General features: G+C 38.4%; 11 protein-coding genes and 1 long non-coding RNA gene across 26 annotated transcripts; 6 read left to right on the top strand and 6 right to left on the bottom strand.

Annotated features, from left to right (window-relative positions):
* Window positions 1–12909: 12909 nt before the first annotated feature.
* Window positions 12910–54251, bottom strand: ppm1e (protein phosphatase, Mg2+/Mn2+ dependent, 1E). 2 transcript variants are annotated; one of them, XM_044370221.1, is made up of 8 exons: window positions 52109–54251; window positions 51789–51982; window positions 18908–19029; window positions 15759–15958; window positions 15140–15328; window positions 14620–14763; window positions 14103–14196; window positions 12910–13844 (listed from the first exon to the last, which is right to left on the bottom strand). In XM_044370221.1, exons 2-8 carry the CDS (start codon window positions 51971–51973, stop codon window positions 12910–12912), a joined length of 1869 nt encoding a protein of 622 aa, XP_044226156.1. In that variant the 5' UTR covers window positions 51974–51982; window positions 52109–54251. The 2 variants fall into 2 exon arrangements, with proteins under 2 accessions (XP_044226156.1, XP_044226155.1); XM_044370220.1 differs by having other exon boundaries at window positions 52090–54250.
* A 728-nt stretch (window positions 54252–54979) lies between these two features.
* smg8 (SMG8 nonsense mediated mRNA decay factor) lies at window positions 54980–64031 on the top strand. Its single transcript, XM_044371325.1, has 5 exons — window positions 54980–55660; window positions 56819–57722; window positions 58624–58769; window positions 59692–60576; window positions 62136–64031. The coding sequence occupies exons 1-5, from the start codon at window positions 55028–55030 to the stop codon at window positions 62346–62348; spliced, it is 2781 nt and encodes a 926-aa protein (XP_044227260.1). The 5' UTR covers window positions 54980–55027; the 3' UTR covers window positions 62349–64031.
* A 3327-nt stretch (window positions 64032–67358) lies between these two features.
* Window positions 67359–73158, top strand: kcnj15 (potassium inwardly rectifying channel subfamily J member 15). Of its 2 annotated transcripts, XR_006406681.1 has the most exons (3): window positions 67359–67613; window positions 69766–71737; window positions 71850–73158. XR_006406681.1 is itself a non-coding variant. In XM_044369631.1 (2 exons), exon 2 carries the CDS (start codon window positions 69834–69836, stop codon window positions 70851–70853), a length of 1020 nt encoding a protein of 339 aa, XP_044225566.1. In that variant the 5' UTR covers window positions 67359–67613; window positions 69766–69833; the 3' UTR covers window positions 70854–73158. The 2 variants fall into 2 exon arrangements, 1 of the variants encoding a protein (XP_044225566.1); XM_044369631.1 differs by having other exon boundaries at window positions 69766–73158.
* Window positions 73159–75103: 1945 nt separating this feature from the next.
* Window positions 75104–83631, top strand: vps26c (VPS26 endosomal protein sorting factor C). The gene is made up of 8 exons (XM_044370104.1): window positions 75104–75341; window positions 77322–77465; window positions 78479–78628; window positions 79045–79125; window positions 80188–80262; window positions 80356–80506; window positions 80593–80745; window positions 82185–83631. Exons 1-8 carry the CDS (start codon window positions 75285–75287, stop codon window positions 82265–82267), a joined length of 894 nt encoding a protein of 297 aa, XP_044226039.1. The 5' UTR covers window positions 75104–75284; the 3' UTR covers window positions 82268–83631.
* LOC122995091 (E3 ubiquitin-protein ligase TTC3-like) lies at window positions 82526–133075 on the bottom strand. Of its 12 annotated transcripts, none has more exons than XM_044370093.1 (47): window positions 132947–133075; window positions 131350–131443; window positions 131105–131178; window positions 130967–131015; window positions 129953–130112; window positions 129763–129844; window positions 129486–129539; window positions 111104–111236; window positions 110677–110762; window positions 109908–110002; window positions 109483–109545; window positions 108615–108669; window positions 107594–107756; window positions 106670–106706; window positions 106476–106575; window positions 105230–105266; window positions 104309–104417; window positions 103935–104022; window positions 103373–103519; window positions 102855–102935; window positions 102192–102301; window positions 101970–102096; window positions 99726–99848; window positions 99538–99639; window positions 99075–99167; window positions 98916–98980; window positions 97679–97815; window positions 97165–97494; window positions 94876–95151; window positions 94745–94788; window positions 94573–94629; window positions 93982–94061; window positions 93751–93897; window positions 91403–92030; window positions 91227–91295; window positions 90381–90530; window positions 89555–89694; window positions 89282–89350; window positions 89095–89191; window positions 88479–88582; window positions 88307–88391; window positions 87867–87959; window positions 86639–86865; window positions 86292–86406; window positions 85715–85846; window positions 84849–84941; window positions 82526–84023 (listed from the first exon to the last, which is right to left on the bottom strand). In XM_044370093.1, the coding sequence occupies exons 3-47, from the start codon at window positions 131165–131167 to the stop codon at window positions 83913–83915; spliced, it is 5406 nt and encodes a 1801-aa protein (XP_044226028.1). In that variant the 5' UTR covers window positions 131168–131178; window positions 131350–131443; window positions 132947–133075; the 3' UTR covers window positions 82526–83912. The 12 variants fall into 12 exon arrangements, with proteins under 12 accessions (XP_044226028.1, XP_044226032.1, XP_044226027.1 ...); XM_044370097.1 differs by having other exon boundaries at window positions 131114–131178; XM_044370092.1 differs by lacking the exons at window positions 129486–129539; window positions 129763–129844; window positions 129953–130112; ... (2 more) ...; window positions 131350–131443; window positions 132947–133075 and adding exons at window positions 111968–112021; window positions 112245–112326; window positions 112435–112594; ... (2 more) ...; window positions 113832–113925; window positions 115430–115558.
* On the top strand, window positions 114350–117450 carry LOC122995095. Its single transcript, XR_006406720.1, has 2 exons — window positions 114350–115269; window positions 116547–117450. It is a non-coding gene; the product is annotated as an uncharacterized LOC122995095 (long non-coding RNA).
* Window positions 133076–134382: 1307 nt separating the features above from the next.
* LOC122995093 (E3 ubiquitin-protein ligase TTC3-like) lies at window positions 134383–175578 on the bottom strand. Its single transcript, XM_044370103.1, has 45 exons — window positions 175475–175578; window positions 174105–174157; window positions 173220–173298; window positions 173079–173130; window positions 171964–172123; window positions 171790–171871; window positions 170845–170898; window positions 170248–170380; window positions 169811–169905; window positions 169059–169153; window positions 168587–168649; window positions 167055–167109; window positions 166127–166333; window positions 165025–165061; window positions 163976–164036; window positions 163144–163231; window positions 162579–162725; window positions 161537–161617; window positions 159233–159342; window positions 159011–159137; window positions 158016–158138; window positions 157829–157930; window positions 157365–157457; window positions 157206–157270; window positions 156358–156494; window positions 152425–152754; window positions 151677–151952; window positions 151551–151588; window positions 151378–151434; window positions 150969–151048; window positions 150729–150884; window positions 149500–150133; window positions 149314–149382; window positions 143331–143480; window positions 142692–142831; window positions 142513–142581; window positions 142326–142422; window positions 141511–141614; window positions 141333–141417; window positions 140896–140997; window positions 139366–139592; window positions 138979–139093; window positions 138339–138470; window positions 137471–137563; window positions 134383–136393 (listed from the first exon to the last, which is right to left on the bottom strand). The coding sequence occupies exons 3-45, from the start codon at window positions 173283–173285 to the stop codon at window positions 136283–136285; spliced, it is 5298 nt and encodes a 1765-aa protein (XP_044226038.1). The 5' UTR covers window positions 173286–173298; window positions 174105–174157; window positions 175475–175578; the 3' UTR covers window positions 134383–136282.
* Window positions 175579–176347: 769 nt separating this feature from the next.
* On the bottom strand, window positions 176348–191734 carry LOC122995308. Its single transcript, XM_044370424.1, has 4 exons — window positions 191654–191734; window positions 180112–180383; window positions 178907–179203; window positions 176348–177724 (listed from the first exon to the last, which is right to left on the bottom strand). Exons 2-4 carry the CDS (start codon window positions 180241–180243, stop codon window positions 177062–177064), a joined length of 1092 nt encoding a protein of 363 aa, XP_044226359.1. The 5' UTR covers window positions 180244–180383; window positions 191654–191734; the 3' UTR covers window positions 176348–177061.
* On the top strand, window positions 185180–196397 carry rabgef1 (RAB guanine nucleotide exchange factor (GEF) 1). Its single transcript, XM_044370425.1, has 10 exons — window positions 185180–185276; window positions 187361–187552; window positions 189087–189298; window positions 189726–189892; window positions 190012–190093; window positions 190243–190375; window positions 191674–191765; window positions 192667–192923; window positions 194215–194677; window positions 196093–196397. Exons 2-9 carry the CDS (start codon window positions 187374–187376, stop codon window positions 194632–194634), a joined length of 1542 nt encoding a protein of 513 aa, XP_044226360.1. The 5' UTR covers window positions 185180–185276; window positions 187361–187373; the 3' UTR covers window positions 194635–194677; window positions 196093–196397.
* A 3523-nt stretch (window positions 196398–199920) lies between these two features.
* On the bottom strand, window positions 199921–216474 carry kcnj6 (potassium inwardly rectifying channel subfamily J member 6). Its single transcript, XM_044370423.1, has 3 exons — window positions 216223–216474; window positions 204110–205030; window positions 199921–201109 (listed from the first exon to the last, which is right to left on the bottom strand). Exons 2-3 carry the CDS (start codon window positions 205005–205007, stop codon window positions 200757–200759), a joined length of 1251 nt encoding a protein of 416 aa, XP_044226358.1. The 5' UTR covers window positions 205008–205030; window positions 216223–216474; the 3' UTR covers window positions 199921–200756.
* A 2968-nt stretch (window positions 216475–219442) lies between these two features.
* On the bottom strand, window positions 219443–230431 carry kctd7 (potassium channel tetramerization domain containing 7). Its single transcript, XM_044371324.1, has 4 exons — window positions 229722–230431; window positions 227455–227624; window positions 222729–222907; window positions 219443–221760 (listed from the first exon to the last, which is right to left on the bottom strand). Exons 1-4 carry the CDS (start codon window positions 230100–230102, stop codon window positions 221384–221386), a joined length of 1107 nt encoding a protein of 368 aa, XP_044227259.1. The 5' UTR covers window positions 230103–230431; the 3' UTR covers window positions 219443–221383.
* A 2319-nt stretch (window positions 230432–232750) lies between these two features.
* On the top strand, window positions 232751–240777 carry myl10 (myosin, light chain 10, regulatory). 2 transcript variants are annotated; one of them, XM_044371309.1, is made up of 7 exons: window positions 232751–232856; window positions 233433–233522; window positions 235406–235481; window positions 236436–236540; window positions 237752–237830; window positions 238581–238629; window positions 240544–240777. In XM_044371309.1, exons 1-7 carry the CDS (start codon window positions 232854–232856, stop codon window positions 240649–240651), a joined length of 510 nt encoding a protein of 169 aa, XP_044227244.1. In that variant the 5' UTR covers window positions 232751–232853; the 3' UTR covers window positions 240652–240777. The 2 variants fall into 2 exon arrangements, with proteins under 2 accessions (XP_044227244.1, XP_044227245.1); XM_044371310.1 differs by lacking the exon at window positions 238581–238629 and having other exon boundaries at window positions 240544–240620.
* The last annotated feature ends 2348 nt before the right edge of the window (window positions 240778–243125 follow it).

Genomic DNA, 243125 nt, shown 5'->3' with positions numbered 1-243125 from the left:
GCTGCGAAAACTTGCGAAAAACACAAAAGGCCCTCCCTAGAGCCAGTGTTTGGTTTGTCTGTTCTGGGCTACTTTGGTGGGCTCCATGGAAGAGGACCCGCTCCCTATGTAGATATAAAGGGCTCATTCTAAGGTAACGAAAAACATGACAATTCTTATTTTCAGGTGATTATACACTAATTATGAATATTCAAGTCTGCTCTGCTAGATGGCACTAAATTCTACACACTGCACTTTTAAGTGTTGGGAAATGTTTTTATCTTTTAGATTTAGTTTTTTAAATCACCATGATCGTTTCATTTTCCTACAGACAAATGTATGCCATCAGAATATAATGAAAGATAATACAATTACAAGATTCTACATACAGAGTCTATAGTGACATTAGTCTGGATGTGTTCATTGAAGCAGCTCTCTGGTGATTTAATATCATATTAAAGTTGGGAGACTCTCTGAACTACTCTCCGGAGACTTCAAATGTGATCACTGTTATTAGTCTTTGGAGCTGTTTCTAAACAAACTACCATACCAAACTTTATGAAAACCATTCAGGGACACATTGTCATTCCCTCAAACTGAACTGACCTTGTATTGGCTGCCATTTGGTCTCATCCTCAGTTGATTTCTTGCCCATTTTACTCTGCTGAGGACCAGAAGGACTCACCTCTTGTACATCTGGTTTCATCACTAGTGGACAGTGGTGGATGAAATACTCAGATCCAGAGTCCTGTAAAAATACTCCATTACAAATAAAAGTCCTGCATGAAAAATCATACTTAAGCAAGAGTACATAAGTATTAGCAAGACAAATGTAGTTAAAGTATTGCAGTAAAAGTAGTGGTTTGGTCCCTCTGACTGATATATTATTATATATGACATCATTAGATTATTAATACTGAAGCATCAGTGTTAGAGCTGCACGTTACTGTTGTAGCTGCCGGAGGTGGAGCTAGTTTCAACTACTTTATGTACAGTTAGCTAGTCTAGTCCAGTGGTTCCCAACCTAGGGGTCAGGCCCCTCCATAGGGTCATCAGAAGACAAAACAAAGTTCTGATACACAAATCTGTTTTCGATTTTTGGACTTTTTCTCTAATCTTTGATTTTTGGTGAAATATTGGATCATTTGAACATTTATTGAAATGAAACCATGTGAGAAGTTTAGAGGGAAAAATCACTATTTGGTGGAGCTGTTAACAACTCATAGACATGTGAAATGTGACCCCGACTACACACTGCTTTTTGTAAGACGTCAAAAGCCAAAAAGTTTGGAAACCACTGGTTTCATCTTTAACAATGTGTTGTATTTTAAAAGCTTGTTATATTATCCATCGTGTCAAATCTTCATCTGAAAAGTAACTAAAGCTGTCAAATAAATGTAGTGGAGTAGAAGTATAAAGTAGCATAAAATGGAAATACTCAAGTAAAGTTCCTGAAAACTGTACTTAATTCCAGTGCTCAAGTAAACGTACTTAGTTACTTTCCACCACTGCTAGCGGGCTCACTGAAGGGAACACATCGAGGGAAGACGGTGTGATAATGTGGAACCAAATGCAGCCCACGAGTCTCACGAGGAGGAGCTGGATGTCACCCAGCATGTACCAGTCAGGAAGAAGCCAGTCGTCAATCTGTCAAAGTGATTTCACTGTGTGAATAAGTCCGCCCAAGTCTTTGACAAAACATTGATAACTAAAGAACAAACTGTATATATATATATACTACACAGTCTGTTCTTTCTTCCTCTCTGAATTTCATCCCCCTGTTCTCCTAAAAGCCCAAACTGCTGAAATGGATAGAATAAAGCCAGATTAGGAGTGGGGTGAAATGATGGGTCTTTTTATAGAGAGAATGTGGAGGACTGCTCACTTTTGTAAAGCTGTTTATGTAACAGCAGACAGCACTGTTCTACATGAAAGCCCTGTTACAGCATCACATCACTCCTCTGTGCCGCTTCTGGCATCTCTGCTACATGAAAACAGTTTGTACAGTTCCCTCGTATTCACTGCTGGGACTACACAAAAATCACTTCCTGTTGATCCGTCTACAGTGTGATTTTCATAACCTTTGACCAAGGTGGATTAATGGGTTGGTGATCTAACCTTTGCTTTATATATCATTCTCGCACAGATTGCTCACTTTTGACTTTAGACTGTAAGAAAAACAGATATGGAGCATCTGTGATGTCACCTTTTATAGGTGTCTGGAGGGATGTTTTCAACCCCTGGGTTTGAATTTACCGCTCTTCGCCTTCTTAATGCGTTTTCAAACTTATAGTTTGTTTGCTCTGGTCTGAATCAGTGGATAACTTGGTGAACCTGTAGTGTTTTCACCTTGGTTTGGTTTCTTTTCACACAGGAAAATAGAGCTGGACTAAACAATGCAGGTTTGAAAACACCTTAGGTGAAAATCTCAATTTGGGAGAGTTGGAGCTGAGTTGGAGAGTGCAAACAGCACTCAGCTCAGCTCACTGTGACAGGCTGAGCCATCTGTCAATCAAGCAAACATGCTACTTGTTGCACCTTTAAAGGGTAATTTGGATTTATTTAAGTTTTGGCTTTTATTTTTGTAGTTTAATAAGTAATGATGACATCACTGAAACAGGTCAAGAAACTGTCATATGATCCGACAGGTAACACACACTTGATTCACGATTGAGCCCCAGTGTAAGTCATATTTATTTGGAAGAGAAAATGAAGGCGAAAAGTAAAATTATTGCCCAAACTGTCTTTTGCTAACATCTATCACAGTTTAGAGACGGATGTCCTGCTTGCTGTTGTTGTGTGCACAGTTTTCCTGTGGAGTGAGAGATTATTACCAAATTTTCGGGTGCTCTCACTTTTGGTTTTACTTCCAAATAAAGTGGTTCAGATAATCTGGCCTAACTTTTTCACAAAATGTCTGACCGTCCGATTACTCATTCCTTGTCTCATCTGACTCTGTTATTTTGGTGAGCACTGACAGAAATGATGGACAAAATTGACCTTGTTGTAATAAAGGTGGCTGTAAAAAGTTTGTATTGCTCCTTAATGGAGAATAAGAGCTGTTATACCTTTTCACAGCTCTGACATAATGTTGTTTCAGTATCCCTCCCTCCTGTCTACACTGGACATGTTCAGACATTTTTTTAGTCATCTGTTTCAGTTTCAATCGATACAGAATATTAAATCATTCAAAAAAGGTGTGCTTGAAAACAGGGTTTTGTACCCATAATCTTATTTTTAGAAGCCTGTAAAATTCCATGCTGCAAGCTTGCATATACATACTGGCGGGTTGAACATTTAGGTTTCTGCCTGTAAAACTCCGTTTTGCAAGATTACATGTACAAACATTAATGTACAAGTTTACAAATCTAAGATTACAGGTACAAAATCATGTTTTCAAGCACATCTTCTTGAATGATTTAATATTCGATAATACAGCTGTCTACAGCAGCGGCATAATGAGTCCAGTTTTATTCATGTGGATCTACAACCCAGCAACACACTCTTGATCTCTCTGTTTCTCTTTTCACAGTACAACTCCAACTGGAGTTACATATGAAACTTTAGTTCTATGAATTCTGTATGACCACCAGAGATGTACCTGTTTTTGTTTGTGGTGGCCAGAAAGAATGAAATATAACTCTCCTCACTGCTGAGAGTTGATTTGTTTTTTGTTTTATATGTCTCAATGGGGGGGCATGGCCCAGATTGGAGTAAACATGATGTTGTCTTGTACTTTTGGGGATGTGGAGTCCAAACAAAGATCAGATTTTTTGTCTCCGGGAAAACTTTACAGTGAAATCAGCATCAGTTGACTGTATTATTAAGGGATTGTACATATAAATTGCACAAAATTGTATTTTAATGTGTGTAAGTGTCCAGGCACTTTTTACCAAAAGACAGGTGTACAGAGTTGACTAAAAGGATCCCAGAAAATTAAATGGAGCTGTAGTGATGTGAGGAGCAGATGAAACGCTGCAGTCGAGCTAATGAGGAGCACAGACTTCACCTGAGGGGAGAAACTAAACTGACAAAGATCAGACAAACACAACTCTCCAGGAAAGAAAAGGCACCAGCCAAACACTTGGTCTAATCTTTATATACATGATAGTTAGTCACCAGTTACAGTACACATATTTATATACTACAGGAACACAGATAATACAGGTACTCAACATGTGTTTTACTGTTTTTTTTTTTAACCTAACCTGCATGTTGAAGAAGAGTCAATCATAGGGTTTGTCTTCAAGCCTGGAGGACAAGAGTGATCTTATCCCCTCCTCATCCACATTAGCCACTGGCCTACATTTGAACAGAGTGGAGAGGTCCAAGTCCCAACTCCAGGCAATCTTTTCAAATGTACACAGATGTCCAAACTGCTGAGGAATGCCAGTACAACTGTAATGTCCTGCCTCCTTTATCATAGCCCCTATTTGAAGAAGAAAGCTTCTCATTCATTTTTCCGTGGACATGCAGATCATTTTAGTTTAGCATTTGAACTCAAAAACGCACTTAGCGACATCTGATCCAGAGACTGAAATCAGACTGCTCCTGCAAACACTTCCAGGAGGTGTAACATTGTACTACCTTACCACAGGCAGCAGATTATGATTCATAATCCTCCTCTCTAAGGGAAAAATGAATGAGAAATTGACTTCAGGAACTCAGCATTTATGCTCTGTGACCTTTCAAGTATGGCTGACAGGACTACATTTTTTTGCATCCTTCAGCGGAAGACAAACCCTCAGAGAGCCTTTTAATGCAACGTCATTATTGCTTACAGAGAAAAATAAAAAGCTTTTTGTGTACATAGACACACAGTGCAGATCATGGAGTGCCCTATACTTAGACAGTGATTATGGGAGAGCAGAGCTGAACTTCTGCTTGCTTTCATCATCAGGGGAAGGGAAACATCCGAATCAGAGGAACCTGTAGTGCAAGCAGTGCGTGAGCGAGAGAGGAAATGTGGGTTTCTTGAGCTTAGGGAGAGGATTTACCACAAGGAATGATGGTAAACTTCTTTTATTGCTCATACAGTGACAACATCTGGCGATTTTCAATATGATGAGTAACATTCTACAGCTAGTCCACAGGGTTTTGGTGAATGCAACCTATGAATTCTTGTCACTGTTGTGGTACATCTCTCCCTCCAGAGCATCAGCACAGCGCTGAGCTTCATATGGACACTAACGACCTGCTGTGAAACTACATCAGTGAATTAAAAAAGGCTAAATCAACAGTGAATCACAGGGGACAGAAAACTACTGCTGAACCACACAGCTGCTCTGAGGTGTGGCCAACAAGCTTCAGAGTTGCAGTCCATACAAAGCAGTTTTTCCACGGCAGCACAGAATCGCCACCATTTAAAATCACAGAATAAGAAATGTATCTACTAAGCATCTTGTTATAATGACAAAGCATCTAATTGTAAGAAGAACTTAAATCTTGTCATAATAAGAAAAGTTTTGTTCTGAGTTCCATGAAGTTTACAAAGATATATATAACACTAGCCAAGGGAACATTATTACTGTCAGTCCACCACTTTGGTCCAGACTGAAATATCTCAACATCTATTGGATGGATTAGCATTAGATCTGGTACAGATATTCATGGTGTGCAGAGGATGACTCCTCATATCTTTGGTGATCCTCTGACTTTTCATCTAGCGCCAGTAGCAGGTCAGATTTTTCACTCATCCAGTGAAATATCTCAACATCTACTGGATCAGCAAAAATATGTTTGTACAGAATTTTAAGGCTCCCAAATGATTAATCCTTCTGCATCGGTGATTCACAGACTTTCCAGTAGAGCCACCATGTAGTTCACATTTGTGGTTTTGAGTTGAATTTCTCTCCAAGCATTGGTTGCCATGAGGCATTCATGTTTCCAACAGGATTCACAGGGATAACTGGTGATCCCCTGATTTTCCATTTGGCACCATGATCAGGTCAAATTTTTGTCCAATACTGTAAAACTACTGACATTCCCATCAGCCTCAACTGTATCTTAATTTTAGTACTAATAAGAAAATGTTGGCATGTTAACTCGCTTAACTAAGATGTTGAACATGGTAAACATTTGCTAAACAGCATGTTCACATTGTCATGTTAGCACGACGACATTAGCATTTAGCTCAAAGCACTGCTATGCTGAGGTACAGCCTCACAGAGCTGCTACAGTAACATGACTGTAGACATTTAATCTAGTTATTAACCTAGCAGTGCCCACAGTTAAGGCTCGAGAAATAATTTTAACATGGAAACACTGAATCTGGATCTGTCCAGCGCTACTATTGGGTTACTGCTGAGCTTATGTACAGAAGCTACTGTTTTATCTGAATATACTATGACTGAGGTTATTGAACTTTACTAACTTGTTCATCAAAACAAGTGAACCTCACCAATTCAAAGAATGTTCCCCTATAAAGTATGCACCACTTGGAAAAGAAGTGTAGTTCTGCAAGTCCTCCAACCTAAACGACAAAATATTGTGTTATTAAGAAATGTTTTAATACAGTTTTCAATGGTTGAGGTTTGGTTAGGGTTAGGAAACCAAAACTGCATAGTTGAGGTTTTAAGGAAAGAGGGAAAGATTGTCGTTTGGTTTAAAACAATGGTAACTGTTAGAAGATGGGATGCGAACGGCGATCTTCAGTTTCAAATTTAGACTCTTTGTCTGCTCAACGATGCACCTCGACCTCTATGAGGTTTCAAGGCACTATAACAACTTCATGCTACCTCCACTCTTGCTTCTCTTCTCAGAGACAAAAGTCATAATTTACACAACCTCAACAAGTTGCTTGTCAGAAAAATAGGTTGATAAACGTGTTTGAACAAATTTGACTTCATCGGAACATCTTTGACTTAACCCAATTCGATGAGCATGTGCAAAAAGCAAATATAAAGTAATCGTAAAGAGTGTTTACATGAGAAATTTTCATCCTTTGGTTGGATTAAGACAGCTTTAACCCAAACAGAATGAAGTTTTCTATTTATTTATTTTTAGGATATATTAAGACTCTAATTTCTAATTTTGAAAATACAACTTTGTCATTATAACAAGATCTTGAAGGAAATGTTTTTGTATCACTGTGGCAGCTCTGCTTCTCTGGAGTTCCCTGCTCTGTGTAATCAGTCTAAAAGATCTAACCTGTGATTTAATAGAGTTGCAACACAGTGGCTCTAAGTTGAGGCCAAAACTCCTCATGTTCCTCATCTCTAATGAATGCCATGCTAATTGTCTAACACCTGCAGAGTTGGAGTGGAATGAAAACCTACAAACTACTGATACAATTTAATTGGCAAGATGTTTTTTAAGGCTGATACTGATAAAGATTTTGAGTTGAAGCTGCAGATTGGAGAGACAGTATTTAATGCCGATTATTAACATCTTTTATGTATGTTTTCCCCTGATTTTTATTCATTTCAGGGTGAGAAAGCAGGATGAAACAGCAGCTAGGACACTACACCTCTCCAGTCAAAGCCAGACTGGTTTAACACCTTGATGAACTTTAGCAGCTGGCAGGGTTTACAGGCTGATGCTCCTCACGCTGTTCAATAACATCAGATCCTCACCTCCATTAGTCTGGTGGTGGGAGATTTGGACAGCCCAACATCTGACTGTTTCAAGTCAATATTTGACCCAACTGTCGGGCCTCATGGAGCATGGATTAAAACCACTGATTTACACGACAGATTTATTTTATGTACACTCCTCCAGCACTCGCTCAACTCACAATTAGTACTCATAATATACATACACATCCATGCCTAAGTGAATATTGGAAATGACAGTGATTTTTTTGTTGATGGTGCCCAATGAGGGACAGATTTGGGGAGTGAGGAGGATATGTGGCTCGGTTGGCTGTCAGAGCCCGAGCAGATGGCTCTAAAAGCTGGAGAAGATGTGACAGAAGGCCAGTTCTGATACTTCACACATCTTATCTGTCTTCATCTCAAGATGATTGCCGTGATACTTGCTTCCACAAAGGGATCCAGTGGCTTTAGTTTGTTGAGTTGAGTGTCTCGACAGTACATTCCTCATAGCCAGATGCCCCCAGAAAGAAGAATTCCCCCCACCCCCCCCCCCCCCCCCAAAAAAAACAACAAAAAAACACCTCATGTCGTCCGACTTCCCAGAGTCTCTAAGGACATTCTGATACATGAGGTACATTCTGCTCCACCGACAGTCTGATATAGCAATAGTCAGACTATAACTCTTTATTATAGTCAGTCCACAGGAGCAGCTGGTGGGACTCGCTCACTCCGGAAAGGAGAGGTGATATGGTCCTTAGTATCAGGGATGACTAACTAGTACCTGTCGTCTGATATATCACCTCTTTTTGATTTCACACCTTGGAGGGTGTTTCATCAACCAGTGACTGGGCCAGGAAAGTGGAGGCACAATTAACAGATCCTGGCCTTTACTGACATCCTGACATTTGGAAATTCACTGCATCAATCAAAGAATGGGCAATGGTACTAAAAAAGTTAGGGGAAAACTAATGTGTTCAATTGACTGTTCGCTAAACCCCGGCCTTTCCTGAACAGCGATTGTCCAGTCATAGCTTAGCAACAGTAATTAGGCACAGCCGGCCTATATTTAAACTGTAGAAAGAGCAATACTCTGTATTTTGAGAGATTGGAGGGTCATGACTTTTTTTGACTTTCCAAAACCAAATATTCAAGAGAAAAGTGTGAGGAAAGGATTAAACTGTGCGTCTGTCTGCTCTAACTTAAGCTGAAAACTTTAGCATGTCTGGATAACTAGCTTACTATCTACCGTGGTAACGTAAATGTAACATTACTTCCAAAGCGAAGCTAGCTAAGTACTTTAATTTGTGAGGTTACAGGTTAAGGAACAGCCCAGTTTAGGACTGAAACATCCACTGTGTGGTATTTACTGATGGTGTGGGAGCAGGTCTGGGTGCTATTATATCTCAGTGTAACCTTAGCAGCGCTGTTCTGTTTTACATTGGCGTTATGTTAGCTTAACACATCGGTTAGTCCTTATCCTCAGAGCTTTCTCTGTTGTAACATCAAAAGTGAAACCAACAGTAAGTAAATCACTATCGTAACCTTTGTATTGTTTGTTCAAGTATGTTTTTCTGTAAGCTAAACATTCAAACAGGATTCATATCGGAACAAAATAACTGTCTAAACTTATGTTTTTCATTATCATACTGTACTGTCAACCAATCCATGGAGTTAATGGTAATTAGCCAGCTAGCTATAGCTAATAAAATCTCCCTTGAAATTATGACTGTCATTGGACAATTTTATTAGTTCTAGCTAGTATCTCAATTATCAGAATTGAGAAGCCTGCTTTGTGTGAAATTGTGGACACCTTGTCTTAAAAAATGACTGAGAATTTTATCAGTGTAAACTGCATTAGTGTTGTGTGAGACCAGAAAGCTTAACAGGCACAGCAACAGTTACTAAGGGGGATTTAGCGAACAGTCAGTTGCTCCCACAGCAAATTAAAAATATAGTAGCAAAAACAGGAGTTAAAGCGTGTTAATGGGAACAGGGGCATTTTTAGTACTTTGAAAGTGAATGTGACGATCAGAGTTAAGGGGTTTAATGTGGTTAATGTGATTTCCATATAAGTTTTCATAGTAATTGTGTGGTATAGTTAGTTTATAGTCATCAAGTATGGTTAGATACAGTAATGCTATAGTGTGTATTAGAAAGAAAGTGACAGTGAGCGATCAGTCTCGCCAAGTTAACTGGGTGCTAGATGTAGCCTTATCAGAAAGGGATTAATATGAATCTAATATGAATTGATCATATAGACAACTAAATTAGTAGGAAGATTATTATTTGATGGTTATGCAGTTGTTTGTTAATTATGATGAAGGAACTCTAAAGATTGGACTACCTATCATATTTGGTGTTAGATATATAAAACCAATGAATATTGATGGAAAACTGGCTATTATTTATTTTCTGCATGTTATAGACATGTGCAATCTTTCGCAAGGTAGCATAAAAGACTGAGTTTGAACAATCCTATGAGTTGCTAACATAACTGAAGTGCAGCAATGTCAGCAATGTGTTAGACAGTAGAGAGAGGGCTCTCCATTGCAGAATCTAGATCAGATCACAGAAAGATCCAATTATAAAGGTGCTGTGGGGCCGTGGGAGCCAGCCTGGGGGGATTACTCTGACAGTAAAGGCTATCTTGCAGTTGGTGATAGCTGGGGTTTTTGCTCTGTAGTATTGTTGTGGATATTTACAGATAGAAATCTCTGCTCTCTTTCCTCAAGCTACTGAGGCACAAAAATGTGCAGATTGGTGCTCTCTTTGTGCTGTTTGAAGGATTATGAATCTTAAAGGAATACTTTGACATTTTGGGACATATGCTTTCTTGGCAGGAGTTAGATGAGAAGATCAATACCACTCACGTATCTGCATGCTATATATAAAAATACAGCAAGCAGATCATTAGCTTAGCATTAAGACTGGAAACAGAGAAACAGCCAAAGGTAAAAAAATAAATAATAATAGTTGGAGATTTATTTTCTGTTAATCAACTAATTGTTGCAGCTCTAATGTTAAATCTATTTTTTTTAAATCCATACAAAACCACATTTTTTTCCCCTTGGAATGGAGCCAAGCTTGCTGCTTCTTCTGCTTTCAGTCTTTATGCTAAGCTAAGCTAACTGTCTGCTGGCTGTAGCTTTATATTTAGCGCACATACGAGTGGTATCAATCTTCTCATCTAACTCTCAGCAAGATAAGTGTAACAAGTGTATCCCACAAACCTCAAACTATTCCTTTAAAGTGGCACAAAGTCATAATATGATCCAATTGAAAGCACACGCCAGACTTGTACTTAATGGTGATATAATGGTAATTAATGAGTAGGCCTATGAGTGTAAAGGAAGTAGGCTTTAGTAACACATATGGAAGGCACATGTTCTGCAACTTTCAACTATCCTGGCCCAACATTAAATGGTTGTGCACTTTATCAAGCCTGCTGGAAATTTTTTTCTGTTCAATGAGTTTTGTGTAAAAGTAAATAGACTTGGAATACTTGCAAGAACTATGTGGCCCAACAACAACTATAACAAAAATATATTTTTAAATGCCCCCCTTGCCCCCCCCCAAAAAAAAACCCCATTACCACAGGAGTATATCCCCATCTGGAATACTGGACTACATGAAGCATTTATTCAGGTAAGTGACTGCTAATCTTTTATAATCTGGTGTTTAGTGCTTTTATCCATAGACAAACTGTGGAAGGATAATGGCTGGGTCATTGACTGTATGAGAGGGGGCAGAACAACATGTGCCTTCAGTCCCAGAGAGCAGGAGCAACAATTGTTCTGGCTGAACTTTATTCATCTGCCACCAAAGGATTCCTGAAGGGACAAAGAGGCAAGCTAGGCCATTGGAGCTTAATTTAATGCTCAGTTGCTCGACATTCTCGACAGCTGTCTCAAGACATAAGATGTGTCACCTCTCCCTGCGTTCACACCTGGGTGACATTAAATAGAAAGAAAAGAGAAGTGGACTGATCACACAGTCCGCCTCTTTCACTGTGCTGGTATGACTAGAAAGCTGTCCTTGTTCTCTTGGATGTACAAAAAAAATATGTATAAATGGCTCATTTAAATGATGATTGGGGTTGTTTTTCATAATTTGGTCCCTTAGTTCTTATGAGGGGAAATGTTATTGCTACAGTAACATTGATATTTTAGACAAGACAACTTTGTGGCAACAGTTTGGGGAAGGTACGGTTTCAACTGGAGCCCGGCTGATTCATCAACATGTCCAATATTTTCCACTAATATTAGCTTAGAAAAAAATATCTAGGTGGTGGCATATGTATTGCACAATATGTAACAAGAAATTGCAGTAAAGAATGCCAAAAACATGTTTGAGGTTTTGGAAACAGTGTCCCTGTTACATGTTCCACCTAGTAAATATCCTTATTGCAATTCAAGGGATCCTTATCAAACATTTGAGTCATCTTAAAAAACAATATGTCATTATTGGATTATCTGACTCTCAAATATTGATATTGGCTGCCCTAATAAGTCCTGTATCGATCAGCTTGTTAGTTTGAACATGATGCCCTCCGTGCACATATCGAGGTTCAATTTTTTTTCTTTCTGCATGTACCCATGAGCGACAAATATGTCCTACAACACTTTTTCTTCTCCAAAATTCATAATTTCTTTCTAGAGACACTGCCAAGGGTGTGGAGCGACCGAGCATAAATTAAACTGTGTAAATAAATTGTGTTCAGACTGAATGTAAAGTGAACTCATTTTATATACACAAAGTTTAGCGCTGGAGTGAAAGAGAGGAGTCTGTCCAACACAGACTTCAGCTCCAGCTTTCTAATGACACACACGCGGAAAGCGTGTGTAGTTGTACTTGTGTGTTTGTGGCAGCTCAGAGTCCAGGCACTGATTTTAAAATTATTTTTCTTCTAAATTATTATTCTTTTATTTGCTTCTAAACTGTCTCCCTTTTCCCCATTCATGAAGTGGAATCACTCAACATAAGAGACAACTTTTTTTAAATGTTTTTTGCACTGCCTACAGCAAACTGTGTCTGTTCTTGTCTAAATTAATTTCTTGTTCAGTCTGAACACATTTGATCAACCTACATCTCCAGCTATGGCTTCATATTGACTGATCAATGGTCACAAGGGAGAGGATGCAGTTTTGCGCTTTACCTACAGCATTAAGGAGTGGGGCTTGTGTTTAGTGGGCCAGCTTACATTTGGAAACATTTCAGCTTAGGACAGAGAGCACCACTCTTCCAACAGAGATTCAATAATCACGTAACGACTGCGGGAGCCACAACTACCTACTATCAAAGAAAGACGTGTTGTTGAAGGCAGAGGTGGGTGGGTGGGCTGAGGGGCAGGGAGCAGGACTGAATAAATGGAGATGGTTTGGTTTGGGTCACCTCTTCAGATGGTGGCATCGTGGGGCAGTTGAGGCACTGCCACTCCAGGCCTCCAGTTGGAGTAGCGCTGCGTGTGGGGCAGCAAGTGGCCAGACGGTAACAGGCCTAGCATCTCCCTAGATCTGCCTGGCCACCTCCGGCTCCACCGGCGACTACCATATCCAAGCCTGCGGCTTCGCCTCACTGCCTGGCCGAACAGCACGGCTGTCTGGGGCCACAGTGGGTCCGTGAAGCCAGCAATGCTGGACTCCTGAAAAGGGATACAGGACCTGCGCCTCAGTGGGTGTTTCTCTTGGTAGATGTGGGAGGCTGTGAAGAGGTCGGGGCTAAAGTTGGAGCAGGGCTGCCGTGAGCCCTGGGTCAGGGAGATGCGGCCCTCCAGCGACGGCCCCAGAAGGCTGAGGCTAGTTCTGTCCGTGAACGAGTCCGTTCGGTCTTCATAGCCAAGGTCAGCGGGGGCCGAGCACTGCTGCAGGGGCCAGCCACCGCGACTTTTCCCCCCGATGTCCGCATTGCTGCCTCCCTCTCCACCATCACGCTCTACCCTGACTGCCTCTTCTTCCTCCTCTTCCTCTTCCTGTTCCTCCTCTTCCACCTCTGCTACCTGCTCTTCCTCCACTTCTCCCTCCACCACGCCCTCCTCATCGTCCTCAGTGCTGGTGGGTGGTGGGGAGCGTGGGTCCCGCAGGAAGACCACTATGACAGTGATGTTATCACTTGAGCCCGCATCTCGGGCTGAGGCCACCAACTTGTGGGCCACCATGGTGGTATCTCCAGTGTTCTCCTGGAGGTGGTCACTGACCACCCGCACCGCCTCATCTGGACTCACTGTGTCCCAGAAGCCATCACAGGCCAGAATCAGGTAGTCTTCTGAGCCGTCCAGTGGGAAGATACCATGGTCTGCATCACCACAGATGTAGGGCTTGTGCTCCGAGTCGCCTGTCGACACACGTAACAGATTAGTCTATTTGGGCCAGCTCATACCAGCTTTCGATTGAATTTATCTGAGGGTGGATTCTTTTGCTTCAGCAGTAAATATGTCAGTTTATGTTGAGTTTGACTTAATGTTTTTGAAATTTTAAAAATTTAGTCAGCTTCTCAGATATGAATTTGTGCAACCTTTGGGAGGGAACTCGTCAAAATAAGCACAAAAAGTCCAAATATGACAGTGCAGTGTATGAATATGTAGTGGTTTACCTATTGCTCTGGATACAGACAGACTGCCATTAACCCTCCATGTGCCGAACCAGATCACACAGCCTCCCAGAGCTTCGATCCTCTGCTTCTCATCCTGTAGACAGATGTGAAGCACAGTTTTTTTTAACGTTGGTTCGTGGTGATGACTATCACATGGTACATAACAATCTCATGCTGACATCCCCTGCAGCATATCACTCAGTGCAGTGCATTACCTGCTTCTGTTGTGCACTTAAAGTGATTTCTTTTATTCTCTCTTTTGCAAGATGCAAGGTTGAAGGTGGATCTTATGTAAATGCCGTACTTAGAGCCCACTCTTACAACAATAGGTATATTAATACAGCTGTTTTTGGGAAGACATCTCTACAGATTTTTGATTGAAAATGTGCAGTGAACACAATCCACCCAAATCCATCAGTTTCAGCTTTGGTTTGTCATCTCAATCCAAGTATGCATGTAGTGGAAGTGATAGATTTGTTCCTGGTTGGGTTTCAGGATGTGTGTGTCTGTGTGTTACCTCTCTGTCTGGTTTATGTGGTTTCATCAGCTCCACAACCTGTCCTTTCCTGACCAGAATGACCTGGGAGTCTCCCAGCCAGGCCACGTACAACGTCCGACCCCGCAGGAACGTCACCACGCCTGTTGTGCCACAACGCAGGTGCTGCCAAAGACACATGTTACAGCATGTATTCACCTCACGCTAAGCAGCAGCTGCACCACTACTACATTATACAGGAACTGCCTCCCTGTTTTACTGGGTCAGGGTCAACAAATGACCAAAAAACAAGCAGAAACATTGTCAGTCAAGCAGAAACATAGATAATCTAGCCATCTAATCTGCAACTCCAGCCTTTATAATGTGTAACCGCAAATACAGTTTTTTACATGAGTAAAAAGATGCTGTTGTGATATTATGTTAGTAGTAGTGAAGGCAGTGACAGTCCTTGATGTTGTAGGTGTTGTAGTAATAGTAGTAGTAGCAGTGTCTGTAGTAGGAGTGGTAGTAATGGTTGTACTAGTAATGTAGATGTGATTACCTCTCGTGAGGCCTTCTTCACAAAGCGTTCATCAGTGAGTTTGAAGGCTCTGCAGAGGGCCTCTGAGGGGTCCTGGCTGAAGGATTCCTGATGCACCAAGTTGACGTGGAGATGGTTGGCAGCGTAAATGGCAGCATCCACACCGCCATGCCCATCAAACACAGCAAAGAAAGCCTGTTCTTCCAGATCCTGAGAAACAAATACCATTAGTCAGTGATGAGGGAAGACTTCAGGCTATTTTAATTATTATTATATCAATAAACTACCCTAAAACTATCTGGATTTGAGGGTTCCAGCTACCAAACTTGGAAGATAGATTCAAAGTCTGTATGAATGGACACCTCTGGGGAACTTGTAGCCACCTGAAGGCAAGGCAGTTTTATTTATATAGCACCATTCAGACACAAGGCAATTCAAAGTGCTTTACAATGGCATAGAAACACATTGAACATAAGACATGAAGAAGACATTAAGATTCCATTTAAAAGACATTAAAAATGCATTTGAAAGACAGGTTTTGATCCTGGGAACACTGAGTAAACCTGTCCCAGATGACCTGAGGGGTCTGGGTGTTTCGTTTTCGACCATTTAGTGCTTTATAGACTAGTAGTAGGACAACCTGAAGGTTGAAGAGTGTGTTGAAGTCAGGGATGATGACGTGCTTGTCCTCCATCTTGCGCCTCATGTTCTTGATGGCGTGGATGGAGGTTTCGTAGTATGGCTGTGGACGGCGGCGGAATGGCATCTCCTTCATCCAGAGGCAGCACATCTCAAACAGTCTGTTAAACACCAGCCGGGCGAACTTCACAGACTCCATCTCTAACACACACACACATACACACAAAGAACAGTCTGAGTGCTTCCTTATTGTATAAATTGTATTTAAGTCACTTAAAAAGTGTTTTAGGTTTGTCTTTGGTTACTGACCAAGAGAGCACATGTGCTTTGTCCTTCTTGCTGGTAAACTCCAGTCAGAGTTTAAAGAAATACTCCACTGAACACTCACCCCTGTAGGCTCTGAAAAGTTTGTAACTCACTCCTTTGAGGAAGATAGCAGCTGTAGCCTGTCTGGATTCACATGAGTGACAATTACACCTTCAACTATTCTCGGAGTAAAGGTAAAAAAGTATCAATCGTGTCACCTAATTAAGTTTATCACACTTTGCCTTTATTTATTTATAAATTTACTTAATATTTCTGTTTCTATCTGCCTTTAACAAACAACATTTCCTACAAACTCAATACCTTTGCAGGTTACACAGAGTGAGGCCAGTTGAGTTGAGCCATGGTTACACTAGACGTGGCTGTCGGAGGAGAGCTTGGGTGGATATCAGCGCTAATGGAAAAAAGTTATGATGACGTATAATATACGCACAGCCACACTGGAACATGTTTTATGAATGCTAACAATAAATTGCTGAAATTCTGCAGATGTTCCTCTCAAGCTGAGTAAAGCCCCAACAATCTTCGCCAACAAGTAGGGCTGCCTGAGAGGTAAAACCCGTGGCAAAATAACGTGAGTAAAACTCTCACTGCTGCTGGTAAAACTCAACAGCTATGAGCACATAGTACTAATGTAAGGCGACTCATATCAGCATTTTTATCAACTCCTCTCTTCTCTCATCTGGATTTTGGTAGCTGGACAGTAAGAACAATGTTTAGAGATGCTTAAAGGAGTCAAATCAAAATAAAACTGTAAAAATTTTAGTTAAATTTTTCTGCTGTGTCAAAAGTCAACTTTGTCCCCATCCTCAGTGAAAATGAAGCCCTTGTGGATAGCAAACCCTCAGGGATCTGTTTTACTTTTTCAGAAAGGCAAATGAAAGAAATGTTCAGTGAGTAACAGAAGTTAGTGGAACAGGGGCTTCAGCTCTCTGTAATAATCAAGACGCAGGCTGTGTTTCTACATGGGCTCGACCTACTATTGTTAGCTGCAGGTGTAACAGTCTATCCTGTCTTCGCTTGTCTTCTCTCTCTCTCAGCTCAAATAGGTGAGACAGAGAGAGCGGCCCATGCTGTGTCCCATTTCCTCCCTTCACTCTCACCCCTCCACCTTCTTGCAAATCCATCAGTGTCCCAATACTGTTTAGCACCCTCCTCTATCCTGCTCCAAATGAAGATTTTTCAGCACTGCAGCTGGCATCACGACCTACCCATAACACCTTGCAAATACCCGAAGAAAAGACATGAACAGCAGAGTGCAAACAGGACGTAATCCGCTGTTATGCAACACAAGAACTTCTGACTTTGAGGAGGCAAACGCAGCAAGGTGCAGACCAGTCCATCAAAATTAAAACACGTTGCACAAATTTCTCCAGTGCGCCATACTTGACTCTCTAGATGTTTTCAGGATAGCAAAAAGTTTGATGCTGTGTCAACTTTTGGTGAGATTTAAGACAATTTTTGTCATCATGTCACCAGAAATTCTACATCTAGGTCATTTAACTCCAGGAAAATCTAGTAAAAAAACCTAGAGTTTATAATATTTTATCACAGATATGTGTCCCCAAGGGTAAGAGTTAATCTGTCAAACGTAATCATTCATTTGGAGTCATATTTGTGTCCACCTGACAAATAAATATCCAATGCATCTCGTTAGCAGCTAAATAATGCTTTACGATGTTCACCAGCTGGTTTATAACTTTGTCTGCTGCTAGCTGTGCTGCTGGATACGAGATTGATGAAAGTGGAGTTTGTGAGCCAGAAACTTAAAATAATGAGTGTGTTTACATGTGCACCAGTATCCTGATCAATATTCTATCTCAGATATGTGTTGATCATGTAAACTCCTTATCCAGGTTTCTGAACCTTCTCTGTTGGTAGAAAAATGAGCTGAGATGTTGAGGAATCAAGATACAACTGCATACAGATGATCGGAAACCTGGATACTGTTATAATCCAGTATACACTGATATGAGTAACCAGGTGTCTGATGTTCCATGTAAACACCATATCTAGGATATGATCAAAACCAGGATACTAATGTGCATGTAAACACAATCAATGAGCTAAAAGGAGTTTAAAAAGCTTTATAGAGCTGGTGAGGTAAAAATACTGATTAGTGCAGCTTTAACAGAAGTTAACAGCTGGATGTTCTTTGTATTTTGAATTGGGACAAAATTCACAAGCCTCCTTCTGTAAATATCTTTTAAAGTTATCATCTTTTTGGTACCACATTCCCTCTTTTTGTTACTATACTTCTGCTGCAGTTGAACAGGAAAACACTGCTCATAAAGAGGGACACAAAGAGGGATTTTTTTTTTGTTTTTTTTTTACAAAAAACCCCTGTATGAGCAGGAGGAATGATTACAGCAAGAAAAACCTGAGTCAGTGTTCATTTAGGCACCTGACTGCTGACTATAAAAATTGTGAACCTATCTTTTAATATGTAGGGTTGATGTATTTATAATTCAAAGATTAACATAATATTCCTGAGACATATATTAGACTATCACTGTAATTGGATTATGATCAGACAAAGCATATATAATGAAAATCGTAGTATGGTGGATTTAATGTGTTCTGGCTCACAGATGTATGTTTTACAGTCTACTTTCTGCCCTCTAGTGGTCAAATACCACTTAATGCAGCCTTGCGTAGGAGAACTGGGACAAAGCCCTGGTGGTTATATGCCTGTGTATGTGTGTGGGATGAAGTGAGAGAGAGACCTAATTTGTCTGTGCCTCTGTATATATATGTGTGTGTGTGTGTGTGTGTGTGTGTTAGAGAGAGAGAGAGAGCAGTCTCGTGGGCTCCCCAGGGACTCACGTGGTAATGGGTCAGCTCCATCTTCTACAGTCTTATTGAGGTGATGGATGGAGAGGTCAGTCTGCAGCATGCTGTCTGCTGTGGCTCTGGCCAGGGCTGCAGCCAGGGAGCACGGACAGTTACTGTGGTGAGGAGAGACGACACAGTTATGAATTAAATCGGAAAGAAAAATATTCCAACATTCCTCTGCAAAGGTCAATAATGTCCTCTATCATTTAGCCAATTTATTTGACCGACAGTAAAATATAGGCCCAATTTTAATGTACTGGAAACTGGGCTGATGTATCTGTTGTTAGAGTCTTACCAGCAGTGTAGACCAATATACTGTATATTGAGACAGTTTAGAACCATAGGACATTGAACTTAGGACGTTGTTTGTCCACCAGTTATTGGATGTATTGGCGAGAGGACGAATCCTACTGACTTTTCCTCTAGTGCCACCATGAGGTTGACATTTGTGGGTTTGAGTGAAATGTCTCGACAGCTATTGGATGGATTGCCCTAAAATTTGGTATGGATGGGATATTCATGGTTGCCCTGGAGATCAAGTGTAAAAAGTTGTCAACTATTCTGAAAATCAATTAATCATCTCAGTAATTTTCCGGCAAAAATGCCAAACGTTTGACAGTTCCAGCTTTTCAAATGTGACAGTTAGCAGTTTCCTCATGTCATATATGACAGTAAATTGAATATCTTAACATTTTAGTCTCTTAGTCAGACAAAACACCATATTGTATTTATTTAACATGTCATAGACTAGTTGATCAATTTATCAAGAAAATAATCTGCAGATCAGTTGATGATGAAAATTATGTTTTTCTCATGTCTATATTTTTTACTCGTTTTGTACAATTCTCTTGCTAGAGATTATTTTCACTAAAAATATAAATCATAAAAAGAAAACGATTGCTAGTTGCAGATCTAGTTTAATTACAGGAAACATTCAAGATGCACAGAAAGCATGACATCATCCCTCGGTAAAAAAACAGCAGATTTTCACTGAATGACGAATAAATCACAATAAGCCCTCTAATCACCGCAAATTGCATTTTAAACTTTTTAACTGAATTCCTTTTGAACTGCGTCAGGCTTCCTGTGGAGCTACAGATTTGAGCTGGAGTGAACTGGTGCCAGTATTTAACTGGAAGAATGTAAAAATGATAAAACACACGACGCTGTATGAGCGCAGCGGTACATCATTACATCTGGTCAGACTGTGTGCTGCTTCTGTGGTGGAGGAGGTGTGTCTCTTCTTAAGGTTAACGAGAGTTGGGGAGGAAAAGAAGGAGGAGGAGGAGGAGGAGATGGGGTCATTTGAAGGACTGAAGACTTGCTGCACATGAGTCACCAAGATAACTAGGCCACCTCCAGATGCAGGTAACCATGGTAACTCAACTTCTGGATGCTCTCCAGCTCACTCAAATTAAGATGAATATAAACCTCAACTGAACTCAAACAAAAAGCACAATTTAAAGACATTACTTTTTAAATTGTGTCTTGGACAGATATGATAATCTGATCTGATAATTTGCAGCCAGTTATACTTCCAATAATTTATTATTGATACATATGCAAAACAACACGTCAGGTACTCATGCATAGAGCAGCAGGAGCAATGTGAGTGAATGAGTTCACGAAAAAGATGTCTTTACTGGTTACATGGCTTGTTACATGATGCAAAAAAAAAAACAACCAGTTTCAACTGGGGCTTCATTATTGATTATTCTGTTGATTAATCAATTAATTGATCAACTACAATATCCTAGAGCTCAAGGTGGCGTCATTAAATATGTTGTTTTGTCCAATAAACAGTCCAAATCCAGTATGTATTCAATTTACTATCACATAAGATCAAAAAGACCAGCAAATTGTCACGTTTAAGAACCTGGAACCATCAAATTTTTGGCATTTTTGCTTAAAAAATTACCTAAAAGATACATTGATTATCAAAAGAGTTGCAAATTAATTTTCTTTCAATCAGGCTCAGGATAAAATACCTGAGCCTGACTGAAATAAAGTTTAATGTCAGCATGCTAACATGTGCTAATTAGCTGTAAACACAAAGTATAACTGAGGTTGATGGGAGTGTTTTAAAACTTTGACCAGATGGTGGTGATAAATGAAAAGTCAGAGGAACACCAAAGTTATTACAGTTCATCCAGAGGAGAACATGAACGTCTGTACCAAATTTCATAGCAATATGTATAATAACTGTCAAGAAATTTAACTTAAAACCACAAACGCCAACTGATGGCACTAGAGAAAAAGTCATTAGGATTCATTGTTTAGGTGCCGTGAATGTCTGTACAGAGTTTTGTGCCAATAAAGGCAAAAAAAGACAATGTATGCCAATCCATCTCTAACGTGTTGAGATATTTCACTGGATAAGCCTGCAGGTGACACTAGATGAAAAGTCAGGGCATCAAATTCATGAAGAATCATCAAACCATCCGAGACACTGACATTTGTGTTAAAATCACAAAAAGGGTCAGAAATAAATGTCCTCATTCAGGCCTTGATGTACGCTTACATCAAGTTTAAAAGTCTGAAAGTCTAGTTCAATCCATCCCAAAGTATCATTGCTGTTTTGTGCTTCCTTAAATGTTTTGCCATTGGATGAGTCACATTCTGCTTTATTGTTGCCTTTTAATAAAACTCCACATTACTCCTGCTCCTCTACATGTGAGTGCCTTAAGTGCAATAATTTACATACTTCAAGATTTCACCCCCAACTTTTTCTTAAAGAGCACCAGCGTTTAGGAGCATTCAAAGATTCAACCATTGAGCACACCACTTTATTGTTAATATATTAGTTTATACAGCCTTACATGTAGCAGCTGAATCCTCACAGAGATCTGATATGTACAGTATATACTGCAATAATAACATAGACAGTATGATGATACATGCCTCCAAAAGTCCTTGCATTTATTTTATTTTAATAACTGAACTGTGGTTGGCTGAGGGGGGAAATATTCTACAATTAAACACTGTCTATTAAGTGTGAAAGGCCCCTCTGTAGCTCTTATGTAAAATGACAAGTTTAATCAATGAACACCCAAGACAACAGTAGCCGGCTTCAGCATCTTTAATGAATTCAGCCGCTCTCTTTCTAACAGAGACAGCTGAGCTCATTTACATGGATCCTCCAAAGGCTCGTTCATTTCTAAAATGTGAACAGACGTGTAGCCTTCATACAAATATGAGAGAAGATGTTGGTGTTTGCACATATACTGTATATAGCATCAGAATATTTTCACAAAATGTGGTCACATCACAACAGTCCTTAGATCTCTGTATTGACTTCTTGTTAATTTTAGAGTTTGACAGAGATGGAAACTACATTTAGTCAAGTACTGCACTTAAGTACAGTTTCAATACTCATTTAAGCACTCATGACACTTCATACTACTTCTGCAACTCCACTACATTTATTTTACAGCCACAGTATAGTTTTGTTTTTTGTTACTGTGAAGATAAAGGTTTTATATACAAAATATATGATCAACTATTAACATATGATGCATTGTTATATATTAAACCCAACAGCTAATAAAGTAGTAAAAAATTCACTTTACTGCAGGAACAACATAAAATGCTGCATACACAGTAATAATAATTGGACTCTTAAAAGAGTCATTCTGCTGTCTAATGAGTACTTTTACTTTTGATGGGCTACTTTAAGTACATTATACTGCTAACAACTCTGTAGTCAAACATGCATTAACTGATTTTTTTGGCCATTTGGGGGCAGCGGAAACAATTTGTGAACATAACACTGATATATCGTCACTTTTTAAGCTGATATGCTGATGTATTTCAAACTATTGCTTATACTTCCAGCAGTTACAGAGCAATATTATTTGGAGTTGTGTTTCTGACTAAGTCCAATATTCACTCATTTTTAGCTCTGTTTTTGGACTCGTATCAACTCCTGAGGGAAATATCTGGCTCTCTTCTAGCTGCTAAATGCTCCACTATGTTCACCAGCTAGCCGCGAACTGCGTTTGTTTGCTGTTTGGTGCTGAGCAGGTTGTGCACAGCGGGTTTGTTTTCTCTGAAAACAGCTGCCTGCTGCGGCTGAAAATATGGGAGTGGTGAGAGTGAACCAAAACAGTGAAGTTGCAGCCTGACAGCTAAACAATGAGCTGAAACTTGCTACAAAGCTCTGTGAAGCTGATAGTAGCTGCAGAGTCTCTGATAATTCACTACGAGCCACACCCAACACATTACACATTGGCATTTGATACATTGATATTATAAAAAATATATCAATTATAGCTGCTTTAAACAAGATTTTGAATGCTGGACTTTTGCTTGTGGTGTAGTGTTTTTACCTTGAGATATTACCACTTTTGACTACTTCTTCAACCAATGGACTTTGATAACACAGTTCTTCTCTATAAAGCATTTTTATCTACACCGCCCTGTGTCATATATTGTCATATATTGACCGGCTCCAAAGTAGTACAGTTTAAAAGCAGACTAAAAACAACACTTTCTATGTGTTATTGTGCTTTTTATTGCATTCGATGTGTTATTTTTACGTCACTACACCAGAGTAAACATGTGAATCCTGTTAATTCAATATCTTTGCTCTTCTGTGAAGCACACTGCACACTCGCTCTTGCTTTACTTTTACTATTATCTACAACAAACTCATCCACTTTCCATATCTTCTATGTTAAAATTTGCCTCTCTTCTTCCTTTTCCTCTGCTCTCTCAATACATTGTAGTGTCTGAAAAAGTTCAAATAAAACAGAAAGTTACATTTACAACACCACAGGGACCACACACATGGGACCGCCACATTCCTCTAGCTCTCCATGGCAACCACAGGAACTACAAATAACTTCACTGACGATCATCTTACAGAAATAGTTGTAATGTATAACAAAGCCAATTACTCACGTCCATCCTGACACTGGATAGAATATATCCAGACAATTTGTGACGCATCTTTCTCTACGTCATGGCAAACGTTGTCTCGTTTCATCAGTTAAGAGTCACTGATGGACATTACGTAAGTTACACCTGGTATTAATGTGGCCTGGACAGCCCAGTATCCCTACAAATTATGTTTAAATTGGACAATGCCACACTCAGTGATTTACATCTACTGCCAATGTTCAGTGCCAATGCAGGGAGTAGTGCGTCCTTTATGTGGCGAGGTAGAAATACGTGGAGATCAGGGGGGTGGATAATCCTAACCTAACACTAACCATACGTTAGTCATATATAATTTCCCTGACTTTAGCTATACAGTAGTTGCAGACAAATTTTTAATACGCTGGCAAAAACGTCCTTCAATGTGATCAAGGGTTTCTCAGAATCGTCTAATATCAACGTTCTTTTCTGTCGTTAGGGTTGATCAACAATGACATTTTATCATTTCAAATGTTTAAATCTTTTTAATGTGCAAACACGTTGAGAGCACTTTGTTGTGTGATATAGTTGGTTGGATGTCTGCTGTTCAGTGATTTTAGGGGCGGAAAATCCCTAGTTGAAAAAGAGGGATGGTCCAAATTGCCTGTAGCAGTATGTTGGAGTTATTCTTGTTAAAAGTGTCTCCCTTAAATGTAACGTTTAAACTACGTCCACTGTTAGATTTTAGTTTTCATTCAGCATCAGAGATGAGGGTTATCTGGACCAGTATACAGTCTTATGATTCCTTTCCTCCTTTAAACTTCTTTTTCGTCAGGTCCTTGATTTTGTTCTCAAACTGGGTCAAGGGCTAGAGCCATCAGGAACAGAGTACTTAAAGCATGCCCCCATAAAGCAGTAACCATAGAAACCTCCTGGGTAATCCTCTCCTTGAAAATGTGTCTGTGATGGTGAGATATCTTGTTCTCTTTCTTGAAGGGCAGATCACAGAAGACTTTATCAATACAAATTATGTAACAAATCTGATTGCAAAGCCACAGACATCTTAGTCTGGTTCCGCCATTACAGTAGGTCAGGTGACTTACTACACAATACAATGACCTTTATGTAAGCTGTCATTACATTCTCTTATATTTTGTTAAGGTTAAAGGACAGGTTCACATTTTTTAAAGTCTTAACACAAAACTCAAATGTGTATATTTATATTGAAAGAGTTATTGGTCGCTGTCAGGTCTGCAACTAACAATTATGTTCATTACTGATTAATCTGATGATTATTTTCTCAATTTATCAAATCTAAAATGACCGAAAACGGTTAAAAAATGTCCATCACTGTTTCTCAACGCTCAATGTGACGACCTCAACTGTCTTATCTTATCTTATCTTATCTATCTTATCTAGATATTCCGTTTACTATCAGTGAAGACAAAGGACACCAGACAATATTCATTCATATTATATTAATTTGAGAGGATGGAACCAGAAAATTTGCCTAAAAATGCAAACTCGACAAGCCGATGTCAGCTTGTCAGCAAGATAGGAAAAACCACCACAATCGAAGCGTTCAGAGCAGGTTGAAGCATCGCCTTTTGACTTGCAGGGAGCATTTTTCCTTATGTACAGTATAAAAATAACAGAAAACCAGGAACAGCTGATGTCGGTCTGAATGTGGACTTAACTCTTAACGTTTGCTGAAGCCTCATATTTAGTCATCTTTTTCTATGGAAGGAGTCGTGTGGATTTTGTCCCTCAGCAGCAACCAAAAATAGTCTCTATGTACATATGAGCATGTGAGTGTTGTTTTAAAGGGGAAATTCACCACTTTTATGTGGATGTCCAATCAGTGTTGATGGTAAATGTAGTCAATTGAAGCAATAAATCCCTTAGTGTGTGCTACATTGACCGAGAAAGCTGAGTTTTCCTGCTCACAGAGCTGTGCCGACAGTGCCTTCATGTATCAGGATGCATTGCGCATGTCCTGCCCAATCAGATACTAATGTCAGTGAGTACAGTAATATATGATAAGTTTACTGAGGCTTTTCATTCACAAAACAGCAGTGTTTCCTCATTCGTGACGGCAAATATCATAAAACAAACGGTGCGCTGGAGCCCTGTATTCAGCCTCATAAATTGTAACAGTACCGCCACATCTCTGCTCCGACATTATACTGTGAAACTAGCTGTTTTTTGTGTCATATTCAGCTCTTCTGGGTGAATCATGGGTAAACTTAGCAGCTTAGCTTAGCTTAGCTTTGCTGTATCTGTGTTGCTCTAGTCCTCCTGCACAGTCTGCGCTCTGTAGTGTCTGATTCCACAGCGCAATATTCGGCTTCATATCATGACACTAGTTTTATTCCAAATATGCTGATATTTTAAAGTATTTAGTAGTATGCATTATAGTGTCTGCTTTTTCCCTATCGCTGGCATAACATGGTAGACAGGAGACTTTGGGAAAACCCGCATTTCACCGTCCTTGAAGACACCACTACACAAAACAGCTTGAGAGCTGAAATAGCCCGTAGTCCTTCCAAGAACCAGTGACATCACTGGTTCCTGGAAGAGCAACAGATTTTGAAGTTGTGCTTCAGAGACACAGAGAACATATAAGAAAAACCCAGCAGTTTTTCACATTATATCCCTAATTCAGATAGAGATCAGGTTGAAAATCTGCAAAGTGGTCCTTTAAGACAGAACTGAAATATGTGAAACTGTCCTTTACGTAAGATATTGTCTTAAGGACTTTCTGTTTGCTGGACAGTCCAGTCAGTGCAAACATGTTGAGATCTCTAAAGGGAGATGTGTACATAAGAGCATCAAGTTGATATATTTTCCCTCAATCCCACCTGTACACCTTTTTAAAAAACAATTTAATCATTGTTTTTTAATTGTTTGACCTCTGCAGAATTCTCTGTCAGCAGAAACGTACACCTTGTTAACCATTGTTAACCACCTTGTTAAATGCATATAAAAGGCTATTTACTATATATTTATAATATATCCTATGTGGGAAAAACTACCAAAAAAAAAAAGAAGAAGTAAGGAGAGTAGTGAGAGAAAGAGAAATCAGAAGACAGTGTTTGGGGGTCTTGCTGTCAGTATTTGGGTTTATTCATCACCACTGTTCTCTCCTCCATGTTTCCATTCATAGAAACCCAATACATTTTCCTCTCTCTCTCTCTCTCTCCTTCTCCTCACTCGCTCCACCACTGGCGGCCCACTGGGGGGTGGATGCTGGGCTAAGGAGCTCTGATTGGCTGCAGGTCACACAGGAGAACATGCGGCGCACCAATGACAGCTCCCTATGGCTTGTGCATCACAGTGAGGTCATGTGGAGCGGAGGAGGATTAAAGGAGAGCTTAATCTCAGTTCACACCATCACACTGCAACAACACGAATGCTTACAGTAGATAAACCCTGCCAGCACAGCACAGCACAACACTGGTGCAGCTGGTTAAATTGGTCATCAAAATCAAGAATGTTCAGCCTCTTTGTAAATGTTGCTGAGCTTTATTTTATCATTCAGCTTACAGTGTGTGCTGTGGCTTTTCTTTGTCATACAGACTGTCTATCATTTGAAAACAAATGTGGTGAAAACACATACACAGCTGAAATAATCCAGAAACACAAAAAGATTCTCAAAATTTAGAGAATCTGACCATCTCTGCTTCGTAATTACATTGTCTTAGTAGTACAGGTGTTGCTGTTGGTCGTGACTGGTGACCGTCAGTAACAACTTGCTGTCACTTCCTAAACATGATAAACATAGCAAACACAAATGTGTAGCCTATCAGCATTTCCACAACGGTTATTTCAACTTGCATGAATTAGTAGTCATGGTAACCAACTGCAATAAAACATATCAACAAAAAAACAGGTACAAAACGTCTGGGGGGACACATTTGACTCATATGACTGCTGCGAGGTAAATTGTTAGCTGATTTTAAATGACAGATAAAAAACAATTTCACTGTTTTCAGAGTTAATATGAAAACTTTTCTTTCAATTAAAGACTGAAATGCACTTGATTTCCATAGCAACTAGCACACCAGAGTCTGCCACGAATTGAGACTGTTTTCTGTTATTTGTTTGTTAGATTGATTGGTTGATATAACTATGTATTTTTTGAGACTGAACAAGTTGTGATAAACTGTGAATTTAGCATTTGACCAGTGACTGTAGTTGCTTGTTATTAATTCAAACAATAATACAACTAAGATAAACTAATCTGAAGTCTCAAACACTGCAGTGAGAAACATCCCCAGCTCTCTGGTTCTTGATAAAGTCATAATTTTAATATGTGAAATTAAATAAAAATCAACTTTAAACGAGTCTTGACACAAAAACACCATTATTGTCACATCACACATTAAATAATCTAATAATACTGCTATTCTGTTAGTATTATGAAATTAAGTGAAATTGAAATTATTATTGAATCATTTTTAATCCAATTTATGTTTATTTAATGTGTAATTTTAACCTTGATACAGCATTAGCTGGCATTTGACTTTATTGTTTGACCTAGCCCTGACTGTTGGAAACATTTGGAGTTGAATATAGCATTATGTTTGACTCAGAGGTGATTACTGCTTTCTCCATGCATGGTCCTTACCACAGTCTGGTGCTGCTTTTATTCTCTCGTGTGGTCTCTGCTGCGGCTGTGTTTAGCTACAATCATGCACGGAGCTTTGACAGGCTGCTCGCTGTGATAAAACTGGAGAGCTCTGCGTGTATGTGTTAGCAGATGACTCATGCATGCGGCCATGTTTTCCTTTCTACATTTGCTTTCTACAAGCTCGTTCTTTTCTTACCGATTTAGCCCCGGAGTGGAGCAACAAGGTTGTTTCCATAGCAACACAGAAGCAAGTGACTGACAGTCAATGGTGTCAGTCGTCCTGCTGCCAAACCCACAGAAGAAGCTCCCACTTCATTATTCCAAATATTTAGCCTTTTCTGAGCCAAGTGGAGGTGAGAGTGTTGATCCACTGGAACTCACTCGGCTCTATTGATCTGCTCTGTTTTGGGCATCGGTCCCCTGTAACGGGCATTCCTCATATTAAGCCTGGAAGACAGCAAAGCCTTTTCTAGGAATAGAGAGAAAGTCCTCTGGCTATTTCAAACCTTTCATTTGTTTTTGTTTTTTTCTTTTGTTTTCAAATTTCAAAAATGTAGTCAGAAGAAAAAAAAATAATTATTGTGTTTCTAAAGGCTACTGTTATGTGAACACACTATTTTCAAGAGGGCATAACAGGATTACTTATTCAAAGAGTGCTAGTAGCCCTTAAATCGTGGCATTTTACTGCTGCTTCTCCCTTAAGAAGGCTTTTTAAATGACTTTGATGAATTAATTTGTCTCCTCAGTCCACACACACACACACACCATGTGGCGCTTTAGTCTGTTGCTGGGCTTTTTGGCATCTAATGGTGAGTGGCAGAAATACAGGGATGCTGCATCTGAACTCCTTATGACATCTTTTTCAGCTCGACCAAGGGTAAAAGCCTTTGTTCTTTTTTCCCCTATTCAGTATGTTTCATGCTGCAAAATGTACTGAAATCATCTTACTATATCTTTGGTATCATGTCATGGTCATGATGATCATTAAAGGGGAAAGAAAAAGGGAAGAAAAAGCATAATATGTAATATGTTTAATATATCAAAATCGCTATACGTATGCCAGTATTAGCCAAATGGCACATTTTCAACTTTTATCCCCCAGCCAGAAGTAAAAGACAAAAAAACAAAAATTCAATTATATTTCTTGGGCTGCAACTAACGATCATTTTTCATTATGGATTAATCTGTGGATTATTTCCGCGATTAGTCATTTGGTCTTTAAAATGTCTTTTTCCCCGTTCAACAGTCTATAATCCATTATTTAAGATATTTATTTAAAGATATTTAGTTTACTATAATAGAATATTAAATAAATGAGAAAATATTCCCATTGGAGAAGCTGGGATCAGAGAATTTGGACATTTTTTCTTAGAAAAATGATTCAAAACTATTAATCAATTATCACAATAGTTGGTGATTAATTTTCTGTCCATTGATTAATTGGTGAATCAACTTAATCATAGCAGCTCTGTATATTTCATCCAGTTTATTCTTCTGATATACGTACTGTACATTTTAATTACAACTGACATGCCGCTTGGTTTTCCATACATATATCTACAGTACATCTGTGTCTAAATGTGTGGCGCTATGTCATTTTAATCAAGGTTTAACACCAATTATTACCATTTTAAGGATTCTATATCTTACCTCACATGATCTGCTATAGACTCAGTGGAGCTAGAAGCAGTTGTTGACGCTAACAAAATGACTGTTTCTATATAAACACTACAACTCTGAACACGAACATGAAATGAGCCATAACCATCATGGCTTGTGCTTTAGTGCATGACTGAGAAATAATAAAAGGAGGTTGTGTTGTTTCTATGACCAACGCATCCACAGTATAAATCTTGAACAACATGATTAGCCGACAGCTCTGCTCCCCGCCTGAAGACTAGCAGATGTCAACAAAAAGTGTGTGTTGTTTTGCCCCCTCAGCAGTTTCACCTTTATAACCTTAAGTACACCTCTGGATGTCTTTTTTCGGAGCTCTGCTGATGTAACACTATGCACTTCAAACAGCGTGGAAATGATGGAGCAACACTGACTGCTGACGTCACCGAGCGCTGCTGTATGCATGTTCCACTTACTTAAGTGCACAATGTTGGCTGCAGAGAGGCGTATCTAATCTGTCATAAAATTAGAAAAACCTCCACGGCCAGAAAACTCCTTTAACAACGTACATGTGGGACTTTTGTGTAGGCAATTGGGCCTACTATTTAAGCAAGAAATAACCACAGACGTAAAGCTTTGCATGTCTCCTGCATTTGAAACTATTTTGTATCTGTTGTCAGTTCCCAGATAAGCCTCCACAGATAAACTGGGGGAACTTGCATATTATTCCCTCTGAGGTTTTGAGCAGGCCCAGCGCTGCTCTGCACAAAGCCTTAAGGCAGTATTACGTAATCTACCAGCTGGATCATCAGCCTATAGCGGAGCCACATCATGTCCTGACCTGAACTATCTTCGGAAATTCCTTTTAATCGAACCGATTTCACATAATTACCAGAGGTGTCTGAGTGAGTAATGTGAGCAATGAAATGTTAGTGTTGCAGTTGTCGCCACATCTTGAGAAGTCTTAATGAGATGACTGATTTCTCACTGTTGGCTCCATTATATCCCCTTTAAGACAAGATGTTATCAAATTAACAGTAACAGCTGTTTGTCTGCGAACTCTCAACTCTAAAACTCCTGTTCTTTACAAAATGTTTCTTCTAGCCGAATGCACATTTCATTTTTCCAGATTTAGTTCCTGCAGGAATTATTTTAACATTTTGGGAACTACAGTACACCTGCTTTCCAAGAGTTAGATGAGAAAGTTGATACCCGTAGGAGCTATTTATTGGTTGTTTGTTGATGTATTAATAGTAATTAGTATTAGCTTTGAGTTTTTGATTACTCTAGATATTTTCTTTATCTACACTAGATTTTGATAGTATTTTCTTTTGCTAGTTTTGCTATATAATTATTTGCTTGTTTAGCATATTTAGTTTCAGTTTACTAGTTTTTTGTTTTATTTTTGTTTTGTTTTGTGACACTCAGGTTAACTCAGGCACCTCAGGTTATACAGGTAGGTGGGCAGGTATAAAACCAGCCATGCACCTGGGAGAGTCTATGTTTTGTTTTGTTTTTTTACCATTCTCTGATATTTATTGAGAAAATAACTGACAGATTAATCGACACACCTCTGCTCACATCTCTGCTTTAAGTAGCTTAGCTAGAGTTCGGGGTCGATTAGCTTAGCTTAGCGTATCATAAAGACTAGAAGCACCAAACAGCTAGCTTGATTTGGTGCTGTTCAAGTAGCATACAGTGGGTTGTTAGAGGGTTTTTTTCTTGGGAACAGCTGTTGCTGGAAACGAGGTTGATAAGAACCGTAAGAGTGAAACAAAAAACAAGCTGTAAAACCAAAACAATGAGTTGAAAGATGCTACAATGTAGAGATGAAGGGATAATAGAGAGCCAAATTAAAACCTGAACTTTCAAGTTCTCTTCCAGGAGTAAGAAATCTTTCAAAATCCTATTGACATTTGTAGTAACGTAAATAACTAAAAAGCCATCCTTAGACCATAACCTTTCTCAACACTATGCTTTGTTGTTCAGTCCATGTTTAGACAAAAACAAGCTGCAGTTTTTTTCCGAAGGGGAAGTAGAGCTAACTTTGTAAACAGAGTGTTCAGAGCAGGTTGAAGCCTGAGATTTTGACTTGCAGAGAGCTTTTTTTTTTTTTTACATTCATTCACCTCATGTTTTGGAACTTTGACCTTGTTTAACACAGATATCCGACATTAGAACAGTATATAAATGACAGAAAATCAAAAAAAGGCATGATATGTCCCTTTTAGAAAAGGCACAGCAATTTTCTAAACAGGAGTAAATAGTGTTTTTGTTTGGAGACTGTTTTCAGAATGGATTCAGTACGCTTTTAAGTATTTACAACACCAGAATGGTGTATGGAGCTCTGTGGCACAGAGTAATGTGCTCTATCAGGCTATCAGACAACACACGTTAGTAGGATCAAATCATTGTTGGTTTTGATGTTTTTATGGGATTTGTTGAGAATAAAAAAAAAATACAGAATATCACCAGACTTATCCTTTTAGAGATCTGTTTGTATACTGTCCTCCCCTCCGCCTGTTCATCCATTCTGCTGCAGCTATGTTGGGAAAAAGGATCCCATACTTTTCTCTGAAATTGACTCATTTATCATTTATCATACCTTGATATTCTGTGACATAAACCAGGACACCAACACAGTCAAACATTTCCATCCTTCTCAACAACACAGTGAGCCATTTCAAGACAAAAGGGAAATGTTTAGTGCAAGCCTCAGCATGCTCCTATCCCGACCATCTGTTTTAACAGAGTATTAAATTGCTTAGAAGATGAAATGCCTGTGATTGTGAACTGCTCCGTGCACACTGGCGTGGCAGCCGAGGCTCTGAAAACAGCTGTTGTGAAACGTCTCCTGAATAAATACAACCTCGACCCAATAAAACTTATCAAACTTAAATTGAATTTAAAATCCTTATTTTGTAATTAAAATCATAAAAAATTTAAGCAGCACACTTCTTGCGTAATCTTTTGAGTATTTTAAAGTAGCATTTCAGAGACGTTTCAGTCGGGCTTTCATGCACTAAACCAGCTTTATTCACTGTTATAAATGACTTCAGGATACAAATGCCAAGAAAGCCTTTGATCAGTGTTAATTTTGGCATCTGAATTTAATTTAGTTTAAATTTAGTTTTGATAAAAATGTATATTAGTCATTTGGTTGTTATTAGAGTAGACATTTTAGTCTGTCATTTTAAATTTTTATGTCTTCTAAACTTGTGTCGTTTGCATGAAGAGCAATATTACACTATTGGTAATGATGATGTGACCTTTTGTCTAACAGGTTTGTCACATTGAGCCTTATTTCCATAAAATTAGCAATGGATCTTCATAGTCCACAGGGAATCAATCTAACCCCTGACATTTTCCTTGATGCCATCAGGCCAAAATTTCCACATGAGCACAAATAATAAACCCATAATTAATGTTACAGAGCACATTAATGCTCATCAGAGGATGAACTCTTTCCACTTTGGGCTCACACTTTCCTCTTGAGACACCTTCAGGTCAAAATGTCAGCTTTGCATAAAAATAAATTCCATATGTAATGAGTAGACTGCCTGGAAATTTGGGGAACACCTTCAAAATTAAAAGTAGTGCTGAAACAAATACTTAATCTTCAACAATTTTGAGAATATATTAGATGGTTTAAGTCATTTTATCAAACCAAAATGTCAAATGTTTGTTGTCCCCAGCTTCTCAAATGTGATGATTTCCATTTTTCTGTTTTATATGATTACAAATTTAACATTTTTCAGCTTTTGGCTGACAAATCCAGCAATATGAAGACGTCAGCTTCAGCTCCGAGAACTTGTGATATGACATTTTTCACTGTTTTCTGACATTTTAACAGAGTAAAAGATTAATTAGTTGCTTCTGTGCTTACAAGAGTAAAACATTCCTATACCACATACTAGCTAAATCATCAGTATGTTGTCAACTTTGTCACCTAAAATGCTGTAAAAAGAAAAAAAAAGTGTGAAGTTGGTATTTGCACAATTTGCCCAAGAGACAGTGGCACTTTTAACCACACAGACTTTATTTTGATAAAACTAGGTCACACAGTAATTTAGGTCCACTATAAATTATGACCCCATTAATGTTCCGTATACAGCCTTGTATTAATATACAATAAAGCCTCAAATGTGCTTAATTCCAGTTTGATAATCATTAAGTCTTTACCATAATTAAATCAGATATTAAAATCACACTTTCTGACATCTATCTCTTTCTCCAGGTGTTCATTTAGATAATTACTCTGTATATGGGCTCTGCTGTACTTGCCCCTCTCTTCCCTATTCAGCAGCTTTAAAATGCAGTTTTCAAGGTCAAACAGGAAGGGATTCTGGACTATAACGTGAGCTAGACTGTTTTGCATTCAGTTCATCTGCCACAAACATATGACTCATCATTTGAATTATGGGCACCTTGTGTGAACAAAGAAGCACGGCAGTCTGGGGCATCGGCAGCAGCAGCAGCAGCAGGCAGGAAAAGCTTCTGCAAAAGTGTCTATCCATAATGCTGTGAGAGGGAAAGGAGGACACTGCACACTTTTGAAGGTCATTGCACTTCCAAAAATGGGGCCTCTCCAGAGCTGAAATTAATTAAGGCGCCTGTTTTAGAGGCATCGATGTGAGCCACTGCTGGAAAGACGAGTGATTCTCTCTTCTTTACAGTCCAGTGTTGCAGAGTTACAACCCATGAACTAAAACTGACTGCAACGCTGTAAAACTGGACTGTAAGTAAAAGTCTGCTGCTGCTGCTGCTGCTGCTATTTTACTGTCAACCTGGAACGTCTCATCTTCACTGTTTCACTCATCTACTTTTAAATATTCTTTGCAATAATTAATATTAACATGCAACAATATTGCTACTGAGCCATAGTATAAACAATGCATACTATTGTGAAATACACACTAAACCTTCTACTTGTCCTCTTTTAAATGCTACTAAAATGTATCCACAGATTCTTTCCATGCTGTAAATAAAATGGTTTTAAGGTTTTTTTAAATGTCAAAAGCTGAGACTATAGTGATTAAACATGTCTCAATGTTTTATGTACAGTACACATAACTTGTAACAACTTACTAAATTTTATATACAGTCCAGACAGTAAGTACTTGGACAGTTATACATATTTTGTTGCTCGGGCTCTGTGCTTCAGCACATTCAATTTAAAATAAAATAATGGGTACTACATTAAAGTGCCAACGGTTTACATCCCTTTTAATACATAGTGCCCAAAATTTAGGGGATCAAAGGAAACTTTGGGCGCTATGTGTTAAAAGGGCTATATCTCCCACACAGTTGTTTCAATATTGATGTAAACCTATCCAAGTTAAAGCTGAGACTTGGCACTTTAATGTAGTATCCATTATTTATTTCAAATTGAATGTACTGAAGCAAAGAGCCTGAAGATCAAAAACTGTGTAACTGTCCAAATACTTACTTTCTGGACTGTATGACTATTTGTTATCACATCGAAGTTTATTTGTATAGCAACTTTCAAACACAGGGGCATTTCAAAGGTGAAAAGGTGCAAGACCTGCATCAGAACAACATTCAAAAAAACACAATAAAAGAAAAATGAAAGTCAATCAAAATGGAATAAAATCAGATTAGGGCAGCGAGTAACAGTTATCTTTATTATCGATTAATCTGCAGATTGGTTTCTCGATTAACAGATTAGTCTTTTATTCTGTAAAACATCAGAAAAAGCCTTTAGCTGTAAGATTTGTTCAATCAAACTTTGTGTGTTTTGTTGAAGCAGCACAATAGCTTGTATCACTTGACAAGAAGGCTCTAGTAATTCCCTGTTCTGTCTGTGTGGAGTTTGCATGTTCTCTCTGTATTTGCATGGTTTGCCTCAGGGCAGCTCTACTTTCCTTCCACATCTCTGGTGAACAGGAGACTAAAACGCCTGTGATTGTGAATATGTCTCACCAGAGTCTGTCCCGTGTGTTTCCCTTCCTTCTCCCCAGTGCATGCTGGGACGATCTGAACTCACCAGTCAAATCACTGAACATCTTACTGAACATCTGTACAGTATATCCATTAAATTCTTTCAGAGCTGATTAAATGGTCTGACTGATGTGAGCAACCTTTACAGCCAAGAAAGGTTTACTATTATATTTACTATATTATATGTAAATCAACAAGACTTTTTAAGAGTTTTTAAGAGTCTTCTTTTTAGAGTACTTAAGCACTGTGTTTCTTTGAGCTAAATGCAATTCACAATGACAATGCTAACAAGCTTATGTTCTTAGTTTAGCGTGTTGGCATGATTAGATTAGATCAGATTCAACTTTATTGTCATTGCATGCAGTAGGTACCAGTACAACACAATGCAGTTAGTATCCAACCAGAGAGTGCAAACAGTAGTAAGTGCCTTGATATAAGTAGGTGAGAGGATACACTAAACAGTACGTACAGTAGAAGGAGTCAGATGTAAAACATATGTACAGGTGAATATTGTCTATGTTGGTGTTAGATATAGATAGAGTGCAATATAAATATGACGCACCATGTGGCAATGAGTCTATAAAGTAGCAGCAGTGGTGTGCAAAACAACCTTTATCCAAGCGGCAACGTCCAGGGCTGAAACATGAAGCCAACAGGAAGTGCCAAAAACTACAGTGTCCTTGAATGGCCACTTGAGGCTGGCGAGTGAATCCCCATAGACCCCCAGAAATTCTGATCTGATGATTATGGTGCTAGTGGAAAGGTTGAGGGATCACCAAAGTTTTACAATTCATCCTGAAGGGAACATGAATGTCTAAACCAAATTTAATAAAAATAAATCCAATAGCTGTCAATTTCACTCACAACCATAAATGCCAACCTCATGGTGGCACTAGAAGAAAAATCAGGGGATCACCAAAATCAATAGGCTTTATCCTCTGGGAACCATGAACCATGTATAACATGTCATGCCAATCGAATAGTCCAATAGTTGTTAAGATATTTCAGTCTGGACCAAAGTGGTGGACTGACATCTCTAGAGCCATGCAGCTAGTGTGGCTGAACAACATAACTTTATTTTTAGCCAGTGATTAACTCTAAAAGCATTGAAGTGAAGACGTCAGACACTAATGGCTGATTATGGAAAATCATCAAAAAAGAGACAGAAAATGGCTAACGAGAGGCTAACGTCTGCCTGAATCATTGAGAATTATGCTCATATCAGGCAATATCAGGCTACCAATTAGTCATAAGGAATCAGGGGAATATTAACTATTAGCTATAATTGCAATTCATTTATCAAATAATTAAAAGCAGCTTTTTAGCCACAGTGAACCAATGTTAAAACCAATTTGGTACAATCACAGGTGTCTTTGATTGAAGATAAAGCTTAAAACGACCACTATTATTAATTTATTAAATAAAATAACACACAAAATAAATAACACAATCGTCCAACATAAGAGGCTTCCTTTAACAAATAATTTATTATACTGACATCAAAGCTGGGCAAGGTCAAATCAATACATATTGTTTATTATTAGTGTTTCATGGGTGTACTTATTGGAGAATGCTGTGTAAATCAAATACTGAAGGCTCAACAATTGCCAGTGGTGGTGGAGGGCAGTGACTGAGGATGCCCTCTGTGGTAATCCCAGTGAGACACTCTGATTAAGGGATTACTCCTGCGACTAATTTCAAAGGCTGGGATAGCCTGGACCAGAGCTATAGAAGAGGAAGTTGCATGGATAAAAAAAACTACCATGCCAAGGACGAGGATGTATAGATGTAGAACACCCAAAGCATGATGGAAAAGCACTGGACACTCTCACATTGCTTCCAGCATGGACTTCTTTGTGTCTTGAATATGGTCTTTTAAAATATTACAGGATCTGTCATTAGCAGACCCGAGTTTTTCCAAGACAGGATGCCTCAAAGTCACAGAAAAACCCTTTAAAGAGGAACGGAGGGTGCCGGGGGCCTCAAACAATTTTCAGAGGTGCTCTAGAAAGCCATACAGTAACTTCCCAGAAGCCTCAGAGGAAGTATATCTCCAGGGGGATCAAATCTCCTGGCTTCATATTGCTCTGATTAAACAGTGAAAAGCCAGTAGACAGACAGATGGTAGCGTGAAAAACTAGGACTTTCAAAAATTCCATTCAAACGCTGAAGAAGCGTATGTTGACTTTCATTTAAAGCTCGGTCTGCTCACAGTAATGCTTTATCATGGGAGGGAGAGGTATCATAAGAGCAATGGATGTGTCTGATGTTGTTTTTATATACGTTAAATGTGATGAGAGCTGCAGCCATTGTTTCAGGTTCTGAAACTAGTTCAGCTCAAAAAGAGGTCACTTCGTTCTGAGACAGTCCATGTGGGACTTCAGAGGATGGTCTGATTTGTCTGCAGTAAAGTGACAAAATCGTCTAACGTTTGCTCACTGCAGATAGGATCCATTTTGAGCACTGGACTGCAGCTTTATTCTGGATCATTGCTGTGGTAATACACACATAACACATTCCTCTATGACATTGCAGTACCTTGCTATTGAAGCGCCTGCTGGGTCTTGCTGTGACCTTTGATGTTCTAATTAAAGCAGAAAGAGGAACATATTGTCACACATGCTCAAGAGCCTGCTCCATGAATACAGCTTCACCCAGCTGGTTTGAAGGCTAATGGACCTCTTTTATTAAATGAAAAGCTCGGGGCTTAAGGTGCTTACTATGAACCACAATGTCCCATAACGACGGGGACCTTTGTTGCGTGTCATTCCCTATCTGTCTCTCCCCTCATTTTCTGTCTTCTCTCACTCTAATAAAAGCCCAATACAAAAATTTCAAGGAAATACCCTCCCTCCCTCAGATCCCACTCCTCTCTGTGCAGACACCCAGACCAACAGTAGTAGTCTCTGATGCAGTGGAAAGGACGGAAACCCTTCTGAACAACGAATATGGCCAATTGTTTACATTTGACTGAGTAAGAATGATTAATAAACATCAATACAGTGATCAACCATGATCATCATCTATGCACATTGCACTTTTCTAACTTTTAGGTCCCTAATAAGATCCAAAAACGGATGCAGACAGCAGACACTCACACAGATCGTTACATACTCTTTGGATGTCTGCATATGTGGACGTATTCTACACGTGTGCAGTCAGCGTTCTTGTTGACATGAACCCACCACTCAGTCATAAATTTTGGGCTGTGTACAGATGTCTGTGCCCTTGCAGTAGAGAGTCTTCCAAATGATACTATCACATATTAATATATACACTATTACACAGTCTAATCGAGTCAACTAGGGTCTTGTTTTAATGCCACAGGTCTTGGGTGTGTGTGTAAATTTGTCTAATATTGGACTAGACCCAAATGGATCTGAGCGGACTAGTATCAGCTCTGATCAGGTCGTCTTCCAAAAAAATCCCTGGCTTCAATTGACACACATTCAAATGTGTCAACTTCTCTCTAGAAATACTATGTCAATTATTTTTTTCAACGGTCTCAATTGCTAAATTCACAATAACAAGAACCTCACAGGATGCTGTCATGCAATATTTCAGTAACATTACAATACCTGCCCTGATAGTGCCATTTAGCCAGAGTAGCTAACGTTAGCCCAAGCATGCACCGCTTAGTGTTCCCAGTAGTAATTAACATTAGGTTCAAGGTAGCGGGGTGTGTTTCCAGAGTGTCAAAGGCAAGACCCCTAACTCTTTATTTGAAAGGTCTTGGCTCAGAGTAGATGAGATGATGGCGCCAACCATAGGCTGCAACTCTGGGCTTCAAACTAGCTCCAATGCAAACCAATGGGTGACGTCACACCTAGCTATGTCCATCTTTGTATACAGTCTATGGTAGGTGCAGAAGGTGAAAATAGGACTTTCAAGTATTTCTATAAATTAGTCAGAATTAGTTGAAGAGTATAAACAAATTTAATTTTGGAATTAGTTTCTATGACTTAACATTAGTTTGTCGGACATTATTATTATATTGCTGCTATTTTCCAATGCAGCTGCTTGTTAACTGGATCGTGTTGCTGCCAGTGTTTGTGTTTTCTCTCTCTTATTAGGGTCTGTTCATTTTGGATCTAATTATAATCGGGTTTATTTAGATTGGGTCTGACTGTGCTCGGGTCCCCTTTTTAAAAAAATTAGTATTATTCAATATTTTGGATGCGTGAAGACCTCTATCTTACGAAATGAACAGATGTGGAAATGTACATTGCATTGACCCTCACAATTATTGATGTGGAAAGAAAAATTTGGGCTTTATTCAGAATTTGAGTAACTTTTCTCCAATGCAGCCATTTTCTCATCTGAGAAACATCCTAAAAGTGACCCTCCCTACACCATTGAACAGTCTTAACATTCCTCTCTGAATAAACAATCTGAACAGTCTTCAGGGACAAGATGATTTTTGAATAATTTTAGCCTTTAATACAGTTCTTGTGGCCACAACCAAATCATAAATAATGACATTTTCTAGTGGTGCACAAGGGGGACATCAGACATGATTAATATTCCAGGGGGATGTGAATGATAAAACACACTCCTCTATAAGTAAGGCATATTAACCAGCTCCAAATTACAAGAGATGGTTCTTATGAAACAACAGAGTCCCCAAACTGCTACTCATAAAACCAATTACAGGACTGTGTGTGAATTCTTTCATTACACTCACTTTATAAAAGTCCAGTTATGCGCAGAGTGGAACATCCACAAACAGAAATGCACCTTAAAATAAAAGCTGCCTGCTTAGATGTGATTACTGGAGCACCAAAAAGTTTATTAAAAAAATAATATTTGGGGCTGATTTTGATTAAAATTGGGGTGTGAGGACAAAACTGATATGCATGTGTGCTCCGGAAAGGATTAAAATCACTTCATAAATTAATATTTCATGAGTTATTATGTATTCCACCATTAATCCGCGTCTTTATTTCATGCAGAATGTTTTCAATTGTCATCACATTTAATGCTGTGCTACTGCTTAAAATATATTCATTGCTCATAAATTAAATGGTCTTTATTCTGCACAGAATGCTCCATGTTTGTACAGATGAAAAAATCACTCATTTTGAATATGTGTGAAAACAGTCCCTGGAGTGTAGGAGTGATAAGAGTGTGTAGGCAGGTGGACATTAATGCTGCTACATGCTCCTGTATTGGCAGTGTTTCCTCTCTCCTGTGCAGCATCCTACTTCTGCAGGACGGCCTGAGGGAAGTCCTCATTAATAAAGCCCTTGAGGAATTTGCTTGTTTGAAACAAAGCAAGCTTGTCCTTGAACCAGAGGACAAGGTTTGCCCAGTCAGAAGCAGAGGTATGCCAATCACTGATTGTTGATGTGGTTGATATTGAGTTTAATAAAACAGTGTAACAGGGCGAACGCTGTCAGTGAAGGCAAGTCAAAGTAATTCTGAATGTATTTTTGTCAAATTATAATAATTAAATTAATCATTATTATATTAGTTTATTACTAAAATGAAGTAAAAATGTGATATAGAAGAAAGGAGCAGGCTGGTTAATGTTTATTTGATTGACTAAGCTAAGCGACCAGAGTCTGAGACACAGCGTTAACTAACTTGCACTAATAACTGTAGCCGATGACTGACAGTGTTTTGGTAGCAGTAATGTTGAAGACCACTTAGCATCTAAACCAACCGACTGCTGTTAATACCTGCAGGTACATTTTTAAGATGTTCGATGTATTACAGCTAATTAGCTAATGATTAGCTAATTAGCTAGCTGATGTTAGCAGCGCAATTTACCCCACTGTATATTTGTTTGGAAGCTAATTCAGCAAGCCAAGTTGCAACACAAGATGTGTGTCCAGACTTGTACATACATGTAAGAAGGAGACATTAGTTAGAAAGCTCATGTGGGTCACGTTCAAAGAAAGTGGAGAGCGTGTGATCAGATTTTAGATGTAGCATGACTGCATTAAAAGTCCATGAAAAGACACCAGCGGACACAAACAGAACACAGAGACTTTCTTTACAGTATGTACTGTATGTAAATGTATTTTCTTTTTTTTTTTTTGCAATACTTATAGATCATGAACATATACAGTACACAAAATAGCACACTTAAATTAAATTAATCATGAGTAAACATGTATTTAAGTATACTGAGTATAATTAAATTAAATTCAGTTTAATATACTTTTTTTTACTTGGGTTAGATTTTTTTGTGAAACACATTGTATTGCATCCATCTGTATGAAATGTGCTACATGAATATTATTATTTTATTTATTTAAATGAACCAAATACAGAAATAGAAGAGCTAACTTCTCTGCTATGCGTCAAACCAAAGAGGTTCAGTAGGTGTAATGGCAGAAACAATGGTATGCAACACAAGGTTTTGTCAGATAAATATGAAAAGGTGTGTAATAGTGTTCGGGATTAACCCATAACTATTAAATTAATTTCAAATTCAGTGCAGCAGATATTGCTTACTACCAATAAAATGTGATAAATGTTTATTTGAATACCTTAAATGAATTCATCATTTACTGAATTCATTGCCACGTTTGCTTGTTTTCACAATCAGTGATAAAATAAATTGTCACACTTGTATTTTCCACAAGGATGGTAACATGACTCAGTTTCTTCCAGTTGGAAGCTCATATTTCCCGCAGACTCAACATGAGGTGAACATGGGCGTGACTGAACAGCTGTGAGCTGCTGTCCATGGTGCTGAACTGACAGCCACACTTGTCACTACTGTCACCTGGGTACCACTTGTCCACAGTAATAGTAGCAATGACAGTAGAATAAGTTCACCTGCTGTTTCCAAACAGGCCAGCACGACTAATTAATGTTTTACCACTTTACCCCTGTGAGAACCTCGAATGCAACATGTAGGGAAGTGAAGAACAGGCTCACCAGTCTCTCTGACAAGGAGGGGGTGAAAAGGTGGTTATGCATTTAATAACCTACACAGACCAGCAGGGAAGCTAACCAACCACATCCTAAACAGTAACCATCATGGCTGAAGCTGGATCAATACTATTAGAAATCACATGCTCGATCCAAAAAAGTTCCATTGTGATCCGTTCAAAAGGCGCCAAATTCACATAGGTCTTGGTCTTAATAGATTATATAAAGTCTAACATAAAAACCAATACACAGATAGTGGCCTTGACTCATTCAGGGCAGAGATGATGTATAATCTTAAAAAAAATCAATATATCAGGACAATCTTGTTTATAATCAGTATTTTCTTAAAGTCAAAACAGTGTGTACATCGTACATCTTCAAGTTTCTACAACCAAGAAGTCGAGTTGCCCTCGATTCAACCCTCCTTGGATAACCATGACCTCAATGACTGAGAATCTTCACACACAGTTCGTACATTAACTTTATAAATTCAAACAACTTACATCATACATTACACCACTAAAGCATTATCCATGAGCATTGCTTAATAATTTGCAAAAACATCCACCAGTAACTGAGTCGCATCGACAGTGTTAAAGTTAAAGATGACTGTTCCTGAATTATCCTGTTGGCAGCTGTAAGTGTCCCTGTGGCTGCTGAGGTAATGTTATAATTTTACAGGCTGACAGAACATTTTGTAGCTCATACGCCCCAAAGACTCCACAAGTCCCAATTCAAAGATATAAAGGTGTTAAATATTTAAAGCTTAAAATATTTAAAGCTTAAAATATTGATATGATGGGTTTAATTGTGAACTTTTGACTTCTACTACCTCCCTTTTCAATCCCATGAAGTGGGTAAGGCAGCCTCACACAAAGCTACATAAATAATCTATCTAATGTCACCAGACAACAGTTTCATTTTGTAGTTTGGCGTTCTCACAAAATAACAGCCAACTGATAAAAAACAAGAAGTCTAATAATTATAATAACCTAATAATAATATCTTCAGTTATACTGAATGTAACAAACATGATCACCATGTTGAAGCCATTTTAGAAAAATAACAGTAAGTGATCTACCACTGCAACTATTATTTTCATCAATTAATCTGCAGTTTATTTTCTTTAATAAAAGAAAATTAATAGTTTTGTCTATCAAAAATGCCCATTACAACTGACCACACCCTTTAAATTTCTTGTTTTGTACAATCAATCAATCAGTTATTAAAATAGTTGCAGAATAATTGTCTGTCAATCAACTAATTAATTAATCAACTTATTGTTTCAGCTCTGAACTCTTAAAATTCATGAGCTTAACATTACATTTAGATTCAATTTTGACTTTGATGTCATCAAATTAGCAAGTTGAATGTGTATTTAAGCATGAAAAACAATCAAGAATAAATAAATAAAAATAATAATAAGAATACATTCAAGTGCTTTCCAAGATACTCAAAGACGCTTTACACAATTATTGATATCAAGAACAATATTGTTTTTGATAACTATCATTAAATCAATAATTGGTGCCAGCGTTAGTCTCACATAATGCAGTCACTCTGAACAAATGAAGGCCGGCCACAAATAAATGGAAGTTAAAAAAAAAAGGGGGAACGAGAACAAAACCACCTGTTCTGTAAAACTGTGGTAAGATGGTTGTCATGACGTCATAACGTCCACAGTCATTAGTGATGTTGCAGTTTTACAGTCTGCGTATCTTCTAATACATCCGTCACCAGCAGCTTCTCCAACACCGCCTACTCCTCTAATTGTGTGAGTGTGTGTGTGTGTGTATGTGCGTGTGTGTGCACATTTGAGCGTGTCATGTGTGCAGGAGGAAGCCGGATCTACCCCCTGGTTCTTTACAGCTGTGGGAGACATTTCTGTTTAATGAGGTCTAAAAAGGCTCTCCCCTCAATTACTATCTATCAGCTCTCAGTGTGTGTGTGTATGTGTGTGTGTGTGTGTGTGTGTGTGTGTGTGTGTGTGTTGAGGGTCATTTATCTCCCCCCGCTCACTCCTCTTCAAGTCATCATCAATTCATCAGCAGTCAGTAAAAACAGTCAGAGATGTCAAACGACTGCCAAGAGTCTTAATTCTAGAGGAACAAATAGTGCATTTGATTTATTGTATATTTAATCTCCAGAATGACCATTTAGCAGATAGGGAACAGATTAAAGGTGACAAGAAGTGAAGGGAGGAAAATGGGGGATGAAATGTAACAAAGGTCCCTCGCCAGACTCAAACCAGGGACGTTGCAACTTCATGGTCAATGTCTTAACCGCCTCGGCCACAAGGATGTTAACTCGTTGTTAAATACACTTTAAGGTGCTCTGTGGGGTTTTCTTATAAACAGACAAAAGTTTCAAGTCAAAAAACTCCTTATTTAACTCATACTGACCTCAGTTCAGCCTCTGTCTGAAACAGGACATTTTAGCACCTGTCTCTTTAAGGCCCCCCCCACCCAATGAGCCCACTCTGTTCTGATTGGTCGGCTCTCGGAAGCTGACTTACGGCGGCTCCAGAGGCCATATCAACAATCTACGCAACAAGCTTCCCTACTTTTTTTTGTTCTTTACTCGAAATGTCAACTTCTTAAATACATCCGTACATGTTCAAACTGGAATCCAATCCGAAATATGTGAGTGGACAACACAAACAAAACATGGAAACCTTAGCAACAAAGCCCACAGAACAGACAGCCGTTTGAGGGCATGTGCAACGAGCCGACGTCACTTTGTCGTCAAGGTAGAAAAAAACTGCAAATGAAGCGTTAAGAGCAGGTTGAAGCCCTTGTTCTGACTTGCAGGGAGCCTCAAGTTTAGGAACTTTGATTGTGTTTAACATAGATATCTGACATCATAACAGTATATAAATAACGGAAAATCACAAAAAGCATAATATGACACCTTTAACTTGCGTATGTCTGCTTGTTTTATTCACACAGCAGCGCAACTTAGGTCGTACTTGAGAGTAAACTCTTCACACGTCACGTTCCAAATCACAGTGTATTTAAGGGGAGTAGACTGCATCCTCTTTTTTTCAGATGTGATTCCCAGCTGCCTGGTAGAAAATGGATTAAAACCTAACTGGCGTCATTTTAAACACACACACACACACACACACACACATAAGCTCTGTCTACACCCCCAAACTCGTTCTAACATACCAAGTGCTTCACCCGCCCCTTATTAACACACTCACACACACAGAGGGGATCTCTCTTCTTGCAGAAGTCTATTATTAGCTGTTCAACCCAGAGACAAACTAATGACACTTCAGGATGAATCACCAGAGCTGCTGCCTCCAACTATCATTACACTCACCGCACAGCTACAGTAGACAGCCATGTAGGATGCTGGCGACCACACAAGCCGACACACACATACCATCAGTCTGCTTCGAGACCTGCAGCAGGTTTTGCCAGAAAACACGTATCCACGTACCACTGAGGCCCACGTGTCTGCAGGATTTCATTCCAACACGAACAAAACCTGATTCAACTAACGCCTCTTAAACTGACACTTAACCTCAGACAACCAGCATCACTGCCCCGCCTGACTACTGCTGGGTATCGAACCTCATTAGTTTTTTTTGGTACCAACCAAAATGTACTGAAAGCTGACATCGATTAAGTGGTCACATTCATAATCTTGTTCATTTATTCTTTGATGAGATATGTGCTGATCAGAACATAAAAATTAACAACAGAAAATTAATCATTTTAGTCATCCCTTAAGCAAAAATGCCAGATATTTGCTGCTTCCACCTTCTCAAATGCGAAGATTTGCTACTTTTCTCTGGTTTATATAAGTGTACATTGAATATCTTTGGGTCTTTGACTGTTAGACGATACCTTGGGCTGTGGAGAATTACAGTTATTATATCTATATGAAATCACTAATTATCTGACATTTTATAAACAGTTATTTCAGACAACAATCAGTAGATTAAATGATAACAAATATTCATTAGTTACATCCACAAATGGTTGACAAATTTAAATAATCTCACAGTATTAATCATCATGTTGCCCAACTCTATTGAGCAATAAGCAACACAAGCGAACAGCAAAACAACACAGTGACTGCAAATTTAAAAAAAAACAGGAACCTGCTGTTATCAAACTGCCACATATAAAGAGACCTGATTGAAACATGGCTAGCCTTCTGCTTTATTCAGACTGACTACAAAACACCATCATTATTCTCTGCAAGGACGCCTGAGTTGTTACTATGACAACTGATGTATACAATGTAAAGAGGTGTAAAACAAACACACGGACTAGACCTTGGCACATGTATGTTTTCACTGCAGACTGTGAGCTCAAATTCACAGAGAACTCAGCTTCACCCGGCAGCAGACGACGTTAATAGTGATACATGAGATCGTGTATCAGCTCTCAATGAGAATTGATACATGATCTGTGTTTCTTGTAACTCCTCTCATCAGGAAAAGGAGTCTGCACGTTTGACTGCGACCACAAAATTGTAGCAGCTCATTTTAGTCATTAAAATACTCAGACAGCATTGAAATCTATGAGTTCGGCTGCTGAAGTAATGGGACCAAAACCTGTCTTCCATGTTGAGCTGTGAGTGGGAAGTTGGAATGAAATGTGCTGTAAATATTAATGATCCTCACAAGATGATTCCTCACGATTTTGGAGACACTCTGACATTTCCTCTAGCACCCATATTGGGTAAAAGTTTCCCACACTCATTCACAGTCGGCAGAACACTCAGATTTGTTAAGCCGCCACACTAACAAATCACTTATTAATTTTATCTTTCCGTCTGCTCTGCCTATGATAGAACGTTATCGCTTTATTCAAGATTTGCTGTATCGAAATAAGGACTCCAGCTTACGTAAGCGGATGACGGAACAGTTTTAATTGAAATAATGCAAAACTAAGGGTCACCATCATGAAATCAAAGAATTTAAAATAGAAATTTCTCCCTTTTGGTGTGAGATTTTTTCTCAAAGGAGAACACAGGACAAATGATTTACAGAGTGGATGAATGCTGTAGCAGACAAAAAAGGCTGTTTAATCTCTGAGTGAAAGGGCCTTCAGTTTTTGGAGTAAGTAGCTCTTGAAGTACAGTAGGATACAGCTGTTAACTGAATGTGTCAGATACATTTTTATTAATATTTCATATGTTATGCTGCTCATCTAATTTTCAAGTTGTGTTTCTGCTTTCTAAGCCAAAATAAGATGATTATATATCTTTGAGCTGTAGTTTTATTCTTTATAGTTAAAGAATAAAATTGATTCAATAGGTAGCTCGAAAACTCTGTCGGCTCTGCACATAAAACAGCAAAAATGAGCACCTTGACCTTGAAATCATCTGGAGGTACTAGCTCCTGGTAGTGTCTCCTAAGATAAACTTCCACTTGGAGAGGAGCCAACCAGTGATTCATAGACTCCAACAGGCTCCAACAGGCCAAATGTACTGTATAAGACACCGCCTCGGGGCAGAAGAGAGAGAAAGAGGGATATTTCACAGAACAAGCTAAGGCAGTGAGCTAGAGTTATTTTGGTAAGTTTGGCTAGTAGCCGTTTCACAAAGCCAGATTGGACGGACTCTCAGCCAAACCTGGTCAGGAGCAGGAGCAACATTTACTGTACATGAGGAATCACACACCAACTTAACTGCTCTAATGAGCTTTGGAGAGCTGTCCACTAAAAAACAAACAAAAAAACCAAATAAACCCAGTCATCATGTAATCACACGTTTTTAACTTGTTTCTATCAGCTTTGCTCAACATCAGAAGGTTTGTAGTTGAGAGAGAGAGAGTCCACATTGTAATTAAAAGACATATTATTGGATGTTTGTAGAAAAAGCAGTGGTAGAAAATATGTAAGTACATACATATTGTCATAAAATGTATTTAAAATATCAAAGTAAAAGTATTTATTGGGATAGATGGCCCCTTTCATGATGTTATATAGTAGCGGATTAGGGCTGCAATTTACAATTATTTTCATTATCGATTAATCTGTCAAATATTTTCTTGATTAATCTACAGAAAATGGTGAAAATTGTTAATTAAGTGCTTCCCAAAGAGGTCTTCTTTGGAAAAGATAAAGTTTTCCCAAGATTATGTCCTCAAATCTCTTGTTTTCTCTTGTAAAAATGACTTAAAATGATTAGTCAATTATCAAAATAGTTGGCAATTAATTTAATAGTTGATACCTGATCGATTAATCGTTGCAACTCTAATCAACAGTACAATGGGAGGGGAAGGTAAGCCGTGCAAAATGTCACCAACCAAACAAATGGGACATTGTGACAAAGGCAATATGAACTTGTAGTGAACTATTGCTAATTTGGATGTGGTAAAACATGTGACCACTTCCTATTCTCCAGTTTCTTGTGCCATCAGTGGAAACACCTGACGGCACTACTGTCTGCTTGTGAGCCATCCTGCCACCAACATATGCTCTCCAATCCTGCTAAAGTACATTGTTAAAGGATCGTTCATAATTTTTCTTAAAACAACAGTCAGGTGCCCAAATGAACATTGAAACATGTTTTTCTTGCTGTAATCATTCCTCCTGTTCATACTGACCGTTAGAGGATCCCTTCATAATGTACTTACAATGTAAGTGATGGGGGACAAAATCCACAAGCCTTCTTCTGTGCAAAAATGGATTTAAAAGTTTATCTGAAGCTAATATGAAGCTTCAGATCATTAAAATTAGTCAAATCAAGTAGATACCTTTCAACGTTACAGTCTTTTTAGTGCCAAAGTTCCTCTTTTTGTTACTATACTTCCACCGTAGCTCAACAGGGAAACATAAAGTGGGAAATTGATGCTAAAAAGTCTATAAATATGGCAGATATCCACTTAATATGACTAACTCAGACTGCTGAAGCCTCATATAAGCTTCAGATAAACTTTTAAATGCATTTTTGCACAAATTGACTGTGGATTCACTGTGGATTTTGGCCTCCATCACTTACAGTGAACGCACAATTGAAGGGGATCTTTTAATAGCCAGTATGAACAGGAGGAATGATTAGAGCGAGGAAAACCAAGACAAGCATAATATGCGTAAAGGGTCTGAGACATGTGCAAACTGGCCACAAGTCATTTTCAGACATACATGCAGGCAGTCCCCTTGCCATTAGGTGCCCTAGATGAGTCCTTCCACCCTGCTCTTCCCAGCACAGTTTCTGCACCTATTTTGGATTCTAAACCAGGCCAGGCGCAGAGCTCTCTCAGCCCGACTCGTCTCAGTTTTACTGTTTCTGACCAAGTGGAAACAACCATGGCTTGAAATTGAATTCAGTGCGGAAGTCCCTTAAAGTGCATTACCACTGACTGTCGCTAGATGCTGGCTCCAATAGACTCCAGAAACTTCAAGAGGCGTCAACTTCTCTTATGAAATACTAAGTCAATCATTTTTGTCAACAAGTCATTATGGTCTTGATCTCTAAATTCAGGCCCTCTAATAAGTGTGCTGGTGTTTTTTTTTGGAAATTAATAAGATATAAAGACAAATAGCTTTGACATCTGCAGTGTGGGTGTTGATTGACAGCTGTGATTGACAGTTCACTCCCCAGCTCTGGGACTATTGTCGCAATATTTCGATAAGTTTAATGTTACTTGATAATGATACCTGCCATGTCAGTTAGTGAATGTTGGTATAAGTCTGCACCGCACAGTGTTCTCGGTAAGTTAGCGTTGCGTTGGAATGTCCTGGCGCCAAGCGGAAAAGATGGCGCTGACCATAAGCAGCAACTCTGGAGCCCAATCCCAATTTTCCCTTTCTAAAGCCTAAACCCTGAACCCTCACGGACTTAATTGACGTCACCTGGTGAGTGCTTGAGTGCAAGAGGCTGCGAGTGCTAGAAATGGTATAAGATCATTTTGGGGGGTTTTTACACTTCCAGGTCTCCCCTGGTAACCCTGTATTTAACAGCCACAGCGCTATGAACTGTGGGTAGTTCCTGCAGGCAAAGTCTGCAGAAATGCGGATTTACAGAAAGTGTGCATAAAGGGCTCAAAAAGTCTGTGAGATAGACCTCATGCATTTGACAATTATATATATATTACAATCTATATTTATTTATATACAGTCTTTATATACAGATTAAATTTTACAGTCTCAAACACTCAATTCTGAAGGATTTCATTCAGGGGCTGTCAAATAAAATTATACATAAATATGGTATCATTTCTCATTTTTCAGTATGGATTCAGTTGTCAAAACACATCTGGTGTTTCCTCTCGGTGAAAATGTCTTCTTTCCTTTGGAGCCCCCTTTTGAATAAGATTTGGGTGAAAACAACACTGACTGATCTGCAAAATGAAAACTGCAAACAGCAGCTACAATTATCACCCCCCCCCCCCCCTAAAAAAAAAAAAAGCAGCATTTTCAGTTTGTGACAACTGCACCTGCCTTTTTTATTTAAGAGCGCAACGATCAGTCTGACGACTGAGGCTAATAACGTAACCAGTGGGGTTATTTTTAGCCTACATGAAGATGCGCTCAGCAGTGATGGCGATGGCTTCCTCCCCCTCCTACACCATAATGACGTCGTGCTGTTACGCAAAACCAGGGGTTCACCTTTTTTGTAGACCTCCAGCGCTGTCACTGCCGGCGCAAGATTTGTGCACAGATATAATACAGTGTAAGACAAGTGGAGGCAGCTTTTTCAGTTTAAGCTTTAATTAAGCAAATGTTTCTCTAATATAAACTTGATGTTGGACACACCCAGCATGGTATGAGGTAGTGGGCATCCCGGCTCATCTGATCCGGACCCAGCCGAGGTCACAGCCCGCTCACCTCAACACAGCTCCGCACACACAAAAAAAACCCCACACGGACATTTATCCGCTATAGTGAGTTCATTGGATGCACTAACGCACGGAAATAACAACATGCCATGACAGAAAAGAGGACACTTAACTATTTGTAGAGGAACTGGAGACACAGGTCGAGGCATTCCCCCTCCACCTCGTCCTCGGTCACCAGGTCCGACAAGGGGCGCGTCGGCACCGGGTCGCTCTCCTGCAGAGGCATTCTCATCTCCCGGAGGAAGAGCTCCAGGAACCGTCGGAAGGTTTTCTCCTCTGCTGCAGAGCCGGCCATCATTTCTCATTCCTGGACAGACAGAGACAGCTCCGCCCGTCAGTACACTAACTTGCCGGGCAAAGAGAGAAGAGAGTCAGAAGTGGAGTAGCTGGGCTGTCAGTGCGCAACCGGACTACCTGAATGAGTGTGGACTACCGGAGGAGCGGGGCTGTCGGCGACCGGTTTGTCTGAGAGCAGCAGACCGGGCTGGAGGAGCGGATATACTACTGAGGCTGGACTGAGCCCCCATTCAGAGCAGAGCAGAGCGGGAGCGCGCACCGCGTTATCAGGGATTTCGGATGATCAGAGGGCGGTGACGTCAGAGAGGACGGTTCACATTTAGGTCATGAACGCGCACGCAGCACAGCCTCCGCTCCTCTGACGTCAGAGAGCTTTTTGGAGACACGATGAAGATGAAGATGAAGATGGTTTTCAGCACTACTTCACTAGAATTATACATATAAAAACTATATAAATACAAACTAATAATGAATCATAAGGGAAATAATCCAGATGGGCACAGTTAGCATTTGTTTGGAATAATCTGTATATTGGCATAGACTGGAAAAAACAAGGTAATTACTCAGGATTTTTTGTCTGTTTGTTTTTTGTTTCAAATAAGGTGCAAGAGGTGTCTGAAAATAATGCACAGGTGTTATCCAGTTATTGTAAAATGCAGGCTAAATGTTGACCCTCTTGGTTCCTTCTGTCACCACACAGATGAAATGATAACTCAGCTTTTTTTGGGACTGTACTGTACTTTTTGGTAGGCTGTGACCTTTTTTTTTTTCTTTTTTTTTTACCAAAAATTAGATACTCAACTCAACTCAGCTCAGGGTTTGTTTGTTTTTTTTGCTGATGAAATGCCTGTCAAGAAAATGTGTCTGTAAATCTGCAAAAAGAAAAACATTTATATCCATTGATGAATTTCAGGGCATCATAAAGAATGTGGTGATGGAGGCATGAAGTTGTGTTTGAATAGCTGTTCCTCTGTTTTATGGTGAATTTTTGTATATCACGATGTCAATGTTGCATTTTGATTTTGTACAGCTGCTACCTTGACCAGGTCTCTCTTGTAAAAGAGATTTTTGATCTTAATGGGACTTCCTGGTAAAAAAAATAAAGGTAAAATAATAATCTTATTTCTTTATTAGCAAAATTCCACATACACGCCAGTAAACCCAACCTTACTGTCGCTTCATGTCCTAATTAAAGTCCTACCTGGACACACTTGAAATACTGCACAAACTCTACAGCTCTGAAAACTGGACCCTTATGTAACAAATTTGATTATTTTATTGTGTTTATTTTTTCTTTTGCGTTTTCTTTCTTTATTGATGTAATATTAGTACTATCTTGAGCATACATTGCCTTGTTACTGTTGCTGAAACAGTAAAACTGTTGTAAGTTCAATTTTGTCAATAAAGTTATAAATAAAATTAAAAGATGGTTTTCTTCAGCTTTGCAGGTTCTGAGAAATTCTCATGATGACACAAGTCAGTCATCAGATTAGAGAAGGAATACCTTCGTTGGTGATTTAGATATCTTAAAATTTAGTAATAAACATATCTGGAGTATCCTTGTAGATAATAATATTGCCACATTGCAAATGTTCTGGTTTTCTATTTATGGTGATTTGAATTGGAAAAAGGCTGATGGAGAATATCAGATAAATATCATATTAAATTAGATTTTTACATGGAATATATCCTATAAAGCACATTCTGGGCAGGTTTAAACTGAATATTAATTATTCCTGTGATTTCTGTGGTCTAAACAAGGAACGCATTTTCATTGATTTTTCCATTTTATGTATTTGAAAATATTTTGGATTGATATGCAAAACTTTCTATCTAGAAAAACTGGTCAAATGGTCACGCTTTATGGAAGTGATATTTTAATTTATTTTAAAAATAACTAAGTGGACAAGAAAGTTAGCTTTTTAGTCCAACTGTTTATAATCTTTGGCAAATTCCACTTACATAAAATGAAATGGACCAATCGAAAACTGAACTTTACCTACCTACCTAAATAAAAAAAGCAACAAAGACCCAAACAACTTTTAAAACATACAAAATTATTTTAAAAACTAATGATACTTAATTATTAATCTGAACTGTACCTCTTTATTAATTTATTTTTCCTCCTCATATGTATTATTTTGTTTTCATTGAATGTAAAAGGCACAATCCCCCTTACCAAATTTCTGATATTTTGTTTGCTCTGTTTGTTTTTCATACTTGTTTATATGTTACTGTTTTTTGAACATGACTGTTATCAATAAAGTTGTCTGGAATAACTGAGTACACGCTTTGAATGTAGTCATTATAGCTCCCACTTATTGTATTGATTTAATAAATGCATATGCTTTATTGCAGTGGGAAGATATTTATGGCAACTGGTCACGTGACCAGTCTTGTCTAAAGGCTTTTAGGTGCAGCATTGAAAGTCTTGAATAACTGATGAGGAGCATGATGGCTTGAAATGTCTCATCAATTCAAAGTGCATATGGACGTATCCGAAGCTTATGTGAGGCTTCACCAGTCTGAGTTAGTCATGTCAAGTGGATATCTGACACATTTACAGTTTTTTTTAGCATCAAGTTCCCTCTTTGTGTTTCCCTGTTGAGCTGTGGTGGAAGTATAGTAACAAAAAGAGGAACTTTGGCACTAAAAATATTGTAACATTGAAAGATATCTACTTGATTTGACTAATGTGGACGGCTGAAGCTTCACAGCAGCTTCAGAAAAAAAACTTTTAAATCCATTTTTGCACAGAAGGAGGTTTGTGGATTTTATCCCCCATCACTTACATTGTAAGTGCATTATGAAGGGATCCTCTAATGGTCAGTATGAACAGGAGGATTACAGCAAGAAAAACATGTTTCAATGTTCATTTGGGCACCTGACTGATGTTTTAAGATAGACTTGAAAAATTGTGAACCTCTCATAAAGTGAAGGATGAGAATACTTCTTCCATCACTGAGTGAAAGTAAATGTTGTATCTACACGGACATTTTAGTTTGCGGACCAGGAAACTGGTGCGTCGTTGTTTTTATTCCCCTGATTTTTCACCATGAAGGAAGCAAACATGGCTCTCCCTGTGAGTGTGGGGACTCTGCTGCAGGCGGACCTCCAGGAGGACGCTGCGTACCGGGACGACGGCCTGTGTGTCGTCGGTATTTTCGGTAAGAGCAACATGCAGGCCGGCCCGCTGAAGGAGTCTCTCATCAACAGTCTGGCGGACAAACACATCTTCTCTCTGTTCGGAGCACCGGAAGAGGACGGCGGCACCGCGGACTGCAGCAGCCACATCCAGGCTCTGTACAGCCAGGAGGACCGGGTGCTGTACCTGCTGCTCTCCTCCGTGTGCGACAGCCGTCAGCTGCTGCGGGCCTGCCGGTCTCTGAGCGCTGGCACCGGCCACTCCGACGCCCACGACTTCTGGAAAGGCCTTGACAGACAGCACTGCCTCCACCTGCTCTACATGTTCTCGGTGTGCCACGTCCTCCTGCTCGTCCATCCTAACCAGACCTTTGACGTGAGCTACGACCGGCTGTTTAGAGCCCTGGACGCCCTGCGGCAGAAGGTCCTGCCTCTGATCCGAGCTGCCATTAAAGACTGCCCGGTGTCCAAAGAGTGGAAGCTGAACTGTCGGCCCTGCCCTCCACGCCTGCTCTTCGTCTTCCAGATGAACGGCACTCTGAAGGTTGTGTTTCCAATAATGTCCTGAAATATTTACATAAAAATATATGAGCAAGTGTTCATATTTTCTACCCTTTTGACTGTGACCCCAGACATTTAGGTACCCCAAAGCCCACAGATTCACTGTGTTCAATGACTAAACTATGAGGACCTTTAAGGCAGCAGTTCCAATATTTTAATTTCACTATTATTTCATTGACTAGAAGTTTGCCCAATGAGAGAATGTGTAAGAATGACTCTTCTGTTCATAGTTTTCACTCTCTTCACTATTGAACCACCAGTCTACAGTATAGACAGTTATGGATTAACTAAATCTTATCAGATGGGGATCCTTTAGACTTCATCTTATCAAATACAGGTCCGCGGTCTGATGTGTATCAATTTGGAGGTCCGTGACACCAAAAAAAAGTTGAGAACCACTGCACAATTTTTTAAGTCTGTCTTAAAACAACAGTCAGGTGGCCATACAGACATTGAAAGAGGTTTTTCTCACTGTAATCCCACTGGTACTGTATGTGTATATGTAGGTAACACTACTGCATATTAAATATAGTTTAATGAAATACTTTATTGCCATGTCAACACAGTTGATAGAAATTTGCCTCAATGCATCTTAAAAACAGAGAAAAAACACACATTAATTAGATAAAACAAGAACAGCAAAAAAGTTATCACATTTATACATTCAAACATACATAATATAATAATTTCCTACATAGTATCATCTTGTGGGGGGGTCCTGTAAGAGCTTTGTGCTGCTACTTACATACTTTTGAAGTGCTTGTTGGCTAATGCTTGCTCTGCTGCTTGTGGGGTCAGAGTTCAGGTATTATAACAGTCTCATGATATGTGCTGTTCCTGAGGTGAGATGATGTCCTACACTCTTTTCCTCAGTGCCTCATACTGTCTGAATGTTGTCCTGCTTGTGTTGTGACATGGTAATGAAAAAAATATATATGATATGTGTATAAGAATTAAACAGAGCCAACAGGCAAGAATATGTGATTATATTTTGTAACTGATTTAATTTTGTCACTTACTGTGAGTCACAGCCCTGAATGTGCTTTAAGATTTATTACATCAACAGCACTGTTTGCATTAAGCAGTCACACAATAGTCAGCAAGTTTCATATTAACCTCTTTTCTGTTTGTTACTCTGAAGGTCTCTGCAAACAGTTCAGAGTCTGGAGGAAACCCTGACAAGCCCAAAAAGCACTCTCCCAGGAGGAGGCTGCAGCACGCCCTGGAGGACCAAATTTATCGCATCTTCCGTAAAAGCCGAGTCCTGACCAACCAAAGCAGCAACTGCTTGTTCACCGTGCCGGCCAACCAAGCATTTGTTTACGTGATCCCAGCGGTAGACGAGGATCCTGTGGGGGCCTTGCTTGGCCAGCTGCGATCCAACTGCATCTTGTGTGACCAAGACTCCAGCACGTCGGTGGCAGGACCGAGGCGTTATCAGCAGATGCGACGTTCAGTTCGGCAGCCCAGCTACATTGGAGACACAGGCAGCATGTCGATGGGCAGTCAGCTGGTGGACTGCAGCTTGAAGGAATTCCTCTGGCAGCACGTGGAGCTGGTGCTGACCAAGAAAGGCTTTGATGACAGCGTCGGCCGCAACCCACAACCTTCACACTTTGAGCTGCCGACCTACTCCAAATGGGTTCAGGTCGCATCCAGACTCCACCAAGTCCTAATTAGCAACACAGAGGAAGAAATATCTGAGCTAGCCACCAAAGTGCAAAGCCAGCTGAAGGTTTTGGAGGGCTTTCTCGATGCCGACACAAAGTTCTCTGAGAACAGGTGCCAGAAAGCTCTGCCACTGGCTCACAGCGCTTACCAGTCCAACCTTCCCCATAATTACACCACAACGGTGCACAAAAACCAGCTGGCGCAGGCACTGCGAGTGTACAGCCAGCATGCCCGTGGTGTGGCTTTCCAGCGCTACGCCCTGCAGGTTCATGAGGACTGCTACAAGTTCTGGAGCAACGGCCACCAGCTCTGTGAGGAGCGAAGCCTCACTGACCAACACTGTGTTCACAAGTTCCACCTACTGCCTCAGCCAGGTGAACACTCTACTACTGTCTTTTCCTCTGCTGAACTGCATCTGGTCAATATAATATGTAATGTAATGTAAAAAGAAATACAAAAGAACATACTACGAGTATCTGCACACTAAAATCGTCCATGTAGTTTCTTTTAACAGTAAAGCTGCAACAATTAGTCAATTAATTAGTCAATTAACTGAAAACTAATCGTCAACTATTTTGATAATCAAATAATCACTTTGAGTCATTTTTTATTTATATGCAGGCTGTCCAGTCTAAAGCTGCTACAATTAATTGATTAATGGATTCAACTTTTAAATTAATCAGCAACTATCTTGATAAACGATTAATCATTTGGAGTCAGTTCTTAAGACAAAATTTCCAAATTATCTGATTCCAGCTTCTCAAATGTGAATATTTTCTGGTTTCTTTAGTCCTTTGACAGTAAACTAAATATCTTTGGACTGTTGGTTGGGATAAAACAAGACATTTGAGGACATCATCTTGCTTTGGGAAGCAGTGAACAACATTTTTTTTACCATTTTCTGATATTTTATAGACCAAACAACCAAAACTGACAGATTAATCAATAATGAAAATAATCGTTAGTTGCAGCCCTAATTAACAGCGACATTTCAGTCAGCCTCAGACAAACATCCACTGAGTGAAACACAGTAGTGGGAAACAAATAACCTTGATGGATGTAACATTCTGCTGGAAAGTTGATCATCGTACCACTTTCTCATTCAAATAAACACAAAACACAACATAATGTAACAGCAACATCTCTTACAAACATACACAGGTTCTCTATGTGTACTTGCATGTTTCCGTTTGGATATATATTTACATATATTCAAATGGAATGAGGATAAAACCAGTGACACAGACACACAAAATCTGACATTCATTTCTGTAGGAGAGAAGCCAGACATGGATCGCAACCCTCCCATCCTGAACCACAACAGCAGGGGGCGCTCCACCAGCTCCTGTAACTGTGGGAGGAAACAGGCTCCTCGAGAGGATCCGTTTGACATCCAGGCCGCCAACTATGACTTCTACCAGGTGAACTGTCACACACCACTCTCCTCTCTCAACAGGTTGTCAGACATCACATGTGCAGCTCTGACGGTGCTGAACTGTCACTTCTAGTTTGTCATTTCTGGTGCTTTCTGCACTGCACTTCCTGGAGATCACCTGCCAGTCAAAGCAGCCAGGACCGTAACATCTTTTACATTTCCTCATGACGAAGTGTATTTCTGGCACTCTTTTCTTTGTCTATAGAGAGCTTCAGTATATTAATTTGATACATGATACAAATCCAGGTACCTCATCAATGCAAATATCATGTAAATCCAGTATTTCCATAAAAGGACTCCGACAATGGTCTGATACATCCACAGACATTAAAGGGCTGGTTACCATGTTATAAACAGAATAGAAACATCTCTGGCAATTTCGGTGTATACTGTCACATGTATACTGTCAATTCCATATTGACAGTATACATATTGACATTTTATTCTTAAAGTGGCATTTTAATAAGTTTGGGTTGTCTTACGTTGTTTATAGTGAGTCTTTTAGAGTCAGTTAAACCTAAAAGTGTTTTGTTAGCCCAATTAAACCTGCAGGAGTTTCTGAAGGCTTGTGTTTTTCTGCCACGGAGGAAATAAATTCATGACAAGTGAAAACCAGTTGACAGGAGTGAGTGTGATTATGTGACTGATGGACAAGCCAACATTACATGAATGTGGGATTTATGTTCTGCTTTAATCGTATTATTTCATTTTTACAATATAAAAGAAAAGGCTTCACAAATGAGGACTCTTTTCCTCCTCTCCAACAGTATCTCAGGGAAACTTTCCCAACAGAACGAGTGTGTCTTCAAAAAGTCAAATCTTATAGTCGAGCCCATACAGGTAATCGTTTTTCCACGGGTAAACTATTTCTGTTACACATGTTCTGTAACAGCGCTCTTCCTGAACAGATGCTGGAGGAGAAATGCTGCGGGAAGCTGGAGAGGATTGAATTCCCTGTGTTCCAGCCCAGCACTCCTGACCCAGCCCCGGCCTGCAACCAAGCCCAGCGACTCCCATCTGAGGCGTCAGGCTCTGGTGAGGCAGAGAGGCTGAAGGAGCCAAGCACTGCCCAGAGCCACACACCTGGAGACACCAGCCTCAGCCTGGCTCTCAGTCTCGGCCAGTCCACTGACAGCCTGGGGCCTTATGGGGACGGGGACGGAACAGAAACTCAAGTCCAGCAAAAGAGGCCAAGTCTCGTCGACCGCCAGCCCTCCACTGTGGAGTACCTCCCTGGTATGGTGCACTCTGGCTGCCCCAAGGGCCTGCTACCTAAGTTCTCCAGCTGGTCGCTGGTCAAACTGGGCCCAGCCAAGTCATACAACTGCCACACTGGTCTGGAGCAGCCAGGCTTCCTACCCGGTTCTTCCTTCCTCTTGCCATGGGACTTGGTGATCCGCTCTCGGTCGGAGGAGGATACGGGACTGGTGGAGCCTCTGGATGGAGGCACCTCCTCATGGCCAGCCCCCAACAAGAGCCTCGTGGGAAAGCGAGGGAGCACCGGAGGACTTGGCAGGAGTCGCAGGAGGGACGACATGGCTCGGGTCTTTGTGGGGTTTGAGTATGAAGACAGCAGAGGACGACGCTTCATTAGCTCCGGACCTGATAAAATAGTGAAGGTGCTGGGGCCGGGGGGTGCCAAGGATCCTGCTACCAGGGTGCTAAACACAGACATGCCGCTGTACATCCCCTCCCCTTCCCAGGGCCGCGGCCTGAAGGCTCACTTCGCCCAGCTGACTCGCCTTTTTATTGTGGTGCCTGACGCCCAGCTGGAGGTTACACTCAACCCTCAGGTAAGCAGCTGAAACTGACTCCACTTCCATGACTGCTTTATCCAAGACTAAAAACAATAGTTGCAAGTATTTCTTCTTTATTGTGTTGTTATTTGGAAAATACAAGGTCAAAGAATATACAAACATTTGGGATATTTCTACAAAAAGCCCATGTCCAGTTTTTTTATATATAAACATGCACAAGAATTAAAAACAGAGCAGTAGTTGCATATACAAGTGTTTATATCTATCAATCTATTCACATACTACTCACCCACGCACCCATGTGTGTGTGTGCAACATATACAGTTGTGCACTTCTACTTCATTCCGTCACCAATTTTCACTTTTAACTTTCTTACACTTGCTCATTCTACACTCACTGTTAGAAATGCAACTATAAACATTAGAGCCAGGGTAGCTTATATTACTGCTATTCATGAAGAGGAACGAAGCATGAAACATTAGTTTAGTCTGTATAAAGTTTGCTCACTCTGGGTTATAAATTTGATCACTTTATTCCACAATTCATCAAGTTTGCCTTGTTTCTTTTTGAGTTGCAAGTATTGCAAAGTCAAACAGAGAAACTAAAATAGTCAGCAATTTAGTTAATTATGTATGACTGCCTCATAATTTCAGCAGTAATGAGTCTCTATAGATTGCAGTGGAAACCTCAAGGGAGTTTTTACATTTATTTTACATCTATCTTTAGTGCTATTTGTTGGAGACGGTAATGTTGTTGGCCTTATTTCATCATTTAAAACAAGATGTTAAACTGGGCCTGAGCCCAGCGGAGCTCAGCTACGTCTCCTTCAGTATCACAGTGTTGCCAATGTTCATTTGGCATGAAACATCCACTTTCAGACTCTTGTCTCACGCTGACCGAACAAATGTATGTTTCATCGATTTCCATGAGTAGCTCACAGCAACAGGATCAATAGGCGTGATACTGATAGAGGGGCTGTGTGCAATTTATGCATATGGCACAGCAGCGATAACTTCATTAATTATTTAAATTTTCTGATATGGCACTGGGATCTTATTGTAGACAACTCAACAAACAGGTCAGCAAGTTTATACAGTGAAATCATGGGAAGGAAAAATGATCTGGATGCGATGAGTTTAGCACCATCACTTTTATAGTTCAAGGTTGATTTTCTTACACAGTGTCACAGGGTCATCTGACTGTCTAAAAACAAAAAAACAGATGAAAGACGATCTGAGTTAATAAAAATGTAATGCTTATCTGTGTCACCTTTTGATATTTATCCTGCACTCACAGCAGCAAGTGGTGCCACTGTGTTTTTTGCCCTGGGTTTGGCGTCTCAGGTTACAAATAAGCTGCCCCTCCTTATTGTTGGAGGTTGAAAAACTTCACAAAGTACTTCACAAAGTTTAAGTTTAACCCCTAAACTTATTTAAAGGGTCTCTTTACCCAAATTAAAAATAAATTAATAAATATGAATGAAAAGGAAAACAGTAGCTAATGGCCTAAATTCAGTGTGAACTGTGGGCTCATAACAGTATCTGAACTGGTTGGTATCATCAGTGATGTCTGTGACGTTTGTTTTTTATTTTCAGGTCCAGCCTGGTCCTCCTCCCTGCCCAGTTTTCCATCCAGAGCAGACAGATTTAGTGTTGCCTCCTGATGGTCTCTGGGTGCTGCGGTTCCCTTATTCCTACTTGACAGATCGCGGCCCCTGTTACCCCCCCAAGGAGAATCAGCCCCTCAATAACTACAAGGTGCTGCGAGGAATCCTGAAGGCCACGACCGCAAACCCTCCACCACAATGAACCTTAATCCTTTTTATAAAGGACTTCACTTTACCGGACTCAGTCGTTTTTATTTACATCTCTTGACACAGGCTGAGAAAATGTTGTTTTCTGTTGCCTTGCTGCTGGCAGGGTCAGTCCATGACCCCCCCCAGACATCTCGTCTCTCTCCAATGTCAGGTCAGAATTTCCCCAAGTGTGTTAGAAACGAATGGCTGTACATGGACAAACATGGTCCCCACAGACTGAATCCTATTGATTTTGATGAGCTCCTGACCTTTCTGTCTGTTTACTGAACACGTTCATGTTTCCCAGAACAGCAAACCATCCTGAGGTTAAACTTTACAGTTGTAACTCTGAGAATAGCAAAATCATCAGTATGGCTTTTGTTCTAATTCTCCAAATCTGATGAACATCATAGCCTCAAACAGACTGTTAAGATCCTGGTTCAGGCTCTGCTGGGACGTCGTTAAGCATCTGTGTCTGACTGTTGGTTCTTGTGATCCCTTGTCAGCAACTGATAGATTGATCAGGTTAAATCTGTGTCAGAGGAAGTTGGTGAGAGAAAGAGCTGTCTGGCTCTAGCCAGGCAGTGATTTCATCCATTTGTCTATTTTTCCATCTACTACACAAGCAGAAGACAACATGCTGACAATCTCAGTGCAAAGCAAAGAAAAACTTCAGTGTGCCAGCTGCAACTTGTTAGTGACGTGAATCTAGGAATGCCGATGTTGGTCAGTCCACCACTGTCATCCAGACTGAAATATCTCAACGATTGCCAAGAAATTGTATTTGCATTTACACCACCGTCAGCTGTACTTTGTGTTTAGTGCTCATAAGCAAATGTTTGCTTATACACTAAACTAAGATGGTGACCATGATAAACATTGTACCTGCTAATCATCAGCATATTCAAATTATGAGCATGTTAGCAGACTGACATTAGCATTTTGCCACATGACTGTAGACTTGTGAGGTTGTGTCTCAAGACAATGATGAGATTAATTAGTTTCATCGGGTATGTAAATGATTGTCAGGTTATGTTTGGAGTGTGTTTATGTGTTCATTAAGAGTTTTCATCTAAGGCCATGTCCATTTGCTGAATGTAAGTTAAACAGTTACACAGAACAGTAGACTCACTGGAAGACGGGTTAAAGATGGTGGGTGGCACAAGAAGCAGTTTGTTCAATGACCATGTATGTTTCCTTTCTTTTTTCTCCTTCCTGGTCCTCGTGTTGGTGGAAATGTTCAACATCTGGGTGCGACTCCCTCAAGTCATGGTTTTGGCGCATTTGAGGAATTATGACCTTCTCATAATTTTGATAATTCAACTCATGTCCCACCTATTAACTTGAGTCAGGCCTGTGTGTAAACGCCTCTGGCCTTTCAGTCTTGTATCTTGTGTCACAACTTTGCATATGTTGTTTTCACATTTTATAAGGTGAAGTCCGAGCAGCCAGAGTGAGAAAGAAATGTCAGCAACAGTGAACTTTGCTGCCATTAAAGCAGAAGGCGAGAGTCAATAATTAGTTTGAACTTATGTATTTTGTATCATGTGCATGAAGGCACAATATTATCATGACACTCACATCATTGATCCACATCCTACTGCAACACTGATCACTACTTAAACATACTGAATACACTGGGAGCTGGAGTAGAACATGTTCTCGTTTTTCTATAAATAAAAATAACTGTTGGTGATTTTGTGTCAAATATTATTTATAACTTTACAAGTAAAATCTATATAAATGAACTAACAATCAGAGCAATCATTTGTGTTCCTCTATCATCTTCACTTCATATAACTTAGATTACATTACGATACTGTTAAGGAAATTATTCAGAAACTCTTCTTAAAGATGCCAAACTTTGTACATAAGGTTGCTCCAAAATGGTGTTAAATCTCTCCCTGACATTGTTTCCTACAGTAGTTCATACCTTGTTACAAACAAGTCATCTCAGTAGGCTGGTGTTGAAATGTAAATAAGAATCAAAAGGCATCAGTACAAAGAAGACTAACACTATAGAGTACAAAAGAGTTTTATTCATCTAAATTAAAATAAAGAGAGAAAATTCAAAACAAAGGAAATCTTAGAAGTAAATCCTCTGAAATAGAGAAAAGCCTGTTTCAGGTAGATTTTTACATGCATTGCATTTTACTTTTCTTCCACTAGATGGTGTCGGACTCATTTTGTTTAAACCTGCCCATCAATCCCAAGTGGAGGGTTAGGGTTAGACCCATTTAAAGATGTACTATGCAGGATTTGTTGGTTGGTGTTTTGTAAACACACAGCATTCAAAGTTGGCCCCTCCTCCCGGAGCAAGACAGAGAGAGAGAGCAGCGGTGGTCGAGCGAGAAGCGAGAACAAAGCAGTGAATTAGATAAATAAAACATTATTTTCTGATTGTCTCACAGTGGTTATGTTCTAAAGCATAAATAAACACACCCACACCTCCACACAAACATGCAGAGCTTGTCTGCTGTGGCCTCTCTGCTCTGTGTGTGTGTGTAGCTCAGCCCCCCCCCCCCCCCCTCGGTCAAGCAGACACACAGAGAGACAGAGAGCAGAGCAGAGCAGAGCAGAGCAGAGGAGATGGAGACAGTTGCTACACTATGAGTCCCGACCTCACACCCTGCACGCTGTTATTGGCTGGGGGCAACACACCCACCACCCAAAAGTTGATGCCCAGAAACAAAGAAACAGAAAAAATACACAGCAAGATGTTTTATGCTGGGTAAAACAAATTAACCTTTACTCTGAAAAAAATCAGTAGAGGGCTTATCTGAGTCTTTTAATATTGAGTATTTGCGATGATGATTTACAACCAAATCCAGTCAAGAATTTGATTTTTTTCTCCCCTTCACATTACAGCTGTGCAGCATACTGAGACTATGGTAACATTTCATTAATTCATTCTTTTCTATACAGTCAAATGAGAAAACCATTTAAATCAGATGCATCTCAGGCTTTCTGTGATTGTTTCCTTTAATATTTTATAGCATGGTGTTGTATTGCATATAATTCCTGTGCAGAATAGTGTCAGTGGAGCTTTGGACAAGAGTCAAACAGCCTCTTATCATATCCAGTGTGAACTAAATACTGAAGTTCAGGTGCAGTTTTGTGTTCTGCTTCACCTGCAGAATGTCAAGTTGTTTTGTGTCTTTTTCATTCTGGGTGTCTCGCTCCTGTGGGAGGCGTTTTACATGTTTGTGCACGGGGGGCAATTGTCTCATAATCTGTCCATGATTCCACCTACCAGGCAGAAAGATTACCACAAATACTGATATTGATTTTTCTTTAGTCTGCTTTTATTCTCTGGTGTTTTGCCTTACATCCCCAGAGAAAATGAGAAGTTGTTGCATCCAGCTTGTTAAGACTCTTTTTCTCATGTTGCTTCTGAATTTTTCATTTGTGATGTGAATGTTACAGACGGTTAAGATCAACAGGCTGAGTTAACTTTACTGCTGGACGATAGAAACAGAGATCAATGTGTAACATACGTTCTGTTGCTCAATGCCACCTGCATTTTTACATTACCGATCGCACTCTTGATCCTGTAAAGAACAAGGAAATCAGCTGTTTATCTAAAACCTTAGTGACACACACACACACACACACACACACACACACACACACACACACACACACACTTAGCCTTCGGGAATGTGGGTTATAACAACAAGGTTAATAACAAAGCCAAGGAGTATGATTCAAGGTCATAAAGTTGAACAACCACTGGTCGAGACTTAAAGAAACACTTCCATTCATTTCTTAATCTTCAGCTGACAGTTTGAACTCTTTTTATCGACTACACGTCAACTAATTAAACTGATTATTACATTTTTTATGACCGTGCTGATTTCAGCTCTTCATCTGACCTTTCCAAACTCCTCTTAGCTCTTAGACTTAAGTTGACAATTCCTTTCACTGACTACACTTAATATGACACTTATTGATATTAATTACTTTGTCCCATGTCCTCTGCCTGTTGCCACATGGTCAGCTTTGCATGACTGTTGGCGATTCTACTACTTTACTAACAATGTGTTATAATCTGCAGTTGTCTTACAACTCTGTGTGGCTACTCTTAGTTACTGTTTTAGCCCTTGAAGTTTAAGTGTTAATACACTAATGTCATGTGCAAAACTTTCTCCACCATTTTCATTGGTAGGACCACCAACCCCCAACCCCCGAAACAGCAGAACTCTTTGGCAAATGTCAAATATTTATGGTACCATGAGTGCACTTCAGACAGTCAGGATCAGCACTGGGTCTCCAGCCATTTGAACGGTGACGAAACTGCTCAGCTTAGGGAAAAAAGTGAATGAACAGCATGGTCAGTGACTACAAATCTTTTAACTAAATTGATTGAAGTCATTCGAATCAGCAGAGTGACTAGTAATTTCTACTGTTTATCTGTTGATTGCTGGGAGCAAAGATACAATCATTTCTACCATGATAACGTTCCACAGTTATAAATATTTTTAATTGTAATTATAAATCCTTCCTCTTAATATTATAAACCACTGTGCAGTGTTTTGGTGTCTGATAAGCCTTCAAACTCATGGATGGACCAGTACCCGAAGCAACATACTCCCTTCAACACAACCCACTGCATTTTTGAGTCTGAACACCCACTTAAACAGAAAATTCAACTTAATTTTCTACTTCCACTTCAACTTCTTTCAGTGCTTCAAATTTGTTTCCTTTGATACCTTTAACTTCAGCTATTACTGCCACACAAAGACATTTCAAGAGATCCAAATACTTAAACATGCATTTTCCTTAAAATAATTAAAAAAAAATCATTTCTAGTTTCAGTTACAGCATAAGACCTAAATTCAGACCAGCATATATTTATACTGACACCAAGAGTGTTGCAATAGTCCATAATGCCCTTCAGAGAACCCTTATTAGGCACTGGAAGCAGTAAATCTTGGTGTGTGTGTAAAGCAGCAACAACCATAAAAGGAGCATAACAAACTTAAAGGTTCAGTGTTGTTGTTCCCACCTGTGGACAGGTAGGGGAGGCGGGAGGGGGGGATAAAAGCCAACCCACATGTAGAGCAGAGTTTACAGCTCGGCTTTGTCTCTCATCTCTGTTCTACGCTGGATACCACTGTGCCAAAGTTCAGTGCTCACAACACGGGGACAATAGCAGAAAGAAGACACTGAACTAGATGTTCTCTGGCAGCTTCATCTTACCGATTGTGTGCGTGTGACCCCAAGACAAGTGAAGGCAAACACCTGAGACTGTTCAACAAGGCAAGCACAACGGGATGTGAGTACACTACACTTGTCAGATTTATCAGGGAATCAATGATTATTTAAAGTTACAGCAAGTGTTCTTGTGCTCCTGCAATGGTTTACTATGAGGTTAGTGTTCAACTTAACATATTAGTCATATTAACAGTGAGAAGAAACAGAAATCTGTAATATCAGTGTGGCTTGTAGACACTGAATTGAGTTTTGTAAAAGTATTTTATTCATAAGTCTGTTGATTTTTATTTGTTATGATGTGATTTTATAGTTTTTTTATATTATTTTGTTGCCCTGCCCTACTTTTTGTCCCCTTCAGAGGACAAATCTTGATGATCAGCTTTAAAGGAATATACCAACATTTTTGCACATTCTAACCTCAAGGGTGCAACTATATACATATACTCATATCCAGCTGTACTTAAGTAACAGAATTTGTACTTTCACTGCAGTACATTTGAGATTAAAACATTTTACTTATATTGAACTTACTTACTTAACTTAAAAATATATAGATAAATACTATATAGATTGTGGAGAATCTCCTGTGTCAACATTTTGTCAACGGAGAAGATGTATTCAAATGTGAAAGAGGTTAGAGTCTTTTCTCAGCCTGTATAAAAGCATGAGAACTTCAGATGTTAATTCAGGATTTTAACGTGTAACTATATGAGGCATTACTGTATGTAAAACTCATATACTACAGTATAATGAAATAGTTGGATCAGGCTCTAGACCAGCTCCAGCTTTAAAAATGCTCCTTACAGTTTAACACATCACTAATTTAACTTATTAAAGGAACCTTCTGTACTTTTGAATGTTAATATTTGTTTACTTTTACTTTAGGAAAAATTGGTGACTTTTACTTGTAATTAAGTTTTTTTATTATTATTATTATTGTGGTAATGTTGCATTTAGTATTTGAGTACTTCTACCCGTGTTTTTTTGCTTTTTCCTATTCTACAGGCAGAGTAGAAAAAAGCAACACACACAACACTTGTTTTGTCTCTTTTGTGGTGCAGGGAATCAATTCCCCCGAAGATCCAATTCCAAAGGAAAAAGTCTATTCCCGCACACACTTATCACCTCTGCATTGATTTATAAGAAAGAGTCAACATTTCGTCAACTCTTTTTAATAAATCAGTGCAGAAGTGATAAGTGTGTGCAGGAATGGACTTTTTTCTTTGGAGCTATTCTACAGGCAGCCATTGATGTCCAATTTATTTCTAGTGTAAAAAGCAAATTTAAAGAGGTTTCTTATAAAAATCCATTTCTGTTTTTAGGCCTACTGTTATACTGTGATTTTTTAAACTTTTGGATGGTAATGTGTAGATTTTTCATATCAAATTGCAGTGATGCAACTTTAACAATAACAAAAAAAGCAGCGATAATGTTCACTGTGTTCAGTTTGGTCTATATCTATCTCAAGGAAGTTTCTAGTCTCTGCAAGTTGGTTTTCATACATTATTCCAAAATCTAAAACACTATTTTTCAGCAATGTTACAGGAATATTTTGACACTGGAACAGCACTAATTCACTCTCAAGCAGCTCTTGCTTTCTCTCCCTCAAGTCATTACTACCACTGAGGTGCCTTTGAACAATAAGCCCCTTAACCAACAGATCTGACTGTAATTTTTCTTATTTATTGTCGTATCAAGCCACACAGATGGTTGTTGGTTCTGTGTCCAGGTTTTAAGATACATCTGCGGAACTTATAACACCGCCCAAATATATCTGAAGTGAAAGAAATATTATTTGTGTTGATCACAGCATTGAAAAATTACATTTGGAAAAACTCATTAGAAGTTTGCCTTTTGACTCTGAGGCTATTTTATTGGTAGTTGGTTAGTAGTAGTAGTAGTAGTAGTAGTAGTAGTAGTAGTAGTAGTAGTAGTTAGATCAGGACTTTGAGCACCAGATATTAAATTACATTGATCTCTATTGTCGAGACGGGGTGGAGACAGAAATCTCAGAAACTGGACAAATAAAATCTAAACTATCTGTGTAGCTAGATACTACAAGAGGCAGGTGATAAAATGTTTTTTGTTTTGTAATTTGGATGAGCTGACACCTTAAATGATATTTTTGTGTTAATATTGTTTTATATGTTTAATGTGAAATTCATATAACTCCAGGTGAAATATTAATTACATCTTTTTTGGTCTTTTGTCAGTCCTTCCATTGGGAATGCCAAACTAAAAGCTCAGACGTCACTGTCAGTTTTAATTGACCCAGAGCAACATGGCCATCAGGAAGGCAGGCGTCCAGCGAAGGATTGTGTCCAAAGACGGCCACAACAATGTGCGGATTGTCAACGTGGAAGGCATGGTCAAGCTGTACCTGCATGACATCTGGACCACTGTGGTGGACATGAAATGGCGCTACAAACTCACTCTGTTTGCCTCCACCTTTGTCATGACTTGGTTCATCTTTGGTGTCATCTTTTACTTCATTGGCATGGGCAATGGAGACTTTGAGGGTGGTCTGAATTCCAACCACACACCCTGTGTGGTGAACGTGGATACACTCACTGGAGCCTTCCTGTTCTCCCTGGAGTCACAGACCACCATTGGCTATGGTTTTCGTTATATCTCCGAGGAGTGTCCACTGGCTATCTTCACTCTGGTGGCTCAGCTCGTCATCACCGGCCTGGCTGAGATCTTTGTCACTGGTGCCTTTCTGGCCAAACTGGCTCGTCCCAAGAAGCGAGCAGAGACCATCAAGTTCAGCCAGTCTGCGGTGATCTGCTGGCGCCAAGGCAAGCTGTGTCTGATGCTGAGGGTGGCAAACATGAGGAAGAGTCTTCTGATCCAGTGTCAGCTCACAGGAAAGCTCCTTCACTCCAATGTGACTGCGGAGGGCGAGAAGACCCAGATCCACCAGAGCTCTGTTAATTTCTGCATTGACTCCAGTGGAGAATGTCCCTTCCTCATCCTCCCGCTCACCTTCTACCATGTCCTGGATGAACATAGCCCGCTGGCAGGACTGAACGCGGAAAACCTTCACACTCGTGAGTTTGAGCTACTGGTGACCCTCAATGCCACCATGGAGTCGACTGCGGCCACATGTCAGAGCCGCACCTCTTACATTCCTAAGGAGATCCTCTGGGGTTACGAGTTCAAGCCGGTGCTGTTCAGCACCGCAAGTGGCCGTTATGTGGCAGATTTCAACTTCTTTGACAAGGTGCAAGTGAGCAACGACGCAGCCTTCCTCAGCAACAACACAGAGAAGCTAAAACTGGAAAATGATTATAAAAAATAGAGGATAAATGTGTCATTAATGTCAATGTTTGATGTGACTTTGATATATGTTAGATAGGCCCTAATTCAAACATTATTATTAAAATGTTTGACATTTTTATATCATATGGCCCTATTTTTAATAATCACTTTATTTGTATAGCACATTTCATACAAAGATTGCAGCTCAAAGTGCTTTAAATGGAAATGTCAAGGATAAAGTCAAATAAAAGATCAATAAAAACAGATAAGAGGAAAACAAAAAAAAAATAAACCAATAAAACTAGAATATATGGATAAGACAATAAAAGGTAATTAAAAGCAGCGGCTGGGTTACAGCAAGAAAGCGGACTGATAAAATATCAGGTTGTACAAATGTAGTTTGTGCTGTTGCTATGAAGATTTTTCTTATTTTTCATAATATTACAATGACTTTCTGTTTTTGTGAATCAAATTTTCCAACAGACTTAAAAACCTCAAATGAAATTGAATTTTGGCTTTTCATTTTATTTATTCATATAATCATTTCATCATGAATTTGAATATGTTTTTATTTAATTAAGTACACCAGAATACACCAGAAGTGGATGATGGAAGCCCCATATTTAGTTCAGTTCAGATCAGATCTTTATTGTCCTTCGAGGGGAAAAAACACAAACACAACATACAAGAGGACATGGGGCATTAATCACAACAGTTACAGCAAAAAAAATGATCTGTTCTCTGTGCCTCAATAAAGTTCTGTTGAGCAGTGCAGTCAAGGTTTAGTGCCAATGAAGCGCATTTATTTATATTGGAACAAAGGGGGGACAAAACAAATACAGCTGGCGAAAAATATTGGAACAATTTTTTCACGTGGGATTAATGTACTAACACTTAAAGGTGGGATCACCCAGGCTGATAACCGTAAATAAAATTCAATTGTTTGGGTTTTAATGGAAGGTTTTGGTGTCCCCTAAAGGTCTAAATGCTTTTTAGTCTGAGAATAATTTAGATTTTGTGCCAAATAATGACAAAGGTGGAAATGAGAGTTTAAATGAGAAGATTCATACCACTCTGAGCTAGTAGCCGGTTAGCTTAATTTAGAGACAAAAAAAGCGGGAAACACAACAAAATCCACCTACCAATACTTCTGAGGCGTTCTAAATGACGTTATTTTTTGTTTGTTTAATCCACAAAAACCAACATTTAAACAAAAAGTCATGGTTTTACGGTGATTATGTACCTGATTATTTCCTGACCTGCAGTTAAAACTAGAGAATGAAAAAAACATATTTCCCAAACTTTTCCCTAGAAAGAAGGAAGATGAGTCGTATACAATGTATTTAGCTTAGCGTAGCAGGATGGAGCAGGACTTTTGAGATGTTGTGTTCAGTGGTTGTTGGTCAGGAAACAATTAAATAATAAAAGATATAATGTGTAATTAATAAGACAGCTTTTTTTGATGGAAGGTGTATTTTTTTTCAGCTTTGGACAGATTTATAGGCTCAACATTCAAGAGATTTATTTGTTACATAATTGTACATGTACAACAGCAATGAAATAAAATTGCAACGACTGCGACAACTGTGTGAATATCAAATGTAAAGCAATATAGCAGTGTAAAAATTACAATTAAAATATATATAAAGCTACATACAGGGAACAATAACAGAATATCACAGAATCTATATATACATAATAAAAATAAGGTAAAAATAAAATAAGTAAGAAATAGGTGGCAAGTTATAAACAATTTGCAGAGTGTAAGGGACAGTTGGCAAAAAGCAAATGAAAGTGGTAAGGTATCATTAGGCTAGCAGTTTCCCTCCGTTTCCAGTCTTTGTGCTAAGCTAGACTAACACATTGTATGTCTGAGATGAAACTGTTATAAAGACTCCTCATCTGAAAGTGAACAAGATATCAGACTTTCCTTTAAAGACACTGATAATCAGAATTAATTATATATTTCTGGCAGCTTCAAACCAGAAATATCAGTACCAGTAGTTTGTAAACCACATTTTGATGAATGAAGGTTGGATAATTTTGGTTGGATGAACAATTTTCAAACTCAGATCAAAGATCAAAGAAGATTTCTTTACCTGGAGTGGAGAAGTATGAATCTACAATAAGTCTATGTTAGTTATTGTGTTACACATCTACAGGTGCGAGTGCTTCACTGTTACAGAACTTGTAGATGTAATTTTTACTTGTTTAGTTTTAAACAATTAACATTGACAAATAGGTAATTATGTTTGCACGAAGGGGTATATAATGAAGACTTTAAAGGCTAATAGAAATTAATCTGTTTTGTTTTGTAAATAAATGTTTCTTTAGTAAAAATTAAAGTGCTGTGTTCACTTTTTGTCTCCCACTGCATGCTACAGGCCTCAGTCACCAGTGACCCTGCATAGGAATAAGTGGTAATAGACAATAAATAGAGAGATGAATGGATAGAGCTGTTTGAAGGGTAAAACAGGTTCAGCCGCCAGCTCTTCCATCTCAGTTGTCTCTAGCTGTCGGCTTTTGTTGTGGCAACAAATGAACTCCAGCTCACTGTATCTGGTCAAAACAATATTTTAATCCAAAACAAAACTGATCTTTTGCTAACAAAGAGGTAAAATTTTGATCAACAGGTACTTTATTAAAAACGATTGGCTTAAAAAAATAAATCTGACATTTGCAGTGCTGATGTCAGAGCATCTACAGTCTGTAAATGATATAACAGGCCTCAGCTGTTGTCAGACAAGACCATATTATACAACTCTGTATAACTAAATGGAGATTGCCACCAGTAAGTGATATCATTATTAACTCTATGAACCACGTACTCTATTTACTTTACATGATCCTTTCCTCAAAGCAAACCGTCCTCATAATTAGTCATGGAAATTATTAGTGAAGAAGGTAAATACACAGAGTCAAAGAGATTGTACTTTCTTTATTTTGTGGGAACAAACTATTATATTGAATGAACAAATTATTATCTTGGCTGGAGCTATGTTTTACTTCACCTCAAAAATGTTACACAATGACATTTTTAATGCTCTAGTACAAAAACACTGGACTGTATGTTACAGGACACATGACTGAGCCAAAGGAAAGACTATGCAGGTTATTAAATGTGTCACTGTTTTCATCCACAATCAATTACAAAGTCTCAGACAGATACATAAGTATAGCTAGAAGTGATGAGAAAATCACCTTAAAGAAAAAGAAGCTTTTTGCACAATACATTGTGGAATTTTGTTTCAAGATAATAACTTGTTGCTCCACACAGAACATCACTTAACAAATAAACTTTTTTATCCATTTATGTACTCAAAAATATCTACAGGCGTCAGTGGGACTATTTCTTCTATAGAAAGTAGTTCCGATAAAAACGGTTCACAGTGAGATCGGTTAATTGTTCAGAGCTTTTTTCTGGGAAGAGATGTTGCAGGTGAATTTTTAAATGTCTTTTTTATACTTGGACAACACAAATTCAACTGTATTTACCCCTATTTTATTGGATTGGGGCCAGAAGACTCAGGGACAGATATCTCAAAATGTTGGCACACAAAACCTAAAATTTGCATAAACTGATACCACAAGGGATGAATGAAAAAATGTGTCTTTTCTATTTTGGGTAAACCAATCCTTTAAGGCTTTTATAATGTTGTAAAACTGTTTAATGTTGTATTCTTTTATTTATTTTTTTTTTCATTTTGTAAAGGACTTACCTTGCCTTAAATGGAAACTTCGGGATTCTTCAATCTGGACCCTATTTTCCCAACTTTTTGTGTCTAAGTGACAAATGGGGACAACATTTTTTATTATGGGAAGGACCGTACAGAGATATAAAACGTTTTCCTTTACGTTTCAGGTCTCAGCTCTTGTAAGATTTCAGAGCCTTGAGCGAGACTTGGTTAGACTACATAACAAACAGACTAGATCAAGCAGAAGGTAAAGAAAAATGTTCTTTTTCTCTGTATGGTCCTTTCCATAATGTTGTCAGACATGTATAATAACAATCTGAGCCTGTCAGAAAGAAAAACAAGCATTTTTAGTGGGTGTACATTGATGTCGGATTACATTACAGCCTGTTTTGCAGCTGCAGCACTCTCGCTCAATACTGGACCGATTTCAAAAAATTATTGTCCCCATTAGTCACTTAGATACAAAATGATGGGAAAATAGGGTCCATGTTGAAAAATACAGATGTTTCCCTTTAACTGTTTAGATTTGTGGAAATTACGCTTTTACTTTGAAGGATCCAAGCCGGAAGTCTTTTCGAAGAACACAGGCTGAGATTCCGCTTTTATTCTGAAGGATAGTAACCGGAAGTTATACAGCTGCTGCTGCTGCTATTGCTGCTACCGACTGAACAACAAACCAGCTAGTAGATGTTAAAAAACAGTTTGTTTAGTTCATCAATACGAAGGAGCCTTGCAGCAGTTGATTAAACCGTCTGTCTGATGTGTTGTGGTCAGAGATGAGCGTCACTTTGGATATAAGACTGAAAAGGGCGAACAAAGTTTATCATGAAGGGGTGAGTAACGTACGTTAATAACGGCCAGCTGAGCTAACAAGCTGCTTCTGTATAGCTCATCTTCCTGTCTTGGCATTTAAATGAACTGACAGTAATATAGAGCATTATAAGCACGAAAGTTAGCTACGAGGCATCATCCTCTCAGCACATGACCAGCAGCTGATTAGCGGAGTGTTACACTGAAAACTGTGACCCGTCAGATTGTGTGCCGCCACAACAGGAAGAACACAACTGAGTTTACCAAATACTGACAGACTGTTAGCCACCAGTCTCTGCTGTCACAACTAAAATGTGTGCTTCTATCTAAATCTAAATCCCAGGAGGCAACATTTATGTTAACTGCTAATAAAATACAGCATGTGATCATGATAAAAAACATTTTAAGTGGCATCTACAGTTCATGTAACGTAATGATACTACTTCTGCTACTACTTGTACCAGTGCTAGTAGTCCAACTAGACCTGCTACTGTTGCCACTGTTGCTACTAGAGCTGATTAGTCAATTAATTGATTAGTTGCTGTGAGTCTTTTTTTTTTTTTTTTTTAAAGAGACTTAAAGCGAATTCTCTGGCTCCAGCTTCTTAAATATGAATATTTCCTTGGGCCTTTTGTCCTCTATTATATAAAACAAAATATGTTTGGTTTAGGGCTGCAATTAACGATTATTTCCTCGATTAATCATTTGGTCTATGAAATTTCAGAAAATGGTAAAAAAAAAAAATGTCAGTTACGACTTCCTAAAGCCCAAGATGCAACCTCAAATGTCCCAACAAACAGTCAACTACTCAAAGATACTGAGTTTACTATCATAGAAGATTGAAGAAACCAGAAATATTCACATTGAAGAAGCTGGAATGAATTTTAGTATTTCTTCTTAAGATATGACTCAAGACGAATAATGGATTATTAAAATATTTTGCAATTATTTTTCTGTCCAACAACTAATTGATTAATTGACTATTCGTTGGAGCCCAATATTGGTCATGGTCTGTTGGTCGGGACAAAACAAGCCATTTTAGGTTGCATCTTGGGCTTTGGGAAACAGTAATCAGCATTTTCTGACATTTTGTAGAACAAACAACAAAACCAAAGACAAAAAAAAAGAAAATAGTCAACAGATTAATCGAGAATGAAAATAATCATTAGTTGCAACCCAACTTGCTACTGTAATCACTCTTAATAGGCTACTAGCACATCTCTTACTGATACCAAAGTGATTATAGTGGTATCATTATAACTTCCACTATCAATGTTGCTATTGTAGCGAATGCTATAACTACAACTTTTGATACTGTTACTAAAACTGTATTACTTGCAGTAGTGCTACCACCTCTTCTACAATGGCTAGTACTACAAGTATTACCAGTGATGGAAGAAGTCCTGAGATATTTTACTTAAGTAAAAGTACCAACACTACAATGAAAAATTACTCGCAAAATGTACTTCAAGTAAAAGTTCTTACAATGCAAACTGGCCCAGTTAAGTGTTATATGTATCATATATATATATTACTGGAATATTAATTCATATTGATTAATTGCTGTGTACGCAGCATTTTAATTTTGTGAAGGTAAAGCTAATGTTTAAAACTTATACTTTTTGGTAGTCTAATCTATAACAATGCATATTTTATAAACTGATCATATGTTTCATGTGAGGAGGGACTACTGAATGGCTCCAGGGGTTAGCGGGTCCCTAGACCAGAGCGTCTGTTTGAAGTGAAGTTAATATGTCTTGTTGAAAAGTCGCAGTGCTCTGTTTAGGTAAAAGTAGAGATGTCTCGATTACAGATTTTGCTCCTGATCCTGATTAGAGTATTTTAATATCAAGTATCTGCCACCCAAATCCGATCAAATACCTGTTTTTGCTTATTGTTTCCTTCATATTACAGCTGCACAGCATACTGATGCTACAGTAACATTTCATTAAAACAGTAAAATTAGTAAAGCAGATTAAAGCAGTGTTGTTGTGTGTGTGCAGGAAACGGTGGCCGGCGTCATTGTGCTGGTGTGTAAGGAGGCGATGCAGCATCACGGCATCTCTCTGAGCATGGAGGGACTGGTGAACTTGCAGCTGAGCTCCAAGAGCGTTGGCGTCTTCGAGGCTTTCTACAACTCTGTCAAGGTGAACCGCGAAACACTCCATGAGTAATGGGTCATCTGCTGTTGAATGATTGCAATTCTGTTTGGATGCCGCCCAAATGATTTGATCAAACCTCATTGGTCCTCACAGAGAAATTAGTTTGCATCAACAGACGTTGTAGGATTTGTCATTGAGGGCAGAAAAGAAGCATAAACAGCAGAATACAGTTTGGTAAAAGAGAAGTAAATCTTTACATGTGCTGAAACAATGAATCATTAATTAGTTGACTGATGAAAAAATAATCAGCTACATTTTCATGCGTTGATAAGGATTGATTGAGGGAGAATATTAATTGTTTTTCATATTTTTCCACAATGAGTAAGGACACAAAACAATAGATAAACACAGAAAACACAAAAAAATCATATTTTTTTCATTAGTCTCTGTCATACAAATGTTGCAGTTCCTCATCAGTAAGTACAGAATTGGTCCAGTAACTTGATTCCCAGTTATTGGATGAAGCATCCCCAGATTTTCCAGCGTGTCTGAAGGTTCCTTTAATATCTTACGTCAGCTTTTCTATGGGCAGGGAACTGGAGACGGTCTTCAGCCATTGATTAACAGTTGGTGCTTCAGTTTTGCCTGTAGGATAAAAAAGGCAAACCATTTGACCGTAGACTTTGATTATTTCATATCATCAGGCAAGAGACACATAATACAAAGATGTGGGCAGAGAGGTAATGCTAAAGAAACAATATCCGATAGCCTGAATGAGCTGTTAGTATGAGTGTTTGTATCCATGATGGGAGCTCATGATGTTGCTATGATGAACCCTCTGTAGACCTTGTCACATGGGGAGAAGGAGCAGGATCAGCTTCCTCACCTTCAGTCCTCTGACAGTCTTATTCTGCAAATACTGGCCACAAATCTTTGACCTACACATATCTGACAACATGATATTGATATTTAAAACATCTACACACAGTGAAGTTAACAAACTGTTGCTCATATCAGTCAGACCAATCACGCTCTGACCTTCCTGTCACATGTTGCAGCCCATCCAGCTGATCAGCTGTAACATTGAGGTGGCCAAGGCAGGAAAGATCCCAGGAGGCAAGACTGAGATCCCCTTTGAGTTCCCTCTGCAGACAAAAGGCAACAAAGTGCTTTATGAGACCTACCACGGCGTCTTTGTCAACATTCAGGTGAGTTAGAGCCACAGAGTTTGAATCTTATGTTAGTTAGACACATGCTGTGATTAAAATACTGTGGGACAATAAAGTAATCTTAACTGATACCTGGATCAAACAGCTGACTGTGTGGAAGGAAAATCACATACAGACTTCACACTGAAAGACTCATTGTTCATTTAAACCCAGCACCTTGTTGCTGCGCTTGTACTTCATTAGTTTAAACTGTATATCAGATTATGAAACTTAATTTGATTAATTTGAATTTGACATATTCTGCATTTGTACAAAATGGGTTGAAATTAAATAGTGTTTAAGTGATTAACAAAAATCTATGATTATGAATCTATGACTACGCTCAGATAAAGCTTGTAAGTAAAATGTTGTGGCTTAATGTCATTAAACCATCGTGTATGTATTTGTCTCTTCAGTACACGCTCCGCTGTGACATGAAACGTTCCCTGCTGGCCAAAGACCTGAGCAGGAACTGTGAGTTCATCGTGCACTGTCAGGTAGGAGAAACAGGGTGGATTTAGATAAACTCCTCTGATAATGTAAATAATCATGGAGCGGTGTATGAGGCTACAGGATTATAGGACTCGTAGGTGCCATTTTCAGTTGTATGTAAATATTGTGTTTATTTCTGTGTATTTATGTTTGCACCTCTGACCACCAGGCGGTACCTCCTTGTTTGGGTTAATTGTCAGTTGTACCTAAAGGTGCGTTATGTAAGAATCAGCCACCTTGATGTTGAATTCATACTCCAAACTCCAAACCAACTGGGGGCAGCATATCACCAGAAAGTTGGGGTGTCTTAAAACAACAGGCAGGTGCCCAAATAAACACTGAAAGAGGTTTTCCTCGCTGTAATCATTCCTCCTGTTCATACTGGATATTATAGATCTCCTTCAAATGGGCCTTTAAGGTTAAGTGATGTGGGGAAATGTCTGACGCTGAAATTTCTGTAGATTACGGGTAGATTAGAGCTGCAATGATTAATCAGTTAGTTGCCAACTATTAAATTACTTGCCAACTATTTCGATAATCAAGTAATGTGAATATTTTCTGGTTTCTTTAGACCTCTGTGATAATAATTTAATATCTTTGGGTTGTGGACTGTTGGTCGAGACAAAAGAAGACATTTGAGGACGTCACCCTGGGCTGTGGGAAACAGTTATAGACATCTTCATAATTTTCTGACATTTTGTAGACTAAACAACTAATCGATTAATTGAGAAAATAATGGACAGATTCATCGATAATGAAAACAATCATTAGTTTTAGCCCTAAGGTGGATTTAAGTTTCCCTTCCCTTCCTTGTGGTTCGTTTAAATTCCATCTTTGCTATTTTTATATCTGCTCTTTGGGACAGGAGGAATCACACCTGCACATGGTTAAAATGACCGATCTTGGAATATGTAATAAGAACACCATGTCTGGGATCAGTTGTGTAGTTTAGTTTGTGCACCCTCATGTCAACCAAACAACAATCTTGAACATAAATATCCTGTGGTGTGAGCAGCAGTCATCAGCTGTTGAACTGTTTGGAATCTGTCGCTCTGTCTGATTTTCAGCCGCAGAAAGCTAAAGTTGTTCCCACTCCGGTCAACTTCTCCATCACTCCAGACACCCTGCAGAACATCCGCGAGGTGAGAAAACCAATTCCACGTCTTCATTTTACTGTTTCATTTTGTTTAAATTGAAGCTGTACTGAGAGGATGAACTTGCTTTTCTCTCCTCAGCGGAGTTTACTGCCAAAGTTTCTGATCAAAGGCCATTTAGACGCCACCAACTGTGTGATCAGCCAGCCGCTGACTGGAGAGCTGGTGGTGGAGGCTTCTGACGTTCCAATCAAGAGTATTGAACTGCAGCTTGTACGAGTGGAGACATGTGGTAAGTTTGTGTTATCAGATGATTAGAAGAACCTTTCTTTTGTAGTGGCAGAGTTGCTGGTTTTACAGATGTCTTCTGCGTTTCAGGTTGTGCTGAAGGTTACGCCAGAGATGCCACTGAGATCCAGAACATCCAGATAGCTGAAGGTGATGTCTGCCACGGCCTCCCGATTCCCATCTACATGGTTTTCCCCAGGCTGTTCACCTGCCCCACTCTAGAGACCACCAACTTCAAAGTCGGTCAGTAAAACCTTCCAGCCTGCTTCAAGTACTCTGCAGTAGTGTTTTTATTGAATTTAGCAATAAATTAGCATTTTCTCACAGTATTTCTTCCCAAAGTTACAGTAGTGTGTACATGTTTAGCCTCCTGCTTATCAGTGATGTATAGTATCGTATCTGTGTATGTCAGCCTTTAAAATGACTATAATCGATATTTTTTATATTCATAATATATCAAATGACAATGTGTAATGTCAGAGATGCCGCTCATAAAAAGACCAAAATAAACAATACGTTAGTCCATCTCTAAACACTTTGACTTCTCTACTGTGTCTGTAGCTCCAAGACCATCAGTTCCTACTAAAGATGTAAACCTTTAAAAATTTGTCAGTGATTTTCTTCAACTGCCCGGCACTGCAGTTTTTAGCAAACGTTACTCAGACAGCAGTAAAAAGTGCATTTGTTGGGGACTGTTTTCAGCAGCAGATTAATACACATTTGTATTAATGTAGTGTTGGTGGGGTTGACTACAGTTCCCATGTTGTTAGTACATAGTAATAAAGGACCATATTACACAGTGCAACACATTTCATGTGTTTTTGGACAGCAATGGAGATGAGTGGCACAGAAAAATAAGATAACAGGCTTTGGCTACACAGACAATACTTGGGTGTAATGAGGTCAATTAATTCTTGGTTTTAGTGTTTTCATGGGATTTGTTGACAGTAAGAAAAATACAGAAAATCACCAGACTTAACCGCTAAGTAATAAGGAATCGCAGAACAGAAATGCCAAAGATGCTGTAGGTATTTGGAAAATATTATGCTATATTCCCATATCTGTTTGTTGAATCAATAGTGTGACGTGTTGGCGGAGAGTTAGGCTAGATGAGAGGATGATACCTCTCGTCAGTTAAATAAGAAGCTACAGCCAGCAGCTGGGAAACAGCTAACCTGTCCGGCTCTGTGCAAAGGTAACAAAATCAGTCTACCAGCACCTCTAAAACGTACTAATACACTTGTTATATATCGCTTATATAGTCTGTACAAAAGCAAATCGCCGTTTATCAAGTGGTTATGTGCCAAACTACTTCTTGCCTCTGAGCTGTTGCCAGACAACCAGTGGTGACTCCAGAGAATTAGTTATTGTTCCCGGCCAAGAAGTAGTCCCAACTCTTGCACATAATCCCCTGTAAATGTTGATTTGTTACGTTTTAAACTTCAGATTTTATACGGATTAATCAAATTAGATATAAATTGTTAATTTGTGAGCTTCAGAGGTGCCTGGTAGGCAGATTCTGTCTTTCTGCCAGAAAAAGATAAAATGTGTTCCCCTAAATGTTGAATGAACTGTTTAATTTTCTTCATCCCTCCCTGCCTCTGCCTGTCTGATTATATCTGCCCAGTGTGGAGCTCTACTTCTTTGACGATGCGACAATATGTTTGTTTCTGTCCTTTTAGAGTTTGAAGTCAACGTCGTCATCGTGCTTCATGATGATCATCTGATCACAGAGAACTTCCCTCTGAAGCTGTGCAGAGTCTGAACCCGGAGGTCACGTCAGCACTGAGATAAGTTCACTGGAGGCCTGTTAGCTTTCACCTTCTCTGCAACACACAGGACTGAACATTTACAAACCACAAACACATCTGTGCCTGTTGACATCTGAACTGATTTTCCTCTGAAGCCAGAAAAAGAATAATGCTAATCTACAGTGTCTCTGATAGGAAATGGATTATGTGAATTAAAAAAGCCCTGCAGGGTTTTCCTTCATAAATAGATGGATATAATGAATGTGACCAAAACTGTTTAATATAGTTTATTATTTTGTTTTATTGTCATAATCACATTTTAATGTACATTTTGGCATTTTACCTGTGAAGTTATACAGTAACAAACATTAGAGTTTACAATGTCCCAGGTTTCAGGTTGTCTGTCAATCAGTGAACGCAGAACCATAAACCATGTCACTGAACGTTATTATTCAAAGTATGTCCAAAAAAAATGAAGACAGTAATTTCCCTGTACCTCTATACTATGTTCATATTCTCATTACACCCAATAGTACTTTTAGCAACTCATTTCAATTTTTCAAAACAGTCCCACCTCAAGATCCACTTACTATACTAGCTTTTTCCAGAGCTTTCAATCACATCACAAAGTCTTTATCAGCAGATGGAGTTTGCTCAGTTCAGTTGTTATGGAGATTCATCCTAACAGCTACTGACAACTGTGTAAACTCAATCAGCTGATAAAGAATGTATGATATGATTGAAAGTGCCTGGGGAAAAAAGTTTGTAAGTGGACCTTGAGTTAGGATTGTTTTGTTGAAGTACTAGGAATGACATTTTCAAGATTAAAGGAATAATTCAAAATTTGAGGAAAATGTTTATTTGTTTTCTTGCCAAGAGTTTGATGAGAAGATCTATATCACTCCGTTTATCTGTTAAATATGAAGCTACAGCCAGGACATGCGTAGCTTAGCATAAGAGTAAAACAAGGGGAAAAGTTAGCCTGGCCGCTGCCAGCTTCTCTGAAGCTTTGTAATTAAAACTTTATTTCCATGAAGTGTAAAAACAACATATCGTGGTTTTGCAGGAGGTTGTGTGCTTGACTATTTCTTGGCAGTGAGCAAATAAGCGTATTTCCCAAAATGTTAAACTATTCCTTTAACTTGCAACATTTTGACATTTACAGAAGTAAACTGTAATTGTTGGTTTGTTTACTAGTGCAATGAATGAAACACAGTTGAGACACATCTCTGATCAGTTACTAATTTATGTACACAAATGATCAAAATGTTAACCCCTGATACACACTGTTCTCCAAACTGCAGAAGAATAATTGCTAAAGCACTTTGATGTAAAGTTTGAGGAGCAGTAAAGCAAATTAAATTCTATTCAATAATGAGTGTTGTTGTGTAGACTATATGTAGTAGTGTAAACAAGAAATCAGTGCACTTCATGGCAGTAAAGAAGTGCAGCTTTGGCCTTCAGAAATTTCTTTAATCTGACATTTTCATTTCCTTATAGTGTAAAATGGAATGGTGCCTCCCTAAACTAATGATACAAAAACTCAAATCAGCACATTTTTTGATTTTAATGAAATAACTGGTAAAATAAAAAAAGAGTGATAAAAGATAAAATGAGACATGGGTAGTGAGGGATGAGGAGGAGAACATGGTTAAGACATTATGGTGCTTGGCGTCTCCTGCCGGGCAGCACGGGGAAATCATCAGGCAGCAAGGCGTGATCTCTGCAGGTGGGACAGGTGCTCTGCTCCTTCAGCCACGACTTTATACACTGAACACAAACAGATCAAACGTTGTACTTTAAACCCTGCAGCAGCTCAACAGAAACTATCAACTGCTGTCACAGTCCACACATGAAATCTAAGACTTGATACGTTTACTGTAACTTGTTTTGATAGAAACTGGAATAATTTGATTAAAAAAAACAATGATAATCTATTTTTTCATTCATTCACTCAGCATTTACTCTGAGGATGATTAACAAAATCAAGTTTAGGCAGTAAGTTTCCTGCTTGCTTCTGTTTTCACAAGCTTGTATGAATGCCTCTAGTATAGAAACGTAGCATTCGCTGCTGCTGCTGGCGCTATGCTTTCTGTGTAGATGTGGACCTCAAGGATACGCAATGTGTTTTGGTAAAAACAGTAAATGTAAACAGAACTTTGTTTACAATAAAACTCCACAGGGTACCTTTAAGTTTAAGCTTGATTTGCTCTGCAGCTCATGATCATGGATGAACTCTGGCTGATAAAATCAATATATATATTTTTTAACATTTTTAAAATCACTGGAGTGTGCTCAAGCCCGACTTCATTAATTCTAACCAGAGTCGAATGACAGTGAAAATTGATTGAGCTAATATCCATAATCTGCAATTAACCACCTTTAATAATACCATTATGGTTGGGCATTCAACAGCTGGCTGTAGCACCATGTACATGTAATCTAACAGGTGATCTTAAACTGCATGATGCAGTTTTGAAATGGTCTGTTAAACCCATTTCACATTATTCCAACTTTGAGAACAACAGGAAGGAGGATTAATAAAATCCTCCACAGGTGGTTCACTACAAACACTAGTACAGTATTCACCCTCACCTCCTTGTGGAAGCTGTGTCTGCACTCCAGCACGCAGATGTCATCTGGACTCATGTCTTCGTGACAAATGATGCAAGGATCCTCCATGTTCAGCTGCAATGAACACACACACACACACACACACACACACAGTCAGGTCCAAGTACCTCTGTTGCAGAGATCATCACAATACATACTGAGTATATACTGTATGTATTATACAAATATATTCAACAGTTAGTTGGTGGATTGCAGGTTAAGGTACAAAGATTTTCTAGTTTTGAGACGCAGCAGCAGACCTGGAAACAGGCCTGTTTTTAAAAAAAAAAAGAAAAAAAAAGTGCCTGTAAGTGCAAAAAATGTTGCTTAAAAGGAAAAGTCTTAATGTCAACAGATCCAATTAAAATAACAAAAACACTTTCTATCTTGTTTTTAATCTGTATTCCATCTTCTTTTTATGTATCTTACTATTGTTTCCTGTGTTATTATTTTTTAATAAAATTTAATATGTTTGAATTAGTATGTAATGGGAATTTATTTATATTATTTTTGATGTATCATAGGTGAATGAATGAATTCATCAATGTTATAAATTAATTAATTGAAGAACAAAACAAAACAGAAATTGGTTACAACTCCAAGCCAGGCAACTTTTTGCCCTTTAAAATCAACAATATCTTATGAGTGCTCTGTGACACAATCAATAGCCTACAGAGACACAAACAGGTTACAAACACTGATTGCTAAGTGTTAAAATGTTTGTTTAGTTTCTTTGTCTATTACCTACAACTCTGCTCTTTGTTGCTACTTGTCAAAGAACATTTTCATCTTCAAAGTCAAACCCTCAGACTGAAGCCAGTTTATACTACTGGATGTTTTGGACTTACTGCATTGGAATGTGTGGGTCTTTGGGGTCCAAGTTGCTGCCAGACAGGGGCGGAGGTTACCAAAGGGGGCGTAGCACGATTAGCTGGACTCCTACGCCCCATGGCGCTGGCTTTGGCGGTACTGAGCTTCTCCTGAGAGGGAAAAAACAACCAGATTGTTCCAGATGACAAATGACTGGACTGTCAAAATCAAACACTAGAGGCCCTCTGATCTGAGACCTGAGCAGGCCAGGTCCAAATTACCTTAGTGGTCTGAAAAATACGTTTGAAAAAGTATTCTTTATAAAGAATATTGACCCTACAGAATGTTGCATTATGGGTTGTTTGGCAAGTAAAAATTTGTTGAAAGTGTCTCCCAACATCTGTAACAACTGCAGAAACGGACCGGAGACCAAATCATCTATAAAGCAGCCAAGAATTACTGGAGTCACAGAATTTTACAACGAGGAGCTCAAAAAAAGTCTCAAAAAGCCCGACAGGAGAGTTTGAGTATGTGATTATGTTTGGGTCAGTGTCCAATCAAATCTTGACAACGCCCCCCCCCACCCCCCCCAAAACAAACAAAAAAAACACCTACCTGATGGTCCAGGATCAGCTGGGTCACTCCACCGACCACATCCTGCAACGTCATGCTGCTAAGACTTCCACCGCTGGATGAACGCAGTTCCTGAACAAACCTCATCAAGTTCGACCTGAACAAACATTGATAAATTAATTTTATTGCCCACACATCTGTCCTGCATGAGGATTTTTTATAAAGTCTAAATACTCGATACTGAGGTGTGTTTCAGCATTTTAATAAAGCAAGAATCCCAGGAGAAAATGTAAATAATAAGACCCTAGAAAAAAGCCATAATGTTGCTTTATTTAATAGCTGATGCAGTCACAAGCGTGTATAAGCTGGTATCAGTGGCCCAGTGTTACCTTGTATAGTCGGGGAACATGATGGCCAGGCGCTCCATGGCCTTCTCAAACACAGTGCTGTGTGGATGCTGCAGTGTCTTGGTCGGAGGTTTGTGCTGCATCTTAGCCGGAGCGGCCGGTGCCTCAGCTGCAGCTGCAGCTGGAGCTGACTGCTGAATGAGCGGGGAAGTTCTGTGAGAGGCTGCAGCTGAAGACTGAGGAGAAAAGTCTTTGGCTGCCACCGACAGCTGCAACATTCACACAAGACAGAAAAGAGTTTAATTTCTAGATTTCTACCTGCAATTAGTAATTTATAGTAAATTTAATATTTTAGGTCCAACAGAAATCACATTTAATCATCCCTCTTTGTAGTCAAAAATACTGTTGTTTTTTTAAATATGGCCTCGAGCAGTGGCGCTCTGCTAATTTGATGACAAACACATTGCATTTCCTCTAGTCTCGTAACCTCTTCATGGTAAAAGCATCCCAGTTGTATGCCAGTGGAAAACGTTTAATGTGAAGCAGGAACAGAAGGAAATGATGGATTTACATCAGCAGTAACTTAACACCTCTTCTTAAATGGCTGATATCTGAAAGTACAAACAGGAACGCAGGACAGAAACTAAACTCCAGACTCAGTTAGAGGCTACAAATGTACTGAGAGCTGAACAGAGAGACTTTTAAAAATAAAGTTCTCTCTCTGGCACGGTTATCGCCTGCTGTGAGGCTGTAGTGTAACGCATGCCATCATGGCACACCTAAAGTGTACCGACCCAGATTAATGGAACCCCGCCCAAAACCCGACAGCAGCATCTACGCAGACTGAAGTGACATTTTCAGGTATTTTTACATGTTTATTGTGCTGCAGCTGAGCAGCTCATTGGCTATCTAGCTAACTTACATTAGCGGTGCACTTTTCTCCAGTGAATACTTGTTTGGTGACTCGTTCAACAAGCTAAGCTGCAGGACAAAAAGTGTGTTCATGTTTGTAAGTTGGATAAGGAGGACGTTTTAGCAGGGAAGTACGCCTGTTTTTTCATCAAATTGATAAACTGTTTTGTAAACAAAATGTCAAAAATATTGAAGTTGAATCTTAAGTTACTAAAGTCCAAATTAATGTCTTCCTATTAACCAGTAAGTGATATAAAACTGAGACAACCAGCACATCGTCAAATTAGAGCAGCTGGAAGTATTATTGTTAAACAGTAAGGTGTTTTACTGGTTAGACTAATCTGGTGAGACGTCTTACCGGTTTAACTGACGGTTCAGGCTGTTTAGTGTTGTTGACTGGAAACAGCTCAACGCCATTCTTCACTTGATCCATCTGCTCCTGATAATGCATCTGTGGACCAAAGACAAGTCTTATTTAAACAGACATCATAGGTGTCCAACTCAACATGGTTCATTCATACTATAAGTCCTAAATAATTAAACTATTAGGTTGTTTTTAGCTGTCAAGTCGGTCATCAATATTGAGGCCTGAAGTCCTGAAAGATTATATATTTTTTTTATCTTTTCATTTTCACAAAAATGAATAACTTGTGTGAAGATACAGTATATAACAAAAAACAGAAAATGCTCTTCTTTGCCACAGTGCAGTGTTACTATACTGTAGTTTAAAGGTATATAAATGAATGAAATAATATAATATTCTTGATATAATAATATAGTGGCAACAGATTCATGTACCTCAGCAGTGGAGATTTTCTTTTCAACTTCTTGGACGTTGGCTCTACAGCTTTTTCTAGTAATTTCCAGGTCTTGGGATGGATATCTGGAAAAGATCACCACACATGAATCTGATACCAACCAGTTCATCTGTACTCCATCTGATGAGAAGCTGTGATGTCACTTCACTTACTTGTGTGCCGCTTCGTCCAGTTGGGTCAGCAAAGCCTTGGCGTCTTCCAGCTCTCTGTACAGGCTGTACAGTCCCTGGTCCCGGCTGCTCTTTGCAACTGACAACTGGAGGAGCAAAGTAAGCAAGTTTCATGTGATTTACTGAGCTTTAAAAGTGAAAAAATACATTATACATTTCTTTAACAACCTGATTACAGAAAAGCTGGAGCAAAGTTACTGATAAATTTGTCAGCAGTGAAGTGTTTTGTTCCTTTTTATTTCATTGTATAACCTGGTGGACACAATTAAGACACCATTGTCATCACTTAGTGTCTAATAACGCAGAACAATGTTGTCTTATTCAGTCCGTGTTTTTACAACATTAATATTCCTCATTTCATTGCTCTGCATGTCTTGTATTATGTGTTTCTGTATCACATGTTTTAAATAGCAGCTGAATGCTGAATGAGGATGATGGATTTTGTTTTTAATTACTTACACAGGAGGAGATCTCTTTAGGGCCAGTATGAATATGAGGAACATTTGCAGTAACTTTTCCAATTTACATGTGAGTATCATTTTAAGACAGACAGGAACTAACTTAAATTGACCGATTAGGGTCGAGATCTTGAACCTACCTTAGCTGTGTGAGACCTCCTGGAGGCCGTTGTGAACAAGGCTTTACATCGCTTGATCTCGTCCTCCAGACTCATCTTCTCGGCTGCTGACTGATTTCTGAAAGATCAATAAGACAGACATTTAGGAAAACTCTGGGAGATATTTAGTTAATGTTTTGTTAACGATCATCACTCTCTCACCACTTACCTCAGCTCTGAGAAATCACTCAGCTTTCCGTCACAGCTTTTTTTCTTCTCTCTGATGTTTTGGGTGAGACTACACGCGGAAAAAAACACAAATATAGAAGAATTATTAGAGATCAGTCTCATGTTTTCTTCGGTCACAATAAGTGTGAGCTGTTGAGACTATTGTCGATTAAGACTAGCACGATGTAACATCTCTACAAACATTGATGAATGATTCAAGACCAACCATTATATTAGAAATAATTTCATTAGTTTAATTCATGTTTGCTCATACCTCCCATGTTCCTCCACCAACTTTTCTATCTCCAGTTTCAGGGACTTCAGTACCTCCTGGTTGGCTTTCTTCTCCATCTGGTCCTTCTTCACCTCCTCTTCCAACTTCTGCTGGAGCAGTACCAGGTCCTTATTGGTCACCTTGACAAGAGAAATAATAAAAAAATAAAGTTTATTTATATATCATAGCACTCAAAATCAGGAATTACAAAACACCTTACAAAGACAGGCATAAAAAGAACAGAATAAAATACCAAATACACATACCTTTCCACATATACAACATTTAGGGCCGCAACTAACAACCAAAGATTAGTATCTATTATTCAGTATCCAACCAAATGTGAAATATGGTCACAATCTCCCCTTCTGTTCCTGAGTTATGATGTTGAATAATGGCCAGACAAGTGTTTTTGCAGAACATTATGATATTACAGTGAAGTGTGAAACTTTGTCACAATTAGCGTACAAATTGTTGAGTTTGGCCAAAAACGTGTTTTGTGAGGTCACAGTGACCTTTGACCGCCAAATTCTAATCAGTTCATCCTTAAATCCAGTTGGATGTTTGTGCCAGATGTGATGAAATTCCTTCAGGTATTCCTGAGATCTGCTCATGAGAATGTGATGGATGGACTGTTGCCAGCACGGAGGCATAAAAATGACTCAAAACCATTAAACAAATATCAAAATACTTGTCGATCAATTTTCTGTTGATCAACTAATTGATAATTGATGAACTGTTGCAGCTCTAATAACAATATAACAAAACAAGACATTTGATCATTCTGGTTGAGCTCATCTTTCATGATAAGTGGTTTTGGACTTACTTGAATTTCGACAGTGATCTCCTTTATCTCTTCCTCAAAAAAGGCGATTTCTTCTTTGCGCTTTAGATTGACTTCGTCACAGCCATTTTCCATTTTACTGATATTTTTCTCTAACTCCTTGATGCTCTTCTCTTTTTTATGGATGTCACCCTGAAAGAATGAACAAGCCCAAAAGATAACATCATCAAAACAGTTGGAGATGAATAGATATTTCTGCCTCCATGTTGTGCTGCTGACATGGTGTACTGAGTATTTTTTTTGACACTGTTCAGAGAAAAAAAAAACAAAAAAAAACCAAATTTCACTGGTTGTGTGGCCATTTTTTTTTTACACTGTACACATAAGAGGTCTATGTTGGCATATGATGTTAATACAGCTGATTTTTCCAATACATATTTTTTGTGTAAAAACTGCCTTTTCTGCTCAAAATTAGCATTTTTTGCACCACGCTGTAAACATGTCTATTTCTAATTTTAACATGGGGGTCTATGGGGATTGATTCGCTTTTGGAGCCAGCCCCAAGTGGCCATTCGAGGAACTGCAGCTTTTGGCACTTCCGTGTTAGCTTCGGAGGTTGCCACTTGGTGACCTCCTCCTACAACTCCTCAAGTCCCAAGCCACGTTCCTGTGTCTTGCTGGCCACCCAGCTGAAGTGAAGGGGTTGGCCCCAAAAGATAGCAAAAACTTTGGCCCAGACTCACTTGAGGTGGACCAGCTATTCTCATTTTAGTGACAATCTCAGCCGCTTTTCTGAGTTTTGCTCGGCACTCCCCCCTTAGCATAATATGAGTGTGTAGTTACCCTTTAAAAGTAAAATTATAATGTATGAAGCTATAAAGGACTCACATGGCAGCTCTCAAAATGCTCATGAGGCTCTGTATTCACAGCTACACTCCTCATGGTCTCTAGACACGTCTGAAAGAATGTAAAACAAACATTTTGCACACAATTTCAGCATTCATTCACGTATTTACATGCTCAATCTGATTTTTTTAACAATATGATAAAACGTTGGTATCAACCTGTACTGCTTCATGTTTCTTCAAAACGCTTTCCTCAGATGTCACTGAAGCGATTCCACCTGAAGATGAATTAGTTTGCCTGACACCTACATCTACCTCACTGTCATGAGAATCCAGGTCCTCATAGCCATTAGGCAAAAAGTAAGCAGCATGCTGTTGACTGTCAAGGTCATCACCGTTACTCCAATGGGAGAAGGGATCAAACCCTGTCAGACTTCCTCCAATAGCTGACTGGACAAGTGGAAGAGGTTGAGTGCCAAATGCATAAGGATTTGGGAGGACGGGATAGACGTCAGTCTCTGCAGATGAATAAATATGGAATAAATATTCCTGATTATAACATGCATGCAAATCAGGAGGTGAAGAGTTTGTGTCAGGGTCCTCTAAGTCATCCAGGTCATCCAGGCTGCTTCCATGTTCAGCCTGCTGCAGGGAAACGGCGTGCTTAGCCAGGCCGATACTCCTCCCCATCTTTATGAAGCGAAGAGACTCCAGGAGGAAGCACTCAAAGCCGCCCGCTTCTTGGATCTTCAGCTGAGCCACACGCGGGAAATTTTCAACTTCACCCACCAGCAGGGGGTCCTCAGCAACCAGGGGTCCATGCTCTTCCAAGATCTGGGCAAAGTAGCTGCAGTAGAAGAGAGAGAGAAGTCAAAATGAGGACATGGAACACATGAGACAGGGTTTCTGCAGCATTCACAAAGAGTGCAGAGTGAAGGTCTCTGGCACAACTTCACCTACTTCCAAGATGCACGGAGAAGGGAAATAAGTCTAGAAAGATGAGAACTCCTGCAACGCTTGTAGTATGAGGAACAACTTTATTAGTTGACCGACGCGTTTAACTTTTTTTTTTTTGCCTTTTTTCATATTGAACTTACTTTAAATGGTGTTTGTAATGTGTTTTATGATGACCCTGATGAAGGCCACAAGCCAAAACACGTCGGTCAACTAATAAAGTTGTTCCTCATACTACAAGTGTTGCGGGAGTTCTCATCTTTCAAGATCTTTTCAATACCATATAGATTTCAATACTGGCCAAAGTATGAAAGTATACTAAGAAACCAGTAGGGACAACAAGGACTAGATTGATTTATTATAACTTTTTTCAGTGCTTTCCAGCAGTATGTTATTATTTCTAATGATGTAATTAATCAAATGAATGCGACCTGGACTCGGACAAGAGGCAGAAATTGAAAAGATGGACTGACCAATTGAAAATGATTAATTTGTTAACGTTTATCTGAAATTTGCCCATTACAAGTAGATGAGCTTCCACTGTCACAACAATCCCATTAATGAGTGTGTGAGACGTCTCCTGACAGCCCGCAATCGGATACAAAAGCATTTTATAAATCAACATTACTGCCTACTGCAGGCAAGAGAGAATATTTAAGAGTCTTGTATTTTAAATTTAAGACTTTTAAATACCCTCTACTGCCTTTTTTGAGGAAAATCCTTAAAAAATTCAGTGCTTTTAAAGACTTTTCAATACCTGCAGAACCAGGGAGAATACAGTGTATGCAGGACAGAGTGGACATCAAGAGTAAACACCAATGCTTCAGTCACAGCCTTAAATCAGCAAGGCTGATATATTGGCTGATAGTAGCTTATTGTAGATATATTGGTTTCAACATGTGTAAGCTAATAAGTAATAAAACATTACAGTAGAGACCTATGATATGACCTAAGACCTAAGGTATGTTTAAGGTAATTTAGAAACAAGAGTTTTCTTTACATACTTGGTCCACCAACGAGCATTGACAAGTTTTTATTTTCAACTGTAAAATCTCCCATGAAATTATTCTACTGATGTTATCAAACAAAAATGGGAGAAAGAATTGGGCCTAGAGATATCAGAGAAGGACTGGAAAGACATTGCTCAAGATATAATGAAATGTTTTGGAATAGATATTATTGCTCTTCTGTTATATCAATATATCATGGCACAGGATGAATATCAGATACTTTTGGCTGCCAGCAAGAAAGCTACCACACGGAAATGGCTGCAAGCAACCCCCCTCAACAAAGGACGACTGGACGGCAGTTATCAATGAAATAAACTGATGGGAGAAACTGACATTTACTTTAAGACTATGATATTAACAATATGTAAAATAATGGAAAAGATGACCTACATATACAGTACTGTGCCTATTAGCTGTAACTCCATTATATACCATATGTCACTGAGATAAAAATAAAGGTTACCATGAGGTTCATAGCTTTTTCATAATTCTCTTTGAGGCTGTAACATCAATAATTACTCCCCTCTCCTCACATGACAACAGCCTGAATACAGCACAGGTTTAAATAACTCTTGTAAACATGGAAATGTAGCTTGAACTTACTCATACAAACTCTCTTTTGTTGGGTCTGGGTTGTTGTCCAAAAAGTGATTTCCGTGTCTCATGCTGTTGTACTGCTCCTCAAAATCAGTCACTTGCTCTCGAAGGTGACTGGGTACACTGAATGGATCAACAGGATGAAGGAATGATCTGTTGACAGAAAGCTCAACGTTATACAACAGTTACAAATCTGCAGGAGATGAGCTGTGTGTCCACGTGGATGACGCAACTTACAAAGAGTCATCTTCAAAAAAGTCTTGGTCCCACTCATCTCTTGGCGTTACACCTCTCATCCCAGACAAAACAATAACACCCTGAGAGGAAGACAAGAGGACACACTTCAGCGTGATGATATAAAACCATTCTCTTTTCTAGAGCTGACATGATTAGTTGTTTAAAACATATGTTGATTCGTACAAAATGAATTGGCAACTTTTAATAATAATGAATTAATAGTCCAAATACCAAACATCCCCCAGTTTCAGCTTCTTAGTGTTGAGGATTTGCTGTTATTCTTTGTCTTTTTTTTTTTTTTTTTTTAACTTAACCAAACTTAACTCATAACAGTTTGCAAAATGAGTCTGACAAGTGGAAACCAAGTCAAAAAAAAAAAGAAAACATAGATTATGTTTGTTAAATGGTCTTTTTAGGATTGTTGTCAATTTGGTATATGATCATTTTGAAGAGGCGACTGATTCTGATGTTTTATATACAGCATTTTTCACTATTCACAATTCATAGACTAAACAATTAATCAAGAAAATAAATGGCAGATTAATAAGTGATGAAAACACAATTGTTAGTTGCAGCAGCACAACTCCTGACCTTTGGCTCTTTCTGTTTCTTTTTCCTGCCTCGACTCTTAGTCTTCATAGGAGAATTCTGCAATGAAAACAAGTTGAAGTCAAATCGCATTTAGTTTAGTTAATGCAGAAACAAACATCTATCCTGTTTATCAGTAATTATAGTCATTACACTTTGGTTTCTAATGACTTACATTTTGATTTTCATCAGACTTTTTTAGGACTGAACAATGTCCATCTGAAAAACAAAGAACTTGAAGTCAAATCATGAAGTCAGGACAAAAAGAGCAACAAATCAAAGGTTAGTCAAGTTCAAAATACGTACCAATCATATCAAAATACTCATCCAATATAGTGTGGCAAGAGTCATAGTCACCCCTATGCTCCTCTAGAGTCCAGATAAAGAGTCTCATGTCATGTGGTGGGGCCTGTTTTAGGTATTCAGTCACAGTCAAACCAATGCTTGAAAAAAGTTCAGGCCTAGTTCCAAGTTTCTCTATAATCATCTCCTGCAACGGGCCAAAGTTGAGGAGAAGAGCCAAGTCCAGCTGCTCCAAGTGTTCTGCGTTCCGCTCAATGAAGAATTTGGCAGCATTCAGACCTAAAAGAGAGCAGCAGTTGGTCAGGATTCATACCCTGGCACTGATGTTAAAGTCTACAACTTTTACATGAATTCTGTATGTAAAAGTTCTTCATTCCGAGAATAAAGATGATGTAGCAACATTTCCAGGTCTGTATTTATATTCTGGTGCTCTACTGGAATATCTTTGCATGATTTAGAGTTAAAAAAAACTCCTTATTAATCTTATACAGGCTCTTTATGCAGCGGCTCAGTTCAGCCTTCGTCTGAAACAGGCCGTTTTAGCTCCTGTCTCTTTTAAGGCCCCCCTCCCGATGAGCCCACTCTGTTCTGATTGGCCGGCTGCCCCTCTGCAAACTTCTGCCAGCTCCGGAGGCTACGTAAACAAACAGTAGTAGGACTTCACTTCTTTTTCTCATTCTTTACTCGAAATATTAACTCCTCAAATACATCTGTACATGTTCGAGCCTGAATCCAATCCAGTAACATTAAGTGCACAATGGGTGTTCCACAAGGGTCAGTGTTAGGTCCTCTATTATTTAGCTTATATATTAATGATCTCCCTCAACAGTGTCATGATGTAGAACTGCAAATGTATGCAGATGACACTGTTGTGTACACACATGCTAAAACAGCTGAGTTAGCTACTGCTAAGCTAACAATTGCATTGGAAAGGATCACACATTGGCTTGATCATGTCTGAGTTTAAATGTAAACAAGACAAACGGTATATTTTTCTCTGAATGGTACAACCTCCTAACGCTGATATTCTCATCAAATGTGAAAGGATTGACATAGTCACTGATTTTAAATGTCTTGGTGTGACATTGTATCCAAATTTGAACTTTAAGTAACATGTTAAAAAAACGGTTAAAACCATAAAGTAAAACTTAGCAAATTTTAGACATATTAGAAACGGTCTCTCTTTGGACACGGCCAAGATATTTACGCATGCTATGGTTCTTTCCCATGTCTTATTGCATCACATGTTGGGGGCAGGCTGGAGAAACAGCCATTCAATTCAATTCAATTTTATTTATATAGTGCCAAATCACACCAAAAGTCATCTCAGGGCACTTTTCACATAGAGCAGGTCTAGACTGTAATCTTTAATTTACAGAGACCCAACAATTCCCCCGTGAGCAAGCACTTGGCGACAGCGGTAAGGAAAAACTCCCCTTTAATGGGAAGAAACCTCAAACAGAACCCGGCTCTAGGTGGGTAGCCATCTGCCTGCCTCTTGAGTCCTAACTCTTGACGAGACGCCAATGCATTTCCATCACTGTAGGGTACTGGAGACATACGATTTAGTAAGTTTTGAGAATTTTAGATTATTCTCAAATTTGTGTCTAGTTTATAAAATTTTAATGGTTTGGCCCCTCCTCCACTATGTGACTTTGTGTACTCTTACTCAGTAAGTTCTATTAGACCCTCCTGAATATCCTCTATACAGGATTGCACCATACCATTTCATCGCACTGCATTTGGGCAGTCAGCTTTCTCTGTGAAAGCCACAACTCAGTGGGATGCCCTATCTGATGATATGAAGAGCTGCAGTTCCATCAGTACGTTCAAAACCAAAGTAAAAAATCTGCTAAAAACTACTCAGCTCTGTTACCACCGACTCTAAATTTCATCTCATGGTCTTCTCATGAACGCAAATAAGCTTACTTTTAATTTGACATGCTTACATCATTATTATTGTCTCAGTCTCTTATTATTGTAAGAGACTGCAGATGAAAATTAGCTTTGAGCTAAATCTGGTGCAGTACATCAAATGTAAACATTTATGTTTAACATAGTACATGGTCCCAATAAATACAATACAACAACATCACAAAAATGAACTTCAAACTCACCCATTTTGTAAAATTCTGATATATTCTGACTTAACTGTACTAAACTTTACACCTCACTGCTGAGTTTTATGTCACATCTTTCTGCTTATTGTACAAATAACCATTTTAACTGTAGTATGCTAAAGCTGTTCAGATAATCGCACACATATTTAACTGTAACATGATAAATTCTGACCTGCATCGTTGAGCCGGCAGGCCCAGTTGTTGAGTTTGGGATTTGTATCCAGACAGCCAGACAGTAGGTGGATGAGGACACGAGCCCAAACCCGGTTCTTCCTCTCTAGTAGCAGTTCAACAGCCTGACCAAGAGTCTCTAGGTTCTCCTGCTGCCAGTTCAGTATCCTCCCAGCTATCTCGTTGCCCCTCGACAAGTCCAGCTCCAGCCAGGGCTTCAGACTGCTGGTCAGGGTGGACATGTGGAGGCCCTTTTCCTCTCTCAGCAGCTCCATGTTCTGGCTGATCTGCAGAAGAACTCGATCCCTGTACAGCGACCAGGCTGATGACACTGTGGAAACATTTCAGGCATATTACACAACTGTTTTTAAATGAAAAATTACTATTATCATCATATGTTTTACGCCTTTATTAGATAGCCAACAGTGGAGAGATGACAGGAAATGAGCGGAAAGGTCTGCAGCTAGACGCAAACCAGGCACCACCAGCAATTGTGATAAAGATAGGAGCAGTACCTTTCTGTTGACTGTGGGTTGCTGAATCGTCTTTCTGCATCAGAAGCTCATCATTGCAAGTCAGGTTATCTTGAAATGACTTCTTATACTGTTTCCTCTTGAGTCTGCGCTCTTCCTTTGATTTTAACTTCTTCACACTGAAAATTTAAAGGAAAATATAGAAAGGTGGTTATTTAGAAACCAAGTACTTGTCAGTTGTATGTTTTCTTTTTAGACTGAATTCCAGCATCTTTTCAGAAGTATATTATAATTACAACTGGTCATCTGTAAATCAAAATATGAATTTCATTTTTAAAAAACAAAATCATGTAAACAACACGTTGGGGTATTTCTTCCATCATGAACAGTGTCTGAAGAGTTTTTTAAGTTCCACCCATAAAATGGTAGGAAAACCTGTATTTGTCCTGCGAGGCAAAAGCCAGGGCACGAAAACACCTCACAGTACTCCGTGCTGCTCATGACGCTTTTTGCTTTAAGCACATAACAGCTGAAGGCAACATTTGTAAGCATGTGTGCTTTTTTTTAAAAGACATTTCATTTTTGTCTGTATTCAACAGTTAAACGTAGATATGAAGAGAAAAAGAGGATGTCATGCAACAAAGGTCACCAGCCTTCGATCATACAGACATTTAGCCATTTTTATCTGTTTAGAAAGACTGGAGCCATTCCTCCTTTGATCTGTGTCAATATGTCAGTATGTTTGAATGGGTTATTAGTCTAACTCGTTCTTAATCTGTCTTCACATAAATGATTTAATGACTAAACTGCAAAATCAACTTTGGCTTTCAAATCCCAATTGATACACAAATTGTAATTACAAAAACAGAATTATTTGGCAAATTTAACAATTGTTTTATTATTGTTTACTCATGTTCTAGTTCAAATGCAAATTTAATTAATTTTAAAACAATTTCATCATAATTAAAAACACTGCACACAGTCTATAATCATTCTGATGGCACAGTCCAGGCTCCATTGTATTAACAATGTGAATGAAGGCAAAAGAAGCCGAATCAACTCATATCCAACTTGTGCACATGTGTAGTTCAAGAATTGCTATTGATTCTATCTGGGTTTTTTTTTTTATAATTAGCCAAAAAAGGCTGAAATCAAAACACATTTAAGAGTGTAAGAAGCTGCACTGAGAGAGAAAACTACCCTCTCTTCTGGCAGCTGCTTCATATTTTCATATCGTCATAATGACTCAGCATCAACTGTTATTTGACTGCAGCCTCACCTTGTACATTTCTGATTCACTCTTGGCTTCTTTGGAGTCTGAGGTTTAGTGATGGCAACTTCAAACTGAAAAGAGAAACGACTCAGGTCAACATTGTTCATGTGATAAACCAGCATAGGAAGTCTAAGAGCCAAATTCACCTCCACTGAACATCCTTACCTTACATTTTACCAGGCCTGTTGGACAAAAGATTCTGATACTACAGATTTGACCGACACAGTCTGGAGTCAAACACGCTTCTTGCAGGAACTCCTGCAACACAAATATAACACGTAAATAAACAATTTCAACAGCTACCCTCTCTGTCCAAAATGAAAAAATGCAGCTATTCGAAATACAGCTAAATTTTAGCTTTACCAAAGGTTGAGCAAAAAGAAATGCACTTATGAAATCTAAATTTCGCTTATGTTTATGTTATTTCTTATGCACTTCCTGTTGTTTCTTACTTTATATATTTAAAAAACAGCAACAACAACAAAAAGCTCTCACTGCACTTGTACCAGGTCAGCTACTTGTGAGTTTGTGGTCCTTCAGAGTCACTGTCCTCTAACCCTTGATTGTCTTGCCTTGTTTATAAGTCACTTTGGATAAGTGTCTGCCAAAGGACAAAATGTTAATTTACCTTTTCATTCTTTTCAAAGAAGGATGATGTCTTGAGCATCTTCCAACAGGTGATGTGATATTCAATGACGCAACTCTGACAGCAGCGTATTTGAATGAAGCCCTGCACAAAGAAGCACATTAGTCTGAATTATACGAGTTCTTTTAATCTTTAAAATTTGTGATCTTTGTTTAACTGCCGCCATTTACCTTAAAATCTGGGTCAGTGAAATAGATTTCCGTTTTCAAATGGCCATGGCATTTCTCATGTCGACAAATGGCATCAGGAATAGGCGGAAATTTGCACAACTCTATAGCACTCTCCAGAATTTCCTAAAAACAGAAAACACGAGTCAAACGTAGGATAAATGAGATTACTAGAACTGTTTGTGAACTTTGTTAAATGTCTGCAATGTGAAAATTGAGTTATTACAAAGACAAACAACAACAAAAATTGTAATTCATCAAATTAATTTAATATATCAAATTAGGTCACACATTAACACAGTGATGAAAGTACAACCATTTATAAATGAAAAAGATGCTGAAAAACTGATTTGTGCCTTCATTTCAAGCTGACTTGATTACTGTAATGCACTTTTTGCTGGCCTCTCGGAAAAACAAACAAACAAAAAAAAACACTGAGACTTCAGCTCATTCAAAACTCCGCAGCTCAGCTATTAACCAGAACCAAAGAGGAGAGAACACATTAGTCCAGTCTTAGCTGCTCTGCACTGGCTTCCTGTAACATTTACAATTAACTTTAAGGTCCTCCTCCTTACATACAAGCCCTTAATGGGCTAGGACCAAGCTACACTGCTAACTCCCTTGTTAACTATTTGCCTTCAAGAACACTGCGATCAACTACTGCTGGTTTATTGGAGATTCCCAGCAACAGCCCAAAGAAAATCAGAGATGCAGCCTTTGTCAATTACACCCCAAAACTATGGAACACAATACCGAGAGATATCAGAGAAACCAGCTCACTAAATATTTTTAAAAGAAAGCCAAAAACGTATCTCTTCACTTTAGCCTTTAACCAGCTTTTCTCTCAGTCTACTTCGCACTTAGGCATGACTGAACTTCTTTTAAAATGTTGCATTTTATTTATTATTTTATTATTATTATTATTCAGTATGTATTCTATTTTATGTGTCGGTGGGTCAGTGGGTTTTATTTTCCATTTTATGTTATGTTGCTGCGGTCGGTGGTTGGTAGGTCTGAGAAAAAAAAGACTGTGGTGTGTGTTTTTTAACCCCCAAATTGCCACCAACAGTGTTTTTTTCCAGGGCAGCTTCAGGTTGCGCCCGACACAAATAAATACCCACAGTGAGGTTAAACCTGTGGGAAGATGTTCTAGGGTGAGCTGAAAGAGACTTTATTTAGGTTAATCAAGACCGGTGGTGAGTCTGTGTCTGTAGGGAAAAAGGAGGTGCTGTTATGCTTATGGCTTCAGAGACCTAGGTGCCATTTTAGAGATTGTCGCTCATTAAGTCTCAAATTACAACTACTGAAGTACGCATTCTATTTTCACTTTATCTTATCTTATTTTTATATCAAGTGAATTTATTTCCCATCTTATGTTACATGGGTGCTGAGGCCAGTTGTTTGTAGGTTTGAGAAAAAAAAGACGGTGGTGTGTGATTTTAACCCCCCCTCCGGCAGTTTCAGGTTGCGCCCAACACAGACATGACCCACAATGAGGTTAAACCCGTGGGAAGCCGTTCTGCTGACCTCTTTCTGGTAAGCTGAAAGAGGTTAATCAAGACCAGTGGTGAGTCTGTGTCCGTTGGGAAAAAGGAGGTTCTGTTATGCTTATGGCTTCAGAGACCTAAGCGCCAATTTAGAGATTGTGTACACGTGGCAAAATACCTTCTGAGTTCTGGCTTAGTAAGTCTCAAATTACCACTACTGAAGTAGGATTTTATTTTCCATTTTATGTACATTTTATCTCGTTCATTTTATTTCTTTTTTTGTTTTTTTGATGTGAAGCACTTGGTGCATGTAATTTATTTTGTTGTAAAGTACTTTGAGCTGCATTTTTTGTATGAAAGGTGCTATACTAATAAAGTAATAATAATCATAATAATTATAATGATTATTATTATTATTATTATTATTATATCATCCAACCGTCCATTGATTAAACACAGGTGATCTCCATTCATATTATGACATATGATGATTTCACTGTCATAGCAAATGGGGTGAATACTATATTTGTAATAAAGATACACTCTAAGAACTATGCATTTAAGTCTGTTCTGTTGATCAGTGTCAAAAAAATCTAATTACATTCACTGTAATTCAGAAGGGGATGTAAATACTTATTTACATACTAAAGACACTGGATGTTGTCCTACGTACAAAAACTTACATGCTACCTGAATAATCTTTAAAAATGTACTTAAAATGGTTTGTCAGATATAAAACATATGATTAATGACAACATACCTTGAAATAGTCTTGCTGTGTTTCTTTAACAATCTCTTTTGTTAAAGGCCAGGTGAGTTTACCCGGCGTTATTTGATTCTTGACCATCTGCAGGGAATCTGAAAACTGTTCCAGAGCAACTGCAAACCTGTTCAAAGAAGAGACACGTTGGTTGTACAGTTTGAAACAGCACGAGATCTAAATGGACGAGACAAAACACCACAAGACTGGAAGCTACAGTACCTGTTCTCTTTGACATACACCTTCCCAACAGCGTAGTAAACCAGACACTGAAACTTCCTCTCCTCAAATGATTTGATCTTCTCCAGAAGTTTTTGAGCTTCTGCAAGTTCCTGTTTCAAAAAGCAACCACACATGTAAAGACTGAGACAGTTCATTTCATTTACAATTCTTCATTCTCATTGTATAATCCTATAGCCCATATGAAACCACCATGACTTGTAAATGGTTGTGGTAAGCATTCACCCTGCTGAAGCAATGAACTAACTCTATCAGGAATACAGAGTAACGCTGGAGGGGAGATGAATACAACTGGAATAAAGTGCACCTCCACTAATGTCAGGGGAAATAATGACATTTTAATGAAATATTAGGCTTAATAAGCTTCAGGGAAAACGAGCTGTGGCGCTTCATCACACAGTAAAGCTCACGTATTTAATCGAGTGAGGTGATAAAAGTCGTCTAGTAAAAAGAGAGGTATCATTTTTCAGGAATCAGCGCAACAGGTGATTTGTTTGGGTAAACGACAACGTACAATATTTAACACAAATGTTACCAGGGCTACAACTAATGATTGAGCTTTTCATTATTAAATTTTTGCAACAAAGTTCTCAACAATCTATCCATATTATTTACTCCACAGACACAAAACTATCTGTGAGTTACCTCAGACTGGCCGATTTCCGTCAAGGCGGATGCACGGCCAAACAGCAACAATGGCACATCCGATGGGGAAAGTCCAAGTTCCTGAGAAAAGCAAAAGGAAAATTTATTATTCTCGTGACTATCAAATGAAGGCATTTTTTGCCCTCATTTGATAGTTGATAGTGGTGACTGACAGGAAACATCAGTAGAGAAAGAGAGGGAAAACGTCTCCAGCAGGAAATAAATTACAAAAGTGACAATGTTGTCCGGGCGGTGCCTCGTGGACAACAGTCAAACAAACAGCACCACAATCTGCAGCCAAAGGGAATCTGTGAAGCTGAATTCAAATTTTTAAAAGTCCTGTCATGTATTTTGTGCATTAAGTTGCCTGGTTTTATCATTGGAACACACATCTACATAATGACTACAACAATCCAATACATAAAACAAAAAATCTACACACATTAGATTATTCCCTCAATCTGCTCACAGTTGTGGAACAGTAGAAAGTACTGAAGTTTTGGCACTGGTATGATTACCTTGGGTGTACTGGTATCCACTAAGGCCAGTGCCCGGCTGAAGGCCTGCTCAGCGTTCCGGCTGCGGAGGTCGGTCAAGGCGGTATGGGCATCCTGCACCATAGATCTTAACTCTCTACACACATCTGATTTAGTATCAGCCACTTTCTGATTTTTAAAGGAGAACACACATCACAGCACGTCAGCCATTTCATTCAGTGATACTGTTATGACTTAAAAGCTACAAAATATGCTAATAACATAATAAATATATTGCCAAGTTGTGGCTACGTTAATCCATCTTACTGGAAAAGCTTTAAAAAGGTCAATTAAGTCATAAGCTATTTTGTTAAACATCTTATTTTGTCCAACCAACAGTCCAAAACTCAGTCTGTCATCAGGTTTGACAAAGACCAGCATTAAATATTCACACTAGAGAGGCTGTAACCGGCAAATCTTTGGTTTCCTTAAAAAAAAATAATTCAGCTCTAGATGAATCATGTTCATCAAATGACAGAAGCAGAGCTCCCCACAAAAATAATTTAAGTATATTCTTGACAACATATGCAAAATGCAGCCTTACCTCATCTTCAGACGGACCATTTCTGCTCTTTGATTTCTTCTTTGTTGCAGGGTTTGAGTCTCCTTTTCCATTCTTTGAAAAAGACTCACTGGAAGTACAGAACTTTTAATCAGCTATATAATCCCAGTTGTATCTACATCTGTTGTTGATGTTTGCATCTGTTTATAATTTTATTCGAGTTATAGTTAATAAATAGTTAGTCAATAGCTCCAGCTTTCCTTTTATCAACATCTGCGCGGGTTTCATGCATTTTTTAAATCAATAACAGTAAGTTGGGGAAGAAAATTGCAGTCCTAGTGGAATCAACTTAAATAATTTAAAAACGTGTGACATGATTCATGAACACTGATACTGGAAACAGAACTTCCACTGACCTCTTTGATGGTTTAGAGTCTTTAATGCTGCCTAAAGTGCTGCCTAAAGTGCTGCTTTTAGCGCTGCCTTTAGCGCTGCCCACTGCCTGTGGGGTCCTTTCTTTTTTCACTGCAGAGAGAATATTTGCTATTAAGTTTTTATGATGATAATAATGTCATGAGAATAAAATCCACTGAGATCTGCTATCAGCTTGTGTTGGCTAAATCAATTACTACAATTCTGAGTACTCCTTAATACTCAGAGTTAAGGATGTTCCAAGTTGATTCAAAACACCGGGATGGACGCCCGAACCTGCATTTTATCTCTAAACGGATATAAAATAATAAAAAACCCACCTAAAGACACTATACACAATAATAAAAAGGAATTCGATGAAGCAGGTTTTATTGTCTTAATATTGTCTAAAAAATAATTCAGTTGTCAAACATTTAAACTGATCAAAATAAATAATTAATGTAATTTAAAAAACAGTGTAAAAGTGTAACACAAATTGTGCAAAAACTCAGTGGTTGCTCTAAGCTTTTCATGTGACTATTATTTCAACTTTATAAGCATAATATTTGAGATTTAATCATTTTACCTGAACAATGTGTGGTTTACTATATAAAAACTGATGATTAACTACGTTAAACAGATGTGGTGAAAAAAAACAGGAGATAAAATGTCAATACTTTTGACAAAATGGTGAAAAATGGCTCAATATGTGCATTAAATCAATATATGTGAACAACATAACGTAACACCTCTTCGTACAAACATGACAGTTATGGGGAGACGGCAGCCAGCAGCTTCTTTTGATACAGTGAGCTTAAGCCTCAAAAGGCACAAAATTGTGTTTGTTTGTTTACTGCTGCCAGAATCTTTAAAAAAATAAAATAAAAAAAAACACTGCATCAGAAAGGCTGTTAAAACAAACTCACCTTGTTGGGTCGGGATGTTCGTTACAAGCCCGCAGCGCTGTCAACACACAAAAAGTTCATTATCAACTTCATCAAACTTCGGCTAATGTCCACACTAACTGACAAATGTGCCGATTAAATAGTAAAAGTTGTCTCTTCACTCTGACAAAACAATTTTATAGCCTACAGCCACGCTAGCAGCTCTGTGGTGTTGTGCTTTGAACTCAATGCTAATATCAACATGCTAACGTGCTGATGTCACTAGTTTTGCAGGCATTTGGTCTTCAACCAAATTGTTGTACAAAATGAAATTTTGTCCTGATGAAAAGTTAGGGGATCAACAAAGTAATTACAATTCATCCTGAGGGGGGCGGGAATGTGTGTATGAAACTGGCATTATAGGAAAAGTGAGGTGATCACCAAAGTCATTTCGAAACGCAGATGTTGCGGTTGTATGGCATGTGTCTTAACCAGTAGGATACTGGGTGGAGCTACAGAAAAAGTCAAGAGATCACCAAGTTCAGTAGGATTATTCTGAATTCGTCTGTGGTGGGCAGACCAACCGATACTGCCATCGACAGCTAACAAAACAAAGGCTTAAAACTCTTCTTTCACCTATTTTAGTTACAAAGAGCTTTTTCAGACTGTTCCATTCTGGAGACTGATATTTATCCTCCATGTTAATATGACCTAAAACTCTTCAATTCAGAGATTGTACCATGTTTGTCCCAATGAGGGCTGCAACAACTAATTGATTCATTTCATTATCTATTATATTCTCAATTAACTGTTAGGTCAAAAACACAATGAAAAATCCTGATCACGATATCCTGGAGCAGAGTGTGACGTTTTCAAATGTCTTGTGTTGTCCGCTCAATCGTCCAAAATCCCCCAAATATTAAATTTACAATAATGTAAGACCAAAAAAAAGCAGCAAAATCTTACATTTGAAAACCTGCGATCAGCAAATGTCTGGCATTTTTGCTTGAACAGTATTTTAAATGGTAACTTATCAGCAACTATTTTAATTGATTATCAAAATAGTTACCAATTAGTTTCCTTTAAATCAACTAATCGATTAATCATTGCGGCTCTAGACCCAAATATTTCAGTTCTTTTGTATTGGACTAATCATGCAATCATTAAGTGACCTACTGTCTAAATGGGGCCCTGGCTATTTTCTGTCAAACATTGACAACATCGATTAACATTGATATCTATTAAATTATTGTTGGGGAAATGTAAAATGACCCTGAGAGTTACTAACGATTCTCTGTGGTGCTCCTCCTCCCACTGAATTAATCTTAACAGTTTTTCCAGGCTGTAGTCGTAACTCTGTTGCATCTGCTCTGTTAGTGCTCACTGGCCTACAGAAAACCACAAAAATACAAAAAAGATCGTTATTAAGTTTATCAGCATATTTATCAATCATGTTAGTACAAAGTGTGTGGTAGCACATACCTTTTAGTCTTTTCTTTATCTGTCTTTATCTGTTCAGCTGAAAGGAAAACACAGAAACCAACCAGATTAGAAATATTTTTTTTCTTGCATTGCAAACAATAATCAGGCCTCTCCTTTCACTTTTTTCCCCTCTTGCCATCTTGACGTTTGATTTTTGTATGTAAATGAGAAGGTGTAGCAGTTCCTTACTGACACTGGTGGAAGTCTGTCATAGTAAAATCCAGAGTGTAATGTAGCGTTGGGTAAGCACCACTGACTGTAAATAAATATGGACGACGCATCTCCACTTCCTGCCGATATGCAAAAGTGAAGCCATAATATCTAATTTTTGGGAGCTGCTTGTGTGACGTCATTTGGAGCCAGAGTCTGTGCAGTAGAGTCAGGCGGCGGGATAACGGCCCGCGGGACACGCCCGCTCAGCTGTCCTGCCGCCTGACGGAGGTTTGAGAGCTGCTGTTACAGCTGTCAATCATGATGTCACACCCCCTTTCTATATCGTCAAATAACTCATTAAAAACAAACTTATAAGAAAAATGAGCACTTGGACAAACATCAGCATGATAAGAACTACCTGAAATGCCGGAAACCATCTTTGGGAAGAATTTATTTGACGTGTTATTTGATTTTTTCAGTTTGGCTCATGTCCCATCCACTAACATGGAGGAAGAGGAATTTATGACCTATATTGCAGCCAGCCACCAGGGGGCGATCGAGATGTTTTGGCTTCACTGTTAGGGAGCTGACATGACGTCCATATTTATATACAAGTCAATGTTAAGCACTAACAGTTGTATTTTTTAAATTTTGCTGGAAAATCCTGACTTTCTGGCACTTTTGCTGTTTCAGATGTATTAAAAAAAAAAAAAAAACATAAATATGAATTAAGGTGGTGCTGTGAACAGGACGTGAGTGCAGTGACTGTACCGTAGGACTCTGGCCTTTCAGTGATAAATTTCTGGTGTTGCTGTTCCAGGTCTTTGATTCCCTCTTGATCATCTTTACACAGATCCTGGGCTGATCTGTTGGCTTCGATCGCCATTTTGTAATGTCCCAAGGAGAACAAAGCCTCACAGTATCGGTAGTGACCCTGCAAACAAAACATTCGCATGCCTTCACTTCCTAACCATAACTATTGTTTGTCTCATCAGTTACTGGCAGGAAGTACATTTTTGAGTCAACGTTTTGGAAAAGTTCCAACTCTGACCCGATAATGGCGCTAGAGGAAAAGTTCAGGGATCACCAAAGTCATTATGATTCTTCATCTATGGACCATGAATGATTTCACTTGTATCTGTGTAGTAGTACAATGTTTTGAGAAAATATATCACAGAATTAAGTACAAAAATAAAAAGATGTATACAAAATAACTGGGATCAAAGGATTAGTCATTAACATAATAGTATCATTTAAATCAATTCTAGCTCATATTAGAATTAATAAGAAATCATAAAAATATTAAAACAGTATTAAAAAATAAATTGGATCATTAAATTAAAATGACACACATCTGAGTATGTTTGACTTGTGCGCTTCACTATTGTTTTCTACTGTAATAAAACTGATATTTTAGGGAGTTTTCAGCTTTAAATTGAGGGCATCAACATCCACATGAGATCAGTGTGATCTTATTTAAATATGATGACATGAATTACGTCACATTGAACACATTGTCTGTTGGCCAGGGAAACAAGAGTATGCTTTTGATAAAGATTTAAAAAATATTGTAAATTAAATTATTATACACATCTCAACAGTGTCATGGACTGTAACTCGCCTCTATGGGGCCACAAAAATGCCTCGATCAGCGTCAATACCGACGCTGCTGATCGGCTCATGACATCCTTAATTTCTGTGTAACAAATGTTGGATCAGGTTCACTTTTTCAGTACATTTCACTTTCTTTGTTCCTAGATTACTGTGTTGGGATCAGAAAAGAGATGAGTACCTTTGCCCAGGCTGGCTTTATCAGAGTAGCACGTTTTCCATCACCAACCGCTTTCCTGTAAAATCAAAAATTCATGTTTGGATTAAAACATTTCTTAAGATGAGCCATTAAAATTAAAAAAAAAAAAAAAAAAAAACATTTCCTGCAATAACTAAAAGTTCATTCTTGCTCCACTGTGTGACTCATACTGACACTGGGCTCCTATTTATCACTAACACTAAACTACAGCAGACTGAGCAGGGACAACGATTTCTGAGTGAAACATCCATAATTAAGTTGGTCTTTATTTACTTAAATTTTGGTTGTGAAGAAATCAGTCAGAATGTTAGATTAATCTGTTGTTTAACTCTTATCACATCTCAGCACCTGTCTGTGTCACTGCCTGTGGTGTTGTAGACTGTCTGTCTATCTATCTATCCATCCATCTGTATATGTATATGTATATATGTATATATGTATATATAGGCCTTCTAGTGTTGTACACAGCCATGTCTATTTTGTTTGTTATTCCCGTGTCGCCTCTAAATACTGGAATTGTCATTTCCAAACTAAAGGACGCTGATAAAATGCTTTCATTCTTTGTCCTAAAATTAGGACCAAAACAAAGTATCACTGAAAATTTTTGGCAAGTGACGGATTTCCTACTCTGAGATGCTTGATAAATATGGGCTTCAAAAAGGTGTAATAATGTAGGTTTATTTATCTCTTTATTAACACTCTTCTATCTATCTATCACTTTGAATTATGGTTTCAAAATATAAAAAACTGAGACCTTTTGCTCTGAATAGCTCAAAAAAGCTTTGTACTTATACTGGCTGTTTCAATTATTTACAAATAAAGAGAATGAGAAGTCTGACGTTGTACTTACAGATATTTCTTACTTCTGATATAGCATAGGGCTCTGTTTCCATACAATTTGTGGTTGTCAGGGCTGGATGGAGAAGAAATACATTCAGTTAGTACACATTTAACAATTAAGTATTAAATAAACCAGTAGGAAACAACAACCCTGCAAGAACCCCACTGTGTCGACGATGTTAATTTAGCCAGTTCAGTTGCTTCAGTCACTTTTACGGCTGTAGTCAGTGGTGGATTTGTATTATAACGAGAGGTGTTTCTAAATTAAATAAACAACTGTCAACAAAAACTAAAATATATAAACTTCACAAAAGATTAATGTTCATGTACAGGTGTACCTTATAATCTGATGACTCAAACTTGTAAAACAACTCCATACAACATTTTAAACTCCAATACAGATTCAAGTTTCAGGCCTGACAAAACACAACTTACTAATGTTCGATGGCTTTGGAATAAAACTTCACAGCTTCTTCATACTGATTTTTCTGAAAGCTCTCATTTCCTTTCTTCTTCATGTCTTCACTTTTCTAGATGAGGTAGAAGACAAACCAAAGTTTGTTTTTATCCACAGGAACAAGACAAACATTTCAGAATAAAGGCGGACACTTTTGTTCAAATTTGAGCTAACATTTGGACACGGGATAAATTAAATATTTAATATTTAATGATCTGTTTGAATTCAACATTCACAAGTGTCACAGGCTGCAACTAACGAGCCTGAAGAGATAATCATGACCCAAAACCATATAAGTAGTAACATGAGGGAGCATTTTGGATTTGACACTGTTGAAGGAAAAATCATGGATAAAGGTGACGCTACTACTTTACTATATTTTAGATTTACTATATTATAAATCTGTGATACAAATATGATGAGCTTCTTTTTTGTACTATTATTATATATTTTATATTACATGTTTTACCAGAGAATTATTAAAAATTAAGGAGTAGCTTCTGTTGTTAGAATAACTAATGAAGATCTATAGTGAACAAAATATCACATAACTATAACTACAGTCTTCATTTTCAAACCACATGATTACTGTCTCATTAAGCTCAGATCTCTGTCAATAATTCAACTCAGTGAAGCAAAGAAGTAAAAGCAAAAAAAGCCCAAGTTACGGAAAAGTTTAAGCAAATTTGTAGTGATGTCCGTCTCTAGTTGCCCAGCTGTTCCATAAAGCATGCCAGTGAGTCTTACCGCTATGTAACCGTCATTTGTTTGAGCTCTCAGTGTCATCATGGTCCTCTCCATATTGGTACCCATTTCCTGAATATAATGAGCAACTGGTTGAAAGTAAAAGAGGAGTTTGTGTTAATTCACATTGAAAATAAACACTCATTGAATGAAAGCATATTCCTACAATCTACATACAAGTTCTACAGGCGTGTTTGCACAATTCATGACACAATGCACATTCCTCTGCTTTAAAATAGATGAAATGTAGTTGAAATGAAGTAAACAGAATTTATAAACATTGACCCTGAATCCTCTAACTGCTCAAGCCTTTTAAGTTATCGTCCCTTCACTTGAATTACTAGATATGTTTTGTGACTATAAAATAGCTTCTGTAAATGTCAGAGAGGCCTGAGATGCATTACTGAGTAGCAGTGTGACTGTATCTTACACTCTGTGAAGATGAGGCGTAGGGCTGAGAAGCAGGTGGTTTGATGGCCAAGCTCCCAGATGCGGCTGCGGATAGAAATGTCTCCTGTTCGCTCCAACCAACATAAAGCATCGTTCAGAGCCTCTGTGCGATGCTAATGATACAAAGTCACAATCAGATTAAGTTGTCAAAGAGGGAAACCAACCAACTATCTCAACCGATCATTACACAGGCAATGATGTCGACTTTGTAAGTCCTTTCTCAATTTTTTTTTTTTTTTGTCGGCAATAGCATTTATGGTTTATCTACCAATATTCACAAAAAAGCCAGCTAAGACACACTTGACATCACACTGTGCATATGAATAGTATACACTTTATTTAAAAGAAAAACGCAATCTAAAGGAATTCAATGTAATAACCCTTCAATAAACACAACAACCACGAAGCTTGTTAATATTACTTTTCTGTGTTTTGTGTGCGTCAAAGAGGTATTCAATCAAATTTATGCTACTTTTCAGGCTTTTTTTCTTGCTTTGGACTGTATTATATGTAAAAGGACTTCTTTTATTTTAGCAAGCACCATTTTTATGAAATTTATTTCAATATCAAGCAATCAGCACAAGAGCAGCACAACCGCCTCAAAAATACCAAAGAGCGGAATGAACACCTCCTATTGGAGGTGTTAGTACTGCAGACCTTTTATTATTTGATTGTTTGAGGTTTCTATTTCTTGGTCGTTGTGTTCTGTTAGCTGTTGTTCTCCGGATTAAACCAAAAACTAGAAAAAGGCAGCCATGTCTCTGTCATTGATTGGAGAACCGTCACTCTTATTAACTGATAACATCTACATATTCAATGCACAAGATCTCTTTTTTAGACTTACCAAGTTCAACCTGTTGCTTATCAAGATAAAATGTTTAGTTTGATCCTTTCTCAACTGGAACAGAGAACAAATCACAAAACAAGAACTATTAGATCAAAGCTGATGCACTGTAGACCCATTACAGCCTGTGTAACAAATAAACATAAAAGCTGATGTATCCGTCAGGCTTGACTACAGATTGCAGCCATTAGGGGGGAAGCATTAGTCATTCATGCTGCCGTCTTCTAGGTTGTGCTTAAAAAGGCCTTTGGACTAAACCACAACAGAGTCAACTTACACTTCCTTTCTCCAAAGCTCTGAGGATCGCTTCCAATGTTTCTATCCTGTGTATGTGCTTCATAGTTAGATTTTCCCTGTTTCTAAAAGGAGACAATTACAAACTTGTTAAAAGTCTAAATTTTGAAGAATCAAAATGTTATTAATTGGTGGTTTCAAAATATCTGGATCGCAATTATATTTGTACTTACTTTAAGTCAATTAGACCTATTTCTGCAGCCCAGCAAGTTGTAGCGCTGATGTCATTGTGCCGCAGCAGAATGGGAAGCCAGAAAGCACAAAGTTTCAACAGCTGTGCAGCTTCGTTTTTCACATCAACAGGGATACTGGTCCATCGATCATAATCTTCCCCTTAAATACAAAATATACAGAATATGCATGTAGTTTCACCCAACTGAAAGCAGAATAGAGGATTTACAATTTCAGTTTTGAAAATGATTTCAGATGTTGAGAAAAAGGCAGCAAGAGATGCTCCATAGCACATTAGCTTTATTTTTAATTTTTATTTTATTTTATTTTTAACAATATTTATTCTTGGAGCATTAAAATACAAGAAAACAGAGCAATCATACAAAATCTGGACGAAGCAAGGACTTTAAATGTATTATATACAGCAAAAATATTCTGTAGTTTCAGAGTTGATTTTTAAATGGCCTTTTCTTTTCATTTATAATTTATTTTTATTTTTTTTACTGCTGCAATATAACATAACACAACTAAAGACATTAGAACATACAGTAGGGTCCAAAAGTCTGAGACCACTTTCCCTTTGGACCCCACTGTATAAGACAGTTGTCAGTGGTGGACGTGTCAGGACACCTTACGACAGAACAGAAAAACATTCTGACATCAGACAATGTAGTTACAATAAAAGTTACAATGATTGAATCATTTTACCCCATTCAAGTTAATGTCAAAACTTGAAGCAAAGGGATTACTGTCTGCACACTGCATACAGAACAGAACCTGTTTTCTCATGGTTCATGAAAATATTTGACGGCATATCTCCACAAAAATCTCCACGGGTGAATGCAAAAACTCTAGTTTGTGTCTACTGATTACTATTCACCCCTTTTCACATCGAGAGTTTCGCTTCAAAAGATGAAATGTTGGTTAATCAGTCAAAATATTTGTTCTTCACCCTTGCATACACATACTTTAGCAGATACCATAATAACTATTATAATGTGTATAATGTCCTGTACCTGATGGTTTTATAGTGATCACTGTGTCCTTGTGAGCACCCTTAAGAATCTGAGGAGAAGAAACAGTTTATTAGCGACATAAAGAGAGACAATAAGTTGGCTAAATGCTCTTATTTTGAAGACTGGTTAATAACTCACAAGACCCACATGTTTCATTTGTTCGCAGTAACTGTAGTCAGAATCAGAGTCTGAATCTGCCATTTTGTCCGAGTCTGTAAGAACATTTACGTAAATCACTCCATTCCAAAACATGCTGTAGTGAACAACATTTGACTGTTTTTTCTACCTTGGAGGCAGCTGTGATTTGCATTCATTTCACTGTATGAAAATCAACTAGCAGGAACTTGAAACACGTGCGATTTCTCAGCAAACATGATACTCACTATGATGGATTACCAAACAATCTGGTTTCTAGTCTCTGCAAGATGATTTACATTCTGCTTGGAAATAAAATGAAACCAGCGAACTGCCTGAAAGCTTGAAAAAACACATTCAAAAATCCGTCAAACATACAGTCAGAAGAAATGCACAGTTACACAATTTGTCACAGCACAGGAGAATTGCGGTGAGGTGCTACATTATGGTACAGCTTGGCCTTCACTTCTGTTTATATAGGCTGTATCTATTATTTATTTTGCCCTTTTTTGCCTGTTTTTTAAAAACTGACTCAGTGAGTTACAGACACGAATTCCAGCAGCTCTCTCTCATATGTTTTTTTAGAGCAGCTGAGCGTAGAGCTGCAACAATTAGTCGACTAATGATCGACAGAAATTTTATTGGCAACTATTTTGATAATAGATTACTCGTTTGAGTCATTTTTTTAAGCGAAAATGCCAAATATTCTGTTTCCAGCTTCTAAAATGCCAGGATTTTTTTTTGCATTTTCTGTTTTTATTGCTATAAACTTAATAACTTTTGATTTTGGACTGTTGGTCGGATAAAACAAGATATTTGAGGATGACATCTTGGACTGTGGGAAATTATTATGGCCATTTTTCACTAGGAAAAATGATGAATCAACTAACTGGGAAAACAATCATTAGGTGCAGCCTTAACAGTGTGGTATGGTAAAGGGAAAACAGGTAAATAATGTGAAAATTTAATTTTTATATGTAACATTGTTCTTTTAGATTCAATTTTACTGTGAATGTAAGATTTCGCCTCATCGTTTCCTTTTGGTTATGGTTAACATGGTGAAAAGTGCCCGTTATAATTGCATGATGCAACCTAAAATGTTTTAGGTTGCGAAACTGTTATATCCCTGATACCTGTCAGGTTTCGTGTATTTGTCATTACATATGTGGCCAATCTGGCTAGTCACACGTGGGTGTGGTCTTTAAGAAATATATTGGACTAGTTTGACTTCATTACAGAGCGCTTACTCATGCTTTGTTCTAAGGAAACAGGACCAAAGGTACAGCTAACGATCACTCCCTGAACCTTTTCTCTATGTCCTCCTGTTGTTGTTTTACTGCATTTTCATCCAGTGCCGTGTTGATTGTAAAACACCTAAACAACAAACTGTGTTAATATTAAATTACTGTGGGGGGATAAAATACGATTTATAAACTTCCAATAAAAACATCACCAAAATCTGAGTATTTATGAGTAGTTTCTCAAAACAAACTCTTTCAATGCAATAACGTGACGTTGCTGACGCTGTCGCTCCTTGATTGGTCGGCACGATGTTAGCATGTTAGCCTGTTAGCTAACCTTCGCAGTATTGTTTTGATGTTGTAAACAGCTTGTAGTTAGTTAGCAGTCCACCTCAGGACTACATGAAGCTGTTGTGTAATTTATGCTGTATTTTCTCACAACGTGGTGAGCTTTAGCTAATAGCTGTTTATCGACGCGACACTTTTATCCTACTTTGTTTAACGCGAGGGGGAAAACGACCTCACGATTACAACTTAGCCAGTTAGACGGTGTTGCTGTGTTAAAAACAAACTATTTAATTACGTTATATCCAGAAAACACTCACCTCTTTATTCCAACGATGTGAACGCTTATCCGTGCTTTCTTATCTTGTTCATATTAATGTGCGGAAGTTGAAACCGAAGCACCGTGCACGTACCACGCACGCACCGGTGCATGTCAAGACGCGCGCGAAGGGGGCGGGTCCATTCAAGTTTTATTCTGAAAATCCTTTTCTTCAGTTTCGAATGACAGAAAATGAATCGCCAACTATTTTGAAAATCTATTAATCATTTGAGTCATTTTTAAGAAGAAAAAATACCCAAATTCTGGTTCCAATTTCTCACATGTGAATAATTTCTGTTTTCTTTAGTCCTCTATGACAGTAAACTGAATGTCTTTGGGTTGTGGACTGTTGGTCGGGACAAAATACGACATTTTAGGTTTCATCATGGGCTTTGGAAAGCAGTGATAAACATTTTGTACCATATTCTGACATTTTATAGACCAAAAAACTAATTGATTAATCGAGAAAATAATCAACAGAAATAAACCTGTTTCAAGAACTAAAACAAATCTTTGACATCTGTGTAGATAGTAGATTTTTAAGTGTCACCCAGTTATTAATACCTGTACACTCTCATGCATTTAATGTTGATGAATTTAAGTCGCACCACTGCTTCCTTTTTATTAAGGAAGGCTTTTTCATCATAACTCTTGTTATTTTCTTTGTGTTTGTTTTTTTAACATTGTAAGGCAAGGTACGTGTATTTGTATAGTACATTTCAACAGCAAGGCAATTCAAAGTGCTTTATATATAACATAAAAGGTATCAAGACAAAATGTGAAATAAAGACATTATAAAAAGATATTTAAATACAACTAACACTTTGAGTTTCACTGCAATTCAAAAGTGCAGTACAAATTCATTATTATTGTTATTGTTATACCTCTTTAACTTTTTCTTCACACGTCATAAACCCATTCTAATTTTGCCATCCTGTTTCCTGTTGTATTTCTGTAATTTGTCTTCCTTGTTCTATTCTGTACACATATGTATTTTCTAGTAAAACCAACCACCAGATTTAACCATTAAGTAACAAGGAACAGAAATGCCAAAGATGCTGTAGGTATGAGATCATTTATTTGTCCAGCTGAAACCACTGTTGTTTCTGTCCTTTTAGAGTTTGAAGTCAACTTCGTCATCGTGCTTCATGATGATCATCTGATCACAGAGAACTGAACCCGGAGGTTTCAGCACTGAGATAAGTTCACTGGGGGCCTGTTAGCTTTCACCTTCTCTGCAACACACAGGACTGAACATTTACAAACCACAAACACCTCTGTGCTGTTTACCTGTGAAACCAGAAGAATAATGCTAATCTACAGTGTCTCTGATAGGAAATGGATTATGTGAATTAAAAAAGCCCTGCAGGGTTTTCCCTCATAAATAGATGGATATAATGAATATGACCTAAACTGTTTGATATAGTTTATTATTTTGTTTTATTGTCATAAACATCATATTTTAATGGACATTTTGGCATTTTACCTGTGAAGGTATACAATAACAATTATTAAAGAGTTCACAATGTACCAGGAGTTTCAAGTTGTCTGTCAATCAGTGAACCAAGAACCATAAACTGTGTCACTGAATGTTATTATTCAAAGTATGAAGACGGTTCAAGGTTCACTTATTGTACTGGCTTTTTCCATCATTGCACAGTCTATCAGCAGATGGAGTTTGCTCAGTTCAGTCGTTATGGAGATTCATCCTAACAACTACTGACAACTGTGTAAACTCAATCAGCTGATGAATGTATGATATGGTTGAAAGTGCCAGGAAAAAGTCTGTAAGTGGACCTTGAGTTAGGATTGTATTGTTGAATAACTAGGAATGACATTTTCAAAATTAAAGGAATAATTAAACATTTGAGGAAAATGCTTATTTGTTTTCTTGCCAAGAGTTTGATGAGAAGATCTATATCACTCCGTTTATCTGTTAAATATGAAGCTACAGCCAGGAGATGTGTAGCATAGCATAAGAGTAAAACAAGGGGAACAGCTAGCCTGGCTCTGTTTGAAAAATATATTTTTTTTTTTACTTATCAGCCTCTCTAAAGCTTCGTAATGAAGACATTTTAAGAAGAAATAGCACTTTGATGTAAAGTTATTGTTATTCAATGAGCGTTGTGTTGTGTAGCCTGTATGTAGCCGTGTAAACAAGAAATCACCGCACTTCATGGCAGTAAAGAAGTGCAGCGTTGGCAGGGTTTCCCCCAGAAAAGTTGTTAGGCCCGGTGGCAAGCATCATTTGACGGCAACATTAAGGTAGGGCCCTCTAGTTTCTGATATAACAGAATCACAGACTGAATTGTGGATAACAGTGCAGATTCAACAGGGCCCTACCTACATCCATACCTACAAGTCAATGCTAAAAGCTGACTGGAGACCTGAAAATATGACTACGTAATGTGTTGTTATGAATAAGTAATTTATTCAACACACATTTTAAAAAAATAAATAACTATTGCAGTCTAACGAAGAATGTGACAATGTACAGTCTTGGAATGCTGTAACAAAGGCCTGAATTGCTGGAACAAAAGAGCTTTCCAACCATTACATGTATGTTTCCAACCAAGCTGCATGAATGAAACGCTAGAGGACTTATAATTTGAAACTGATACACGAAGTGGCGGCATTTGGCCGACTAATGGTATAACTTCATCACTCAGTCACGCAGTATTTGACAGACCAATAATGTAACCGCCCCGCTGTTGCAGTCCAGCTAAAAAACATTTTGAAAATACATTTATAAACAAAAAGAAAAGAAATCCCTGATGTTTAGGTCCGGGGGGCCGCCAAGTTTACAATACACTGGCAGAAACCCTGGTTGGCCTTCAGAAATTTCTAATCTTTAATCTGAGATGTGACAGATGAGCATCCAACACAAGACATTTCTATTTCCTTGCAGTGTGAAATGGAATGGAGCCTCCCTAAACTGATGATACAAAACCTCAAGTCAACACATTTTTACAGTTTAATGAAATAAATGGAAAAATAAATGATAAAAGATAAAATCAGACATGGGTAGTGAGGGATGAGGAGGAGAACATGGTTAAGACATTATGGTGCTTGGTGTCTCCCGCCGGGCAGCACCGGGAAATCATCAGGCAGCAAGGCGTGATCTCAGCAGGTGGGACAGGTGCTCTGCTCCTTCAGCCACGACTTTATACACTGAACACAAACAGATCAAACGCTGTCGAACCGCTGTCACAGTCCACACATGAAATCTAAGACTTGATACGTTTACTGTAACTTGTTTTGATAGAAACTGGAATTAATTGTTGTAAAAAAAAAAAACATTGATAATGTATTCATTCATTCACTGTTTACTCTCAGGATGATTCACAAAGTCAAGTTTAGGCAGTAATCTTCCTGCTTGCTTCTGTTTACACAAGCTTGTATGGACTCCAGCTGAATGACTCTGTACCCTGTAGAGTTTTTGACCAATAGTAGCTCTACAGACCCATGTTTTTACAAGTGGATCCTCATTTTGTTTGTACTGTGTACACACATCAGAAAGCAGGTTCCTGCTGCAGATTTTAGGCTATTTTGCTGATTAACAGCTGGTGATGTTAACTGGAGAAAAAGACTGCTAGGCTAGCAAACAAAGCATTATGTAAAATATTAAAATCATGACTGAAGCAATATTTTACAAGGAAAGAAATTCTTTTGTATGTTACACTGTTTCTACACTGAGCATTTCAGACGCGTGTTTCAGTCTGACGGAACAGACACGCTGTTACTTTAATCAATCCAGCTGTCTACACATCCCGCGCAACAAAAGCTTATTTTTAGGCTTCAAGTCTATTTTCCATGCTTAAAGGACCAGTGTGTAGGATTTAGTGGCATCTAGCAGTGAGGTTGCAGATGGCAACCAACTGAATATCCGTCCCCTAACCCTCCCCTTCCAAGCATGTAGGAGAACCTATGATGGCCGCAAAACTCACAAAAAACATGAAAGGCCCTCTCTAGAGCCAGTGTTGGTTTGTCTGTTCTGGGCTACTGTAGAAACATGGTTGTGCTATATGGCGGGCTCCGTAGAAGAGGACCCACTCCCTCTGTAGATATAAAGGGCTCATTCTAAGGTAATGAACCATGTACACGAAATCTAACAGGTGATCTTAAACTGCATCATGCAGTTTTGAAATGGTCTGTTAAACCCATTTCACATTATTCCAACTTTGAGAACAACAGGAAGGAGGACTAATAAAATCCTCCCCCGGTGGTTCACTACAAACACTAGTAGCCTTCACCCTCACCTCCTTGTGGAAGCTGTGTCCGCACTCCAGCATGCAGATGTCATCTGGACTCATGTCTTTGTGACAAATGATGCAAGGATCCTCCATGTTCAGCTGCAATGAACACACACATACACACACACACACAGTCAGGTCCAAGTACATCTGCTGCAGAGATCACCACAATACACACTGAGTATATACTGTATGTATTATAAATACATATTCAACAATAAATATATAGTCAACAATACATATTCAAATATATATTCAACAATTGGTGGATTGCAGGTTAGGGTTCAAAGATTCTCCAGTTTTGAGATGCAGCAAAGGCCGCAGCAGCAGACCTGTTCAAAAAAAAAAAAACGGGATGACGGCCCGCGGGACACGTTCCTTCAGCTGTCCTGCCGCCTGACGGAGGTTTGAGAGCGGCTGTCACAGCTGTCAATCATGATGTCACACTCCCTTTCTATATCGTCAAATAACTCATTAAAAACAAACTTATAAGAAAAATGAGCACTTGGACAAACATCAGCATGATAAGAACTACCTGAAATGCCGGAAACCATCTTTGAGAAAAATTTATTTGACGTGTTATTTGATTTTTTTAGTTTGGCTCATGTCCCATCCACTAACATGGAGGAAGAGGAATTTATGACCTATATTGCAGCCAGCCACCAGGGGGCGATCGAGATGTTTTGGCTTCACTTTTAGGGAGCTGACATGACGTCCATATTTATATACAAGTCAATGTTAAGCACTAACAGTTGTATTTTTTAAATTTTGCTGGAAAATCCTGACTTTCTGGCACTTTTGCCGTTTCAGATGTATTAACTATCTTGTGACTATCAAATGAAGGCATTTTTTGCCCTCATTTGATAGTTGATAGTGGTGACTGACAGGAAACATCAGTAGAGAAAGAGAGGGAAAACGTCTCCAGCAGGAAATAAATTACTAAAGTGACAATGTTGTCCGGGTGGTACCTCGTGGACAACAGTCAAACAAACAGCACCACAATCTGCAGCCAAAGGGAATCTGTGAAGCTGAATTCAAATTTTTAAAAGTCCTGTCATGTATTTTGTGCATTAAGTTGCCTGGTTTTATCATTGGAAAACACATCTACATAATGACTACAACAATCCAATACATAAACAAAACATCTACACACATTAGATAATTCCCTCAATCTGCTCACAGTTGTGGAACAGTAGAAAGTACTGAAGTTTTGGCACTGGTATGATTACCTTGGATATACTGGTATCCACTAAGGCCAGTGCCCGGCTGAAGGCCTGCTCAGCGTTCCGGCTGTTGAGGTCGGTCAGGTCGGTATGGGCGTCCTGCACCATAGGTTTCAACTCTCTACACACATCTGATTTAGTATCAGCCACTTTCTGATTTTAAAAGGAGAACACACATCACAGCACATCAGCCATTTCATTCAGTGATACTGTTATGACTTAAAAGCTACAAAATATGCTAATAACATAATAAATATATTGCCAAGTTGTGGCAACGTTAATCCATCTTACTGGAAAAGCTTTAAAGGTCAATTAAGTCTTAAGCTATTTTGTTAAACATCTTATTTTGTCCAACCAACAGTCCAAAACTCAGTCTGTTATCAGGTTTGACAAAGACCAGCATTAAATATTCACACTAGAGAGGCTGTAACCGGCAAATCTTTGGTTTCCTTAAAAAAAAATAATTCAGCTCTAGATGAATCATGTTCATCAAATGACAGAAGCAGAGCTCCCCACAAAAATAATTTAAGTATATTCTTGACAACATATGTAAAATGCAGCCTTACCTCATCTTCAGACGGACCATTTCTGCTCTTTGATTTCTTCTTTGCAGGGTTTGAGTCTCCTTTTCCATTCTTTGAAAAAGACTCACTGGAAGTACAGAACTTTCAATCAGCTATACAATCCAAGTTGTATCTACATCTGTTGTTGATGTTTGCATCCGTTTATAATTTTATTCAAGTTATAGTTAATAAATAGTTAGTCAATAGCTCCAGCGTTCCTTTTATCAACATCTGCGCAGGTTTCATGCATTTTTTTAAAACGATAACAGTAAGTAGGGGAAGAAAATTGCAGTCCTAGTGGAATCAACTTTAATAATTTAAAAATGTGTGACATGATTCATGAACACCGATACTGGAAACAGAACTTCCACTGACCTCTTTGATGGTTTAGAGTCTTTAATGCTGCCTAAAGTGCTGCCTTTAGCGCTGCCCACTGCCTGTGGGGTCCTTTCTTTTTTCACTGCAGAGAGAATATTTGCTATTAAGTTTTTATGATGATAATAATGTCATGAGAATAAAATCCACTGAGATCTGCTATCAGCTTGTGTTGGCTAAATCAATTACTACAATTCTGAGTATTTCTTAATACTCAGAGTTAAGGATGTTCCAAGTTGATTCAAAACACCGGGATGGACGCCTGAACCTGCATTTTATCTCTAAACGGATAAAAATAATAAAAAAACCACCTAAAGACACTATACACAATAATAAAAAGGAATTCGATGAAGCAGGTTTTATTGTCTTATTATTGTCTAAAAAATAATTCAGTTGTCAAACATTTAAACTGATCGATAAATAATTAATGTAATTTAAAAAACAGTGTAAAAGTGTAACACAAATTGTGCAAAAACTCAGTGGTTGCTCTAAGCTTTTCATGTGACTTATTATTTCAACTTTATAAGCATAATATTTGAGATTTAATCATTTTACCTGAACAATGTGTGGTTTACTATATAAAAACTGATGATTAACTACGTAACAAAACTTAAACAGATGTGGTGAAAAAAAACAGGAGATAAAATGTCAATACTTTTAACAAAATGGTGAAAAATGGCTCAATATGTGCATTAAATCAATATATGTGAACAACATAATGTAACACCTCTTCGTACAAACATGACAGTTATGGGGAGACGGCAGCCAGCAGCTTCTTTTGATAGCTTAAGCCTCAAAAGGCACAAAATTGTGTTTGTTTGTTTACTGCTGCCAGAATCTTTAAAAAAATAAAATAAAAAAAACACTGCATCAGAAAGGCCGTTAAAACAAACTCACCTTGTTGGGTCGGCATGTTCGTTACAAGCCCGCAGCGCTGTCAACACACAAAAAGTTCATTATCAACTCTGAACTTCATCAAACTTCGGCTAATGTCCACACAAACTGACAAATGTGCCGATTAAATAGTAAAAGTTGTCTCTTCACTCTGACAAAACAATTTTATAGCCTACAGCCACGCTAGCAGCACTGTGGTGTTGTGCTTTGAACTCAATGCTAATATCAACATGCTAACGTACTGATGTCACTAGTTTTGCAGGCATTTGGTCTTCAACCAAATTGTTGTACAAAATGAAATTTTGTCCTGATGAAAAGTTAGGGGATCAACAAAGTTATTACAATTCATCCTGAGGGGGGCGGGAATGTGTGTATGAAACTGGCGTTATAGGAAAAGTGAGGTGATCACCAAAGTCATTTCGAAACGCAGACGTTGCGGTTGTATGGCCTGTGTCTTAACCAGTAGGATACTGGGTGGAGCTACAGAAAAAGTCAAGAGATCACCAAGTTCAGTAGGATTATTCTGAATTCGTCTGTGGTGGGCAGACCAACCAACACTGCCATCGACAGCTAACAAGACAAAGGCTTAAATCTCTTCTTTCACCTATTTTAGTTACAAAGAGCTTTTTCAGACTGATCCATTCTGGAGACTGATATTTATCCTCCATGTTAATATGACCTAAAACTCTTCAATTCAGAGATTGTACCATGTTTGTCCCAATGAGGGCTGCAACAACTAATTGATTCATTTCATTATCTATTATATTCTCAATTAACTGTTAGGTCAAAAACACAATGAAAAATCCTGATCACGATATCCTGGAGCAGAGGGTGACGTTTTCAAATGTCTTGTGTTGTCCGCTCAACCGTCCAAAATCCCCCAAATATTAAATTTACAATAATGTAAGACCAAAAAAAAGCAGCAAAATCTTACATTTGAAAACCTGCGATCAGCAAATGTCTGGCATTTTTGCTTGAACAGTATTTTAAATGGTAACTTATCAGCAACTATTTTAATTGATTATCAAAATAGTTACCAATTAGTTTCCTTTAAATCAACTAATCGATTAATCATTGTGGCTCTAGACCCAAATATTTCAGTTCTTTTGTATTGGACTAATCATGCAATCATTAAGTGACCTACTGTCTAAATGGGGCCCTGGCTATTTTCTGTCAAACATTGACAACATCGATTAACATTGATATCTATTAAATTATTGTTGGGGAAATGTAAAATGACCCTGAGAGTTACTAACGATTCTCTGTGGTGCTCCTCCTCCCACTGAATTAATCTTAACAGTTTTTCCAGGCTGTAGTCGTAACTCTGTTGCATCTGCTCTGTTAGTGCTCACTGGCCTACAGAAAACCACAAAAATACAAAAAAGATCGTTATTAAGTTTATCAGCATATTTATCAATCATGTTAGTACAAAGTGTGTGGTAGCACATACCTTTTAGTCTTTTCTTTATCTGTCTTTATCTGTTCAGCTGAAAGGAAAACACAGAAACCAACCAGATTAGAATTTTTTTTCTTGCATTACAAGCAATAATCTATAACCTTTCGTTTCACTTTTTTTCCCTCTTGCCATCTTGACGTTTGATTTTTGTATGTAAATGAGAAGGTGTAGCAGTTCCTTACTGACACTGGTGGAAGTCTGTCATAGTAAAATCCAGAGTGTAATGTAGCGTTGGGTAAGCACCACTGACTGTAAATAAATATGGACGACGCATCTCCACTTCCTGCCGATATGCAAAAGCGAAGCCATAATATCTAATTTTTGGGAGCTGCTTGTGTGACGTCATTTGGAGCCAGAGTCTGTGCAGTAGAGTCAGGCGGCGGGATAACGGCCCGCGGGACACGCCCGCTCAGCTGTCCTGCCGCCTGACGGAGGTTTGAGAGTTGCTGTTACAACTGTCAATCATGATGTCACACTCCCTTTCTATATCGTCAAATAACTCATTAAAAACAAACTTATAAGAAAAATGAGCACTTGGACAAACATCAGCATGATAAGAACTACCTGAAATGCCGGAAACTATTTTTGGGAAAAATTTATTTGATGTGTTATTTGATTTTTTTAGTTTGGCTCATGTCCCATCCACTAACATGGAGGAAGAGGAATTTATGACCTATATTGCAGCCAGCCACCAGGGGGCGATGAAGATGTTTTGGCTTCATTTTTAGGGAGCTGACATGATGTCCATATTTATATACAAGTCAATGTTTAGCACTAACAGTTGTATTTTTTAAATTTTGCTGGAAAATCCTGACTTTCTGGCACTTTTGCCGTTTCAGATGTATTAAAAAAAAAAAAAAACATAAATATGAATTAAGGTGGTGCTGTGAACAGGACGTGAGTGCAGTGACTGTACCGTAGGACTCTGGCCTTTCAGTGATAAATTTCTGGTGTTGCTGTTCCAGGTCTTTGATTCCCTCTTGATCATCTTTACACAGATCCTGGGCTGATCTGTTGGCTTCGATCGCCATTTTGTAATGTCCCAAGGAGAACAAAGCTTCACAGTATCGGTAGTGACCCTGCAAACAAAACATGCACATGCCTTCACTTCCTAACCATAACTATTGTTTGTCTCATCAGTTACTGGCAGGAAGTACATTTTTGAGTCAACGTTTTGGAAAAGTTCCAACTCTGACCCGATAATGGCGCTAGAGGAAAAGTTCAGGGATCACCAAAGTCATTATGATTCTTCATCTATGGACCATGAATGATTTCACTTGTATCTGTGTAGTAGTACAATGTTTTGAGAAAATATATCACAGAATTAAGTACAAAAATAAAAAGATGTATACAAAATAACTGGGATCAAAGGATTAGTCATTAACATAATAGTATCATTTAAATCAATTCTAGCTTATATTAGAATTAATAAGAAATCATAAAAATATTAAAACAGTATTAAAAAATAAATTGGATCATTAAATTAAAATGACACACACCTGAGTATGTTTGACTTGTGAGCTTCACTATTGTTTTCTACTGTAATAAAACTGATATTTTAGGGAGTTTTCAGCTTTAAATTGAGGGCATCAACATCCACATGAGATCAGTGTGACTTATTTAAATATGATGACATGAATTACGTCACATTGAACACGTTGTCTGTTGGCCAGGGAAACAAGAGTGTGCTTTTGATAAAGATTTAAAAAATATTGTAAATTAAATAATTTACAAATACACATCTCAACAGTGTCATGGACTGTAACTCTATGCCTCTATGGGGCCACAAAAATGCCTCGATCAGCGTCAATACCGACGCTGCTGATCGGCTCATGACATCCTTAATTTCTGTGTAACAAATGTTGGATCAGGTTCACTTTTTCAGTACATTTCACTTTCTTTGTTCCTAGATTACTGTGTTGAGATCAGAAAAGAGATGAGTACCTTTGCCCAGGCTGGCTTTATCAGAGTAGCACGTTTTCCATCACCAACCGCTTTCCTGTAAAATCAAAAACTCATGTTTGGATTAAAACATTTCTTAAGATGAACCATTAAAATTTAAAAAAAAAAAAAATTACATTTCCTGCAATAAGTAAAAGTTCACTCTTGCTCTACTGTGTGACTCATACTGACACTGGGCTCCTATTTATCACTAACACTAAACTACAGCAGACTGAGCAGGGACAACGATTTCTGAGTGAAACATCCATAATTAAGTTGGTCTTTATTTACTTAAATTTTGGTTGTGAAGAAATCAGTCAGAATGTTAGATTAATCTGTTGTTTAACTCTTATCACATCTCAGCACCTGTCTGTGTCACTGCCTGTGGTGTTGTAGACTGTCTATCTATCTATCCATCTGTATATGTATATATGTATATATGTATATATAGGCCTTCTAGTGTTGTACACAGCCATGTCTATTTTGTTTGTTATTCCCGTGTCGCCTCTAAATACTGGAATTGTCATTTCCAAACTAAAGGACGCTGATAAAATGCTTTCATTCTTTGTCCTAAAATTAGGACCAAAACAAAGTATCACTGAAAATTTTTGGCAAGTGACGGATTTCCTACTCTGAGATGCTTGATAAATATGGGCTTCAAAAAGGTGTAATAATGTAGGTTTATTTATCTCTTTATTAACACTCTTCTATCTATCTATCACTTTGAATTATGGTTTCAAAATATAAAAAACTGAGACCTTTTGCTCTGAATAGCTCAAAAAAGCTTTGTACTTATACTGGCTGTTTCAATTATTTACAAATAAAGAGAATGAGAAGTCTGACGTTGTACTTACAGATATTTCTTACTTCTGATATAGCATAGGGCTCTGTTTCCATACAATTTGTGGTTGTCAGGGCTGGATGGAGAAGAAATACATTCAGTTAGTACACATTTAACAATTAAGTATTAAATAAACCAGTAGGAAACAACAACCCTGCAAGAACCCCACTGTGTCGACGATGTTAATTTAGCCAGTTCAGTTGCTTCAGTCACTTTTACGGCTGTAGTCAGTGGTGGATTTGTATTATAACGAGAGGTGTTTCTAAATTAAATAAACAACTGTCAACAAAAACTAAAATATATAAACTTCACAAAAGATTAATGTTCATGTACAGGTGTACCTTATAATCTGATGACTCAAACTTGTAAAACAACTCCATACAACATTTTAAACTCCAATACAGATTCAAGTTTCAGGCCTGACAAAATACAACTTACTAATCTTCGATGGCTTTGGAATAAAACTTCACAGCTTCTTCATACTGATTTTTCTGAAAGCTCTCATTTCCTTTCTTCTTCATGTCTTCACTTTTCTAGATGAGGTAGAAGACAAACCAAAGTTTGTTTTTATCCACAGGAACAAGACAAACATTTCAGAATAAAGGCGGACACTTTTGTTCAAATTTGAGCTAACATTTGGACACGGGATAAATTAAATATTTAATATTTAATGATCTGTTTGAATTCAACATTCACAAGTGTCACAGGCTGCAACTAACGAGCCTGAAGAGATAATCATGACCCAAAACCATATAAGTAGTAACATGAGGGAGCATTTTGGATTTGACACTGTTGAAGGAAAAATCATGGATAAAGGTGACGCTACTACTTTACTATATTTTAGATTTACTATATTATAAATCTGTGATACAAATATGATGAGCTTCTTTTTTGTACTATTATTATATATTTTATATTACATGTTTTACCAGAGAATTATTAAAAATTAAGGAGTAGCTTCTGTTGTTAGAATAACTAATGAAGATCTATAGTGAACAAAATATCACATAACTATAACTACAGTCTTCATTTTCAAACCACATGATTACTGTCTCATTAAGCTCAGATCTCTGTCAATAATTCAACTCAGTGAAGCAAAGAAGTAAAAGCAAAAAAAGCCCAAGTTACGGAAAAGTTTAAGCAAATTTGTAGTGATGTCCGTCTCTAGTTGCCCAGCTGTTCCATAAAGCATGCCAGTGAGTCTTACCGCTATGTAACCGTCATTTGTTTGAGCTCTCAGTGTCATCATGGTCCTCTCCATATTGGTACCCATTTCCTGAATATAATGAGCAACTGGTTGAAAGTAAAAGAGGAGTTTGTGTTAATTCACATTGAAAATAAACACTCATTGAATGAAAGCATATTCCTACAATCTACATACAAGTTCTACAGGCGTGTTTGCACAATTCATGACACAATGCACATTTCTCTGCTTTAAAATAGATGAAATGTAGTTGAAATGAAGTAAACAGAATTTATAAACATTGACCCTGAATCCTCTAACTGCTCAAGCCTTTTAAGTTATCGTCCCTTCACTTGAATTACTAGATATGTTTTGTGACTATAAAATAGCTTCTGTAAATGTCAGAGAGGCCTGAGATGCATTACTGAGTAGCAGTGTGACTGTATCTTACACTCTGTGAAGATGAGGCGTAGGGCTGTGAAGCAGGTGGTTTGATGGCCGAGCTCCCAGATGCGGCTGCGGATAGAAGCGTCTCCTGTTCGCTCCAACCAACATAAAGCATCGTTCAGAGCCTCTGTGCGATGCTAATGATACAAAGTCACAATCAGATTAAGTTGTCAAAGAGGGAAACCAACCAACTATCTCAACCGATCATTACACAGGCAATGATGTCAACTTTGTAAGCCCTTTCTCAATTTTTTTTTTTTTTGTCGGCAATAGCATTTATGGTTTATCTACCAATATTCACAAAAAAGCCAGCTAAGACACACTTGACATCACACTGTGCATATGAATAGTATACACGCATTATTTAAAAGGAAAACGCAATCTAAAGGAATCCAATGTAATAACCCTTCAATAAACACAACAACCACGAAGCTTGTTAATATTACTTTTCTGTGTTTTGTGTGCGTCAAAGAGGTATTCAATCAAATTTATGCTACTTTTCAGGCTTTTTTTTTCTTGCTTTGGACTGTATTATATGTAAAAGGACTTCTTTTATTTTAGTAAGCACCATTTTTATGAAATTTATTTCAATATCAAGCAATCAGCACAAGAGCAGCACAACCGCCTCAAAAATATCAAAGAGCGGAATGAACACCTCCTATTGGAGGTGTTAGTACTGCAGAACTTTTATAATATATTATATTTGATTGTTTGAGGTTTCTATTTCTTGGTCGTTGTGTTCTGTTAGCTGTTGTTCTCCGGATTAAACCAAAAACTAGAAAAAGGCGGCCATGTCTCTGTCATTGATTGGAGAACCGTCACTCTTATTAACTGATAACATCTACATATTCAATGCACAAGATCTCTTTTTTCAGACTTACCAAGTTAAACTTGTTGCTTATCAAGATAAAATGCTTAGTTTGATCCTTTCTCAACTGGAACAGAGAACAAATCACAAAACAAGAACTATTAGATCAAAGCTGATGCACTGTAGACCCATTACAGCCTGTGTAACAAATAAACATAAAAGCTGATGTATCCGTCAGGCTCGACTACAGATTGCAGCCATTAGGGGGGAAGCATTAGTCATTCATGCTGCAGTCTTCTAGGTTGTGCTTAAAAAGGCCTTTGGACTAAACCACAACAGAGTCAACTTACACTTCCTTCCTCCAAAGCTCTGAGGATCGCTTCCAATGTTTCTATCCTGTGTATGTGCTTCATAGTTAGATTTTCCCTGTTTCTAGAAGGAGACAATTACAAACTTGTTAAAAGTCTAAATTTTGAAGAATCAAAATGTTATTAATTGGTGGTTTCAAAATATCTGGATCACAATTATATTTGTACTTACTTTAAGTCAATTAGACCTATTTCTGCAGCCCAGCAAGTTGTAGTGCTGATGTCATTGTGCCGCAGCAGAATGGGAAGCCAGAAAGCACAAAGTTTCAACAGCTGTGCACCTTCGTTTTTCACATCAACAGGGATACTGGTCCATCGATCATAATCTTCCCCTAAAAAACAAAATATACAGAATATGCATGTAGTTTCACCCAACTGAAAGCAGAATAGAGGATTTACAATCTCAGTTTTGAAAATGATTTCAGATGTTGAGAAAAAGGCAGGAAGAGATGCTCCATAGCACATTAGCTTTATTTTTTATTTTTATTTTATTTTATTTTTAACAATATTTATTCTTGGAGCATTAAAATACAAGAAAACAGAGCAATCATACAAAATCTGGACGAAGCAAGGACTTTAAATGTATTATATACAGCAAAAATATTCTGTAGTTTCAGAGTTGCTTTTTAAATGGCCTTTTCTTTTCATTTATAATTTATTTTTATTTTTTTTACTGCTGCAATATAACATAACACAACTAAAGACATTAGAACATACAGTAGGGTCCAAAAGTCTGAGACCACTTTCCCTTTGGACCCCACTGTATAAGACAGTTGTCAGTGGTGGACGTGTCAGGACACATTACGACAGAACAGAAAAACATTCTGACATCAGACAATGTAGTTACAATAAAAGTTACAATGATTGAATCATTTTACCCCATTCAAGTTAATGTCAAAACTTGAAGCAAAGGGATTACTGTCTGCACACTGCATACAGAACAGAACCTGTTTTCTCATGGTTCATGAAAATATTTGACGGCATATCTCCACAAAAATCTCCACGGGTGAATGCAAAAACTCTAGTTTGTGTCTACTGATTACTATTCACCCCTTTTCACATCGAGAGTTTCGCTTCAAAAGATGAAATGTTGGTTAATCAGTCAAAATATTTGTTCTTCACCCTTGCATACACATACTTTAGCAGATACCATAATAACTATTATAATGTGTATAATGTCCCATACCTGATGGTTTTATAGTGATCACTGTGTCCTTGTGAGCACCCTTAAGAATCTGAGGAGAAGAAACAGTTTATTAGCGACATAAAGAGAGACAATAAGTTGGCTAAATGCTCTTATTTTGAAGACTGGTTAATAACTCACAAGACCCACATGTTTCATTTGTTCGCAGTAACTGTAGTCAGAATCAGAGTCTGAATCTGCCATTTTGTCCGAGTCTGTAAGAACATTTGCGTAAATCACTCCATTCCAAAACATACTGTAGTGAACAACATTTGACTGTTTTTTCTACCTTGGAGGCAGCTGTGATTTGCATTCATTTCACTGTATGAAAATCAACTAGCAGGAACTTGAAACACGTGCGATTTCTCAGCAAACATGATACTCACTATGATGGATTACCAAACAATCTGGTTTCTAGTCTCTGCAAGATGATTTACATTCTGCTTGGAAATAAAATGAAACCAGCGAACTGCCTGAAAGCTTGAAAAAACACATTCAAAAATCCGTCAAACATACAGTCAGAAGAAATGCACAGTTACACAATTTGTCACAGCACAGGAGAATTGCGGTGAGGTGCTACATTATGGTACAGCTTGGCCTTCACTTCTGTTTATATAGGCTGTATCTATTATTTATTTTGCCCTTTTTTGCCTGTTTTTTAAAAACTGACTCAGTGAGTTACAGACACGAATTCCAGCAGCTCTCTCTCATATGTTTTTTAGAGCAGCTGAGCGTAGAGCTGCAACAATTAGTCGACTAATGATCGACAGAAATTTTATTGGCAACTATTTTGATAATAGATTACTCGTTTGAGTCATTTTTTTAAGCGAAAATGCCAAATATTCTGTTTCCAGCTTCTAAAATGCCAGGATTTTTTTTTGCATTTTCTGTTTTTATTGCTATAAACTTAATAACTTTTGATTTTGGACTGTTGGTCGGATAAAACAAGATATTTGAGGATGACATCTTGGACTGTGGGAAATTATTATGGCCATTTTTCACTAGGAAAAATGATGAATCAACTAACTGGGAAAACAATCATTAGGTGCAGCCTTAACAGTGTGGTATGGTAAAGGGAAAACAGGTAAATAATGTGAAAATTTAATTTTTATATGTAACATTGTTCTTTTAGATTCAATTTTACTGTGAATGTAAGATTTCGCCTCATCGTTTCCTTTTGGTTATGGTTAACATGGTGAAAAGTGCCCGTTATAATTGCATGATGCAACCTAAAATGTTTTAGGTTGCGAAACTGTTATATCCCTGATACCTGTTAGGTTTCGTGTATTTGTCATTACATATGTGGCCAATCTGGCTAGTCACACGTGGGTGTGGTCTTTAAGAAATATATTGGACTAGTTTGACTTCATTACAGAGCGCTTACTCATGCTTTGTTCTAAGGAAACAGGACCAAAGGTACAGCTAACGATCACTCCCTGAACCTTTTCTCTATGTCCTCCTGTTGTTGTTTTACTGCATTTTCATCCAGTGCCGTGTTGATTGTAAAACACCTAAACAACAAACTGTGTTAATATTAAATTACTGTGGGGGGATAAAATACGATTTATAAACTTCCAATAAAAACATCACCAAAATCTGAGTATTTATGAGTAGTTTCTCAAAACAAACTCTTTCAATGCAATAACGTGACGTTGCTGACGCTGTCGCTCCTTGATTGGTCGGCACGATGTTAGCATGTTAGCCTGTTAGCTAACCTTCGCAGTATTGTTTTGATGTTGTAAACAGCTTGTAGTTAGTTAGCAGTCCACCTCAGGACTACATGAAGCTGTTGTGTAATTTATGCTGTATTTTCTCACAACGTGGTGAGCTTTAGCTAATAGCTGTTTATCGACGCGACACTTTTATCCTACTTTGTTTAACGCGAGGGGGAAAACGACCTCACGATTACAACTTAGCCAGTTAGACGGTGTTGCTGTGTTAAAAACAAACTATTTAATTACGTTATATCCAGAAAACACTCACCTCTTTATTCCAACGATGTGAACGCTTATCCGTGCTTTCTTATCTTGTTCATATTAATGTGCGGAAGTTGAAACCGAAGCACCGTGCACGTACCACGCACGCACCGGTGCATGTCAAGACGCGCGCGAAGGGGGCGGGTCCATTCAAGTTTTATTCTGAAAATCCTTTTCTTCAGTTTCGAATGACAGAAAATGAATCGCCAACTATTTTGAAAATCTATTAATCATTTGAGTCATTTTTAAGAAGAAAAAATACCCAAATTCTGGTTCCAATTTCTCACATGTGAATAATTTCTGTTTTCTTTAGTCCTCTATGACAGTAAACTGAATGTCTTTGGGTTGTGGACTGTTGTTCGGGACAAAATACGACATTTTAGGTTTCATCATGGGCTTTGGAAAGCAGTGATAAACATTTTGTACCATATTCTGACATTTTATAGACCAAAAAACTAATTGATTAATCGAGAAAATAATCAACAGAAATAAACATGCTTCAAGAACTAAAACAAATCTTTGACATCTGTGTAGATAGTAGATTTTTAAGTGTCACCCAGTTATTAATATGCATTTAATGTTGATGAATTTAAGTCGCACCACTGCTTCCTTTTTATTAAGGAAGGCTTTTTCATCATAACTCTTGTTATTTTCTTTGTGTTTGTTTTTTAACATTGTAAGGCAAGGTACGTGTATTTGTATAGTACATTTCAACAGCAAGGCAATTCAAAGTGCTTTATATATAACATAAAAGGTATCAAGACAAAATGTGAAATAAAGACATTATAAAAAGATATTTAAATACAACTAACACTTTGAGTTTCACTGCAATTCAAAAGTGCAGTACAAATTCATTATTATTGTTATTGTTATACCTCTAACTTTTTCTTCACACGTCATAAACCCATTCTAATTTTGCCATCCTGTTTCCTGTTGTATTTCTGTAATTTGTCTTCCTTGTTCCATTCTGTACGCATATGTATTTTCTAGTAAAACCAGCCACCAGATTTAACCATTAAGTAACAAGGAACAGAAATGCCAAAGATGCTGTAGGTATGAGATCATTTATTTGTCCAGCTGAAACCACTGTTGTTTCTGTCCTTTTAGAGTTTGAAGTCAACTTCGTCATCATGCTTCATGATGATCATCTGATCACAGAGAACTGAACCCGGAGGTTTCAGCACTGAGATAAGTTCACTGGGGGCCTGTTAGCTTTCACCTTCTCTGCAACACACAGGACTGAACATTTACAAACCACAAACACCTCTGTGCTGTTTACCTGTGAAACCAGAAGAATAATGCTAATCTACAGTGTCTCTGATAGGAAATGGATTATGTGAATTCAAAAAGTCCTGCAGGGTTTTCCCTCATAAATAGATGGATATAATGAATATGACCTGAACTGTTTGATATAGTTTATTATTTTGTTTTATTGTCATAAACATCATATTTTAATGTACATTTTGGCATTTTACCTGTGAAGTTCTACAATAACAATTATTAAAGAGTTCACAATGTACCAGGAGTTTCAGGTTGTCTGTCAATCAGTGAACCAAGAACCATAAACTGTGTCACTGAATGTTATTATTCAAAGTATGAAGACGGTTCAAGGTTCACTTATTGTACTGGCTTTTTCCATCATTGCACAGTCTATCAGCAGATGGAGTTTGCTCAGTTCAGTCGTTATGGGGATTCATCCTAACAACTACTGACAACTGTGTAAACTCAATCAGCTGATGAATGTATGATATGGTTGAAAGTGCCAGGAAAAAGTTTGTAAGTGGACCTTGAGTTAGGATTGTATTGTTGAATAACTAGGAACGACATTTTCAAAATTAAAGGAATAATTAAACATTTGAGGAAAATGCTTATTTGTTTTCTTGCCAAGAGTTTGATGAGAAGATCTATATCTAGATCACTCCGTTTATCTGTTAAATATGGAGCTACAGGAGATGTGTAGCATAGCATAAGAGTAAAACAAGGGGAACAGCTAGCCTGGCTCTGTCTGAAAAATATATATATATTTTTTTTTACTTATCAGCCTCTCTAAAGCTTCGTAATGAAGACATTTTATAATCCATGAAGTGTAAAAACAACATATCGTGGTTTTGCAGGAGGTTGTGTGCTTGACTATTTCTTGGCAGGGAGCGAATAAGTGTATTTCCCAAAATGTTAAACTATTCCTTTAGCTTGCAACATTTGATCATTTACAGAAGTAAACTGTAACTGTTGATTTGTCTACTAGTGCAATGAATGAAATGCAGTTAAGACACATCTCTGATCAGTTACTAATTTATGTACACAAATTATTGAAATATTAACCCTTGATAAACACTGTTCTCCATTGTTCTGATTTTGAGCAGAAGAAATAGCACTTTGATGTAAAGTTATTGTTATTCAATGAGCGTTGTGTTGTGTAGCCTGTATGTAGCCGTGTAAACAAGAAATCACCGCACTTCATGGCAGTAAAGAAGTGCAGCGTTGGCAGGGTTTCCCCCAGAAAAGTTGTTAGGCCCGGTGGCAAGCATCATTTGACGGCAACATTAAGGTAGGGCCCTCTAGTTTCTGATATAACAGAATCACAGACTGAATTGTGGATAACAGTGCAGATTCAACAGGGCCCTACCTACATCCATACCTACAAGTCAATGCTAAAAGCTGACTGGAGATCTGAAAATATGACTACGTAATGTGTTGTTATGAATAAGTAATTTATTCAACACACATTTTAAAAAAATAAATAACTATGGCAGTCTAACGAAGAATGTGACAATGTACAGTCTTGGAATGCTGTAACAAAGGCCTGAATTGCTGGAACAAAAGAGCTTTCCAACCATTACATGTATGTTTCCAACCGAGCTGCATGAATGAAATGCTAGAGGACTTATAATTTGAAACTGATACACGAAGTGGCTGCATTTGGCCGACTAATGGTATAACTTCATCACTCAGTCACGCAGCATTTGACAGACCAATAATGTAACCGCCCCGCTGTTGCGGTCCAGCTAAAAAACATTTTAAAAACACATTTAAAAACAAAAAGAAAAGAAATCCCTGATGTTTAGGTCTGGGGGGCCGCCAAGTTTACAATACACTGGCAGAAACCCTGGTTGGCCTTCAGAAATTTCTAATCTTTAATCTGAGATGTGACAGATGAGCATCCAACACAAGACATATTTATTTCCTTAAAGTGTGAAATGGAATGGAGCCTCCCTAAACTGATGATACAAAACCTCAAGTCAACACATTTTTACAGTTTAATGAAATAAATGGAAAAATAAATAATACAAGATAAAATCAGACATGGGTAGTGAGGGATGAGGAGGAGAACATGGTTAAGACATTATGGTGCTTGGTGTCTCCTGCCGGGCAGCACCGGGAAATCATCAGGCAGCAAGGCGTGATCTCGGCAGGTGGGACAGGTGCTCTGCTCCTTCAGCCACGACTTTATACACTGAACACAAACAAATCAAACGCTGTCGAACCGCTGTCACAGTTCACACATGAAATCTAAGACTTGATACGTTTACTGTAACTTGTTTTGATAGAAACTGGAATTAATTGTTGTAAAAAAAAAAAAACATTGATAATGTATTCATTCATTCACTGTTTACTCTGAGGATGATTCACAAAGTCAAGTTTAGGCAGTAATCTTCCTGCTTGCTTCTGTTTACACAAGCTTGTATGGACTCCAGCTGAATGACTCTGTACCCTGTGTAGTTTTTGACCAATAGTAGCTCTACAGACCCATGTTTTTACAAGTGGATCCTCATTTTGTTTTTACTGTGTACACACATCAGAAAGCAGGTTCCTGCTGCAGATTTTAGGCTATTTCGCTGATTAACAGCTGGTGATGTTAACTGGAGAAAAAGACTGCTAGGCTAGCAAACAAAGCATTATGTAAAATATTGAAATCATGACTGAAGCAATATTTTACAAGGAAAGAAATTCTTTTGTATGTTACACTGTTTCTACACTGAGCGTTTCAGACGCGTGTTTCAGTCTGACGGAACAGACACGCTGTTACTTTAATCAATCCAGCTGTCTACACATCCCGCGCAACAAAAGCTTATTTTTAGGCTTCAAGTCTATTTTCCATGCTTAAAAGACCAGTGTGTAGGATTTAGTGGCATCTAGCAGTGAGGTCGCAGATGGCAACCAACTGAATATCCGTCCCCTCACCCTCCCCTTCCAAGCATGTAGGAGAACCTATGATGGCCGCAAAACTCACAAAAAACATGAAAGGCCCTCTCTAGAGCCAGTGTTGGTTTGTCTGTTCTGGGCTACTGTAGAAACATGGTTGTGCAATATGTGCAAAAAATTGTGCAAAATAGATATAAAGGGCTCATTCTAAGGTAATGAACCATGTACATGTAATCTAACAGGTGATCTTAAACTGCATCATGCAGTTTTGAAATGGTCTGTTAAACCCATTTCACATTATTCCAACTTTAAGAACAACAGGAAGGAGGACTAATAAAATCCTCCCCCGGTGGTTCACTACAAACACTAGTACAGTATTCACCCTCACCTCCTTGTGGAAGCTGTGTCTGCACTCCAGCACGCAGATGTCATCTGGACTCATGTCTTCGTGACAAATGATGCAAGGATCCTCCATGTTCAGCTGCAATGAACACACACACAGTCAGGTCCAAGTACCTCTGCTGCAGAGATCACCACAATACACACTGAGTATATACTGTATGTATTATAAATACATATTCAAATATATATTCAACAATTGGTGGATTGCAGGTTAGGGTTCAAAGATTCTCCAGTTATGAGATGCAGCAAAGGCCGCAGCAGCAGACCTGTTCAAAGAAACACTACATGTGCCTTTATGTGCAAAAAAGTCCCTTAAAGGAAAAGTCTTGCCGTTTTTCTACTACATGGTACCGGCTCGACTCAACTCGTACCCCCTCAGTGTGGAGCGGGGCATGCAGGGCCGTTGCTGACTGGTGAGAGAGAGAAAGCCAGCACGGCGGTGGTCAAGCGAGGAGAGGGAGCAGTGGTAGAGAGAAATCAGTGAATGAGAAAAATTACTGACCTATCAGTGGTCTGCAGTGTTTTCACATCATCTTTTAGTATAAAGCTCAGTTTGCTAAGAACCTCAACAGAGGAGCTACCAAAAAAAGTACCAGGTACTATCCACAACTCTTGCTCGATGGAAAACCATGGATTTTCCCTTTAAAATCAACAATATCTTATGAGTGCTCTATGACACAATCAAACAAACAGGTTACAAACACTGATTGCTAAGTGTTAAAATGTTTGTTTAGTTTCTTTGTCTATTACCTACAACTCTGCTCTTTGTTGCTACTTGTCAAAGAACATTTTCATCTTCAAAGCCAAACCCTCAGACTGAAGCCAGTTTATACTACTGGATGTTTTGGACTTACTGCATTGGAATGTGTGGCTCTTTGGGGTCCAAGATGCTGCCAGACAGGAGCCGAGGTTACCAAAGGGGGCGTAGCATGATGAGCTGGACTCCTACGCCCCATGGCGCTGGCTTTGGCAGAATTCAGCTTCTCCTGAGAGGGAAAAAACAACCAGATTGTTCCAGATGACAAATGACTGGACTGTCAAAATCAAACACTAGAGGCCCTCTGATCTGAGACCTGAGCAGGCCAGGTCCAAATTACCTTAGTGGTCTGACAAATACGTTTGAAAAAGTATTCTTTATAAAGAATATTGACCCTACAGAATGTTGCATTATGGGTTGTTTGGCAAGTAAAAATTTGTTGAAAGTGTCTCCCAACATCTGTAACAGACCAAATCATCTATAAAGCAGCCAAGAATTACTGGAGTCACAGAATTTTACAACGAGGAGCTCAAAAAAAGTCTCAAAAAGCCCGACAGGAGAGTTTGAGTATGTGACTGTTTTTAAATTTACGTTCTGCTTAAATGAAAATCATTTATGTTTAAAAGAGAAAAGGCTTCAATGATGATTACTATTCTCTCCTAAGACTAATAGCATCTTTTCATTTATGCATGTCAGGTTTGGGTCAGATTCCAATCAAACCTCTACAAAACACCTACCTGATGGTCCAGGATCAGCTGGGTCACTCCACCAACCACATCCTGCAGTGTCATGCTGGTAAGACTTCCACCGCTGGATGAACGCAGCTCCTGAACAAACCTCATCAAGTCTAACCTGAACAAACATTAGTAAATTAATTTTGTTTTGCATGAGGAATGAGGAAAAGTCTAAATACTCGTTGCTGTGGTGTTTCCTTCTTTTGTTTAATTCCATTTATTCTCCTGCACCAGTGAAAAATGTTGCCATGTTTCAGCATTTTAATAAAGCAAGAATCCCAGGGAAAAATGTAAATAATAAGACCCTAGAAAAAAGCCATGACGTTGCTTTATTTAATAGCTGATGCAGTCACAAGCGTGTATAAGCTGGTATCAGTGGCCCAGTGTTACCTTGTATAGTCGGGGAACATGATGGCCAGGCGCTCCATGGCCTTCTCAAACACAGTGCTGTGTGGATGCTGCAGTGTCCTGGTCGGAGGTTTGTGCTGCATCTTAGCCACAGCAGCCAGCGCCTCTGCTGCAGCTGCAGCTGGAGCTGACTGCTGGATGTGCGGGGAAGTTCTGTGAGAGGCTGTGGCTGAAGACTGAGGAGTAATGTCTTTGGCTGCCAACGACAGCTGCAACATTCACACAAGACAGGAAAAGAGATTAATTTCTATATTTCTACCTGTAATTAGTCATTTATAGTAAATTGAATATTTTAAGTCCAATGGAAATCACATCTAATCATCCCTCTTTGTAGTCAAAAATACTGTTATGTTTTTAAAATATTCTGTTAGAATTAAAATGTAGAAATAAGGTCATTCAGAAATATTGCACTGAGCCATGCCATGAATGGCCTCGAGCAGTGTGTTTGAGGCCATTTATGGCAGATGTGAGTGTTTTTCCACTGCACAGTTAGGCAAAGTGGTGTACTTTGATATGTTTGAGGTGTGCTGGTCATAAACTACAGTCTAACATCTAACAGCTCACTGTGGCTGTTTCTGCCTGTACTATTCCTCTCTGCAATATGCAAAACTGATCTGCCAACCAAACAGTGCAGAGTATGTCCATATCTGGTTGACTAGATCTGTTTTATTGACGAATAGCACTGCTAATGAAGGTCTGCTAACTCTGTGTTGCCGGTGGAAAACTTTTAATGTGAAGCAGGAACAATAGGGAACATTGGATATACATCAGCAGTAACTTAACACTGCTTCTGATACCGCTGATAAAAGAAAGTACAAACAGGAACGCAGGACAGAATCTAAACTCCAGACCACAGAGACTCAGTTAGAAGCTACAAAAGTACTGAGAGCTGAACAGAGAGACTTTTAAAAGTATATTTTTCTCTCTGGCATAGCTATCACCTGCCATGAGGTCGAAACGCTCGTCATCACTCCTTGGCAAGGTGCAACTAAAATGGGTTGATGGGAAAACCCTAAACGTAAACCAACTACCGTAGCTACGCATCATGTACACACAGTGTAATGCTAGTGGGGATTTTGAAAAGGATCACACCAACATCTAATCGGACCAAGGTGACAATTTCAGGAATATTTACATACGGTTTAGCGATGTAGCCTGATAACTGACATTTTCACTAGTGAATGTTTGTTTGGTGACTTGTTCAACAAGCTACAGGAAAAGACATGTTTATATTTGTAAGTTAGATAAGGACAAAACATTAGCAGGGAAGCTACCCTGTATTTTTATCAAAACTATCAACTGTTTTGCCAAGAAAATGTCAAAAATATTGACAAAGTCAAATATTAAGTTACTAAAGTCCAAACTATTTTGTTCATATTGCTTATTTTGTATAACCAAGTGATATAAAACCAAGACAACCAGCACATCCTCACATTAGAGCAGCTGGAAGTATTGTTGTTAATAAACAGTAAGGTGTTTCACTGGTTGGACTGATCTGGTGAGACGTCTTACCGGTTTAACTGATGGTTCAGGCTGTTTGGTGTTGTTGACTGGAAACAGCTCACTGACTCTTCTGCCATTCTTCACTTGATCCATCTGCTCCTGGTAATGCATCTGTGGACCACATAAAGACAATTCTCATTTAAACACACATCATAAGATAGGTGTCCAACTCAACATGGATCATTCATACTATAAGTCCTAAAAACTTAAACTGTTAGGTTGTTTTCAGCTGTCAAGTCTGTCATCAATATGGAGGCCTGAAGTCCTGAAAGATTATATTTTTTATCTTGTGTGCACAAATGAATAACTTGTGTAAAGATATATAACAAAAAACTCTCCTCTCTGCCCCAGTGCAGTGTTACTATACTGTAGTTTAAAGGTATATAAATGAATGAAATAATATAATATTCTTGATATAATAATATAGTGGCAACAGATTCTTGTACCTCAGCAGTGGAAATTTTCTTTTCAAGTTCTTGGACGTTGGCTCTACAGCTTTTTCTAGTCATTTCCAGGTCTTGGGATGGAAATCTGGAAAAGATGAACATCACCACACATGAATCTGATACCAACCAGTTCATCTGTACTCCATCTGATGAGACGCTGTGATGTCACTTCACTTACTTGTGTGCCACTTCGTCCAGTTGGGTCAGCAAAGCCTTGGAGTCTGCCAGCTCTCTGTAGGGGCCGTACAGTCCCTGGTCCCGGCTGCTCTCCGCAACTGACAACTGGAGGAGCAAAGACAGCAAGCTTCATGTGATTTACTGAGCATTAAAAGTGAAAAAATAATACATTTCTTTAACAACCTGATTACAGAAAAGCTTTAGCAAAGTTTTTTTAGTCATTTAGTGTGTGTGAATGAACACTGACAACAATGAACATTAAGTTTTCAGTGTAGTCTGGTTGTTAACTGATAAATTTGTCAGCAATAAAGTGTTTTGTTTCTTTTTATTTCATTGGAACCTTGTGGACATTATCATTTATATTTTTGGTAGAATAATAATAAATGTCAAGACAACACTGTCATCAATTAGTGTCTAATAACGCAGCACAATGTTGTCTCATTCAGTCCATGTTTTTACTAACATTAATATTCCTCATTTCATTGCTCTGCATCACTTTGTGAAGTTGATCATGTCACTTTAATGAACTGGAAAAGAATTCACTTGATTTGTCAAACGCAGACTGTTGAAGCCTCAAATTAGCTTCAGCTGAACTTGATGCATTTTCACACAGAATGAGGACGATGGATTTTGTTTTTAATTACTTACACAGGAGGAGATCTCTTTAGGGCCAGTATGAATATGAGGAACATTTGCAGTAACTTTTCCAACTTACATGTGGGCATGTGAGTATTGTTTTAAGAAAAAATATGAACCTACTCTTTAAGACAAGAACTAACTTAAATTGACCGATTAGGGTCAAGATCTTGGACCTACCTTAGCTGTGTGAGACCTCCTGGAAGCTCTCATGAACAAGGCTTTACATCGCTTGATCTCGTCCTCCAGACTCATCTTCTCAGCTGCTGACTGATTGCTGAAAGAACAATAAAACAGACTTAAAGGAAAACTCTGGAAGAAATGTATTTAATGTTTTGTTAACGATCATCACTCTCTCATCACTTACCTCCGCCCCAAAAAATCAGTCAGCTTTCCGTCATAGCTTTTTTTCTTCTCTCTGATGTTTTGGGTGAGACTACACACGGAAAAAACACAAATATAGAAGAATTATTAGAGATCAGTCTCATGTTTCTTCAGTCATGATAAGTAATAATTGTAAGTAATTTAATTCATGTTTGCTCATACCTCCCGTGTTCCTCCACCAACTTTTCTATCTCCACCTTCAGGGACTTCAGTACCTCCTGGTTGGCTTTCTTCTCCATCTGGTCCTTCTTCACCTCCTCTTCCAGCTTCTGCTGGAACAGTGCCAGCTCCTTATTGGTCACCTTGACAAGAGAAATAATAAAAAATAAAGTTTATTTATATGTCATAGCACTCAAAATCAGTAATTACAAAACACCTTACAAAGACAGGCATAAAACGAACAGAATAAAATACCAAATACACATACCTTTCCACATATACAACATTTAGGACCGCAACTAACAATTATTTTCATTATATTTGATCTACAAAATGCACAAAAAGATGAAAAATGTTGATCACTGTTTCTCTAAGCTCAAGGTGACCAACAATCCACAACCCAGAGGTATTCAGCTTACTATCATAGAAGAATAAAGAAACAATTTAGGAGCTGGAATCAGATCATTTGCACATTTTTTAAATTGAAAAATGACTCAAAATGATATTTAAATAGTTGGAGATCAATTTTCTGTCAATTGACTAACAATTGTAGCTCTAATAACAATAAAACAAACAAACAAAACAAGACATTTGATCATTCTGGTTGAGCTCATCTTTCATGATAAGTGGTTTTGGACCTACTTGAATGTTGACAGTGATCTCCTTTATCTCTTCCTCAAAAAAGGCGATTTCTTCTTTACGCTTTAGATTGACTTCGTCACAGCCATTTTCCATTTTACTGATGTCCTTCTTTAACTCCTTGATGCTCTTTTCTTTTTTATGGATGTCACCCTGAAAGAATGAACAAGCCCAAAAGATAACATCATTAAAACAGTTGGAGATGAATATATATTTCTTCTTTCATGTTGTGCTGTTGACATGGTGTACTGAGCATTTTTTTCTACGCTGTACAAACAAAACTAAATTCCACTGGCTCTGGTTGTGTGCCCATGAAAGGGTAATTAACCTTAAATATTTTTTTACACTGTACACATAATCACAGAGGTCTATGTTGGCACACGATGTTAATACAGGTGATTTTTCCAACAAAACATATATTTTGTGCAAAAACTACTTTTTCTGCTCAAAATTAGTTTATTTCTGTCTGCCTGAATATGAAAATTGGGCAAGTAGGCAAGACTCCGAGGTATATTTCAAAAATCAACTGCGCAGCAAGTATAAATATTAGAACAACGGCTAACTGTAGCCTCAGTTTGTGCTTCTCACACAGAGCTGCTGGTAGTGTTAACAAACCTGAGAACAGACAGCAAAAAGGTGATGTTGTGCTACTCAGAGAACTGTAATTATGCAAATAACTCAAAGATTTATTCCTTTTCTGTGGCAGTAAACAACACATGGGCCCGCCAATAACTAACTGTGCTATATTCAGAGCTTAACAAGATATTCAGAGCTGACGATGGTAACATTTACATGATAAACAGCAGGGCTGCGGCTATGTACTGTCACTCCTCCACAGACACTCACAACAGAGAGCTGCTAGCTCAGCTACAACAAAGTTACAACACAGAAACTGTTAGTATGATTTTTATCTGGCCCTATATACTTTACTGATTTTGGGTGTTGGACATGTGACATAAACATTGTAGAGTCTGCATGTCACCTTAGGTAATATGGTATAGCCCTTCGGGGGGGCCTTAGAGATACAAACAATGGGTCCATGGTCAAGTTTGGAACTGTTCCAGATGTGGTATGTTGTGACACATAATATGTTGTGAGGTAGCTGTCAATCACTTGATGGATGGCTCCCAGCTGAAGTAGTGCCCATGGAAAACATGTTATTCATGTGATAAGATACAGATGTGTAACCCCATATAAGCTATGCATCGCCAGTGGTACGTTGCCCAGACCATCTTTGTACATGGAATGGACCCGATGGCCATCGTCTAATAAACGTCTTCAAAATAAGAACTTGGCCAGCTCCTCCTTTGAACGATATCATCACACATCCTTCCTTTCAGAAACTTTTACAAAGAGTCATGAATGTGCTTCTAGTGACTGTCAAGGCTCCAGCGGATTCTGTGTTTCCAGCATGGACACGGAGAGTCTGACAGCAGCGGCTCATGGCTGGTTAGCTCTGACTACCAGCTCTACATCGCTATTCATGCTATGTTGAGCGGTGGTCAGTCGGTGTCCCCTGACACCCCAGTGTCACACTCTACGTAGCCACAAGGCCACACACGCTACGGTCATCCTGTGCTGGAAGCAATCACACAACAGTTGAATAAAAACCATTGGGACGAACCGTCCAACTGAGTTGGAACCTTGGTCACTTTGACACTCAACTGCTCGGAAGTCCCTTATCGTACAGACACCATTCAAACTGTAAAATGTTCACATAACTTTGAACTTTCAAAGTTATCAGATTATTTAGTGATATCTTTTGTAGTTTTTCAGCAATTTAAGCCAAAAGTCAGGGGTTTTGAAGACTTTTTCAGGTCTCACCAGTGTGTCATGTGATCAGGCACAGTGGAGAGCACAGATAATTTTAGACCGGAAATGTTTTTCTAAAGTGCTGTCATTCCCACAATTTTAACTCCTCAAGCACATATCTTGCCTCAGTATGTTACCACAAGCCTCTTCTCTCTCAAAATGTAAATACATTTCACATAGGACTTATAGTTTTTGAGATGTGAACCTTAATTGATAAAGAGTCCCTGTCATGTTCTCATTGACTGCAATACAGTCTGCAGGATGTGTGTCTTCTCTCACTGCAGTTTCTTAAACTTACAGATTCTCTCTCCCTTCAAACTCTTTTTACACATATCATTCATTCTCATGTTAAACCAGTCTTGCTTTCACTAATGATGTACAAATCTCTGGGCTTCAAGCTCTAGTTTGAGACAAATACATTTTCATCGTCAAAATGGAGAGTTTTTCCTCTCATTATTGGGAATGTCTGTTGGCTCAGTGGTTTAGAACACTGTTCTCTGATCAGCTTCACCTTAGACGACAAGTTTGTGTTCGATACCCGCTCACTGCAGTGCTCCTCATAATATTGCTCTCATGTACAAAGTTGCTTCACATCTTTATCCTGTACCATAATTCAATTCCACTCTAGCTTACCTTAACATTATTACCTAAAATGTGGAGTGATATGCTTGTTTAAGACATCTTTTGCTGTCTTACATAGCATGTGTGAATAGTCCAATGGTTTAAGCTCATGTCATTTCTAAACTCCTTTAAGATCCAAAGGTTGTGAGTTCGAGCCCTGCTTAGGGCGGAACTCAGTACAGATGAAGGAGTCCAGGTGATGTCAATCTGCTTGCTGAACTGCTTTTTTTGTCAATTTCATGCAATTGACAGGCTAAATACCAGAATCTGGCCTGCCATTACTGTGTGACATGTTAGCTCAGTGCATAGCATGTCTGTCTTACAAACATGAGAGTGTAGGTTCAATTCCACCCACTGCTGGTTTTAACCTTGCTATATTTTTCAATAGTGTTCAGCTTCCAGTTATAGAATCTAAATTCGCTTTCAGCAATCACACGCAATTTCTACCGAAATTGCATTTTCTAGTTGTTCATTTTCACACATTGTTCTTCTCAGTCTTTATTCTTATTCCGTCTTCTATACGTTTTTTGCCGCGTTTCAACTGCTGCATACTTTGCGCTACAAAAACCATTCAACTGTCAATCTATGCAACTCATTCATCAGATGTGTGCTTGTATTTTTCTGAAATGTAACATGTTTCAGCGATTTTATATAATTTTTTAAAACATTAAAATTTATAATGGCAGACTATGGGACGAACCGTCCAACTGAGTTGGAACCTTGGTCACTTTGACACTCAACTGCTCGGAAGTCCCTTATCATGCAGACACCATTCAAACTGTAAAATGTTCACATAACTTTGAACTTTCAAAGTTATCAGATTGTTTAGTGATATCTTTTATAATTTTTCAGCAATTTAAGCCAAAAGTCAGGGGTTTTGAAGACTTTTTCAGGTCTCACCAGTGTGTCATGTGATCAGGCACAGTGGAGAGCACAGATAATTTTAGACCGGAAATGTTTTTCTAAAGTGCTGTCATTCCCACAATTTTAACTCCTCAAGCACATATCTTGCCTCAGTATGTTACCACAAGCCTCCTCTCTCTCAAAATGTAAATACATTTCACATAGGACTTATAGTTTTTGAGATGTGAACCTTAATTGATAAAGAGTCCCTGTCATGTTCTCATTGACTGCGATACAGTCTGCAGGATGTGTGTCTTCTCTCACTGCAGTTTCTTAAACTTACAGATTCTCTCTCCCTTCAAACACTTTTTACACATATCATTCATTCTCATGTTAAACCAGTCTTGCTTTCACTAATGATGTACAAATCTCTGGGCTTCAAGCTCTAGTTTGAGACAAATACATTTTCATCGTCAAAATGGAGAGTTTTTCCTCTCATTATTGGGAATGTCTGTTGGCTCAGTGGTTTAGAACACTGTTCTCTGATCAGCTTCACCTTAGACGACAAGTTTGTGTTCGATACCCGCTCACTGCAGTGCTCCTCATAATATTGCTCTCATGTACAAAGTTGCTTCACATCTTTATCCTGTACCATAATTCAATTCCATTCTAGCTTACCTTAACATTATTACCTAAAATGTGGAGTGATATGCTTGTTTAAGACATCTTTTGCTGTCTTACATAGCATGTGTGAACAGTCCAGTGGTTTAAGCTCATGTCATTTCTGAACTCCTTTAAGATCCAAAGGTTGTGAGTTCGAGCCCTGCTTAGGGCGGAACTCAGTAGAGATGAAAGAGTCCAGGTGATGTCAATCTGCTTAATGAGCTGAGCTGAACTGCTTTTTTGTCAATTTCATGCAATTGACAGGCTAAATACCAGAATCTGGCCTGCCATTATTGTGTGACATGTTAGCTCAGTGCATAGCATGTCTGTCTTACAAACATGAGTGTAGGTTCAATTCCACCCACTGCTGATTTTAATCTTGCTATATTTTTCAATAGTGTTCAGCTTCTAGTTATGCAATCTGAATCCGCTTTCAGCAATCACACGCAATTTCTACGGAAATTTTCTAGTTCTTATTCCATCTTCCGCAAGTTTTTTGCCACGTTTCAACTGCTGCATACTTTGCGCTATAAAAACCATTCAACTGTCAATCTGTGCAACTCATTCATCAGATGTGTGCTTGTATTTTTCTGAAATGTAACATGTTTCAGCGATTTTATATAATTTTTCAAAACATTAAAATTTATAATGGCAGTCTATGGGACGAACCGTCCAACTGAGTTGGAACCTTGGTCACTTTGACACTCAACTGCTCGGAAGTCCCTTATCATACAGATGCCATTCAAACTGTAAAATGTTCACAAAACTTTGAACTTTCAAATTTATCAGATTGTTTAGCAATATCTTTTGTAATTTTTCAGCAATTTAAGCCAAAAGTCAGGGGTTTTGAAGACTTTTTCAAGTCTCACAAGTGTGTCATGTGATCAAGCACAGTGGAGAGCACAGATATTTTTAGACCAGAAATCTTTTTCTTAAGTGCTGTCACTCCCACAATTTTAAATCCTCAAGCACATATCTTGCCTCAGTATGTTACCACAAGCCTCCTCTCTCTCAAAATGTAAATACATTTCACATAGGACTCATAGTTTTTGAGATCTGAACCTTAATTGATAAAGAGTCCCTGTCATGTTCTCATTGACTGCAATACAGTCTGCAGGATGTGTGTCTCCTCTCACTCCGGTTTCTTAAACTTACAGATTCTCTCTTCCTTCAAACACTTTTTGCACATATCATTCATTCTCATGTTAAACTAGTCTTGCTTTCACTAATGATGTACAAATCTCTGGGCTTCAAGCTCTAGTTTGAGACAAATACATTTTCCTCATCAAAATGGAGATTTTTTCCTCCCATTTTTGTGAATGTCTGTTGGCTCAGTGGTTTAGGACACTGTTCTCTGATCAGCTTCACCTTAGACGACAAGGTTGTGTGTTCGATACCCGCTCACTGCAGTGGTCCTCATAATATTGCTCTCATGTACAAAGTTGCTTTCCATCTCTATCATGTACCATGAGTCAATTCCTCTCTAGCTTACTTTAACATCATTATCTAAAGTGTGGATTGCTATTCTTGTTAAATACATCTTTTCCAATTCCACAGATCCAGTCTGAGTAGTCCAGTGGTTTAAGTTCAGATCACCTCTTAACTCCTTTTAGATACAAAGGTTGTGAGTTTGAGTCCCGCTTAGGGCAGAACTCAGAAGAGTCGAAGGATGCAGGCGTGCACAGCTGATCTGCTTAATGAGCTGAGCTGAACTGCTTTTTTGTCAATTTCATGCAATTGACAGACTAAACACCAAAATCTGGCCTGGTATTGCTGTGTGACATGTTAGCTCAATGCATAGCATGTCTGTCTTACAAACATGTGGGTGTAGGTTCAATTCCACCCGTTGCTAATTTTAATCTTGCTAGATTTTTCAATACTCTTCAGCTTCCAGTTATGCAATCTGAATCCACTTTCAGCATTCACATGCAATTTCTACAGAAATTGCATTTTCTAGTTTAAATATGTTGGGATGGAGGGAGCTTCCAGTATTTGAGTGTGTAGTTTAAAAGTGAAGTGATAATGTATGAAGCTATATGGGACTCACATGGCAGCTCTCAAAACGCTCATGAGGCTCCGTATTCACCGCTACACTCCTCGTGTTCTCTGGACATGTCTAAGAGAACGCAAAAAAAAAAAAAAAAAACATTTTACACACAATTTCAGCATTCATTCACGTATTTACATGCTCCATCTGATTTAATTAACAATCTGATGAAACGTTGGTATCAACCTGTACTGCTTCATGTTTCTTCAAAACGCTTTCCTCAGATGTCACTGAAGCGATTCCACCTGAAGATGAATCAGTCTCCCAAACACCAACATCTATCTCACTGTCATGAGAATCCAGGTCCTCATAGCCATTAGGCAAAAAGTAAGCAGCATGCTGTTGACTGTCAAGGCCATCACTGTTACTCCAATGGGAGAAGGGATCAATCCCCATCAGAGTTCCTCCAATAGCTGACTGGACAAGTGGAGGAGGTTGCCTGCCAAATGCATAAGGATTTGGGAGGACAGGATAGACGTCAGTCTGTGAAGATGAATAATTGTTCATATAGTTTGTGAACTCCGGATCATAACATGTATGCAAATCAGGAGGTGAAGAGTTTGTGTCAGGGTCCTCTAAGTCATCCAGGTCATCCAGGCTGCTTCCATGTTCAGCCTGCTGCAGGGAAACGGCGTGCTTAGCCAGGCCGATACTCCTCCCCATCTTTATGAAGCGAAGAGACTCCAGGAGGAAGCACTCAAAGCCGCCCGCTTCTTGGATCTTCAGCTGAGCCACACGAGGGAAATTTTCAACTTCACCCACCAGCAGGGGGTCCTCAGCAACCAGGGGTCCATGCTCTTCCAAGATCTGGGCAAAGTAGCTGCAGTAGAAGAGAGAGAGAAGTCAAAATGAGGACATGGAACACATGAGACAGGGTTTCTGCAGCATTCACAAAGATAAAGACTATTTAAGAATTTTCAAGATCTTTTCAATACCATATAGAATTCAATACTGGCCAACGTATGAAAGTATAATAAGAAACCAGTAGGGACAACAAGGACTAGATTGATATATTATAACTTTTTCAGTGCTTCCCTGAAGTATGTTACAATTACATAATTAATAAAAATAATGCAACCTGGACTCGGACAAGGGGCTCAAAATGGAGAGATGGATTAACCTATTAAAAATTATAATGTTTTCTAACTGACACTTGCCCATTACGAGTTGATGAGCTTCCACTGTCACAACAATCCTACTAATGAGTGTGTGACGTCTCCTGACATTGAAATAGTTGCAAAAGAAATAAATTTCCCATGAGGTTCATATCTTTTTCCATATATATATTATATTTCCATATAATTTTCTTTAAGGCTGTAACATCAATATTCACTCCCCTCTCCTCATGACAACAGTCTGAAATCAGCCCAGGTTTAATTATTCATGTAAAACATGGAAATGTAGCTTGAACGTACTCATACAAACTCTCTTTTGTTGGGTCTGGGTTGTTGTCCAAAATCTTTTTAAAGTGACTTCTGTGTCTCATGCTGTTGTACTGCTCCTCAAAATCGGTCACTTGCTCTCTAAGGTGACTGGGTACACTGAATGGATCAACAGGATGAAGGAATGATCTGTTGACAGAAAGCTCAACGTTACAGAACAGTTACAAATCTGCAGGAGACAAGCTGTGTGTCTACTTGGATGATGCAACTTACAAAGAGTCATCTTCAAAAAAGTCTTGGTCCCTATCGTCTCTTGGCGTTACACCTCTCATCCCAGACAAAACAATAACACCCTGAGAGGAAGACAAGAGGACACACTTCAGTGTGATGATATAAAACCATTCTCTTTACTGGAGCTAACATGATTAATTGTTTTAAATATATGTTGATTGACAGAAAATTAATTGCAGGGTTTCTGTTTTTTTATAATGTATTATTAAGATATTTTTTAAACTACAGCAACAGTGAGGTGGCTTGGTAGGAAACAGATATAATAGTTGGAAAGCTACCTACTGTAGCTTGCTAGTTAAGGACAGAAAGTTTAACAAAGATTAAAAAGTGATGAAAAGTGATGAAAATATAACCGTTAGTTGTAGCAACAACAGCCAAAACAACTCCTGACCTTTGGTTCTTTCTGTTTCTTTTTCCGGCCTCGACTCTTAGTCTTCATAGGAGAATTCTGCAATGAAAACAAGTTGAAGTCAAATCGTGTTTAGTTTAGTTAATGCAGAAACGAACATCTATCCTGTATATCAGTAATTTATAGTCATTACACTTTGGTTTCTAATGACTTACATTTTCATCAGACTTTTTTAGGACTGAACAATGTCCATCTGAAAAACAAAGAACTTGAAGTCAAATCATGAAGTCAGGACAAAAAGAGCAACAAATCAAAGGTTAAGTCAAGTTCAAAATACGTACCCATCATATCAAAATACTCATCCAATATAGTGTGGCAAGAGTCATAGTCACCCCTATGCTCCTCTAGAGTCCAGATAAAGAGTCTCATGTCATGTGGTGGGGCCTGTTTTAGGTATTCAGTCACAGTCAAACCAATGCTTGAAAAAAGTTCAGGCCTAACACCTATTTTCTCTATAATCATCTCCTGCAACGGGCCAAAATTGAGCAGAAGAGCAAGGTTCAGCTGCTCCAAGTGTTCTGCGTTGCGCTCAATGAAGAATTTGGCAGCATTCAGACCTAAAAGAGAGCAGCAGACAGTTGGTCAGGATTCACACCCTGGCACTGATGTAAAAGTCTACAACTTTTACATGAATTCTGTATGCAAAAGTTCTTCATTCCAAGATTGAGGAGGATGTAGCAACATTTCCATTCCCTGGCTTTTGACCTGAAGAGAGCATGTTTTCAACATGACGATGTTTAACATAGACATCTGACATCATAACTACATAATTGACAGAATATCACAGAAAGCATGCCATGTCCCCTTTAAGTCACTTCCCTTTGAGTCATCACTAAAATGAACTTCAAACTTACCCATTTTATAAATTTCTGATATATTCTGACTTAACTGTACTAAACTTTACACCTCACTGCTGAGTTTTATGTCACATCTTTCTGTTTATTGTACAAATAATGATTTGAACTGTAATATACTAAAGCTGTTCAGATTATCGCACACATATTTAACCATAACATGATAAATTCTGACCTGCATCATTGAGCTGGCAGGCCCAGTTGTTGAGTTTGGGATTTGTATCCAGACAGCCAGACAGTAGGTGGATGAGGACACGAGCCCAAACCCGGTTCTTCCTCTCTAGTAGCAGTTCAATGGTCTGACCAAGAGTCTCCAGCTTCTCCTGCTGCCAGTTCAGTATCCTCCCAGCTATCTGGTTGCCCCTCGACAAGTCCAGCTCCAGCCAGGGCTTCAGACTGCTGGTCAGGGTTGACACGTGGAAGCCTTTATCCTGTCTCAGCAGCTCCATGTTCTGGCTGATCTGCAGAAGAACTCGATCCCTGTACAGCGACCAGGCTGACGACACTGTGGAAACATTTCAGGCTTATTACACAACTGTTCTCTTTCAAACCTCGCTCGGTATCTCACTATGGGAAGCGCCTTCTGGCGTGACCAATCATGGAAGCTCCAAAACCACCACGTCTGTTGAGAGACAGAACAATCATCTTTAATTGCACAGGCCAGCCCATCCCCCCTTTATAAACGGCACCCCACACAGCATTCTCACTTCCCTGTGAAGATCATTCAAGCTCCTCAGCTGTCCTGACATCCAGATTTTCCCTCAACTGCTCTTCAACGCAGCCATCAAGGTAGTCACTGTGCATGGATATCTGGTGTAAGGATTTTGCATTTCTTTTCGTTAAAGATTTATTCAGTGTTGGTTCAGATGAGTGTTGTCACGTTGTAGCGGACCTCTACCTGATTCTAACTGCCTTTAGAAAAAGCTAGCCATTACTGCTGTTAGCCATCAAGGTTTTTCAGTCAGCTATGGCAACCACGGCATCTTTCAAGGGGAACACTGGTGGCAACAAGGTTGAGGACGTTCTGCCCTTGCCCAGCTGCATGTGGATTAACCATCTCGGGAGGGACCCCCATACCCCTAGCATGTATGGGAGTTAAGCATGCCCAGGCATCGCTTGTGGACTCCGAGTCCTGTGAGCACTGTTGCACCATGCTGGTGAAGATTTTGGAGTGTCGCTTGCGAGTGTCGGCAGCCCCAAAGCTGACCCTTGCTTTTCTTACACTGCAACAAAGCCAAGAGATCAGCAAACTACGTCTAGCACTTGCTAGACGTAGTTTGGGATATGGTGGAGGACCCCAATGCGGAATTTCCCCCTCTGTTCAGCCAGCTCCTTGACTCAGAGAAGGAGCATGGTGGCAGAGAGGAGGACAAGGATGGTGTTAACCTGGATCTCCTCAGCAATAAGAATAAGGAGTTGATGAAGATGTCATTCTTCCCCCAACTCAGACGTCACAGCCAGGCAGCTCTGTCAGTAGGGAGGCGGAGCCTTCCTCTGCTCCACATGAATTAGACTTGCACGAGGTCTGTAAACGGGCAGCGACCCGACAAGTGGACGAGAGGGATTTATACAATGGGAAAATCTTCTTGTCAGGTCTACTTAAAGCAGCTCATGCCCTCCATTCCCGTGCGCATTTAGGATATAAAATTATATGGGGACAAACTGGTCCGGCACAGAGTTCCATCAAGGGTTACTCTGGCCTGGATATTACCAAAAGCAAGGTTCAGGTGTGGTAGTGGAGCAGTCGTTAGTGTACCATCTCCAACCTAACAACTGGTCCACCCTCGACCGGACCCACACTCCTGGGCAAGAGCACTTCACTGCCTCCGTGTACCAAAAAGTGTACAAGTCAGTAGCCCAGTCTGTCAAAAACCTAAATGTGGTCATCCTGCTTACAATGTACCAAGTTGAGCTGTTCAAGGACATGGGCCACATTTTAGATAAGGGCTCTCCAAGTCCAGCTCTTTGGGAGGAGATATGTGTTGTTACAGACCTTATCCTCCATGAGTCTAGAGCTGCAGTTCAGGGCTGTGGCGGGGGAGAGACTGCTGTGGCTAAATCTCTCCAGCCTGCCAGACCAGGATGAACAGGTCTTAATGGATTCCCCATGTGACCCATCAAAAGCTAAGGGCTTATTTGTGGAGGCTCTTACCTCTATGCAGTAGGCTAGCAACCTGAGAAATAAGCAGAGGGAGGCCTTAGATCTCTGCCTTCCCCACAAGACAACACCTCACCCACCACTGCAACCTAAACCGGGCTTTGCAGCTATGGTGGCAAGAGGATGCAGTAGGAGTTTTAAGGGCCCCAGATTCAAGACAAGATTAAGCAGCCTCTCCGGTTGGGCTTCAGTATCAATCTCTTATCTCCCAGTCAGAATACAGAGTATTTGGGCCTCAAAATAAGTTCTGTTTCTTTTTTGGCTTTTCTTTCACAAGATTGAACACAGAAATTTCACTAGCACCTCAGAATATCTCTTGACTCTCCATCAATGGAGAAACATGGGTGTTCACCACCGGCACTCCCTTGGGAACAGTGACAACAGATGCTTCATTGACAGGGTGGGGAGCTGTATTCAAGGTGAGGTCTGTGAATGGGATCTGGCCCCCCAAGGCTCTGTCATGCTCATATAAATTACCTAAATTACCCAGTTTTCCTGGCAAACATTTTTGTCATGTTTTGGTCAGGGCAGACAAGTTGACAGCAGTGGCTTATATAAACCTGCAGGAGGCACATGCTCCCTAACATTACACAGACTGGCCCACAGTCTGATGATGTGCTGCTGTCATTATGCACGGTGCATGTTCCCAGTAAATTGAACAGCCGGGCGTCCGTAGACCTCTTAGCATCATGCAAAAATGTGCAGTGTCCTCTGTTCTTTTAGTTAACAGAAGATGCACTGCTAGGAGCGGATGTACTGGCTCATCAATGCCCCAACATGTTGCTGTATGCTTTGCCATATTTTACTTTTTCCTGATCACTTTTAGCCATATCGGAGTCCTGTCAAGTTACTGCTGATGAAAAAGTTTCCTGCTGCTGCTGCTTCATATTAAAAGCTTTCCACTGACAAACTAACAGAAGACTTTTATTGTGAAGAACTTATAGGAAATTAAATGCGTTTATTGCTGAGTTAGCAGAGCTTTGTTAGCGGTGCTATTCTTAAAAACTAGTCAACTAGTCAAAAACTAGGCGATATTTGGAGCTATTTGTTCAGCAGATCAGTTAGAAATACTGCAGAGAGGAAAAGTACAAACAGAAACAGCCGCATTGAGATGTTTGATGAAGGTCGTCGTCGTCGTCGTCGGGCTCTTGGTACATTTTCGGCAAACAGCACATCTGCAACAGGTGCTGTTTTACCTTTTGTTTTACCGTGTTTGTTATTGATTTATTATTGTTTGTCCTACCTTACACAACAAAATATTCTAAATAAATAATGTTGAAGTTGTTGAGAAGTTTGGACTTATTTCTTAGAACTGAAATAAGTCAGTACTGAATTCCAGGTACCATAGCAGTTTCGGTTCAAATGTGAATGGTACCCAACCCTTGTGCTAGCCCATGGGGAGGGCTCATGGTGTCAACCCTCCTGGTTCAAGGTGTTCTGGGTTTCGGAGCGTGCTATTCAGGAGTAGGCCACAAATCCCATAGTGAGATACCAAGCAAGGTTTGAAAGAGAACATTTGGTTACCAGGGTAACCCCAAATCTCTGGACCCGAGTGAGGTATCTCACAACACTGCTCTGCTTGCATATGTAGGGTACGTGGAAGCAATATGCTTGAGAATGCTGTGTGGGGCACCACAGGCATTTATAAAGGGGGGACGGGCCATGAAATTGCAGATGACTGGTCTGTCTCCTGACAGACATAGTGGTACTGGAGCTTTCATGATTGGTCACTCCAGATGGTGCTTCCCAAAGTGAGATATCTCAGTTGGGTTTCAGAGAACCGGGATTACCCTGGTAACCAAAAGTTTTTAAATGAAAAGTTACTATTATCATCATATGATTTATGCCTTTATTAGATAGCCAACAGTGGAGAGATGACAGGAAATCAGTGGAAAGGTCTGCAGCTGGACGCGACACCACCAGCAATTGTGATAAAGTTAGAAGCAGTACCTTTCTGTTGACTGTGGGTTGCTGAGTCGTCTTTCTGCAGCAGAATCTCGTCCCTGATAGTCAGGTTATCTTGAAATGACTGCTTATGCTGCTTCCTCTTGAGTCTGCGTTCTTCCTTTGATTTTAACTTCTTGACACTGATAATTAAAAGGAAAAAGTCGTTATTTAGAGTAAAGCACTTGTCAGGTACTTAGTGCTGCTCATGATGCTTTTTGCTGTAAGCGCATCAACTGAAGACATCATTTATAAGTATGCGTGCTTTTTTAAAGACAGTTCCTTTTTGTCTGTTTTCAATAGCTGAACATAGATATGAGGAGAGAGAGAGGATGTCATGCAACAACGGTCACCAGCCTTAGACCATAGAGATATCCCTTACGCCATTTTTATCTGTTTAGAAAGACTCAAGCAATTTCCACTTTAATCTGTGTCAATGTCTGTCTGAATGGGTTATTAGTTTAACTCATTTTTAATCTGTCTATAAATAAATTAATTAATGACTGAACTGAAAAAATAAACTTTTAAAAGGGTTTTGAGCATTTTACTATGTTTGGCTATCAAATTCCAATTGATATGCAAATTATTAATTCATAATGACAGAATACGGAAACGTATGAGTTATTTGGCAAATTGAATGACTCATATCAAACTTATGCATATGTAGTTCAATAATTGCTATTGATTTTATCTTTTTTTTCTATAATTAGCCAAAAAAGGCTGAAATCAAAACACGTTAAAGAGTGTAAGAAGCTGCACTGACAGAGAAAACTACCCTCTCTTCTGGCAGCTGCTTCATATTTTCATATCGTCATAATGACTCAGCATCAACTGTTATTTGACTGCAGCCTCACCTTGTACATTTCTGATTCACTCTTGGCTTCTTTGGAGTCTGAGGTTTAGTGATGGCAACTTCAAACTGGAAAGAGAAACAACTCAGGTCAACATTGTTCATGTGATAAACCAGCATAGGAAGTCTAAGAGCCAAATTCACCTCCACTGAACGTCCTTACCTTACATTTCACCAGGCCTGTTGGACCAAAGATTCTGATACTACAGATTTGACCGACACAGTCTGGAGTCAAACACGCTTCTTGCAGGAACTCCTGCAACACAAATATAACACGTAAATAAACAATTTCAACAGCTACCCTCTCTGTCCAAAATGAAAAAATGCAGCTATTTGAAATACAGCTAAATTTTAACTTTACCAAAGGTTGAGCAAAAAGAAATGCACTTATGAAATCTAAATTTCGCTTATGTTTATGTTATTTCTTATGCACTTCCTGTTGTTTCTTACTTTATATATTTAAAAAACAGCAACAACAACAAAAAGCTCTCACTGCACTTGTACCAGGTCAGCTACTAGTGAGTTTGTGGTCCTTCAGAGTCACTGTCCTCTAACCCTTGATTGTCTTGCCTTGTTTGTAAGTCACTTTGGATAAGTGTCTGCCAAAGGACAAAATGTAATTGTAACCTTTTCATTCTTTTCAAAGAAGGATGATGTCTTGAGCATCTTCCAACAGGTGATGTGATATTCAATGACGCAACTCTGACAGCAGCGTATTTGAATGAAGCCCTGCACAAAGAAGCACATTAGTTTGAATTATGTCAGTACTTTTAATCTTTAAAATTTCTGGCTTTGTTTAACTGCCGCCATTTACCTTAAAATCTGGGTCAGTGAAATAGATTTCCGTTTTCAAATGGCCATGGCATTTCTCATGTCGACAAATGGCATCAGGAATAGGCGGAAATTTGCACAATTCTATAGCACTCTCAAGAATTTCCTGAAAACAGAAAACACAAGTCAAACTTAGGATAAATATTAAGTGAAATGTGAGCCATGGATGCAGTATGACATTTTACTTGAATGAATTCCATTGTTTCAGTTTATTGATATGGATAAACATATTTAAATATATATAATGCCTATGAAAGACTATTTATCCTTTTTTTACAATACTGAACAACAAAAGCATTATTTGCATTTTTTGACACTGAAGAGAGAAGACTAATACCAAAAAACATCTAGCAAACTAGTAAAGTAAGTAAACCTTTATTCTGTAGTGCCTTTCAAAACCAGTTATGACGTGCTTCACAAAATACAACACCATAAAATATAGGTGCAATCTCATCATACATATTTCAACTCAGAGAAATGGGATTACTAGAACTATTCACATCACAGTTGTTAGTGTTTTATGTTTCTTTTTGTCTGAAAATAATTATTTTTGTGAACTTTGTTAAATGTTTGCAATGTAAAAAATCGAGTTATTACAAAGTGTGCAAACACAAAAACTGTAATTCATCAAATTAACTTGATATATCACCCAACTGTCCCTCGATTACACATAGGTGATCTCCATTCATATTATGACACTTGAGAGATGATTTCGGTGTCATAGCAAATGGGGTGAATACTATATACATATATATACTGTAATAGAGATACAATCCAAGAGCTATGCGTTTAAGTCTGTTCTGTTCATCAGTGTCAAAAAATCGTATTAGTTTCAGCGTAATTAGTGAGGAGATGTTAATACTTTAAGACACTGGATGTTGTCCTATGCACAAAAACTTACATGCTACCTGAATAATATTTAAAAATGTACTTAAAATGGTTTGTCAGATATAAAACATATGATTAATGACAACATACCTTAAAATAGTCTTGCTGCGTTTCTTTAACAATCTCTATTGTTAAAGGCCAGGTGAGTTTACCCGGCGTTATTTGATTCTTGACCATCTGCAGGGAATCTGAAAACTGTTCGAGAGCAACTGCAAACCTGTTCAAAGAAGAGACACGTTGGTTGTACAGCTTGAAACAGCACGAGATCTAAATGGATGACACAAAACACCACAAGACTGGAAGCTACAGTACCTGTTCTCTTTGACATACACCTTCCCAACAGCGTAGTAAACCAGACACTGAAACGTCCTCTCCTCAAATGATTTGATCTTCTCCAGAAGTTTTTGAGCTTCTGCAAGTTCCTGTTTCAAAAAGCAACCACACATGTAAAGACTGAGACAGTTCATTTCATTTATACAACTCTTAATGTTAGAAAGGCTCCAAATATCCTGCCCATATAATACCACCATGACTTGTGGTAAGCATTCAACCTGCTGTAGATAGATCACATTGTGCATTCAATTTGCAGTAATTAATCAGAGTAGCACGCCACAACATCAGGGAAAAAAGAAAAGTTGAGACAAACAGTCGAATAAGTCACAATCAGGTGCTGATGTGTGAGGAAAAAACACCATGACAGACAGCAGAGCTGAACTTAATTTGACCAGTTGGACACACATTTTACCCAATAGAGTAACAGTTAAATCGGCTGGACAACAATCAATGGCTATGATCAGACATCAACCAATTTCTTCAGGTGAAACCCAATTGATCACTCATGGTATAAAGGTAAGATGTGCTGGGACTACATGTGGACCACAGTTTACCACATGTTTCAAGACTCCAAGAAACCTGACCCCTGGGGGTCCGCACCCAAAGTGTGAAGCTTCACCCATGGATCCAGGTTATCAAAACTAGAGATTCCCCTCTTATCTTTCTCTTTTCTCCACGAGCTGCAGCAGGAGCAGCTCCTTGCTCTCTTTCTCCTTCAGCTGCAGGAGCAGCTGCTTGCTCTTTCACACCTCCAGCAGCTGCTAGAGCAGTTCTCTGCTCTCTTGTGTGGCCTGCTCACAGCAGACACACACAGTCTTCTTTACAGCAGAGGACGTGAGAGCCTGCCTTGTGCCAGCAGTTAACACACAAATCTGCTGGCCAGTTTAACAAGTACAGGAGTCGCGAAATGGAGTTAGCTTGCCACTAACTCTGCACAAAGGAGCGACCTGGGCCCTCTGCACGACTGGAGTGCTGTCTCCCCAGCAAGGCCTGCATCTTTCAGCTTCAGAGCCGAAGCCTTCTCGGCCTGACTCACCCACGGATTCACCGGTTACAAAGCAGAACGCCACAAAGCATCTCTTCCTTCATGGACTGGTAACAACTGGGCATAGCCTAGCAACACAGTGAGGCATAGTACAGCTAAGCAAGAATGTTTAACTCAAACAATGTACTGTACGTGAATTGATTTGGTTAAGGTTATACATTGAACTGTTGTTGTGATGTCCTTGTTGCTTATAGTCAGGTTGCTGCATAGCCACACCACTAGGTTAATGTTAGCAGGCTTAACACATGTTACATCCAGTAACTAGGCCTTGCATGCAACTAACCTCATTTTAACCTGGCACCTTTAGCATACACCAATTGGCCTTGAATAGAGAACCACACAGTTAAGAGGTTAAAACCTTGTTTGGCAAACTTTGGTTCAGGCAGCACATGTGGTTCAAGACACCACATGGTCTGGCCCTTTTATCTCTGTAGTTCCCTTTATCAGCCAAATTGTCGGCATGCCATGTGCTCAGTCACCAGGTGACTGCAGCCATCTTGCTATTGTCTTCCCTACACACACACACACACACACTCACACTTGTATATAGGTACACTTAGCTAGATTAGTATTGTGTGTTGCTTTTACCCTTTGTTAAATAAATGCTTTTGGATATACCTGTTGTCTGTTTTAATGTTGCACAAGAATGAGTTTTGCCAACCCCTGCTCTGTAAAGAACTCCAAATCATTTAACCATAACTAACTACTGATATGGTGATTTGGGTGGTGCCCCATTTTTAATTCTTATTAATAATTTTATTGATTTTAATAATTAACGATTATCTTTGATAATCATTAATTATTGCTGATAGCCAAACTTGTAGCCACGGCCCAACAGATGTAATGCGAACACAGCTTTAACGATTGAGGTACAGTGTTACTGACAACCTTCCCTGTCACTTCCGGACAAATAGGTGCGGTTATTCATAAAGCTCGCAACTGGCGCTTGTCTGTATGTCAACATGGGACAGTGGTAAATGAGACCTCTATGTCATAAAGGCTTTAGTCGTTTCAGGAACATTGTTTTTTTTGTCTTCATTATTGAACTAATTTTTGCATCAAGGTTCTCAGCAATCTATCCACATTATTTACTCCACAGACATAGACCTAATGTGTAAAAGTCACATTTTTGCCTTGTATGTGAGTCATGATATGGGCAGGATAAGTTTTTAATCTTATAAATAGTGTAACAGATGAGCTTTTGCCTTCCGCCTCTAACAAGACTATCTGTGAGTTACCTCAGGCTGGCCGATTTCCGTCAAAGCAGATGCACGGCCAAACAGCAACAACGGCACATCCAGAGTGGAAAGTCCAAATTCCTGAGAAAAGCAAAAGGCAAACGTATTATTCTTGTGTCTTTTACAGCTCAAACCCATTAGCAGTTAACTTTAAACCTTGATGCGGTTCTTAAACTGCAACTGATAATTTAAGAGGACGTGTGAAAATGTGAACACAAAAAAACCAAATTATCCACTGTCAAAGCAGGATAAATTCACAGGTTTTTCATGATATTTTTGAAACATTTTTTTGCCTGTATTTGATAGTTGATAGTGTCGACTGACAGGAAATATCAGTAGAGAAAGAGAGGGAGGACGGCCTGCAACAAAACGTCTCCCGCTGGAAATAAATTACAAAAGTGACACAGTTGTCTGGGCGGTGCCTCGTGGACAAACAGTCAAACAAACTCTTGTCTCTGTCACCTTCACCCACCACTTATAACATCACAGTTACTTAGCACATTATATCTCAGGCAATATATCTTATTTATCCATCTATTTATCATTTTGTCATTTATTTATCATCATATTTATCTTATGTCTCACCCTTGTGCAGTAAGACTTTATCCCATTTTCTTTTTGTGCAATTATCAAATTTCCAGTGCAATATTTTAGTAAAATGCTACACACCGTGTGTATTATCACTGCTGGTCATATCTATACATGTGATATAGTGTAAATACAGTAGCTTTTATTAATATGGTTTTTATTTATCACTCACTCACTCTTTTTCTTGTTATTTTGAGGGGCTGTAACAAGTGAATTTCCCCTGTGAGAATCAATAATAGGAAATTTGTGCAGCTGAATTTAAATTTGTAAGTCCTCTCATGTATTTTGTGCATAAAGTTGCCTGGTTTTATTTTTGGAACACACATTTACATAATGTCTACAACAATCCAATACATAAAAAAATCTACGCACACTAGATAATTACCTCAATCTGCTCACAAAATAACTTGTGGAACAGCAGAAAGTACTTGAGCTTTGGCACTGGTATGATTACCTTGGGTGTACTGGTATCCACTAAGGCCAGTGCCCGGCTGAAGGCCTGCTCAGCGTTCCGGCTGCGGAGGTCGGTCAGGGCGGTATGGGCGTCATGCACCATAGATCTCAACTCTCTACACACATCTGATTTAGTATCAGCCACTTTCTGATTTTAAAAGAGAACACACATCACAGCACATCAGCCATTTCATTCAGTGATACTGTTATGACTTAAATAACAGCTAATAACATAATATATTTCCAAGTTGTGGCTACATTCAAGCTCCAGTTTTTATGCTTTGGCGTGACAAGCTTTAAATATTCACACTTTAGAAGCTAACACCAGCAAATCTTCGGTGTATTTCCATAAAAAACAATTCCTGCTGATTTATTTTCTGTGGATTGACTCATCAGCACACTGAACGTTGCCGCTCATGATACAGCATCATGTTCACATGACTCAGCGTCATGTTCACATGACGCAGCGTCATGTTCACATGCATCTGTCTTCATAACAGGAGCAGAGCTCCTTACAAAAATAATTTAAATATATTCTTGACTACATATGTAAAATGCAGCCTTACCTCATCTTCAGACGAACCATTTCTGCTCTTTGATTTCTTCTTTGCTGCAGGGTTTGAGTCTCCTTTTCCATTCTTTGGAAAAGACTCACTGGAAGTACAGAACTTTTAATCAGCTATACAATCCAAGTTGTAGCCAAAACACTTTCTGCCACTCTGCTAAATAATTAAATTAAAAACAATAATTAAAAACAATCAATAGCAGAAAACTTCTTGTTTGAGTATTTAATCTCATTTTCCTGTCCTTCCTACCTACTGGCCATCTGGCCAATGCAGCTCAGCAGGGAAACACAAAGAAGGAATTTGATGCTAAAAAACTGTAAATGTGGCAAATATCCACTTGATATGACTAACTCAGACGGCTGAAGCCTCGTATAATCTTCAGATAAACTTTTTAAATGCATTTTTTGCATAAAATGACTGTGTGGACACACTGTGGATTATGGGCCCCATCACTTACTTTGAAAATTATTCGAAAGGAAAACTCACATCTAGTTAAAATGGCCGCAGAGTTAAATATCTTAATACTGTAGGGACAAACTGAAGAGAAAAATGTTGTAATGATATGATTTGCATCTGTTTATAATTTTATTCAAATTATAGTTTTCACACTAGGATTTATCTCTCAGTACAGTCACCAAAAAACCAAAGTACATCGTCATCAATAGCTCCAGCTTTCCTTTTCTCAACATCTGCGCAGTTTTCATGCATTTTTTAAATCAATAACAGTAAGTAGGGGAAGAAAATTGCAGTCCTAGTGGAATCAACTTAAATAATTTAAAAAGGTGTGACATGATTCATGAACACCGATACTGAAAACAGAACTTCAACTGACCTCCTTGATGGTTTAGAGTCTTTAGTGTTGCCATCTGCCTGTGGGGTCCTGTCTTTTTTCACTGCAGAGAGAATATTTGCCATTAAGTTTTTATGATGATAATAATGTCATGAGAATAAAATCCACTGAGATCTGCTATCAGCTTGTGTTGGCTAAATCAATTACTACAATTCTGAGTACTTCTTAATACTCAGAGTTAAGGATGTTCCAAGTTGATTCAAAACACCAGGATAGAGGCCCGAACCTGCATTTTATCTCTAAAACGGATATAAAATAAAAAACCCACCACAGGACACTATACAGAGGCCTTTCATGATAATTAAGTCATCGACTTTTCGTATGATAATGTAATTATCCAAATTATCATGTCCATATATTGACTTATCATACAATATATGGACATGACCTTGATCATTTTTGCTGACCTCGATATTGCCCATTGTGTTTACATGCGTGTTTGTTTACATAAGAATATCACCAACATTTTAGCCAACATGATGCCAGAGTAAACAGCATAACTTATTGGGTGCGTTCTATCTTTTTGAGGCAAATAATGTGTCTGCCCGTTTCAGCAGGTTGTTTCCAGAAGGTTTCAGCATTTTGATAAATCCAGTTTTCACTTCTGCTGTTCAATTTAAAACACGGGGGAAGGCCCGCTCTTTCTCGGCTTCCATATATATATAATAGGCTATTGAAGTCACACTGGCTAAGTAAATAGTCGCTGCCATTGCTCACAGCGCACGTCCCAAACGGGGAATGCACAAGTGAGCGGTGATGCTCATATGACATTAACTCCGTTCAGGCCCGTGATGGCGGGTTAGCATTTTTACGGAAGCATAGCACTCACCCTTCAAGAACAACCACCTCCTTGTACAAACATGACACTTATGGGGAGACGGCAGCTAGCAGCTTCTTTTGATACAGTGAGCTTAAGCCTCAAAAGGCACAAAATTGTGTTTGTTTGTTTGTTTACTGCTACCAGGATCCGAACCTGGATTAAAAAAAACAAAAAAAAAACTGCATCAGAAAGGCTGTTATAACAAACTTACCTTGTTGGGTCGGCTTCTTCATTACAGCCCCGCTGAGCTGTCAACACACAACAATTTCATTATCAACTCTGAACATCATCAAACCTCTGCTAATGTCCACACAAACTGACAAATGTGCCAATTAAGTAGTAAAAGTTGTCTCTTCACACTGACAATTTTTTAGTCTACAGCCACGCTAGCAGCTCTGTGGTGTTGTGCTTTGAACTCAATGCTAATATCAACATGCTAACGTGCTGATGTCATTAGTTTTGCAGGCATTTGGTCTTCAACCAAATTGTTGTACAAAATGAAATTTTGTCCTGATGATGGTACCAGATGAAAAGTTAGGGGACCAACAAAGTTATTACAATTCATCCTGAGGAGGGCGGGAATGTGTGTATGAAACTAGCGTTATAGGAAAAGTGAGGTGATCATCAAAGTCATTTGAAATGCAGACGTTGCGGTTGTATGGCCTGTGTCTTAACCAGTAGGATACTGAGTCAAGTAAAAACTTTGACCTGATGATGGAGCTACAGAAGTAGTCAAGAGATCACCAAATTCAGTAGGATTCATCCTCTGGGGAACATGAATGCCTGTACAAATTTCATGCCAATCTATCAAACAGTAGTTGAGATATTTCATCTGGACAAAAACATGGTGGGCGGACCAACCGACACTGCCATCGACAGAGCCGCCATGCTAACAAAACAAAAGGCTTAAATCTCTTCTTTCACCTATTTTAGTTACAAAGAGCTTTTTCAGACTGATATTTATCCCCCATGTTAATATGACCTAAAACACTCTTCAGTTCAGAGATTGTACCATGTTTGTCCCATTTAGGACTTATTGATTATATTCTCAATTAACTGAAAAATCCTGATTACAATTAATTGTGATCAGTTGCCAATTAATTTCCTTTAGGTCAGCTAATCAATTACTCACTGTGGCTCTAGACCCAAATATATCAGTTCTTTTGGATTGGACTAATCACACATTCATTTAGTGACCTACTGTCTCAATGGGGCGCTCCGTATTTTCAGTTAGTCACTGATAACATTGATTAACATTGATATCTATTGAATTATTGTTGGAGAAATATAAAACGAACAAAAGAGTCACTAACCTTTTTGTGCGGTGCTGCTGCTGCATTAATCTTATTAACAGCTTTTCCAGACTGTTGTCGTGAGTCAATGAATTTCATGTGTTGCTGTTCCAGTTCTTTGATTGACTCTTTATCATCTTTACACAGATTCCGGGCTGACTTGTTGGCTTCGATCGCCATGTTGATTTCTCCCATGGAGAACAAGGCTTCACAGTATCGGTAGTGACCCTGCAAACAAAACATTCACATGCCTTCACTTCCTAATCGTAATTATTGTTTGACATATCAGTTACTGGCAGGAAGTACATTTTTGAGTATTGGGAAAATTAAAACTCTGACCCGATAATGGTGCGAAAGGAAAAGTTAAGGGATCACCAAAGTCATAACGATTCATCATCTGTGGACGATGAATGTATGTACATTTCACTTGTGTCTGTGTTGTAGTACAACTTTTTGAGCCCAGATTGGCTCAACTTCAAGTTCAAAGGTATAAAACAGACTCCGGTGTGTGTCACTGAATAAATACTTTTAGTCCCACCTATGGGTTTAGCTACAACCACTGGATCAGTACATATTTTCAAGCCTGTCTCAAATCAATATCAATAATACGATATATTGAAACTAACACTATATGCATTGGGTATTATGAAGAGCTCTCTCAAAAGCAAATAACATTGAAAATATATTACAGAATAAAGAACAAAAATACAAATTTGTACACAAAATAACTGGGATCAAAGAATTCATGTCATATAGGGCTGAATCGAATGCTTCAAAGCTTTGTTCGTTGCCATGGTGTTCAAACGGATGTTAAGGATGTCATGAGCTGATCGGCTCATGACACACTTAACTTCTGTGTAACAAATGTAGGATCAGGGTCACTTTTTCAGTATATTTCACTTTCTTTCTTCCTACATTACTGTGTTGGGATCATAAAAGGGATGAGTACCTTTGCCCAGAGTGGTTTTATGAGAGTAGCACGTTTTCCATCACCAACCGCTTTTCTGTAAAATCAAAAATTCATGTTTGGATTAAAACATTTCTTAAGATGAGCCATTAAAATTAGAAGAAAAAAAAAAATCACATTTCCTGCAACAGCTAAAAGTTCACTCTTGCTCTACTGTGTGACTCATACTGACACTGGCCTACTTTTTATCAAGTGTTTCAGAATCATTCGTAGCTTCCTTCATTCACTTTCAACAGAGAAGAACGACTCCTGGGAGAGAGTTTGACAATGATATTTTTTGTTTTGTTGATGTTTGTGACTTCAGACACAGCAATAGTGTTCAAAATACAAGTTCTAGTCCACTCTCACATAGGACCCTTGAGTTGATCAAAGTTTGATTTATTATGGCTCAAACTGTTGGTCCTGACAGAATCATCACAGTTCCCCGTTACAAAGAAGCGTAAAGGTTGTGAGGATGTCAGTTTCTGCAGGAACAGCGTGTTTTCTCATCTGTATCTTGCACAAAGTCATTCAAAAAAAAAAATTCTCCCTCTGAAATTTATTGTAACGGCATCTTTTAATGAGCTTCGAACTTTCCTAAAACATGTGCGACTGGCTCAGGAGGTAGAGCACTAATCAGAAGATCGGCAGTTTAATCCCCGGCTCCTCCAGTCCACATGTCAAACTGTCCTTGGGCAAGATACTGATCCCCAAATTGCTCCCGGAGGTTGTGCCGCCAGCGTATGAATGTGTGTGTGAATGGGAGGATGCTGGCATGTAGTGTAAAGTGCTTTTAGAGGTCAGAAGACTAGAAAGGCGCTACATACATGCAGCCCCTTTATCATTTACTGTGTCATCAACTGTCTCTGCCTGAAGACCAACTGCCAGCTAACACATGATGAAGAAATACACATCTTGGCAGTGCAGACTTGCTAATCATGCGACATCTGGGAGCACCTTCCTGTCCCCTGCTGGTTTGGCCTTGATCTTATCATTTACAAACTGTGTGTCACATCCTAAGCTCTGATTACCACCTGCCCCCACCACCACTACCCTTCCTTGCCTTTTGTTCCCAGCTATTTTTTGTCTGAGTCAGCTCATCAACTGAGATCTGCTCTCTGTTGATAAGTTCGCCAGTGTGCCAGCATGCTTCAGTAAAACCACCTAGACTACAGCAAACTTCTGAACAGGACTTGAATGATTTCAACACACATTATCGCCTCTAAATACTGGCGTTGTCATTTCCAAACTTCAGAACAATAATAAAATGCTTTTATTCTTTGTCCTAAAATCAGGACCAAAAAAAGTATCACTGAGAATTTTTGGCCAGGGAGGATGGATTTCCTAGTCTGAGACGCTTGATAAAGGTGTAATAATGTAGTAATGTTGCTCTTGGACCATCACTTTTAATTACGGTTTCAAAATATGACAATGGAAATCTTTTGCTCTGAAGGGCTCAAAAAAACTTTGTACTTATACTGGCTGTTTCAATTATTTACAAATAAAGAGAATGAGAAGTCTGATGTGGTACTTACAGATATTTCTCACTTCTGATATAGCATAGGGCTCTGTTTCCATACAATTTGTGGTTGTCAGGGCTGGATGGAGAAGAAATACATTCAGTTAGTACACATTTAACAATTAATTATTAGATAAACCAGTAGGAAACAATAAACCTGCAAGAACCCCACTGTGTCGACGATGTTAATTTAGCCAGTTCAGCTGCTTCAGTCACTTTTAAGGCTGTAGTCAGTGGTGGATTTGTATTATAACGAGAGGTGTTTCTATCTGTCCCCTTCATGTATAAATTAACTGTCAACAAAAATGGAAATACATAAACTTCACTAAGATTGGGATTAATTGTATGTGCATGCACAGGTGAACCTTATAAACTGGTGACTCAAACTTGTAAAACAACTCCATATAACATTTTAAACACCAATAAACATTCAAGTTTCAAGACTGAAAAAAGACACCAAAAGAAAATATTAAAATATTAAAACTTACTAATATTTGATGGCTTTGGAATAAAACTTCACAGCTTCTTCATACTGATTTTTCTGAAAGCTCTCATTTCCTTTCTTCTTCATCTCTTCACTTCTCTAGATGAGGTAGAAGACAAACCAAAGTTTGTTTTTATCCACAGGAACAAGAAAAAAACATTTAGGGATGAGGGTAGACACATTTTATTCAAATTTAAACAAACATTTGGACACAGGATAAATAAAATATTTAATCCGTGATGATCTGTTCAAAGTTTGACAGTGGAGCTCTTATTAGATATTTGTACTGGACAACAACCTGGATTATGACTTTGTCGTATTTATGTACCATATTCAGTAGTTAAGAACACTTCTAGGTATTTGTCAAAACAGGAAATTAATGTAAAATATGGCTCTGTTTAACATATCTTGCGAATATCAAAATAAGTAATTTTTTATTTGAGTAATACTTTTAAGTTTCTGTCGTCTCATCTTTTACAGTGACACAGTTTTAATGTTTGTCTCACAGACTGGCTGCGTCTGAAACATCTGCACCCACCCCGAACTGCATTTCTCCAATACTTCAGTTATTTTGTCTTCACTGGACACATTTGGGTAATAACATTGCTTTGAACTACAGGTGGACATTCTGTATGAAGGGATCATTTTATCGAATATGTCGATGTGAATAAAATTAAGTCAGTTAGAGAGTCATAATATCGGTTACTTTATGATTAATTTCCCAGCCCTAGTGTAGAGAATGCTAGTGAGTCTTACCTCTATTCGAATGTCTGGCGGTTGAGTGGTTGTCCGCTTCAGTGCCCTCATTGTCTTCTCCAAATTGTTACCCATTTCCCGGATATACTGAGCATCTGATTGAAAGTAAAAGAGGAGTTTGTGTTCATTCACCCTGAAAATAAACACTAATTGAATGAAAGCATATTCCAACAATCTACATACAAGTTCTACAGGCTTCTGTGTTTGCACAACTGATGACACAAGGCACATTTCTTTGCTTTAAAATAGATGAAATGTAGTTATATAAGTAAACAGAATTTATAAAATTACATTGACACTGAATCCTCTAACTGCTCAAGCCTGTTATGTTATTATCCCTTCACTTGAACTACTAGATATTTTTGTATAAAATAGCTTCTGTAAATGTCAGAGAGGCCTGAGGTGCATTACTGAGTAGCAGTGTGACTGTATCTTACACTCTGTGAAGATGAGGTGCAGGGCTGTGAAGCAGGTGTTTGGATGGCCGAGCTCCTGGATGCGGCGGCTGATAGAAGCGTCTCCTGTTTGCTCCAACCAATATAAAGCTTCGTCCAGAACCTCTGGGGAACGCTAATGATACAAAGCCACAATCAGATTAAGTTGTCAAAGAGCCAGTCAACTATCTCCACTGATCATTGCACTTTACGCTACAACTTTATGCTACTTTTCAGGCTTTCTTCTTGCTTTGGACTGCATTAAATGTAAAAGTTATTATTGTTATTATTTTAGCCAGCACCATTTTTAAGAAATTTATTTCAAAATAAAGCAATCAGCAAAAGAGCAGCACAAAAGGCCTCAAAAAACCAAAGAGCTGAATAAACACCTCCTATTGGAGGCGTTAGTACTACAGAACTTTTAATATTTAAATGTTCAGAGGTTTCTATTTCTTGGTCGTTGTGTTCTGTTAGCTGTTGTTCTCCTGATTAAACCAAAAACTAGAAAAAGGCAGCCATGTCTCTGTCATTGATTGGAGAACCATATTAACTGATAACATCTACATATTCAATGCACAGCATCTCTTTTTTCAGACTTACCAAGTTAAACTTGTTGCTTATCCAGATAACATTCTTAGTTTGATCCTTTCTCAACTGGAACAGAGAACAAATCACAAAACAAGAACTATTAGATCAAAGCTGATGCACTGTAGACCCATTACAGCCTGTGTAACCAATAAACACAAACACCAAAGTTTTGCTACAGTCTAGATGTAAAATGCTTAAAAGACATTTGAAAACTGTGAATATGTTCTAAACTTTTCATAGAAACATTAAGCAGGATGTGAAATATCTAGATAACTAGAAATAACACCTTGTGGTTTTATGCCTCCACCAACCACTCAAGTCACAGTTTACATCAATGTCTGTCCAGACTCAAAGGTAAGCAAACCTCCCTAGTCAAGTGTATTTGGAAAACTATTCCTTTTGTTGTTGTCTAGCTTGCTGTTCATTGTCTTTCCCCTTGCTTCATCTTTGTTATTCTTGTTCTACCGTATGTCTATTAGTGTGTACGTTCATTGAGAGAAACAAAAAACGGAGTCAAAGTCCTTGTACGTGTTCACAAGAACACAAAGTTGTAGCCATGACAGTAGACGATGCTTCAGATATGGATGTTGCTACAAAAAAGCTACACATTCTAAAACGTGGACGCTTCACACACATCTTCAACTAGGCAGCACAGAAGATCAATACAATCACCACAGTTTCAAGGTGGGCACCCAAGATAAGTGTCACCAATTCAGTATCTGACCAAATGTGAAGTATGGTCACAATCTCCTCTTCTGTTCCTGAGTTATGGCGTTGAATAACGGCCAGAAAAGTGTTTTTACAGAGCATTATGATGTCGGTGAAGTTGACCTTTTGGATATGAAATGTCATCACTTCATCATTGTATCCTTTTAGACATTTGTGTGAAACTTTGTCATATTTAGTGTATGAATTCTTGAGTTATGGTTAAAAACATGTTTTGTGACATCAACTTACACTTCCTTTCTCCAAAGCTTTGAGGATCGCTTCCAATGTTTCTATCCTGTGTATGTGCTTCATAGTTAGATTTTCTCTGTCACTAGAAGGAGACAATTACAACTTGTTAATAATCTAAACTTTGAAGAATCAAAATGTTATTAATTGGTGGATCGCAATTATATTTGTACTTACTTTGAGTCAATTAGACCTATTTCTATAGCCCAGCAAGCTGTGGTGCTGAACTTGCCATTACGAAGCAGAATGGGAAGCCAGAAAGCACAAAGTTTCAACAGTTGTTCAGCTTCCTTTTTCACGGCAACAGGGATACGGTTCCATCGATCATAAACTTCCTCTGAAAAACAAAAATATACAGAAAATGCATGTAGCTTCACCAAACTGAAAGCACAACAGAGGATTTACAATCTCAGTTTTGAAAATGATGTCAGATGTTGGGAAAAAGGCAGCAAGAGATGCTCCCTAGCACATTAGCTTTATTTATTTATTTATTTATCTAAGCAGCAGCAACAATATTTATTCTTGAAGCATTAAAATACAAGGAAAACAGAGCAATCATACAAAATCTGGGTGAAGAAAGGACTTAAAATGTATTATATACATTTTTTATTATCTTTCTTTTTTATCTTTTTTATTTATTTTTTATATTGGTACAATATAACATAACACAACAAAAGACATTAGAACATATAACAAGACAGTTGTCAGTGGTGGATGTGTCAGGAAACATTAAGACAGGACAGAAAAACATTATGACATCAGACAATATAGTTACAAGTGTGGATGGCTACGTTAATCAGGTTGAACAAATAAAAGTTACTTGTTGAGGTGTATGTGAGGTGTTGTGTATGGTATGTTTGAATGCAAGAGGGAGATGAATGAATATTGCAATGACTTTAAGAGAAACTGGCTGATCACTCTGGACATTAAAGTGTTTTGAAATGTGTCAAAACTTTAAGCCAAAGTGGTAATAAATGTCTGCACACAGTGTACAGAACAGAACATGTTCTCTCATACTTCATTTGAATATTTGACGGCATATCGCCACAAGAATCTTTCCAAGACGTTTTCCTCAAACGCAGAAACACGTTCTTATTTAAAAGGAAGGCTCACAGTTAAGTGTCTGCTTTGATTGGTTGAATGTTGATTCATCAGTCAAAATACTTGTACTTCACCCTTGCATACACATACTTTAGTAAATACTATAATAACTATTATAGTTACAATATATAATATAGCATTATATCCCTGAATATTAACGAATTGTCTATTAAAAGATCAATGTCCCGTACCTGATGGTTGTATTAAAGTGATCGCTGCATTCTTCTTCGAGTTCTTACGTGTCTGAGGGGAAGAAGCAGTTTATTAGTGACATACAGAGAGACAATAAGTCAGCTAAATGCTCTCATTCTGAAGACTGGTTAATAACTCACAATATCCATCCGGTGTCTGATGTCTTCACAGTCACTGAAGTCAGAATCAGAGTCTGAGTCCGACATTTTGTCTGTTTGTCTGTAAGAACATTCGCGTAAATCACTCCATTCGAAAACATGCTGTAATGAATAACATGTGACTTTTTTTCCACCTTGCAAGCAGCTGTGATTTGCATTCATTTCACTGAATGAAAATCACTAACCGGACAAGCCACAGCATGCATAACTTCAGTTCCTACTTCTAAATAAAGCTACTGGGAGGGATGCATGGCTAGATAGATCTTTATTAATCCAAAGGGGAAATTAGAGTGTTACAGCAGCCACTTGACATAAATCAAAGTACAAAAACAATGCAGAAGGTAAAAGAAACATGCAATTAATGGGTTAACTATATACAATAACTAAACAGACTAACTCAGATATAAAAAATAAGTAGAACAGAAAAAATAGAGACTAGAGATATAACCACAACTACAATATACTATTTGCTGAGCATACACGGTTCAATGACTGTACCAAATGTTGATACTTATTTATACAATGTACAGTATATACAGTCAGTACTTTAAAGATGATCAAAATATGGATCTGAAAGAACAGATGTGATGGATAATGTAATAAAATAAAAGTCCAGGTGAGCAAGATTTAGGAAAAATAAATCAAATTATTAGCAGATAATTAGCAATTTGTGCGAGACTGTTATACCCCTGATACCTGCCAGGCTCCGTGTATTTGCCATTATAGATTTTAAATCTGTGGCTAGTCACATGTGGATGTGGTCATTAGAAAACGTTTCGACTAGTTTGACTTCATAACAGAGTCCATACTCATGCTTTGTTCAATGTAAACAGGACCAAAGGTCGAGCTAACGTCGACTACCTTAACCTTATATCTGCATGTCCTCCTCTTGTTCTTTTACCGCATTTTCATCCAGTGTCCTGTTGATTTTAAAGCACCGCAACAACAAACTGTGTAGATATTAAATTACTGTTGAAGGATTAATTACTATGTGGTACAGTCTTGCAAAAAAAAAAAAAAAAACACACACACACACAGCCAAAACCAGAGTAATTAAAAGTAGTTTCTCAAATCAAACTCTCTCGGGAATGATGTGACGTGGCTGACGCTCTTTGATTGGTCGGTACAGTTTAATTACTATAATCCCAAAACCCCAGAAACATGTCTTAATGTTGTATAATCAGCGTCCTGTCTCATTGCTGAACAATGAATATAACATTATTGCATTATGTCTAGTTAATAAAGAAAATCCTGAATCACTTATGTCTGGTAGATACATAATTGATAATATAAGACTAGTTCTTGATATCTTAGACTATTCAGACTTACTAAATAATAGTTTCATTCTTTTCTCAAGGCATTTCACTCGATGGAGCATTAATAAATGTTTAAAGCGCTTGAATTATTTGGATTTGAAGAGCACTTTAAAAAAATCAATAAAAAGCCTATATGCTTTCGGGAATAGTTTGATTAAATTGCATTTAAAAAGTAGCATAAAAAGGTATTTGGGTAGCTGAAAGGGTAATCTCTCTGAGTCAGCTAACCGAGCGGATGATACAGCTCTATTTTTACAAGATAGATTTCATATTCATATCGCAGTTAAACTATTTGATACGTTTTCAGCTGCCTCTGGTCTCAAACTTAACCTTTCCAAATGTGCGCTGCTTCCCATGATGGCCTGCAGTGATTTACAAGTTTCAACACTTTCTGTGAAATTTCAATACCCAGGTGTTAAAGACCACATTTCAAGAATGAGTGAAAACTTCAATCCACTATTTTTTTCACTACAGCAGAAATTGTGGATTCAAGCATGAATAAACCAAAGCAAGCATGTATAAAGAGGATGGATTCAAGGAGACGTGACCATACTTGGTCGAGTCTTTTCTCCAAACCATTGTGTTAATAAAGTTTTGTTTTTTTTAAGCTCTCTCAGCACAATGTTAGCATTTTAGCCTACTAGCTAACATGCGCAGCACTGTTTTGATGCTGTAAACAGCTAGTAGTTAGCTAGCAGTCGGACTTTGGACTATATGAAGCTGTTGTGTGATTAATATTGTATTTTCTCACGACGCGACGAGCTTTACCTAATGGTTGTTTATCGACGCGACGACACTTTTTCCTACTTTATTTAGCGCGAGGCCAAACGACCGTGATGCAAACCAGGAATACAGTTTAGCCAGTTAAGCAGCGTTAAAAACAACCGATAAAATTAAATGTTATATTCCGACAACACGTACCGCTTTCTAATGTGAACTTCGGTCTCTTGTCCTGTTATCATATGTGTGCGGAAATGAAAATCAAGCGCCCTACACGCACGCAGTTTGTACTGCGCGTGCGCATGTCCACAATACACAGCATCCAGCACCCAGTGGAGGTCATAAAACGGCGAGAAATAATAAGATAGTGGCAGTACAAAAAGAACCGGAGCAGGAAAGGAATGGAGCTGATTAGGATATCTGCACGGGAAATAAAAGATTTTCGTTGTCATTTATGGTCATAACTTGCGCTGCTGAAATACAGGGGAAATCAGAAAGAATCAAGATGGTGCTGGAGGCTGCCAGGAGAATTGTAGACATATCTGAAGAAAATCTAGATGTTATACTACGGGAAGGATTTGCATTAGCTCAGGCAATTGGTTCTTGGTTATAGAATGGAAAATGTCATAAATGAACACTGTAAATAGTTTGTACTGCGAAGTTGTTACAGTCCTGCAGATGGCGGTAATGCAACAGTTATGGATGCCAACTACCGTAAAAACAAAACAGAAGAAGAAGCTATGCCCACTGAATTATTTAGTTTTTATTAAGAAAAGTATTTTCTTCAGTTTCAGATGACACGAAACTAATTGCCAACTATTTTGATAATCTTTTAATCGTTTTGAGTCATTTTTAAAGAAAAAAAACCCAAATTCTCTGATTCCAGTTTCTCATGTGAATATTTTCTGGTTTCTTTAGTCCTCAATGACAGTAAACTGAACATCCTTTGGTTGTGGACTGTTGGTCAGGACAAAAAAGACATTTTAGATTGAATCTTGGGCTTTGGGAAACAGTGATTTTTTTGAGTTTTACATTACAAGACATTTTTCAAGGCAGCATAGACAGGTCTTTAAGTAGAGTTAGTTTAATATGTTTTACAGTTCATGCAGCAAAATACAGTGAATTATACCATGTGAAGTAAAGATGGACAGCAGTGGAGCATAGTATACAAGAGTCCAAGAGTTATATGAGAAGATTAATACCAATCTAATGTTTATCCATTCAATAGAAGCTGGACCCAGCAGACGGTTAGCTTAGCTTAGCATAAAGACTGGAAACACAGGGAAACAGCTAGCCTGGTTCTGTCCAAAGGCAAAAAAATCCACCCACCGGCACCTCTTTTCCTCCCTGAATTGTTGTCATCACTGTGAGGTTGACAGGCAAACACCAGAGACTTTGGTCACTGTTCCCTGCCAAGAGATAGTCTGTAACATAACCCCTGAAAACTGCAAAACCAGAGGTGCTGGTCGGCAAATTTTGTTACCTTCAGAAAGAGCCAGGCTAGTTTTTCCCCCTGTTTCCAGTCTTTGTGCAAAGCTAAGCAAACCTAGAGTTGTATAGATCTTCTCATCTAATATTGAACTATTCCTTTAAACATTTTGTGCAAATGTTTAAGTATTAGGATACTGATCATCATACCCTTTCATATGACACCCACTTTCATAATGACTGACAGAGAATAAGAAATTAAAAGTGACTGATGAGGGTGCACATTGTAATTTGTTAAACAGTACCATATTTAGTTCAGTTGTGGGTCTGAAGATTTAGTTGGACACTATTCACTTCTGTCTAAGCTGTCTTAAGCTCAAAGTCATCGTTCTGCCTCAGTAGGTCGTTAATGACTTTCTCGGGATACAGGAAAAAGTTTCTGTTTCGGTCCAGGTCCTGAGCATTAATAATACGAGACACCAAAGCTTGTTGTATGGCTGGAGACTCACAGGGGTGATGCCGCACGTTGTGACTCACATTCCTCAAAGGTTCAATGACCAACAAACCCAACATGCCAGCTCCCTCATCTCTACTATATGCAGTAGAAACATTGAGTGTCTTTCTGCTCATCATACCTACAGTGGTTTCATCACCTCCTTCTGTCACATTAAGTCCAAAGTCTTCATTAGATGTACCTGTTTTACAAATTCTGCTCATTTCAGCTGTTGCATTGGGTGTGATAGTCTCATTAAATCTGTCAGTTGAATTACTTGGACTAACTAGGCTAACATTTAAGAGGCGGTAACTTGAACAGGAGCTATTGGTTAGGCTGGATATGTTAGTTCTAGTTTGTCTTGGTCCACCGTTGGTCCTGGTTTTGGGTTTCCGTAGTCTTGGAGCTCCAGTTTCCTTAATGTTTCTGCGAAGATAGTTTGCGTAGTCCTGAACCAGGCCAGCTAAACTTGACTTATAAGACAGACGCAATGACTCAGCTGACCCAAACGGCACAGAGTGAAGCCGAACCTGTTGGAACAAGAATAAAGGTACTTTTAGATCAGACCAGTATCCCAAAGAATTACATCTGTATTGATTGATTCTCTGCTATGTCCTGTCACAGACCTTCAATTAACATTCACTCCTTTATTTAAAGACTGTGTAAAGGAAATTCAGAGATTTGTTTCTAAACATATTGTACATGTTAGAAAATAATTGCTGAAAACATGTGAAACGACTGTGAACTATGTATTGAATTGTGGAGTTAAAGTGTTAAACTGTTTTTCACCATTTTTGTGTTTAGGATTTTTTGGGCGGGCATGAAATGGTGGCTCGATGATGCACTGGAGTCATACTTAGCACCTTTAACATAACCTGAAAATCTCATTTTTGCTGGCATCCAGTGGTTTAACTTCTCACCTAGCTGCAGTGATGCATAGATGTACTGCAGGACGCCATGACATCACTGTTGGGTGTAGTTACAGGTGCAACAAAGCACACTTCTAACTGCACTCATCAGTGATGCTGGATGTCAGAAGTGAAACAGGCTGGAAACTTTCAATAAAAGAGGGTAAAACATTGCTTTTCAGCCTGGTGTTAAGTTACTCTTTAAGTGTAACCACCTCCTTTCCTTAACCTTAACCACGTGTTTAAGTAGCCTAACTTTATCCATACCTTAACCACAGCTTATTTGCCATAATCACAATCTTTCTCTTTACCTTAGCATACTATAGTTACCATGTGCAAATAATGTAGTAAGTGAGAATTTTGCATTGTCATTGAAAATCGTCTGGGGTTTTGCAGAATCATCTAATTTCAATGTTCTTGTCTGGCAATAGACTTGTTCAGAAAATGTTTAAAAAGTCAAACATAAGGTTTAGCTCCTTTTTTCAGCCCAATAATTCATGTATAATCCCACTTAAATTCTTCTATTCAGTTCAATTAACTAAAGGCCGCCTTGCCACTACTTTTGTATGGAAAGTTATGTTTTTACAGTCTGAAAAAGGTTTCATGCAGTTGCCATGTAGTGGATATCACTTTAAGTACTCATATGTGAAAGAGACCTAGACAACTGAATGTGTGCTGTCAATGTTCTGTCATATAATGCTTGCCAGTAAGGGCAGTCTTTGCCATGATTATGAAAACAGCAGAGTTAAAGGTATTAACCTTTTACTATTTATTAACTATTATTTGTTTTTTGTCTGTCCTGACCTGGTGGATTCTCATGTGCAGATGAACTGCAGCCCCCGTCAGCCACTGCTGCATGGACACTGAACTCATCCTCTTCTTAGTGGTCATTCTCTCATAATGGTCAAGCAGCTCACGTTTCAGCCAGTTGTCATAGAGCTCTGTGGTCTCAGCCATCTTATCCTGGTTGTTGGCAATGCCGGGGACCAGGCGGAGGTAATCTTGGATAATCCAGCCGATTCTTGAAGAGCTGCTGATGCCAAAAATCTTGTTAGCCTGGGATCTCTGGGTTGATAGCCTCCCCTCTGTTGATCCTCGGACCTGATGGGATAGTAGAAATTTTGGAATTCTGAATTTCAACATCATATTCAGTGAAAGTGTAATGGAGAAGCAAGACAGTGAAACCAAATAGTATCCTTTAAATGAATATTTCATAATGCACTTTCAGTGTAAGTAATGGGGAACAAAGTCCACAGTCTTCCTTATGAGCAAAAAATGTATTTTAAAGTTTAGCTGGTGCTAATATGAGGTTTCAGCAGTCTGAGTTAGTCAGATATCCTCCACATTTACAGTTTTTTTAGTACGAAATTCCTCATTATGTCTCAACAGAGTGTTTTCCAGTTCAGCTGCAGTGGAAGGATTGTAACAAAAAGAGGGAATTTGGCACTGAAAAGATTTTAACTTTGAAAAATATTAGCTTGATTTGACTAATTTGGATGGCTGAAGCTTCATATTAACTTCAAGTAAACTTTTAAATATATTTTTACACAGACTGAGGGCTGTGGATTTTGTCCCCCATCACTTGCATTGAAGGTGCTTTATGAGGAGATCTCTTAATGGCCCGTACGAACAAGAGGAATGACTACAGCAAGAAAAGTTCATCTGGGCTCCTGACTGTTGTTTTAAGACAGACTTGAAAATGTGTGAACCTGTTCTTTAAGATGGCTAAGAGAAGAAAAAAAATCACAGGATTAAGAGTCTACAACAACGCTATTGTCTATGTGAGGCTGTAATGCTCATTATAAAGAAAAAAGTGTTAGAAAGATTAAAAAATATATATTTTTGGGGAAATTTACATTTTCACCTGATGATGCTGCTAAATTAAAATTCAAGGGATCACCAATGTCAGGAGGCTTCAATTGACTTGCAGTATGGTCAGAGCATTTTAAACACTGCAGGGGGCACTATTCACCCAAGACATATAGAAAAAACAGAATAGTTTTACCTACTTGTTGGAAAATTTGCTCAAAAAGCACAGACAGAGCCAGAGCAACAACCCCCACTCCTCCACAGGTGACCCTGCTGCCTCCCAGCTCACCAGTCAGACTGAGGTTGAATGCAGTCTGCTGCTCCGAGCTCATGCTTCGCTGTAAGAAAGCATATTGATGCTGCAGTGCTGCCGAGGACTCCAGCGACAGGAAGGTGGTGAGGACAGGATCCAAGGAGATATCTGGGATGATGCTGGCATCTCGAGCCACGGAGAACAGCTCCTGGACGGTGGCTGGAGAAGGAAGACACAAAGTGCGGCCCATCAAGATCATGGCTGCATCTGTCAGTCTATGTGTGTGTGTGCAAAAGGTCTGCTTGTTATCTGTATTTCTGACCCTCTGTGTGTTTATTTGCCCCAGTCAGATTGATGTTATCAGTTCCAGTCTACCAACGCACCCATGCATATAAATACAAATGCATAACCCATTTGCTTGAATGAAACAAGGTTTATACCCACACAGCCCACGGTAGTTACAGGATTATAAACACCCAGACTATGAGATTTTAGATTGGAACCCCCAAAAACAACAATAATAGAGGAACAATAGTTCCTCCAGTCCTAGAACTTGAAATTCATTCACACTAAAATGAAGTGCAACAATGGTACCTCCAGTCCAGACAAAGTCCTCCCAATCCTCCAGACGAAAAGGCAAAGAGGGGGGGGGGGGGGGTCAAGTTAATCAAGTGTTTGGTGACGCATGAAGTTCAGTAGCCGTCAGGCGAAAACTGACCAACCAGTAAGGCTTTAAAAATCAAACCAGATGAAAACCAATGTAAGTCAATGGGGAAAAAGAGGAAAAACATCAAGAAGGGAGAACAAGTGCGTATTTCCAAAAGCTGTAAAGAAGCAAGCACACCTGTTGGTAAGAAAAAACCAAAAGAAAAACATGTCCCACTCATTTGGTGCCTCCTCCCTTGTTTGGCGACCGCCTATGTGGCTTATGCCATGGGCCACCCCTGAGTTCATTAGGCCCTATTTTCCTGTTGGTGGCAGGGCAAACGCAGTCGTTATGCAATTTTCATCAACCTGTACTCTATTTTCTGTTCTGTCCCCAACCAAATGTGCTTGCTCCGGCGTGGGAGGAGAGGCTGAGCTATGGCTTTGTTTATGCTGATCAGGCAAGGCGGCGCAATTTTGGTGCTCATTCTGGCATGAAATTGTATTTGTGCTTCTGCCTACTCAGACCACCTGTTACAGCAAACATAAGATAATTTTGGAAGTGACTTAACAACAGGAAGGAAAGCAATGTTTCACTTCCCTCTCCAGTTGAAAGTTTCAAGTCTGTCTCACCTCAAAATAAAGCTTAATTTATACTTTCTGCATCTGCGACAGCTGCAACAGCTTAGCAGGTCCATGAGAGGTAAATTTCATCATCTGCTGAAGTCCATGAGACCATCCTTGTGAAAACATGAATACATCCACCTATGCTACCTTATCAACAAAGCCCTGAGAAATGCAATTTCATGTCATTATATGTCATATTTGAACTGAAAAGCATGAATGTAACTGTGGTGAGATGACAATAAAGATCTTCTTTATTTATCCTTGTAAGTTAAACCACTCGAGGTGGGCAGATGCATGTAGATGTCTCCAAAACATTTTTTAATGAATATTTTACTGTTTTGTTACTGGTTTGTAATCTATTTATTTTGTGCCATGTTTTATAATTTTATAATTTTATTTTTAATTGTGTCTTTTATTGCTCTTCTTTTCTTTTATTAATTAAAATGTTCTCTTACCATTTACTTATGTTTTACTGTTGTCTCATTAAATTAAGTATTTTAAAGTATGTTTTATTAAATCTATTATCTTTTATTATTTATTTATTTATTTTACATTTTTAGAAGTGTGCATCCTGTGTGTTTGTCAATCACTTTTAAAGCACTTTGAATTGCATTTGTCTTGTTTGAAAGGTACTATATAAATCCTGTGTGTTGAGTTTTTCCTCTTTGAGGTTACTTGAGTTTGGACTACAGATTGAAATGTCCATCAAACTACAACTTGAACATAATTCAGAGATCTGATGTTTTGCAGAAACATCAGTACTGATCTGTTTGATTAGTCAGTTTTGTAGGATGTCAAATATTTTGTGCAATACCTGTAGACATCATACAGGAGCAGGAATGACATGTGCATTTCTTATTTGTTAGGTGTATCAGCTTTTAGACCAAGTTATAGCATTTCTTGTCCAGGTCTAAAGATCTATCTGTCATTTGACCTGCGATGTGAAATGAGACTTATCTCTGACGTGTCTGTCACATATTTTCTTTGTCACTCAGTTTGGTCAATTTTCTATGTCAAAGGTTGAAAGTGCAGGATTTATTTAAAGTGTGGCTCAATAGCACCAAACACTGTTGCATGAAAAATCAATATTTCAGAGGTGTGACAGTGTTCTTGATGGTGTTTTGTCAGCTTAGCAAAAAAAGGAAAACTATTGAAACTATCACTGCCACAGCAAGTTTATAATAAGCATGTTTAGATTCAGTGGAGCTGATAAAACAGGAATTGCAGCACCTTTTGTAATCAGATTGGCTTTCAGGCATAGAGATAATAACTGAACATTAACCTTAATGTCAATAAGGAAGCAGTCAGCTCACTGTGAGGGATTTTCAATGCTGGCACTTCAGTACACTTCACTTTCAACAACTCTAGTATGGTCTCAAGTAAGAGTCAAAAAGATTTTGAGCTTGTTAAATGATGTGTAGAAACAACTTCAAAGCCTATTGGTCTATTAGTAGCTGGTAAAATTTTGTGAGGACAAGTAAATGGAGAATGTGTAAATATAACTGTGTCTATATCGTTTGGAGTGTCGGTTATTAAAAAACTTTCTGAGCAGCATTTGATACGATTACTTAAGAAATTAGAAATCAACCTATTGATCAGCACAATCCACCAGTGACACAAATGGAGAGATTCGTTTAACATTTTGGGAAATATGTTGGTTTCTTGCTGACAGTTAAATGAGAAGATTGATACCACTTTTATATGTGTCTGTTAAATATTAAACTGGTGCCAGAAGCATATTAGCTTAGCTTAGTTTACCATAAAGAAACAGGGGGAACCAGCTCACTGCTCTGCAGTGGTGGAAGAAATACTTAGATCCTTTACTTTACCAACACAGTTAGCTAGTTTAGTCCAGTGGCTCCTAACCAAGGAGTCGGGCCCCTCCAAAGGGTCACCAGATAAATCTGAGAGGTCGTGAGATGATTAATGGGAGAGGAAAGAAGAAAAAACAAAGTTCTGAAACACAAATACGTTTTCAGTGTTTGGACTTTTTCTCTAATCTTTGATTTTTGGTGAAATATTGGATCATTTGAACATTTATTGAAATGAAACCATGTGAGAAGTTTAGAGGGAAAAATCACTATTTGGTGGAGCTGTTAACAACTCATAGACATCTGAAATGTGACCCGACTACACACTGCTTTTCGTAAGACGTCAACACTGGTTTCATCTTTAACAATGTGTTGTATTTTAAAAGCTTGTTATATTATCCATTGTGTCAAATCTTCATCATAAAAGTAACTAAAGCTGTCAAATAAATGTAGTGGAGAAGAAAGTACAATATTTCCCTGTGAAATGTAGTGGAGTGGAAGTATAAAGTAGCATCAAATAATACCCAAGTAAAGCACAAGTACCTCAAAATTGTACTTAACTTAGTTACTTGCCACCACTGCTTCTGTTTACACCTTCCTGATTTTAAAATAAATAATTGCATCTGTGATATATTTCCAGAGGTGTACATTTTTGTCTTTTGGTGTCTGATAGACGTTCAAACTCATGGATCTGTTTGTCTTCTTGCTGTTTTTACATTTTTTATGGATACAAGCAAGATATAACGTGTTAATTGATGAGTTTTAGAGTCAAGTTAAGCTATGCTAATCACCTCCTGGCTGAAGCTTCATATTTAATGGACATATAGGAGTGGTACTGTATCTAACTCTGAACAACAAAGTGAATAAGTGTGATTCTCCAAAATGTGAATGAACTATTGGTTTAATATTTATGTTCTAGGCCCACATCATCTGTAACTACTTGTTGCTCCCTTGGATGTATATGAAGGAAAAACTAACCTGTATTTAGCTTAACTACAGGTACAATTGAGTTTGCAGTATCATTGTCTGAAACACCGGATTAAAAAACTAAGTCTGTGTTAAAAAACAAACAAACAAACAAACCCACATCAATATACGGAAACACTGAGGAATGCAATTACCAGACTATAGTTGCTAGGAAGTGTATTGATAACACTCAATGTTCATAAACTGTAAACCATAGATCATGTATTAAGATTGATAAACCTGATAGTTAAGATTATTTCTTTGTTAAGCACTAATTGACCTCAGAAATCATTTCCTAGTTAGCTGTTTTTGTCTTTTTATGTGTGCACCCACCAGAGGCACAAGGCAGGTAGACAGACCTTCTTTTTAAAATTAATTTCACAGTTTCAATAAACAAATTAAAACATAAAAACATACAAAATAAAAAATAATAATACAATTGCAATAAATACAGTGAGAAATAGTCTGTTTCAATTATTTAAACCTTAATGTTGACAAAAAATATATAATATATAAAATAAATGATCTACTCTAAAAGTAGGTAAATTAATTTCAAATTATTACATTCAAAAATTATTATTATTGTTATTGTTATTATTATTAAGTTATAAAAACGTCAGAAATGACCGGAGGATTATTATTAGAGAAACAAAGTAAAAATATTGCAGACAGATAAAGTTTTTTTTTTTTTTTTTAAGTTTTGGTGCTGCTCCGCACGTCCATGCGGTCACATGACCCTCGCCTTAAACTTCCGGTGCCGGTGCTTCATGACGACATTGACACATCCCTTAAAAATTAGTCCCTTATAAGGAAGTAAATGACCCGAAAAAAAACGAACAAAAAAAACCAAAAGTAAAACAAAACCATTATCTGCGTTTGAAACAAAAACCCCCCGACTCAGTTCCCACTTTAGAGTCACAATCTGAGCGCAACTCTGTGGTCGCCATGGTGTCTTTGAGGTGACGTCATTGTCTGTACCCTGAAAATTGGTCGTCATGCGGAACAGAAACGGAACAGAGAGGAGGTCTGCTATTTCTGCTGCTGATCGGTGAAAACATCACAGGTGAGTAGACACGTTCAACAAATAAAACATAGGTGATAAGATTAGTTAATTTTAAATGTTCGTTGGCTTACTTAGGTCCGTGTGACAGCTGGGTGAAATACTGCAACATTTTGAGCTCTATATGACCTACAGACGGGTGACAAATGAAAGGAAAACCTGAATAAATGAGTGGAGACACATGAGGAATAGTGGTGTGAGGTGTAGATTAGGTCATACAGGGCAGAGAGGATCACTGAAGTGTGAACATGAGGTGAATCATGAATATAAATATGCTTTGGCCTCCATAGTCACCAGATCTCAACCTATCTGAACACTTATGGGGGATTTTGGAGCAAATAAATAGCTTCCCACTCACTAAAACACCAAATAAGGGAATTTCTTGAGGATGAATTATGTTTTTTTTTTTTTTTTTTTACTATGGCAGAGATCTAGAGACTTGGAAGAATCTATTCAAAGGAGGTTTGAAGCTGATCTTTCGGTTTAGTGGTGGTGGTTTGTCCTTTCAGTTGTCACCCACCCATCATTTTATACACCATGCAGCCTTTTCAGGGTCCCAGAAGTTATTAATAGGTCTGATCTGAACAAGGTGACAGTGATAAACTAAAGGTTCAAACCAAAGTCCACTGCGAAACATTTTCCAGGCATTATCGTTATTGATTTATAATAGTTAATTATATAATAGTACAAGTAACATTCAGTCATAAATATCAAGATTTGTAATATTATAGAAGTGATAAAACATAGAAAACATGAATCCTGTAAAATAAACTAGAGTTGCAACAATTAGTCAATTAATTGCTTCGTCAATCTGCAGAAAACTGTCAACAATTCCGATTTCAAGCAAAAATGACATAAATTCACAGGTTCCAGCTTCTTAAATGTGTATATTTTCTTGTTTGCTTAGTCCTATATAATAGCAAACTGAATATCTTCAGGTTTTGGATTGTTCGCCGCACAAAATAAGATATCTGGAAACTTGTGACGGGCATTTTTCACAAATTTCTGAGATTTTATAAACCGAATGATTAATTAATAATGATATATCGATAATGAAAATAAGCGTTAGTTGCAGCCCTAAAATAAACAAAGTAGGAAAGACGGTCAAATCTGAATTATTTTTGTCATTGATTGAAACAACAGATTGTTTAAACATGAAATGAGGAAGATTGATGAACACTATCATTATGAATTGTATGTTTAAAACATTTTGCTTTTATTTAGAATTGCATTAATTACTAGCTTATAAAGTTGTTACAGCTAAGGTACTTTAGGTTTGCAATAATCTGTTTTCAGTATTGATTGATCTGCTGAATTATTTTTTGAATTTTATTTTTTGGTTAATTTATCACGTAGTTTACAGTGAATTTACTAAAGCTTAGGTTGATGTTTTCTGAGTTTATAGTTCACATACTTGGTACTTCCGTGTTGTGAGACTCCTTTGGAATAACGTGCATCTTTATCAACAACCATATTGATGTACATTTTACATTATTTAGGAAACATGTACTGTTTGGAATACTAGAAGATAACTCTAAATTTAAATTTCAGCCATATATTAAGAATATTTGAATTTTATTGGCTAAATTTCATATTCATAAAAGCAGATTTACAGGTTAAAGGCCTTTTTGGTTTTCACAAAGGAGATCAAACAGCCTTTACAGCCTTTGGATTTGATACAAAGGCTGTAAAAACTATTAACACCTGTTTTGTTGTTTAAAATCTTTATATGAACTGTAACTCCCTTTAGCTCAGTGCTGTAATACATATCAATAAAGAAGAAAAGAGAAAAAAAAGGTGATGTTATCAAAATGCACATTTACTTTGTTTACCTTCTCCTTTATTTACCAGGTTATATTGTCCTTTTAAATTTCTACTCACTTGGTTGTTTGCAATCCTGAGGATTTTCAAGCTGTAGCTGATTTTTAATATGTTTGTTAAGCTTTAAATTTAGATGGTTTTTATAACACTGCCAACAGGATTAAGAGCACAGTGCATATAAGCTGAGAGTGTCGTTTAAACACACTGTGCAGGCAGCAGTGCATACAAACACTCTAATATATAAGACGATGAATTTTTCATTCCAGGTTGTTCAACATCATGAGTCAGCGGACGGAGCGACGTGGGATACATGTGGACCAGTCAGACCTGCTGTGCAAAAAGGGATGCGGTTACTATGGTAACTCAGCATGGCAGGGCCTGTGCTCCAAGTGCTGGAGGGAGGAGTACCAGCGGGTACGCCAGAAACAGATCCAGGACGACTGGGCCTTGGCTGAGAAGTAAGACCTTCTGCTGCATCATTACGAGCCCACACCTTCACCACACAACTACCTCCCTTCACCCGGAGGAAAACCAATAAAAACATACATTCATCTTCTTATAAGCTGCCGTAAGCAAGTCTTATGAGTTACAAGCTGATAATAAATAATGACCAAGGGGGAAAAAACTTCATCTTGATTAAATGTACTGCTTTCGTAGATATGCTGCATCAGCTTTTGATCAGACTTTGTGTGATTGGCCTAACTATTTAAATTACTTTAGACCAACATCAAAGTTATCAGCCTTGTCTAACATACTCTTATTTATTCTCAGTTGAATGCTTTCTCCATTAAAAACAATATTTTATAGATTTCTTCTGTCTGTATTTTATGAAAACATGAAACAATAACTGCAGCGTTGAATGTGATAAAAAGTATCATTCAGACTGAACAAAGCGTGTCAGCACTTTTTATTAATTCATCTGATGGTTTTTATACTGTGGTCCACAATATTTTAAGTCCTGAAGTATTTTAGTACTACTAAGAGAGACTGAAGACACTGCTAATTAGAGAGTGCTAATTAGCCGGTTTTGTGTATTTTTAAAAATAATTTTCTTATAAAATAGGTCGGCTCAAGCAATTCATAAAATGTCTCAGCTATAATTTAATACCAAAGTACATGTCAGAGTGCTTCTTGTGTTTTAAATTATTACAGTTTTTCTCAGTTGCTTTGGCAGAACCCTGAAATGAAAATCATGAATCATAAAACACTGTAAGCAATTCTTAAATCCACAGCTCATTTTCTCTGACACATGCATCGCCTTTTGCTTTCACATAGAATCCATCTGTGTAATTTAAAGTATCTTGAATTGATTTAGTAGTGCACTGAGTTTGCCGTGGTAACCAAAAAGTATAACACTGCTTTTCTTAAGGTGTTTTTTTATCACTCACAAGCACATTTATCAACATGCTTATTGTGTAAATCTTCACATTCTCAGAATAAGACAATATTGTGGAAATCAGGCAGCTGGTATGCAAGCGATGCGTTTCCATCTAAAGTCTAATTAAAGTTCTTTGTCTTATCTGGTGAATACAGGGAAGGAATCCAGAAACATTGTGCAAACTGGGTGAAAACTTGCCAGCAACTAATGCAATACTCTTAGAAGGGCTAAATTATTGTAAGGATTAACTAATGCAATCAAAATTGGACTGTCAAACGCCATTTAAAACTATAATTTACCAACAGATTATGCTGCATGAACACATGTGGGTATTTTAGGATTTAGTTGACTTTTGTCATGGTGTTTTTCTTATATCGAGGCAAAGTGGTGAGTCAGTTTTGATTTGATGTTCCATTTTTAAAAAAAAATTATAGCTTTAGTGCTCATCAGTTGTACCTGTAGTGTAATAATTCACTATACAAGAACAGCTTTGTCAGTGTCACAGAGTATTTTGCAAGTTTTGCGTCACAAAATAAGGGGAGCTTGTTATTCTTGATCATCATAATCTTCCACTGATTACTTTTATCTGCTCTGTCAAATTTGTATGGCTTTAGGTTACAGCGAGAGGAGGAGGCAGCGTATGCCAGTAGTCATGGAGCTCAGGCCCAGTCTCACTCCCAGTCCACAGCACCACAACCGAACCAAGGGCATGCTTCTCTAGGACCCTTCTCCAAGTTCGAAGAGAAGAAAACCAATGAAAAGACACGGAAAGTGACCACCGTTAAAAAGTTCTTCAGCCCTTCATCACGTACAGCTTCCAAGAAAGGTTAGTACGACAGTTAGTGTGACATTAAACTGGAACTCTTCCCAGTCTGTTATGCTTTCTGACTGATTTGTTGCCTCACAGTTCACAGCTGGTCTGACACAGAAGTGCTGAGTGAATAGTTTAAGCACATAAATCTTCCTAAAACTACAACTTTTCTTTGTACATTTCTGTTTGTTTATGGATTAAACAAGCAAGACACAACATGTTAATCAGTGAGCTTGAGGTAACTTTTCTTCTAGCACCATCAGCAGGTAACAGTTTTCACTTATCCTGTGAATATCAACATCTACTGGATGGATTGGCACAAAATTTGGTACAGATACTGTATCCATTGTCCCCTGCATGACTGCTCAGTAGACAAGGACCTATTTTTAGTTGTGGGAAGAATTAAGTGTAACTTTTTCTAAATGTATTTTCTCTTCATCAGAAACCCAAGAGGGCAAAACACCCAGTCCGTCCATTAGCCGCCACGCCAGCTTCGATACAGAACAAGTGTCCAAGGACTTTGTGGACTTCTTGAAGAACCTCCAGAAGCCCGGCCGGGAGATCCATAAGCAGTGCCGAGCTTTTATTGTGAACATGTCCAGCAAGAAGGTCTGTTGAACATGGCATGATGATAATCTTAAAAATAATAAGCCTGTGTTCAGTGTTTTTATGACCTGTTTACTACACTTATTTGCACATTATGACCTTCTAACTTCATGTCTCGCCAGGACCTCAGTGCTGACGAACTGTCGGAGTGCGTGCAGGATTTCTATCAGAACATGGCTGACCGCTTGATGAGTCACTTTAAAGGTTCACTCAGAGCAGCTTCTTATCTGAAATCAACCGTTGTGTCCAGGAGGCATTAATACATTAGATACTATACTATAGCGCACTATAAGCGCTTGGATTTGATACAGCTCTAACTAACTAATGAGATGTGATACATCTTTGTTCTCCAGGATCTTCGGAGTCTGTGGAGCAGGTGATGGACCAAGTGGAAAAGTACATCATGACTCGTCTGTATAAGAGTGTATTCTGTCCAGAAACCACTGATGATGAGAAGAAGGATTTGGCCACACAGAACAGGATCAGGTGGGTTTCCTGGATTCAAAGCTGGCAGTGATGTTCAGCCCAGCAGCCCAGACAATGAAGCTAATTCCTTTTGAATTATGCTTTGATGGAAGTCAGATTCTTCTTCTTCTTGTCTCACTGCAAATCCTGAAGTCTTACTTGTTCATTTCATCATCAGCCAGTATTGTATTATGCAAAACTTTGAGCAATTGGCTTGCAATACTTCAAGAAATACTTTTGGTCAAAGCAGTAACCAGTAAGAAGTAAAAACATAAATGTAGTGCTTATTAGCCATGCTAGCGTTGTAGCTCTAATGATGGTTGTGTCTGTCTGCTAGTCGGTTGGGCTACCACTTCTGAAATATCTCAACAATTATGTGATAGATTGTCATTAAATTTCATACAGACATTCATGGTGCCCAGAGGATGAATCCTAATGACTTTGATGATTCTCTGACTTTTCCTCTAGCGCCACTAATAGGTCAAAGTTTTCACTTATTATTTGAAATATTTCAACATCCACCAGATGGATTGGGGCACAATTTTGTACAGACCCTCATGTCCCCATCAAGATGAATTGTAATCACTTTGGTGATTCCTTCACTTTTTATCTAGGACCATCATTAGGTTAAAAGTTTAATTTGTCCAGTACTTGCACGACTAATAACATTCCCATCAGCCGCAGCTGTACTTTAGCAAATGCTGTAACACGCATGATAAACATGAGACCTACTTAACATCAGCATGTTAGTGAGCTTATAGAGTTGCTAGCATGACTGTAGAGCTGCTAGCATGACTGTAGAGCTGCTAGCATGACTGTAGAGTCTTCTGTTAGAGGCTGATTCAGATCTCGTACATGTTAAACAGTCTGATGTGTGTGCACATGTTTTATAATAAAGAATAATAATATATATTGGGAGTAATTACAAGGAGTAGAAGAATAGACAAATTTTATATTCATTTGTTTTGCACAAGGAGAGTTGATGTGAGTCTGGTTTTAGTCTCACATTTAGCGTACATGCTTTTTGTCACGGCGGTCATGTGCTCGATTAGTTTCAGTCACACATTCTTTTAGAAAGTATCACGGCATCGTGGTTTTCTTCTCTTCCATCTTCCGCAGTCTGTGAAAACCTCTCTGTCTGTCTGATTACACATTAGCCAGTGTTAGCAGTGTTCTCCATGTTTTTCTTACATGTAAAAGTGCAAAATGTAAAACTTGCTATCCAGGAGAGAGTGAGCATTACAAATCTATGTGTAGAGTTTCATTACATGCAAAAAAGAAAAAAACAGTGAGGTTTACTCCAGTTGTCTGTGTTGCAGGGCTTTACACTGGGTGACCATCCAGATGCTGTGTGTGTCCATGGATGAAGAAATCCCTGAAGTCTCTGAGAATGTGGTCAAAGCAATAACAGGTCAGAGTGTATGCTTGAATTTTCAGTGTGATTGTATTTCATTAAAGACAGTTGGACAGTCGAATGCCAAAGTGCAGTAAAAATGTTTTATCTTTGTATCGACACCCTAAACCTTCCCTCATTTGGGGAAATGAGCTACTTTTGGATTTAAATTGGCTTCACTGTATGGCTGAAGGTAGAATATACTGTTAATACATTTTTCTTTTAGTGCATAGCACTTTAAATTGTTTGTGAATGGTAAATAGGCTTCAATTATATATTTTAACTTTAGAGCTGAATTAAATGCTGTAAAAAGTCTTTTCTCACTGGGGTGGAGGCAAAGACAAAATACAACAAAAACTACCTGCATGTCTAGATACCACTAGGTGGAAGCAAGTAGGGTTTATGATTATTTGATTATTTATTGTATTTTCACCTGAAGTATTATTTTCATTATTGATTAAACTGACGCCTGTTTTCTTAAGTAATGGATAAGTAATTTTGGTGTAGAAATTTCTATGATTCCCCATCATCAATTTCCAGAACCTTATTTGACAATCTTCAAATTCCCTGTTTTGTCTGAACAGTCCAAAAGAAAAGATACTCTATTATAAAACTTTGTTATTAAAATAACAAAACCTGTAAATATTAACATTTAAGCAGTCGGAACCAGTGAATACTTTGGTACATTTGATTAAAAATGACGTAAATGATTAATCCTTTATCAAAAATAGTTCATTTTCTGTGTATTGATTCATAGATTCATCAATTAATTGTTTCAGCTCTTGAAGTGAGAAAATGTTTTTTTGACCCTTTAAGGACACTTTTTTTTTTTTTGCAGGAAACTGATGTTTTTTAGAACTAACTGATTATATGTTTGTCTGTCCAGCTCCTGACTTTTATGTATGTCCGACTATTCCAGATATCATTGAGATGGACTCTAAGCGGGTTCCTCGGGACAAACTAGCATGCATCACACGCTGCAGTAAACACATCTTCAGTGCCATCAGGATCACCAAGAACGAGCCGGCCTCAGCTGACGACTTCCTCCCTGCACTCATTTACATCGTGCTCAAGGCTAACCCTCCACGGCTTCAGTCCAACATCCAGTATATCACCCGCTTCTGTAACCCCAGCAGGCTGATGACTGGAGAGGATGGATACTACTTCACCAACCTGGTCTGTTTTTATTTCTTCTTCTTACTTTAATCCTTGTCAAAGCTAGTTTGAGCAACAGGCTTTTAGCTTCACAGCGGTATTCTCATGTTGTTTAATCTGAGAAGGTGAGGCTACTTTAATGAGCTGTGTGGGTTTTCCCTCTATTAACTGTCAGATATCACGAACCTCATGACAGTTCAGCAGAATTTTATCTGGAATATTTCAGCTTCCAGACAAACAAATGTTTACCGACAGCTGCTGACTGAAATCTGAGGAGAAACGTGGAAATGTGTTGAAATTGTATTTTGTTGCTTAAGTGGTTAATTGAATTTAGTATATTTTGATTATTTGATATATTTTTCACATTTTAGACTAATTGAGGATACCAGTGGCAAAGACGAACAACTGCAACGATTAGTAATTAATCAATTAGTCGATCGGGAGAAACTTAATCGGCAACTATTTTGATAATTAATTAATCCCTTCAGTAACTTTTTAAGCAAAAAAGCCAAACATTGTTTGGTTTCAGCTCCATAAACGTGAGAAGCAAACTTGTCTTTGTCATTTAGGTTAATAATAATACAAACATTGTTCGGTTTTGGACTGTTGTTCAGAAAAAAAAAAAAGGAATTTGAAGACGTCACCTTGGACTCAGAATCAATAATGCAAATAATCATTAGTTACAGCCCTATAAAGATGTACAGCTGGTCCTCCACCCAATGATAATAGCACAGATACCTTGAAAGGCGTGAGAAGGACAGTAGAGCAAGGAGAGAGACGGGCAGTGGAAAGCAGAAGCTAAATGGAAACATGCTGCGTCATCAAAGTAGTCAAAGGAAACCATTTTGTGGCGCTGCTCACTTTATTTAACTGAGCTTAAGTACCATCTTGTACCAGAAATTAATTCCACCAAACTCAATTTTGTGGTCATTATAATTAAGTCTTCACCACTGCTGCTTTATTAGCGTCCATTTTGATTCAATTCCATGTTAACAAAAAGCTTCACTATTATTAAGTAGCAGGAGCTTAATGACACATCGGGCACCAGAAGAGAAGAAAACTTATAATAAATAATTTAAGTCCCTTTTTACTTTAGAAATCAAACAATGTCCATCCTGAGCATACATGTACAGTATAATTAGAATAACTTCCCATTGCTTAATTATATTAGTGAGAAAATAGCTAAAAAAAAACTTTAAGGTTGTTACATTAACTGAAGCTCATCACAAGTATATTAATTCAAATGTGTGTGTTTTATAGGCAGGCCATCTGGCTTAATGTCTCAGTTGTTGTATCTCTTGTGTTTGTGTAGTGCTGTGCAGCGGCCTTTATCGAGAAGTTGGATGCTCAGTCTCTCAACCTTTCCCCGGAGGAATTTGAGCGCTACATGTCAGGCCAAGCCTCGCCACGATTCAGCAGCTCAGAGGGTGAGTGGCCCCACGATGGCCCGGCACCTGGCGCAACTCCCACCAACCCTGTCCTGGCTCAGCTCAATCACAACCTGGAGCTGCTGTCGGACCTCAGCAGCCGGCAGGAGTCGCTGATGGAGGCTGCGCAGAGCCTGCAGGCCGACCTCATCTCCTGGCCCAAGAGTGTAGAGCGGGAGGTGCAGGACGTCCTGGAGAAATACCCTCTGGAGATTGCATCACGCACAGTTTCTGCCATTGATGCCAACAACCTGGACAACGACCACCTGCCACCACCCCTCACACCCCAGGTGTTTGCTGGGTAGTGGAGTCTACAGAGGGAGGAAGAACATTTCACACACAGTGAGGGTACTCCTGCTTTTAACGTCTTATACACGAGTCTCCTGAATAGTTTGGAGCACTATCATGCTTAGCTTCTTCTGCACTTTAAAGCTCGGTAACACCAGCATTCAAAACAGCTAAAATATGCAGCAAAATCAAATTCATTTCTTCTTTTTTTAAAATTTTAACTTTGTGCAATAACAATGTAAATAGCAAGTGAAGTGACATTAAACAACACGTGACATAAAACACAAATAGACACACAGAATACAGACAAGAGTGAATCAAAAGGCAAATCACAAAGAAAAAATGAGAAAACAATTACAGTAGTAGAATTACTGTATGTTAATTACTTCAATATCAATTTCAAAGCAAATTTGTGCATATTTTAACTTCAACAAACTGTCTTGATGGTGCTAACCTGTCAGAGGAACATAGAGCAGGAATTTCCAAAATGGAGGAAGCTATCGTAGCTTATTATTCGTGTTACAACATCCAGTTTTATTTAAACCTCCTCTGTCCGAGGATAAACTCACACTAGAAACATGGTTTTTAGACAGTTGTGAGACAGGAGATAATTGTATAATAATATAATTGTCTCTTGAATAAACTGTGTGAGTCTACTGTTAGGAGTAGCGGAGCAGATGGATCCAAATGCAGGAGACCGTAGGCAGAGCAAGAATAACTGCTGAACCGCACTGAACAGAGCAAAACTGAGCAATACAGAGCAGAACAAAGGATCCAAACAGACAGATACACAGGGGACTAATCACAAAACAAGGCACGGCTGGTGTGAGCAGGGACCAGAGTAAAAAGGGAACATAATGATTGGGTAACAAGGTGATTAGGAGGGCGTGTCGAGGCAAAACACAGGTCAAGGCTAACGAGGCTAACGCAGGACAGGTGAGCAGGGGAAAGCAGGCTTGGCAAGGCTATGAGAACACATGAGGAACACAAGAGGTTACTAACAGACAAGAATAAAACCAAAGCAAGGCAGAGATAGTTTTATCTCTGCCATCTTTTAATGACACAACTCAAATCAGCTTTCTCCCACTCAGTCCAGTCCAAACAAAACAGGAGAAAAGTCAGAGGGCTTCTGGAGGACATGTGGAGGGACACAGAGCCAGACTGGGTCAAAACCAAAACAACTGTACCATCAGCGACTGAGATAATAAGCCTGCTAACTGAGAGTTTAACCAGCCAGCACGCAGAGCTTATTTAGAAACTCGATATAAATTAAATGAAAACAAAATGCCACAGAGAAGCAAACAGAGAAGTCGTCACTCTCCAGTTTCAGTAGGTCACCAAATAGCCCTGTGAGTAGTTTCCTACATCACCAAACTGGTTTGACTGGAATCCCCTCTAAAGCCCTCAAGCTCTTTCATTGACAGTTGCTGTTGTGACTTTTCGTAACCACAGTTTCTGTTTTGTCTGGGTTACAGGTATGTAATGGCAACGAAAAACATGTCCTCACAGCAAGTATAATGCATCTGAATGGTGTGACATGTTTGTGTGTCTGTTTGACGCCAGTTTGACTTGTTAATATAACACATTAATCCCCTTTCTTGCTGTTTATGTGTCTGTTACTGAGTTTGGCGAACCGTTAAAACTGGAATCCAGCTGTAACACATTTAGAAGAAACACAGAACCACTCTGAAACAAGATCACGTTGTCTTGTCTTTGTCAAGTATCAAATTAATGTGAAGAGTTTTATTTAATCTAGTAAACACATCATGTTTTAACATCGTGCTCTGGTCTTAAATTTCACTGTATTTTAGCAGGCTTTTGGCACATTCACCTCTATAATGAGAATGAATAAGCTGTGTTGGAATGAATAAGCATGTTATATGAAAGCGTACTATGGATAATGTCTTTTAAATATTGATTCAGTTTGTCGTTTTGTGATGCACTGTATAATATTGGGCCTACAGACAGGCTGGCGTCTGTTGAATCACTGCGGCCCTACTACTGGTTTTGTTTTTGTGTCGATTAATTTGCTTGAGGATGTTTTTAATACTGTCAAATAGAATAACAGCACTTCATTCAATGACTAGCAGAGGGACAAATGAACATATAAAATCATAGAAAGTGTTTGATTATTGTAAATGTACTGACTGACTCAACTGCAGAGGGAACCAGGCCTGGTTTAACTAATCTAGACTAACATGATGTTAACCAGCTGAAATTATCCCGTTAATTCTCATTCATCTAATTGGTTCCTCAACATCAGTTGTAGGATTGATTATTTAAATCTTAGATGAATTGTATTGATGAGTGGTTGGCATGGTACGATGGCTGCAGATGGTACTTTTTTTCTGCAGTTGCACAGTAGCTAATTTTAATTTGAAGAGCCACCATAAAGGATCAGTCTGGTGATATTCTGTATTTTTATTACTGTCAACAAATCTCTTAAAAAGACCAAGACAAACATTGAATCAATGATCTTACGATCAAGTATTTCCTGTGTAGCCAAACACTAATATAGCCTCTTCCATTGTTGTCCAAAACTATTAAAAACACATAAATGAGCTACACTTTGCATCTATGAACACGAACACTATAAATTATATTGTGTTAATTCCACATGCACCAAATGTGTGTTAATCCGCAGCTGAAAATTGTCCCCAAAAAAAAGAAAAATCACTATTTGCTCCTGTTTGAGTAACGTTTGCTAAGAACTACAGTGCCCAGCTGTTTTAGGAAATGACTGAGCCTTTTAAAAAATAAATATATATATATATGTATATATATATATATATATATATATATATGTGTATATATATATATATATATATATATATATATAAGTATTTATGTCCAATGGGCTCGGAGCTGAGTGCAACAGAGGTGTACGGATGTCAGAAAGTACTCGTTGGATTTGTTGACAATAACAAAAATATAGAATAACAGCAGCATATTCTGTGAAATAAAAAGCTACTGAAATCTACTGAAACAGAGTAGATTTATGAAACTGACTTGACTGAAATCGAGTGCTTAAAGCCAAATGTACACATTTCATATGTGTCATGACATTTCATCCATTTAAGTGTTAAATAACAAACATTTCTGAAAATAAGTTTAAAACTTGGCTAAATTAAACGCAATACACTTAACTTCAGTAAAATGTGGGTGAAAGCCTAAAAGTTGATGATGTTAGTTGTTGGAAAATTATAGAAACACTGTGATAATTATTGCATTTTTATTTGAGTGAAATAAAGAAGACAGTAAAATGAAACAAATGAATTCAGTCGTTATTTGGTGGTGGTGGGTTAACTGGAGAAATACTTCAGTCATATTATTTCTCTTGAGAAATAATATATTTCTTATAATAACTGTGACAATATTATGGAGAAGGACACGTGCCGTGATACTGTCACACTGAGATCCTACGCAGACACTGCAACTGGGTCTTCTGTCCTGGCTCCAGTCCTGCTGTGGGCCAGGCTCAAGGTCGGGGGTCAGGAGTCATCAGAGAGGGTCGGCAGGTGCCCTCCATCACCAAGTGGGACACCATCAAACTCATTATATAGAGCATATAGACATGGTACATTTCTATATTCTTGACAATGTGCAGTTGATGGTGAAGATTTTGACTGAAAGATTTATTATTTAAAGTATCAAAAGTAGAAATACTCATTATGCAGGAAAATGTCCCATGTGACTGATATTATATAACATTGGATTGTTCATACTGGTGCATCAGTGTGAGCATTTTACTGTTGTTGTTGCTGGAACCAGTTTTAACTACTTTATATACAGTAGTTTAGTCCAGTAGTTCTTAACCTCGAGGTCGGTCTCCTCCAAAGAGTCACAATATGAATCTGAGATGTTTTGAGATAATTAATTGGGTAGAAAAGAAGAAAAATTTTTGCTGCACAAATTTGTAATTTGGCACTTTTTAGATTCTGGACTGAATCTTTGCTTTTTGCTAACTATTAGAGAATTTTATACATTTTGGGCCTCAAATAGTTTTTTAAATGAAACTATCTGAAGTTCACAGTCTTTGAGTGTTTGAAACCACTGGTTTCTCTCTTTAAATTTTATAAACTTATCTTTTTTTTAAAATTTGAAATCTTAATCTGAAAAGTAATTAATAATTTCAGCTATGAAACAATATAATATTTCCTCTGAATTGTAGCAAATCTTTAGTGTGATGATGTGCGACAATTGTGATGAAGTTGTAGCATGTACAAATGATTTTTTGTAATCATTTTAATAACTTTTTTTTTAACTTTAGTGACCATCAGAAGGGTTGTCCCCATATTTGAAAATATGTCCTCTGGTACAAGATTACTGGGAAAGATTCAATCAGTTTTTGCTCATATGAAGGGAATGTGAGTAAGAAGAAACCGAGAGAAAGGAAAAGAATAAATACAGTGAAGTGAGAGAAACATGAATGTGATTTCTGAGCTGATCCCCGTTTCCATTTAGTAATTACCATTTGGAGGTTGACATGAATGCTTTTTACAAGTCAGAAACCCATAATAACGATAACTCTGATATGACATGAACGTGCCAAAATATTTGCATTGTGGGATCATCGGTGAGGTCTCACAACAGACTGAACTGGTCTGAACTGGTGACATCATATGAGAGGTCACACAGAAAATGGCCCACAATTGAATGTGAACTGTGACATCATCAGTGGCATCTGTCTGTGACATTTGTTTGTTTTTTGTTTTGTTTACCCACCCACCTACCCATTCCCACATCCCTTCCCTCCTTCCCTCTCATGGAGCAGAGTTGGTAGCTCTGTTTCTCGGAGGAGAGCCGGTCAGAGCCTCTGTTCAGGACGACTGGAGGAGAGATGCTTTGCAGGCACTCCACCTCCGAAACGAAACAGAACTAAGGATGAATGTGCCGCCCATTTATTGGCTCCCAAGATGCCGCCTCAGTCTCTGTGAAGCACCTGCCCACCAGCAGCCTGGTGCAGATACCCTGACCCGAACCCCAGAGTTCTTTATAAACTCCCGTGTGATGTCACATGAGCTCACTGTTCCGAACTGTGACATCATAAACTGTACAAGAGGCTAAAATTCTGTAATTCAATCTGAACTGTGACATCATCAGTGAGGTCACAGATGAAGCCCAAAACATGAAGATTTTGGACAGATGTCAGAATAGTTGCATCACATATTATTGCAATGACTGTTTATACTTTGTACAAAACTGTCAACAACAAAAAAACATCAGAATAATTTGAAAGATTCAATAATGACAATAAAAAAAATTACATTCAGTAACTTCAGAAATAAAAAAACTTAATCAAGTCAATGTGAAATTTATTATTTATTTATTTTTGATACTGTTAGGTGACATGTGAAGGATTTTTGGAGACTGAAATAGCAACTGACTCTCTCCACCAGAGGTCTCCAATGTGCAAAAGTGACAAAATGCAGTTTTAAAGGGCCGTTGTCTGAAGTCACTCAGCTGCAAACAGCAAGTCATGGCTTCTCAAGGAATTATATTGTAGTACCACCTTGAACATACATTTATCATTTGGGGAAGAATTTGTCATTGGTTTAGACTAGAGTTTGCATCCATTGAGATGTGTGTTTCTTATATCATTATCATCATACAGTATATACACAATACAAGATAAATAAACTGCAGATAATGTTTATACATGCTTATATATTTCTGGAAAACAAATAATGAAAGCTTTATACATACAGTAAGGCATATAATATATATACAGAACTAACCTAAATGAATTAGTATCAAACATCTGTCAAATATTCACACCGCAACAAAACAAAGAATTCAAAACATTTTATAGTATATACAAAAATACTTATGCAAATGCCCCTAAGAATATTTTAATAGAAAAAATAATAGGAATCTCATCAGGATCAGGAGGACATCACATTATATTTGAAACATGCACTTGCCGCAAAGGGTTTTCAGTTCAGCGGTGGGCCACATGTCTAGATGTTTTGTTGTTTTTGGGGTAACTGTGAATCACTGAGAAGAAGCGGTTCTTGGTGCAGGGATACTTGGTCTACTGTGCTCGTTGGTCCTCATTTAGTGCCTCAAATTCTGACCTGTGCTCTGCAAGCACTTGTGTCCATCCCGTATTTCTTTCTTTCCTTTATTATCACACTCGCTACACTTTAGACTCACTCTCTACGTTGGCAATGTCCCCGTTCCTCTCCGTCTGCTGGCTCTTACCCTGGTTGTCCAGGCTGGTCTTTGTCTCCTGACCCTCCTGCTCAGACTCTGGCAGCCCCTGCTGGCTCAGCTTACTGGCCAGCGACCAGGTGAGGGGCAAGCGGGTGCGGTTGGTCATATCGGCTAGCTCTTTGGCACTGCAGGCGGGTGTGTTAGTTTCGTAGATATCGTGGAAACTGTTGTAGTCCACCTCATAGAAGCCGTCCTCCAGAGTCAGGACTGGTGTGAAGCGGTAGCCCCACTTGATCTCACTGCTGACGTATGAACTTCTGGCCTGGCACGTCATGCCTGAAACATTAAAGATTAAAGGTTGAGGTGTAAACATTTATGGGAAAACTGCAGTTTGGGCTACCTCAAAGGTTCAGTTCATCCAAATAACGAAAAAACAAACATATTTTCCTACTTTCTCCCTGTGGTATCTATGCATGCAGCTATTTGTGGTTTTATTTGTCCAGCTTTTCAAATGTTTGTCCCTCAGATTTCTGTCAGCAGTTTTCAGGCAACCACATTGGGAGCTATATTCCACTGCAGGGATCAGAAATTAGGCTCAATCATGGGCCATTTTTTTGCAGCACTGTTGTGTATGTGTTTATATGCATATGTTTTGTTTGTTAATTTCTTTTAATTGTTTCAAGAATAAAATTGATTTATAAAACAGTTTTAGGGCTGTATCTGAGGGCAGATGTCATAATAACAGAGTGGCAGCAGCTTTAGTTAATAATCATGTGGCAAAAAATGACCCATAAAAATGAACGTATCCTCTGTGTTACACTACAAGACTAGAAATGTACTTGATGTCTTATCCACAGACAGTAAATAGTGGCCTGCTTCATTTATGGTTGAAGCAAAGTAATGAAGCAAAGCCTGCAGCCCAACTGGAGTCTGGACTTGACTTTACTTGACAATATTAGCAAGATGAGAAAGCTTAATAGGCTAAAGTTAAGGCAAAGGTCTGCGATGAGTCTTCCAGGTCAGGTCATGGTACATCCAAAAGCGCTGAGTCAAGAGCAACTGGACTTGATGTAGATTTATGAAGACATTTCATCCAGAAGGCTTCTTCAGTTCACACATGAATTCATGTGACTCACAGACAAGAATTGTTGGCTCTACCTTTTCTGTTTTCTGAAATGTTGTGTTTTGTCCAATTTTGTTATGTTTTGCACCTCAGGACCACTATACTTAAGACTATCACATGACAGACATGAAAAGTTTGACACTATGACACGGGGGCTTCGGTGGTTGGAGCATGTTGTTTGAGGTACCGGTGAGACAATGAAATACGACCCAGGAAGTCGAGTTGGAATTACAGATTATGCATTTAAGGACACTGTGCAGAAGTTTGTTTAACTAAAAGACAGGATTTTAAAACTCCGGCAAGTTTTCATGGTGGCAACTGTTTTATCTTTCGTCGCAGTGATCAGGAGGTAAACAGTCGAGTAAGGGGTTCACATTACAAAGTAATCCACCAGGAATGTGCACTTGCATCGATGTGATTTGCCACCACAGCATGACGTTGGGTTGCGTTTTGGCAAAAGTTGAGTCAGGTTCAACTTCTTGGTGGCTGCTGCAGTTGTTATGCTGAGCCCTATGTAGTCCCAACCCCTGCAGCGTAAGAATTCTGCTCCCATTCAAATGAATGGGAGGACTGCCGTTTTTCACGCATTGCTGTATTTATAGTGCAGGGTTTTCTGAAATGTTGTGGTGTTATCAGTTTTGTTGTTGTGTTTTGCACCTCAGGGCTACTATACTTATGACCACATGTGACCCTACAGAGGTTAAATATCTGGGAGCTCCCCACCAGTCAGACAGAACTAAAGAAGCTTTTTGGATGAAACGTCTTCAAGAAACTACAACAAGTCCAGCTGCTCTTGACTCAACGCTTCTGGATTTCTTTGTATTATGATGCATCATACGTTGCAAACTTCTAATCCGAGAAGTGAAATGAAACATGATGGCTCTGGCTTTTTAGTTTTGAACATGACTGACATGAATAATTTGTCAGTGCACATATGCTTTCTTGAGTCCCTCTATCATCCATTCTTCCACAGTTATCCTAACACTACAAAACAGTGGCTTTTAATTGTTTTCCGATGCCATTTACTTTTGATATAAATCAGTGAGCTCTTTAGACGCAGCTGTCTGGAGGAAACTGAGTCCTCTGTGAATCTCCAGCTTCAAAACACGTCCACTTATGCCACTCAGACATTATGTAATTGGCTCATTTTATTATAGCTGATAGTGAGACAAATGATCTCATACTAGATATCCAGCATTATCTGATTGGACATGTTTTTGTTTTGGAAAATTGGGCCCCGGGGAGGGGGTGTGATTGAATGTGCTCGAGCCTGTTGTTCCTAATATATGTGTTTGGGAAGTGTATGCTTATGATTCTCTAAATCTAAATCTCTCTTTTTACCCACATTTCCTCTACCAGTTGTTGCCCGTCCAGAGGTTTCGGTTCTGCTGCTCCCTGCTGAGCAGCTTGCAGATCATCTTGTCTCAGCTGAGAAAATTCCCTCAACACTACTCTCAGCGTTTACAACCGTCTTTATATATATTTATTTTAACCAGCCCTCTGGAGTCCAAGTTAATTTTGGTTCATTTTTGCTGACAGCAGTTCATGGTTGTAAAAAATATTGTTTCAATTTTCATTCACACAAATGCAACAGAAAACAGTAATACGGATTATTTACATGTAAAGCAATTGTATCTTTTTCACTTAAAATATATGTTTGCTGCTGTAAATAACTCAAATTACTAATAATTCATAGTTTTAAACATTCCTTTAAAGGATATGGTTGACAATTTTCAATATTTTTCTTATGTCCAACAACTCTCGTTTGTGGAGCTGAACCAACAATGACGACTTTGACTTTATACTGAAGTTCTTTGAGAAATTTAAAATGTAGTACAAAGTCAAGAGGTTGTGATATGATACTGAAAATTTGATCACTGTTATTAGTCTTTGGAGCTGTTCCTTAACAAACTAATGTGACCATAATCTTCATGGTGAAGGAACATGTCACCCAGTGCAGCAGTGTGGCTCACTGATGTCTTTTTAATAGTTTTTGGACAACGACAGAGTCTAAAATCTAATGATTCTATGGTTTCGCTGTTTTAATTTGCTGCCATAGCACTTGAAACACTTTGTATCGTGGGTGACTATAAATAAAGATTTCAATATAATGATTGTATACACTGTCTGGACTGTACAGACCTCATCTATACTTAGATATCATAAATACTTTTGGTCAGAACACCTCTGACTTCATGAATCTGACGACTCACCTGTGGCCTCCACCATCCCCTCCAGAATCACGACAATTTCAAGCTCCTCCTTGGCCAGGTGGGCTTGTGAGATCTCCCAGAAGGGGCTGTTCTGGTTTATTTCATGGCAGATGATGAGCGGCGACACGAGGAAGAGCCTGTCGTCTCCCGTGTTATAACCCACGTTTATGTCCGTCTGGTTCAAAGGGATGAACTCCCCTTCCTTGGTCTGTTTAGACTTGATTAGCTTGGCCCTGATAGAAGCCTCAACGATGTGCGAGTTTCGGAGGTCTCCAACTCTGAACATCAGGCACAGCCGTCCATCTCTCATTGAGATGACCGCGTTGGTGGAAAACACTAGTGTCTCTGCTCGCTTCTTAGGCTGCGAGATCTTGACAAACATGCAGCCCACCATGAAGGCATTCACGATAGATCCCAGCACCGACTGAACTAAAAGCAGAACTATCCCCTCAGGGCATTTGTCCGTGATGACTCTGTATCCATAACCAATAGTGGTCTCTGTCTCAATGGAGAACAGAAAGGCTGATACAAACCCATTGAGGTTATTGACACACGGAGTCCACTGGTTGTCTGCTAAGTGGTCTAGATCACCCCGAAGGTACGCAATAAGCCACCACATGAAGCCAAAGAAGAGCCATGTGACCGTGTAGACCAGGACAAAGATAAAGAGGTTGAACCTCCATTTGAGATCTACCAGCGTGGTGAATATGTCCGTCAGATACCGGTATGTCTCTCGGACATTCCCATGATGGACGTTGCACTTCCCGTCTTTCTGGACGTACCGCTGGATCCTCTTTGCTCTGTCCATTTCTTCCAGCTGTTTAGGCAGGTTCTCACGGGCCTGCTTTGGCAACTTGGGTTGTCTGATGGTGGCTGGGCTCTCCACATCCTGCTCCATGGGGTTTCTAGATGGATTCAAGCCTATAAGAGAGGCCACATGGTGGTAATTAGTAAGAATATTAAGTGCACAAACCTTGTTGTGTTTTCACTGATTCTGAGTGCAGTACTTTGACAGAAAAAGATGATGGAAACTTTACAGGAGCTGTTGGATGTAACATGGAGCTCCTGATCCACTCCACAATGGTTTTCGGTCCACTTTGGCAATTTTTTATTTGACTGGGTGAGTAAAAATGATTTTGGACAGCTTGTTGAATTTTTGGCTACTTTTTGCACCATTTGGGCAGTTTCCAACAATGAAAAGTCACAAGCTTCATTACAATAAATCTGCTCTTCTTCATCTCAAACTAGAATAGGTATAATGGAGATTGATAGGGATGCCTTCACTGCATCTACTGCTGTGAATTGAAGAAGAAGAAATTGACAAGGTGTTAGTTATTTAGGCTTAACACATAATAACTGATGAGTGATAAGAAGAAATGTCATTTTTCTTCTTTTTTGCTTATTCCTATTTTTCCTGTTCAAGCTGTGATAAAAACTTGCCATTTAATAGAAGACATTTTCTGTTTCACTGATATGTATTTAGCTACGGTCTACTGTGTGTTTGAGTGGGCCTTTGTTGTGTAGAGGCTGTAACATTAATGTTACCCAAACATTACTGTCATGGGTTTGCTTAAACTTACACCAATAACACAAAAGAGCGTAGATGCGTCTTAGGACACTTCATTTTCCCTCTTGTATTCAACAACAGAACATGACGAGGACGAGAGGAGGGACAGAAAGTCTTTACCTGTAACAAAACCCAATAATGGCAATTTCTGTTGTTAAGTATCTTACATTAATTCTTACATAATTTTATTTAAATGTGTATTTTTATTATGTCTTGTGTTTCTTTTACATCTTTTTTTATGTTTTATATAAGTACTTTGAATTGCCTTGTTGCTTAAAGGTATAAATAAACTTGTCTTACATTGTTTTAAAAGTATTAACAAAATGTCATGAAAACAATATTTCATTCATACATGTGTTAGATGAAAAATACACCCTTTTCCAAAACTTGGACTACTTTTGCCACTGATTGAGCTATTTGGTGTCAAAACTTGCAACACTGAACAAAGCAGTACAGTACAGTAGGTCATACAGCGTACACAGGCAGCTGGTTTAAAACTGAGTGTGGACACTGGGACGTAAAATATACCCCCACAGTCCCCATGAGGCTGGCGTCCCCACATGACTTCAGTAATGCAAAATAATACAAAGTCATACATCAAAATAATAAAGAAACCTGCTGGTAAAATTGTGAATATGTGCCGTAAAGTCACTGGTGTAAATTTCCTTCCTTTTATCTCCCTAGAGGTGACATAAACAGGTACATGATGTCTTTTATTCCATCAGCTTTCTAAACAAAATGTGATTTGGTCTGTTACAAGCTGTGGATGTGATTTCTGGCTTCTGTTCTTTCACTGCTTCCTCTGATGGTTTTGGCGACACGTGATATTGACAGCAGAGACGTTGGCGTTGACGTGTGTTCTCGTGTGTTTTTACAAATTGTCGTATTCTTTTTGTATTTATCATTATGGTCCGCTGTCTGTGAGCAAAATTGCCCCTCTGGGACATTAAAACTTTATTCTACTCTGCTCTAAAAATAAAGTTTATTTGTGTGGCACTTATCAAACCAACATTACAAAGTGCTTTACAGAAACTACATGATAAAACCAACATACAGGAATAAAATCAACAAAATAGAATAGCAGTAAAACTGTCATAAAATATAAAAATCTGAGATGCTAAATGTAAAGATATCAGTGTATAAAAGTGTAAAATCATGTTGGGTATCAGTCCATTTCAAGCACTAATTATGATTCCCATCATATCACCATCCATCTGCTTTGATACAAGATACATATTGAAAGGAACAGGTCTATTTACAGTAACAGTAATCCTGAAGCAATGGGAGGAGGAAGAAGTGCAGCAATGGAGAGGAGATAACAAACTGATGGATTGTGTGAAGGATTAGGTTAAAGAAGAAGGATAGAGACTGTGCAGAATGTTGCAGAGTGGCAAGGAGAAATACGCAGCTTGATGCTATATTAGAGTCACTTGAGATTCAGATTGAGTGGCAGCAACAAAAGCACACAGATAATATTATAAACAATAGACCTCCTACTCTGTCGTAGTCTCAGCACAGTACTCCTGAGTACGTACAGGAAACCAGAAATGAGTCGTGTACAGTGTTCAGTAGTGGAGCCCAGTATGAAATTGCATGAAATTGTGCAGCTACAGTAAGGCCAAAAGAAAACTCTACACCACCCACACTGCCGAAAGAAAGCTCCACTTTGTCACAGTAAGTCACGCAGTGTAAAGTGAATGTGTAACACTGAATTAAGGTTGTAATGCTCCTATTAGCTGCTGATTCTGTGGGTACTCAGGTTGGGCATTGGAAGAATAATTGTCTATTTAAGACAAATAGAGCATTGGAAACAGTGTCAAAGCAGAGTTTTGAGATAAATTGTGTCCTGGCCTTCCTGGTGGTGTCTCATGATATTTTAGATGATATTGATACTGATCTGTTGTGGCAAGAAAATTAAAGGTTAAAACTGCTTTAATAAATATTTTTATATTATTGTTCAAAGCACAAAAACAGGGTTCGCAACCACAAATCAATTAGATTATTCCTGCTCCTATTTTTGACATGCATAATTTCTAGATGAACTGTGCACATTTAGTTAATTTTGTATTGTCGATTCTTAAGTTCTGTTATCTTTAAATTGTACTAATATAATTTTCTATCCTTTGAGTTACCGCGGTTGATTAGGCGGACGTCTGGCCATGTAAAAGATTGACTGATCCATTACTATTAAATACCTGCACCTGGGCCCTGGACTATATCAACGTCCTGCAACAGCAAGGTGGGTCTGGGGAGAGAGCCTGTCAAAATTTGATTGTTGACCTGTTTTAGGGCCCAATTTAACCACAATTACTTTTTGGGGTAAATGAAAAACCCAACTCTTTGAAATTACAAAAACCTGCATCATGTGCCTTGCTATTCGGTCCCTAACAGTTTTATTTTATTTAGTTTTCTCCATTTCCGCTACACCTTCTTCAGTGTGCAATCATCCTTCAGTTTTATGGTTGAGTCCTTTTTATCTTTACAGCAACAATGAGTGTCAATTAACTAATTTCCAACAGGTGCATCAAGTGACTACCTGTAATCAGAGGCGTCCTCAGACCTGCCTCACTGAAAACCTCACCGGGCCCCTTCCCCAAAAAGCAAAACCTAAATACATTTACAGGACTACATACAGATATACAATCAAACAGGTATTATTGTGGGTCAAATGTGCAATTCCAAAACAACTTCCAAACACCATAGATCACCAAAAGACAAAATAACTACATAATGAATGAACATATCTGTGGTAAAGTACAATGAAAGTTTCAGATCAACCATCATGAGTCATTGCAGTATAAGACAAAACAAATATAACAGTCGATAAAATAACTACTAGTATGTGAAAGGGTAACTCGTAGTGATGAATGCACAGGTTTTTATCAATTTACTCTGCAGCTCACCTCAACTCTAGAGAGAGTTTCAGTTTAATGTTTTGGCTTTACGGCCTGCAACTTAACTGCTTTGTTCAAAGTGATTTCTAGATGCGAGGTAGGCAGCTGTTTTCATTGAAAAAGCTCTATAAAATGACTGTATGCTACTGCGTATCGAATGACAGATGGACAAAATTAGCAACTAGCTGGTGAACATAGGAGAGCATTTAGCAACAATGCTGTGTGTTTTTTAAGATGTGTAAATGAGCAACTGTTTGCTAACATGTTCACTATAATAACTTTTAGAGGTGATAATATATCAGTGTTGGGTTTAGAGCTTGTTTCCAGTGGCTAAAAAAAATCAACCAAGGCAGCTTTAAATAGCAACATAATTATATTGTAATGTAATAATGTCTTTCTATGTTTGCAAACAAGTTTGTCATATTTACAGGTTGTTCATACTTCCCCCCATGTGGCCAAAAATCAGTTAAAGCAAATTGAAATCTGCTGTAACTTTGTTTGACATAATGTAATGGTGCAGTCAAGATGTAATTCATATTGTAATGTTGTACGAACCTTTTAGTGCACTGTGTGTGTGGGTCTATCAGGTATTACTGACACTGTGGGGACAAAATTCATGTCCCCATAATGTAAATCATTAAATTTGAAGGTGAAGACTCAGTTTAAGGTTAAAGTAAGGTTAATGTTATGCAATGTCCTCTGAAGCGATGGAAACTGTGTATGTGTGCTTGTCAGAACATGTTCCTTCAGGAGCTATGTTGGACTACCCCTTGGGAAAACTAAATTTAGCGCCTGTGAAACACAGAGTAGGATTGTTATTCAATTAGTGATCTTTCTGTCACATGCAGCAGAGTTTTTGTTTCTGAGTTGCAGACCGTCCTGAGATCAGAACGGATTTCTTTTACTATGCTCATAGTCTTGAGCCACCATCAGTGTTTTTACCACTGGAACAAATGGCTGTGTTGAAGCCGTTCTGCTCTCCATTCACAGGGGAATATTATGAGCTTGAGCAGCGCTGGTTTCCATGACAACGCACAGCTCAGTCTACCAAGTGCTCACAATATAGCAGGAATGTACTGGATGAGGCCGCAGCATTGGATAACATTTGTCTGTTTCATCCAGTTTCAGAGAGCCTGAGGAAGAACAAATACTGTATCTTTCTTTGTGCATAAAGCTGTCTTTTATGACATATGTGGTATTTTTGGCTTCGACAGATGAATATCTGTGTATGTAGAGCATGTTATAATGATACTGACAGTAAAGACACAATAAAAGCCACTAGAACAACAACAGTTTTAATTTTTACTAGTGTCATATTGGCTCTTACAGGATATAGGCAAGCATTTACAGTAATTAAAGCTGCTATAGTTGATATTTTTATATTAACAATGGATCAAATAAGTACTTGTAAATGAAAGGTGATGAAAAGTGATGAAACCACAGAAAATTTTCACCTGACACTGCAGCTCCTCTCAGCTCTAAAGAGCCTTTAAGGTCATCATTTTCCTTCTATGGCCCTTTTTACTTTTGTTTTGTTTCACTCTCACATGTTTGGCAGCTTTTTTTTTTTTTTTTAAAGCAAAACAAGCTCTCAGGAATGACTGTACACTAGACAGACGGAGACAGACAAAACTGCGAGCTGGTGAACATAGTGGCGCATTCAGCTGCTAAAGAATCCGATATTTCTATCAGGAGTTGGTGGAGAACAAAACAGAGCTAAAGCGTGTTCAGATAGATTGAAAAGTGAATTTTAGAAATGGCAAGAGTACATACAAAATCAATGGAAAGACTATTTTGGGTGTCCCTGGTTTGGGAAGTACAAATCCATTCATTATCCCATATACAATGCTACATTAGCCCACTCACAGAGTGCTTCTATACAGCTTGGATCAGCAGGACACTCTCCCAGTTAAATCATCAGTACAAAAGATGAACAACTGCATTTAAATATATCTGGTTCTTTAGTAAAAAGTTGAAGGTACAAGACTATGTACATAAAAATTCGGGGTAGAAGTTAACTACGACTCCCGAGATACATTTCAGAAAGATACAGCCAATCACCAAGCTTAAAAATAGGTCATGTGTGCTGCTAATGCAAGGCAAAAGCTAAAGATTAGGTTACTAATGTAGCTAGTGAGCCTTGGGACTGCCTATGGGTTCAAAGGCCCATTATTCCAAAACCCCAATAGTTCAAAAAATGTCCCATTGAACTGAAAGCCAATTAGTCTGACAGCCCGTTATCCCGAAAACAAACACCCATTGCTCCAAAGGCCTGTTGCTCCGAAAATACACACTCTGGAGTTGTTGGAATTCAGTGACTGCCGGCCCTGTCCATGGTGCTGAATCAGCAGGGGGTTGATGAACAGACTACTAGTATTTATGGTTAGGCATTCTGATTTTAGGCTATTTCTGTCGCCTTTTTGGTTAGGATTAGGATTAGTATGCAATAAATGCACTAAAAAGCAAGTATTTTGTAAATGTCATCTTCATGTTTGCAAGTCAAAATACACTAAGGGCAAAAAACTCCAGGGAGAGTGTGTATTTTCAGATCAACGGGCCATCGGAGCAGTGGGCTTTTGTTTTCCAGATAAGGGCCGTCGGACTAAAGGGTTTTCGGTCCAATGGGAAGTGTTTCGAAACTATTTGAGTTTGGAATGATGAGCTGTCAGACCACTGGCATGGCACTGTGAGCCAGTGAGTTGGGCATGCTAATGTTAATGTTAACGTAAGAAAATAGTTAATGCAGATTTAACTAATTGCTGAAAGGGGCTTGTTCTAACATAACCTGAAAACCCTGACATTGGCAACTTATGCTACAGCAGATAAACACATAGTTTAATGCATTCCTGACTGTTTTGCTGTTGTGTTTTTGGTTTTGGAGAAACAATAAAAGAGTTATATAACGCTAACAGACCTGCCATGCCTAGTTATGGTTGCTAAGATATCATTTCATAATTGTTGTTCCGGGGATGGGGTTTAGCAAAAGTAGTGTTAGTACAGAGAGGAAAATCATGAAGTTAATGATGGAATAAATTGAACAGTTAATTGAGGGGGTTATTATGATGAAAAATATTATGGTAGTTTTTATTTTGCTTTTCTATTATCTCTGCTGTGTGGAGGAGACTGTTTGGCAGGTAGCTGGATCCAGATGTGGCAAAAATCGAGCTGAGGCCACATGGGGACACACACATGCTATTTTTAGTCATACACACAGCTGAGTGCAGGTGGTATAGACGTTACATACCAATAATTTTAAATCTTAAAATAGTATTGCTCTAGTTCTTTAAAGCTCAAGTGAGAATGGTGGTCAGTGGATGGAAGTTAGCCATATTTAACAACCAATTCATGAAAATACAGCAAATTAGCCATTGTTGTTTCCGTCCTTTAATATGGTGCTTGGTGCTAGATGGAGCTCAGTTATCCAAAGTCATGCAGGCTGCCAAACCATCCACTGTATTAAGAGCATTAAAGGATCCGTTCACCCAAATTAATAGCTATATTGTATATCTCACTTACCTTAAAAGGGAAGTGAGAAAAATGAAGGTGGAAACACTGAACGAGCACATAATACTGAAACTAATGAACTAATCTGGGTGACCTGACCCTTTAACCTGAATGTGAGTGAAAAGAAAGAGTGGTGACGTGACATGACAGTTTTGAAATTAGTGCCGTATGGTTCATTATGCTGAAATGATCAAGACAAGATGTGAACACGGAGGAGGTGCTGAGTTTGCCTGGTAGCACAGAGCAGCGACAGGAAATTAAAACAAGAGCAGATCAGAAAACAAGGAGGCTGCTAACTAAAATATAATAAAATATACTTTTTAACTGCAGGGAATTTCAAATAAAAGCCTGTTTTTTTGCAGTTTATATAAATTAAAGCCCATGGCTACTATTTGGGAGTTCACTGTGGAGTCACAGGGTTTAAGCCATCAAGTCTACAGTAATCAGTGTTTAAAAGTCATTTATAAAGGCTTGTGGGTTTTATTTATTGTTGATAAATTGATGTTTGTGAGGATGCTGTGTAGACCTTTTAAGAAGGTAAGTGGTTGAACTGAAACAATTTTACATTAGTCATAAGTCGTTTTCAAAATAAAAAAGGCGAAACATTCCCTATTTCCAGCATTTCAAATGGACAGTACCTAAAAATTGCATTAGAGAAAATGTACTTCACGGATCTATAATGTCTTATTTGGTTTGTGGAGAAGGGAGTGGATAAGTGGACGGTGAGAGACCCTGGTTGGTGGTGCGCTGCTGTGGGATCACCAGCTGGGAGTACATCACATCTTCTCCTCAAGTGTTAAACTATCAGGGAAGTTCGTAAAAGACCAAGAATGGAAACAGTAGATAGTTGCAATAGAAACACTGTAATTCCAGTTCTATGAGCATGCTGAAGTGACCCAAATCTGATTTTTTCAGTTCTAGTGAAATGATGAAATATCCAACTTGAAGTATTCAGATACCAAAATAGTATCCGCCAAAGTAGTGATTTGTCATTGCGATGCAGCAAAAACTGAGCCAGATTTAACTTTATATACAACATTTTTTGGCGCCAGCCCCCCCTGTGTTAAAGCAGTGGTCTGTAAAAGAGGAGGCCATGTTTTGTGGCACTGTGTCAATGCCTCCATGCCCAGTTGGCACCCAGTTTTTGGTTCACTGAACTGGAATTACATTCAGGTAATAGGTAATTTTTCTGCCACATGATTTTAATCACCTTTGTTGTCCAATTAATAGCTGATTAATAACGGACGGAGCTAGAAACACAATTCAGATTGTCTAGTTTCCAGTATCTTCGGGAGATTGTTGCCTTTACTTTTCAGTCTACCATCTTTTAGACTTTTTGAAATATTAAACTGTTTGTTACAATGCATCCTCTGAAATCTGAATCTTACTACAGGTTACGTCATATGTGATATACACAGCAGGTTCTCACTAACCATCTGCCTCTCTTATTAAGAGAATGACATCATTAGCACCACCATGTTGCCGCTTATGTGCTACTGAACTGTTTTGCTCATAAATCCTGAGAGTTTTTGTTGCCTAATATTCGAAGATAAAGACAGTAAGTCAGTATAAGCAATCATTTTGGACTTTTTTCCAAAAGAGGTTTATTGCGATTGCTCCTACATATTTGTTACAATCTTGATCATATTTGGTAAGATATCTTGAAAATTCTGAAGAAACAAATCTACTTGATGTATCTTATGCTTTTTCCTGAACTGGCAGCCAAAGTCTTAACTGCAGGACTAATTTAATTCATATCGAACATAACTGGACATGTGCCGGTAAAAACGTTTTGTACCATATATTCAAATATTCATAACTGAGTGGCTCAAAGTCTGATGCACTTGTCATGTCCAAATTATCAGCTTTTAGCATTAATTTGTCAAGATCGGCATAGTTTGTCAGCATCAAATTTAAGCTTCTGTTCTGAACACATTTTTGGAAGAGCTGCCTCTTTGAGGAGTTGCAATTACACTGAAAACATCTTATTACACTATATCTATCTATCTATCGATCGATCTATCTATCTATCTATCTATCTATCTATCTATCTATCTATCTATCTATCTATCTATCTATCTATCTATCTATCTATCTATCTATATATATGTGTGTGTGTGTGTGTGTGTGTTTCATTGGAAAAAACTGCTCTCATTAAAATAAATCTAGTCAAACTGTAAAACAATTAATAATCTTGTTTAAGATGAATGATTTTATTTACTGGTTTCATTTGAGATCAACATCTCTTTCTTGAGATTACAGGCTACAGATTAATTGGATTGATCTGAGATTATGTGGTTTTATTAGTGATTAAATTCACAACCTGTAATCCTAAAAAGAAGCAACCATCAAAAATTAGAATAAAACATTGGATTACCACTTTTATATTAATTATCAGGTGCTTTAGATGATATATAAGTAGTTATTTGAAGTGATTAGTGTCTATATATTTTTAGATATACATTATATAGATATATAGATAGATAGATATTTAAATATATCATCATTTAGGTATGATGACAAGTAAACAGGTCTATAATTTCAATTGTGTTTTTTATCTATAAAGTCACATTTCAATTTTATATGTGACCATAACTCAGATTTATATCATACATTAAAACAAGTTGTTTCGAGTGACTGTTAAGCCAATTATTAGCTCTACAAACCTGCTTTATTAGCCTGTAGCCTTTTAATTAGATCACTTATGTTTAAAATTTAATTTAATGTAATTCAACCATCAATAATTTATACATTAATTAGGAGGTGTTTAGATGATAAAACTATATTAGTTGTTATTATGAGTCTATTCTGATTCTGGATGAGAAAAGACTGGAGCACACTGATTGATTTGCAGCCTTTAATAGTGAAAACGGAGCCATGTTTCGACACTATTATGTCTTCATCAGAGTAAGAGGTTTATTCTGACTCTATTTGGTTATGTCACAACCTATTTTGTTGTTTGAGTTTGATGACAAATATATAATAAAAAAAAGAGTGTAAAATAGGTCTATAATTTCAACTGTGGTCAGATTAGAGACACAAAAATAGTGGTTTTCCATTTCTGAAGCCATATTCTGCCTTTAATTTCCTCTATTTGAAGATAACTTTTAAGAGAAGAACCCCGATTGGCTGATTAGAAGATTATTAGTTCTACAGGAGGAATAACCTGCTTTATTAGCCTGTAGCCTTTAAATTAGATCACTTGTGTTTAAGATTTACCTGTAAATCAAAAACAAGAACACAACACTGGATCCAGCTGTGACTTTCATATTAATTAAGGGGTGTTTTAGATTAATATATAACTACTTCTTAGTTAAGTCATTTGTGCTTCCTGATTCTATTTGTTTTGTCCTTTAGGTTTGGTGACAAATGGTGTAAAATTGGTCTGTTATTTCAATTGTGGTCAGATTAGAAACACAAATATAGTGCTTTTCCATCACTGAAGCAATATTCTTACTTTTGAGAGAAGAAACCTGAGTGACTGTTTAGAGGATTATTAGCTCTACAGTGGAAATTACCTGCTTTATTAGCCTGTAGCCTTTTAATGAGATTACTCGTATTTAAAAATGTAGGCTACATGTAATTCATATTTAAAAAAAGTCTTCTTCAGCATAATAATGTCTTTTTTTTATTACGAGCAGGCTATGGCTAGATGATTTTTTTTTTTTTTTTTTTGCAGGGATCAGGTGCATCCGCAGGAAGCGGGGAGCAAACGTAAGAGATTTCCCGTTGTCATGGAGATGGAGGTGATCCAGATAAGAATAATAGCCTCTCGGTTCATGTTTCGCCTCTCTGTGCACCACTGTGGCTCGTTTTCTGCTCTGTGCTGTTGTCCTGTGGTGATGTGAGGCCTGCAGGCTCTTCACAGCCTGGAACATTTTCTCCAAACACCTTCCAGTTTTCTTTTTGCTTTGCCTTTGAAAACATGTCACCCGGTGATGATCCACACTTCATTTGCTGTATTCACATAAGACATGAGTGTTATCTTGAATACTGCTTATCCCCCCCCCCCCTAATTAATCCCTGACTCGCCTCGCACTGTTATGTAACTATCCACCCCCACCGTCCCCCCATAAAATAGACGATTACATTAAACAAGCCATCATCAGTATCGCTACAAGGAGCAGCTGAAGGGAAAAGGTGCTTACCTTGTGCAGCAGATCAACGTTCACTCTCCGGGTCATTTTAAGCCGTTTTGCTCCCATTAAAAATGTTCTGTTGATCTCGTAGCTTCTGGTTGTCAAGTCGTCCTGAAGAATAGCCACTAATTCCCCTTTTCCTCCATCCTCTCCTCACAGAAAAAAAAAGCATCGGCCGTCAGCCTCCACCCCTCTGCTGGGAGAGAGACACGGGTGAAGACTGAGGGAGAGAGAGAGAAAGGCAGAGAGAGGAAGAGAAACACTGAGGAAGAGGAGGAGAGAGACAGAGAGAGAGAGAGAGAGAGAGAGGAAGAGAAACACTGAGGAAGAGGAGGAGGAGGAGAGAGAGCGGGGGGCAGAGAAAGGAAGAGAAACACTAAAGAAGAAGAGGAGAGAGTGAGGCAGAGAGAGAGAGAGAGAGAGAGAGAGAGAGAAAGGCATAGAGGAGTAGAGGAACACTGAAGAAGAGGATAGAGAGAGAGGAAGAGAAACACTGAAGAGGAGGAGGAGGAGGAGGAGGAGGAGAGAGAGGAAGAGAGACACTGAGGAAGAGGAGAGAGAGAGAGAGAGAGAGGCAGAGAGAGGAAGAAAAACACTGAGGAGGAGGAGGAGGAGTGAGAGGCGGAGAAATGTGTAACTACTGCTACACACTTTATATGTTACAGATTAAAGACATTTCACACATTTCAAATACAGTATCTACTGTGATCTATTTCTCTATAAAATCACATCAAAGTTAAAGTTATTTATTAAGAGTTTCACACTGACTCAGCTGATTTTATTTATTTATTTATTTATTGTAGTTTTCATCAGATTTATAAGAAATTTATTGATATCTTTAATGGCAGACACAAAACATTAAAATTAAACATTTTAACACCCAAAAAGGAAACTACATACATGTTCCAAACTATAAATATTCAGCGACTAAGTACAAAAAAAAAATTAGTATTAAGATGAAAACATGTGTGGTTAAAGAGAAAATGAACAAAATCAATACAGATAGGGAATTTAAAAAAACATTAAATACAATATAATCACTTTAAAATTAAACTCAAGTCATCTAGGCTACATAATATACAGGATATTAATACATTTCCAATATTGTGCATATGTACATATTTATGTTTATGTAGATATAAACCTACTAGATCAGTGATTCTTGACTCTACTGTTGACTCTAGATTATCGGGGCCTGGTCACATTTGATTGACTGTTGCCTGGCAACGCAAGCAAACAACCCCACCGCTGTCATCATACAGGTGCAAAGAAGTGCATGACTTCACCTTTATTCAGCAGATATCTGCTCATTTCAAACTAGAGAGAAGAGTGCAGATAAAAAAAACAAACAAACAGCACACAGGAATCTATAACATATAAACAAAACTGCTCCTACTTCATCCATGAAGCTGATTGAGAAATTAGATATTCAGTGTCTTTAAAATCAAGCTGTGTCCTCCTGTTTTTACAGTCTTTGTGCTAAACTAAGTTAGCCGGTCACATGCAGATGTTAATTTCTGTTTGCTACCTTTTATTAAATTAATTATGAGACTATTTATTTATATCTCACACTTCACCATAGCTGCACCATAACTTTGTGTCTGTGAAGATTCTCAGTCATCCAGGTCATGGTTATCCGAGGAGGGTTGGACTCGGTTGTAGATACTTGAAGATCTTTCATCTCTCATCCAAGGGGCTTCTTCAGTTCTTGGGGAGTTCCAGGTCTTTAACCTCTGTGGGGTCGTTATGAAGGTCATTGATACCACTCGGTTCATTAGTGTTCCTGGTTGTTGTAACCACAGTCGTTAGAATCACTGGAGTCACTGATCTTTTACCTTCTACTTTATTTTACTCATTTTAAATCCTATTTGTATGTGTCTTTCTATATTGCATTGTTTTTTTTTCTTAATGTATTTTATGTTTTATGTAGTTTTGTGTAAGTGAAGCACTTTGAATTGCCTTGTTGTTGAAAGGTGCTGCACAAATAAACTTGCCTTGCTTTCTAATTTAACTCTCAGCAAGGAGTGTTTCTCCCAAATGTCAAACTTTACTCTTATGGTGTTTCTTTATTTTGTGCTGCTCACAAATGCAGACTAAATCAGCACCATGGACAGGGCAAAACCAGGGATGTCAGACACTTATTATCAGGACCGAATGGCTTGGTGCTCTCCAAGGTGCTGATCCTACTTATCCTGGATGCTCTCATTCCTCCCGTCCACACCAGCAGGAAGTGCCAGCCAGTAATTGCGAGGTCAAATCTTTAACTTCACCAGTGAGCCCGTTTTGTTTGCCACAAAACATCTCTCAAGCCTTTTCTGCAGAGTTTATTTGATCTTCTACAACCTTGATTACTGTCAGGAAGCTGCAAATGAGATGATGTACAAAGAGGTATTGTACACATCATGGCTGTGTGGATCAATCTCAGATAATAATAATAATAATTTTATTTATATAGCACTTCTTAAAATCAATATTTACAAAGTGCTTAACATTGTCTACACAAAAGCACATAAAATAATCAATACATTTTAAATTAAAGTGTAACACAACACAGTGATGCCCACAGGAATAAGGTAAAGAAAAAGAGATCAATAGGGGAATAAAATCATCAGCACTAAAAGATAAAAGGTAATAATAGACAACATCACATAAAAGCAAGTTTTTAAAAGAGATTTAGAAGAATTCACAGAATCTGTGAGCCTCAGATCCTCTGGTGGTCCCCCTTTGTTGTTAATTTGGAGTTTGAAACTTTAAGTGAAGACCTGCCAGAGTCTCATAAGGAGTCAGCAGGTCTGCAATGTACCAAGGAGCCAGTCAATGAATAGCTTTAAAAATGATCAGTAACTGGTCAGAACAAGGTTATGTGATGTCGTCTGTTAAAACTCTTTGTTAAAAGCCTGGCAAGCCTGCATGTTGGACAAACTGAATGTGTGAAAGTAATGATTTCTACAAGTAACGAGTTACAATAATAAAGTCTGGAGAAGAAGAGTGTGTAGGAACTTTTGCCAGGTCATGGTGAGAGAGCATGAGTTTTATTTCTGTGATTGTTTTGAGGAGGAATTAAGGTGGTTTTGAGATTGTTTTTTTTTTTTTTTTTGAATGTGAGGTCTGAGTCAAAAATATATCATGTCAGATAAAAAAAAATGTAACCATCCTCTGGACTGTAGATGTAGAGTTTCAGATATTTTGGCCAAGTTGTGACCAAGTTTGGAAATCATCACTTCTTCAGTATCATTACAATTTTATTGATTATCAATACTTCTACAGTCTTTTATAAATAAAAGAGAGACACACTGTGAAACAACAGTTGTTTTTTTTTACTTTTAGCATAAATAATAAAAACGATACATTGCTTTTTCACTACAAACAAACACAAACAGAACGTAGAGCTAATAGCTTCCTAGAAGCTAACAGAAATGGATAAATAATAAAAAAAACATTCAAAACATTATAAACAAAACAATGTAAATCAAGATGAGTAGTGTTCCCAAGAATAAATGTAGCATCTCTCCTGCATTATGTGGTAACAGTACATCAACAAAATCAGCGTGTTGGCTCTCTTAGCGAACATAAATCACATGTTCAGACTGATGCCGGCGCTGTTGCTTTTATGGAGTTATATATCTGATAACGATTGTTGCTTTGACATGAGGTAAAAATAAAAATAAAATCGTGGCTACAATCACAAGGTGCTTATTGTCAAGTACAGTAGGAGATAGCATTTAGCTTAGCTAGTTACGCAATTAATTTCATAATGATGTTAATTTGCTTAGCCTACATGAAAAAGGTGGAATGGAAGTGGACATTAAATAAGAATAACTACTGAAGTTGTTTGATTTAATATAACATTCTCTCTGTAATTGATTGTAATAAATATTTCTAAGGGAAATTAAGACTCCAGTCGGTGGACAAGTATGTAAACTGTGTTTCTGTTAGTGTGAGATTGCCATGACAACATATGCAAATTAGCTTTAGTGTAAAGCAAATGTAGCTCCCTTCATCCCCCAGCAGCCCAGTTACCTGGTGAAACTACAGTAAGTAACTCGGTAAATTGTGAAGACTGTTTGACAGTATGACAAAATGGACGCCACCGGACCTTTCTAAAGGGTTTAAAAACACACTCCTCGGGAGGCTGCTTAATTAAAATATACTCTATGTATCCAAAAGGAACAGGCTCACAATTATTCTTCATCCCGAACCAACACATATTCCTACAAAATACAGATTTTACTTCATTTTACTTACTTACTATAAAGGTCATTTCCTTGAATCGTGGCTCTGGAAATGTGGTGAGACAGTTCTAAACCCCATCACGTATCAATCCACACTAGGGCAAAGCAGCTATGGTTACATAAATAAGTTTGAAATGCATATAATCAGCAGAATTGGCTTTTAAAATAAATGATATTTTCATGTCATATCAACCACTTCTGATGCAACACAATCAGCCCTGACTTTAGATTTTTTGCATGTTTTTGCACATTCAGGTTTTTAATCTAACACCTTGTCTACACTGGCTGTGCAGTGATGTCAGCAGCTTCAGTTCTTCCTCAGTGTCTACACAGGATGCGTTCAACAGCAGTACTGCTGCGGCCTCAGGCAGGTTATACACGGACGCTGTAGTTAACATGCAGAAGTTGGAAGAACACAGAATTGAAGACTAAATCGGATTAAAACTGAAGCAAATTTGTTCCGTCGGACACAACAGGCTGTTCACACCAACGTGTTTTTCATTCGCCAGTCTCACACATGTCTGACAGACAAACATGCTTCAGTTATAATGAACAGTGACTGTGTATTGGACTCTGAGCACTGACCTCACAGCAGCGCTGTGGCTGAACGCTGAAGTGTCAACACTAGCTGAGACAAGGTGCGAAACTGAAAAATAAGGCTGAGACGTGTCGTAGACAGCTTGTCTGTGTTAAATAATGCGTCCTAAATGTCAGCATTAAAATGTCAGTAGACCTTTGAAGTAGTATTAGTGGAAGTGTAGGTATTGGATGTTGGTATACTTATGTGTTAGTGCATGATTTAAAGGGTGACACTTCAAGACATCAGCACCAAATATTGGCAACTTTGATACAAAAACCAATATCGGCCGTGTTGTAGTAAAAACTGAACACCCATCCTTTTGCTTTTTGGTCCTATAAGCCATGACTGTCTCCCTCGTTCACCACCACGTGATCTTGAACTCATAGATGGGCCTTTTGCAGTAGTAATGGTTGATAAGGTGCTTGTCGCAGACACCGATGCACTGCTGCTCGGCGCTGATGCCGCGCTCGGCCAGGTCACTGACGATGCAGTGCAGCAGGTCGTAAACGTCTGCCACTGCCTCCCAAGGTCCAAAGGAAACGTCCACCTCGCAGTGATGCTCAAAGAGCTTGGCCTCACTGTCCGAGCGCTCGAAGCGCAGAGAGTTAAAAAGAGGACGCTCGTACGGCGTGATGGGCATCTCCTCCTTGTAGACACAGATCTTCAGCTTGGCGAATCGTGCCTTTTTCTGCATGGCCCTCAGTTTGGCGATCTCCACAATACGCTCCAGATTGTCTGAAATGAAAATAGCATGATTTATTAATGCCATTTAAAATATTTAGAGACTTATGTGTTTTTTTACATCAAAAGTAAGTACATCAAAACCTTGACTTCATGGTGGAATCTGTATAAAAAAAACCCTAATTTAGTTGTTTTTCTTCCAACTTGAAATAAAACAGCAGAAATGTGTTAAATAAAGCAAAGTCTGTGTGTACTTTGCTCTTTGCTTACATGTACTGCGTACAGCTCTTCTGTTTACATCCTTTTGTATTTCATTTTCAGAATTCATCAAAATCTTAATTTATATCACATATGTAAATAGATGCCTTTAAAGGGGGAAAAACAGCACACCTCAGAGGTTCATTCACATATTGTTACCAAATATGTTATCAATCAACCTATAATTTTGTCATCCTGTATTTCCATGCTGTGTGTTTCTGTAGTTTTGTTACATGTCCGTCTGTCCTGGGAGAAGGATCCCTCCTCTGTTGCTCTCCCTGAGGTTTCTTACATTTTTTTTCCTTATTTGAATAAAAAGTCTAAGAATAGAGGATGTTGTGTTGCTGTATTGGGCTATATAAATAAAACTGACTTGACTTGACCAAACAAACTAAAACCTTGTTTCCCAAATATTCCCGCATATGAAGATATAGACTGTGATTAGGCTGATAAGGTTGTAATTATTTGGTTCAGAGGGCTTTTCAAATCAAAACAGGTTGTGTACTGATACAAAAATCTCTTTCCAAACACAATGAGATGTTTACATGCACTGTTGACACTAACAGACGGCACCTTTAAATTTACAACATGGTCTAGTAGCAGCGTTGTATTCAGTAATAATGCCTGTGAATTACTGCCTTGGCTTTCAACGGTCTTATAATTTATGTGCGTACTGAGCTGCTCTGCTGTGTGGATGCTGTTGCAATAGTGCAGATTAACGTCTGTGCTCAGTTCAGCATGTGAGGGAGACAGACTGCAGTTACCTCTGTAGTAGGGCAGCAGATCGAGGAAAGCTTGTCGAACTTTCTCTCCCGTGAGCGGCTGCGTGTCCTCCAGGCTGTCCAGCAGGGGGCCGATGGAGTAGTACTGAGCCTCTCTGTGCACCGCTCTCACTCGGTCCCTGTGAGGGAGCTCACCTTCTCGGAGGAAGTTCAGGATGTCCCTTTGGATGGAGACAGTATGACTAGAACATGTCCACACAAAGAGTCTGACTTTAAAGATGTGAGAAGGTCGGCAATATTTGAAGGTTTAGTGATGCAAAACAGCTGACGGCTGGATTATTTAAACCTGGAATATACTCTTATTGTTTTATAACATTGAATCACAGAGATGATTAGGTGTATTTGAACTTTTTCAACACTTATCAATAGAAAAAGACTCTTTAAAGTCAAAGAGGAAGCACATTTTTAAAATTTTTTTTAAAAGACGCATGATAAGTGAATGAACCTGTGTTAGTACTACAATTACTGAAGTTATATTTGCTGGCAGGTGTCCGTTAATTTCTAGTAACCAGACATTATAACCAGACTCCACCATCTTTGGTATGATGGGGAAAGGAAGCGGTTAAGCAACCGATGTTATGAGCACAGAATAAAAAAGGAACTCAGCTTGTGAATCTCTAACTTTAGTCTGATGTGTCATTAATGTTTTTCTCACACAAACCCAGATGATTATGACTAACTGAGCGGTTTTGTCTTTAACATGTCATTTCCTAAAAACTGCAACATCCTGTGCTGATTAACAGCTTCGAGCCCAATAGAAGTTAAGTCAATGTATTTATTTATATAGCACATTTAAAAACAACAAATGTTGACCAAAGTGCTTAACAGAGAACGAGAATAAAATCAAATAAAAGCACAGACATAGTTATGAGGATCGAGGGGAAAAATAATAAAGAATAAAGTAAGAATAAGTAGAATAAAGTAACACAATTTAGATAAAATCTCAAAGACACAACAGTATTGCACAGAGAACAAATAAATAATAGGAAGTAATTGTGACCAGTCATGTCTTCATGATGAGTTTTAAATATATCAGTGGAGGGGAAAGATCTACTAATGAGTGTGAACCTGGAATACAGAAAGTAAACCTGAACAAGCAACAACTGTCATCTGCTGAGCTGAGTCATATAGTTAAAGATCCTGAACATTTTATTATGATCAATACTTTACAATTGACACTAGTGAAACTTTCCTGTGTGAAATGTAGCCTGCAGTAAGAGACAGTGAGTTCATAATTCTGTTACGACATCTCATTATGAAAGCCAGACAGTTAAACATGAAGTCTAGCTATTTTACACATCAAAGTCTGTGTACAGTTGTTGTTGCATGTGTGAAAGACGTTGTATGAAACCTTTTGTGGCTCCAGAGGGAGCTTCGTACAGTCTACTTCAAAAGAGTCAGCATCTGTTGGGCCTCGAGACTACGTGTTTAAAAATCTGGGGGTGTGTTATAAAGAAGCGAGGTTAGCAGGCCTCTGCAACCCGCTCCTCGGCTCCAGGCTACATTACCAGCACAACACCTGAATCTCTGAACCAAAATGTCGGCTGTTGAGTCGTATTGTGGTTAAATTAGGCTAGAGCTGAATTTTAATGTGTTAAATTTCCGTTAGAAATGTGCATTTTTTTTTAAAGTTATAACAAAAATCTTGATTTGAAACACACTCTATGTTTAGTCTCGACATTGTCTGCACATATATCGAAAGCTACTGACAACAGGGCACAAAGTCCTTGAATCTATAAGCATATTTGGCCAATAAAGTTGATTTTGATTCTCGTTCTGCTTCTCTGCAGCAGGACCTGGAGGGCTTGTTAACAAAGAGGATAAAAAATAATGCAGAAAAATACTCCAGGAGGAAACTCTGCTGCAGTGTACAAGACAGCAGCAGCTTGGGAGGAGATTTATTTTCCAGCAGGACAACAGACCCAAAAACAGAGTCAGCCAACCGTACGCATCAGTGTTAATGTCCCAAATGAAAAGACTCCCTCTGGGTGTGTGTGTGTGTGTGTGTGTACACCTACAGCAGGCCAGCAGCATCCTCCAAAGGTTTTTTATTACTTTACATTAAGTCTCAACAATTAATCGAAATTTTAAATCGAAATAGCAGGAGGTGCAATACTTGTTTAAGGTGAAATATGTGTCAAAATACCATTTTAAATTAAATATCGTGCTGCAGAGATGTCCTGGACTACACATTATATTCTACAGAATTAAGGAAACATCTTTGTTTGGTACAGATCCCTGCAAAAATTTAAATCATAATCATTTTTTCAGTTAAAATGAAAATAATGATGTAAAAGTTATCATTCCCTCTAATATCGCAAAGCATGTTCGCAATTGCAATATCAGCCAAAATAATCACAATTAGATATATTTTCTACTTTATAGTTACATGCGGTACCTTCCCTCTCTGATTCTGACAGCTCCTTGTTTTTAAATGTTTTATACACACACCCCCTCACACAGACACACTTCTTACATTAGTCATACACCTCGACTCCACTTGTATGACATTCATATTTAAAGCTATTTGCTTTTCCTTTTTAGCCACATGAGCAGCGACGGCTCCAGGGACAATAACGACGGTCGGTCAGTCCACCACTTTGGTCCAGACTGGAATACATCAACTGTTATTGCTTTCTGTAGCCTCACCAGTGTTTCCTCTGTATTAATTTAGCAGTGGTGCATCACCAACAGCAAGAACATTACAACCACTGCGATAGAAAATGTTACATCAAAATAAAGATTGTAATTTAGCCTTAATGTTAACTAAAACTAAAGTTTAGTCATGATGCTTTTGAAGTAGTGATTAAAAACATTTTTTAACACTACAGCCTCAACTTTAAACATAACTTAGACCCAAATAGTGACACATATGGGACAAAGCTTGAATTATTACCCAAAGCACCACAGCTGTATTAAAATTACAGAGGAAACACTGCTTACATTACGTTTATGTGTATGTAAGTAACGTGAAGTATCAATGTTTAGTCATTTATGTGCAGTTAATTTCGGTACTTGCAAGATTTGTATGTTATCCATGAGGCTAATTATGATGCCTGATTGTGATTTAAAAGGCTAAAGTAAATAGTTTTGTTGCTTGAATATTATTTGTTTGTTGCTTATATATTATAATATTGTATTATCCACCTTTATGTTGCTATACATCATAAATATCAAAAATATCCTCGTCCTTATAGCCATCCTGCTATCCACACAAGAGCTGCAACGATTAGTCGATTAATCGATTAGTTGATTGTCAGAAAATTACTCTGCAACTATTTTGATAATCGATTAATTGTTTTAAGTTTTCTTTTTTAAAGAAAAAAATGCTAAAATTCTTTGGTTCCAGCCCCTTAAAAGTGAATATCTTCTGGTTTCTTCAGTCCTCTATGAGAGTAAACTGAGTATCTTTGGGTTGTGAATTATTGTTTGGGACAAAATAAAGCATTTTAGGTAGTAACTGATATTTTTCACCATTTTCTGACATTTTATAGATCAAATGACTAGCCAATTAATTGAGAAGAGGATTCTCTCTCCTGCTGTTTGAATCGTATCCACATCTGCCGACACAAACCATTTAATGATGTAGCCGTTTTTATAGTTCATACACACGATGTGATTCGCTGACTTTTCCTCTAGCACCACCGTGAGGTTGATATTTGTGGTTTTGAGTGAAATGTCCATATTATTACTATTGGATGGATTTCCATTTGTCCAATTAAGTGCAGCCTCAGCTGATTAGCAAATGCTAGCATGCTAATATGCTAAAGTGGGATGGTGAACAAGTTATACTCTCTAAACACCAGCATGTTAGCGTTGCCATTGTTGGCTGTGAGCTCTTAGTCTTCTTATAAGATAAGACCAAGGTTCAAGTGTTGATTTTTGAAGAGGTTATTAATTTTTTTTGTAGAAAACCATATCAGACACAAAGTCAAAGCAGAGTATTTTTTTATATGTGTTCAAACATGTCTGGAGGGATTTTCAAAGATCTCAGCAAAGTTCTGTTAAACTGTAATAAGGTTCATGACATCAGCAGTTCAGATCGCTACTGGAAAAACCCACACAGGTCATTAGTTATAAATAACTGCACCTTTTCAGTCAGTTTCCACAGGCTCTACTCACAATGTCTTGTTCTCCTACTCCACAATGCAGACCGCCATGTAACTAGACGCTAGTGTGTAATTATCATCAGCACACAGACTAGATCTAAACATCTGCTGATTTCATCTCATCACAGATATAATTGGTAGTCTATATGTCGACCATTACGTGACAAATTACAAGAAATTGCAGCATAGAAATGTCAATTATAGCATTACAAGAAGAGAATACTTAATTCAGGATATAATAAAGATTTCAGCATATAGGTCATAAAGTGTTTTATAAAAGCGAGCAAAACCACTCCAGATTACAAAGTGAATATATTACATATAATATAATGAGAGTGAGATTTTCCACACTGCTACACTCTCACACCTCCTCTCCTGAGTGTTTCTACCACACTCAAGCTCATCAAAATGTTAAAAAAATAGCCTAAATAATGACCATATTGAGTCTTACTAACCATATTAGGATCATTGTGGTAATTATGATGTCACCCTCTTTTGTATCGCCAGTGAAATAACAGGAAATCTGTTCTTGATATTTCATATTTCACCGAGGCTCTCTGGTCTAAAAACAACAACAGCTCACACGCAGTGCTACTCACCCAAAATATGCTCCATCCCGATCGATGAAGAAGCGTCCCTCAGCATCGCGGGGGATGTAATGACGCCCGCTGAACATGGCGGCCAACATGGTGTCCTCGTATCGCCGCAGCGTAGACAGGCGAGTGGTGAAGTACGTGCCGCCAACGTTCAGCGAGATGACCTCTGGAAACTTTAAATGAGAATGGAAAAATACTGTAACTGGTGAATAACAAGACACCATTAAACCAAACTGCTGGATTGATGATAAACCAGTCAAAAAGTGTGATTTTCCTGTTTTAACATATATTACAAATACTCACTACTGAAGTGTTTTTATCTACTGAATACATTAAGGTAAAGGTTACCTTACTGAGGTAAAGGTGACAGTTAATTGTGATCTCACCGCCTTATAACTAGCAGAGCAATAAAAAATATGTTCTGACTAACTTGAATCCACCTGGAACTCTGTTTGATGTCTGTTTGTAACTGTAATGTTGTTTGCTGTTGTTTTATTTGTCTGATAATCACCACAGACACACGAGGAATTAACAAAAGGATAATAAATGGAACTAATTAACATCCTTGTATATTAAATTGTTTTATTGGAAGCTGTTTTTCCTGGTACCGCTGCAATATGTTGTGTGAATTTTTACAGGAAATGTTAATTACAAGTACAAGTGTCCTGGATTCCTATATTTCTTCACAAATTATCTGACTTAAAGGGGACATCTAATGCTTTTTTGTGATTTTCTGTTATTTATATACTGTTATGGTGCTGGATATCTATGTTAAACATGGTTAAAGTTCCAAAACTTGAGGTGAATGTATGTAAAAATGCTGCCTGTAAGTCAAAAGCCAGGGCTTCAGCCTCGTCTGAATGCTTCGTTGGCAAAGTTACCTCTACTTCCTGCTGCCGTCCATTCAGCAGCCTTTGTTGTTAAGCTTGTATTTCAGTTTCCATTTCAAGTAAAGAACAATATTGTTTGTTTTCTTAATCAGCTTCCAGAAGCTGACCAACCAGAACAGAGTGGGCTTATCGGGAGGGGGGCCTTACAGAGACAGGAGCTAAAACTGCCTGTTTCAGACAGAGGCTGAACCGAGGGGCTGCATAAAGAGCCAGTATAAGATGAATAAGGAGTTTTTTTAACAGTAAACCATGCAAATATATTCCAGTAGTGCCCCAGAATATAAATATAGACCTAGAAATGTGCATGATACACCCCCTATATCAATATGCCAGTGGTTAGAGCAATAGTTAACAATAATTTTAAACCCTCATGGTGTTTTTGCAGCATTTCATTTTAAGAGTTAAATGATAGTCACTCCCTCCTGGAGAAGCATACAGTGACTGGACACTATCTAAAGAGTAGAGTCCTGATTTATTTGTACATATAAATGGTGCTGTATTTTAACACAGTAGGTCACCAGGACAAACTGAATAGAAAATGTTCATTTAAAACCTCTTCAGACTATTCAAACCGCTGAGGATGGTCTGTGTGATAAAACTGTGTGTCCCTCTGTGTCTCTGAGCAGCCGTCAGACCACAGAAATAAGAGGATTATTCTGCTGTAGCCATGTTTAGATCCATCAGCAGGGTAGTGGGCAGTCAGAGAAAGACATGGCATATCACATGCTCGCTCATTAACGCGAGTCATGTGACACCACTGCTGGACCAATCAGGACGGGTCTCAGCTGCTCATGGCTGGCTTAACCAATCACTGACTCTTGTATTAATAGCCATATATAGCAGACATAGTGTAATAATTTAACAATATAATGTGTTGTATTAGTTTTAAGAGAAAATTGACTGTCACAGTGTCTCATATTTACTGGATTTTTGACTATTTTTATGCACCACAACACAAAGGCAGACACACTGTAATAATTTGGTAGTAATATAATATATTATAGTAGTTTTTAAAAGAGAAACTTGACTGTTATAGTGTCTCATATTTGCTGGATGTGTATTTATACTTTCTCTATTAATGTTTTAACTATTTTTGACTGTTATGCACTACAACAACAAGGCACATTCCTAATCCTACTTTGCAATAAACCTGTTTTTGATTCTGATTTTAACACTTTTCTGCTTTTATTTAATGAGTAGCAAACCGTACTTTAATGTGGATAATTTAATACTAATTCTTCTTATGTTTGAGGCCAGTTTTTATCTTAACATGTGTGACAATAAAAACAGCTGTTCGCTTGTTAGAGAATGTGGTTTGTGCGCTGATTTGACAGGATTTCCCCTGTGTGGTGGTGAAGCGGTCCCGGTACAGCGGCCTACCTCCTGCTCCTGAGTGCCCAGCTCGGAGCGGAGCGGCTTGCTCAGGGTGAGGCTCGGAGCCGGGGAGGCTGGCTTTCGGAAGTCGTCCTCCGCAGAGTCCGAGCTGGACATGGCATCGCCCGGTTTGTCGGTGTCCCCCGCCGCGGAGAATACCACCATCACCCTGGGTAGAGGCAGCGTCCGTCGCTCCTGCATGAACCGTCTCACCCGCGTCGTAGCGGCGGGCAGCGGGCTGAAGGACAGAGTCTGCCGCTCCCGGCTGCAGCTGTCGGAACCGCTGGAGCCGCTCGAGCCATTCTGCTGCATGCGCACGGACAGCCAGCTCTGGCACAAGTCAGGAGGGTGAAAGCACGAGCTACAAGAGCGCGAGACTGCTAACATCAACAACAGCAAATGGAGGGTGTGGCGCGAGGAGCAGCGGCAGCAGCGGGAGCGGCACACTCCGCCTTTAACCCGGAGCGACAGCGGGAGAAGAGAAAATCCCCCTCTAAACAATAAAATATTAAAGAAACATAAGTTGTACACGTTGGATATTTAATCCAAGTGTGTGTAAACCGAACTGGGCCCGTGCTGTTTTCGGTTGTACGTGCGGTGACGTGTATGAAGTGTACGCCGTCATCACGTCAAGAGTCCTTTAGGGATAAGAGAATAAAATCCCCCATGAGAGGAAACTTTATATAAAACATGTCTAGAACTGAAACCAACATTATTTTCCAGTGGTGGAAGAAGTAGATCCTTTACTTAGTAAAAGTACCAAAACAGCAATGTAAAAATACTCTATTACAAGTAAAAGTACATAAGTATACATATGTATTGCAGTAAAAGTAGTGGTTTGGTCCCTCTGACTGAAATATCATTATATATGACATCATTAGATTATTAATACTGAAGCATCAGTGTTAGAGCAGCATGTTACTGTTGTAGCTGCTGGAGGTGGAGCTAGTTTCAACTTCTTTATATACACTTGGCTAGTTTAGTCCACTGGTTCCCAACCTAGGGGTCGAGGCCCCTCCAAAGGGTCACTACATAAATCTGAGAGGTCGTGAGATGATTAATGGGAGAGGAAAGAAGAAAAAAACAAAGTTCTGATACACAAATCTGTTTTCAGTCTTTGGCTTAGTTTCAGCTTTTTCTCTGATCTTTGATTTTTGGTGAAATATTGGACCATTTGAATTATTAAAATAAATCTGTGAAATTAAAATCATCTGTGAAATCACAGAAAAGGCTTGTACAGTGGCATCATCAGTGATGTGTGTGACATTTGTTGTTATTTTTTGTTTACCCACCTGCCCATTCCCACATCCCCTTCCTCCCTCCCTCCCTCCCTCTCATGGAGCAGAGTTGGTAGCTCTGTTGCTATGAGGAGAGCCGGTCAGAGGACAACTGGAGGCCAGATGCTTCACAGGCATTCCACCTCCGAAGGGCACAGCCTGCAAAACAAACAAACAGAAAAAAACACAAAACAAAACAAAACTGAGGATGAATGTGCAGCCCATCCATTGGTTCCTCCACCAGCCCGGAGCAGACGCCCGGACCGGCCCAGCCCCATCACTGTTCTGAACTGTGACATCATACATATGTCATCATCTGTGAGGTCACAAACACACTCACGCACAGATGACGTCACAGTTCAGATATTATTGTTGGCTGCTTCCTTACATGATGAATATACAGTATAAAGTCAGTATAATATATTCACAGTATAATGTGTAACCAAGGGGATCATTATCAAATATGATGTTCCTCCTACTTTCTGTTTGAATTTTATGTGGCCACAGACACTCTGTGTATTGATTTGATTCAACAGGGAGATAAGGCGAGGAGCTCAGAGGGGAACTGCTTCACATTTAAAGGAGTCAGTCAAGGGGGTCGGGGTATCTGATCAGGATGCCTCCATTCCACCTCCAGCACTTTAGAGATAACAAAGAGTATCTGACTGTGAATGACTCAGGGCTCCATAGGCAGAGCTGGAGGACGTCGCCAGGGAGAAGGTCGTGTGGGCTGCCTCGTTGTCACTGCAGCTGGTTAGACTAGATTTGTGTTGCTGACTGGTTGCAGCTGGATTTTGTCCAAAGATGACAAAATCTGCCCGCTAGCACCTCTAAAGCTCACAAATGAACAGACTTAATCCGTACAAAGACCAAAGTGTAAAAAGGGATTTGTGGTTTTATGCACGGTGGCACAATGACCTTTTCATTGCAGCCAAATGTTTGAACCCAGTATCAGTTACTGTGAGGTGACAGAGCTAAACACTGAGCCAACAGGCACCACTGTAGTGTACTGGTATATGTTAAATTTAATTCATTTTCCCATTTTATCACTTTCTTCTGCAGTGTGTTGGTCTCTCTCAGACATCACAGACTGACCATGTCTCATAGATGCACAACTATGCACATAGACAAGACACATACGCACACTTGCACATAGCGTACATACACTATAAATGGATATTAAAATATACACCTGTTTTGGTCGTCACATCCGTCATCCAAAACATGCGTCTCTCCGAAGTTTCAAGGTCAGAGCCACAAGTTAGAGGTACAGCTGTGAGACAGAAGCACACTGAGGGCTGTTTTTATTCCGACAGCACTTTCTCCAATTACTCAAGTTCAACAAAAGCTTTTTCACACAAGAAAGTAAATTCTTTTTCTGCTTTTTTTGTCCTGAGCTGCTCTGTTTCACACTTGAGTTAAACTGAAATGTTAACAAAAAAACTCAAACAAAAAGTGCTATTGTAACGGTAATAGTTTATTTTCCTGCAAAGGTCACTTAATGTTTAAAGCTTCTTCTAACCCTCAAGGGTGTTAGTTCATTATATAGCTAATGTGGGTGCTTTGTGTGCTAAGATTAGCCTGAATGAAGCCTCAGGTATGAGCATTTGTCCGTCTGCCCTGTGGTGACAGCTCCTTCTGTTCACTACAATGGGTAACAATAGAAATTTTATGGATGATGAATAAGGGGGGAAGAGCTCAGGCTCTATATGGAAGAAATACCTGAGATTGATCCACCCACAATTGTCTAAACTTAGCCCAGGTGGCTGATGTGGCCAGGTCTATATAACTGCAAAGGGCGACTCTGAGGTGTTCGCTCAGGAAGTTCTGAACGCAAGACGTGCTGAGAAACTCCTCCGCCATGGTAAGGCTGATCTCCTTTTTCCTTCACATCCTCCTTTTTCCTCCTAACCTTATCTGTTCAAGCCTATTCTCTTGAGTTGCTGGTTTAAGGAGAAAGAATATCAAGTTTATGTCTGACACAAGGATGGAAGGAAGTGCAAAGTTATCATATCTTTGAGAAAATATGTTCATATGCAAGTGTTTGTTTTCGCAAAATATGAAATACCTGACAAACTGCAGTTTTATTCAGATAGTAAGAGAGAAAGATTATATTAAACATAGATCTACAAAAACTGACAACATTTTTAGAAATAAATATCAGCATGTGGCAGTAAAAGTATTATTAAGTTGAGGCACAAGAAATACTAAGGGAATACATTCTGATGTTTTGTCCATTTGCATGTGTTTCCATAAAGTCACAGTATGATGAGTTCTTTGAGCCACAGTAGGGATCAGAAGGAAAAAGACTAAACTTACAGCGTGTACATGAAATTAAGACAAATAGTGGATAGAAGAGAAATAAAGCAACATGATCAGACATTTAAGGAAACAATGCTCCCATTAATATACAAGCAATCTCTTCAAATTCTGCCATCAGGCACCAAAGAAAGCGAAGAAGAAGACCGCCGAGGCAAGCTCCAATGTCTTCAGCATGTTTGAGCAGTCACAGATCCAGGAGTTCAAGGAGGTGGGACGACCACTGGCAGCTACGTCTGTCACATTCTTACTAATCTTGTATCAAATCATTTTGCCTTAGCCGCCAGGCCATGATTACTAAAACTAGATTTCTGCTTTAAGTTATTTTTTACAACACCTATAAAAATATATGAGTTATAGTGTCCTTGGGCAAGATATAGAATCCCAAATTGTGTGTGATCATTGTGTGTGTGACCGGGTGAGTGAGCATTAGAAACATTGTAAAGTGCTATATCGCTCCTGATTAGCAGGTTGGCGCCTTGCATGGCAGCCTCAGCCATCAGTGTATGACTGTGTGTGTGAATGAGTGAATGTTGGCATGCGTTGTTGTGGTCGGTAGTCTAGAAAAGCGCTAAATGCAGTCTATTTACACACTCCCTGATCTGTCATTCATGTCTGTGATGTGATGGACAAATATATTTCCTAACACTGCTGAATTTGAGATACTGCACTTGTCATTATGTCAGTTAATTGTCTGAATTTCCTTGTTTTACGTCTCAAAAGATGAACATTATTACCGTGGAGAATACAATTCAGACCTAAAAAAACCCACTGGCTCATTCTGAAAAATATTGTTTTAGTGGTAAACAAGGGATGATAGTTATTTTTAGAGGTGGAAAGTGCCTAAGTACATTTACTCAAATACTAAGAATAAGAACATTTTTCAAGTATTGTTACTTTACTTCAGTGTCTCCAATTTAAACTATTTTATCTGCCGTAGTGATGTACATTTCTAAGAATATTTTACTTTTTACTTCCTACTTCTGTTCAAAGAACTAGCTCTTCAGAAATGCACTGCTTCGCTTTTTTATGAGAATGGGATGAGAAGATCAGATGTCAATCTCATGACTGTGCATTAAATATAGAGCTGCAATCAGAATGTGGTTAGCTTATCTTAGCTTAGCATTAAGACTGGAAGTAGGGGGAAACAGCTAGCCTGGCTCTGTCCAAAGTACAAAAAACACACTACCAACACCTCTAAAGCTTACGAAATAACGTTTCATCTAGTTTGTTTAATCTGTACACAAGCAGAAATGTAAAAACAATGGTTTTAGTGGGAGTTGTGTGTTGTAACTATTTATATCCATCCGCCCAGCACTTCTGTGCAGTGTTTCCAGCTATAGTGTAGGCTTCTAGATACAGTCAGATATAGTGCTCAGGTTTTGGTCCTTGAACATTTACGATGACAACCATCAGTGTGTGCAAGAAATAGCAATAGCAAGTGACCCCCTCTAAAGTTAAAAACTGTGAAGTTTCGTTTCTATATTTCTATTTGTGTACCGATTAAATAAATGAGATATAAACAATAGAGGTGTCTTTGTGCAGAGCCAGTTTATCTGTTTCCTGCTGCTTCAAGTCTTGATGCTCAGCAAGGTCAACTATGTCCTGACTGCTGCATTCTTGACTGATTAAACTAGTTCAAATAGTATATAAAACTTCTTTTAAATACTTACATGTTAATGAATCACTCAAAAAAACAAAACACGTTGCTGATAATATCACTTTACTTTTACTTAAGAACATTTTTGATTTTTGACTTTTACTTGTCAAATTGTGTTAATGTTTCTTTCACTTAAGTAAAGGATCTGTATACTGCTTCCACCATTACTTATTACAGTATAAGATAACAATTCATTTCCTGTTATAATGGACTAGCAAAATATATAATGTAAAATATGTAAGGAAGCCATTGACTACAGCAGGTAGTTCTCAGCCATTAACTATCAAAGCCTGACAGGCTGCAGGTTGAGGATGAGTTGATCAAATGAAAACCTGCACACCAACAGGTGAAGATGCTTTGAATGAACATATGTTAATAAAAAAAAAAGGGACTGTAAACTGTGAGAAATGATAACACATACTCTTTCACTCCAGGCCTTCACCATCATGGACCAGAACAGAGATGGCTTCATTGACAAGGGGGACCTGAGAGACACATACGCTGCTCTGGGTGAGCTGCCTCTACTGTAGCTTATGTAGGTTACAATTCAAGTTAAAAGGGCCTCGGTCTAAGGGGCTGCTAGGAGGGGCTCCGCCAACGCACACACATATTATTCTGAAGACTAAGTACTACATGGCTAACCTCAACCTTTAAGGTGCTTGCATGCTGCAACGGAAATGTTTGTGAGATGGTCGGACAACATTTGAAAACATCTTCCCCCACATCTTTCCGACTTCACAATAGGGGGTCTGTGTTGCCCCGTGGCAGCTAATGGTGGGTGTAAGATAAAGATTTTCATGGTGAGAAAACTTAAAACACAATATGCAACTTAGATAGATTTACTTTTGATTTCTGGATCTATTTTTGATGAACTCGGCGACTACAGCAACATTTCATTGAATGAAAACTGAATTCGCTACAGTTCTCATTGACACTTCTGTCTGACAGAACATAGAAGATTCCCGTTTCTAAGTCTTACAAGATACATCACAGTCTTTCAAGTCTGTCTTCAAACAACAGTCAGGTGCCCAAATGAACATTGAAAGAGTTTTTTCTTGCTGTAATCATTCCTCCTGTTCATACAGGCTATTAAAAGATCCCCTTCAAATGCACTTTCAATGTAAGTGATGGAGGCCAAAATTCACAGACATATTGCTTTGGATTTGTGCTTCAGTGGGCAGGTAGACCTGATGATGTGATCACTTCTGTAAAGGAACAGAAACCATGGCTTGTTGTGCATTAGGCTCCAACTATATGTTAATAATCATTCACTGACAAAAACACAAAACACTGCACAAGTTATCTATGGCTCAGTCATTCTGATTGTAGAAAATAAGCTGCTGCAGCTGTAAAATCCGGGTTTTGAAACAGTGAGAATGAGCTTTTCTAAGTTAATTACTGTATGATTGTCAGCATAAAAAAAAGTGTGTGATCTGACTGTAGTGACCACTCTTCTGTCTGCAGGTCGTCTCAACGTTGGCAATGATGAGCTGGATGAGATGATGAAGGAGGCTCCCGGCCCCATCAACTTTACCATCTTCCTAGCTATGTTCGGCGAGAAGCTCAAAGGTCAGTCAGAATATCTCTAAACTACAGCTGCATTCTTTAAGATCTTTGAATGATATCAAGGACAAAGCTGGAAAGGATGGGAGTCCTCGATAATGACAGGCCAATAGCACTAGGCAGCATGGTATCTAAACTCCTGGAAAGGATTCTATTAGATCATTTATGTAAATATTTTGTACCACGGAGAACCAGTTACCAATGCTAAGCATTGTAATGATTTGTGTATCTATGCCTTGAAAGAAGTAGTTGAAACATATAGAAGGCAAAACTCCTTTGTTCTAATCAGTTTTATTAATGCCTCTGAGGCTTTTGACCAAGTTAATCACCAAAAGCTGTTTCTGATATTGACTCAAAGAGGCGCGTAAGAATCCTGGCACACTGGTATGCTGGTAGAGTATGCAGGTCAAATGGGGCAATAGAGTCTCCGCTCCCTTTGGCATTGGTAATGGACTACAGCAATTTTCACTAGCACTCTTTAAAGTATACATGAATGATTTATCTGACCATCTAAGAGGCTGCATGATTGGTAACGCCCTAATAAACCATTTTATGTATGCCGACAGTCTGGCTATTATTTCTCCTAGCAGTGCTGGGTTTCAACAGCTGCTGAATATGTGCTCTGATTATGAGGTCAAATATGATGTGCAATACAATGCTAAAAAGAGTGCTGTCCTAATATGTAGAACAAAAGGGTATAAATACCTCAACTTTCCAGATTTTTATCTGCCGGGGCAAGTGCTATGTGTTTGTAATAAGACTATATATATATATATATATATATGTATGTATAGGCAGTGCCGTATAATATATGCTCAAGCTAACAAGGTGAGCATGCATAGACTTAAGGTTGCCTATAATGACTGTATGCAGATATTACTTAAAAAACCTAAGTGGCGTAACGCAAGAGACTTGTTTTGTTAGGCAGATGTCAACACTTTCCAGGATCTATTGAGAAATCTGACTGAATGATTCTCAAAACGCCATTATTATGCTGCTGGCAAATCCTAGTTTTAGTGTTGTACAATACCAGTCATCCCTGCGGAAACATTGATAAAACTGTATTTTGTAAAAAGTGGCAATGTATTTCTTTGTATTTTAATATATTTATTGTACCTTGTTTGTTTTATTTACCACCACATAACACTATTTTCTCTTATTTACCACAATGTATTGTGGTATTAATCTGTATTTGTGAAACATTTTTCATCGATTAGGTACTGACCCTGAGGAAACCATTCTCAACGCATTCAAGATCTTTGACCCTGAAGGAACAGGCGTCCTGAGAGGAGACGAGTACGTATTGTAAAATATCTCTACAGCCATGCTAACTGCTCTGTGAGGCTGTACTTAGGACTAGCACTGCTTTGAGCTAAATGCTAACATCAGCATGCTAACATGCACAAAATGACAATGTTAACATGTTTATGTTTGAGCCTGTCCTCCCAAGAAAAATGACACAATAGGTCATCATGTCAGTCAGCCAAAAATGACCTTTAGTTATGTTTGAATGATATGCCGTCCAGCAGCTGTAGTAATTATGACCCAGAGAAGTGGCGCAGTTCAGATGACGTCTATGTATAAGTTGCCCAATTTCTTCATGCAGAAGTGGTAGGTTGGCCTGATGGTTTAACCCTGACTTGCAAAAAGTGGACTTTTGACATCGCTGCATGAGACCACAGTTCATTTGTCAAGTGTCACATCCAACCATGTGCCGGGACAGTGTTTTAAAAACCCTAACTACAATCATCCCCTAACCTTAACCCTGCATTTATTATTGTAGCCATGACAACAAAGCCTAACTTTAACCCACACTGCATGTTTCTTCAACCTTAAAAAAGTGATCATTTTAACCCAAACCATGATCTTTCCCTAAACCTGGTAATTTTTGTGCCTAAACCTAACCTAACTTTAATCATAGCATTGTCACATCATAAAACATAATTTGTTCTTATATTTTTTAACAGTGATTGGTGACAGTTTTGAAAGCGCAGACAAATGATGTTGTTAAAAGCAAGTAACAAATTATTTATTTTCCCTTCACAGCATCAAATACCACCTTATGTCTCAGGCAGACAAGTTCACCGAGGAAGAGGTAATGCATGTCCATCCATCACTACAGGAGGGTGGTGATCTTTGCATGATGAAGGGGTTACATATTAAAGACTGATACATAGCACCTTCACTTTGAGATTGTCAGCTGTGTTGTCATTGTACAGTACATTAGACAATTAACATTTTAAGAAACAGATAAAAAGAGAGCCTGCATGGTGTGCTGTGTTGTGGTAAACCAGAGATTAAGTATGAAGTTCTCAGAGCCTTCGAGCCCTCTACACAACAAATGCTGTGTTTAGATGGGTTGGAGATATTCCAAACGTTAAAGCAGTGCTGGTACAGTGTGGGTGGTTTTCCACAGGACAGCATGGCATGGTTAAGAAAGTTGTTGATGATGTGTTGGAGGCGTGCCACAGTAAGAACCTGCTGTCTGCACCTCTTCATCTAACATTTCACTGCGGCTGTTTTTTCTGCTTCATTTCATTCCTGCAATATTTAAATCTGATCTGCTACCAAACAGCACCAAATGCATCTATTTCATGTTGTTTAGACCTATTTTGTTGAAGAATAGCTCCACTAATAGAGTTCAACTAACTCAAAACACACGTTTAATAAGCAGCAACAGCAGGAAATGTTTCTATCAGCAGCTCTGATGCCACTGAGAGCAATTAGTATACAGTAAAATTAGGCTGATATCTCAAAGTACAAACAGGAGCATGAAACTAGGAATGAAACTAGACTCCAAACTACAGAGATTCAGTTTCAAGATAAAAATGTTCTGGGAGAGAGAGAGACTTTAAAAAACAGGGCTTTCTCTCTAGTTGTCAACACAGTCAAGTGTGATGAGTCAATCAGCTTTGTGCAAGACAGTTTGGTTTAAAGGTCATCACAGTTTAGCCTCGGTCAGCCCTGATACCAAGCAGGAACACAACAGTGTGCGATTTCCCCGTGTTGTGGGACTGTAGTGGTCCCGGCTTGGTGCTGCACAGCTCGATTAAAGGGGGCTACACCAGGTCTTTGGAAGAACAGACACCTCCTTGCATATGCTTTTAGCAAAAACATACTTGCTTTTAACCACATACTCACATGTACATTATAGTTATCCTGCATGTCCTCAGAAATTAATGCCACTTGTTCGCAAGATGCAGGTGAGCCCATGAACAGTGGAGGCGGTATACTGATCAGGATGTGAAGTAAGATCAGGAACAGACTCTGAACAAACCTTGAGGAGAAACTAAAAGCTCAGCGAAACTGCTGCTTAAAGTGAGGTTTCATCAAGCTGCACTTACATGAATTTGACAGCTGGTGAGGTTTTGGCAGTAAGTTTCAGCTACAAACTACCAATGGACAAGTTCCCTGACAGTAAAGACACAAATTTCTCTGTGTATGTGTCACAGCTCATACAGACTGATTCCAAACTTATCAGGATTTCTTGTTTCTTCTCTGATTTTACCCTTGATCTTCATCATTTATCTCCTGTCTCTGTACATTAATAAAGTGCACAACTTGGGATAAAAGCTGCATGAATATTTTAGCTCAAGTCAGAAAATTTCAAATGATGTCACACAAATGTTTTGGAAATACACTTATTTGCTTTCTTGCCGAACATTAGATGAGAAGATTGATATCACTCTTGTATCTGTACGCTTAATATGTACCTAGCCATGAGCCATTTGCAGTCTTTACGCTAAGCTAGCTAATCATCTCTTGCCGTTCACTTCATATTTAATGAACAGAGAATGGTATCAGTCTTCTCATGTGACTCTCAGCAATGAAGCCATTAAGTGTATTTCCCAAAATATTGAAGTATCGCCTTAAGAACCATGTAGGGGTTGTAAATCAAGAAGCGAAATGACATTTCAAACTTGTATCAACTACATGGTTTCTAGCTAGCTTAGGGTCTTTTGACGATCAATCTGAGTTTTGACTCTCATCCTTACTTACCCTCTCTTAGGTAAACCAGATGTTCACAAACTTTCCCCTGGACGTTGCTGGAAACCTGGATTACAAGAACCTGTGCTACATTATCACCCATGGAGAGGAAAAGGAGCAGGAGGAGTGAAACAGCCAAAGACAACCCTCAACCCTCATCACCTGTCAATCACATGTCATGTCCTCTGAGATTCAACTGAACACCATCACATTTCATCTTCATTCACCCACAGTTTTAATTAAACTTTCATAAGAGTCCTGTGTTCATTGGTACTGTATCACCTAGTTTGTATGGCATTTAAAGGAACAATGTGTACGATTTAGTGGCATCTAGTGGTGAGGTTGCAGAGTGCAACAAACTGAGAATGTAGGGTGACTGCGAAACTCGCAAAAAACACAAAACACCCTCTCTAGAGCCAGTGTTTGGTTTGTCTGTTCTGGGCTACTGTAGAAACATGGCGGTGCAACATGGTGGGCTCTGTGGAAGAGAACCCGCTCCTTATGTGGATATAAGGCTCATTCTAAGGCACGAAAACACAACAATTCTTATTTTCAGGTGATTATACACTAATTAAAATATACTTATAAATATTACATTCCATTTCTGGCAAGTCTGTTCTGCTAGATGCCACTAAATTCTACACACTGCACCTTTAAGTGACATCATCTGGTTGAACTAGAGGGGTTTTATCGGAATCAGTGTCTTGAAATAAACAGACTTACAGTTCAGCAACTAGTAGGCGAGCAAAGTTGGGCAAACAATTGACTGTTTGTTAAGCGGTGTCCCCTTAGTTACCATTGCTAAGCCTGTCAAACTTTCTGTTCTCATACAGCACATACTGTATGCCGTTTACATTCAGATTTACCACTCAAAATTCTTATTTGTAGTAATTTTTCAAACAATAGGTCCTTTACGTCAGCCAGAGTTAGACAAAAGCAGGCGTCTCACTTCTAGTCGGCTAAAATGACAACTGTAACTGGCAGATTTTATCAGCTGTTAGTTGTTAGCGAGCTACTTATGACTTGGTTGAAAACTCTGTCCTGCTGACTCATATTAAAACAAGAACTATGTAAAAGTATCTTAAAGGGAACACATCTCTCTGTGATTTTCTGTTATTTCTATACTGTTATGGTGATGGATGTCTATGTTAGACATAGTCAAAGTTCAAACACTTGAGTTTAACGTATGTAAAAATGCTCCCTGCAAGTAAAAAGCCAGGGCTTCCTCCTTTCTGAACGCTTCATTTGCAAAGTTACCTCTACTTCCTCCTCTGATGACATCAGAATGTTCCACAAATGGCCATCCAATCCATAGCCTTTGCTGTTAAGATTGTTCCATGGGTTTTTTGCATTGTCCATTTGCATATTTTGGATTGGATTTCAGCTCGAACATGCATGCATATTTAAGAAGTTTCCATTTTGAGTAAAGACTGTTCACATAGCCTCCCGAGCCACCAAGCTAACCAATCAGAACAAAGTGGGCTCATCCGGAGGGGGGCCTTAAAGAGACAGGAGCTAGAATGGCCTGTTTCAGACAGAGACTGAACTGAGGGGCTGCATAAAGAGCCAGTATGAGATTAATAAGGTGTTTTATGAACTGTAAATGATGTAAAGATATACCAGTAGAGCCCAAGAATATAAATACAGACCTGGAAATGTGTATGATACGTCCCCTTTAAATGTGCAACTGATGGCTACACACATGCTATTGTGCTGAAAGACTGCCAGCTAAAACTAAATGTCCCAGGAAAAAAGTAAGCATACTCGACAGTTGATCTGTGTAAAGACATAGATCAGATTGCATTCTAACATAATTCCTTTTCAGCTTCTTAGTTTATGAAAAACAAACTTGTGCAAGAAACACAGGGGGTAAATTTAATCTTAATTGTCTGTATTTTCACTTTTACAAGAGAAAAGAATCTTTAGCTTGCGGTAAACTTCATGAAATCTAATAGAGTAGAACAGAGGTGGTAAAAATACACTGAACTCTGATACACTGAGCTCTGTAGGGTAAATATGACATGTGGGTTTCAGACCTGAACCTGGGTTTTTCTAGTGTAACCTGTAACCCACAAAATAATCTTAACATTAGTTAATGATGTGCTATGTGGAAATACATTACTTTATTGTGTTACTACTTCAGGTAGTAAGCTAGTTAGCTTGATATGCTAACATTTACAGTTAATATTAGTAGATAAACAGAAAGTTTAATCCATTCCTCACACTTTCACTGTTGTGTTTGTGGTTTATGAAAGGCAGTAAAAAAAGACATGACCCTCCAAACTCTTTATATGTAGATAAGGCTGCAACTAATGATTATCTTTATTATCATATAATCTGTTGATTATTTTCTCGCCTTATTGATTAATCATTTGGTCTATAAGATGTCAGAAAATGGTGAAAAATGTCGATCACTATTTCCCAAAGCCCAAGTCCAAACATGTTTTGTTTTGTCCCGACAACAGTCCACAATATTCAGTTTACTGTCTTAGAAGACAGAAAATATTCATATTTTCTTCTTAAAAAATGACTCCAAAAGATTAATTGATTATCAAAATAGTTGGTGATTAATTTAATAGTTGACTAATCGATTAATTGACTAAT

The sequence above is a fragment of the Thunnus albacares genome, chromosome 13, assembly GCF_914725855.1.
Source record: "Thunnus albacares chromosome 13, fThuAlb1.1, whole genome shotgun sequence".
NCBI lineage: Eukaryota > Metazoa > Chordata > Actinopteri > Scombriformes > Scombridae > Thunnus > Thunnus albacares.
The sequence above is the reverse complement of the archived record's forward strand: the minus strand, read 5'-3'. Positions and strand labels throughout refer to the sequence as shown.

What these genes read in the sequence shown, in the direction of transcription:
- ppm1e (XM_044370221.1), bottom strand. Translation starts at nt 51,973, where the DNA reads ATGATGGCCGGCTCTGCAGCAGAGGAGAAAACCTTCCGACGGTTCCTG. An exon ending in ACACACTCTTCAACCTTCAG is followed by an intron (nt 15,329 to 15,758) that starts GTTGTCCTACTA and finishes TTTGTTTCTCAG; the next exon opens with GATCTGGAAGAACAGGCTTT. An exon ending in TGAAGAAGGCCTCACGAGAG is followed by an intron (nt 14,764 to 15,139) that starts GTAATCACATCT and finishes TGTCTTTGGCAG; the next exon opens with CACCTGCGTTGTGGCACAAC.
- smg8 (XM_044371325.1), top strand. Translation starts at nt 55,028, where the DNA reads ATGAAGGAAGCAAACATGGCTCTCCCTGTGAGTGTGGGGACTCTGCTG. An exon ending in CCAACTATGACTTCTACCAG is followed by an intron (nt 58,770 to 59,691) that starts GTGAACTGTCAC and finishes CTTCCTGAACAG; the next exon opens with ATGCTGGAGGAGAAATGCTG. An exon ending in AGGTTACACTCAACCCTCAG is followed by an intron (nt 60,577 to 62,135) that starts GTAAGCAGCTGA and finishes TTTTATTTTCAG; the next exon opens with GTCCAGCCTGGTCCTCCTCC.
- kcnj15 (XM_044369631.1), top strand. Translation starts at nt 69,834, where the DNA reads ATGGCCATCAGGAAGGCAGGCGTCCAGCGAAGGATTGTGTCCAAAGAC.
- vps26c (XM_044370104.1), top strand. Translation starts at nt 75,285, where the DNA reads ATGAGCGTCACTTTGGATATAAGACTGAAAAGGGCGAACAAAGTTTAT. An exon ending in TGTACGAGTGGAGACATGTG is followed by an intron (nt 80,507 to 80,592) that starts GTAAGTTTGTGT and finishes TCTGCGTTTCAG; the next exon opens with GTTGTGCTGAAGGTTACGCC. An exon ending in GACCACCAACTTCAAAGTCG is followed by an intron (nt 80,746 to 82,184) that starts GTCAGTAAAACC and finishes CTGTCCTTTTAG; the next exon opens with AGTTTGAAGTCAACGTCGTC.
- LOC122995091 (XM_044370093.1), bottom strand. Translation starts at nt 131,167, where the DNA reads ATGGCAGATTCAGACTCTGATTCTGACTACAGTTACTGCGAACAAATG. An exon ending in TAAGCAACAAGTTTAACTTG is followed by an intron (nt 111,237 to 129,485) that starts GTAAGTCTGAAA and finishes TTGTATCATTAG; the next exon opens with CATCGCACAGAGGCTCTGAA. An exon ending in CGGAAATCGGCCAGTCTGAG is followed by an intron (nt 102,302 to 102,854) that starts GTAACTCACAGA and finishes TTTTTGAAACAG; the next exon opens with GAACTTGCAGAAGCTCAAAA.
- LOC122995093 (XM_044370103.1), bottom strand. Translation starts at nt 173,285, where the DNA reads ATGTCGGACTCAGACTCTGATTCTGACTTCAGTGACTGTGAAGACATC. An exon ending in TGGATACCAGTACACCCAAG is followed by an intron (nt 161,618 to 162,578) that starts GTAATCATACCA and finishes TGCTTTTCTCAG; the next exon opens with GAATTTGGACTTTCCACTCT. An exon ending in CGCAGCAAGACTATTTTAAG is followed by an intron (nt 158,139 to 159,010) that starts GTATGTTGTCAT and finishes TTCTGTTTTCAG; the next exon opens with GAAATTCTTGAGAGTGCTAT.
- LOC122995308 (XM_044370424.1), bottom strand. Translation starts at nt 180,243, where the DNA reads ATGAGCTCGGAGCAGCAGACTGCATTCAACCTCAGTCTGACTGGTGAG. An exon ending in TTGAGCAAATTTTCCAACAA is followed by an intron (nt 179,204 to 180,111) that starts GTAGGTAAAACT and finishes CTATCCCATCAG; the next exon opens with GTCCGAGGATCAACAGAGGG. An exon ending in TGCACATGAGAATCCACCAG is followed by an intron (nt 177,725 to 178,906) that starts GTCAGGACAGAC and finishes TTGTTCCAACAG; the next exon opens with GTTCGGCTTCACTCTGTGCC.
- rabgef1 (XM_044370425.1), top strand. Translation starts at nt 187,374, where the DNA reads ATGAGTCAGCGGACGGAGCGACGTGGGATACATGTGGACCAGTCAGAC. An exon ending in ACGTACAGCTTCCAAGAAAG is followed by an intron (nt 189,299 to 189,725) that starts GTTAGTACGACA and finishes TCTCTTCATCAG; the next exon opens with AAACCCAAGAGGGCAAAACA. An exon ending in CTTGATGAGTCACTTTAAAG is followed by an intron (nt 190,094 to 190,242) that starts GTTCACTCAGAG and finishes TTTGTTCTCCAG; the next exon opens with GATCTTCGGAGTCTGTGGAG.
- kcnj6 (XM_044370423.1), bottom strand. Translation starts at nt 205,007, where the DNA reads ATGGAGCAGGATGTGGAGAGCCCAGCCACCATCAGACAACCCAAGTTG. An exon ending in GGGGATGGTGGAGGCCACAG is followed by an intron (nt 201,110 to 204,109) that starts GTGAGTCGTCAG and finishes TTAATGTTTCAG; the next exon opens with GCATGACGTGCCAGGCCAGA.
- kctd7 (XM_044371324.1), bottom strand. Translation starts at nt 230,102, where the DNA reads ATGTTAGCAGTCTCGCGCTCTTGTAGCTCGTGCTTTCACCCTCCTGAC. An exon ending in CGGGATGGAGCATATTTTGG is followed by an intron (nt 222,908 to 227,454) that starts GTGAGTAGCACT and finishes CTCCATCCAAAG; the next exon opens with GGACATCCTGAACTTCCTCC. An exon ending in TCTGCTGCCCTACTACAGAG is followed by an intron (nt 221,761 to 222,728) that starts GTAACTGCAGTC and finishes TTTTCATTTCAG; the next exon opens with ACAATCTGGAGCGTATTGTG.
- myl10 (XM_044371309.1), top strand. An exon ending in GGCGTCCTGAGAGGAGACGA is followed by an intron (nt 237,831 to 238,580) that starts GTACGTATTGTA and finishes TTCCCTTCACAG; the next exon opens with CATCAAATACCACCTTATGT. An exon ending in ACAAGTTCACCGAGGAAGAG is followed by an intron (nt 238,630 to 240,543) that starts GTAATGCATGTC and finishes ACCCTCTCTTAG; the next exon opens with GTAAACCAGATGTTCACAAA.